At 37.7% G+C, this 226,149-nt stretch overlaps 2 pseudogenes; one reads left to right on the top strand and one right to left on the bottom strand.

Annotated features, from left to right (window-relative positions):
- The first annotated feature begins 28,862 nt into the window (after nt 1–28,862).
- LOC124982754 (antigen WC1.1-like) lies at nt 28,863–205,139 on the top strand (annotated as a pseudogene).
- A 437-nt stretch (nt 205,140–205,576) lies between these two features.
- Nucleotides 205,577–207,464, bottom strand: LOC124982753 (protein tyrosine phosphatase domain-containing protein 1-like; annotated as a pseudogene).
- Nucleotides 207,465–226,149: the final 18,685 nt, after the last annotated feature.

The raw sequence follows: 226,149 nt of genomic DNA, 5'->3' as shown, positions 1-226,149 counted from the left end.
TTTTTGTTCTTCATCAGCCGTTGCTTGCGTCTTCTTGGTTCTTTCTGCTTCTGTGGCTCCCTCACCTTCTCAAAGCTCTTATGAAGTAAACTCCTTGATACCTCAGGGTAGTTGCATGTGCTCTCCTACCATGAGGAATGCGTTCTCTTCTCAGATTGCCTGACAAGCAACTTAGTTTCTAAAAGGATAATCTTCTGGGTCATTTCCCACCCATTCTGCCCACACTCCCAACACCCTATGGTTGGGTTATATTCTTTCTCTTTTCAAAAGCTCATCACTCATTGTACTTTGCTTTGATAGCTCCTCTTTCAGCTACACATTTATTACCATATTTATTTGCATAATGTCAGTCTACATAGCTCAACAGGAGGTCCAAGACAATCTCTGACTTGTTTAAAATTCTATCCCTACTATCAAGCAAACAGGAAAGAGTAGTATGTAATAGATGGATTATAAATATTTATTGGCTATAACAATTAACATTAATTCAATGCTTGTGATATGGTGTGCACAATATGAAGCCCTTACATGTTTTATCTTAGTTCAACCTGACAACCTCTGACTTGTGATTTCTGTAATCCTTGAAGTTTTGTTTCCCTGCAGCAAATATGAAATAAATATTTGAAGTGGAAAAAAATGGTGAGTACTTGTTTTAATAGCAAGAGTGAGGACATGCAATTGATATACAACTGATTCCATTTCTAAGTGCTGTAATGAAAATCATCCTATTTAGAGATTGAGTGGAGGCTAGACAAGAATGGAAAAGTAGACTAACTGATTTGCAGGACAATGAAGGGAAGAACAGGAGGTATAGGAAAAAATGCTGAAAAGGAGAACCTGGAAGAGGAGGAAACCCACTCTATAGCCTGAGAAGACTTGAATATCAGGTTGCTTCATTGCAAAATGAGGAAGAATTTTGTAACTAATTTGTAATCTGTAATCCACCATGTTTCAGGGAGTACAGTTTATTCCTGGGTGGAGTGTTTGTACTGGTCATGGCACCAACGGGAGGTAAACCTCTCTGAGATGTGAAAAAAGGAGAGAAAATACAGGTTTCATAAATTCACGGTGTCATCAAGAGAGGTACAGACCCCTGTGATGCTTCACTTATGACCCACAAATGAAAGGAAAGGAAAGCGAAGCCTATGAGGTCAACACACATTCTTTTGATGACCAACACACCTTTTATTTATTTATTTATTTATTTAATTTTATTTTTACAGACTGCATTTTGATTCATTTTATTCAAATGAGGTACACCTTTTCGTTTCTATGGTTGTGTAAGATGTAGATTCACACCATTTGTGTGATCATACATGTACATAGGGAAATGATGTCTGTCTCATTCCACCATCTTTCAGACACATGCCCCCTCCTCATTCTCATTTCCCTCTATGTAATTTAAAGTTCCTCCATTCTTCTCTCACCCCACACCTGTGTTATGTATCATCATCCACTTATCAGGGAAAACATTCAGCCTTTAGTTTTTGGGGATTGGCTTATTTCACTTAGTATAATAATCTCCAATTCCATTCATTTATCTGCAAATACCATAATATTATTCTTCTTTATGGCTAAATAATATTCCATTGTGTATATATACCACAGTTTCTTTATCCATTCATCTGTTGAAGGGCATCTAGGTTGGTTCCACAATCTAGCTATTGTGAACTGAGCTGCTATGAACATTGATGTGGCTGTGTTACTGTAGTATGCTGATTTTAAGTCCTTTGGGTATAAACTGAGGAGTGAGATAACACACCTTTTTTTAATTTCTCCCATAGTATTTTTATTCTTTGTAATCCCATTTCCAACTCACTTGCTTTTTTCTTCCTAGTGTTGGGGAGATCCTGATGCTTTGCAGCACAACATGCTGGTTATGTGACACTGGAGTTCTAGGTCTCACTAAACCAAGGTCATCTTTTCTTGGTTCCATGGAGTAATGGAACTGAGCCAAAACTGTGCACCTGATGAATCCCAGCAGCTGAGTTGAGCTTGCCATTGAACTGGACCCCTGGGGTGGAGAAGAGAAAGCCCCATGTAATTTTTACATAGCTTTTCTTTATCAACCTTGAAGACAGAAAGAAACCTGACATCAGAAAGCTGTGTATTTCACATAAGGAGACAATTAAGATTCAGCAGCTAATTGGTGTTTTAACTTCAGAATGTTTTCTTTTCATACAGTCTCTGAGAGCAGGGAAGATATTAAGGAGGGTGTGTACTGGCTCCTAGAAGACGGCCACATCGGTGATGGGACTGTATAATCCCCTTCCTGCTGTAAGAGCCCCATTAAGAGCTAGGAGGGCTCCCTAGATTGTCTTTGAAAGCTGAAACTGTGACTTGACGGCATAAGGAGCAGAAGAACCAGGCAGGGTCACTGCCTTCTGCAGGGACTTGCTTCTCTCCTCCTCACCATCAGCCAGGGCCCAAGGTAGGAGCACCTATTAAGACCCGGGAAATACTGGAATAGTTCAGAGGCACTTCAGAACGATCCCTGGGATGCTAAAAGGGTAGGTCTCCATTTTTCCAGTTTAGCAATGAGATTGTGAAAGATGTAAAGTTTGTTCTCATGTTGACCAGAATCTGTGGTTCAGCCATCCCCAATAACACCTAAAAGTACAAAAATGTCTCATCACGTCCCAGGTTTTCACTAACAGTTTGTGCCTAAGGGGTGACCTTCAGGCTGGGTCTGTGAACTGTTCCTCCTGTGCCTGACATTGTGACTCCCCAGCAGAATGGTGGTATTTCTGCCCATTTAAATGAACCAGTGTGTGTGTGTGTGTGTGTGTGTGTGTGTGTGTGTGTGTGTGTGTGAAATGGGGGTTAGAAAGAGATAAATGTATAGGGAAAGTGGAAGATAAACCTACAGACACTGAAAGACAGAAGAGAGAGAGAGAGAGAGAGAGAGAGAGAGAGAGAGAGAGAGAGAGAGAGAGAGATGGGAGAGAGCGAGAGAGAGAGAGAGAGACCAAGAGAGGAAAGGGTGAAGGAGAGTGGAGAGTTTGAAGGCTAAATGTGTTATCAGGAATGTTTGCCTAGTGAAGTCAATTATTTAGGTAGTAGTCCATAGAAATCACTCCAAGCCATGCTTCTGGTTTGATGGTGATGGTGGTAATTGATGATGCAGATGTATATAACTGGGGCAGCAGTGTAAACCTTGATGTCTGTAAAGGAAGCACTCCCCACATAAAATAAAAAACACCAGTAACCCTCTACCTGGAGTCTGAACCTGTGTTCAAACAGGTTGGAGTTTCCTTTCTCTTCCCCACAAACCCACAGCTCAAGCATTTGCTGCCTCACTACAGTCCTTCCCACGATCTGAGTTCTTTGCAGAACTTTGCCTTCCCACCCATGTCTGTTTCCCTTCCTGCCTTTTGGGTTGATGGCACTACAATCCCATTGTGCGGCAAAGAAAATTAATGCCAGATGTAAGAGTTCACAGATGTATTAATGTTAGCATTGAACACGGAACAGGAATCCAGTCTTAGAGATTTTAGAATGTGTTTCACATGGTGAAATTTTCCTTTCTCTCTGGGTACTTGAACTTGTTTGTGACACCCTAAAGAATTAACTGTCTGGAAGAACCCTGTGTTTGTGACAAATCTTCACCAGAGTTTGGACTCTGAAATGAGAATGGTCTAGTCAAATATGAGAACCACTTTTTCTCAGTGTGGGCATTGGTCCTGGGTGCTTCAGTGATGCTCCTCTCTGTATCTCGTCTGTATTTTGTTTTTTCTTCCCTATATCACCCCTTACAGTCAGAAGTCTTTGCTCTTATTCTACAGGAAACTCTGTCCCTCCCAACAAGAGCAAGAAGTTCTGCTGCTCCTTCCCATTATGTCTAGGGACATCCATATTTGGGCCATATGCCAATGAAGGTTTCCTGTTTGCAGGCTTTGGGGGCTTGTAGGGGTGGAGGCAGACTCTCAAAATTAAATATAAAATAATTGTTCTGATTCAACTTTCATCTCTCCAGGAGTAAGAGCAGTGAATGAGTTTCTCATGAGGATGAGAAGAACTCACACCTCATTCAAGTATAATCTTTGCTCAGAGAGAACATTTTGTTGGATCATATTATCAAAGAACATGTTCTCATATACTTGCTTCATAAGAGTTTGCCCATCTACTTAGGAAATTTCAGCCTTGGTATTAGGATGCCAAAGAACATTAAAAATGTCCTGATCTTGGCACATGTTACAATAACTTCCAAAGCCAGTGGTACACATAACCCCAGTGATGCCCAAATCACATGTGACCCTTTCTATGGTCTTGATGTGATGGGAGTCTTTATCATAGCTCCCACGTTGCCCCTTGATACAGGTCCAAAGTATAACAGCCTTAGGAGGGCTCCCCTCAGAAGTTGTTCCAGAATACCCAGTTTCTCCTGCTTGACTGAATCCCATATATCAGAAGTCTAAGCTGATCTCATGATTTATCCCTTGATTGTTCTTCTGAGTATTTTCCACACACCATATATGTATACATATATATGTATTCATATACATACATATTATATTTATATATATGTATATACATGTCCATGTGTGTGTATATATGATATAATTTTCAGTAGAAGGATTCCCCCTAAGTTCCTACTACGCTGCATTACCAAACATAATAGTTCTCCAGTATATTTAAATAGGCACCAGTGTTAGAGCAGTGAACACAGTTCTTAATGACCATTACAGTACAATAGGGGAGGTGGGCAATTAAACCAGCAACAATGATAAGCTGTGATGTGTTACATATGAGAATTAAGAAAGTAAAGTCTGCTTTAGGAACACAGTATGAAGCCAACTGATCTACTCCCCAGTGTCCCAGGAAGGCTTCCTGAAGGAAACAAGAATGTAAAGGGACACAACTTATCCTAGAACTTAAATTCATTTCACAAATCCACATATCTCCTCCATCTGTAGATATTAACAGAGGCCTCCATATTTGTGAGCACACACACACAACTATTAATATAAATCATGAACTTCATATTTTTTTATTTTTTTCTATATTGGGCAAATCTAACAATTTGCAAGTAAATAAATATATAAATGTTCCACTATGCTTAGAGATCTCTTAACTTCTCCTCCTGGATTTAAATTTTATGATTTTTTTCTTAAAGCATTATTTTTGGCCAGTAAAACTCGTGAGAATTGTATTTCTGAGATATCCAAGTGTAGAGATCAAGGTTTGTTCTTTGAAATTAGATTGCCTGGATCTGAATATATATTTCAAATTTTCATTAAAATATGAAATATATGAGTTCAAGATCTCAACCTCTAGGAATTTTCATGAAATGAATACATGTAAAAAAACCAGAAATCACTAAATAGAATATTAACAACAGGAAAGTAACTTCATGCCTATCTTCATGCAAGGGTAACAAGTTCCAGCATCATACATTAGTTGGCTTACACTCATAGAGTCATGCAGTATGTGACAATTTGTTTCTTATTTTGTTTGTTCAGCATTTTAGAATATCTATAGCATTGCATGTTGTCACATTGTGTTATAATTGCTGTAAGATATACCAATATATAACAATGTCACAGTGTATCATTCATTCGACCTTGAGCAATTTCCTCTTTGGAGCAATGACAAATAATGCTGCTGTGGACATTCTTTACATGTCTCCTGATGGACATGAGGAGGCAATTCTGTTGGTGACATATACAGTAGTATTTGTGGATCACAAGATATGATTATATTAAGCTTAGTACATACTGTCAAACAAAAGTTGAATAAATAGACTCCCAAAAACATCTGAAAACTCCATGTACTGCAACCAGTAACTTTTCATTTTAGCCCTCTGTGTAGTTGTACTGCTTACTAGTTTTAATGTTTGTGTCTTTAATGACTATGTTGTACCCATTTTATACAGTTATTGGTCATATGGGTTCTCTTTTTTTAATTTCCCAATCTCTTTTGCCTATTTTTCTTTTTTAGTCATAATCATAGATTTTCATATACACTATGTAGTAGCCAATAGAATGCATGCACACAATATCAATTTAGAAAGATGGAATTTGGACAAACATTTTGACTATCTTAATTTAATTGACATGTGGAATACTCCCCCTTGGTCATCACAATACACATTATTTTCATGAACAATGTTTTTTGGTTTGCTTTGTTTTTTGATTGTAGGCATTTAATTAATCCAGTGTGATATTTTATATACATGTACATAGTGAAATGATTGCTGCAATTAAGCGACATACATTGTTAACTTATCTCTTTACATAACTTGTGGGTTCACATCTGTGTGTATGTGTGTGTGTGTGTGTGTGTGTGTGTGTGTGTGTGGTAATAACTAAAAGTTACTTTCTTAGCAAATTTCACAATACAGCATTATTAATTATAATCTTCATGCTGTACATTAGGTCTCTAAACTTTTTCATCATATATAATAGCAACTTTGTACATTTGGACCTAATGCTGTATTACAGTGTCTTTTCCTTACAGATATGTTGTAATCTTTATGTTTTAGGTATGCATTTATTATCAGACATATGTATTGCAAGGGTTTTTCTTTTTCTGCCACACCACTGAGTTTTGCACTGCTTTATTGATGTATTTTGATAAACAGAAGTTGTTAACCATAATATGCAAATGACATTGCTTTACTCCACTACGGTTAAACATTTATATCACCTCTTTAGGAAAGCTTCACTACTAAGAAGTTATGAAAATGTTTTATTATAATTTGTCCTCAAAACTTTGTTTTCAGCCACATATGGTGGCAAATGACTGTAATCCCAGTGACTGAGGAATTTGAACCAGGAAGATTGCAAGTTCAAAGTGAGCCTCAGCAACTAAGTCAGGCCATAAGCAACTTAGCAAGACCCTATCTCAAATAAAAAAATAAATAAAAATGGGTTTGGGATGTGGCTTAGTGGTAAAGTGCCCTGCATTCAATCCCTACTTAAAAAAAACAAAAACAAAACAAAAAAAAAAAAAACAAAGAAAGAAAGAAAGAAAGAAAAGAAAAGAAAAAAAAATTATTGTTCTAATTTTCACACTTATGGTTGTAATACATACAAAATTAACATTTACTTGTGGTATGAATTCAGATTGTTAATTTTTTCCATATAATTTAGAATTAATCCAGACCCATTCACTTAAAAGACAACTTTTCCCTCAATGAAATGCAGTGATGATCATGGACCTGTGGGTCAGGCTCTAAGGCTCGTATACTGTGCGATTCTATTACCTTTCTCTCCTTATAGCAAAACCATAGTGCTCTAGTCACTTAACTTTATAATAATGAAATAGTTCTCTCATAGTATGAGTCTTCTAATGTTGTTCTTGTTCCTTAGGTTTGCTTGAAAATTTTTGACCTTTTAAAATACACTTTGGATTAAGCTTGATAATGTCCCCCCAAAATGTGACTTTTATTGGGTCTGTGGTCAATAGTCAATTAAATACTCCCCCAGATCAGTCTGGGGATAATTATTATCACTTTGTAATTCTCTATTTTACATTCTGCCAACATGTCTCCTGTTGTATGGAGTCATCTTTCCTTTCTCTCAATATTTGTTTCCTTGCACATATTTTGTTTTTGTAAATGTTTCTGATAGTGCATTACAGTTTTACATAATACTGTACAATATACATAATATTGTGTAATATTCATAATGTTAATTTTTTTTATATTTATTTTTTTTAATTGTATACAAATGGGATACATGTTGTTTCTCTATTTGTACATAGAGTCAAGGCATACCATTTGTGTAATCATACGTTTACATAGGGCAATGATGTTTATTTTTTTTCCCTTCCCCCCCACCCCTCCCACCCCTCTCACCCCTCTTTTCCCTCTATACAGTCCTTCTTTCCTTCATTCTTACCGCTTTCCTTATCCCTAACCCTAAATCTAACCCTAAACCTAATGCTAACCCCTCCCACCCCCCATTATATGTCCTCATCCGCTTATCAGTGAGATCATTCGTCCTTTAGTTTTTTTTTTTTATTTTTTTTTACGTTTACATAGGGTAATGATGTTTATTTTATTTTTCCCCTCCCCCCACCCCTCCCACCCCTCTTTTCCCTCTACACAGTCCTTCTTTCCTTCATTCTTACCGCTCTCCTTAGCCTAACTCTAAACCTAACCCTAAACCTAATGCTAGCCCCTCCCACCCCCCATTATATGTCCTCATCCGCTTATCAGCGAGATCATTCGTCCTTTAGTTTTTTGAGATTGGCTTATCTCACTTAGCATGATATTCTCCAATTTCGTCCATTTGCCTACAAATGCCATAATTTTATCATTCTTCATTGCGGAGTAATATTCCATTGTATAAATATGCCACAGTTTCTTTATCCATTCATCAACTGAAGGGCATCTAGTTTGGTTCCACAATCTGGCTATGGTGAATTGAGCAGCAATGAACATTGATGTGGCTGTATCTCTGTAGTATGCTGATTTTAAGTCCTTTGGGTATAGGCCAAGGAGTGGGATAGCTGGGTCAAATGGTGTTTCCATTCCAAGCTTTCTGAGGAATCTCCACACTGCTTTCCAGAGTGGCTGCACTAATTTGCAACCCCACCAGCAATGTATGAGTGTTCCTTTTTCACCACATCCTCGCCAACACCTATTGTTGCTTGTATTCTTGATAATCGCCATTCTAATTGGGGTGAGATGAAATCTTAGGGTAGTTTTGATTTGCATTTCCCTTATTACTAGGGATGTTGAACATTTCTTCATATAAATGTTGATTACTTGTACATCTTCTTCTGTGAAGTGTCTGTTCATTTCCTTAGACCATTTGTTGATTGGATTATTTGTATTCTTCGTGTAGAGCTTTTAGAGTTCTTTATAGATTCTGGAAATTAGCGCTCTATCTGAGGTATGGTTGGCAAAGATATTCTCCCACTCTGTAGGCTCTCTCTTCACATTACTGATAGTTTCCTTTGCTGAGAGAAAGCTTTTTAGTTTGAATCTATCCCAGTTGATGATTCTTGCTTTTATTTCTTGTGCTTTGGGAGTCCTGTTGAGGAAGTCTGATCCTGAGCCAACAAGTTGAAGATTTGGACTTACTTTTTCTTCTATAAGATGCAGGGTCTCTGGTCTGATTCCGAGGTCCTTGATCCATTTTGAGTTGAGTTTTGTGTAGGGTGAGAGATAGGGGTTTAATTTCATTCTGTTGCATATGGTTTTCCAGTTTTCCCAGCACCATTTGTTGAAGAGACTATCTTTCCTCCATTGCATATTTTTGGAACCTATGTCTAGTATGAGAAAATTGTATTTATTTGGGTTTGTGTCCATGTCCTCTATTCTGTACCATTGATCTACCTGTCTATTTTGGTACCAATACCATGCCGTTTTTGTTACTATTGCTTTGTAGTAGAGTTGAAGATCTGGTATTGCAATACCCACTGCTTCGCTCGTGCTACTGAGGATTGCTTTAGCTATTCTAGGTTTTTTATTCTTCCAGATGAATTTCATAATTGCTTGCTCTATTTCTGCAAGGTACATCATTGGGATTTTAATTGGAATTGCATTGAATCTGTATAGCACTTTAGGTAGTATAGCCATTTTGACAATATTAATTCTGCCTATCCAGGAACATGGGAGATCTTTCCATTTTCTAAGGTTTTCTTTAATTTCTTTCTTTAGTGTTCTGTAGTTCTCATTGTAGAGGTCTTTCACCTCTTTTGTGAGATTGATTCCCAAGTATTTTATTTTTTTTGAGGCTATTGTGAATGGGGTAGTTTTCCTAATTTCTCTTTCTGAAGATTCATCACTTATATATAAAAATGCATTGGATTTATGAGCATTGATCTTGTAACCTGCTACTTTACTGAATTCACTTATGAGTTCTAAAAGTTTTCTGGTGGAATTTCCAGGTTCCTCTAAATATATAATCATGTCATCAGCGAACAGGGATAGTTTGAGTTCTTCTTTTCCTATTCGTATCCCTTTAATTTCTTTGGTTTGTCTGATTGCTCTAGCTAGAGTCTCAAGGACGATGTTGAATAGAAGTGGTGAAAGAGGGCATCCCTGCCTTGTTCCAGTTTTTAGGGGGAACGCTTTCAGTTTTTCACCATTTAGAATGATATTAGCCATGGGCTTAGCGTAGATTGCCTTTATAATGTTTAGGAATGTTCCCACTACCCCAATTTTTTCTAGTGTTTTGAGCATGGAGGGATGCTGTATTTTATCAAATGCTTTTTCTGCATCTATTGAAATAATCATGTGATTCTTAACTTTAAGTCTGTTGATATGGTGAATGACATTTATTGATTTCCGAATGTTGAACCAACCTTGCATCCCTGGGATAAAACCCACTTGATCGTGGTGAACTATCTTTTTAATATATATTTGTATGCGATTTGCTAAAATTTTGTTGAGAATTTTTGCGTCGATGTTCATTAAGGATATTGGTCTGAAATTTTCTTTCCTCGATGTGTCTCTGTCTGGTTTAGGTATCAGGGTGATATTGGCTTCATAGAACGAGTTTGGGAGGGTTCCCTCCTCTTCTATTTCATGGAATACTTTGAGGAGTATTGGAATGAGCTCTTCTTTAAAGGTTTTGTAGAACTCGGCTGAGAACCCATCTGGTCCTGGACTTTTCTTTGTTGGTCGGCTTTTGATGACCTCTTCTATTTCATTGCTTGAAATTGGTTTATTTAGGTTGTGTATGTCCTCCTCATTCAGTTTAGGTAATTCATATGTCTCTAGAAATTTGTTGATGTCTTCGAGGTTTTCTGTTTTGTTGGAGTATAGATTTTCGAAATAGCTTCTAATTATGTTTTGTATTTCACTCGTGTCTGTTGTGATGTTTCCTTGTTCATTCCGAATTTTAGTAATTTGAGTTTTCTCCCTCTTTCTCTTTGTTAGTGTGGCTAAGGGTTTATCAATTTTATTTATTTTTTCAAAGAACCAACTATTTATTTTGTTAATTTTTCCAATTGTTTCTTTTGTTTCGATTTCGTTGATTTCGGCTCTGATTTTAACTATTTCCTGTCTTCTACTACTTTTGGTATTGGTCTGCTCTTCTTTTTCTAGTGCTTTGAGCTGTAGTGTTAAGTCGTTTATTTGTTGATTTCTACTTCTTTTTTTGAATGCACCCCATGAAATAAATCTTCCTCTAAGTACTGCTTTCATAGTGTCCCAGAGATTTTGATATGATGTGTCTTTGTTCTCGTTTACTTCTAAGAATTTTTTTATTTGCCTCCTGATGTCTTCTGTTATCCATTCATCATATAATAGTGTATTATTTAATCTCCAGGTATTGGAGAAGTTTCTGTTTTTTATTCTGTCATTTATTTCTAATTTCAATCCATTATGATCTGATAGAGTACAAGGTAGTATCTCTATCTTCTTGTATTTGCTAATAGTAGCTTTGTGGCATAAAATATGGTCTATTTTAGAGAAGGATCCATGTGCTGCTGAGAAGAAAGTGTATTCGTTCTTTGTTGCATGGTATATTCTATATATGTCCGTTAAGTCTAAATTGTTGATTGTGTTGTTGAGATCTATAGTTTCTTTATTCTATTTTTGTTTGGACGATCTATCCAGTGGTGAGAGAGGTGTGTTAAAATCGCCTAGTATTATTGTGTTGTGGTCTATTTGATTTCTGGAATTGAGAAGGATTTGTTTGACGTACGTGGATGAGCCAATGTTCAGGGCATAGATATTTATGATTGTTAAGTCTTGCTGATTTATGCTTCCCTTAAGCAGCATATAATGTCCTTCTTTATCCCTTCTGACTAGTTTTGGTTTGAAGTCCACATTATCTGAGATGAGGATGGATACTCCAGCTTTTTTGCTGTGTCCGTGTGCATGGTATGTTTTTCCCCATCCTTTCACCTTTAGTCTATGGGTGTCTCTTTCTATGAGATGAGTCTCTTGCAGGCAGCATATTGTTGGATTTTTCTTTTTAATCCAATCTGCCAGTCTGTGTCTTTTGATTGATGAATTCAGGCCATTGACATTCAGGGTTATTATTGTGATATGATTTGTATTCCCAGTCAATTGACTCATATTTGTTTTTGACATGATTTGGTTTCTCCTTTATTTGGCTATTCCTTTAGGCTAGTGCCTCCTGTTGCTGATTTGCATCGTTGTTTTTCATCTCTTCCTCATGGAATATTTTGCTGAGAATGTTCTGTAATGCTAGCTTTCTTTTTGTAAATTCCTTTAGCTTTTGTTTATCATGGAAGGATCTTATTTCATCGTCAAATTTGAAGGTAAGTTTTGCTGGGTATAAGATTCTTGGTTGGCATCCGTTTTCTTTCAGGGCTTGGTATATGTTGTTCCAGGCCCTTCTAGCTTTTAGGGTCTGGATTGAAAAATCTGCTGATATTCTTATTGGTTTCCCTCTGAATGTAATTTGATTCTTTTCTCTCGCGGCCTTTAAAATTCTGTCTTTATTTTGTATGTTAGGTATTTTCATAATAATGTGCCTTGGTTTGGGTCTGTTGTAATTTTGTATATTTGGAGTTCTATAAGCCTCTTGTACTTGGTTTTCCATTTCATTCTTCAGATTTGGGAAATTTTCTGTTATTTCATTGAATAGATTGTTCATTCCTTTGGTTTGTTTCTCTAAGCTTCCTCAATCCCAATAATTCTTAAATTTGGCCTTTTCATGATATCCCATAATTCTTGTAGATTCTGTTCATGATTTCTTACCATCTTTTCTGTTTGGCCAACTTTGCTTTCAAGATTAAATAATTGGTCTTCAATGTCTGAGGTTCTGTCTTCCAGATGTTCTATCCTATTGGTTATGCTTTCTATGGAGTTTTTAACTTGGTTTATTGTTTCCTTCAAGTATTTCAGTTTGTTTTTTTTTCAGTATCTCTAACTCTTTATTGAAATGATCTCTTGCTTCCCGTATTTGCTCTTTTAACTGTTGATTGGTGCGATCATTTAATGCCTGCATTTGCTCTTTCATCTCCTCCTTCAATGCCTGCATTTGCTCTTTCATCTCCTCATTTGCTTCCCTGATCGTTTTAATTACGTACATTCTGAACTCCCTTTCTGACATTTCTTCTGCTGTGCTGTCATTGGGTTTTATTGATGTAGTATGTAGGTTTGTTTGGGACATTTTCTTCCCTTGTTTTCTCATATTGGTCTGCTGTCAGTGGGACCCTGAGATATTGCAGTTTTCCACTATTGGCTTATAGTGTCCCCGTAGATTTCCAGTGTATCACCTCCCAGCCTTCAGTAGCCTGATATCTTGGAGGAATCTGATAAAGCAGCGTATCCGAAGAAAACTGCCCCTAGCCCCCTACTGGTTCCACGGTTTGGAACTGGTTCTGTGCGGAAATGCTCTCACTGTGGGCCTGCACCGTGCAGCTGGCTGTGTGGGTGGAGCCCACTGCCGGAGTGTGGAAGGCTACCTTGGGAAGACTCTAGCTTCCCTGCCTGGCTCTGATAAGCCACCTCTATCTGGGCCTGCCACCCGGACCGAGCTTTACCAAGTGGGCAGACTCACCTGTGGCTCTATTTCAGTCCGAGTCTCTCAATGCCTCCCCTTCTTAACTCCTGGGTTCTGGAGCGACTGGGGTGCAGTCACCCTCTAGGCCGCCATCTTGGATCACCCTGTGAAGAGAGCCTGCGACCGGAGTGGGCAGAGCTGCCTGAAGAGTTCTCTGGCTGCCCTGCCCTGTTCCAGAGGCTGCTTGCGGATCGAAGCTCTCCGTTGGTTCGGGGACTTGTGGCTGGTTCTATGTAGAAAACCTCTCACTGGGCAGTCTGGTCTGAGAAGCTAGCCTTGAAAGGCACCTCCCACCGCAGGGGTCCAGGCTACTTGGGGAGGTCTCTGGCTGCCCTATCCTGGTCCCTGAAGCTGCTTGTGTGCCAGAGTATGTTGCGCTGCACTGGCTCCGGGACTCGGAGCTTGTTCTGGTCAGAAAGGCTCTCACTAGCGGGCCAGTTCCCTTCCGAGAACCTGGAGAAGCTGGCTGTGTGGGCGGGGCCCACCGCCGGAGTGCGCAGGGCTGCCTGTGGATGACTCTAGCTGCCCTGCCCGGCTCCGATAAGCCACCTCTATCTGGGCCTGCCACCCGGGCCGAGCTTTACCCAGTGGTCAGACTCACCTGTGGCTCTATTTCAGTCCGAGTCTCTCAATGCCTCCCCTTCTTAACTCCTGGGTTCTGGAGCGACTGGGGGTGCAGTCTCCCTCTAGGCTGCCATCTTGGATCACCTCATAATGTTAATATTGAGATTTATTTTCACAAAATCATAGAAGCATGTAATTTAATTTGCTCACTTTGGTCCCCGGTACTTCCCCTTTCTCTCCCTTCCTCCCTTCCACTGTTCCCTTCCTCTACTGGTCTTCTTTCTATTTATTTATAGCTTTCTAAATTAATGCTATATAGATATATATAAAGGTTAGATTTACTGTTGTAGGTTCACATGTGTATATAGCATAATTTGGTCAACTTCATTCCACTGTTGCCCTCCTTTCTCCTGTCCTCCTTCCTTCCCCATCAATTCCCTTCCTTTTCTCCACTGATCTCCCTTATACTTCCATGGAATACCTCCTTTTATCCCCCACCTCCTTATTTTGGTCCAGCTGCTGCATATGAGGGAAGACATTCAATCCTTGAGTTTCTGAATCAGGTTTATTTCACTTAGGGTAATGATCCCCATTTCCATCCATTTACCAGAATATGCCATAATTTCAGTTTTTCTTTATGGCTGACTAAAACTCCTGTATGTGTATGAACCATATATTCTTCATCCATTCATCTGTTGACAGACACGTGGGCTGGTTCCATAACTTGGCTACTATGAATCGCATTGCTATAAACATAGATGTGCCTGTATCACAATAGTATTCTGACATTAGTTCTTAAATGAGGAAATACAAATGGCTGACAAATATATTTCAAAAAGTTCAGCAGCCTTAGCAACAGAGGATATTTAAATTAAAACTACATTGAGATTATCTCACTCACTCCAGTTGGAATGGTAGTCATCAAGAATACAAATTATAATAAAAGCTAGCGAGGGTGTGGGGAAGAGGTACACTCATACATTGTTGGTGGGACTGAAAATTAGTACACTTCTGCAGAAAGCAGTATTGAGATCCCTCAAAAAACAAGGTTTGGAACACCACATGACCCAACTATCTCGCCCTCATTATTTATCCAAAAGAACTAAAATCAGTTCATATTTTCCTCTAATTATTCCTAGGCATCTGAAGGTGCTGTTGCTACCATAAATGCTTATCACATTGCCTGTGTGTAATTTATTAATTCAAAAATCAATTTTATTAGGTATTGTTAAAAACTGTATGATAAACCAATCTTAGGCATGCGGTCTGCTTATAATTAATATAGATTACTACTAAAAATCAAGTCACAGAATATTCCCTTAATGCCATCATACAGTTAATTCCCCTCACTGTCATCTCCATGATATCACTGGTGGTTTTCTGTCAGGAAAAAGTTGCCTAAGAACAAATCTAACCAAGGATATAAAAGAGCTGTACAATAAAAGTTATAGAACACTGAAGAAAGATCTTGACGAAGATCTTAGAAGATGGAAAGACATCCCATGTTCTTGGACAGGTAGAATTAATACTGGATGAATTAACATGTAATCAAAAGCAACTTACAGATTAAATGCACACCCCAGAAAAATACCAATTTGTAGGGAACATTCCTCAAGCTTATCTGACAGCAGTCGCTGACACCATGGTCTACGTAATCCAAACAATCTGGACAGAGAAACTGAGGTAATGGTAAAGACTCGACATGGAATAAAGGTCTTTGCAGTTGCTTAGGCTGAGTTAGGAGCTGAGGGGAGGTCTTACTTATCAAGCATCCCAGCAAGCTGTCATGTGAGCTCACCAGAGCTGCCTTGCCTCATGCTATGTGCAGGAGCTTACCATCCACCCAGTCCTTTGTCTCAGACCTGTTGTTACTGGGCAGAATTACTTAGGCATACTTGGTTTGTTTACATTATCTCAATGTATAGTTCACCTATAGGCTGATGCTATTATGCTTTAACAAGTGTGTTAACCTGATTGGATAATGTGCCTAAATATGTCCTGTACAACCCTAAGTAAAATTAGATCTGTGCCTTCAGAGCCCGGTCTCTGATGTCTGAGTGCACTGGAGTAGGTAGACATCGATGTACTCACCCTCAGCGAACCCCATCTCTGAACATCTACACCAATTGATATTCTTTATAGAACTATAAAAAAGTACTAAATTCATATGGAAGAATAAAAAAACCCAGAATACTCTAAGCAGTCCTGAGCAATTCTATCAATGCTGGAGGCATCACAATACCTAATAGGATATTATACTACAGAGCTATAATAACAAAAAGAGCATGGTACTGGCATAAAAGTAAACCTGAAGACAATAAGAACAGAATAGAAAACAGAGACAAATCTACATGGATACACTCATCGTAACCTTTACAAAGTAAACTTTTTATTATTTATTTGCATATAGGTAGATTATATAACATCATACTGCATACCTTGTATACAATAAAATATATTTTAAGTGGTTTACCTTGTATACAATAAAATATATTTTTAAAATAATTTATTCCTTTTATTGCATATATATATCACAATTTGTCTATTCATTTACCTATTAAGGAATAACTGAGTGTAGCACCCTAGTTTTATTATTATAAATAAAACCATTTAAGAACATGCATGTCTAAGTCTTTCTGAGCACATCCTTTTGCATTGCTTTAGAGTGCTATTAAAGTTGTTGTATCATATTGTCAATATACATTTTATGTTTTTAACAAACTGACAGGGGTTTCCAAGTTTATGCTACCATTACCATTGCTAAAAGTCCTTTCCAACACTTGTTATTAATTTTTAAGCAATTCTAGTGAATAAATTTAGTTATCATGAATCTCATTTGCTTTCCCAGAGTTATTAATTCATAGTTTGAGGTACCTTTCAAGTGTTCATTAGTCATTCTTACATGTTTACTCAGGAAGAGAGACATAATATGTGAGTCAGTTTCTAGGTTCTTGTTGGGTTCCAGCAACCTATGTGTCTATTTTTGGCCAATACACACTGGATCAGTATGATAGCTTCATGATAAACGTTGAGATAACATGTGCTCTACCATGGTTCTTTTTAAAAACGTTTGTGTACTTCCTGAATTGGTTGCTACACTATAACTTAATTTTTACATTGATCTTGTGTGTTAAAGTCTTATTCTAGCAGCAGTTTTCATAAATTGTTATTTTATATACATAATCACTTTCTGAAAATGAGCACAGTTTTCTTATTTTAAAAGTTACGTGCCTTTTACTTTTTTGTCTTGCCTTTCCTGGGACCTCCTACACAATGCTACAAAATTTTTTTTAAGAGAGGATATAGTTATAGCTTAACAATATTCCCTTGTATTCCAACTTTCCTGACAATTTTTGTCATAAAGAGATATTGAATTTTGCCAAATGTATCATCTTCCTGAATTGAGACAATCATACATTTTTCTTATTTATTTTACTAGTATGATAAGTTACATTCATTAATTTAAAAAAATGAAAATCAACATTGCATTCCTAGGATAAATGACATTTAATCCTAATTAATTATTCCATTTATGTATTTTTAAGTATAACATTTTGTTTTACTGAGGATTTTTGTGTCTCTTTTTATAAGGAATGTGGCTTTGCAGATCTTAATTGTCTTCTAATGCCTTCATTTTGACATTAGCATCTTTTTGACCTTCTTAAGTAAATTACAAAATGTTACTTCTGCATGTAGATATCCAATTTTCTCAGCACAATGTATGGAAGAGAATTCCTTTCTCCCATGAATGTTCTTGGTCCCTTGCTCCTAAATCAGTTGACCATGGCAGTGTGCTTACATCTAGGATCTATAGTCTACTCCATTGCTCAATATTTCTGTCTTTATGTCAATACCATGCTGTTTTGAATGCTACACCTTTGTAGAACCGTTTGAAGTGAGGTAGTATCATGAGTCCTGCTTTCTTTATTAGGCTCAAGATGGCATTGCCTATTAGAGATTTTACTCTATGAGCATTTTAAAATTATTTTCACTAGATCTGCAAAGAATTCCATTGTCATTTTGACAGGGATTGCACTGAATCTGTAGATTGCTTTGGGTAGCATGAACATTTTAACAATATTGATTCTAGCATGGATATGTTAACAATATTGATTTTTCCAATCCACAAACATGACATGACATTCCACTTTGTTTTTGTGTAAGTCCTTTGCAATTCCTTACATCAATGTTTTATAGACTTCATTGTAAAAATCTTCACCATGTTTGGTCAATTTATTCCTAATTTTTTCACAGGTCACAAAGCATGATTGTTTTCTGATTCTATTTCAGACATTTTATTATTGGGATACTGCAACATGATAAAATTTTATTTTCTGTTTTTAGGCATAATGACAGTGGGGTGTATTTTGACATATTACATATTCATGAAGTACAACCCATTCCAAATTTGATCCCACTCTTGTGGTTGAACATGATGTGGAGTTACACTGATTGTGTATTCATATATAAGCATAGGGAAGTTATGTCTATTCCTATTTCCTATTCCTGTCCCCCTCTTTCCTTCATTCCCCTTTGTCTAATCCACTGAACTTCTATACTTCCCCTCCCTATCCTCCCTTGTTATGGGTTAGCAACCACATATCAGAGAGAACATCAGACCTTTGGTTTTGGGAGGACTGGCTTATTTTATTTAGCATGATATTCTCCAGTTCCATCCATTTACCAGCAAATATCATAATTCCATTCTTCTTTAAGGCTGAGTAATATTCCATTGTATGTATATACTGCACTTTTTTATCCATTCATCTGTTGAAAGGCACCTAGGTTAGTTCCATAGCTTAGATCTTGTGAAATGAGCTGCTGTAAACATTGATGTGGTCCCACCACTGTAGTATACTGGTTTTAATTCCTTTGAGTATAAACCAAGGAGTGGGATAGCTGGGTCAAACGGTGGTTCCATTCCAAGTTTTCTAAGGAATCTCCATATTGCTTTCCATAATGGTTGCACCAATTTGCAGTCCCACCACTTATGTATGAGTGTACCTTTCTCTCAACAACCTTACCGACATTTACTGTTGCTTGTATTCTTGATAATTGCCATTCTAACTGGAGTGAGATGAAATCTCAGTGTAGTTTTAATTTGCACTTCTCCAATTGCTACTGATGATGCACATTTTTCATATACTTTTGGAACATTCACATTTCTTCTACTGTGAAATGCGTATACAGTTCCTTTTCCCATTTATTGATTGGGTTATTTTTTTTTTGGTGTTAATTTTTTTGAGTTCTTTGTATATCCTGAAGATTAAAGCTCTATTTGAGGTGCAGGTGGTAAAGATTTTCTCCAATTCTGTAGGGTCTCTGTTCATGTTCTTGATTGTTTCCTTTGTTGTGAAGAACCTTTTTAGTCTGATGCAATCCCATTTATAGATTCTCGATTTTACTTCTTCTGCTTTCAGAGTCTTATTGAGGAAGTTCATTCTGAGGCAATATGTTGGAGATTTGGGACTACTTTTTCTTCTAGTATTCTCAGAATCTCTGGTCAAATGTCAAGGTCCTTAATCCACTTTGAGTTGAGATTTGTGCAGAGTCAAATGTAGGGGTTCAATTTCAATCTTCTATATATGGATTTCCAGTTTTCCCAGCACCAATTATTAAAGAGGCTATCTTTTCTACAATATATGTTTATGGAGACTTTGTCTAGTCTGAGATAACTATAATTTGTGTGGGTATATCTCTGAGTCTTCTGTTCCATTCCATTGGTCTTCAATTCTATTTTTGTGCCTATACCATGCAGTTTTTGTTACTATAGCTCTGTAGTATAGTTTAAGGTCTGATATTGTGATGGTTCCTGCACTACTTTTTGGCTAAGGATTGTTTTGGCCATTTTGGTGTCTTATTATTACAAATGAATTCCATGACTGCTTTCCCTAGTTCTATGAAGAATGTCATTGGAATTTTAATGGGAATTGCTTTAAATCTGTATAGAACTATGACCATTTTGACAGTATTAATCCTGCCTATTCAAGAACATGGGAGATCTTTCCATTTTCTAAAGTTTTCTTTAATTTCTTTCTTTAGCGTTCTGTAGTTTTCATTATAGAGGACTTTCACCTCTTTTGCTAGATTGATTTCCAAGTTTTTTTTTAAATTGTGAATGGGAAAGCTTTTCTGATTTCTCTTTCAACTGATTCATCATTAGTGTATTGGAACGCAATTGAGTTGTGGGCATTAATTTCATATTCTGCTAGTTTTCTCAATTCATTGACGAGTTCAAGAAGTTTTTGGTGGAGTTTTTGGGTCTTCTAAATATAGAATCATGTCATCAGCAAATATGGATAGTTTGAGCTCCTTTCCTATTCATTTTTCTTTAATTGTTACTTTTGTCTAGTTGCTCTGGCTAGAGTTTTAAGGACTATGTTGAGCAGAAGTGGTGAAAGAGGGCATCCCTATCTTCTTCCTGCTTTTAAAGGGAATGCTTTCAATTTTTCTCCATTTAGAATGATGTTGGTCTTGGGTTTAGTGTATACAGCTTGTACCATGTTGCGGTAATGTCCTATTATTCCTAGGTTTCTAGTGTTTTGAACATAAATGGGTGCAGAATTTTATCAAATGCTTTTTCTGCTTCTATTGAGATGATCATGTGGTTATTGTCTTTAAGTCTATTGATGTGATGAATTACATTTATTGCTTTCCATGCATTGAACTAACCTTGCATCCCTAGGTTGAACCCCACTTCATCATGGTACACTATCTTTTTAATTATCTTTTATGTGATTTGTCAGAATTGTATTGAGAATTGATGCATTTATGTTCATCAGGGATGTTGGTCTGTAGGTTTCTTTCCATTATGTGTCTTTGGTTTTGGTATCAGGGTGATACTACCTTCATAGAGTGAGTTTGGAAGGGGTCCCATTTTTTCTATTTTATGGAATAATCTGAGGACATTCTTCTTTGAAGGTCTTGTAGAACTCAGTTCTGTCTAGTCCTGGGATTTTCTTGGTTGGTAGGTTTTTGATGGTGTCTTTTATTTCATTACTTAAAATTGATCTGTTTACATTTTCTGTCTTCCTGATTCAGTTTGGGCAGATCATATGTCTCTAGAAAATTGTATATGTCATCATGATAATCAATTTTATTGAGTACAGATTTTCAAAGTAGTTTCTGATTATCTTCTGTATATCAATAGTGTCCATGGTGATATTTCCTTTTTCATTGTGAATTTTAGTGACTTGGGAATTTTCTCCTCTCTGTTTCATCAGTTTGGCTAAGAGTTTCTTAATTTTTTTCATAGAACCAACTTTTTGTTTAGTCTATTTTTTAATTTTTTGTTTGTTTCAAATTCATTGGTTTTGGCCCCTATTTTACTTATGTCCTGTCTTTTACTGCTTTTTGTGTTAATATGTTTTTTTTCTTTATCTAGGACTTTGAAATGTAATGTTAGGTTATTTATTTGGTGATTTTCTATTCTTTTAAAGAATGCTCTCAGTGCAATGAATTTTCCTCTTTGAACCTCCTTCATAGTGTCCTCAGAGATTTGATAAGTTGTATCACAATTCTCAATTGCCTCTAAGTATTTTCTTTTCATCCCTGATTTCTTCTTCTATCCATTGGTCATTCAATAGCATATTATTTATTCTCTAGGTGTTAGAGTAGATTTCATTTTTTTATACTATCCTCAATTTTTAATTTCATTCCATTATGATCTGTTAGAATGCAAGGTATTATCTCTATTATTTTTGTATTTGCTAAGAGTGGCTTTGTGTCCTAAGACATGGTCTAATTTACAGAAGGATCCATGTGCTGCCAAGAAGAAACTGTATTCAGTCCTTGATGGATGAAGTAGTCTATATATGTCCATTAAGTCTAAATTATTAATTTTATTCCTTAGTTCTATAGTTTCTTTATTAAGCTTTTGTTTATAGGATCTATTTACTGATGAGAGTTGTGTGTTAAAGTCACCCAATATTATTGTGTTTTGATCTATTTGATTCTTGACTTTGAGAAGGGGTTCTTGTCATGTAGATAGGTGGTCCACTGTTTGGGGCATAAATATTTATGATTGTTGCATCTTGTTGATATATATTTCCCTTAAGCAGTATGTAATGACTATCTTAGTCCCTTCTGATTAACTTTTGCTTGAAGTTCACTTTATCTGATAAAGGATTGAAACCCCTGCTTCTTTACATGATCTAGGTGAGTGATATGTTCTTTCCCCATCCTTTCACCTTCAATCCATGGATGTCTTTGACTATAAGTTGAGGCTCTTGGAGACGGCTGACTGTTCGGTCTTGTTTTCTAATCCAGTCTTCCAGTCTATGACTTTTGATTGATGAGTTTAGGCCATCAATATTCAAGGTTATTATTGAGATATGATTTGTATTCCCAGTCATTTGAGTTTCTTTCTGGTTTTACTTTGAATTTGGTTTTCCTTTGGTTGACTATTCCTTTAGTGTAGTTCCTCCCTTTGCTAGTTTTCACTTTATTTTAAATTTCATCTTCATGAATTTTTTTTTTTTGCTTTTTATAAGGCTTTATTTTTAAAAGATTTTTAACTATTGATATCCCCAGATATATGAGATGCTGTTTATTGATAAAAAACATATTATCAATTGCTTTTTAGAATGAATAATATTTAAAAGTGATAATGGGCATGAAATCAGTTCTCAGATCAGCTGTCATCACTGAGAAGTAAATAGTTTGGGGCATGAATGTAGTCTGACAAACTACAGAGATAATCCCATATTTCCATATTGAAATTTTCTTACATCTTCCCTTAGGTATCAGTCAACTTTGGAAAGTGCTTTTTAAAGAATTAACAAAAGACCTGGATTATCACTCAAGATAGTGTCTTTTACATAATTTTCATAGGTTATTTTTGGGCCCATTCAGACAATCATTCTGGCTACAATTTCTTCACTCTAATTGTATTACTGAATTAACTTGGTCGACAATTAGCCTTTATTTCTGGAACACCAAATTTTTATTTGAGTTCCTTCTTCCTCCTTCATTCATAAGTTCTGCCTCCTTCCTTTTCTGGCTTCTTTTAATTTTTTTTTTATTTTTATTTTTATAGAATGCATTTTGATTCATTGTACTCAAATGGGGTACAACTTTTCATTTCTATGGTTGTACATGCTGGAGATTTACACCATTCACAGAGAAATGCACACCAAAACCACCCCACGATTTCATCTCACTCCAATTAGAATCATTATTATCAAGAATACAAGCAGTAATAGGTGTTGGCAAGAGTGTGGGGGGAAAGGCACACTCATGCATTGTTGACGGAGTTGCAAATTGGTGCAGCCACTCTGGAAAGCAGTACGGAGATTGCTCAAAAAACTTGCAATGGAACCACCATTTGACCCAGTTATCCCACTCCTCGGATTATACCCAAAGGACTTAAAATCAGCACACTACAGAAATCTGCTGGTAGAAATGCTAGTTCTTGGCTGGCAGCAGTGATCATCTCAAGTGTGTAAGGAAAACCTTCGCACATACGGGGTGTTCAGCTTCAGCCTCCTTGGAAAGTACACAACTTCCCCAAATAGATGTCAGCGTTACCAAGGGAACAAAAGGGCAGGGCTTGAAAGACCTAAGAAAAGGATGTCATTTCGGATAGGGCAAAGGTACAACCATGGTGAATGATGATTGGTCAAGGGAACTATAAAAGTCTTGTGTACTTCTGCAATAAACGAGTTTGCAGGCTGCTTGCCACATGCCTGCCTCCACCCTAACTCCTGGAATCTGAGTCTTGGTTCCGCACCCCTTACCCCGCATCCGAGCAAGGCTGGGACAAGAAAAGCAACATTTTGGTCCCCTGTGTGCCCCAACTACTCACACACTTCGGAATTGGAGAATCTCCCCTGACTTGGTAAGGTCCCCTTTATGTTTTGTGTGCTGACAGTCCTGTGACATGAGCACAGGACTCCTCTTCCCCCTTTCTTCCTTGTCCATCTTCATTGTACTGATCCCCTAGAATAGGCACACACTGCTGCTTGTATTAGGCGTCTTTCGGCAGCAGCTCCATTTTTATTTTGGTTCATCCAGCAAATTCACATGAGGGACTGATCTTCCTCAAGAGATTTTCTACCTGAGGACACTGTGTGGGCATATAGCCGTGACCTAGGAAGTCCCCCACTAAAGACAGGACATTGGATCCTAAACACCTCTCTGTGTCTGAAAACAGGATCCCTTTGTCCTCCCATTGGTCCCTGATCTTAGGCCTAGGGATACTCATTGCAGGTTACCTTGCAGTCCTTCTATTTATCCTTGAGAGATCCTCTGACTCTGGTCCCCAATTCAACTCCACCCTTCTGTATAACTCCACTCCATAACAATGGGAAATTTCCCTCCCACGCAGTGAGCATCACACCTTGCCCTCTTAAAGGCATTTCTTTCACAGTGTGGGCTTAAAGTGAAACCAAAAGATCTCAACTGATTTGGGGAAGAAACGATAATCACTGCCCCATGGATCAACCCTGAAAACATTTGGGACCCCAAATTTGGATGAGAGTTCTTTACCTTGCTAGGAAAAGAGAAGTTCATGACATTCATTTCCCACTGGTGTCCTTCATCCCAATCCTCCTAGCGATCATTGCCAGCCTTCAAGGCTCCTCAGCAGAAGACATTATTTAAAATCACAGTGATTCTCTCGATGACAAAAAATGAACCTCCAAGCCTCTGCTTCAAGCATTGTAACTTCCGAGGATGAGGGGGAGGAAGCCAATAATTGTAATGGACATCCTCTGACTGGTCCTCCTCCTCTATACCCTTGGAAGGATTTGCCATCGCCAGTTCCCTCCGGAGCTATCTCCAAAAAATCTGGCAGGATAAAAGGGCCCCCTCTCTCCCCAAGAAACCTATTTGCAGCATATCCAGGCAATCTTGGACCAATGGGGACATCAGGCCTTGGATCCCTACTCCACTCCCAGATTTGGCACTTCTTAGGAAGGCCTCCCAAGAATCTGGTCCCGATTCCCCTTACTTTGTGGAGATTCTCAATCAATGGCCCACCAATATTCAAACACCTTTTGGCTGGTTGATTCTCCTTAGAGCTTGCTTAACTCACCCACAATTTTTGCAATGAAAGCCTCCTACAAGGAGGAAGCAGAACAAACAGCACATAATAATTTGGCACACAATATCCCCTTAATGTTGGACATGCTTACAGGGCTTGGTGCTTATGTTAACCCACAATCACAAGCACAAATTGGTAATCATATGTTTTTGACCAGGTCAAGGAGTTGTCAGTGAAAGCCCTCCAAATTTTTTCATCCCGGAGAGCCGAAGAGGTCTTTCAAAATCTAGTACAATCCCCTAACAAATGGTTCCCAGACTTTTTATCATGAGTCACTGAGTCCATTGAAAAATGAGTGCCTCCCGGCCCGGTTCAAAACTCATTGATAAAACAACTGGCATGGGAAAGGGCTAATACTGAAACTAAAAATGCCATCACCCCTCTTAGGAGTGAAGCAATCTCTAAATGGATTTCGGCCACAAAGGAAGTAACACCCACCCCCAGCCCTATACTTGCTCTCACTGCCACCATTAATAAATTGGCATTTGAGCGAGTGGAAAATACCTCATATGACAAACCTGGACCCATACACTGGGGATGCAATAAAAGAGGAAATATTAGGAAATACTGTCTCTAAGACAATGCACACCCAAAACCTAAAACTCCTTGTCCTAAGCGTAGAAAAGGATGTCACTGGGCAAAAGATTGCAAAAGAGACAATTGTGAAATGCAAAGGTGGCAGCCCTCAGTCCCGCAAGTAAGAGGGACAAACACTGCTCCTCAGGTACGCTGGACATTGCCAATTTTAGACACCAAACCCAACATGACTACCCACCTGGATGGAGTCCCTATTAAAGGCTTGGTATACACTGGGGTAGATATAACTATTATAGACTCCGCCACCACTTCAAAGATGCAGTGGAAAACATAATAGCTGGCTCACACATTCAGGGTATACGTGGTCTTCAACCTACCTGTCAGGTGTCCTCCTCTGTAATCTGGCAGGACCCAGAGGGCGAAAAGGGTGCTTTCGGCCCCCTAATCACTGATGTCCCGAACACTTTATGGGGACGAGATACATTAGGAATGATGGCTACTGTTTTGACAACAGACGATAAGGCCTTTAAGGATGAGATCATGGTACATGACAAATAGGTCTTTCTGTTGGACAGCCCCCCCAATTCTAACAGTCACTATTCTGTTACTTCAAAGGCCTGAACCTATTCCAATACAAGGGGATACAAAAGATAATATATAGGTGGAACAGTGGCCTATATTAGAACCTAAGCTTACCATCCTAAAAACACTAGTGAAAGAACTATTGACTCTTGGGCACATTGAATCTTCTACTAGTTCACATAACACTCCTGTTTTCGTCATTCCAAAAAGAAATGGTAAACATAGGCTTGTACAAGACCTAAGACCCATTAATAAACACATGAAAAAGATGGAATGATTTCAATCAGGACTCCCTCACCCTGCTAGTTTTCCAAAACAGTATCGTATAATCACTGTTGACATAAAAGACTGCTTTGTCTCAATTCCTATTGCACAACAAGATAGACCATACTTTGCCTTTATGGTATGGGAACCAAACACTATGATTGCCACACAGAGATTTCAATGGACAGTTCTACCCCAAGGAATGAAAAATAGTCCCTCCATGTGTCAGTACTTTATCTCCCATGCAACTAGGCCCCTCATAAAGCAATGTTTAATAATGCATTACATGAATGATATTATACTCACACACAGTGATGCCTCCAAAATACTAACTTGCCTTAAGCAACTTCTGGCCAACTTTGCAATCTTAGGACTACATGTGGCTACTTATAATGTGCAACATTGGCCACCTTTTGAGTTCTTAGGATAGTAGATTTCATCAGAAATTAGACCTCTTAGGCCCACATTAATGGTCAAACCTAAACATACCCTAAATGAGTTACAACAACTCTGTCGGCAGATTAATTGGCTCAAACCTTTTTTGGCCATCCCTCCAAAGGATTTAATCCCCTTATTTGACTTACTCCAACAAGGTTCCTGTCCTTCAAAGAAAATTACCCTAACTCCACAAGCACTGCAGACAATCACATCAGTAACTGTCTTGCTGACCTAAAAACACAACGTTATGATGAAAGCCAACCCCTGCTAGGGATTATCTTGTTGTCTCCAGGGGCGCCACTTGGTGTCATTTGGCAACAGGATGACCCCCTATTTTGGGTACATCTTGCTTGGAGACAATTCCACAAGATCACCAGTAAACTAGAAAGTATTATCCTCACAGGACTCAAAATAAGATATTACTGTAATAAGGTCTTTAACACAGAACCTGACACTTTAATACTTCCATTAACTCAAGCTGAAATCCTATCCCTCACACAAAACAATGCCCAATTTCAAACCTTACTCTCTGGGTTTCCAGGACACTTTGACAAGCACCTTCCTCCTAACAAGCTACTACAGACATTGCAATCTTTAGAGATTACACCTGCAAAAAATGTGTTTCCTTCCACACAACCAATACCCCACTATCCCTATGTATTCACTGATGCAAATAAACATAAATTTGGAGTTGTTATAAAAACTATAGACAAACCGAATATCACTTGTGGAAACCCATGCAATTAGGAGAATTAAGGGCTATAATACAAGTGTTTCTCCTGTGCCCCCACACACCTGTTAACATTTTTTCAGACAACAAATACTCTGTTCAAGTGGCAAAGTCACTCCCCTTTTCTGTATTCAGACCAACCAATAGACTTATTAAACAAACCCTGCAAGCTTTAAAGGATCTCACAGAAAACAGACAATATCTGTGGTTTATTTCCCATGTAAGATCCCCCACAAACTTGCCAGGGATCATTGCACAAGGTAATGATCAAGCAGAAAAACTTATTTCTTGCTACTCCCTCTCATTGAATGCATTGGAGCAAGCACGTATACTTCATACTAAGTTTCACTTGTCAGCTAGTAACTTAAAGGTACTATTTCCTGAACTCACTTTGGCACAATGTAAACACATGGTGCAAGCTTGTAAACATTGTGCCCCTATGGCACCACTTGGTCCCTTTCAATAGCAAGGAGTTAACCCCAGAGGCCTATCCCCTAACAAACTCTGGCATATTCCTTCCTTTGGCAAATTAAAATATGCACATGTCATTGTGGACACCTATTCCAAGCTTATCTTTGCTATTGCACAATCTGGGGTAAAACCTCAAATGCAATAAACACTATGAAAATGGCTATGTTAATGATGGGAGTCCCTTGGGTCATAAAAACTGATAATGGGCCTGCCTACACCTCTTCTGGCTCCCAACAGTTCTTAACATCATGGGGTATTTCCCACACAACTGGCATTCCATATAACCCACAAGGGCAAAGAATAATTGAAAGGACTAATCATACATTAAAGGAAATGTTGTAAAAACAAAAGGACATTCATGCATGCCTTGACCCTAACCTCACACTCACACACTTTCTATTTACACTTAATTTTCCCACATTTGCTAGCAACAAAGTTAGCCCTGCATATAAATTTTGGGGCTCCTTTCCTTCTCTGACTCCCTTACCCTGGTACGCTGGAAAGACCCACTCACAGGCATATGGCAAGGACCACATTCTCTTATCACCCAGGGAAGAGGGTTTGCTTTTGTTTTCCCAGAGTCCACCCCAACCACATTTGGATACCAGACAGAAATGTCAAGCTAGCCACTGATAGCCAAATTCCAAAGATTGAGCCTATCGGACAAGAGACGATACCAGTGGCCCCTGCATTGGAGAGCCCACAAGATAACATGGGGTGACATAAAGGCATTAGCCACACAAGCCATTTAGATGTCACCATCTGGGGACCATAGCCCACTCTATTCTTACGCATGAGTGCTATTATAACTGCTAACTCTCAGGTAAGTACCTCACAGGTAAGTTCTCCTCCCGACCTTTGGACACTTGTTCATCAACCCCCGCCCCATACTTCAGATTGTCCATAATCAGTCTCCTTCATTTCCTAGGTTTTCTACTATGTCAATTACCCCAACAAAGTCACACATTAACATCAGCATTGATATAAAGAATTCTCTAAGTTTTTTGCTTATAAATACAACTTTCACAAATACATCACTTTATAAAGATGATTATGTCCAGTTCAATTATTCAAGTAATGGAGACAGCTTTCTACAGTATTGCTGGTCTAGTAACATCCTTTGTCTCATGAATGATGTAGAATCCCTAAAAGGAGGCAAAGTGCATGACTCAAATAATCAAAAGGCCAACAAATCAGGCCTTGGCAGTCCTACATTGGTTAATCCCATTTACTTTCAGGGACCACTAGACAACACTGATGTGACAGATCTTTATCCAGATGCCCCCAATGACACAATGAACCCCTCCAATCCCCAAAGTATCCTTTATGATTGCCCCAGACCTAACACACTTAATTACCCTCCACCTCGTGTTCTATGCCACGGACCCTACTTAATTGGAACTAATGGAACAGTGACTGATCATGATGTAGCCATACCTGTGGTCTTCACTGATCCATCATTCAATGATTCATGTGAAGCCACGGCTTTTCACTTTGAGTCCTATAATGCTAGTAACCCTTTAGCACAAAAAAACCTATGCAACAAGCACACTTGCACAGATCTTTCTCCCCTGAAATTCCTGAATGCCACTATATATGGAGATAAAGGTCATTACCAACAGCAAGATAAAGTGTTTGTACAACCACCATTTTATGTTATTCAAGTTTCAAACTTCAATCGAACCAACCTCACAGGTAGTATAATTAACTGCGCACAATTAAGCTGTGCTCTTGCTAACCATCTGGATATTAATATCCCACTTCATATCATGGTTCATACTCCCTCCTTTCTGTATATGGTGGTTACTGACACAGATCTATTGTTCCCTATTACGTTAACAGAACAACTCTCATCACGACCATCAACTGTATCCCGCAGAAAATGAAACTTCGGAATCTCTGCCGCCATAGCTGCTGCCTTGACTGACTCTACTGCTGCCACACCACCTCTGCTGCTGCCTTAATCCAGTCCAGAGCCACCGCTACTGCCCTTCAACAAACTATACACTCCTCCTCTGATTTGTTCTATGGCCATATGTCATTAGCCACACATACCTTTGATAGCATGCAAAATTCACAAGCCCAAATAGACATACAACAACAACAAATAGATTATTTAATGATAGTGAAAAATTTTGGTGTGCCATTATCACTCAACTTTCATCTGTTTGTATAACAGATGTTACTGTTCGAAACCTTACACATGCCAGAAGTTTACTTGCGCAACAGAAAAAGGCCGAATGATCAAAAAAATTTCTCAATGTAACACTCCTCCTTGAACAAGAAATCACAAACATGACAAAAATTAGGGTTAATCAATTTGGTACAACTACAATACAGCAAATATGGTCAAAGCTAAAAAATATGCTGAATTCTGCAAATCTGATCACATTAGGATTAGTCTGTATACTCTTTCTTATAATACTTGCAGTTCTTAAATGTTTGTGGTCCATTATCAACAAGAGACTTACAAGGGTTCAGGTCAATCAACTCCTCCTGAAGGAATCCCTAGTACAAATTAATAAAAATGGGGGAAATGTTGGGAGAAATCCAAGTTCTTGACTGGCAGCAGTGAACGACTCAAGTGTGTAAGGAATACCTTCACACATACAGGCCCGACAGGAAAACCTGTGGGAAGGAGAGTTCCACTTTGGCCACATAAGAAAGTACACAACTTCCCCAAATTGACATCAGCATTACCAAGGGAACCAAAGGGTAGTGCTTGAAAGACCTAAGAAAAGTATGTCAATTCAGATAGGACAAAGGTACAACAATGGCGAATGATGATTGATCAAAGGAACTTTAAAACTCTTCTGTACTTCCACAATAAATGAGTTTGCAGACTGCTCACCATATGCCTGCTTCCACCCAACTCCCAGAGTCTGAGTCTTGATTCCACGCTACTTACCCCCAATCCGAGCTAGGCCGGCACAAGAAAAGCAACAGAAATCCAGCCACATCAATGTTTATAGCTGTTCAATTCACAATAGCTAGATTGTGGAAACAACCTAGAAGCCCTTCAATAGATGAATGAATAAACAAACTGTGGTATATATTAACAGTGGAATATTATTGAACCATCAACGAGAATAAAATTATGGCATTTGCAGGTAAATGGATGGAGTTGCAGAATATCATGCTAAGTGAAATAAGTCAATCCCAAAAAACCAAAGCCCAAATGTTTTCTCTAGCAAGTGGATGCTGACACATAATGAGGGGTGAAGGCAAGGGGGTAAGGGAACAATGGAGGAGCGTTGGATTGTGTAGAGGGGAGGGATGTGGGAAGGGGAAGGAAAGATAGTGGAATGAAACAGATATCCATACTCTATGTTCATGGAATATATTGTTGACAATGTTCTATAGAGCAGGCTTTCTAGTTGAGAATTCTTTTAAATTTTGTTTATCATGGAAGGTTTTTATTTCGTCTATGCTAAAGCTTAATTATACTGGGTATAGTATTTGTGGCTGGCATCCATTTTCTTTCAGAGCTTGGATATATTAATTTAAGACTTCCTAGAGTTGAGGTACAGGTTGAGAAATCAGCTGATACACAGATTGGATTCCCTTTAAATGTCACCATTGTTTTTCTCTGGCAGCCTTTAAAATTCTATCCTTATTCTGTATGCTAGGCATTTTGACAATAATGTGACGTGGTGTGGGTCTGTTGTAATTTTGTATATTTTGGATCCTATGATCCTCCAGTATTTGATTTACCATTTCATTCTTAAGTTTTAGGAAATTTTCTGTAGCATTTCATTGAAATGATTCTGTGTCCCTTTGGTTTATATCTCTGAACCTTCATCTATCCTAATGAATCTTATGTTTGGTCTTTTCGTGTTATCCCATAGTTCTTGGCAGCTATGCTCATGGTCTCTACATCTTTTCTCCATGGTCAACTTTGTTTTCATGATTATACATTTTGTCTCCATTGCCTGAAACTCTGTATTCTAAGTTTAGTTTTTTGGTTATGCTTTCAGTTGAATTTTTAATTTGATTTATTGATTACTTCATTTCAAGAAACTTTGTTTGATTTTTTTTGTTTTGTTTTGTTTTTTAATCCAGAATCTCTACCTCTTGACTGAAGTGATCTATCACTTCCTGTATTTTCTCTCTGGTTTCCCTCCTTATGCCATTCTTTACTTCATAGATCAGTTTAACCATGAACATTCTAAACTCCTTCTCTGACAATTCTTCTACTGTGGATTCTGTTATTGGAGTATCTTGGTTTGTTTTGGGTGATCTGTTGCCTTGCTTTTTCTGGTTGTTATGTGTCTATCCTTCTAACAGTATGGAGCTGAGGCAATAAAGTGTCTACCCTGTGGACGTACTGGGTCCTTGATGGTTTCCAGTACCTCACTTGCTGAGAACCAACCTCTGCTTTCTTGATGTCATGCCATATAGCAGCCAGAAAACCAAAATCCTCTATTCTGTCATCTTGAAAACCCTGAGGAAGTATCCTTAAGAATGATCATTTTTTTAGTACTATAAATTGAACACAGGGGCACTTAACCACAGAGACACATCCTTCCCCTTTTTGTTTTATTTTTTATTTTGAGACAGGGTCTCACTCAGTTTCTTCGGGCCTCACTAATTTCTGTGACTGGCTTGAACTTGCAATCCCTGAGCCACTGGGATTACAGGTGTACACTACCATGCCTGGCTGATAATCATTACTGTTTATGCATTAATTATATGTTATTATTCTGTCTTTCTGTGTTTTAATCTTTGTTTTCCTATAGTCTTCCACTTTTCTATATCTATCTCATAATGGTATACTGTGTTCAGAGACTGATCCTTTGAGTTTTTATTTTTAACATTTTTTTCAACTCTCAATTTCTTATTGGATTTTATATCATTTCTCTGCCAAGATGTACATTGTCATTAATAATGTGAGCATTTTAAGTATGGTTATTTAAATGTTCCATAAGGGAACACAAATAATTCTTATGTGAAAATATTTCATTTTTTTTTTCTTTTTCCTCTTCATCTTCTATGGAAACACTTTTGATATGGTACTTTTGGTTGATAGACACTATATTTGAAAAATAATACAAATTTCTCAAAAATATCTTTGTTTTTCTCTTCCAGGCATCTTATGTAAGTGTAGATCACCTTATAAACAATAATTTAAATGATTAGAATTTGGACACCCATCCGTATATTAAATGATCTATTTTAGTTCACACTTGCTTCTATACTTAATGCTCTTTGTTTAAAATGTTTCCTCCCCGCCAGGTAACCTTGGTTAATACCTGTGTTCCCCCAGCTCTGTGAATCTGGAAAATCTCTCCTGGTGTTTTTGGAGTCTCAGTTACTACTTTTAAGTGGACAATTGCCTCAGGAGAAATGGGAGAAATGTCTCATCTTTGTCTTTTACTTCTCTTTGAAAATGGTTCCAAAAATTCTTGCTGGCCTGGGAGCTCTACAGTACTTTCCAACAGTATTGATGAATTACCACTTTCCTAAAGTCACTCCTAGTGGTTGGATTAAAACAGAAAACTCTGGCATAGTCAGAAGTACAAATGTTAATACCAAAGATTAGGACTGAAAATTGGTAATTGTTCCTTCTAGGTCAGAGATTTTTATCTCAGTTGCCATCCCTACATTATTATTTAGTTCAATTGAGTTCCTTGCTCTCTAACCCCTTATGTAGAAAACCAGTACCAGCTGCTGCCCCAGTGCAATGACTCCTGGTCTGACCCAGCAGGCTCTGCATCCTCAGAGGGACACACTGCCAACTGCTCAGGTGAGCAAGGCCCCAGCACAACACCCTTCTCCTTCCCTGTGTAAACGCCCACTGACATGACCCTGTCTCTCCCCAGACAGCAGAGAGCTCTGCCTGGTGGATGGTGATGGTGGCTGTGTAGGGAGAGTGAAGATCCTGCAGCAGAGCTCCTGGGGCTCCATCTGTGATGACAGCTGGGACCCGAGTGACTCCCACGTGGTGTGCAGAGAGTTGGACTGTGAAGTGACCCTGGAGGCCACCATCTCTGATCACTATGGAGAGGGGTCAGGGCGCATCTGGCTGGATGAACTGAACTGCACAGGAGAGGAGGCCCATGTGTGGCAGTGTCCCTCTCAGGGCTGGGGGCAGCACAACTGCAAGCACAAGGAGGACGCTGGGGTCATCTGCTCAGGTCTCTGGTGTACATTGTGTGCAAGCTGGGATGGCAGGGCATCACTCAAAGGAAGGTGACTGAGCCCTAAAATGGGTTTGGGGGAGTAGCTGCCAGGACAAGGTGGGAGGAGGCTCCTTACCCAGTCCCTGAACTACCAACAAAGGAGAAGGCAAGATGCTTTCATTTTCTCCTGAAGTAGCTGAACTCCTTCTGCTCCTTCCTTTTCAACACTGTCTGTGAAACAGTTATTCTCTATAGTTTCCATTTGAAAAAGGTTATTCTTTATTAACTATGTTGGAAAACTCTGAGACGCACAGGATGTGTTTCCTGATGCTGCTGTAACAAATTAACATAGGCTTAATGACTAGAATCAACACACATTCATTATCTTAAAATAGTGTATGTTAGAGGTCTCACCTGGATTGCACTGGACTAAAAGCAAGGTGCGTCCTGCTGAGGCTCTGGGAAAACTTTTTCCCTTGCCTTATCCACCTTCTAGGAGATGCCTCTATTCTCTGACTTAGGTTCCCTTTCTTATTCTTGCAACCCACCATGTTGCAACTCTGACCACTTTTCTGTGGTCAAATTACCCTCTGACTAGGGCCACAAATATTTATCTTCCTTTGAGGATACAGGTCTAAAGATGTGATTAGATTGGAATCACATGATTAATCCAGGACCTTCCATGAATATCTCACCTGAAAAGATCTTCATCTTAGTACTGTCTGCAAGACCCTGTGACATGTGAAGCATCTTAGGCTCCACAGATCAGGAAGTGGCACATTTGGGGCTCCACTCTTCTGCCATCCACTATCCACAGTCCTATTCCAGAGTCTGTCAGATGTTTGGTCAGGAAGGAATGCATGCATCCTCCTTGCTGTAGAGCCATCAGCTCAGTGTTCCCGGCCCTTTCATTGTCATAGAAATAAAAAGACAAACACAATTTAGCAAAACAGTTAAAAGCGACAAAAGTTCCCCTCTTCCACCTCGGGGGCACTTCCTCAACAGAGTCAACAACTCCCACTACTTAAGAATAAAGGAAAAAACAGTAGTAAGAGTTGAATGCTCACTCTTCCCCATTTTGCTCCTCTTGCTTTCAGAGTTCCTGGCCATCAGAATGGTGAGCAAGGACCACGAATGTGCTGGAGGTTTTCTACAACAGCTGTGGCAGTGTCTGCCACAGCCCCGTGGAAGCCATGACTTTGCCAGTGATCTTCAGACAGCTTGGCTGTGGGGACTTTGGGACTCTAGACTTCGTGGTTCCTCCCAGGGAAGGTTCTAGACCCCAGTGGGTAGATCGAATTTGCTGCCAGAAAACTGATACCTCTCTCTGGCAGTGTCCTTCTAACCCTGGGAAATACCTATCTTGGTCTCCAAAAGATGAAACTTTATTAAGTTGCAGCAGCGTAGTGCCCCAAATTCTATCAAGTGCTTACTTTGGTGATCCAAGATGGCGGCCTAGAGGGAGACTGCACCCCCTGTCGCTCCAGAACCCAGGAGTTAAGAAGGGGAGGCATTGAGAGTCTCGGACTGAAATAGAGCCACGGGTGAGTCTGCCCACTGGGTAAAGCTCGGCCCGGGGGGCAGGCCCAGATAGAGGTGGCTTATCGGAGCCGGGCAGGGCAGCTAGAGTCATCCACAGGCAGCCCTGCGCACTCCGGCGGTGGGCTCCGCCCACACAGCCAGCTTCTCCAGGTTCTCGGAACGGAACTGGCCTGCTAGTGAGAGCCTTTCTGACCAGAACAAGCTCCGAGTCCCGGAGCCAGTGCAGCTCAGCGTACTCTGGCACGCAAGCAGATTCAGGGTCCAGACAGGGCAGCCAGAGACTTCCCCAAGTAGTCTGGACCCCTGCGGTGGGAGGTGCCGTTCAAAGCTAGCTTCTCAGAGCTGACCGCCCAGTGAGAGACTTTCTACATAGAACCAGCCACAAGCCCCTGAACCAACGGAGAGCCTCGATCCGCAAACAGCCTCTGGGATCAGGGCAGGGCAGCCAGAGGCCTCTTCAGGCGGCTCTGCCCACTCCGGCTGCAGGCTCTCTTCTCGGGGCGATCCAAGATGGCGGCCTAAAGGGAGACTGCACCCCCTGTCGCTCCAGAACCCAGGAGTTAAGAAGGGGAGGCATTGAGAGTCTCGGACTGAAATAGAGTCACAGGTGAGTCTGCCCACTGGGTAAAGCTCGGCCCGGGGGGCAGGCCCAGATAGAGGTGGCTTATCGGAGCCGGGCAGGGCAGCTAGAGTCATCCACAGGCAGCCCTGCGCACTCCAGCGGTGGGCCCCGCCCACACAGCCAGCTTCTCCAGGTTCTCGGAACGGAACTGGCCTGCTAGTGAGAGCCTTTCTGACCAGAACAAGCTCCGAGTCCCGGAGCCAGTGCAGCTCAGCGTACTCTGGCACGCAAGCAGATTCAGGGTCCAGACAGGGCAGCCAGAGACTTCCCCAAGTAGTCTGGACCCCTGCGGTGGGAGGTGCCGTTCAAAGCTAGCTTCTCAGAGCTGACCGCCCAGTGAGAGACTTTCTACATAGAACCAGCCACAAGCCCCCGAACCAACAGAGAGCCTCGATCCGCAAACAGCCTCTAGGATCAGGGCAGGGCAGCCAGAGGCCTCTTCAGGCGGCTCTGCCCACTCCGGCTGCAGGCTCTCTTCTCGGGGCGATCCAAGATGGCGGCCTAGAGGGAGACTGCACCCCCTGTCGCTCCAGAACCCAGGAGTTAAGAAGGGGAGGCATTGAGAGACTCGGACTGAAATAGAGCCACGGGTGAGTCTGCCCACTGGGTAAAGCTTGGCCCGGCGGGCAGGCCCAGATAGAGGTGGCTTATTGAAGCCGGGTAGGGCAGCTAGAGTCTTCCCAAGGTAGCCTTCCACACTCCGGCAGTGAGCTCCTCCCACACGGCCAGCTGCACGGTGCAGGCCCACAGTGAGAGCATTTCCGCACACAGCCAGTTCCAAATCGTGGAACCAGTAGGGGGCTAGGGGCAGTTTTCTTCGGATACGCTGCTTTATCAGATTCCTCCAAGACATCAGGCTACTGAAGACTGGGAGGTGATACACTGGAAATCTACCGGGACACTATAAGCCAATAGCGGAAAACTGCAATATCTCAGGGTCCCACTGACAACTGACCAATATGAGAAAACAAGGGAAGAAAATGTCCCAAACAAACCTAGATACTACATCAATAAAACCCAATGACAGCACAGCAGAAGAAATGTCAGAAAGGGAGTTCAGAATGTACGTAATTAAAACGATTAGGGAAGCTAATGAGGAGATGAAAGAGCAAATGCAGGCATTGAAGGAGGAGATGAAAGAGCAAATGCAGGCATTAAATGATCGCACCAATCAACAGTTAAAAGAGCAAATACGGGAAGCAAGAGATCATTTCAATAAAGAGTTAGAGATACTAAAAAAAAAACAAACTGAAATACTTGAAATGAAGGAAACAATAAACCAAGTTAAAAACTCCATAGAAAGCATAACCAATAGAATGGAGCACCTGGAAGACAGAACCTCAGACATTGAACACAAATTATTTAATCTTGAAAGCAAAGTTGGCCAAACAGAAAAGATGGTAAGAAATCATGAACAGAATCTACAAGAATTATGGGATATCATGAAAAGGCCAAATTTAAGAATTATTGGGATTGAGGAAGGCTTAGAGAAACAAACCAAAGGAATGAACAATCTATTCAATGAAATAATATCAGAAAATTTCCCAAATCTGAAGAATGAAATGGAAAACCAAATACAAGAGGCTTATAGAACTCCAAACATACAAAATTACAACAGACCCACACCAAGGCACATTATTATGAAAATACCTAACATACAAAATAAAGACAGAATTTTAAAGGCCGCGAGAGAAAAGAATCAAATTACATTCAGAGGGAAACCAATAAGAATATCAGCAGATTTTTCAATCCAGACCCTAAAAGCCAGAAGGGCCTGGAACAACATTTACCAAGCCCTGAAAGAAAACGGATGCCAACCAAGAATCTTATACCCAGCAAAACTTACCTTCAAATTTGACGATGAAATAAAATCATTCCATGATAAACAAAAGCTAAAGGAATTTACAAAAAGAAAGCCAGCATTACAGAACATTCTCAGCAAAATATTCCATGAGGAAGAGATGAAAAACAACGATGCAAATCAGCAACAGGAGGCGCTAGCCTAAAGGAATAGCCAAATAAAGGAGAAACCAAATCATGTCAAAAACAAATATGAGTCAATTGACTGGGAATACAAATCATATCACAATAATAACCCTGAATGTTAATGGCCTGAATTCATCAATCAAAAGACACAGACTGGCAGATTGGATTAAAAAGAAAAATCCAACAATATGCTGCCTGCAAGAGACTCATCTCATAGAAAGAGACACCCATAGACTAAAGGTGAAAGGATGGGGAAAAACATACCATGCACACGGACACAGCAAAAAAGCTGGAGTATCCATCCTCATCTCAGATAATGTGGACTTCAAACTAAAACTAGTCAGAAGGGATAAAGAAGGACATTACATGCTGCTTAAGGGAAGCATAAATCAGCAAGACTTAACAATCATAAATATCTATGCCCCGAACATTGGCTCATCCACGTACGTCAAACAAATCCTTCTCAATTCCAGAAATCAAATAGACCACAACACAATCATACTAGGCGATTTTAACACACCTCTCTCACCACTGGATAGATCGTCCAAACAAAAATTGAATAAAGAAACTATAGATCTCAACAACACAATGAGCAATTTAGACTTAACAGACATATATAGAATATACCATCCAACAAAGAATGAATACACTTTCTTCTCAGCAGCACATGGATCCTTCTCTAAAATAGACCATATTTTATGCCACAAAGCTACTGTTAGCAAATACAAGAAGATAGAGATACTACCTTGTACTCTATCAGATCATAATGGATTGAAATTAGAAATAAATGACAGAATAAAAAACAGAAACTTCTCCAATACTTGGAGACTAAATAATACACTATTATATGATGAATGGATACCAGAAGACATCAGGAGGGAAATAAAAATATTCTTAGAAGTAAACGAGAACAAAGACACATCATATCAAAATCTCTGGGACACTATGAAAGCAGTACTTAGAGGAAGATTTATTTCATGGGGTGCATTCAAAAAAAGAAGTAGAAATCAACAAATAAACGACTTAACACTACAGCTCAAAGCGCTAGAAAAAGAAGAGCAGACCAATACCAAAAGTAGTAGAAGACAGGAAATAGTTAAAATCAGAGCCGAAATCAACGAAATCGAAACAAAAGAAACAATTGGAAAAATTAACAAAATAAATAGTTGGTTCTTTGAAAAAATAAATAAAATTGATAAACCCTTAGCCACACTAACAAAGAGAAAGAGGGAGAAAACTCAAATTACTAAAATTCGGAATGAACAAGGAAACATCACAACAGACACGAGTGAAATACAAAACATAATTAGAAGCTATTTCGAAAATCTATACTCCAACAAAACAGAAAACCTCGAAGACATCAACAAATTTCTAGAGACATATGAATTACCTAAACTGAATGAGGAGGACATACACAACCTAAATAAACCAATTTCAAGCAATGAAATAGAAGAGGTCATCAAAAGCCTACCAACAAAGAAAAGTCCAGGACCAGATGGGTTCTCAGCCGAGTTCTACAAACCCTTTAAAGAAGAGCTCATTCCAATACTCCTCAAAGTATTCCATGAAATAGAAGAGGAGGGAACCCTCCCAAACTCGTTCTATGAAGCCAATATCACCCTGATACCTAAACCAGACAGAGACACATCGAGGAAAGAAAATTTCAGACCAATATCCTTAATGAACATCGACGCAAAAATTCTCAACAAAATTTTAGCAAATCGCATACAAATATATATTAAAAAGATAGTTCACCACGATCAAGTGGGTTTTATCCCAGGGATGCAAGGTTGGTTCAACATTCGGAAATCAATAAATGTCATTCACCATATCAACAGACTTAAAGTTAAGAATCACATGATTATTTCAATAGATGCAGAAAAAGCATTTGATAAAATACAGCATCCCTCCATGCTCAAAACACTAGAAAAAATTGGGGTAGTGGGAACATTCCTAAACATTATAAAGGCAATCTACGCTAAGCCCATGGCTAATATCATTCTAAATGGTGAAAAACTGAAAGCGTTCCCCCTAGAAACTGGAACAAGGCAGGGATGCCCTCTTTCACCGCTTCTATTCAACATCGTCCTTGAGACTCTAGCCAGAGCAATCAGACTAACCAAAGAAATTAAAGAGATACGAATAGGAAAAGAAGAACTCAAACTATCCCTGTTCGCTGATGACATGATTATATATTTAGAGGAACCTGGAAATTCCACCAGAAAACTTTTAGAACTCATAAGTGAATTCAGTAAAGTAGCAGGTTACAAGATCAACGCTCATAAATCCAATGCATTTTTATACATAAGTGATGAATCTTCAGAAAGAGAAATCAGGAAAACTACCCCATTCACAATAGCATCGAAAAAAATAAAATACTTGGGAATCAATCTCACAAAAGAGGTGAAAGACCTCTACAATGAGAACTACAGAACACTAAAGAAAGAAATTAAAGAAAACCTTAGAAGATGGAAAGATCTCCCATGTTCCTGGATAGGCAGAATTAATATCGTCAAAATGGCTATACTACCTAAACTGCTATACAGATTCAATGCAATTCCAATTAAAATCCCAATGATGTACCTTGCAGAAATAGAGCAAGCAATTATGAAATTCATCTGGAAGAATAAAAAACCTAGAATAGCTAAAGCAATCCTCAGTAGCAAGAGCGAAGCAGGGGGTATTGCAATACCAGATCTTCAACCCTACTACAAAGCAATAGTAACAAAAACGGCATGGTATTGGTACCAAAATAGACAGGTAGATCAATGGTACAGAATAGAGGACATGGACACAAACCCAAATAAATACAATTTTCTCATACTAGACGAAGGGTCCAAAAATATGCAATGGAGAAAAGATAGCCTCTTCAACAAATGGTGCTGGGAAAACTGGAAAACCATATGCAATAGAATGAAATTAAACCCCTATCTCTCACCCTACACAAAACTCAACTCAAAATGGATCAAGGACCTTGGAATCAGACCAGAGACCCTGCATCTTATAGAAGAAAAAGTAGGTACAAATCTTCAACTTGTTGGCTTAGGATCAGACTTCCTTAACAGGACTCCCATAGCACAAGAAATAAAAGCAAGAATCAACAACTGGGATAGATTCAAACTAAAAAGTTTTCTCTCAGCAAAGGAAACTATCAGAAATGTGAAGAGAGAGCCTACAGAGTGGGAGAATATTTTTGCCAACCATACCTCAGATAGAGCGCTAATTTCCAGAATCTATAAAGAACTCAAAAAACTCTACACGAAGAATACAAATAATCCAATCAACAAATGGGCTAAGGAAATGAACAGACACTTCACAGAAGAAGATGTACAAGTAATCAACAGATATATGAAAAAATGTTCAACATCCCTAGTAATAAGGGAAATGCAAATCAAAACAACCCTAAGATTTCATCTCACCCCAATTAGAATGGCGATTATCAAGAATACAAGCAACAATAGGTGTTGGCGAGGCTGTGGTGAAAAAGGTACACTCATACATTGCTGGTGGGGTTGCAAATTAGTGCAGCCACTCTGGAAAGCAGTGTGGAGATTCCTTAGAAAGCTTGGAATGGAAACACCATTTGACCCATCTATCCCACTCCTTGGCCTATACCCAAAGGACTTAAAATCAGCATACTACAGAGATACAGCCACATCAATGTTCATAGCTGCTCAATTCACCATAGCCAGATTGTGGAACCAAACTAGATGCCCTTCAGTTGATGAATGGATAAAGAAACTGTGGCATATTTATACAATGGAATATTACTCCGCAATGAAGAATGATAAAATTATGGCATTTGTAGGCAAATGGACAAAATTGGAGAATATCATGCTAAGTGAGATAAGCCAATCTCAAAAAACTAAAGGACGAATGATCTCGCTGATAAGCGGATGAGGACATATAATGGGGGGGAGGGGTTAGCATTAGGTTTAGGGTTAGGTTTAGAGTTAGGCTAAGGAGAGCGGTAAGAATGAAGGAAAGAAGGACTGTATAAAGGGAAAAGGGTGGGAGGGGTGGGGGGGAAGGGAAAAAAAAAATAAACATCATTACCCTATGTAAACGTAAAAAAATAAATAAATAAATAAATAAATAACAAGTTGTGGTAAAATGTCAAGAGATGTATGATATTAAGCATATTAATATTATGCAATAATATTAAGCATTTTCTTCTACATTCAAATATGTTAACATAGGCATTATCTATTACTTGTATATTTTATTTCTATCTAATTTTATATAATGGAAAACATCAATACTTAGCTCTGTAATTCCTTGTTTTCTTAACCTTTCCTTCCTTTTAACATATTTTGCACAAAATTTATTTTTCCTAAATTATTTGTAAAGTTGTTATCATTTTACATTAACATTTCTATCTTAGAAAGAATTTATCTTTCATATGCTATAAGATAGGAATCCTAATTTATTATATTATAGCTAGATGAATAGCTGAGCAAGAATATTAAATTATATGAAATTTCCATACACATTAGAAACTTTTTTTTCTGGATCCAATATCCTGTACTCCAATGTATATGCCTATATTACTTTGAAATTGGTTTGAGTTTAGGTGTTTTATCCTATGTCCTGTTATCTTATGGGTAAAGTCTCCCTTTTTATTATTATGTTCTTTCATAATTTTCTTCATTATTTTAAAGCATTTAATGCAGCTCTTCTTTCAGATAAACTCTTGTTTCTGCAGTGTGAAGACTGAACCAGGACTTTATGCATACTAAGCAGCCTTTCCTCTGTGTAAACTTTAATGTAATTTATACAGTTTCAAAAATTTATCAATATTCTAATTAGTAATTCATTAAACTTATTTTTATAAGGTTATTCAAAAAAAAAGTGCTTACTTTATGGAAATCCCTTAAAATCAGACTCTGGGTGATGTTGGGATGGTAACATCTTGGGGTTCAGGCAAATCTATTATATCTGATAGTGATTTCATAGTCCTGAGGACTCAATAAATGGCCGGGATAACTGGGTTCTCTTGAGTTTCTCATGACCCTTTACCTCCTCAGGCACCAGTTCTGTCTCAGATCCCATCCCGGAATCTTCTAACCTTGGATCCTCTGCATCATCCTGGGAGCCCTTCTCTTCATGGTTCTCATCATCCTTAAGACTCAGCAGAGACATGACGGTTACCTGTCCTCCACATCTCAGAGGAGATGCAGACAGCTGGGGTTCTCCTGGTTCACATTCAATCTTCTTCAGTCTCTTAAAATTTCATCACTAGAAGGAAGAGATCATTTTTTCCTCATTGTTTCAACTGACGTGGGATCACCCTCTTGAACTAGGCTTTCTGCTTATGAATGAACATGTGTTTCATGGGGAACAGGAAACTATGGTATTTAATTGAGCTGCCCTCTTTTGGCGTCTGGGAGAGTACCCAAATTGTTCTCATGAATACCTTAAGGTAATGTGTGGTCTGTTATTGAGATACTGAAGAATTCAGAGAGGTCATCTCCTGTCCCCAGTCCCTAAGGCACCACAGCCTGCTATGGAACAGTGTGTTCATGTCTCATTTCTGCTTTTTACCATTACTGACTCATCTCCTTTCTCATAGGTGGGATCAAGAGAGTGCTGTACACACAGCAGTTTTTTTGAGGCAATTCTATCAGGCAAATTCAGACAAGCCCTGGGTACCCCCAGATATTTTTTAGTTTTTCTGTGTTAGTCTTTTTCTTTTTATAGATTGGGAAACTTTTTGTTAAACAGCATTAGTTATATAAAGAGTACTTGGTTACATTGTGTGTATTTGTACATGCATATCATAATTTGATTTAATTCACTTCTCATTACTTCTGATTACCCCTCCCAGCCTTTCCCACAGATCCCCTCTCTCTACCCCAATGGTCTCCCTCTTACATTGATGATTCCCTTTTTTCCTTTATCTAGCTTCCACACATATCTTTCTGCATCTGACTTATTTTGCAAACTATGATGCTCTTCAGCTTCCTCCTTTTTCCTGCAAGTGAAGTTATTTCTTCTTCATTATGGCTGAATAATAGTCCATTATGTTCATATCTGTCATTTTCTTTCTCCAATCATCTATTTGATGGGCAACCAGGCTAATTGCATGACTTAGTTATTGTGAACTGTGCTGCAATAAACATGCAGGTATCTCTGAAGAGTGCTGATTTTCATTCTTTCAGATATAGACCAAGAAGTGTTACCCCTGGATTATGTTGTAGTTCTATTTTGAGTTTTCTGTAGAAACTTAATACTCATTTACTTAGTGATTGCATTAGTTTGCATTCTACCAGCTGTGTATATGGGCTGTTTAGTACCACATCTTGCCATGCTTTATTGTTATTTGTATTCTTGGTGTTTGCCATTCAAATTGGGGCATGAGGGATGGAATCTCAATGTAGCTTGTATAGTATTTCCCTGATGACTCAAAACATTGAGCATTTTATCATATAATTATTGGAATTTTTATCCTTCTTCAGAGAAGTATCTATTCAATTAATATGCCAATTTATTGAATCATTATTTGGGTTTTCCTAGTGTTCAGTTTTTTAAGTACTTTATACATTCTACATATTAATCAATCAGAAGAGTGGTTGGTAAAAATTTTTCTCCTGTTCCTTACGCTGTCTCATCAGTCTGTTGATTGTTTACTTTGCTGTGCAGAAAGTCTTTAACTTAATGTAATACCATGGATCAATTTTTGCTATTATTTCCTGAACTGTGGGCGGCTCAGGAACTCATTACTTGTGCCTGTGGTTCTAACGGTTTTATTCTAGAAGTTTCAAATTTCAGGTCTTTTGGTTAGGTCTTTGATCCTTTCTGAATTGATTTTGTATAGGGCATCTGTGGTATATTTTGAAATTGGGCATCGTGGTGCCTCCAATATGGTTCCTTTTGCTCAGAATTACTTCGACTATCCTAGGTCTTTTTGTGCTTTCACTTCAATTTTAGTCTTGTTTTTCTAGCCCTGTAAAGAATGTCATAGGTATTTTGATGAGAACTACATTGAATCTGTATATTACTTTTGGTGATATAACCACTTTAGCAATTTAACCCTGCCTATCCAAGTGTTCCCATCTTGTGGTTTCTTCTTCAATTTCCTTTTTCTTTTTTCTTATTGTTTGTTCCATTTAGTTCTACATGACTACAGAATACTTTTTGATTCATTGTACACAAATGGAGTACAACTTTTCATTTCTCTGGTTGTACACAATGTAGAGTCACACCATTCATGTAATCACACATGTACATAGGGTAATGATGTTTGTTTCATTCCACCATCTTTCCTTCACCCTTCCTCCTCCCCTATCCTCATTTTCCACTACACAATCCAATACTCCTCCATTCTTCCCTTACCCTGCCCCCCACCATCACCCCATTATGTATCAACATCCACTTACCAGAGAAAACATTTGATCTTTGATTTTTGGGGATTGGCTTATTTCACTTAGCATATTTTCCAAATCCATCCATTTAACTGCATATGACATAATTTCATTCTTCTTTAGGCAGGTTAATATTCCATTGTGTATCAAGGACCTAAGAATTAGACCAAAGACCCTGTACCAAATATAAGAAAAAGTAAGCCCAAATCTTCATCATGTCAGCTTAGGCCCAGAATTCCTTAACAAGACTCCCAAAGTGCAAGAAATGAAAATAAGAATCAATTAATAGGATAAATTCAAACTAAAAAGGTTTATATGCAAATGAAACAATCAGTAATGTGAAGAGAGAGCCTACAGAGTGGGAGAAAATCTTTACCACATGCACTTCAGATAGAGCACTAATCTCCAGAATTATCAAGAACTCAAAAAATTTAACACCAAAAATACAAATAACCCCATTAATAAATGGTCTAAGGAACTGAGCAGGCACTTCACAGAAGACATATAATTGATCACCGAATATATGAAAAATGTTCAACATCTCTAGTCATAAGAGAAATGCATATCAAAACTACCCTAAGATTTTATCTCACTCTAATTATTATTAGAATGACTATTATCAAGAATACAAGCAATAATAAATGTTGGCAAGGATGTGGGGAAAAGACTCATTCATACAATGCAAATTAGTGCAGTTACTCTGGAAAGCAGTATGGAGATTCCTTAGAAAACATGGAATAGACCAAACTTTTGACCCAGCTTTACCAGACCTAAAGGACTTATCTAGAGTTTAAGGTCTCTTAAATATGGAATCATACCATATGAAAATAGGGATAATTTAACTTCTTATTTTCCTGTTTATATGCCTTTTCTTTCTTTCTCTTGATTCTCTTGTTCTGATTAAAATTTTAAATACCGTATTGAATTAGAGTGAAGAGAGAGCATATCCTTTTTTTATCCCAATTTTAGAGCAAAAGTTTTTAGTTTTTCCTCATTCAGTATAATGTTAAACTTATTATAAGTAAAGCTCAAAAATAGCCTTAATTAGATTGGGGTAAGACCTTCTAACCCTAGTTTCTTCAGGGCCTTTATCATGAAGGAGTGTGAATTATTTTTCAAAGTCTTTTTCTCTATTGAGATGATTATGTGATTTTTGTTCTTTTATTCTATTCATGTGTTGCAATATGTTTATTGATCTGTGTATGTTGAACCATATCCCTATATCCCTGAAATTAACCAATTTCATTGAGATGCATAGAACATTTAATATATTGTTGAATTCATTTTCTCAGTATTCATTAAGAACTTTTGCATCTGTGTTCAATATGAGGCAGTAATTATCTTTCCTAATTGTTTCATTATCTGTTTTTAGTATCAAGGCAATACTAACTTTGCAAATGTGCTTGACAGCATTCCTTGTTTTTTGTATTTCTTGGAATAGTTTGAGGACTAATGGCATTAGTTCTTCTATAAAGGTCTGGTAAATTTCAGATGTGAATCCATCCAGTACTGTACTTTTATTTGATGGGAGGATTTTTACTATCTCTTCAATCTCATTGTTGTTATTAGTCTGTTTAGAACTTTTATATGTTCGTGATTCAATTTTGGCAGGTATGTGTGTCTAGAAGTTTGTTATTTCTAGAGTTTCTCATTTATTAGAATGAAAATTTCCAAAATAGTCTCTAATGATCCTTTGGATTTCATTGTTATCCATTACAATATCTCTATTTCAACATCTAATTTTGCTAATTTTGGTCTTCTATCACTTTCTTCTTGTTAGTTTAGATTAAGAGTTTATAAAATGTTTTTGATCATTTCAGTAAAACAAGTTCCTGTTTCATAAATCCTATGTGTTGATATTTGAATCTCTATTTCATTCATTTCAGTTCAGATCTTTATTATTTCTTTCCTTCCACTTGTTTGGGAATTTTTAGAAAAAACAAACAAACAACTCCCCACTTGCTTTGTTTATTTCTGTTTTTCTAAGTCCTTGATATACATCATTAGATAATTTATGTAACAGCTCTAATTTTTTAATGAAACCACTCACTGAACTGAATACTCCCTCTTATAACTGACTTTGCTTCATCCCACAAATTCTGGTATATTCTGTTTCCATTTTTTTACTCTAGGAATTTTTAAATCTCCCTCCTGATTTCTTCAATGATCCACTAATCATCCGAAAGTGCATTTCTATATTTTCTGTAGTTTCTCTTGCTATTGATTTCCAGTTTCATTCCACTATGACCTGATAAGATGAAAGATATTATTTTAACTCTTATGTATGTCCTAAGACTTGCATTTTGGCCTAATATAGAATATGTTTTGGAGAAAGCTTCATACCTGCTGTAAAGAAAGTGTATTCAGTTGTTGTTGTATGGGTTGCTCTGTATATCTGTAAATTTCATTTAATTCAGTATGTAGTATAACTCTCATGTGTTTTGTTTTTGTGGGGAGGGACAGGGATCTGGATTACCCATTAGCAAGAATGTGGTATGAAGTCACCCAATATTATTATATCAAGCCCTATAACACCCTTCATGTTGAGCTTGTTTGTTTTATAAAATTTGATGCACAGACATTCAGATCATAAACATTTACATTCATTATATCATTTTATTAATTATTTCCCTTTACCAATATTCAGAACGTTCTTTCTCTATTTTGAGTAATTTTGTTTGAAGTCAGCATTGCCGATATGAGTATAACTTTTCCTGCTTGTTTTTGAATTCCATTTGCATGGAATATCATTTTCCATCTTTTCACATTCAATCTGTGAATGTCTTTGCAAATGGGGTGTTTCCTGCAGACACCATACAATTTGGGCTTGATTTTTAATCAAGCTGCATTTCTATGTGCTTCAGTTAAATAAATGTAGTTATTTACAGTCAGTTGTTACTGAAATATATGTACTAATACCTGTCTTTTTTTATTTCTACTATTTGAAATTCTTATTTCTTTATCTGATCTCTAATGAAATTTATTATTTCCCATGATCTGTTGGTTGCTTTCATCCTCACCTTCTGTGCATAGAAGTCTCTTACATATCTTCTGCAATGGTGGTGTAGTCACCATGAGTTCTTTTAATTAACACATATCTTGGACATATAATTATAATTATATTATAATTATATTATATAATTATAATTATAATTAACACATATCTCACTTCTCTGTCAACTCTGATGGATAGTTTTTTATGGATATAATAATCTAGATTAGTGGAGGCATTGTTTTTTTTTTTTTTTTTGTCTTTCAAGTCTTGAAATGCATCATTCTGTGACCTCTTGGCCATTAGATCTTTTCTAAAATGTCTGCTGTATTTCTAATGAACTTTCCTTTATAAGTGACTTGGCAGCACTTCTCTCTCTCTTTCTCTTACAGCTTTTAAAAATATTTTCTGCATACTGAATTTTGGGCACTGTAACTATCATATGACAAAGAGAGTTTTTGGGGTCATATCTACTTGGACTTCTAATTACCTCCAGTGCCCACATATCCATCTCCTTGTCAAGATTATGGAAATCAGGGGCTATTATTTCACTGAATAAGTTTTCTATGGCATTAACCTGTCTCTCCACTCCTTCCTCAGAACCTATCAGTTTTAAATTGGCTCTTTTAATACTATATCACAGTTCTTTTGTATTCTGTTGATATTTTATTAATTTTTGTCTCCATTTCTGTGTGAATGTTCTAGTTCATCCATCCTCTCTTTAAACTCTGCTGTTTGTTTTTCTGTTTGCTCTAGTTTATTTTCTATACTTTCCATTAAGAGTTTTATTTGACTTATTGAGCTTTTCACTTCCAATATTTCTATTCATTTTTGTTTTGTTTTGTTTTTTCATAAACTCGGTCTTTTTACATGAATGTTCTTTCATGTAGTCTGTTGGCTACATTAGTTCATTTCTTAGTTCATGTTAACAATCAATATTTTAATTCTTTCTCCAACATGTATTTCACTTTAATATGTGTGGGTTCCTTTATTGGTAACTTATGAACTTTTGGGAGCATCTTACTGCCTTGTTTCTTATGTTACTTGTGCTTCTATGATGAGATTTGTGCATTTGGGGAAGGATATCTCCATTCTTCTTATGTGAGGGCGTTTGAGTAAGCTGCTTTCTCTTTTGTATATGTCCCAGGCTGGGAGAATCTCTCCGCTCCAAAGCACCTATCAATGTATTCAAAGTATTATGTTCAGTCTCCTGCACTGCTCTGAGGGAACAATCAGGGGTTACAATGAGAGCTTGGCAGCAGATCATACACTAAAATATAACAAAAACCTGTTGAACTATTCTCTACCACTCTATTATTCAAAGAAAAGAAAGAGGAAATGATAATATTCAGTAGATAGTAAAACTGGTAAATACAGTAAAATAAATATTAAACTATGTAGAAATTAAAAGGAAAGGGAAATGGAGGCAAAAGTAAAAGGGTTTGTGAGAGAAGAGAGAGAAGAAAAATGTGAAAACAAAGAAGAGAGGGGACTAAAACTGAGAAAGAGAAAAAGAAGAAAAGTCTAATTAGTGAGTAAAGAATATATATAAAATTAGTAAAAGTATGAAATAACAAATGATAGGAAATAAAATAACATGAAAGATAATCCAAATGAAATTAAATACATGTAGGGAAGAGAATAAAATTCCTATTTGCTGAGGTATCTAAGATGAAGAGACATCCTCCAAGGATTTCTAGTTCTGAAAGCAGCCAGTATAAGGCCTTGGCAAATATTTATGCCTCAGGGGCATATCCTGAAAGACTCTGGGCATAGAGGTGGCAAATTAACCAACTGCCACTGTGGTGGGGGTGGGGAGCACTAGATTTCCTTTTCCCACATCTCAATCAGCCTCCTGTTCAAATGACTAACTTCACAGACTCAGGGATGGAGTCTACCCACCCAGCCCTTACTGTGCCTTCCTCTGCCTGGAACCTGGGCAACTCTCTCTGCTCTCTGATGGTGGCTGGATATCTCCCTCTCCTGGGTGGCAGCTTTGTGTGCTCTCAGGTTTTCATGAAGCACAGGGAGAAACACTAGGTATTTGGGACTATTCACCAAATCTTCTCTCAGGTCTGCTCTTGGCAACTCTGGAAACTCCACAGCAAGCCTGGGCACCAATGGGAGCCCTCCTATTGCAAAAAAGGAAAGATTCAAAAAATCTGCAGGAAGGCAGGTCCCTCTGCTGCATGGGTAGGGGTTTTCTATGAACCATAGGAGTTTTCAGATTGCAGGGAGCAATGCCTCCCACAGGGAAGGAGGAGTGGGCCCAGTTTTGTTCCCTCTGTGGGCAGGTGGGTCTCATGGCCCTTCAGCTGCAGCCATCTATCTCATTGAATGTATCATTCAGATGACCCACTTCAGTGGCATTACCCCTCACTATGATCTCCAGTGGATGAGAAGATGCTGGAATTCATGTTTCCCAAAGGCTTAAGTGTACCAACTAGATGCTACTCACAACACCTGTCCACTTAGAAGTTGAGGAGAGAAGAGTACTTCTCACACAGCTGCCCTCTTTGCAGAGCCTACAAGGATAAATTCAGACTGGCTTTCTCTTCTGCTGCTGTTTCTGTAACAGTTTTGTCAAATATGCTTCTGCCATGAGAGCAGAGTCTGCTCTGATTCTCTCTGTGTTCCAGTGCCTAGAACCTCTGAGTTTCACCAAGTCTCTGTCCAGGATTGAACCTCAGTGCATTCCTTCTTTCACCTGCAGTGCTGAGTAGCTGTTCTCCAGCTGTTTTGATTCTGAACACAGAGGAGCTGTGATGTGCAGCCTGCTTCTGCCCCACATCTTGATCCCTTCTGTACTAGTCTTTCCTTCTGTGAAAGAACTCTGTACAGTCTTTTTGAACCACTGACACCAGGTTCTCCCTACTGTTTCAGGCACCTCTTTTTAGTCTCTTAGAAAAGCTGCCAGCTCTAACATGGAAGAGGAGCCATCCTCTCTGAGACAAGAAGACCCTGGGCATGATGACACTGAACCTAAAACCATCTAGAACCATTTTTAAGGAAACCGATCTGTAGAGAAAACCCCTCTATGACATTATTCCACAATTAAATGAAATTCCTGTCTTTTTGTCCCTGAAAACCTGTTACATATATCTGTGATGAATGGATCATTCATAATAAATACACTGAGCTTTGCAGACCAGTACATTTCCCTTAAGAATGTGTATGCATTCACTCCTCATGACTATAGAAAGTTCATCTTCAAAAATATCCCTTTCCCCCTGGTCGGATCTCATTTGAGAGTCTGAGTTATCACCTCCCACAGACTGAACTCTTACCTTCCTTTTGGTGCAGAGAATATTGTTTTTCTCTGGATACCATAAAATTCTGAAATGGTGTCCTGAACTAAGCGCTGACTCACAGGAAGATGAACTCCAGAAACACTATGGCCCTACCTTACTTCAAAATGTTGGAAACATGTAGGTATAAAAAGCTCAAAGCCCTTATCCCACTTGTAATGAGTTTCCACATTTGAAAATCTCTTTGTTCAACCTCATTAACTACTTTCTTGCTGTCATTTTAGGAATAAGCAATACCGGTTCTGCATTTAATGAACACATCACTCTTTCACATCTCTGTGTTGTACATGTTTCTTCTCTCTGCAATGACCCTCTTTAGTCTCCACACCTTATCTTTTTCTCCATTATCTCCCCTAATTTTATCTTTCTCATATCAGTTATCAATTTAATAAGTTAAACTGAATTAGTGTAATAATCAGACGCAATGTAGCAGAGTCCAACTAGGAAACATTTATGTATTATTTTTGCAATGTTTAAATTAAATGATTTTTGATAGATACACTTGTCATTCAAAAAAACATATTTGTGTGTGTGTGTTTTACTTCCCTTTTTAACAGGCACGTCTTAAATGTGCGTTATCTGACATACATGGTCATACATGAATAAAATGGTCAATGGATTAAACAAAGGGGAATGAAGGAAAGGGAGAGGAGATGGGAATAGTAAAGATGGTAGAATGATTCAGACATAACTTCCCTATGTTCATATATGAACACACCACTAGTGAAACTCCACAACATGTACAACCATAAGAATGGGAAGTTATACTCCATGTATGTATAATATGAAAAATATACTCTACTAACATGTCAATTTAACAAGAATAAATTTTAAAAGACAAAATCACTAATTGATGATCATGGTTTTTCAAAAACACATCATTTTTCATCTTTTAATACATCCCACTATAGAGGTTCATCTGGATCTTTCCAAGTGGTAATAACTTTCTGATCAAATTTCCAGGAATTGTCCGAACTAATGGTATAGAATAAATTATCCAGGTCAGAAAAGACCTAGTTCCTATTGAAAGGAAATAAAACTAAAAGTAAAAATGAGACCCGTTTGTTAAATCAGGATCAGACTTGGGATAGCAGCGAATAAAGAAAAATAGAAACCATTTGATTGAGAACCTGAAGATTCTCTTGTTCAAAAGTGGGAAATTTTAAAAAATAATTTTACATCAACCTCAGTGTCATTGTGTCTTTTGTTCTGGGTCTATACCATTAATCTCAGTCAGCTCTATGCACCAGTCACAGAAAGAAAGACTGATGTGGGACACATCATAAAGACAACCACACTCCATTTCCCTATTTAGGTACAAACAATATGAATGTTTAATATTATATGTTACTCTTCATTTGACTCTTCTGTATACACGTAATGAGCTCATGCTTGTATGGAAGCAATGAAGACTGAACTTAAATTATACACAATACAAGAAAAACTTACAGTGTGCCTTTGTCCACTTCTGAAACATCACCAGTCCTGACCTCTAGGTTAATGGAGCAGAAAGGAAAATCTGCTGTCTCCTGATATGACCACTGTCAACCAACATGTAGTCTGTGGACTTCTGTGGCAAAAATACAGCCACCCCACATACAGAACATGTATGATTCAAGACTAAGATGAACAATAAAGTCTAGGATGTGCAATTAGCATTTGGTAGAAAATAAAAATTAGACATAAATTTAAAAACCATAGTCAAAAAAATCTGAAAATAAGACAAGATCAGATACCCAAAGTATGATTAAAGACAGGCCAACAGAAAAGAAGAATATCCTCAAATGATCAGTGGAATCACCATCTAACTTGCTGTTTGTCATTGAGCTGTCCATTCTTCATTTTTCTTTTTTCCTAGTACCTCTTTACCTTCTAGCACAATTGTCCAAGCTCATTTTATATCACAGTCCCCTGGTTCCTTTTGATGGAGAGTAAGATTTATTAGCCAAGTTCTGAGTCCTGGGTGAGCTCTTTCCTACTGGGATAAGATTGCTTTAAGTTCATTTTGAAGAGAGAGAAAAAGATTATAGATTATTTTAAAATCATTTGTTCTTAGAGACACCTCTAATTCCAGTCCAATACCTCAAGATTCTTCCTTGTTGTTCCCATTGAAATTGGAATTTCCTTTCTCCAACAATGATATTCTTGCAACATCAATACTCTCATTCCACTTCTCAGTTCTACAATACACACAAGGTAGATTCAAAAATTACTGTTCTATAAAAATAACAACAAAGCTATTAAGGGAAGATGAAGAATTTCTTGCAGTTCTTTTTGTTTTAGATTAAGATAAATGCTCAAAATACTATGTTCAAGATTAGTTGAGTTAGATCTTAGTTTTTTTTAATTTTGTATAGTTATGTTAGCCATTGAATTCACAGTTCAGTTTGTTTCAGTTTAAATAAAAATAAAGTTTTCCAATCTTTGTTGATTAGAATTTTTTCCTTTGAATGTATATAACAATAACAGCTCCCATGGCAGTATTTTGTAAGAAATACTCAAAGGATGTTACTTATTCTCCCTTCCCTTCCACCCCATTTTCAACCCACACCCACTCCCACTCTCATACATATCTCCAACATTGTCTAGACCTAGGGTTATAGCTGCTCATTTTATCTGCCAATTTGTACTTTCTAGAGTTCTCTTTACTTCTTACCAGGTAACTTCTTGTTACTCTAATTCTATTATAACTAATAATAACTAATAATTCTTTTTTTTTCTGTACCAGGGATTAAACCCAGGGGCATTTAACCAATCAGCTACATCCCCAACCCTTTTTAATACTGTTATTTAGAAACAGAGTCTTGTTGAGTTGCAAATTAATTTTTGAATTTCCTTTACAAATATTTGCAGATTCTCTTCATGTATTATTTTACTTCTTCTTTCTTACACAAACAATACCCCATATATAATTTTTGCACTTTGCATTCTTTTACCTGGCGATATATCCTGGAAATCATTCTATAGAAAGTACTCTTTCTATAAAATGAGAAACATTGCAACATCTCCTTAGTGCAACATAGTGAGGATGTGCCACCCTTATAATACATTTCCTATACAATAATATGGTATTCACAACATTTTGAAATTGGAGATGATAAAACGAATAATCTTGTGCAAATATGCTTTTGTGTTGTTGGGGTTTGTTTATCTTCAGGGAAATTTTGCAAGTGAGACTGCTGCAGCAAAGGATAAGTATGTATATTGTTTTATGATAATATTATTAGATTTCTCTCATGAGAGTTGTGCCATTTTGTATACACTCACCCTTCACCAGCAAGGTTGGAACATCTATTTCCTTCAGCCTTATAAACTGACTGTGTTATAAACCTTAGCATTTTGCAATCTGATAGATGAGAAACTGTATCTTAGTGTAGCTTGATTGTATTTCTCTTATTACAGGAGAGGCCACTTCTCAAATTGAAGGGTCATCTTGTACCAATTTTGCAAATGTATAATCATGCCTTTTGCTTATTTTTCTATTGTATTCAAGACACCTTTTTCTCCATTTGGAAGGGCCATTTTTATTAATGATATTAACCCTTTATCTCTGTGGATATATATATATATATATATATATATATATATGCAGAAATATATTTCTAGTTTATCATTTATCCTTTGATTTTATTTTCCTACATCTTGTTCAGAAAAAAAATGAGGTCCAATATCAGGTTAGAAACTCACATTGGTTATATAAGTAACAAGACCTTGTGTATTATCTATTTTGGCATAACGAATTATGTCTTTATGTCAGGCTCTCTCATGAGGTGCAGTTCGGCTGTCTGTTGGTTTTGCAATCATCGGAAACTTCATCTTGGATTGGAGAAACCACTTCTGAGCTCACTCAACTTGTATTAGGCAATGATCAGGTTCTCCCTTGTGCGATTTCCATGGACTACTCAGGAGTTTTCATTGGCATTACATGTAATACATAGGTGCAGAGACGGACAGAGACAAGAGAGACAGGTCAAAACAGAAGTCACCATTCCGGGGTAACCCAATATTGAAATTAATTATCTATCCCTCACACATCATTCATTTATTAGAAGTCAGCCACTATGTCTAGCCCATCTTCAAGGGGAGAATATCACACAAGGCCATTGGGTACCCAGATTCAGGGAAACCATTTATAGAGTGGCATTATAGAGGCTGTATACCACACCTTAAAACTGATCACTGTGGCAAATTCCACAAGTACAACATTATGTGTATATACAAAAGTAATCTCAGGACACAGATTGAACAAATATATGACAAGTCATTGTTCTACCTTTGCCTCAACCTATTTTAATTTGTAATTTCCTCCTCAAGGATAAACAGATTCAACAGTTTGCAAGTTACAGGACTAATTGATACTTTAGTTTATAAATTGATTTTTTAAAATTTATTTTTATTGTACACAAAAAAGATACATGTTGTTTCTCTGTACATGAAGTAAAGGTATACCATTTGTGCAAACAAACATTAACGTAAGGTAATAGTGTTGGATTCATTCTGTTATTTTTTCTTCCCCAAACCCCTCCCACCCCTCTGTTCCCTCTACACTGTCCCTCCTTCCTCCATCTTGCCTCCCTCCCAACCCCACTATGTGTCATTATTCGCTTATCAGAGAGATCATTCGTCCTTTGGTTTTTTGAGATTGGCTTATCTCACTTCGCATGATATAATCTAATTTCATTCATTTGCCTGCGAATGCCATAATTTTATTATTTTTTATGACTGAGTAATATTCCATTGTATATATGTACCACACTTTCTTTATCCATTCATCAATTGAAGGGCATCTAGGTTGGTTCCACAATCTGGCTATTGTGAATTGAGCAGCTATGAACATTGATGTGGCTGCATCTCTGCATCTCTGCATGTTAAGTCCTTTGGATATAGACCAAGGAGTGGGATAGCTGCGTCAAATGGTGGTCCCTTTCCAAGTTTTCCAAGGAATCTCCACATTGCTTTCTAGAGTGACTGCACTAATTTGCAACTCCACCAGCAGGGTATGAGTGTACCTATGATCGCCCACCGCCCGCGGGGACAATCACAACGTGTACGCTCTTCTTGATCACAGGAACCAAAAAGGAGTTTATTCCACAAGTCTCAGACTTATATTGAGAACATCAGCCTATCAGAGAGTAGACTACCAGGAAAGTCAGCCTATCAAGGAACAGTCTCCAGGCAGATACCAGGATTGCCTCATGTACAACAGTCAACCAGAGTTACTTCCTAAAACTTGTTTATGAGTGCAGCTATGTCTGGCAACCTGCCAGGCGCCATCTTAGAGATCAGGCCACCGTGCGGCTTTGGGACCCTCAGAGCCCGCCCCTGACATCTCCCCCTTATTCTTTAAATAAAGAAAAGATGACTTGGGACCATGCCTGTCTTAGGTTGTCCATGGCAAATTACATCCTTACCCATCATTGGAATTCTGACCTCCAGGCGTCAGAACCCTGTCTTAGGTTGGTATGCATTTCCACGGATCTTACATGTCTTTGACTACTGGTCCAGTGTGCTTAGCCATACTTGGGGGGATGTGCCTGTCTCAATGGCTGTCAAAGCCTGTACTATAGCCCGTCGATGACATCGGGCATCTTGGCAAGCTCTGATTTGGCTGCGTATAACATAGGCTATCCCTAAGCAGATAATAATCAGAACAGCTACTGTTCCAGCCCACTGTTTTGTCAATCCCAGGGCTTTAGATAACAAAGAGAACATCTCGGATACCGATGCAACTTGAACCCTGGTGGCATTGACTCTGAGTATTTCAGCTCGTAGCTGACTGGTTAAATTATCAAACGTAGATGACCAATTACCAGTAAGGTAGACAGAGAGATTTTTAGATAACATAACCACAGAGCTAAGGTTATTATAAGCAATAGGGGTGACACACACTGCTCTTAAAGGATAAACACATCCCAGTCCCAAAAGTTCTTGCAAGATATCCACTTCTTCTTGTAGTAAGTCCACTCTGATTTACAAGGAGTATGCCTACTGTTAGATGTTGGTTTAGGGTCTCTTTAGTCTGTAAGGCTGCAACTGTATTTTCGGCCAAGTGATTGTTGTTGCTGTCTGTATGGTTGTGTTGACACAACAACTGCTGCTGTGGTTGCGGCTGCCACTGCAGAGACTGCTACCGTGGCGACCATGGTCGCTGTGATGCCAAAATCTCTCCTGTTTCTTGATAGTAACACTGGCAATTCTGCATCTGTAACAGAGACTGGGACTGGTAGGAAGGTAGGAACACACATTAAGACTGCCAGCGGGAACCTAGAAGCATTCCAACATTGAGAGATAAAAGGGGGAGACACACAAACTGGGGTAGGTGGAAAGGTATATAGTTGAACTGTTCCTCCTAAGAGACTAAAAAGAGGTTGTAAGTTAGTTCAAGGGGGGAAAGGCTACGAGCATCATGGTCATCAGGAGTATGTTCAGCATCTTCATTTTGTTGGTCTGAGTTACTCATTGGTAGAGTTGGCACTGGTCAAGTTAGTCGCTCAGGAACCCAGATAGGCGATGTTTTATCCTGTGGAAACACACAAACCGAGCCGCGGCTCCAGTAAAGCACCGGGTCGGGCCGTTCCATTGTCCTGTAAGAACATCCTTCCATTTTACCGTCACTCTATCATGTTTTTTATGATTGCCATGTCTCTCAGCAGCAGAGCGACCCTCATTATCCAGAGTTAAAAAATTTAAAATAAAGAGGCAAAAAGAAAGTTTATCTTTAGGGGACCTGAAGGTCTCCCCTATTCCCCCTTTTTGTTTATTTACAGACTTTCTTAGCACTTATTTAGACCCTCATGTATTTTATCACATAAGCACTTTCTTACCCAGAAACATTTTGTTTTTCACTAAATATATTTCCATATCTAGAACCTTTTATTGTTTTCTTTCCTATCTGTTGACCTCTTTGTTCACATTCTGAAACAACTCTTATGAAATTTCTGAATTTAGATAAATTACTCTATTTTAACAAGATTAAATATTTTGTTATTTATAGTACTCTAATTGAAACACAGTTGAAACTTTTAGAACCCTTTGTGTATAGAATTGTACCTGTTAGGACATAACTCTTAGTAACCTTGTTTTTAGTTTAGTGATGACACAAAACAATTTTCTGTACAAATACATTTGAGTAATCCCATGCATGTCAACTCTAATTCACTTATTTTGTAAAAACCAAGATATCAGACAAGTGTCCTGAACAATATTTGCCAGCTTTTTCTTGTTGAAGGAAAGTCCTAGAAAAATTGATGTTAAACATTTTATTAACATCAACATTTTATTAATTTGACCACCTAAAGACTTGCGAGTTATTTTCAAGACATTTTACTTCTATTAGTTTACCCAAATTAAATTGAACCTTTTTAAATCACGTGAATTAAAATTATTTGGATCCATTTTAAATTTTAATTTTAGGAGCGCTCAGTTTTGATACAGACAAAACATGACATCAGACAGCACGACATACACATAACACAAAATCAAAGGCCTTGAAACTTTATAGGTGAATCTCCATTGCAATGTAACAGATGTTCAAAAACTCTAGCTGAATAAAAAAAAAAAAATAGAACTGATCCAAAAAGTCAAGAGCTCAAAAAAAAATGTAGAATTCAAAAAAAACAAGAGTCCTGGAAAAATGATACCTGAAAAATGATACAGCCGTTAATTACTTTAGTAAAGCACCATAAAATTTACTTTTGCTGGAGTTCAGGTAAGACTTTTTGCTCTTTTTTTTTTTTTTTTCCCTTGGGTTGAGACCGGTCTCCTACTGAGCCTTCAGGCTTTCTCTATTTACATTTCAATGTAAGCCTTGACTGAGATTTGGATCTGAAAGGGGATAAAATGTTCCAGCAGAAACTTGATGCCTAGGGCATTTTAACCCTTAATCCTGGTTAGTAATCAATTCAGGTTTGGACACAGAAAATTGTGAAACAATTATCTCCCAATATTTGTGGGTACTGGGGCTACTCTATTATACTCCTTACTAGGACATGCCACTGATGGTTGGGCTGGTTACTCCCTCCACACCGGCATATGTGGGACCTCATGGCAAGAGGACTAGGTGGGCTGGGTGGGGCGAAGTTGGAGGAGGAGAAGGAATAAGAGGGGGAGAAGAAGAAGGCGTTAGAAGAAAGAAGAGACTTGAAGATAAGGAATCCCTTTCCATCTGCCCACTCGCTCACAGATGCTGTGTGCCAATATCTTTGGTAGCCACAATCCACGTTCCCATGGAGCAATCTTTCATCCCTGCACAGGCCAATTTGTGATCGGTAGTCATTCCTTCCCAAACTAACATTTACCATTTACCAGGAAGGCCATACAGGGAGGGGGGAGGTTAGAGTCTGTGAGTTCTTGCCCAGTATCATAAAATGGCCACCGGGAAGATTTCCCGCCATCCAGAAGGAGGAGGGTGAGGGCTTTCATTGGAGTCTGATGTGGCCCCAGAATACAAGATGGCAGCAATGAGCCTCCCTGGGGCAGTAGTGGGCCCTCCCTATGTGTAGAGGCTGGCTGCCCTCGTGGTTCCTCAACCTTGGGAGGAGTGGATTGAGATGGATTGGGCTCCTCATTAAAGGTCTCCCAATGTTGTTTACTACGTGGCAAGTTTCTGGAAGGAGATGCAATGGGAGGAGCCAGCGGTTCTTTAGGCAGCAGCTCTTTGGGGAGAAAACTTGGAGCCCCCTTTGGGAGGTCCTGGAGAGAATCAGGCCTTAAGGGCAGATAACGTAGGGCAGACTCCTAATGGGGGACCCTCCCCTAAACTGATTTCCCTCTTCCTAACAAGTTGTTCTACACGATCCCATGTGGACCACTCAAAAAGATTAGCGGCAGGAAGCCAAGGGGACACTCGAGTAAAGGTGTCCCAGGCTTTTTCTGCCTGTGTATCAAACCACACAAGGCCGCTACTCTTCAGCATGAGTCTAAGAGCTGAGAGTGCAGGGTCACTATGTGTGGTGTGTGTTTGTCCCATCTTTTCTTTAGTAGATCCTGTAATAGCAAGATTTTTTGTTCTACATAGTAAATCCTCCTCTTCATCTGAACTATCCTCACACCCAGTTTCATTTTTCTTGTCTGTCTCTGATCTTATTGATGCCCTGTCTGATGCTTTAGACCTTTCCTCTTTTATTTCCTCCAAAACCTCTTCCCCTTGTTTTATGGCCTCTCTGCATTTGGTATTAGGAGTATCTAAACACCCTCTAACTAACATCCATATGGCCATGGTTCCCAGGGGTAATGGTTTTACTCTCTCTGTCGCTCTCAAATCCTCCCCTAGATGCTCCCATTGAGGGATATTCAGTAATCCCTCGTCCAAGAACCGTGGCACAATATCTTCCACTGTGCGTAAAAAGTTTCGGACTCTTTTTGTTTCAAGAGGAATTCCATTGGCCCAGAGCAAATCCTTTAAGGGATCTTCCATGCGCATTCATGACATTTCAGCGCCCATATTTCTCTATTAAACTAACAGAATGCAAAGCACTTAAACTAGCAAAACAAAAGCGAAAGCACTTACAAACACTCAAGGTCCGTCGCTTATCCTGCGAACTTTAACCTGGCCAGACTGTACTTTACTTTCCCTGTATTTACCTGATCAGTTCCTTCTTTGTAACTCGAGTTCCCAGGTTTTGGCACCACTTATGATCGCCCACCACCCGCGGGGACAATCACAACGTGTACGTTCTTCTTGATCACCAGAACCAAAAAGGGGTTTATTCCACAAGTCTCAGACTTATATGAGAACATCAGCCTATCAGAGAGTAGACTACCAGGAAAGTCAGCCTATCAAGGAGCAGTCTCCAGGCAGATACCAGGATTGCCTCATGTACAACAGTCAACCAGAGTTACTTCCTAAAACTGTTTATGAGTGCAGCTATGTCTGGCAAGCTGCCAGGCACCATCTTAGAGATCAGGCCACGGTGCGGCTCTGGGACCCTCAGAGCCCGCCCCTGCGAGTACCTTTTTCCCCACATTCTCACCAACACCTATTACTGCTTGTATTCTTTATAATTGCCATTCTAATTGGGGTGAGATGGATTCTTAGGGTAGTTTTGATTTGCATTTCACTTATTACTAAAGATGTTGAACATTTTTTCATATATCTGTTGATTGCATGCAGATCTTCTTCTGTGAAGTGTCTGCTCATTTCCTTAGCCCATTTGTTGGTTGGGTTATTTGTATACTTGGTGTAGAGTTTTTTGAGTTCTTTATATATTCTGGTAATTAGTGTTCTATCTGAAGTATGAGTGGCAAAGATTTTCTTCCATTCTGTAAGCTCTCTCTTCACATTTCTGTTAATTTCTTTTGCTGAGAGAAAGCTTTTTAGTTTGAATCTATCCCAGTTATTGATTGTTGCTTTTATTTCTTGTGCTATGGGAGTCCTGTTGAGGAAGTCTGGTCCTAAGATGGCATGTGGAAGATCTGGACCTACTTTTCTTCTATAAGTTGCAGGGTCTCTGGTTTCATTCCAAGGTCCTTGATCCATTTTAATTTGAGTTTTGTGCAGGGCGAGAGAGAGGGGTTTCTTTCATTCTACTGCATATGCGAATTCCAGTTTTCCCAGCACCATTTGTTGAGGAGGCTATCTTTTTTCATTGCATACTTTTGGCCCCTTTGTGTAGTATGAGAAAATTGTATTCATTTGGGTTTTGGGTCCACGTTCTCTATTCTGTACATTGGTCTACCTGTCATTTTGGTACCAATGCCACGCTGTTTTTGTTACTATTGCTTTGTAGTATATTTGAAGTTCTGGTTTGTGATGCCCCCTGCTTTACTCTTCCTGTTAAGGATTGCTTTAGCTATTCTGGGTTTCTTATTCTTCTAGATGAATTTCCATGATTGCTTCTCTATTTCTATAAGGTACGTCATTGGGATTTTAATTGGAATTGCATTGAAACTGTATAGCACTTTTGGTAGTATGGCCGTTTTGACAATATTAATTCTGCCTATCCAAGAACATGGGAGATCTTTCCATCTCTAAGGTTTTCTTTAATTCTTTCTTTAGTATTCGTAGTTCTCACTGTAGAGGTCTTTCACATCTTTCGTTAGATTGATTCCTAAGTATTTATTTTCTTCGAGGCTATTGTGAATGAGGTAGATTTCCTAACGTCTCTTTCCAAAGATCAACACCTATGTATAAAAATGCATTAGATTTTTGAGCATTGATCTTATATCCTGCTATTTTACTGAATTCACTTATGAGCTCTAAAAATTTTCTGGTGGAATTTCCCTGTTCCTCTAAATATATAATCATGTCATCAGCAAAAAGGGATAGTTTGACTTCTTCTTTTCCTATTCATATCCCTTTAACTTCCTTGGTCTATCTAACTGCTCTGGCTAGAGTTTCAAAGATAATGTTGAATAGAAGTGGTGTAAGAGTCATGCCTGCCTTGTTCTAGTGTTTAGAGGAAATGCTTTCATTTTTCACCATTTAGAATGATATTGGCCATGGGCTAAGCATAGATGGCCTTTACAATATTAAGAATGTTCCCACTATCCCTATTTTTTCCTGTGTTTTGAGCATGAAGGGATGCCTGTATTTTTTGAAATGCTTTTTCTGCATCTATCGAAATAATCATGTGATTCTTAACTTTAAGTCTGTTGATATGGAGAAGGATATTTATTGATTTCTGGATGTTGAACCAACCTTGCATTCCTGGGATAAAACCCACTTGATCATGGTGCACTATCCTTGTAATATAATTTTGCAGGAGATCTGCTAAAATTTTGTTGAAAATTTTTGCGTCCATGTTCATTAAGATATTGGTCTGAACTTTTCTTCTTCAATGTGTCTCTGTCTGGTTTAAGTATCAGAGTGATATTGGCTTCATCGAATGAACTTGGGAGCGTTCCCTCCTCTTCTCTTTGGTGAATACTTTGAGAATTATTGGAATGAACTCTTCTTTAAATGTTTTGTAGAACTTGGCTGAGAACACAACTGGTCTCGGACTTTTCTTTGTTGGTAGGCTTTTGATGACTTCTTCTATTTCATTCCTTGAAATGATCTATTTAAATTGTGTATGTCCTCCTGGTTCAGTTTAGAAAATTCATATGTCTCTAGCAACCTGTTAATATCTTTGAGATTTTCTATTTTGTTGGAGTATAGACTTCAAAATAGCTTCTAATTATGTTTTGTATTTCACTTGTGTCTGTTGTGATATTTCCTTGTTCATTCCAAATTTTAGTAATTTGATTTTTCTCTCTCCTTCTCTTTGTTAGTGTGGTTAAGGGGTTTATCAATTTTGTTTATTTTTTCAAAGAACCAACTATTTATCTTGTCAATTTTTTCTATTGTTTCTTTGTTTCAATTTCATTCATTTCAGCTCTGATTTAACTATTTCCTGTCTTCTACTACTTTTGGTGTTGGTCTGTTCTTCTTTTTCTAGGACTTTGAACGGTAGTGTAGGTCATTTACTTGTTGATTTTCTCTTCTTTTATTGAATGAATGTGCTCCATGAAATAAATCTCCTGTAAGTACTGCTTCATAGTGTCCCAGAGATTTTGATATGATGTATCTTTGTTCTTGCTTACCTCTAGGAAGTTTTTATATTTCCCTCCTGATATCTTTTGTTATCCATTCATCATACAATAGAGTATTATTTAATCTCCAGGTGCTGGAGTAGTTTTGTTTCTCATTCTATCATTTATTTCTAATTTCAATCCATTATGATCTTATAGAATACAAGGTAGTATGTCTATCTTCTTATATTTGCTAGCATTAGCTTTGTGGCACAGAATATGGGTCTATTTTAGAGAAGGATCCATGTGCTGCTGAGAAGAAAGTATATTTGCTCTTTGTTGGATGGTATATTCTCTATATGTCCATTAAGTCTAAATTATTGATTGTGTTATTGAGATCTATGGTTTCTTCTTTCAATTTTTGTTTGGAAGATTTGTCCAGTGGTGAGAGAGGTGTGTTAAAATTGCCCAGTATTATTGTGTTGTGGTCCATTGTTTCCTGGTTTTGAGAAGGATTTGTTTGACGTACATGGATGAGCCACTGCTTGGGGCATAGATATTTATGATTGTTATGTCTTGCCTGATTTATGCTTCCCTTAAGCAGTATGAAATGTCCTTCTTTATCCCTTCTGACTAACTTTGGCTTGAAGTCCACATTATATGGTATGAGGATGGATACTCCGGTTTTTTTGATGTGTCCATGTGTATGGCATGTTTTTTCCATTCCTTCACCTTTAGTCTGTGGGAATCTCTTTCTATGTAATGAGTTTCTGTAGGTAGAGTATTGTTGGATCATTCTTTTTATCCAATCTGCCAGTCTATGTCTTTTGATTGATGAGATCAGGCCCTTAACATTCAGGATTATTATTGAGAAATGATTTGTATTCCTGGTCATTTGACTCATTTTCGTTTTTTTGACATGACTTGATTTCTCCTTTATTTGGCTATTCCTTTGGATAGTTCCTCCCTTTGCTGATTTGATTGTTGTTTTTCATCTCTTCCTCATGGAATATTTTGCTGAGGATGTTCTGTAATGCTGGCTTTCTTTTTTGTAAATTCTTTTAGCTTTTTTTTATCATGGAAGGATTTATTTTGTCGGCAAATCTGAAGGTGAGTTTTGCTGAGTATAATATTCTTGTTTGGCATCCATTTTATTACAGGGCTTGAAAATGTTGTTCTAGGCCCTGCTAGCTTTTAGGGTCTGAATTGAAAAATCTGCTGATATCCATATAGGTTTCCCCCTGAATGTAATTTGATTCCTTCTCTCATAGCCTTAAAATTCTGTCTTATTTTTGTATGTTAAGTATTTTCATTATAATGTGCTTTGGTGTGGGTCTATTGTAATTTTGTGTATTTTGAATCCTATAAGCCTATTGTACTTGATTTTCCATTTCATTCTTAAGATTTGTGTTCCATCCAGTGGAACTGGCGTGGAGAAAGGAGACACCACTAATCTTTAGCTTGGCGAGATTATTGAGTCCTCCCTGTTTCTCTTCTCCTTGTTCTCCCTCTATCTCCCTTCTTCTTCTCTCTCCCTCTCTCCTCCCCCAGGCTCCTAGCTTATCAGCCAATTATAGCAAAGCTTTCTCTTCACGCAGGAGAAAATGCAGAGGAATGCCAGCATAATACTATATAAATCACGAGGTGTTCACGCACGGCATGATATTAGATAACCAATTCTTGAGCTTGTCGTTAACACGTCATAAGTCTCCAACGAACTAGTAACAGTAAGCAGCCTTATTGGGTACTTCCTTATTTTGGTAACCAATGCCCTTTGGTTCACTGCCAGGTGCCATTTTGTCCAAGATGGCCCTCAACAGATTTGGGAAATTTTCGGATATTATTCATTGAATAGATTGTTCATTCCTTTTGGTTTGTTTCTCTGTGCCTTTCTCAATCCCAATAATTCTTAAATTTGGCCTTTTTCATGATATCCCATAATTCTTGTAGATTCTGTTCATGATTTCTTACCATCTTCTCTGTTTGGTCAACTTTGTTTTCAAGGTAAATATTTTGTCTTCAGTGTATGAGGTTCTGTCTTCCAGGTGTTCTATCCTATTTGTTATGCTTTCTATGGAGTTTTAATTCAGGCTTATTGTTTCCTTCATTTCAAGGATTTCTGTTTGTTTTTTCAGTATCTCTAACTCGTTATTGAAATGATCTTTTGCTTCCTGCATTTGCTCTTTGCCTGTTGATTGTGTGATCATTCATGCCTGCATTTGCTCTTTCATCTCATCATTTTCTTCCCTGATCATTTTTAATTATGTACATTATGAACTCCCTTTCTGACATTTCTCTGCCATGCTGTCATTGGATTTTATTGATGTAGCATCTAGTTGTGTTTGGGACATTTTCTTCCCTTGTTTTCTCATATTGTTCAGGTATCAGTGGAATGCCGAGATTTTGTAGATTACTCTATTGAAGTATAGTGTCCCTCTAGAATTCCAATGTATCACCTCCTAGCCTTCAGTAGCCTGAAGTCTTGGAGGAACTTGATAATGCAGTGCTCCACAAGAAAGCTGCCCTTCCAAAGGCGGTGGCCTTCAGGAGGGGTATATTCCCTGCTGGTGGTAGATGCACCTCCACTTGCTGACCAATTGTCAGCCAAAGAGGAACTAGACTGTGGTCTGAGGCATGGCTGGTGTGTACCTGTGAGTCTGGTTCTACCACCCTGGTGGGAATGCCTTCCCATGTGGAGAAGACTCACTCAGTGGGGAAGTCTTACTGGTCAGCTCCCCTCCTAGAAGTTTCCCTTGATCAAGAACTATTGCCTGGGCTTGGCAGCCCTCCTCTGCAATGTTTCAAGGGGGGCCAGATCTACCTCCTGGGCCAGGGAGCCTCGTCCTGCACCCAAGCATCATGCTGGGCAGCTCCTCCTCTGAGAAGCTGCCTTGGATCCTGGGGCCTTCGCTCCCCACCCAAACATATCACTGGGCGGCCCTCCCCTACAATACTCCCGGTTGTCCGAGTTCACCACTCCAGCCTGGGGGTAAAGGGGAGTGGGTATCATTGGGGCAACTCTACTTCACAAAGTTCCCTGCATTCCGGGGACTACAGCCCTTTCTGGGGCGCCCCCTCCCATGGTAGAGACTCACCTGGTGGCTCTGAGTTGTTTCCGAGTCTTTCAATACCTCATCTTCTTGAATCCTGAGTCCTTGAATGACATGAAATGCAGTCACCCTCTAGTTCACAATCTTGAAAACCTCCCTATAAATTGATTTTTTAGCAATCATTCAATGGGACGTTTCCATTTATTTCTTTGAAATGACCATGAACTAAAACTCACACTTTAAAAATACAATTGGCCGTTCTTTCTATATTCTCAATAATCTTTGTAATCAGTACCCAATCCAGAATATTTCTTCAATCACCCCCCACCCCAAAAATGTCCACACACATTAGTCATCATTCTGCGTTTCTCTTTCTCCTCATTCCATGGCAACCACTAATCCACTTTCCATATGTATGGATTTGTTGTTCAGGAATTTTCATATTAATGGGCTCATACACAATGAAGCCTTTTGTGCTACTTTATTTCACATAGTGCAAAGTTTTCTAGGTTCCTGCATGTTTCAACATGCATCAATACTTAATTTCTTTTCATTGTTATACAATATTCCATTGTGTGAAACATACCTAGAAGACCATTTTTGTGGTTTCTACTGTTTGGCTATTATGAAAAACACTGTTATGAATATTTTTGTGTAAACAAATGTTTTCATTCTCTGGTGAATGTAGTGAAGAATGATATTGTTGGTCAAGGGTAACTCTGTGCTTAACATTAGAGGAGCTACTAAATTAACAATGGCTGCACCATTTTACATTCCCACCAGCAGTGTATGAGAGTTGTGATTTCTTGAGTTCTCACATCCTCATAAGCACTTATTATTCATCTTTTTATTATAACTATCTTTTTATTGGTTCTTTTTATTTATATATGACAGCATGATCCATTTTGATACAATTATACTAGCATGGAGTAAATCTCGTTCTATTTAGAGTCCCATTCTTATGGAAGTACACAGTGGTGGGATTCACTGTGTTGTTTTCATATGTGCACATGGGAATATTATGTCAGATTCATTCCACTGTCTTTCCTTTGCTTATCCCCCCCTGTCTTCCCTCCATTCCCTTTCTAGATGTGAAATGGAGGCACATTATGATTTTGATTTGCTTTTAGATAATGACTAATGATGTTGAGCATGTTTTCATGCACTTATTGGCCATATGTAGCTTTGCTGAAAAAATTTCAATCCTATTTCTTTTTTTTTTCATCTTTTATATTTGTTCTAATTACTTATACATGACAGTAGAATGCATTTTGATACATCATACATAAATGGAGTATAACTTCTCATTCTTCTAGTTGTGCATGATGTAGAATTACCAATCATGTAATCACATATGGTTACAGGGTAAAAAATGTCCCATTTATTCTACTATCCTTCCTACCCTCATATACCCTCCATTCCCGTCACTCCCCTGTGAATAATCCAAAGTAACTATATTCTTCCCTAGCCCCCATCCCACCTTATTGGGAATTAGCACTCACTTATCAGAGAAAACATTTGGCCCTTGATTCTTTGAAATTGGCTTATTCCACTTAGCATGATATTCTCCAGATCCATTTATTTACCAGCAAACACCACAACTGCATTCTACTTTAAGGCTAAGTAGTATTCTATTGTGTATATATACCACATTTTCCTTATCCATTATCTGTTTGAGGGCACTAGGTTGTTCCATAGTTTAGCTATTGTGAATTGAGCTGCTATAAATATTGATGTGACTGTATCACTGTAATATGCTGATTTTAAGTTATTTGGTTAAAAACTGAGTGGGATAACTGTGTCAAATGGTGGTTCCATTCCAGGGTTTCTGAGGAATCTCCATATTGCTTTCCAGAGTGGCTGCACCAATTTGCAGAACCACCTGCAATGTGTAAGTGTACATTTTCCCCCACATTCTCGCCAACATTTATTTCTCTTATTCTTGATAATTAACATTCTGACTGGAGCGAGATGAAAATTCAGTGTAGTTTTAATTTACATTCCTCCAACTGGTAGAGATTTTGAATATTTTTTCATATATCTGTTGATCGATTATATTTCTTCTTCTGTGAAGTGTCTGTTCAGTTCCTTAACGCATTTATTGATTGGGTTATTTGTGTGTTGTTTTTTGGTGTTAAGTGTTTTGAGTTCTTTATATAACCTAGAGATTAAGGCTCTATCGAGGTGTATGTGGTAAGGATTTTCTTCCAATCTGTAGTCTCTTTCTTCATATTATTGATTACTTATCTTGCTGAAAAGAAAGCTTTTTAATTTGAATCCATCTCATTTATTGATTCTTGATTTTACTTCTTGCACGTTAGGGTTATCGTTAAGAAAGTCAGATCCTAGGCCGACATGGTGATGATTTGGGCCTACATTTTCTTCTAGTAGTCACAGGGTCTCTGTTCTAATGCCTAAGTCTTTGATTCACTTTCAGTTGAGTTTTTTGCAGGGTTAGAGATACAAGTTTAATTTCATTTTGTTACATGTAATTTTCCAATTTTTCCTGCACCATTTGTTGAATAGGCTATTTTTCTCCAGTGAATATTTTGGCACTGTTGTCTAGGATGAGATAATTGTGTTTACATAATTCTGCTCTGTGTCTTCTATTCTGTACCATTGGTCTACTTATCTGTTTTGGTGCCAATACCTGTTTTTTTTTTTGTTTGTTTGTTTGTTTGTTTGTTTTTTAATCTATAGTTTAAGGTCTGGTATTGTGATACCTCCGGCTTCACTTTTCTTGCTAAGGATTGCTTTGGCTGTTCTGAGTCTCTTATTTTCCAAATGAATTTTATGATTGCTTTTTCTATTTCTATGAAGAATGTCATTGGACTATTAATAGGAATTGCATTATATGTGTATAGCACTTTTGGTAGTATGACCATTTTGACAATGTTAATTCTGCCAATCCAAGAGCATGAGAGATATTTCTTCCAAGGTCTTCTTCATTTTGTTTCTTTAGTTTTCATTTAGTGTTCTGTAGTTTTCATTGTAGAGGACTTTCACCTCTTTTGTTAGATTGATATTCAAGTATTGTATATTTTTTGTGGCTATTGTGAATGGGGTAGTTTTCCTAATATCTCTTTCAGTAGATTAATTACTGAATGTATAGGAACCCATTTGATTTATGGGTGTTTATTTTATATCCTGCAACTTTGCTGAATTCATGTATGAATTCCAAAAGTTTTCCTGTGGAATATTTTGGATCCTCTAAATATAGAATCATGTCATTGGCAAATAGTGATAGCTTGAGTTCTTCTTTTCCTATTTGCATCCCTTTAATATCTTTCATCTGCCCAATTGCTCAGGCTAGAGTTTTAAGAACAATGTTGAATAAAAGTAGTGAAATGGGCATCTTTGTCTTGTTCCAGTTTTTAGAGGGAATGCTTTTAATTTTTCTCTATTTAGAATGATGTTGCCCTTGGGTTTAACATATATGGCTTTTATAATGTTGAGTATGTTCCTACTATCCCTAGTTTTTCTAGTGTTTTGAACATGAAGGGGTGCTATATTTTGTCAAATGCTTTTTATGCATCCATTGAGATGATCATATGATTCTTATCTTTAAGTCTTGATGTGATGAATTATGTTTATTAATTTTCATATGTTGAACTAACCTTGAATCCCTGAGATGAACCCCAAGATCACAGTGCACTATCTTTTTAATGTTTTTGTATGTAATTTGTCAGAATTTTATTTAGAATTTTTGCATCTATGTTCATCAGGGATATTGGTCTGAAGTTGTTTTGTTTTTTGATTTTTTTCCCCCTTGATATATCTTTGTCAGTTTTGGTATCAGAGTGATAGTAGCTTTATAGAATGAGTTTGAAATGGTTCCCTCCTTTGTAATTTCCTGGGATAATTTGAGCAATATCGGTATTAATTCTTCTTTGAAGATCTTGTAAAACTCAACTGAGAATCCATCTTGTCCTGAGTTTTTCTTTGTTGGTGGGTTTCTGATGGCATCTTCTATTTCATTGCTTTACATTGATCTGTTTAAATTATGTATGTCCTCCTCATTCAGTTTGGGTAGATCATATGTATCTAGAAATTTCCTGATGTCTTCAAGATTTTCTATTTCATTGAGTATAAATCTTCAAAATAGTTTCTGATTACCTTCTGTATTTCAGTAGTATCCATTGTGATAAGCCTTTTTTCATTTTGAATTTAATAATTTGAGTTTTCTCTCTCTGTTAGCATGGCTAAGGGTTTATCAATTTAATTGATTATTTTCAAAGGACTAACTTTTGTCAATTTTTCAACTCTTTATTTTATTTCAATTTCAATGATTTCAGCTGTGATTTTAATTATTTCCTGTCTTCTTCTGATTTTGGTGTTGATTTGTTCCTCTTTTTCTAGAGCTTTGAGATATAATGTTAGGTCATTTATTTGTTGAGTTCCTATTCTTTTAAAGAATGAGCTCAATGCATTGAACTTTCCCCTTAGCATAGCCTTCACAGTGTCCCAGAGATTTTGATATGTTGCATTGTCAACTCATGTACCTCTAAGTATTTTTTTCTATTTCATCCCTGATTTCTTCAACTATCCATTAGTCATTCAATAACATATTATTTGATCTTCAGCTGTTAGAGTATCTTCTACTTTTTATTTTATCACTGATTTCTAATTTCATTCCACTACGACATTAGAATGCAGAATATTATCTCTACATTTTTGCATTTGCTAAGAGTTGCTTTGTGGCCTAAGATTTGGTCTATTTTAGTGAAGGATCCATGTGCTGCCTAGCAGAAAGTGTATTCACTCATTGATGGATGAAATATTCTGTATTTGTCTGTTAAGTCTAAATTTTTTATTATATTATTTAACTCTATAGTTTATTTGTTTAGTTTTTGTTTGGAGTATCTACTAGTGAGAGAGGTGTGTTGAAGTCTCCCAGTATTATTGTGTTATGGTCTATTTGATTCTTGAAATTGAGAAGAGCTTGTTTGATGTACGTAGGTGCTCCATTGTTTGGGGTATAGATATTTACAAATATTATGTCTTGCTGATATATGATTCCCTTAGCAGTATGAAATGTCCTTCTTTGTCCCTTCTGATTAACTTTGGTTTGAAGTTCACTTTATCTGATGTGAGGATAAAAACCCCTGCTTGTTTACATGATCCATATGAGTCAGATGTTTTTTTCCCATCCTTTCACCTTCAGTATGTGGATGTCTTTGCCTATGAGATACATTTGCTGGAGACATCATTTTGTTGTGTTGTTTTTTAATCCAATCTGCCAGTCTCTGCCTTTTTTTTTTTTATTATTGTAAACAAATGGGATACATGTTGTTTCTCTGTTTGTACATGGCGTAAAGGCATACCATTTGAGTAATCATAAATTTACATAGGGTAATGTTGTTTGATTCATTCTGTTATTTTTTTCCCTTCCCCCCACCCCTACCACCCCTCTTTTCCCTCTATACAGTCCTTCCTTTCTCCATTCTTGCCCCCCTCCCTAAACGAGAACAAAGAAACATCATATCAAAATCTCTGGGACACTACGAAAGCAGTACTTAGAGGAAGATTTTTTTCATGGAGCGCATTTAATAAAAGAAGTAAAACTCAAAAAATAAATGACCTAACACTACAGCTCAAAGCCCTAGAAAAAGAAGAACAGACCAACACCAAAAGTAGTAGAAGACAGGAAATAGTTAAACTCAGAGCTGAAATCAACGAAATTGAAACAAAAGAATCAATACAAAAAATTGACAAAATAAATAGTTGGTTCTTCAAAAAAATAAACAAAATTGATAAACCTTTAGCCACACTAACAAAGAGAAGACGAGAGAAAACCCAAATCACTAAAATTCGGAATGAACAAGGAAACATCACAACAGACATGACTGAAATACAAAACATAATTAGAAGCTATTTTGAAAATCTATACTCCAACAAAATAGAAAATTTCGAAGACATCAACAGGTTTCTAGAGACATATGAATTCCCTAAACTGAACGAGGAGGACATACACAATTTAAATCAACCAATTTCAAGTAATGAAATAGAAGAAGTCATCAAAAGCCTACCAACAGTCTCTGCCTTTTGATTGCTGAGTTCAGGCCATAAACATTCAACATTGTTATTGAGCTATGATTTGTATTCCCTGTCATTTTGCTTTATTTCTAGTTTTTAATTTGAATTAGTTTCTCCTTTGATTGACTATTTCTTTAATGTAGTTCCTCCATTTGTTTATATTCATTTTTTTTTCCTTTCACCTTTATGGAATAATTTGTTGACAATGTTATGTAGTCAAGTCATTCTAGTTGTGAATTCTTTTAACTTTCATTTATCATGGAAAGATTTTATCTTGTATTCAAATCTAAAGCTTGATTTTGCTAGATAGGAATTCTTCTTTGGCATCCATTTTATTTCAGAGCTTGGTATATATTGTTCCAGGATCTCATAGCCTTGAGGGTCTAGGTTGAGAAATCAGCTGAAATCCAAATTGGTTCCCCCTAAACATAATCTGATATTTCTCTCTTGCAGCATTTAAAATCTATCCTTATTCTGTATGTTAGGCATTTTCATTATAATGTGTCTTGGTGTGGGTCTGTGGTAATTTTGTACATTTGGGTCCTATAAACCTCTTGTATTGGATTTTCCATTTATTCTTTAGATTTGGGAAATTTTCTAATATTATTTCATTTAATAGATTGTACATTCCTTTGGTTTGTATCTCTGCACCTTCATCTGTCCTGATAAATCTTAAGTTTGGTCTTTTCATGTTATCCCATATTTCTTGGAAGTTCTGTTCATGGTTCCTTAACATCATTTCTTGTGGTCAACTTTGTTTTCAAGATCGTATATTTTGTCTTCATTGCCTCAAATTCTGTGTTCCAAGTGATCTAATCTGTTGGCAATTGAATTTTTAATATGGTTTAAAGAGTCCTTCATTATTAGGATTTCTGCTTGATTTATTTTCAGAATCTCACTTTATTGAAGTGATCTTTTACCTCCTGAAATTTATCTCTGATTTCACTCCTTACATTGTCCTTTATGTAACAGATCAGTTTGACTACGTACATGCTAAATCCTTCTCTGGCATTTCTTATACTGGGTCCTCAATGGATTCTATTTTTTTTTTTTTTTTTTTTGAGCATCTTGGTTGGTTTGGGGTGATTGGTTCCCTTGTTTTTTCATGTTGTTCGTGTGTCTGCTCTTCTAGCAGTGTGACTTATAGCATTACTGAAGGCTTCCAGGATCTTGCTTTTAAGGGGAAGACCAATATTAACAGCACCCAATGCAAACAGTATACCACTTTAAACCAAATAGCTCCTATTATGACATCTATAGTTTTGTTGCAATAAACAGAAATTATGTGTTCAATTATTGCCTACAATATAAACAGTAAATTTGCAAAAGGGCTTATAATTTATAATGGTGGACAAAGAAAGAACAATGGTGGTATAGGACATTATGTTTATGAGACAGCAGGAGAGAAGAGAGAAGTAAAAAATTATAGGAAGTGTGATAGAGGAATTAATAGAGGGTGGTTGTTAGCAGGAGAAAAGAGATAAAGATAACCCAGGGAAACAGATAAGTGACGGTAGAAATATATATAAATAATTTTTTAAATTAAAAAGAAAAAGAAAATAGTAGAGATAAAAGAGTCCACAACAAAGCTATTATAAGCTATTCAGATATCTCAGTCCTCAATAAACTGAAGCATGAAAATTATTTTGTTTGAAAATTATTTTGTTTCAAAAATGATAGAAATGTAAGAGTAAAAAGGAAAAAATAGGATCTTGAATAAAAATTGAACAATTGTTTCCACTACAGTTCAAAAGTTTCTCAACTTCCCTTCTCAGAAGTTAGGTCTGGAGTTTGATGCTACCTCTGCCCTCAGGATGGTTTGGGTTGGTAGGGTGGGAGGGCTGATCCTGGAGGCAGAGTGTAAGATAGGTATGTTCTGGTCACTTTGTTACGTGCCAATTGGTCTGGAGATTTTACATCAGCACACCTCCAAACCCAGCAACTACTGGTCCACGTTAGAAGACTGTACCCCAGGAATCTCCTTTGGGTTCTGCTCATGTGGTATAGGTTCCTGTTCTTAGGCCCTTATATCTCCTGTGAACCCCACAATTCCTGGTCTCTGATTTACTCTCCCAACTCAATCTCTCCCATGTTACCACTTTGACTTCTTGCTCAGGCACTTCTCTCTCAGCTAATCCTGAGTGCTGAGCACTGGGACCTGTATACCTGTGCTGGAGTTGTGTGCTGGACCCAGCATGTCTGGCAGCTAAGAAGCTTATGGGGCCCAGCCAAATCAGGTGTCCAGTTGTTCTGTGTAGGAGAGATCAAGACCAGGCACTGAGACCTGCAGGTCAGTCACAAAGCTGCAAGCCATGGACCAGGTTGGGAGCTAAGGAGGGGTTGGGGGACTGGGGACTGGGGAGTTGGAGGACCCTGTTAGGTGCTATACTGATGCCATACCTGGTGGGACTAGGGGACTGGTAAGTGTCGCACTGGGGACCTAGTCAAGGACCAGGCTGGTGCCAGGACCCAGGGACTGCCTGCTCGAGTGGGCACCAGAACCCTACTGGGTGCCAGACCAGCTAATTGGTGGAGCTAAGAGCAAAATGCCATCATAGCCTCTTCAAATCTTCCAACTCACTGTAACCAGCATCACCAGTCTCATCCTCTGGATCTCCTTTGGAACTGGGGAGAGACTGGTTCTCTTCAGCCTTTCTAACTTGTGTTCCCCTGGAAAAAACAATCCCAGTTTCTGACTTTCTTCGGGATTGCTAGGCTCCAACAAGCCCACACTAACCTGCTGCAAACTCTAAGATCTGGGTTCAGTTTCTGGAGGCTCCACCACACTGCAGTCCCAAGATGGCCTCTGGATCCAGGATGATTGATAAACTCTGGTGGAGAGTTTTGTTGTTGTTGCTGTTGTTTTAAATATCCGATTAATGAGTCATGCAATCTGTGGTTCAGCTAAGGCAGACTGCCCCTCCAGTCTCAGAATTTTTCACTCTAAGCCTGGGGAAGACGTGGTATTAACTCTGTATGAGTTCTGGGTAGCCGAGCTAAGAGAAATGCTGCCTCACATTAATCTGCCATCTTTCGTCTCCTGAGTTCATTTTTTTTTTTCTTGCTAAGTTCTAATTAGGTTATTTGTCTATTTCTTTATTGTTCAATGGTCATAGATTTGATGTATTCTGAGAACCAAAACTAATACTAACCAGAGATTTGCTCACCACTGAGGCAGTAGCATAAAACAACTACCAAAAAGATCAACCACAGGTACATTTCATTGACTACTGTGGGAAAAAGCAACACAGATGCTGAAAAGATACACCCTGTAAAGCAAAGTACAAAAGGTACTTGCTTCCACAATGACCTTAACACCAACTAATTAGATCGAGGTATGAGGGAAGAGAGAAGGCTTAGTCTGCTAAGGCTATTATAAAATATCATTGAACAGGTGGTTTAACTACAGAACATTTTCCTTCACAGTTCTTTTTTTTTTTTTTTTTTTTTTTGGTAGTTTAAAATTTATTGAGAATTTTGGTTTGTTTCTATAAATATTTTCTTTTTTTTTTTTTTTTTTTTTTATTGTAAACAAATGGGATACATGTTGTTTCTCTGTCTGTACATGGCGTAAAGGCATACCATTTGTGTAATCATAAATTTACATAGGGTAAGGTTGTTTGATTCATTCTGCCATTTTTCCCTTCCCCCCCTCCCCTCCCACCCTTCCCCTCCATCTATACAGTCCTTCCTTCCTCCGTTCCTGCCCCCCTCCCTAAACCCAACTCCAACCCCAACACTAACCCTTCCCACCCCCCATTATGTGTCATCATCCACTTATTAGCGATATCATTCTTCCTTTGGTTTTTTGAGATTGGCTTATCTCACTTAGCATGATATTCTCCAGTTTCATCCATTTGCCTGCAAATGCCATAATTTTATCGTTCTTTATGGCTGAGTAATATTCCATTGTATATATATACCACATTTTCTTTATCCATTCATCAATTGAAGGACATCTAGGTTGGTTCCACAATCTGGCTATTGTGAACTGAGCAGCTATGAACATTGATGTGGCTGTATCTCTGTAATATGCTGATTTTAAGTCCTTTGGGTATAGGCCAAGGAGTGGGATAGCTGGGTCAAATGGTGTTTCCATTCCAAGTTTTCTAAGGAATCTCCACACTGCTTTCCAGAGTGGCTGCACTAATTTGCAGCCCCACTAGCAATGTAAGAGTGTACCTTTCTCCCCACATCCTCGCCAACACCTGTTGTTGCTTGTATTCTTGATAATTGCCATTCTAATTGGGGTGAGATGGAATCTTAGGGTGGTTTTGATTTGCATTTCTCTTATTACTAAAGATGTTGAACATTTTTCCATATGTTTGTGGATTGCTTGTATATCTTCTTCTGTGAAGTGTCTATTCATTTCCTTAGCCCATTTGTCAGTTGGATTATTTACATTCTTGGTGTAGAGTTTTTTGAGTTCTTTATAGATTCTGGAGATTAGCGCTCTATCTGAAGTATGATTGGCAAAGATTTTCTCCCACTCTGTAGGCTCTTTCTTCGCATTGCTGATAGTTTCCTTTGCTGAGAGAAAGCTTTTTAGTTTGAATCTATCCCAGTTATTAATTCTTGCTTTTATTTCTTGTGCTATGGGAGTCCTGTTGAGGAAGTCTGGTCCTAAGCTGACATGTTGAAGCTCTGGACCTACTTTTCTTCTATAAGATGCAAGGTCTCTGGTCTGATCCTTCACAGTTCTTAATCCAGAAAATAAAAGGAGAGGAATAAATCCTAACTAATTCTATTAAGCTAATTCTATTAAGCTAGCATTACTCTAATATTAAAACCAGAAAAATATATTTCAGGAAATGAATACTACAGACTAAAATTTCTCAAGAATAAAGGCGCAAAATCCTCAACAAATTATTAATAAATGGAGTGTAACAATGTATTAAAAGAACACGGCTAAGATGGATTTATCCCACGTTTACAAGTCTACTTCGGCATTAAAAAAAATCAAAGCAATCCATAAGTTCAAAGAGATAGAGAAGAAAAAAATCCCATGATTACGGCGTTATGTGTCAAACTCTGATACCCAGTCTCGAAAACAAATAAACTCTCAGCAAACAAACATAAAGTGGGGAGTTCTCAACCTGATAGAGAAGTTCTACAAAAGAAACCTACAGCAAATTTATACTTAATGGTAAAATTCTCAAAGCTTTCTCACTAAGATAGTGGAAAAGACATGAAGACCCTTTCATCATGCCTATTAAACATCATCCTGGAAGTCTTTGGTGATGCAATAAGTCAAGAAAAGGGAATAAAAAGTATACAGATAGGGAAGAAAAATAATTCAAACTGTTTTTGTTTACAGAAGAAATTATCTGTGTAGAAAAGTATCAAAGAAATCAACAACAGAAATAATAATTTCTGGAAATAAAAAGTAATTACAACAAGGTTACAGGATGCAAAGTTAGTAAATTAAAGCCAATCACTTCCCTATTTAGCAGGAAAGAAAATGTGCAATTGGAACTTAAAAACACATTAAATATGCACCCACAGAATGAAGTCTTCGATAAAGATCTAATATGTAGTAGATTTATAAAAGGAAACCTATATAATTTTAATTAATGATAAAAAAAGAACTAAATAACACAGACACTCCATAAGCTGGAATAAGAAGTCTCAAAAATTAAATTAAATTTTTTAAAATTTCTATTTGTTTTAAATAGAGGATCATTCTGAGTCACACGACAAATTTTTTCATCATTCCAATTCAGCACACCAGAATGTGAATGATCCCTTTCTCCAGTGCAAAGTATAAGTACCACATTAAACTATATTATTATAGTATTCTATTTGATTATTAGTTATTGCTATTAATCTTTAATTTTGCCTAATTTATAATTTAAACTTAATCATAAGCATGTACATATAGGAAAATATAGTATATGTACAGTTTGGTACTATCCATTTTGTCATCCACTGAGGCTCTTGGAATGTGGCCCCATGAATAAAGGGGTACTCTCGTTATTTTCTGCTATAAAAGTAGGATAAAGTGAGAAATTGATAACAACTAGAAAATTCACAGATCTGTGGAAATTGATCAACACACTTGATCAATGGATGAAAGAAGAAATCAGAATGGAAATTACAAAATATTCAGAGATGAAAGAAAATGAAAACACAACATGCCACAAGGATGGAATCAGTGAGGGCAGTGTTAGGGGAGAAGCTTACAACTGTAAGTATGTGAAAATTAAACCTAACACGATCTTGAATCACCAACCTAATTTTACAACATGAGGCCCTAGAAATAGAAGAACAAACTAGATAGTACTATAAACAATTGTTAACCAAAAACATTTGAATAATCTAGGGAAAATTGATAAATTCCTAGAAACACAAAAGCTACCAAGATGAAATAAGTTGGAATCATTTCTCTATTTCCCTTTTTGTCTTTCTCTTCTTATGTAAAATAGCACTTATTCCTTGCTAGATTGATGCAACAGAATCATAAAGCAATCTAGACATATGTTTAACTAAAGGTTAAGCTTTGAAAAATATTTTAATTCCCTGATACTTATTGTTGAATTAAGCTCACTCTATCTTCTCATATTAAAAGCAGTATCTTATGTATTTCATAAGATTATGATCTTATTTGACTGATAATGTACTTCTAATGGCATTCTAGCTGTACATAAGTAATTCTAAGTTCAAAGTTACTATTTTTTAAAACCTTATAAGGCTTTCTCTATTACCTTCTTTTAAGGACTTTCTCTATTTAGAGTCAATCTGCTTCATACTTCTTGGCAGATCACATTCCCCTTCACTTGGAATTTTAATTTGGCACTATTTAGATGTATCTATAACTTGGCCAGGTGTGATTGTTTTTAATTATGGCACGGTACTAGTGTTTTCAAACTGAGATTCCATCTCTCTCTTTTTTTTTCCTTCTGTGAAATTTAATCTGTTCTTAAATTCTTTTTCACCAGCTTTGCTTCCTTCCTTCTGGGATTTCATATGAGTAGATGCTGTCTCTCTGTCCTTCAGTATTTCGGTGATAATTTCTCTCATCTTTTCTTTTGCCTTCTTGTTAAAGTTTATTTCAAGTCACTAATTTTTGACTTTTTATCTTTTCATTGTTTAATTTCTTATTTTAGAAACATTGATATGTCCCTGATATCCCAACAGTTAGCTTAGATTGCTACCAGAGTTCTGTGGTTATAAGACAAGGAATAAAATCATTTGGGGGAAATGCAAGGTCACAAGATTCACTATTTTGGCAGAAATAGGGATCCATGGCATAAAACACAAAGTGTTCCATTTAAGGAAAGGTATTTAGAGAACATAATCCAAGTACTCATAATTTTTGAGCAAAATTAATGAAATAATATTAATTAATAAATCAAATTTAAATGTCTGCAACTAAATGCCCCTTTATCTCTGATTGATCAATGGTGAGGCTGCTACTTTAGGGGATTTTAAACATACTGTATATCTTTCAGAGTGATCCAAAATACACAAACCACACCACAACTCTCTGCCAAGTAGTGATCAGCAAGGCTTGTTGCATTGCTGTTAATCAGATATGACCAAAGTGCAGGATGTGTTTCTGTTTCTCATTACAACCATTTGCATTCGTGACCATAGTGGTATATAACAGGAAGGAAAAATTTGTTCTAACAAGAAAAAAGAGAAGTTGCTTTTGCACGCAGGAAATGGGGGTAGGTTGTGGGTAAAAGTGTTAACACTATGTGTGCTGTACTACAGGTGATGATTCAGCATCCAGTTGTTGTAACTGGATTCATATTCCTAACAGTAACCCTACGGTGTACAACATTCTCATTAGCAAAGTCTTTAATAAGACTGTGACCAGAAGTAGGAAAAATTCTACTGTCTTCGATAGAGGAATAATTATTGACTTACTCTCCCATTAATTCTCCATACCCAAGTCTAGAAGGGTCAACTTCAAGAGGTCTTGTGGGCAGCATTTCAAACCTTGTAGAAGAAAGAAACCGGGAAAGGTCAATAGAGAGGGGGGAATCTACACAAAGTTATGGACACAATTAGGGTGAAAATGGAAAGAAATGCAAGGAGAAATTCCCTTAGGAAGAAAGAATATGGGAAAAAAGAGGTGGGAAATTAAAATTAGGTTCATTTGCTAATAGTTACATTGCACTTTCCCTTTAAGTGTAAATATTTATCAATGTCTACTACATAAAATAAACTAAGAATAATGTTTTGAAAAAAGAAAAAACACAAAATGGTCACACATTAAGTAAAATCAGGCAAAAAGAAAATAGGAAGCATCAGGAAGAAAACAGAAATAGAGTCTGAGAATTCAGTCAGAACACACTTACAAGCTGTGGTCAGTAGATGCATGACAGTTGGGCCACACCCAGGAACGATCAGAAATACTCCAGAGTGTACACAGAGCTAATGCTTCAACCACTTTATTTCTGGTGGAAAGGATGTGATAATTTGGACTTGTTATCTGCAGATGTTATGTTTATGCCCAGCAATCTTGTGAACTCTAATGATTTTCCTGGGATGTTCAGAGATTAGCAAGTCTGACCCTACTCTATACAGTGTGTGATCTGTTGACACTACCACAGCAGGCTAGAAATAAACAACCTCATTCTCCCTCTCTTCTGCTGATAGGCACATGTTGGGATGAAACTGGAGATAAAAGTAAGCACATTTAGTACTTCAGAGTTGATCATTTGAATTTCTTGTGCCCACAGCTTGAACCTAGAGGGTTACTTCATTCCTTCAAACCATATAAATCAAATAGGGATAGAGAATAATTCAGAAAGTGTTTAAGTTCTTACAATAGAAATATTTTCCAAGATACCATGCATCAGTATCTTCCAGGATATGAGTTGGTTGAGAAGAATATCCACTTTCACGTGGTACCATGGTGAATGAGGGAACAAGAATAGTCTAGACCCCAAAAGAACATCACAAAACCCAGTTCTAATCCACTTCTAGAACTTTCTTTCTTTCTTTTTTTTTTTTTTTTTGCATCAGGGATCTACCCTGAGGGTGCTTAGCCACTGAGTCACATTCCCAGTCCTTTCATTTATTTGTTGGTTTATTTGTATTTTGAGACAGGGGCTTGCTACATTGCTGAGGCTGCTTTTGAATTTGCAATCTTCCTACCTTAGTTGCTGGGATTACAGGCATGCACTACCACACCTGGCTCTAACACTATCATTGCCCACAAAAAGACAGAGTTTTTTGTTGCTCTTGTTGTTATTTTTTAGTTGTTGATGGACCTTTTATTTTATTCATTTATTTATATGTGGTGCTGAGAATCAAACCCAGTGCCTCAGACATGTAAGGCAAGTGCTGTACCACTGATCCCCAACCTCAGCACAAGAGACAGAGTTTATGATCTTTTACTATAGAGGAAATGACAAGAAGAAATGGAAAATTGTTGGCCCAAATAAAATCTATCTGTGTTATGAGGTCAGTTGAATTTTTTTGTGTCATAAAAACACTGTTGATCTAGGGGTGTAGCTCAGTGTTACAGTGCTTGCATACAATGGGCAAGGTTTCATTCCCAGCAAAGAAAAATAAAATGTGTTTTCATTTCTCATTAGCACATATGAGGTGCCAAACACTGTAGTTAGACCTGAGAAGACAGAATTGGTCTTGGAAATGAATTGGGGTCTGAGATCTCCACAGTCAATGTTTCAAAGTTAAGAATTTAAAAATTATTCCAAATGATTTCTGCAGCTTCTTATTCCAATTAAGTCTCTGAGGAGTTTTTTTGTTGTTATTTCTATTGTTTTGTAGTTAATAATTTTCACTTAGTTCTGTTGTGTAAGCATTTATTTCCATATAACCAAATTCCAGTCATTGTGGGAGGCCCCAAAAAGACTTGGAAAAAAGAATATGTGATTAGCACAGAAGTTTCTGGAATATTCAGGCATTTTAACTGTGAGGTCATTGTGAGGAAAAAAACCTCAGTTCTATAGCTGGACCCAGAGTGTCCCTCAGTCTGACCACAAGTCACTCACCTAGGGTTTCACACTAGAAAAGAAAATATATCTGTGGACTAAAATGGTCAGGTTAGGAATGCTGTAAAAGTAATTTGACATCACTAAATGTTCACAAACATTTCTCAATTACACAAAAGCAGTCAAGAATGGTCAAAGTATAGGGTGGCACACACCTGTAATCCTAGCAGTTTGGGAAGCTGAGCTAGGAGGATGGAAAGTTCAAAGCCAGCCTCAGCAATTTAGCGAGGCACTAAGCAACTCAGTGAGACCCTGTCTCTAAATAAAATACAAAATAGAGCTGGGGATGTGGCTAAGTGGTCAAGTGCCCCTCAGTTCAATTCCCAGTACCAAAATAAAAAAAAAATAACAAAGTATGGATGACATCCAAAAATGGAATAAAGCCTGCATTCTTCTATCTGGATAGAACTGTGATCATTTCTGTACCTCTAGTTTGGACCAAAATTTAACTTCTTTCAGTACAAATATGCTGAATCTTTGTGTAATATTCCAGATTCCTTGAGCTCCATATCTTCACTTACAGGCTCCTATTTATTGACAACTTTCTCCTCTCCCAGATATTCTTCAAGTAGTGTGAAAAGCAACCACAATTAGCAGATTTAAGTCAAGTTACAGTTATGAGCAAGAAACAAAGCAGAGCACTCTAGAGGCATCAGAATCATGGGCAAGGTAAAAACACAAAATACAGGGAGACCCACATATGGATAATGTCTGTGCAACACTAAACACCTAGCAAACAAAAACTGTTGACCTCAGATCATTATCTTGGAAATATCTGTCAAGGGAATTATTGGCAGACTAAAGAACACTGTAAAGAGTGATTTTTCATTCTAAATAATCAGCCAATTAGAGACAGGTAATGTGAATATGCCATTTTTTTCTGGGAAAAAATCTTAGGAAATTGGTGGGAGGAAGGTACAGCTCTGTTACCATCTATTCCATGATCGCACTTAGGGACCAGATCCTGACTTCCCAAATGCCCAGAGAATTAATTCCAGATTTTTCTGAAAGTCCTTAAATGCCTGCAGCTGATTTTTCTCCTCCCAAGGGACTAGACCACCTTCACACAGACTGTAACTCATTGGGCCAATCAGCTCTGAAATGCTGTGGATCAGGGACATCTCCCAGGGTATGTGGCCCCTCCATGTTCAGAAGAGCTCATGCTTCGTTGAATGTTCTAGATCCATTTTGAACATATTAATAGTTTTTAAACAAGAAATCTCACATTTTCATCTTGCATTAGTCCTGCTGTGGGTCTTAAATAATTATGGAGTAATTTCTTTCCCTCACCCAAACCCTGCTGAGTGAAAATGAGCGATTAGCCAAGAAATCCTAATATACTAGTAACTATAAAGTGTGAAAATATTGTGTCAGTGCTATGTCCTTTTTTACTGTATTTCTACTTTGTTTTGCATCCTGAATTAATCCAAAAATATCCTTTTATAATGTACATCATTGTTATAACTGGAAAGATAAGGTCATGACATTGTGAAATGCATGTGTGACTGTAACTGTAGAAGGGAACCTGTGACAAGCTCCAATCTCTTCCCATCTCCCTAAAGATGCCTAGAAATAAGAGAAATTATTTGATAATGTGATCCTCATTGAGAATAAAAATTGTGAGCCCAATCAAGTTTTGACTTTGCAGAAAGGCTTGGCAATTAATGACTCAAATCCATCCTTCCAGGAAATAGTGAAATCTGAATACTGAACATCACCTTTACCTGTCTATGAGGAACTGTCCTCTGGGTAAAGAACTTGTAAGGCCCAGGGCAAAATTAAAATGTAGTCTCTTGTTATAAAAACTACTAAGCATTTCAAGACAGTGACAGCAGAGCAGTCAGACAGCTCATGGTGGTACTGTGCTGTCCCTTAGGTCCCATTCCCAGGAAAGTGGCCCTGGGTATGTCCATCTCATCAATTTCACATAGATAAAGCTAGGAAAGAATTGAGAGGCCGAAAAGTCGCTCATTTTGTTGTTGATGTTTTGTTTTGTTTTGCTTTTATAATTTTTTTAAGTTTTTTTTTATTTTATTTGTTCTCATTAGTAGTACATGACAGTAGAATTAATTTATACATTTTGACAGATCATACACAAATGGAGTATAATCTCTTATTTTACTGATTATACATATTGCAGGATCACATCGGTCATAAAGTCATGTATGTACATGAGGTAATAATGTCTGCTTCACTTTTTGTTGTTGTTTTCTAGGCCATCAGCCTTCTGTCCTCTAAAACCAGACAAGAGTCCCTGATGGAAAGCAGGAGGTACTGTGGACTTGTCCCTAGGGATCAGGATAGGGTCATCCTAGATCTATCAGTGACTTCTCTGTGATCTTGAGAAAGTCCCACGTTATCCACTTTCAGTCACTTTATACATGGAGTAGTACTCTGCTGTGCAAATCTTGTGATCTCTTCAAGTACTGATAATGCTAAGGTCTGTAATTAAAGACACTTTGGATACTTGTTAGAGGTACCAACTTCAAAATTTGTTAGCATAATTCCCTTCAAACAAAATGTTAAGTGAAGCCTAATATTTTTCAGTAAAATGGTATTTCTCCATTGCCTCACCCTAAAGTTCTATGACTTTTGTTGTTGTTGTTGTTCTAATGACATGTCTTAACCACATACAATTCCATATCTGAAACCATTAGAGAAGCTATGAACATAGAGAACTCAGACTGATTCCTACTCTTTGAGGTCACAAGACAGTCAAAAGATGTCACAAAATGAAAAAGAAAATAGAGTGTAAGTTAGAAACATTTAAGTTAGAAAAGTAGTCATTCCATTCCCTAAAGGATGGTCCCACAAGAACCAGATCCTCCTTCTCATGGGATAGATGTTCTAAATTCCCTAAGCTCTATTGCCTTTAATGTTGCTTCTATATAAAACCCATATCCTACCTCATCCGCACTCCCCCGAGGATATTGGCCCCCATTGCCTACAACAGCTCTAAAACCAATTAGATCTTCATACCTCTCAGTACAGAGAGGCAGCTAGATTTCTGAGGTGAGACCCAGATTGCCACAGAGGCAGTGTGAATAACCCTAGATGATGGTTTAGGGGGAGAATATATTAGGGAAGATGAGGAGACATCCACCTGACTCCACCTGACCAGTTCTTTCTCTTCCCAGGTCTCAATTTTGTCATGGAAATCTTCACATGCCACCTGACAGATAATATTACATGCAGTCAAATTGAGACAAAGGTTGAGTAAGAAGCATGATGAAACACCTTCATATAGACCAACACTTGAGGTCTCTGGGGTGCTGTCAGATCAGCAGAGTCCTTATGATCTTCATGTTCTCTGTGCACTGAGATCTCTAAAAAGGGACATCCACTCCTGGCCCATCCTAACTTGGTTCCTGGTCCCATGTGCCCATCCCTACTGTTGTCACTCATTATGCCATGTTTCCTTGGCACTAGCAATCCAAAGTCACTGAGGCTTAGAGATTAGAGAAGTAAAAGTATCATTTTCCAGAAAATGAAGAAAGGACAAGATGCAAATTCAGTAATACACATCATACTGGGTGCCTTTTCTTTCACTTTCCAAAAGCTTTCCTCATCCCAGGATCATGGTGTTCTCTAAAGTCCTCCTTGGCATGTTATTTTCCTCCTGCACTGACAAAGCACCAGAAAATCATGAAAAAAGAAGAGACTAAGTTCCAGGATGAACTGAGGATACTTGTCACAAAGAAGATCCCAGAACCAGGATTTGAAGGGACCCCAGGGGAAAAAAAACATATGTTGAGTATAGGAAGGATGTGGGAGTCCTGCACCTTACTGTTACAAGTTGGTGCTCAGCATGATGAAGTCACTGCTTCAGGAAAAATGCTACGTTGTAAGAGCCTGGCAGAGACCTCAACCCCATTCCATGCTTTCCTAAATGTTAAATAAGAGAAAGCTCGGGAATACCTGGAGGCTTCATAGCTGCCACAAACTTACAGGTTCAGAGCCACAAGATCCAGCTCCTTTCCACACCTACGTCACCCACATCTGAGCAGGGAGAGAGAAAGTTCAGAGCACAGTACTTGTTGAGGGATCTGTTTCTCCATCTGTCTTAAACCAATTGAAGGAAACAATAGTTTTCCTGAAGAGACTCCTGATCTCTTTTTGAAGGAATAAAGGTCCCTCAGGGAAGATTCAGTCCTGTGTGAAATGTGTGTTCCAGAGAGATGATCTTTACTCTCGCATGGGGGAAAAATGGAGGGAACCTTACCTGTTTGATAATGAAACAAGTTTTAAGACTATGGAGACTCTTGAAGATTAAATGCATTTTGCATTGTGAGATGTCCATGAGCCTTTGGGATCAGGGACAGATATTATGGTTTGGATCTGCAAAGTCCCCCGAAGGCTCATGTATTGAAGGCTTCATCCCCAAGGCAGCACTGCTCAGAGGTGGATCTCTGTGGAAGTGATTAAATCATGGGGATTCTAATGTCATCAGTGGAGAGATCTATTGATAGAGTTATTATTTGAATAAATTATTCAGATTTGGAGGAACTGTAGGGACTGGGACCTAGTTGAAGGATATGGGTCCTTGGGAGTGTGCCCTTAAGGACTGTATCTTGTCCCAATCCCTTCTCCACCCCCTTCCTTCTCCTCTCCTTCTTGGCAGCTATGAATTCAGATTTCCTCTGCCATGACTTTCCACCATGGTCCAAAGCAATGCCACCACCCAACTATACAGAAATCTCTGAAACTGTGAGCTGTGACAAATGTTTCCTTCTTTAAATTGTTTTTCTCAGGTATTTTGTCATAGTATTAGAAAGTTGACTAATATTTGTACTGCTTCCTTGGGCTTTAAGTAGGAGCTGGGTGTGGTGGTGCATGCCTGTAATCCCAGAGTTTCCCAAGACTGGGGCAGGAGGATCAGGAGTACAAAGCCAGCCTCAGCAAATTAGCAGGGCCCTTAGAAACTTAGTGAGACCCTATCTCAATATAAAACATAATAAAAGAACTTGGGGGTGTTACTCTGTGGTTAAGTAACCCTGGGTTTGATCACTGGCCCCTAAAAAAATTAAAATAAAAAAAAAAAATTAAAATGATGTAAGTAGAAACAAAGAAAAAAAAACATTTCTAAGGAACATTGCATAATGCTGTCTATATTGCAGTGGAATACCATGCAGCCCTATAAGGAAGGAAATCTTTTATGAGCTACCACATGGATTAAGCTTAAAGACTGACTGTACAGTTAAAAATTGTGTTTAGATAATAAATTTTATGTGTTTTCCCACAGTGAACAAATAAATAGAACTTTTACCTACTAGAATTAAACAAAAATAAAACTTAGAAGCATAATAAAAATGTCATTTGCAATGATCAAAAAACACCTATTTATGTATACATTTGAAAAGATATATCCAAGATTTGTATGCAGATATTTAAAAATGTACAAAATAAATTTAAAAAGATAAATGGAGAGACATACCTTATTCACAGACTAGAAAATCATTGGATTTAAGTCAATTTCTGTCTAAAGTCTGTCAAAACTTTTGTACATACAAACATGCTTACTTTAAGATTTATGCAAAAAGAAAATGAATGAGAATATCTATAAATGGAGAGAAAATAACAACTTTGGAGGATTCATTGTATGCATTATCATTTACAGCTCCAGTAAGTGAAGGGCCTGATGTGTACTTTGAAGGAACAGAACAGAGAACACAGAAACAGAATTACACAGTCAACTGAGATTTTACAAACGTACAAAAGCAATTCAGTTGAGAAAAGGTAACCTTTCAACAAGTGGTAGTGATGCAATTAGGCATCCATCAGCAAAGAAAAATCCTGAACCTTACCCTAAGTTTCACTCCCTGTACAAAATTTAACTGAAAATGCACCCTGTGTTTAAGTATAAAGTGTAAATCCACAAAACTTTTAAAATGTAATTTAAGAGAAAATCTTTGGATCTAGGGCTGGGCAAAGAACTATTAGATGATACCAAAATCATGGTCTATAAAAGTAAAAACTGATAAATTAGACATAATCATAATTAAAAACTCATTTTCAATAAAATTCCATGTAGAGAAGATGGAAAGTCAAGCCTCAGATTGAGAGAAATATTTGCAAAACAAAAATCTGATAAAGAAGTTATAATTAAAATATATAAAAATTTCTCAAAACACAAAACAAAAAAATCCAATTAGAAAATTGGCAATAGATATCAACAAACAATTTAGTAGAGAGGATAATTTTATGTCAAATAAGCATGTGAAAAATGTTCAGCAATACTAGTCATTAAAGAAACAATTTAAAACCATGACACAATATCACTATAACCTATTAGAATAGATAAAATGAAAAATACTAACTACTAAATGTAAGAGTGGATGCAAAAAGTCAGATCTTCAATGCATTGCTGGTGACAGTGGCAAGTTCCTTGTTTTGATACCATACATTATTTTGCAACGTGTCACTTTTATGTGGAATTGGATGAAGGGTATATGGTTCATCTCCAGTTCTGCAAATACCACAAATTTGTAAAAAATCTATAAAAGCAGTATGCAACTATATTTTCTATAAAAAATGAATTGTAAATATACTCACCAGAAAATGTGAAAGAAAAGGATGGAAAGAGAACTAACATGAAAAATATTACTTGTAATAAAATTGGTATAACTGTATTCATATAGAAAAAGTAGGTACCAAGACAAAGGATATGATAATAAATAAAGACATATCATGCTATAAAATAAAAAGTTTGTGAAGAAAACAAAAGCACCATATATACACATGCAAATAATGGAAGAGCATCGAATTCTTGAAGCCTGGATGATATAAGCAAAGAGAGAAAGAGACAAAGCTACTCTCTGAAGTGGGATGTTTTAATATCTCTGTATCAGTAATTGATCCAGCAAGGAGACAACACATCAGGAGGTATGACACACTGTTTAGAGATTGTTCAGAGGTCAGAAGAGAATGTGAAAGTTAACTAACCACTTTATATGAGAATGAAGGGAAGAAGAGAAGATATAGAAAGAAATGCTGAAAAAGGAGGACCCAGGAGCAGGTGGGCACCCAATCAATCCCATAAGGACTGGAGTGTCAAGGGGAGGAGACTGAATAGTAAAGTGGGAAGTGACCTTGTAACTCATTACTAATCTGTGATCCCACCATGTCCCAGGGAAGTACAATTTATTTCCATGTGAAATCAGTAAAATTCTCTGAGGTATGACCCAAGGAGAGGAAGACGGTCCTTGTAAATTTAGACTGTCATCAATGGAGTTATGGACAGGCTTCACTTATGACCTAGAATTGAAAGGGGTCAAAGGTTTGGCCTTTAGGTCAACACTCACATCCATGTGATGTCCAACTCACTTTTGTTCATTGCCCAGTCTTTTCATCTTTCTAAATTCACTCACAACTCTGCTTCCTTTTTCATCTTACTGTTTGGGACATCTTGTTTCTTTGCAGTTACTGCATGCTGGTCCTGTGACACTGGAATCCTAGGTCTCATTCAACAAAGGTCATCTGTTCTTGGTTCCACTGGGTAATGGAACTGACTCAAAACCTTGAACCTGACTAATCTCAGCAGCTAGGTGGAACCTGCCATTCAACCAAACCCCTGAGGTAAAGCATTGCTTTTCTGTATTAACCTTGAAAACACAAAATTTGATATCAAGATGTTCACTTCAGTTAGTTTCCTTTACCTACAGTCTCTGAGGGCAGGGAAGATGTTAAATAGAGTTTCTATTGGCTCCCAGAAGATGGCCATGTCAGTGGATGGCACTATATAATCCCCTTCCTGCTGTTGGAACCACAGGGAGGGCTCACCAGATTGTCTGGGGAAGTCAACGCTGTGACCAGAGGACACAAGGAGCAGAAGGACCATGCAGGGACACTGCCTTCTCCAGAGACTTGCTTTTCTCCTCCTAACTGTCATAGCAGGTGCTCAAGGTAAGCATAGCCCCACTTTTTAAGACCATGGAGATGCTGGATTAGTTCCAAGGTTATGGGAAATGGTCCCTGGGATCCTAAAGACAATGCCTCTTTATAGATCATTTGGTTTTGACCTAATATGATCCCAAGTGACAGTGAATGCTGATTTTTCTTCTGTGGGATGTCAGTTATTCAAATACAGCAGTGGGATGTGGCAAAAATATAAAGTCTATTCCTAGAGGGACCAGAAACTACGTTTTAGACTTCCACAATGATACCTAAAATCTCACTTTCCAGGTTTCCCATAATTGTTAGAGGCTGAGGGATGGCCTCAGGCTGGGCCTCTTATCTGTTTCTCCTGTACTGTACAATATACTTACCCTCCATATTGGTATTTCTGCCCTTTTAGCTAGTGAACTGGTGTGTTTGTGTGTACAATACAGAGAGACAGAGACAAAGAGGGAGGAGGGAGGGAGGGAGGGAGGAGGTAGAAAGGCCATAGAGAGAATGATGTACAGAAAGAGAAAGGTGGGAGAGAGAAACAGAGAAAGAGAAATACAGGGAGAGAGAAGAAGTGGGAAAAGACTGACAAAGTGAAACAGAGAAAGATACAGAGAGAAGGTAATGGGTGAAGGAATTTTGAAGGTAAAAGTGTGAGCAGAAGCATGCCTGCCCACTGGAAGTCAGCTGCTTAGACAGGAGTCCATGGAAATCACTGAGCCATGCTGCTGGATTGATGGTAAGGATGGTCATGGTGGTGATGGTATGCGTGCTTGTGTACATGATGAGGGCAGATATAAACCTTGGTGCCTATAAAGAAAGCACCCCCACAACATGAACTGTAATTATACCACAGAAACCCTGCACCTGCAGTCTGAGTCGGTCATTGAGATTCTTTTTCTTCCTCACAAACCCACAGCTCAGACGCTTTTGCCTCACTATAATGTTTCCCCAGCGCTGGGTTCTTAGCAGAACTTTGTCTTCTGCAGGTGTTTTTCTCTTCTTACCACTTGGATTGATGGTCTTCTGATCCCATTGTGCAGAAAAAAAAAAAAAAAAATCTCTACCAGATGTAGAAGGTCATAGATGAATTGATGTTAGCACTGTAGGCAGAACAGGGATTCAGTTTAGAGACTTCAGGATGAGCCTCTCCTGGTCCAATTTTCCCTTACCCGTGGGCACACCAACTTGTTCCCTCACACGCCAAGAATTTGCTGCTTAGAAGAACCCTGTGCTCGTGACAGTCTTCATGGTGAATTTTCCCCTTGTGGTTCTCTCAGAGCCTACATGAAATCTACATGAGTTCAGCTCATGCCAGTGTCTGGGCTCCTGAAATGGGAGTGATCTACCCACCTCCCTGGAAATCCTGCTCTTCTGGTTGCAGGTGTTGGTCCTGCCTGCTTCAACAGTGTTCCTCACTTCTCAGTCTCTGCTCTATTTCAATCATTCTGCTCCAAATCCTCTGTCCCTCTTCTTTGGAAAATTCCACCCCTCCCAACAAGAAAAGAGGTTCGGCTCCTCACTCCCTTACTCCTTACTCCCTTGTCTAGGAATGTCCAGTTCCTTGGGTTTTGACTATATGCCCATGATGGTTTCCTGTTTGCAAAGCTGTGCTAGATTTTAGGAGGTAGATTCTCAAAATGAAATGTAAAATTGTTGTTCTGATTCCACTTTGGTCTCTACATCAGCAAGATCAGGGAATGAATTTCTCATCAGGTTGAGAAGAAATTATACTAATTCATACAAGCTTAATTTTTCCTCAGAACATTTTATAGGGTTGGATTTTCAAAACACATGTTCACATATTAAAACACTTGGTTCAGATGAGTTTGCCCCACCTTCTTGTGAAATTTCAACCCTGGTATTGTGCTGCCAGAGCGTCAGAAATTCTTCAACCCTGGAACATGATACAAGAACCTTTACTGCCAGTAGTCCAGGTGACCACAGCAGCTTACCAGATCACACTTGACCCTTCCTGTGGCACAGATTTAATGGGTGTATCCATTAGAGCTCCCACATCACCCCTCAATACAGATCCAAGGCACAGCATCCTCAGAAGGGCTTCCCTCAAAATTCATCCTAGAGCCACCCAGTTTCTCCTGCAGACTTATATCTCATCGAGGTCAGGCTGGTCTCATGACCTGTTGCTTAGTTGTTCTGTGGAGTATTTTCTTAACATATGGAGGTTTCCCTAGAGTACCTAGTGCACTGCACTGCTGGAGGTAATCATTCTCTGTCTTACTTTAATAGGCACCAGTGCTACAGCATGAATGTACCTCTCAGTGACACAGCACAGTGGGAGAGGTGGACAACTAAACTAGTCACACTGATGAACTATGAAATATATGATAATTAAGAAAGTAAAGGCTTTGTAGGAACACAGTAGGAAGGTAGCTAATCTAATCAGAAGTGAGCAGGGACGGCTTCCTAAAACAGAAATGTAAAGGGACATATGGTTTTTAGAACTGAAATTGTTTTTAGATACAAACTGTATATACACACCTACAACTTCTATATAATAGTATAACAGAAGTCTCCACATTACACATTTCTTAATAGAAATCATGACTTTCAAATTCTTATTAATTGTTCTATTTTGGGCAAATGCTAATAAATAAGCAGGTATATATATTTATATATTATATATAATATAATTATATATATATATTCAACTTATTCCATATTTGTATTATACATAATATAATTATATATAATTATATAACTGTTAACTTCTCCTAGATTAAAATTTTATAATTTTTATCCTTAAACAACATTGTGGCCAATAAAGTCTTATGAAGTTTTTATTACTGAGATGATGTAGCATAAGAACAGAGGACTTGATCTTTGAAATCAGATGGCCAGACTTCGAAACTTTATTTTAAATTTTTATTGAAGTTTGAAATGTGGAAGAGCTCAAAGTCTCAAACTCTAGGAATTTTCATGAAGTGAATACATGTAAACAACACAGAAATCCAGAAATAGAATATTAACAACAAGAAGATAACTTTATGCCTCCTTTCAGGAGGTTAACCAGTTCCCTGACTTCCAAAACCACACATTATTTGGCCTACATCTGTGTAACCATATAGTATGTGATGCTTTGTTCCTTATTTTGTTTGTTCAACATTGAGTAAGTGTGAAAATATCTATATTATTGAAAGTTGTACTTCATTGATTATCATCACTATGTAATATTCCATTATGTAACAATGCCACAGTATATCTGTCCATTCTCCCCTCAGCCATTCCCAGTTAGAAGCTATTACACGTAATGCTGTTGTGGACATTCTTTACAGGTTTTCTGATGAACGTGAGGATACAGATCTGTTGTGTACATAGTACTATTTCTGGGTCACAAGATCTGATTATATAAAACTGTAGTAAATACTACAAATAGGAGCTCTCAGTAAACCTGAGAATTCCAGTTACTGTACACCAGCACTTAATATTGCCAGTGTTTTTTTTTTTTTTCATTTTGACCAGCTGGCAGTATAAAGTTGTACTGTTTCCTAGTTTTAATTTGTGTATCCCTAATGGCTAAGGCACTCATTTTATTTATTTATTGGTAATATTGATTTTTTCTTGTGAAATGCCTGATCTCTTTTGCCCATTTTCTTTTCTTAATTCACAATCATAGAAGTAGAATTTAATAACTTATGTAGTAACTAATAGAATATCAATTTAGAAAGATGGAATTTGGACAGTCATTTAAGTATTTTAATTTAATTGCTATATATGAAACACTCTGCTATGTTTTCAGAATACACATTAGCTTCATGTGCAGTTTTGTTTTATTTTGGTTTGGTTTCTTTTGTTGTTGTTTTTGTACATATTTAAGGAATACAATCTGATGTTTTTATACATCTGTACATAAAGAAATGACAATTAAGCAACCTACATCTATCACCTCATTGTTAACTTGTGGGTGTGCATCTGTGTTTCTGTATGGTAACAACTCCTAAAATCTACTCTATAAGCAAATTTCAGTCCACAGTGCAATGTTATTAACTATAGTCATGATGTGCAGTCTGTCTCTGGAATTATCCATCCAACATAACAACAATTTTGTACACTTTGACCAAATTTTTTGTTGAGGTGTCTTTCCTTATAAATTTGCAGGGATCTTTATATGTAAAAAACATTCCAAAGTCATGCATTAGTTGTCAGACATCTGTATTACAATTTTTTCTGCCAGCATATGGGATTTTGCACTCCTTAATGATGTCTTTTGATAAATAGATGCTGTGATCCTTATTATTATCTGGCATTACTTTTATCCACCACAATCAGACATCTATATAAACTCTTTGGAAAATATTCACCAATATTTAATCATGAAAATATGTTTTATTTTCAAAACTTTATTCATCTGCTTTTCATATTTATAGCTACATCCATATTAGAATTGATTGTGGTATGAATTAAGTCTCTTACACATAACTTAGAATTAAACCATTAATTTAAAAGGCTATTTTTCCCTTACATGAAATGCAGTGAAACCACAGTCATAAATTAGATGTCCATACACCTGTGGGTCAGGTTCCAACGCTCTGTATTCCATGTGATAACATTATGTGTCTCTCCTTGCACCAAAACCATTGCAACTTAGTCACTGTAACTTTATAATAATTAAACAATTATCTCGTAAGTCGTCTACTTTTGTTCCTATTCATTAGAAATGTTTGTATATTCTTGATCTTTTCAAATGCTCTTTAGAATAAGTTTGATAAGTTTTCCTCCAAAAATGTAACTTTTTACTGGGACTCTGGTCAACAATGTTAACTACTTCCCTACATCAGTCTGGGGATAGTTTTAACAACTTAGTAACTCTGAATCTTCCAATTCAGGAGTTTATGTCTCCTGTTTTTCATTTTCTTAATTTCCCTCAGTAGTGATTGTCGTGCATGTTTTCCTTTGATTTATTCCTACACGCTTGAAGATTTTGATGCAATTGTAAGTGGCATTACTTTATGTGCATATAATTTATTAATTTGACAAATCAATTTATTAGATACAATTACAAAACAATGCATTGAGTCGATTATTAGCATACAGTTTAAGTAGAATTGACACATTGTAAATGCTACAAGAAAGTCATAGAACATTTCTATTATCAAAAGTCTTCTTCATGTCATTTTACAACTAATTCCCCTCTCTGTTAGCTCCAACTTCCAACATAATACTTACTAGATTTCTGTTATTATAGACTAACTTACTATTGTAAAATTTCATATAAGTAGAACTAAACAATAGGTACCCCTAATGTCTGTTTCTCAACATGATATGTTTTAAGATTCATCTGTCATTGCATGTGTAAATATTTTATTTCTTATATTATTCAGCCCTAAAAAAAGCGAGAATTGAGTATTGCTAGTTGTCACAACATGGATGAACCTCAAGGACATTATAGTAAATGAAATAAGCCAGATATGGAAAGAAAAGAAAAATATTGCATGGTCTATGTGTGAAATCTACAAAAAATCAAATATGCATAGATAAGGACCAATATAGTTGCTAGAGGTGGCAAGATGGGAGAATGTTGAAATGTACGTAAGAGTACACAAATGACCACATACATAATATGAAAAAGTCTAGAGCTATAACATGCAGTGTGAGGACTATAGATAATAAAATTGTGCTGCTTGTGGGATTCATGCTAAGAACATAGATTTTAGCAGGTCTTGTCAAAGAGCAAAAAAATGAATAGCAAAATTCAGGTATGTGGTTTGTTGGTTATGATATTTTGCTTCATCATAGTAAATATATATGTTTGTGTATATGTATTATATATATATGTATATATTATATACATATATATAAATTATAAATATATATGTTATATATATATTATATAAATAATATAAATTATATATATATATATATATATAATTTACCCTAACATCTTGTTACATACATTAAATATACCCAATAAAATTTAAGATATTTTATTCCTTTTATTGCAGATTAACTTTTCATCATATGGGTAGATCTCAATTTGTTTATCCATTCACCTGTTACAGAACAGATGGGTGACATCCTAGTTTTCTTATTATAAATAAAAATATTCAGAAAATTCATGTCTATGTCTCCCTGAGCACATAATTTTACATTGCTTTGGAGTATTATAGAAATTGTCACATCATGTTGTTAGATTATATATATATATATATATATATATATTTTTTTTTTTTAAGTAACTGCTAAAAGTTTTCAAAGTTAATGTATCATTCCCATGACTACAAATCCTAACACTTGCCATTTACTCTTTTAGAAATTCTAGTGAATAAGTTTAATTCACTGTAGATCTAACTTGCTTTCCACTAATTACTAATGGTTTGGGGTACCTTTCATGTGTCCATTGGTCATTCTTATTGTTCGCTCAGGAAGGGAGGCAAATATGTGAGTTTGATTCTAGGCTCCTGTTAGGTTTCAGTGACCCATATGTCTATCCTTAGGTCAATACCACACTGTTTTAATATGGTAGATTTATAGCAGATCTTGAAATACCATATAGTGTTTTGCTGTAGTTCTTTTTAAAATTTTTAAAATTTTGTTCTAGTTACCTTTGACAGAATACATTTATTCACTTTGATATACATAAATAGAATATAATTTCTCATTTTTCCGATTGTACATGTTGTAGAATCACATCAGTCATGCAGATGTTTATGTGCATTACATACGGTAATAAGGGCATATATGAACATTACATACAGTAATAAGGTCTATTTCATTATACTCTCCTTCCTACTTCATGCCTCCTCCCCTCCTTTCACTCCCCTCTACCTAATCTAAAATAACTCTATTCTTCCCTAGTCCCTCCCGCCTTACTATGAATTTGCATCTGCATATCAGAGAAAACATTCGGCCTTTGGTTTTTTGGGATTGGCTTATTTTAGTTAGCATGATATTCTCCAACTCCATCCATTTACCTGCAAATGCCAGAATTTCATTCTTCTTCAAGACTGAGTAATATTCCATGATATGTATATATATGATATGATATGTATATATATATATATATGTATATATATATATATATATATATATAACCACATTTTCTTTATCCACTAATCTGTTGAAGGGCACCTAGGTTGGTTTCATAGTTTAGCTATTGTGAGTTGAGCTGCTATAAACTTTGATGTTGCTATGTCATTCTCGTATGCTGATTTTAAATCCTTTGGGTATAAACCAAGGAGTGGGATAGCTGGGTCAAATGGTGGTTCATTTCCCAGTTTTCTGAGCAATCTCATATTTCTTTCCATAATGAATATAACAACTTGCATTCCCACCAAAAATGTATGAGTGGACGTCTTCCCCCACATCCTCACCAACATTTATTGTTATTTGTATTCTTGATAATTGCCATTTTGACTGGATGAGATAAAATCTTAGTTTTGATGCATTTCCCTAATTGCTAGAGATGTTGAACATTGTTTCATAGATTTGTTGATCAATTGTATTTCTTCTTCTGTGAAGGGTCTATTCAGATCTTTAGCCCAATTACTGATTGGGTTATTTGTTTTTTTGGTGTTAAGTTTTTTGAGTTCTTTATGTATCCTGAAGATTAGTCCTCTATCTGAACTGCATGTGGTAAAGATTTTCTCCCACTCTGTAGGCTCTCTCTTCATATTACTGATTGTTTCCTTTGCTGAGAAGAAACTTTTTCGTTTGAATCTATCCCACTTATTGATTCTCAAAATCATTTCTTGTGCTTCAGGAGTCTTGTTAAGGAGATCAGATCTTAGGCCAAATGGTAAACATTTGGGCCTACTTTTTATTCTAGTAGTCACAGGGTCTCTGTTCTAGTGCCAAGTCTTTGATCCAATTTGAGTTGAGTTTCCAGCAGGGTGAGAGATAGAGGTTTAATTTCATTTTGTTACAAGTGGCTTTCCAATCTTCCCAGCACCCTTTGTTGAATAGGCTATCTTTTCTTCAGTAAATATTTCTGGCACCTTTGTCTAATATGAGATAATTGTATTTATGTGTGTTTGTCTTCTATTATGTACCATCAATGTAGTTCTTTTAAAAAGATCATTAATCTTTCTGATTTTTGTTGCTACACAAGATGATTGTTTAATTTCTATATTGACCTTGTATCTTACAGTATTATGAGTGCTAGCAGATTTTTGCAGATTCCTATTTTCACATATACAATCATACTATCTAAGAATATCACAATTTTCTTATTTTATAAGATATGTGCCTTTTACTTCTTTTTCTTGCCTTAAATGGGGCGTCGAACACAAAGAATGGAACTTTTAAGAGCCAATGTTGTTATAGCTTAATGAGATTCATTTTATTTCTACTTTCCTAAGAATTTTTATTATAAAGGAATATTGAATTTTGCTAAATGTTTTCTCTTCAGCTATTGAAACAATCACACATTTTTCTCTCACTTATTCTATTAATATGGTGAGTTACTTTTATTGGCTTTTTAAAAATAATTAACATTGCATTCCTTGGTAAACCCAATTTGGTCATGGTGTATTATGCTGTTTATGCATTATTAAGTGTGTCTTGCTGGGTTTTGCTGAAGATTCTTGTATCTATATTCATAAGAAATATTGCTTTGCAGTTGATTTAATTTCTTCTAATGCCTCTATTTTGACATTAAAGCAATTGACCTCCTAAAATAGATTATAAAGTGCTTCCATTTCTTTTCTAAAAGCAAAACAAAACCTAAAAATCACATAATTGTCTTTTCTTAAATATGAGGTATACTTCACCATGGAAGGCTTCTGAACCTGGAGATGTTTTTATGGGGAGGTTTTAAATAATGATTCAATCTGTTTATACATTGGTATGATAGCGATTTTTAACAGATATACAAAAATACAAAATGTATACGTAATTATGGGGTACCATGTGATTTGTTCTACATTTTTACATTGCATTTTGCTTAAATCAGACTAAACCTATCTGTCTCCTCAAATATTTATAATTCTTTGTGGTGGAAACTTTCAAAATCCATACTCCCAGCTTTTTGAAACATACAGCACACTAACATTATCTAGTCAGCCTACTGCACACAGCACAACAGAACTGCTTTCCCCAGCACTTACCCCCACCACCCCTCTCTCTCCGGCTTCTTCTAACCACTTTCTACTCACAACTCAATGCGATCAACTTTTTGATGTTGCACATATCAGGGAGATCGCATGGCACTCATCCTTCTGTACTTGGCCAGTTTCATTAAACTAGGAAGTCCAGTTGCATCCATGATTTTTGCAAATGGCAGGATTTCATACTTTTTAGTGCTAAATAATATTCTGTTGTACAAATGTACTACATTTTCTTTATTGTCCACATCCTGACACTTGTTAGTTTTTGGACTTCTGTTAATAACCATTCTTATGAGAATGAGGCAATATCACATTATGATTTGGTTTGCTTTTTCTTGAAGATTAATGATGTTGAGCATATTTTGTATGCCTGGTTGTTCATTGTGTGTTTTCTGAGAAATATCAGTTTGGATATACCACACATTTTTAATCAGGTCATTTGGTTTCCTTGATATCTCATTTTAGATATTTTAAAAATATGTTCTGGATATTTACCCCTTGTCATATGTGTATTTTACAAATATTTTCTTTCATTATGCAGATCATCTCTTCACTTGGTGGAGTGTTTCATTTGCTGTGTGGAAAACTTTTAGCTTTTTTGTAACTCTCATGCATCAATTTTTGTTCCTGTTTTCTGGTTTATTTTATGTTTTTTCTTTTTTTTTTAAATTAGTTGTCCAAAAGTTTCTTGACCTTTTTCAGTGTCTTGAAGAATTCTCCTATTTTTTCGTAGTAATTTCTAGTTTTATATCTTGCATTTAAGTCTTTAATCCACTTTGAGATTTTTGTATCTGGTGAAAGATAAGGATCTAGTTTTATTCTTTTGAATGAGAGTATTTGGTATTCCCATTACTGTTTATTGAAGAGACCATGCTACCTCCAATGCATGTTCTTAGCACATTTATCCAAAGTTAGTTGACTACAGATGTGCAAATTTACTTCTGGACTTTGTATTCTATTCTGTTATTCTGTGTTTCTGTTTTTATGACAATGCCATTCTATTTTGATTACTGCAGCTTAATAGAACATTTAGAAGTTGTACAGTAATGAGTTCTGTTTCGCCCTTTTGGCTCAAATGGCTTTGCCTATTCAAGGTTTTTGCTATTCTATGCACATTTTAAGATTTGTGTGTGTGTGTGTGTGTGTGTGTGTGTGTGTGTGTGTGTGTGTATCTGTGGAGAATATCATTGGTATAGTTTTTATTATAGAAAATTTTCACTTCTCTGGTTAAATTTACTCCTAAGTATTTTTCACAGCTATGATCTGCAAATAGTGACAATTGGACATTCTCTTTTCTGATTTGTATTCCCTTTATTGTTTTCTCTTTCCCAGTTGCTCCAGTTAGAATTTCAGTACTAAGCTGACTAACAATAATGAAAGTGGACATCGTTGTTTTGTTAGTAAGACATATTTTGAGCTCTCCTTTTCAGTAACATTTTACCAGTTGGCATATTATGAATGCTTTTTATTATGTTGAAGCATGTTCCTTCTATCCCTAATCAGTATTTTTTATCATAAAGGGATCCTGAATTTTATTCAAGGCCTTTTCTGCATCTGTTATTATATAATTTTATCATATGATTTATGTCCTTCATTTTGTTGATATGTTATATCATGTGGACAGTCTTGGGTTTGATGAACCATATTTGGATCTTTAGGATAAATCCCATTTGATCATTGAATTATTTTTTTAGGTGTGCTATTGGATCAGATTTGCTAGTATTTCATTGAGGATTTTAACATCTATAATCATCAAAGGTGTTGGGCCTGTAATTTTCCTCTATTTTTTTGTTCTTGACTGGTGTTGATATGAGGGAATTCTGGCCTGTGAGAATGAGTTTGGAAGAATTCTCTCTACAGTTTTTTGGAATGATTTTAATTGCATCGGTATTAGTTTTTCTTTAAATATTTGGGGGTAACTCAGTATTGAAGTCATATGTCCCTGTGCTTCTCTTTAATGGGAGGATTTTTATTCATAAATTAACTCATTACTCATTGTGTGGTATCTTCATGTATTCTATTTTTTCCTGATTCAATGGTAATGAGGTGTATGTGTTGAGGAATTTTTCCATTTCTTCTAGGTTATCAAATTTGTTAGCACATAGTTTTTATAATAATCTCTGATGATCTTTTGTATTTCTGTTGTAAGTCTGTCTTTTATTCTCTGGCTTTTACTCTTTTTCTCATTTTCTCTCCCCACATCCTCTGCTAATCTAGCTGTCAATATTTTTAAGTATCTATAGAGAACAATTCCTTGTTGTATTGGTATTTTAGTCTCTGCTTGACTTATTAACTTTGTTCTTTCTTTCTCCTAATTATTGATTTAGCTTGTTCTTGCATTATTTTCAACTTCTTTGAGACACAATTATAACATATTTATGATCATTTTGAGTTTTTTATTTAGGTATTGATTAATATAATCTTTCATCCTAGTACCTTGCTGTGTTTCATCCATTTTGGTATGTTGAATCTGGATTTTGATTTATTTTAAGAAAAAGTTGAATTTCCTTTGTGATTTCTTCATTACTTCATTGGTTGTTCAAAGTAAGTTGTTTTCTTTCCATGTATCTGTATAGTTTTGTCCCATAAAACACCCCTATATGTTATTTATTTTCTTTTGCTGCCTTGAGAAATTTAAATGATTATTGAAGACAAAAGATTATCTTTAATCTTTTAATCATGTTCCAAATTTCCCTTAAGCTTTCTTGTTTTCTCTTCATTATTTTTTTATTTCTTTCTTTCATTTGTGTATTTTCAAGTAATCTTTCTTTGAGTTCACTAATTCTTTCTTTTTTGTGTATCTTCCATTTCTTGTATTTTAAATTCACTGAGTGTATTTTTCAGCTCAAGGATTTGTTTGATTTTTAAAATTGCTTCCATCTCTGTAAATTTGCTGTTAGAATATTGAATTGTTTCTCTGTGATACTGAAAGTTCATTTCATTTCATTAAAACAATTCTTTTTTTCCATCCAAGATTTTGGCCACAATGGTTAGTGTGGTCACTTCCTAGCACTTATTTTGACTATAGATGAGATCAGGCTTCCAGGGAAGTTCTTGATCCTTGATGGTGTGTGACATCACCTGAATACTGAAGAATTAAGTACTTATTTCAATCTTTCTAACCTGGATTTTAAGACAATTTTATTAATATATTAATTATGCATATGAATGGGCTTCAGTGTGATTTTAACATACACACATAAAGTGTGCACTGATACTTACTAAACAGGTTGCAAATTTTCTCTGAACCTGAATAACTCTTTCCTTCCTGCCTTATTCAATATATCCTTTCTTATTATTATACTACAACCAAACAATATATTCTCTTTCTGACTTTCTTAACTCTTGAGAAAGTACATGAATATCTAATCAAATTGATGTGTCTGTGGGGAGATAATCACTAGAAAGTCTATCATTTTGATCCACCTTGTTGGTACTGATTTTTTTTTTGTTCCTTCTTGTCCTAGTTTTGGAAAATTGTATCTTTCTACAAATGTATTTGTTCATTTAAGTTATCTAATAGATTAGCATAAACTGGATTAGAAGATTCTCTTATCATCCTGTTGGTAAATGTGTGGAATAGAGTGATATCCTCTCTTTATGATGCTAATAATTTGTGTCTTCTCTATTTTTTTACTTGATCAGTCCAACTAGGTATTTGTTAGTTTCATTGCTATTTCTGAAGAGCCAACTTTCAATTTCATTGTTTTCTTTATTTTTCTATTGTAATTACTTTAATTCCTACTTTTTCATTTTCTTATTACTTTGGTATTTGATTTATTCTTCTTATTCTAGCTTCTGATTTTCAAGGTTCTATCAGTGATTTTAAACATTTTTTCCAATATAAACACTTGTGACTTTAAGTGTCCCTCTATGCAGTCCTTTAGATGCACCTAACAAATATTTATATGCTACACATTCATTATAATTCAGTTCAAAATGTTTCCTTGTTTATTAAGTAACTTACATTTGATTAAAAGTGAATTATTTAACTTTCAAATACATGGAGATTTTCCAGATATCCTTTTGTTATTGATTTTTAATTTAATTTAATCTGAATAGAGATAATTTATTCTATATTACATTAATCCTCTTAAATTTCTCAGGAATTGGTTCATAATTTGAAAGGTAGTTTTTCTTGAATAGTTCATATGGAATTGAAAAACATGTAAATTATGTTGTAATTCAATTTGGAAATATTGCCACCATAATATTGTATGATAATATAATAATAATAATAATAATATAAGTATATATTATAGTAATATGATATAATATATGTAATATAACTTTTATTGTATAAGGAATATCTTTTAGATAAATCACTTTAAGCAAAATATTTAATAAAAACTTAGCAAAAGTATGAGAAACTTATACCCCATAAATCATATATAACTCTGTGAAAGCTATTCAAGTTATACACAGAAGCATCTCACTTTTATGGATTAGAAATGACATGATTAAGATGACATTGCAACTCAAGTGTTGAATCCATCAAGTCTTTATCAAAATCCTGGTTGGCTTTTTTGAAGAAATTGATCATCTGATTCTAAAGTTCATATGCAAAAGAAGGACCATGAAAAATTCATAAGATAGACATGTATATCAATATAATAAAAAGTGAATTCTTAAATAAATCTTTATACTTGTGGTGAACTGATATTCAAAATTGTTACCAAGATTAATCAATGAGAAGAGTCTCTTTAATAAATGGTTCTTGGGCAACTGAACATTTACATGAAAAAAAGAAAATATGAAGCTGGACTCTACCTATCATCATGTACAAAAATGTATTTAATATGATTAAAAATTCTATGTTAAAGCTAAAAATATAATCCTCTTAGAAGAAAGCATAAGAATAAATCTTTGTGGCTTTTAGTTAGGAATTGCCTTCTAACCTGTGACTCCAAACTACAAGCAACTAAAGGAAAACATTTACTTGTACTTCAAGGGTCTTCATCAAGAAAGTGAAAGGACAATCCACTGAATATAACAAAATATTTACGAATCATAGCATTTAGTAAGCAATCATATCTAGAATACATAAAGATTTGATAGAATATATGAGTTGATCAAATCTATGAATTTGATTGAAATTGCATCTAGAATATGTAAGAACTCTCATATAAAAAGGGCTTTAACAATTCAATAATCCAAACCAAACACAAATAATGCAATCTTAAGTGGTCAATGTCAACTACTCAGGGAAGGAATTCTGACATTTCCAGTATTCCTTCTTACATCATATTGCAGAATTCAAAAACAAGAAGGTGAACCCTAATAGGACACACGTAATAACTTGAGGCTACTGACTAGATTATTTTCAATTTGGTTCTATATCTTGTCATTCAAGCCTATTAATCCTCTGATAATTATCATTTTGGTAAGAAACCATACCCAGGTGCTGCCCTGGTGCAATGACTCAGTATCTGAACCAGCAGGTTATGCAGTAGAGTGCCTTCAAGTACTAAGTTGATAAGGTACCAAAAGTCCAGAAAAAACCCTTCTCATTCCCTGTATAAAAGCATGCAATGACATGATCCTCTCTCAGAAAACCTGCAGCTCCGCCTGGTCGATGGGAATGTTCACTGTGTCGGGAGAGTGGAGATCCTTCACCAGGGTTCCTGGGGAAGAATCTGTGATGACAACTGGGACATGAGCAATTTCCACGTGGTGTGCAGACGTCTGGGTTGTGGAGTGACCCTCCATCCTAAGCACTTCAGGCATGGATCAAGGTGCTTTTGACCGAATAACCTGAACTGCACAGGAGATGAGTCCCACTTGTGGAAGTGCCCTTCCCAGGGCTGGGAGCAGCAGAACCACAACAGCAGGCAGGATATTGTAGGAGTCTTCTGCTCAGGTACTGCCATTGTATTGTCCAGTGTCTGGAGATTGAAAAGTTCTAGAAAAGAAGGTTCTGATTTCTGTGGAAATAGAGGTGAATGGGCTAGAAAGGACTCAGAGATCTATCTTATAAACCAAGACTGCTCAGTTGCTGATTGTGATGAGCTTTACTTACTTCCTTTGCATGAGTTTCAACTAGTTTTTCCTTCTCTAGTTGTCTGTCTTGAAAATAAAATTTATTTTAATATCATATTAAATAAAATAAAACTTTTAATTTCTTTTTAAAAATTGCTTATATTTCAAAACATCTGCAAATCAACATATATATCCCCTTAGAGACAATGAGCCTGTCAGAAGGCAGGATTAGAAAGAGGTTGAACATTTCTCCTTTGAAGTGTTTCCACATGTGTAGCCTGAGACACTGTTTTGTACTAGGCTAGTAGGTATTAGGCACAGAGGATCACTAAACAAATCACAGAGGCAAGTATAGGTTATTACAAAGTCTTTTGCAAATTCAGAGAAAAGAATACATAACTTTTGGTGAGACAGTTGAGAGAACTACATATGAAAATCTCTGAGTTGTGGATTCTCAGAAACTCAGTCATATGTTGGCAAGTTAATGTGGGGTTCAATAAAATGTCGTTGTGCATGTATTTTGGTAAAAGATGACATAGTTTCTACCTGCTGAATTCGGTGATAGAAATGCATTTGGGACTATTTGATAAGGATGGGAGGGTGAATACAAGTAGAATTTTGGAAGTATAAGATGCTTTTTACCAGAGTTTGGCAATGAAAGCTGATAAGAGCAGTACTGAGCAGTAGTGAAAACCCATTGTAATTTGGAGAATTTCCAGTGTACATTTGTGTGAATTCTGCTGGCTAGTTGTAGGGTAAGAAAAGAATGAATTGTAAGAGTTACTCAAGTTTGAGGTATTAAGCAGGTTAGACTGTTGGAATAAAGGGTCCTGTAAAGAAATATCATTAAAACTCTTGCCTAAGGTCAAAGTGCGTTTATATAGAAAGAGATGAAATGGAAATGCATACGACTAAAATCTTTTTGCCTTAGGTTAGATTGGTTCATATGCATCAGTAGTCCTCTGTATGCAGCAATTTCTCTTTCTTTGTCCAGGATACTCCACATTTCCTCCTCCCTTGGCTCAATGTTAGCTGTATATCACATGTCAATCTCAACTATATATCACATTTCAATCTCATAGGTCCTTCATAAACATCTCAAATGACTGAAAACTGTTGTTTGTGTTCTATCCACCAGAAGTAAGCCATACCAAAGCTAACAGCATCATTTTCTTGTGATTTACATTCTCAACAACTAACAACATTCTTGCAACATGGAAAACTCTAAAAAGTTCTTTGCTTTTTGAATAAACCATGAGGTGGACTTTTAATATTGCCTCTAAATATCCATCTCCTACATAAATATCAGACCTCAGCAGAAAGTTTACTCATACCTCTTTGAAGCCTCCCTTTCTCCCCCATTTTCATCATGTCCTAATCAGAGGTTACTATGGCCATTTCCCAGCATTTAGTGACCACACTTTATGCCCCTTCTTTTTTCTTGATGGAAAGGTCATGCAGCCACCTCTGCTTTGAAAGCTAAAGAGCAAGCTTGGTCTTTAAGAACCATAGTTCAATCTTCGTGGATTTCTAAGTGACCAAATATCATATCTAATGAAGACATCCCCAGTACTTCAAGCAACACAATACTCTGTCCCAAGAGAAAGTAGGAGCCTGGATTGATGAACGAAGAGACAGATAGAGGTGACAATATTGTCATGGACCCAGAGAGTTGATTCAATGCAGATGAGTCAAACTTGCATAAGAAGGCAACCTTGCACATGGAAAAAATAATAATGGTATCACCTTGATAAAACGTGTTGAAAAACAATTTTGTCATCCTGGCAAACACAGAGGATATGGAAAGCGGCCAGCTTCCCCATTCCATTTCCCTGCTTACCACATTCTTTTAGAATCCCTCTTATCCCAGTGCAATAATTATTGCTGCTTGGTTTTGAACTCCATTTATAAGAAGTATTTTCCATCATTTTACCTTAGCTTGTGGGTGTCTTTGCCTATGATGAGTCTCTTGTAAACAGCATGTATGTGGACCATGTTTTTTAATCCTTTCATCTAATTTCTGTATTTTAATTGGTGGAATAGAACCCATTTACATTCAGTGTTATTATGAATATGTGTTTGTGGTTTCCTGCAATTTTGATTTGTTTACCATATTTAAATCTGTCTTGATTTTCATTTAGTTGGTTGCTTTTGTTGAGAATCTTTGGGGAGCTTTTGGGTTTGTTTTGGGGTTCTTCTGTATGAGGGAATTCTTTTTAGTGCTGCCTTATTGGTCATGAATTCTAGTTTATTCTTGTCATGGAAAGTTTTTATTTCCCAATTGATTTTGAAATTGATCTTTGCTAAAAATAGCAATCAGGGCTGGCAATTGTTTTCTTTTAGAGTTTGAAATATCTCATTCCTGCCCCTCCTCTATTTTAGGGTTTCAGTTGAGAATTCAGAAGTGAGTCTTGTTGGTTTGCCTCTAAATGTGATCTGACTTTTCTCTTGTAGCATTTAATATTCCTTCCTTCATTTCTATGTTTAGACATTTTGATTATGATGTATCTTGGAGAAGTTCTGTTCTGATCTTGTCTATTTGGGTCCTATATGTCTTCTGTATGTGGATGTCTACTTCATATCTGTTATGGGAAAATTTTTCTGCGATGCCCCCTTTGAAAATATTCGGAATGCCTCTAGCCTGTACCTCCTCTATCTCAGTGACTTTCAGGTTTGTTCTCTTAATTCTCTCCCACAGTTCTTGTATATTCAGATGATAGTCTTTTTTATTTATTGCACACCAAATATTTCAGTTCCTATACTCCATCTTCAAAGCCTGAAGTGCTATCTTCCAAATCTGAAGTTCCATTTTCTGTGAAATCTAATCTGTTGGTGATATTTTAAAGTATTTTTTATTTGATTCATTGTGTCTTTCATTTCCAAGAGTTCTGATTGTTTTATTTTCAATATCTCTTTTTCTTTATTAAAATGGTCTTTCATCTCCTGTATTTATGCTCTTAATTCATATCTTAGATCTTCTTTTAGTTCACTGAACATTTTAATAATCAGATTTTTACAGTATTTTCTGGGATTTCATCTACTTCTATGTCTGTGACATCGTTTGTGGGGGACACTGTGAATTTTGAGGAGAGATTTATTTGCCTGTTTCCTCATGTTTTCAGTGGTTTTAGACTTGTGCATCAGTTGAGATGTATTCTTCTTATTCTTTTATAGGCCTGTCTTTTCATGTATAGTTACCTTTTTTTTGTTTTGGGTCTTCTCTCCATTTTTTATATATAAGTAGATGTCTGGGACCTGAGGTAACACTGATTGTTCCTTCTTGGGAACTAGTAATTGTTTTGGAATTTTTGTCTCCCCAATTCTATTTGTTGAAGTATTGTTGAAGCTTAGATTGAACTATAGTGTGTGGGGGATGAGATTTTCTGTTAATTTGATGAGTTTTGATTATTGCTCAGCCTTATAGTCTCTATTCTGTGAACTTGAAGTTTCCCGTTTACTTTCCAGCTCCTCTTAGAGGAAAGGGAGAACCAGGAATAGTGCTTCAGAGTACTTACAAATGGTCCCCATGTACCAGCGACTGCAGTTTCCACCAAACAACGTGCCCATGGTTGGGGTGATTTTGGTTGGTTTTCACTCAACCACTTCCCCCACTCACTCTGGGTCCATTAAGATTAGCCTCCTTCTTTATTCCACAGTTTTCCCCAGGACAATTTTTTAATTTTTTAAACCACCCTGGTTTCCTCTCTTTCTGCCTGTGTTTCACACTCCCCTCAGCAGCCATGGCTGCAACCACTGCCAGTCAAGCTGGTGCTTCTCTGACATATTATTTCTTATATTATGTTCAAAGTTTTAGACTCTGTGTCTCTAGGGTTTCTTTTACTGCTTAGTTGGTGAGTACCCTTACTTATCAACCTCACTGAGTAGCAGTCTTCCCAATTTTTAATTCTGTTCTCAATGAATTGATGGGAAGTAAATTTTCCTTTATCTCATTGCTTTTTATTGATATATTTAGATTTTCTATATCATAATGACTCAATTTTGGTAAGGATGTATGTGTCTAGGAATTTTTCTTCTTGTACATTTCACAATTATTTGGAACATTACGTTTCCAAATATTTTCTAGGGTCATCTGAATGTCAGTGCTGTCTGTTTCACATATCACCTTTTCCATCCTCTAATTTTATAGGCTTGAATTTTCCCACTACTTTCTTTTGGCTAATTTTTCTAAGGCTATGACAATTTTATTTATCTTTTGAAAGAACAAACTGTTTCATTGATCCTTTATATTGTTCCTGTTTTGTTTACTCGTGTATTTTAGTTCTGTCTTTATTATTTCTTTCCTTGTATCCAATATAGATTTCATTTGGTCTTGTTTTCTAGGCCCTGGATGTGGAATATTAGGTTATTTATTTAAGATCTATTTTTAATATACTCATTTAGAGTTAAAAACTATCTTTTCATACTGCTTTCACTATATCTCACAAGTTCTGATATTTTGTGTTTCCATTTTTAATTGATTCTAGGAACTTTTAAAATTCAGTCTCTGATATTTGTTGATGTCCTATTTTGATTCAAAAGTGTATTGTTCAATATGTAGTTTTTATGTAGTTTCTTTTGCTGTTGATTTCCATTTTTCATTATATTATAGTTTCATTAAAATGCCAAAAATATGAAGGGTCTTCTTAGTATGCACTCTTCTCTTCATGATGCCTTGGGATGTAGGTGTCCTGTTAGTTTTGACAGTAATTCCTAGTGGACCTTTGTAGGTCATTTCTCTGTGACTTCCTTGGCTGGTAATTGTGGGTTTTGATATTCCATGCATCAGAACATTAGCGGCATTCTTTTCTGTAGGTTTTACATGAATGGAGTTCTTCTGGTAGTTGAGACAAGTTGTGGCAGATCTAGTCTAGAGGGCAACTGCTCTTTGCTTACTCTTCTAATATTTCCTTCAGTGTTGATCTGAGGAGTTATGGCAGCAAGCTGTGCTGAAGTCCAAGATACTTTTTGCACAATTAAATAATTTATCTCTGTTGTTCCTTAACTAAAAATGTCCAGGAGCAGGAATTATGCCCACTTGGGTCATCAACTGTGGACTGTTCCCTTTTTATTAAGTGAAACATCATGGAGGCTTGAGCAGGGCCAGGTCATTGGTTTACAGTAAGGTGCAGCTTCTCTCACTTGCTGAACATGTAACCAATTGTCAAAGCACACACCAACATGTTGGAGATTCTTGGCTTGATCACCAGCAGCAGTAACAACATAAAAATAAACCAGCTGTAGAAATCAATTACACTCAACAACAACTAAAATAACGTAACAATAAATAAGGGAAAGAGAAAATATAGAATGAACTAAAATGTCAAAAATAAATGACAGAAAAATTAATTCAAAAGCGAAGATTGCAGGTGGAAAATGCAAGGGAGGAAGAAACAAAGAAAAATGGGGGTGGTGAGTGGCTCAGTGGTGGAGTGCTCCCCTGGCATTCTTGAGGCCCTGGGTTCAATCTCCAACACCATAAAAAGGAAGGGTGGGGAGCAGGGAGATAAGAAAAAAAAAAAAAAGAAAAGAACAAAATCCATTTAAAAATTTTAAAATAATTGAATAAAAAACATAAGAGATAAAATTTTAAATGTCATGAAAATTACTCCCAGCTGAAGTATTTTCTTTGGAGATGCACTCTTTCCAGGTCATCTAACATTTGAATCACCAGGTATATGAAGGTTAGTAGGCAGCAAAAGAAACCAATTGTAGTTCCTCTCTCTTTCCACAAAATTGGCTGGGATTGGGAGCAATACGTTGACTGCACCATTCCCCCACTTATTTCCTGCCAGGGAGATTAAGTGAGTGTTTAACAAGACAGGCCACAATCACAGGAGTTCCTTTGTAAACATGGAGGCACAACAAAAGTCAGACCTCACCAACTCTTCCTTCAGCATTTGCGGAACAAACTACTGGTAGACATGCACTTGCTCCAAAGGCCTCTAGTTGTTGTTCATGGAGGCAATCCGATGTCCCAGTCATGGTGAATCCTGGAATGTCCTGTGGAAAATGTGTAAGCAATCAAACCACTGAGTTCCACCCAGGAGAGGTAACATGGGAATTCTGTGAATGGCCAGACCTTGTCTCTGAACTCTCAGACCTGTTCCTATGTGCAATCACATGCTACTGGAATTGCTCTTCTTCACAAAGGCTGGGACCACTTAGCATGAGACCTCCAGATCATTCCCTGCCACTCAAGCCTCTCAGCTTGTTAGTGACAGGACACTTTCCCTGTCTAAGACTAATTTCATCCACCCAGTCACTCTGGTGGGTGACACAGGAATCTCAAATTGTGATTTTTCTATATTATCTAAACCCCAGAGCTTTTAGTCCCTAACAGGGTGACTTCTTAAAGAGAGCTCAGAGCTTGCCGAACACTGTGATGGAATTTGTTCCCTAAAGCTCCCTTGGTGCAGGAGGAGTCCCCCTCAGAACAATTCCCTGAACTTGATCTATAGCTTGTAGGAACCATGTGTTTCTCCCACAGGTAGACTGCTGTCTGCTGACACCAAGTGGGTAGTCTGAACTCTCCAGCCTCCCTTATGTTTGCAGGTTGCCTCCCTCACCAGGAGAGCGGGATTCACATTTTAAACTGCCTTATACTTTTCTCTGGGCTGACTTCTGCTTCTCCCTGTCATTTAGATTCCTCACAACTTCTTACTAGCTTTCAAAGTTCCTCTTTCTCTTGTCTGAATATAGGTTTCCCTTTTTTCCCTCTTTTCACGCATATGGTCATAACAAAGATACTTCCTTTTTGCTATTACCTCTTCAGCAAAAACTCCTATCTTTGAATAATTAAAACTCCTTAAAGGAAGTCTAAGCACAGATTCAGTTTGTTTGGGGGCGGGGAAGTAACATTCTATGATTCCTAGTGAAGTTGACCATCACCTTTTTGGGGAGGTTACTCAATCTACCTAAAGTGGGTCAAGTTTTGTCATGATATATCCAATCTGAACTCTGAGCCTAGAGGTTATTAGTGAAATGTTTTGAGGAAAACCATGGTTCATTCATTTTTCAGTGTTAATGACCATATGATTATGATTTCTCCTGGATTCATGCCTGTCACCTTGGGCTTCTGATGGTCTCATCCCAGTTCCTTACTCTATCCTCTGTGTGCTGATCCTTCCAAATCTCAGGTCATTGGCACTCAAGTGTGTGTGCTTTATACAAAATCAACACAGATGCTGGCCCATTACATTTAGACTTTTAGAAATCATTCAGAAAAAGACACTTTAACTACTCAAGGTAGAAAACCTGACCTTTCTAGAATTTCTTTTTCACCTCCCATGCAGAACTCTACCAACAACGGGATTAACTCTAGTAGGACCTACATAATAACTCCTATCTCAGATTACTCACTAACTTATGTTGAGTTTAATTCCATTTTATGGTTTATTAAAATACAATTATTTCTACTTGTTTTGGGAGGATTAGAGACTGAGTTACTGCCCTAGTTTAGTGACTCCACATCTTACCCAAAAAGTTCTGCACTCTGAAAGTGGATGCTTAACTGGGGGGAGGGAGAACCATGGGATAAGAAAACTCACTCTCTGTAAATATAACCACTGACATGATTTTCTCTCCTCAGAGACCCCACAGCTCCGCCTGGTGCACGGGGGCAGTCGCTGTGCTGGCAGAGTGGAGATCCTTCACCAGCATTCCTGGGGAACTGTCTGTCATCACAGGTGGGACCTGAGGGAGGTCCATGTAGTGTGCAGACAGTTGGGATATGGAGTGGCCCTTAATGCCGTTTGCTGTGCACAGTTTGGGGAGGGATCAGGACCCATCTGGCTGGATGCGCTGAACTGCACAGGAGAGGAGGACCAAGTGTGGAAGTGCCGTTCTCTGGACTGGGGACAGCATGACTGTAATCACTACTTGGACGCAGGTGTCATCTGCTCAGGTATGGATACTGCATTTTCCCCTGTGTTGAAGAATGAAAAGTTTGATAGAACTGAATGCCTGATCCCTGGGGTAACAGGAGATGGATGAGCCAGAGAAAGCTGAAAGGTCCTTTCATAGAACCTGAGTGCTCAAAGTAGCAGCAGATGATGGGATTAATTCATTTCCTTCTTGTATGTCTCAAACACTGTCCTTTCTTTCTCAGTAGTCTCATTGGACAAGACAGGTTTTTTGTAAGATCATTCCACATAAGATTGATCTTTATAATTTTGTTTCTATAATTTAGTATTTATAGGAAATTTGAATTACCTCACTCCTTTTGCAACCATTTTCAAATGACAGACAAGAATTTATAGTATTTATAGGAAATTTGAATTACTTCACTCCTTTTGCAACCCTTTTCAAAAACAGACAAGAATGATGCTTGCTTTTTTCGGTTGAATTGAGTGTTTTTATGTGCATAGCCACATACTTTTCCACTGGTTTAGTGACTGTGTGTCCACAGGGCGTGGAATTAAACATATCACAGGGGAATTTAAGGATTTCTGCAAAGTTGCAAATCTCCTTTCCCGGTTCAGACATCGGAATTCTTAGTTCTTTGGCAGGAATGGCCAGAGAACTGTGAGTGAAATGCTCTGAATCACAGGTTTTCCTTCCATCATTAATACAATAGATTCTCTCTACATTTCTTTTTTTTTTTTCCCATCATTTGAACTTGTATTTTATGGTAGAGGTATTTAAATTTTTAACAAGTCTATCAGCATTCATAAGCTCATTCTGAAAATTTACACATGAATTAGAAAAGATAGATGTCATCAAGTATCCCTTTTTAAATTGAAAACTTCTGTTATGTTTTTATCTAAAAGGAAATCAGGTTTACTGAAGGTAAATAAAGCACAGAAAAAATTAATAATAAAATTCCTTCATTATTAATTCCCATATGTAACTAGTGTTACAAACATATTGTATCCTTACAGATTTTATTCTTTAAAATTTTTTCCTGGCATTTCAGTTTTTAAGGAAATAAATTTTATTTGTGGACATAGACTGGATATATTGAAAATTTTATGGCATTTGTGTATTTTTTTGGTATGGATTTAATTTGAAAGACATATAGCATGAAAAACTGCTCCATGATTTTTTTTGTTTCACACTTTCCAAAAAAATAAACTTCTAGATGACATAAACTTAGAGAACCCTGAATTCTTCATAGTGAACTACATCTTTTATTTTATTTTATTTTTACAGACTGCATTTTGGTTCATTGTATACAAATGGGTTACAACTTTTAATTTCTACGGTTGTACACGATGTAGATTCATACCATTCATGTAATCATACATGTACATAGGGAAATGATTTCTGTCTCATTCCACAATCATTCATACCCCTGCCCCCTCCTCCCTCTCATTTCCCTCTACATAATCTAAAGTTCCTCCATTCATCTCTTACTCCCTATCCCCTCAACCCCATTATGTATCATCATCCACTTTTCAGGGAAAACATTCAGTCTTTGGTTTTTTTGGGCTTGGCTTATTTCACTTAGCATGATATTCTCTAATTCCATCCATTTACCTGCAATGCCCATAATTTGATTCTTCCTTATGGTTGAGTAATATTCCATTGTGTGTATATACCACAGTTTCTTTATCCATTCATCTGTTAAAGGGCGTCTAGGTTGGTTCCACAATCTAGCTATTGTAAATTGAGGTACTATAAACCTTGATGTGGCTGCATTACTAAAGTATGATAATTTTAAGTACTTTGGTTATAAACTGGGTCAAAAGGTGGTTCCATTCCAAGTTTTCTGAGGAATCTCCATATGCTTGCTTTCCAGAGTGACTACACCAATTTGCAACTCCACCAGCAATGTACAAGTGTACCTTTTTCCCCACATCCATGTCAACACCTATTATTTCTTGTGTTCTTAATAATAGTCATTCTAATTGGAATAAGATGAAATCTTAGAGTTGTTTTAATTTGCATTTATCTAAGTACTAGAGGTGTTGAGCACATTTTCATGTATTTATTAATCACCCATATATCTTCTGTAAAGTGTCCATCCAATTCCTTGGCCCATTTATAGATTAGGTACTTTGTATTTTTGGTGTAAAGTTTTTTAAATTCTTTATAAATTTTGGAGATTACTGCTGTATCTGAAATGCATGTGGAAAAGATTTTCTCCCACTCTGTAGGCTCTCTTTTCACATTATTAATTGTATCCTTTGCGGAGAAAAAGCTTTTTGTTTGAATCCATCCCATTTATTGATTCTTACTTCGATTTCTTGAGCTTTGGAAGTCTTGTTAAGGAAGTCTGTCCTAAGCCTACATGATGATGATTCAGGTCTACTTTTTCTTGTATTTGGTGCAGAGTCTCTGGTCTAATTCTTACGTCCTTGATCCATTTTTGAGTTGAGTTTTGTGCAGGGTGAGAGATAGAGGTTTAATTTCACTTTACTACATATGGATTTCCAGTTTTCCCAGCACCATTTCTTGAGGCTATATTTTCTCCATTATATGTTTTTGACTCCTTTGTCTAGTATGAGATAACTGTATTTATGTGTATATGTCTCTGTGTTTTCTATTCTGTACCATTCATCTGCCTGTCTATCTTGGTGACAATAGCATGCTATTTTTGTTACTATTGCTCTGTAGTACAGTTAAGGTCTGGTATTGTGATACCTCCTGCGTCACGATTCCTGCTCAGGATTGCTTTGGGTATTTGAGGTTTCTTATTCTTCCAGATACATTTCTTTTTCAAAGCAACATCTGTATAAACTCATGCTAGGGAGATGAACTGTGCTGACAGATCAATTTGGAAGCCATAAAATATTAATGTATATTTATTATGGTAAGGGATTATGTAGTTTAAGACTCAGATCAAGGTGATTATTCAGTTATTCCCCCACAAATACACCACATTAACAGTATTCACACACCAGACTGGTCTGTTAAGAGACAATGAACCTGGTGAGTGTCTGCTTGTACTGTGATGAAGAAAAGACACATTGAAGGAGGAAGGAAGATAAGAGTTGCCCTTTCCGCAACCTCAAGCAGCCCAGCATGAAGAGAGATGCATCCTTCTTGGACAAGGAAAAGTGAATTAAACCCAGAGCTTAGACCTGAAACCCAGGACGAGGTGTGCTACAGGGAAGCCTGGTGCTTGACAGAGCCCAACAACTCTATTCCTATGCCAGCAACCTCAGACTGACACCATGGAACTGTGTTTAGTTGGGCAGCAAAGATAATTTTTGTACCACCAATCCTCCAATCTCTAGCAGAAGAGGGGAAACCGAGACTCTCTAAGGATCAGGGGCACAGAGCAGGCACAGGACTTTGTCTTAGAGCTCAGTGCCAGGTCCACCACGATCTTGAACAGCACTGCGTAGGAATTAGAGGCCTCAAATGTAGAACATAGATAATAGAGCAAGACCTGTGTGCTGGTGGGATAGACTCAAGAGGAGCCTGCATCACCTGTGGCTGGTTGCAGGAGACTTGGGTCTTGAGTCCACCTCAGCAGTAGGCAGCTCAGAGCCTAGAGGGACTTGGTCCCTCCTCAGTCCTGTGTTGCTTTGGCAGACTGTGTCTTCAGGGTGTGATATAGTACTGCAGCACTGGTGGCCACAGGACTACCCACCTCATTTCTCCTTGAAGCCAGGCAGCACAATATGGAGACAGCTAAGTCTCTGAGGGTGAAAAGTTAGTTGGGCAGTTGTGACTGGAAGCCTCGGTTCTTATCTCTACATATTATAATACAGCTCTCAAAGATGAAAGATGAAGACTTTCAGGCATCAACAGAAAAAAAAAAAAGAAATAACACATAAGGATGTCCCAGTTCACCTAAATGAACCCAAATCTGAACCCAGTTCAGATTCTCAATGGTAAACATATAGGCCAGAACTGAGTGCCATCAGATTTTCATAGATGTGAAGAAAAACCTGCCAATCAAGAATACTTAACTCAGCCAATCTATCCTTTAGAAATAAAAGAGGTTCAAAGTTATTATCAGATATCCTGCTCAAAAAAAAAAAAAAACCAAAGTCACCATATGATACATCAATCACATGACTGATCGTATATTCAAAGGAAAGGAAATCTGTATATGGAAGAGCCATCTGTACTCCCATGCTTAGGTCATTGCAATTCATAGTAGCTACAAAATGGAAATACTAAGCGTCCGTCAGCTAATAAATGGATAAATGAAATGAAGTGTATTTACACATTCTTTTTTCATAAAAAGAAATGGAATCCTTTCATTTTCTACAGCATGCATGGACCTGGAGATTATTAGGTTAAGTAGAAGAAGTCAGACAAAGAAAGACAAGCACATTATAATCTCACTCATATGTCCAATCTGAAAGAACTTACCTTTTAGAAATTGAGAGTGGAATTGTAGTTACCATGATTGGAGAGTATAATAGATAGGACTCAATCATGACAGACTAGTCAATGAAAAATAGGTTTTACTTCTTTGGGAGCAAGAAGTTCTGATGCACAATTGCACAGTAGGGTCACTATAGAAAACCATACTGAACTACATTTAAAAAGACAGAAGAAAACATATAGGAAGTTTTTGCCAAAAATAAATGAAAAGTATTTGAGGAGAAAAAGATAACACAATGTATATATGCATCAATGCTTCAATTTACCCCATTAATATGCACAATCTTTCTTTTTTTTACTATTATAAACAAATGGGATACATGTTGTTTCTCTGTTTGTACATGGAGTCAAGGCATACCATTTGTGTAATAATAAATTTACATAGGGTAATGTTGTTTGATTCATTCTGTTTTCTTTATCCTTCCCCCACCCCTCTTTTTCCTCTATACAGTCCTTCCTTCCTCCATTCTTGCCACCCTCCTTAACCCTAAACCTAAACCTAACCCTAACCCTAATGCTAACACCTCCCACCCCCCATATATGTCATCATCTGCTTATCAGCGAGATCATTCGTACTCTAGTTTTTTGAGATTGGCTTATCTCACTTAGCATGATATTCTCCAATTTCATCCATTTGCCTGCAAATGTCATAATTTTATCTTTCTTCATTGTGGAGTAATATTCCATTATATATATATGCCACAGTTTCTTTATCCATTCATCAATTGAAGGACATCTAGGTTGGTTCCACGATCTAGCTATGGTGAATTGAGCAGCAATGAACATTGGTGTGGCTGTATCTCTGTAGCATGCTGATTTTAAGTCCTTTGGGTATAGGTCAAGGAGTGGGATAGCTGGGTCAAACGGTGGTTCCATTCCAAGCTTTCTGAGGAATCTCCATACTGCTTTCCAGAGTGGCTGCACTAATTTGCAACCCCACCAGCAATGCATGAGTGTACCTTTTTCCCCACATCCTCGCCAACAGCTATTGTTGCTTGTGTTCTTGATAATCGCCATTCTAATTGGGGTGAGATGAAATCTTAGGGTAGTTTTGGTTTGCATTTCTCTTATTGCTAGAGATGTTGAACATTTTTTCATAAATCTGTTGATTGCTTGTAGATCTTCTTCTGTGAAGTGTCTGTTCATTTCCTTAGCCCATTTGTTGATTGGATTATTTGTATTCTTGGTGTAGAGTTTCTTGAGTTCTTTATAGATTCTGGAAATTAGTGCCCTATCTAAAGTATGAGTGGCAAAGATGTTCTCCCACTCTGTAGGTTCTCTCTTCACATTGCTGATAGTTTCCTTTGCTGAGAGAAAGCTTTTTAGTTTGAATCTATCCCAGTTGTTGATTCTTCCTTTTATTTCTTGTGCTATGGGAGTCCTGTTAAGGAAGTCTGATCCTAAGCCAACAATTTGAAGGTTTGGACCTACTTTTTCTTCTATAAGATGCAGGGTCTCTGGTCTAATTCTGAGATCCTTCATCCATTTTGAGTTGAGTTTTGTGCAGGGTGAGAGATAGGGGTTTAATTTTACTCTGTTGCATATGGTTTTCCAGTTTTCCCAGCACCATTTGTTGAAGAGGCTATCTTTTCTCCATTGCATATTCTTGGCCTCTTTGTCTAGTATGAGAAAATTGTGTTTATTTGGATTTCTGTCCATGTCCTCTATTCTGTACCATTGATCTACCTGTGTATTTTGGTACCAATACCATGCCGTTTTTGTTACTATTGCTTTGTAGTAGAGTTGAAGATCCGGTACTGTGATACCCCCTGATTCGCTCTTTCTACTGAGGATTGCTTTAGCTATTCTGGGTTTTTTATTCTTCCAGATGAAGTTCATAATTGCTTGCTCTATTTCTGTAAGATACATCTGGGATTTTAAGTGGAATTGCACTGAATCTGTATAGAACTTTTGGTAGAATGGCCATTTTGACAATATCAATTTTGCATATCCAAGAACATGGGAGATCTTTCCATCTTCTAAGATTTTCTTTAATTTCTTTCTTTAGTGTTCTGTAGTTCTCATTGTAAAGGTCTTTTACCTCTTTTGTGAGATTGATTCCCAAGTATTTTATTTTTTTCGATGCTATTGTGAATGGGGTAGTTTTCCTAACTTCTCTTTCTGAAGATTCATCACTTAAGTATAAAAATGCATTGGATTTATGAGCATTCAACTTGTAACCTGCTACTTTACTGAATTCACTTATGAGTTCTAAACGTTTTCTGGTGGAATTTCCAGGTTCCTGTAAATATATAATCATGTCATTAGCGAACAGGGATAGTTTGAGCTCTTCTTTCCCTATTCATATCCCTTTAATTTCTTTGGTTTGTCTAATTGCTCTGGCTAGAGTTTCAAGGATGATGTTGAATAGAAGTAGTAAAAGAGGGTATCCCTGCCTTGCTCCAGTTTTTAGGGGGAATGCTTTGAGTTTTTCACCATTTAGAATGATATTGGCCATGGACTTAGCGTAGATGGCCTTTACAATGTGAAGGAATGTTCCCACTATCTCAATTTTTGTAGAGTTTTGAGCATGAAGGGATGTTGTATTTTATCAAATACTTTTTCTGCATCTATTGAAATAATCATGTGATTCTTGACTTTAAATCTATTGATATGGTGAATGACATTTATTGATTTCTGGATGTTGAACCAACCTTGCATCCCTGGGATAAAACCCACTTGATCGTGGTGCACTACATTTTTAATATATTTTTGTATGCGATTTGTAAAATTTTGTTGAGAATTTTTGCATCGATGTTCATTTAGGATATTGGTCTGAAATGTTCTTTCCTCAATGTGTCTCTGTCTGGTTTAGGTATCAGGGTGATATTGGCTTAATAGAAGGAGTTTGGGAGTGTTCCCTCCTCTTCTATTTCATGGAATACTTTGAGGGGTATTGGAATGAGCTCTTCTTTAAAGGTTTTGTAGAACTCGGCTGAGAACCCATCTGGTCCTGGACTTTTCTTTTTTTGTAGGCTTTTGATGACCTCTTCTATTTCATTGCTTGAAATTGATTTGTTTAAATTGTGTATGTCCTCTTCGTTCAGTTTAGGTAATTCATATGTCTCTAGAAACTTGTTGATTTCTTGGAGATTTTCTGTTTGTTGGTGTATAGATTTTCAAAATAGTTTCTAATTATGTTTTGTATTTAACTCGTGTCTGTTGTGATATTTCCTTGTTCATTCTGAATTTTAGTAATTTGAGTTTTCTCCCTCTTTCTCTTTGTTAGTGTGGCTAAGGGTTTATCAACTTTGTTTATTTTTTCAAAGCACCAACTATGTGTTTTGTTAATTTTTCCGATTCTTTCTTTTGTTTCAATTTCGTTGATTTCGGCTCTGATTTTAACTATGTCCTGTCTTCTATTACTTTTGGTGTTGGTCTGCTCTTCTTTTTCTAGGGCTTGGAGCTGTAGTGTTAAGTCATTTATTTGTTGATTTCTACTTCTTTGTTGAATGCACCGCATGAAATAAATCTTCCTCAAAGTACTGCTTTCATAGTGTCCCAAAGATTTTGATATGATGTGTCTCTGTTCTCATTTACTTCTAAGAATTTATTTCGTTCCTGATGTCTTCTGTTATCCATTCATTATATAATAGTGTGTTATTTAATCTCCAGGTATTGGAGAAGTTTCTGTTTTTTATTCTGTCATTTATTTCTAATTTCAATCCGTTATGATCTGATAGAGTACAAGGTAGTATCTCTATCTTCTTGTATTAGCTAACAGTAGTTTTGTGGCATAAAATATGGTCTATTTTAGAGAAGAATCCATGTGCTGCTGAGAATAAAGTGTATTCATTCTTTGTTGGATGGTATATTCTTTATATGTCAGTTAAGTCTAAATTGTTGATTGTGTTGTTGAGATCTATAGTTTCTTTATTCAATTTTTGTTTGGAAGAACTATTCAGTGGTGAGAGAGGTGTGTTAAAATCGCCTAGTATTATTGTGTTGTGGTCTATTTGATTTCTGGAATTGAGAAGAATTTGTTTGACGTACGTGGATGAGCCAATGTTTGGGGCATAGATATTTATGATTGTTATGTCTTGCTGATTTATGCTTCCCTTAAGCAGTTTGTAATATCCTTCTTTATCCCTTCTGACTAGTTTTGGCTTGATGTCCACATTATCTGAAATGAGGATGGATACTCCACCTTTTTTACTGTGCCCGTGTGCATGGTATGTTTTTTCCCATCCTTTCACCTTTAGTCTATGGGTATCTCTTTCTATGAGATGAGTCTCTTGCTGGCAGCATATTGTAGGATTTTTCTTTTAATCTAATCTGCCAATCTATGTCTTTTGATTGATGAGTTCAGGCCATTAACATTCAGGGTTATTATTGTGATATGATTTGTATTCCCAGTCATTTGACTCATTTTTGTTTTTTCACATGATTTGGTTTCTCCTTTATTTGGCTATTCCTTTAGGCTAGTTCCTCCCATTGCTGATTTGCATCGTTGTTTTTCATCTCTTCCTCATGGAATATTTTGCTGAGAATGTTCTGTAATGCCGACTTTCTTTTTGTAAATTCCTTTAGCTTTTGTTTATCATGGAAGGATCTTATTGTCATCAAATCTGAAAGTAAGTTTTGCTGGGTATAAGATTCTTGGTTGGCATCCATTTTCTTTCAGGGCTTGGTAAATGTTTTTCCAGGCCCTTCTATCTTTTAGGGTCTGGATTGAAATATCTGCTGATATTCTTATTGGTTTCCCTCTGAATGTAATTTGATTCTTTTCTCTCGCGGTCTTTAAAATTCTGTATTTATTTTGTATGTTAAGTATTTTCATAATAATGTGCCTTGGTGTGGGTCTGTTGTAATTTTGTATATTTGGTGTCCTATAAGCCTCTTGTACCTGGTTTTCCCTTTCATTCTTCATATTTGGGAAATTTTCTGATATTATTTCATTGAATAGATTGTTCATTCCTTTTGTTTGTTTCTCTAAGCCTTCCTCAATTCCAATAATTCTTAAATTTAGCATTTTCATGATATCCCATAATTCTTGTAGATTCTGTTCATGATTTCTTACCATCTTCTCTGTTTGGCCAACTTTGCTTTCAAGATTAGCAATTTTGTCTTCAATGTCTGAGGTTCTGTCTTCCAGGTGTTCTATCCTATTGGTCATGCTTTCTATGAGTTTTTAACTTGGTTTATTGTTTCCTTCATTTCAAGGCTTTCTGTTTGTTTATTTTTCAGTATCTCTAACTCTTTAATGAAATAATCTATTGCTTCCCGTATTTAGTCTTTTTAACTGTTGATTGGTGCGATCATTTAATGCCTGCATTTGCTCTTTCATCTCCTCCTTCAATGCCTGCATTTGCTCTTTCATCTCCTCATTTGCTTCCCTGATTGTTTTTATTATGTACATTCTGAACTCCCCTTTTGACATTTCTTCTGCTGTGCTGTCATTGAGTTTTATTGATGTAGTATCTAGGTTTGTTTGGGACATTTTCTTCCCTTGTTTTCTTATATTGGTCAGATATCAGTGGGACCCTGAGATATTGCAGATTTCCTCTATTGGCTTATAGTGTCCCTGTAGATTTCCAGTGTATCACTTCCCAGCCTTCAGTAGCCTGATGTCTTGGAGGAATTTGATAATGCAGTACTTCCGAAGAAAGCTGCCCCTAGCCTCCTACTGGTTCCAGGGCTTGGAGTTGGCTCTGTGCGGAAAGGCTCTCACTGGGGGCCTGCACCACACAACTGGCCGTGTGGGAGGAGCCCACCGCCGGAGTGTATAAGGCTACCTGGGGAAAACTCTAGCTGCCCTTTCCTGCTCTGATAAGCCACCCCTATCCATGCCTGCCGCCCAGGCCGAGCTTCGCCTAGTGGGGGAGACTCACCCCGTGGCTCTATTTTAGTCCGAGTCTCTCAATGCCTCCCCTTCTTGAGTCCTGTGTTCTGGAGCAACTGGAGATGTAGTCACCCTCTAGTCTGCCATCTTGTATCACCTTGTGGAAAGAGCCTGCAGCTGGAGGGGGCAGGGCCGCCTGGAGAAGTCTCTGGTTGCCCTGCCCTGATCTCAGAGGCTGCTTGTGGGTCGAAGCTCTCCGTTGGCTCGGGGACTTGTGGCTGGCTCTGTGTAGAAAGGCTCTCACTGGGCAGTCTGCTCCGAGAAGCTAGCCTTGAAAGGCACCTCCTGCTGTAGGGGGGCCGGGCTGCTTGGGGAAGTCCCTGGGTGCCCTGTCCTGGTCCCTGAAGCTGCTTGTGGGCCGGAGCATGCCGCGCTGGCTCCAGAACTTGGAGCTGGTTCTGATCAGAAAGGCTCTCACTGGGGGGCCTGCTCGGAGAAGCTGGCCCATGGAAGGAGTCTGCTGCCGGACGGTGCAGGATGCTTGGGGAAGTCCCTGGCCCCTCTGCCCTGGTCCCTGAAGCTGCCTGCGGGCCTGGGCCCTCCACTGGGTCTGGGACTTGGAGCTGGTTCTGTGTGGAAAGGCTCTCACTGGGCGGCCTGCTCCAAGAAGCTGGCCATGGAAGGAGCCCGCCACTGGAGGGTGCAGGGCTGCCTGGGGAAGACTCTAGCTGCCCTGCCCTGCTCTGAGAAACCACCCCTGTCTAGGCCTGCCACCCAGGCAGAGCTTCACCCGGTGGAGGAGACTCACCCTGTGGCTCTATGTTAGTCCAAGTCTCTCAATGCCTCCCCTTCTTGAATCCTGGGTTCTGGAGCAACAGCAGATGCAGTCACCCTCTAGTCCGCCAACTTGGATTGCCCCAATATGTACAATCTTTATGTTTTTTTAAGTACCAGTTAAAATAAATTTAATTGAAATGAAAAAAGGAAAAATGTTACAGGTGACATGAATTAGGGAAAAAGATTGTATAGTTTATATCTCATGGATTCAATGATACAAGAGAAGTGCGTTACAAGGTACATTTGATAACAATGGAAGCAAGAGGAAATGGAATTTTTTGAAGAAGATTGAGGAAGCTTACAGTACCTGGGGGAAGCAACAACGTTTGACTAATAGCACATCAGGATCACCTGAGCAGCACATAAGACCCTGGGTTTAGGGTGTAGAAAGTTGTGTACATTTGTGTGAGTTCTGTACACCCGTGCTGCACATACACACACAAAAATGAGTTGCAAGAGTGACTAAGAGTTAGATATTGAGAAGGGCAGAAGAGGGGAAGAATAGGTCCAATGGATGACACTTTTTTAAGAAACTTGAAACTTGACCAAAGGAGCAATGTATCTATTGTATCTGTGTAGCAAAAGATCAGACAAGGATATATCTGACTGTAATTTTTATATATTTTTATTGGTTCTTTTTAATTATACATGGCAGTAGAATCCATTTTGATGGAATTATACAAGCATGCAATATATCTTATTCTAATAAGGACCCCATTCTTGATTGTGGGATTCCCTTAGGTGTTTTCATATGTGTACATATGAAAAATATGTTAGATTTATTTGATTGTCATTCCTATTCCTATGCCCCCCCTTTCCTTTTGTTCCCCTTTGTATAATCTACTGAACTTCTATTCTTCACCTCCCTCCCTTTATTTGTGGTTTAGCTTCCATGTATCCATGAAACCATTGTTTATTTGGGGGAGGGGTATTGGCTTATTTCAGGTAGCATGAAAGTCTCCAAATTACTGACAAATGTCACTTACTCACAAATGTCATAACGTCATTCTTCTTTATAACTGTGTACTATTCCACTGTATGTGTATATATAGAGAATTTCTTTCTTTATTTGTTGACGGATGTCTAGGTTGGTTTCATAGCTTTGCTGTTGTGAACTGTGCTGCTGTAAACATTGGTGTGGTTGTGTCTCTGTAGTATGCTGATTTAAAATCCTGTGGATATGTGCTGAGGAGTGGGATAACTGGGTCAAAATGTAGCTCCATTCCAAATTTTTGAGGAATCTCCATACTGCTTTTCAGAGGGCTTGCATCAATTGGCAACCCCACCAACACTGTATGAAAATTCTTTTTGCCCCATATCTTCGGCAACATGTAGTGTTACTTGTATTCTTGGTAATTGCCATCCTGCAATTTTTAATTTAGTGAGAATGATTCATGTGAGTCCTTAGGTTTCTTCAGATGAAATTTTTCTTTCTTTTTCCATCCAGGTCTCTCATAAACTTTTCAAACTTTTCAAATGACTACAAATGGGTTTTCCCCCTCCCCAGTAGATGTAAAGCTCCACAAAGATGAGGACATTATTTCCTTGAAATATACCCAACATCCAAAATCATTTTTGGAACATGACAAATTCTGGAAATATGTTAGTACTGTGAATAAGAAAACATAGAAGCAGACTCTCAATATTACCTTCAAATACCTCTCTCCTATATCAGGCCTGGATAGAAAGTTTAGATGGTGTCTTCTCGGAAGACCACTCTGCACATTTTTGTCCTTTTCCCATCAACCATTATTTGCCTGTGTCTGGGTCTCTGTTGACCACTCTCCTTGTCTCCTGCTATGCTTTGAAGGAAAGGTCATGCTGCCACCTTTGGTTTTCAAAGGCAACCTGGAAGCCCAAGACTTCAGGGAAAATTTGGTCTTCAAGAAAAATACTGGGATCTGTGTGACCTTCTGGCTAGCCAAATATCACATCTGATGCAGACATTCCCATCTACTCAGGTGACACAGTTATGTGGCCTAAAGAGAATCGTAGGATTGTAGAGTGATGGACGAGTAGACGGGTAGATACAGAAACAAGACTTAGGGTCAAAGCCCCTATGAGTTGGCTGAATGCAGATGAGTTCCAGCTACAGGAAAGATGGAGGAAGCAATCTAGGTCTTAGTGGAAGAAATGAAAGTGTGATCTTGATGAAAGTTGTAGAAAATCAACCTGGTAATTCTACCCCTTTTGTTTAGCTGGATAAATTTGAGCCCAAAAGTTCTAATAGTGAGAGGAGTTGAGAAGACACTTCCCCAAGCTGAAAGAGCCCAGGGTAAAATCTACAATGTGGCCAATTGGGGATCTGCCAGGTGTCAGCACAACATAGAAAGAGTATTTTTCCTAAGTCCAGGCCACTACCAATCCTAATGGGACTACACTGGAGTGGTTTTGCAAATGGACCCATTTTGGAAGGTAGAGTTCACCTCTTTGAAAGAAGAGTAGAAGTGAGGCACCAAGGAGAATGGAACATGTGGGCTCAAGGGAGAGGAGAGATTCTGTCATCAACAGGGCTGAGGAGCTGTCACTGAGAGGCATGAATGAGGACACAGAGGACAGGTCTGGATGCCACCATATCTCTAACCTCAGGTGACTCACTTACTCCACCCAAATTGTGTCTCTAGGTCACAACATAAGGACACAGCACTTGAGCATCTTCACTATTACAATTTTCTAACACCTGTTAACACATTTAACACTTCTAACAGCTTTTACCATTATGGATCTTTACACTTAACCATGAAAATGGCCACTATAAAGAGGTCTTTAAGATGTTGGAGAATTCAGTCAGAAAGTTGTAAGTACGAAATTGAGACCGAGAGTGGATTAAGGATAAATAACATAGTACTTTATTTACTTATACAGAAATCAACCAACATCCAGACCTTGCCTGCAAATTGCCCTTCTGTCTGTCTCTACCTTAAAAGTCACCAAAAGAGTTCACGTGCTATCACACACTTGGCACGCTCTGTCCTTTTTACTTGCAATCTCCCAAATCCCTTAGGCCACAGAGAAGAACCATTTTGTTTAGTTAGTGTGGGCCTGGGTATTTCCTTCTTTTGGACTGAAGCAAGAATGTCTCTATCTATTCCGATTTATGACACAAAGGAGAATCTGTTCCCTAGTGTGCAAAATGTAGATGTCAAACTTTAAGGTATTAGTACTTTTGATTTTTGCTGTGTTGGTCCTTTGGTTAAGTATGTCAATTCTGCACTCAGTGGCCCTTGGTAAAATTGTTGTTCTTCTGCTATTGCTCCTTCTTAAAAATGTCTAGACATTTTTCAGGTCATATTAAGAAGACCACTTTCCTTTAAAAGGACAAGGAGCTAGAGAGTAACCTTCAGTGTCACCCCATCTTCACCCTGAAAATTCACCCTCTCTCCTCAGATGACTCAGGTACAAGTTGGGGAGAAGCTCAAGTCAGTCGGGCTCTGCCACAGCCCTCATGTGGAGAAATGTTACTTTTTGATCTTCTGTGAAAATATAGAAGGCACAAGACACAGATAAAAATATTGATAATATTTCCAGCAAACGTATTGATTGCTTGTGGTGAACTTCCAATCTATTTACCTCACTTGATAATCCCTTGAATTATTTTGTTATTAAAACTACCCATCTCACTCAAAATACCAGTCTTTGTGCAGTTTTTTTATTTGTTCTAATTAGTTATTCATGACAGTAGAATGCATTTTGACATATCATACATAAATGGAGTATAACTTCCCATTATTCTGGTTGTACCTGATGTAGAATCACATTGGTCATGTAATCATATATGTACATAGGTTAATAATGTCTGATTCATTCTTCTATCCTTCCTACTCCCCTTCCCCTCCTTTCCCATCACTCACCTCTGCCTAATCTTCTTGAGAACGGGGTGCCATCCGTGCAGCCCTCTCGTATAAACAAGCTATTTTGTGAACTGGGCCCCCAGGAAAAGGGCGTGCAAGCACCGAGGATGCCGGCAGCCACAGCGGCGCCTTCAAGGGCCAATCAGGTCAAGTGGGATGTGCTGGGCCCCGGGCTTATCAGGCTTTCCAGAGATATCTGTCTGAGGAATGTGCAGCTGTCCGGAGACCCCATCTATCAAGGACAGGGGAACCTAGCCCTGACCCCTCTCCCTCATAATTCACTCCTTCCCTCCTCCCTACTCCCTCCAGAACCGTTCAGATTTGGCGGGACCCAATAAGATTCAAATAAAGTGGAGGGACCAAACCAAAAGACGACAAATATTTAGCTGTCTGAATGTTAACCAATAATGTACAGGTCCTTGTGTATGAATGCTGAAAAAGCTCTTAAATAGAGCACTTTCTCGCCACTCAGGGCCACTTCCCCCCCAGCCATTGTACTGGTCTGAGGGACTGGTTGCAGTCCAGGCTCGAGCTTGCTTTAATAAAACCTCGTTGTGTGATTTGCATTTGGAACGGGACCCTAACAATCCAAAGTACCTCTATTTTTCCCTGGCTCCCCTTTCTATGAATTAGCATCTGCATATCAGACAAAACATTCAGTGTTTGGTTTTTTGGGATTGCTTTATTTTGCTTACCATGGTAATCTCCAGATCCATCCATTTATCTCCATATGCCATGTTTTCCTTCTTCTTTAAGGCTGAGTAATATTCCATTGTATGTCTATACCACATTTTCATTATCCATTCGTCTGTTGAAGGGTATCTAGGTTGGTTCCATAGTTTGGCCATTGCAAATTGAGCTGCTATAAATGTCAATGTGACTACAACACTGTAGTAACTGATTTTAAATTCTTTGGGTATTAAACAAGGAGTGGGATAGCTGGGTCAAATGGTAGTTCCATTCCAAGTTTTCTGAGGTATCTGCATATTGCTTTCCATAATGGTTGCACCAATTTGCAGTCCCACCAGCAATGTATAAGTGGACATTTTTCCCCACATCCTTGCCAACATTTATCATCACTTCTATTCTTGATAACTGTCATTCTGACTGAAGTGAGATGATATCTTAGAGTACTTTTTATTTGCATTTCTCTAATTCCTACAGATGGGGACCATTTTTTCACATATTTGTTGATTAATGGTTTTTCTTTTTTGTGAGTGTGTTCAATTCCTTAGTCTTTTATTGACTGGGTTATCTGATTTTTTTGGTGTTGAGTTTTTCAGTTCTTTATAAATCCTGGAGATTAATGCTCTATCTGAAGTGAATGTGGTAAAGATTTTTCTCCCATTCTTGAAATGCCTTACCATGCCTTATCTAATACCCAGTAATTGTCTTGACTGCAAAAATAGACAACCTTTTGGGGAAAAAAAAAAGATCCCATGCTTTTTGCTTTTTCTTTCATATCATTGTTGTCAGTAACTGCTTAGTCTCAATGGACTAAGGCAAGTGTGCCTCCTCCTATCAATCTTACTGCTGCTAGAGTAGTTGGTCAGACTGGGATGTTTCTCTGTCCTCTAAGTGTGACGTCTCAGAGAAGGAAATTCAAAAATCTTCACTGAAGCATCACATATTTTGAAGAAGAGCCAGTTGCTATAGCAGAAAGAAAGTGGGACATTTTCATCCTGCTGTTTTGCACTGAATTATTCAATCATTTTCTAAAGTTACTCACTGATCCTCTTAACCCAACCTGACTGGTGTCCTTAGAAGTGGGGAGAGACAGAGACAGACATAGGGAAGAGGGACAGGGGAACACAGAAGCTCAACTAAAGCAATGCTTCTGTGAGCCAAGGCACACCGAGGACTGTCATGACCAGCAGAAGTAAGGGTGAGGAAGAATCCCCTCCTACCGTCTTGAGAGAAGGAGGCAACCCTGCTGACACTCTCAGTCCCCACTTCCATCCTCCACAGCTGTGAGGTAGGGAAATTCTCTTTTTAAAAAAATCATCATCAGTAATAATTCCTTACCAAATTCTCAACCAATGTAGGGATTTATGTTCTACCATATGATTGAAGGACTTTAGTCAATTTGAAAAAGTTGGACCATGTTAGAGGACATACTGAAAAGTTTATGTTCATAGAAAAGCCCTAGGATGGGTCTTCTCTATAATCTACTCTGATATTTTCTAAAAAGCAGATATTTTTTCTCAATGTGTCATGACTCTGACATCTACACATTAGACCTGTACAAAATTTACACTGTAGAAGTACAGATCTAGATTTATTTTTTAAAAACCTGTCCCTAATCTTCTAACACTGTTAAAATATAAGCATCTCTTCCTTTGGGCAGCCAGTCCTCATGATCATCACTGGGTCTACTTGACACACTCATTCATGCTATTCCCCTCTCCCTGCTCATAGTGGGGGACTGATAACACAGGTACAGTCAGTTACAATATTTACCCTGAATTTACCCTCTTGTGAATTTAGCAGCACACAAGGGCCCGCACCCTCAACTGTGTAAGAAAAAGTCTTGCTGAAGAGCAAAAGAAAAGAGAGAGAAGCAGGGATTGGGAAGGACTGTGGCTGTGTGGGGAATGAATTGGAAGCATCAGGTCCCTGTTCCTCACACTTTCCCTCTAGAAGCTCATTTTTTTTCTGCTAGCTTCATGCATCAAACCTCTTTCAGTTGGTTTCTGTAATTTGTGGTTTGGCTTTGTTATGTTTTCCTATACTTAATTTTGTGTTTGTGTAATTAATTCAGACTGAAGACTGAACATATAATTTTATCCATCATATATACATATACCACCATTTTTAAAATTCAGTTTACTGTCATTATTCAGAGACTGAGTTGAACTTGCATAGCTCATACACAAAGAGATCTAACCTCAAGATGAAAACCTCACAGGTGAGAGAGACAAATGGCACAGAACCGTTTGTTATAATAATCCCAAGAGCCCCAACATTGAATATTATATTAAATTTTTATGTCTCAATAAAAGACTCAGGTAGTAGATTTTCTTCATAATATGCCCCAAAGCTCAAAGAAAAAGCATCCAATACAAATGCTGTTTATAACTGAGGGAGAGATGCATGCCAATTCTTTCAAGTGACCATGAAAAACAGACATTTCAGGTCAATTTTACCAAGTTAGGCCTCTTAAATAATGCCCAAGCCTTGAAATATTCCATTTCCCATGATTTAAGACAAGTTACTCTCAACAAATAATTGATAATCATGTGTCTATACACTGGAGACCCAGATGAATCAACCACAACACTCAAACCTCTGAGATTTTGTGACTGTAGGTTGAGCAGACTGAGTATAAGTTCAATATAGCACCTTACTTTTAACTGAGAATATATTCTTTTATAATTAAGAGAGGTATAAAGAAGGAAGGATATTAAAATGGTGGTATTATTTACCCCTATCCTTTGGTAATGCAGATGAGGAAGGGGAATCTTTGTTTTCTCCACTTTCCTTTAGACCACTGGCATCAAAAGCAGAATATGTTTTTGCAAATAGAAATAATTATGATTTTAAAATCAGTGCCATATAAGAAATGCCTATTTAGCTGACAGACTGTATAAACCATAGTAATATCCACCTTCTGGATTCAGGTGATCTGGGTTTATAGAATAATGAATACCTACCATCTGAAGATACACTTTGTTTTGTTTATATTTCATTAAGTTCAACAGAGTAATTCAACCCCTGAGATAGCAAGTGAAGATCATCTCTGTGTGGATGATAGCTGGCTCTATTTCTAAATCTTTTCTTTAAAAAAAAAGTGTTTCAAGGGATTTGGATGTATGTGATTTCATAATGCATGCCTAGAACATACTAAATCCTCAGTGTATTTTTAAGATAAATAAAAGTATTGCTGAGTTTGAAACAATGCTTCTGGATACTCTGTTCAGCAAAATAAAACACTCAGTTGATGCTCTGAGTACATGTACTGTGTGAATGTGACTCTTGGACCTCTCAACCTATAGCTGGATTAGGCTTCTTTGGTCTGTGAAGAGTAGAAGAGTGAAGATGTAACCTGCACTGCATGATCTATTTCTTCACCCAAGATGCTTCAGATTTTCATCAGTGGAAATTATACAAGTTTCTTGCAAAGGTTTGATATTGCAATAGAACTCAGTGCCTAAGACAAACATACCCTCATGATATTTAAACTTCAGGGGACTATAATCAGATATCCCAGTGGATTCTCTCAGAACTTGGATGTACTGTTGTTTTATCTACACTGAAGCATTCTAGCTCTTGGGAGCTAGAAATGTACCATAAACAAAGGGAAAAAAGGAAATAGTGGCAGTGCAGACAAGCTTGTGTCTCTAATGAAGCCAGAACTATGATCAGTGAGGCACAACTGGTGGCCCTCACTGGTGGTGCTGGTGTTGACCCCTAGTGTGGAGCTAGAACTGAGGGGAAACCTGAGTCCACAGGGAAGGAGACCTGGCTGACCCACAGGCACAGCCTACAGTCAGGATTTCTGTTCTGGTGACTGATCATTATTATTCTTGTCCATGGGCAGCAATATTGATGGCTGATTTTTATGATGACCCTGTTGCTCTCACACTCTTTATAGTCATAACATCCTAAAGATTACTTACTCAGTTTGAAATTTTTGTATTTTCATTGTGACTTTCTGAGTGAGTTATCTTGTCATCACTCCTTTTTTATAACGATATAAATTAAAATGGCCTCGTAGTAACACTTTGGGAATCCACACTTCATGTTAATACCAGCTTCAGAGAAAAACAAGAATATTCTAATGATAATGCTTTAAATAGCAACTTTTGTGGTGGTGGCAGTTTTGGGGAATGGAATTCAGAGACACTCAACCACTGAGTCACATCAACAGCCCGTTTTGTATTTTATTTAGAGACAGTGTCTCACTGCATTGCTTAGTGCCTTGCTATTGCTGAGGCTGGCTTTCAATTCGAGATATTCCTGCTTCAGCCTCCAGAGACACTGGGATTATAGGCAAGAGCCACCACACCTGGCTTAAAGTAGCAATTTTAATAAGGTAGACTAATGCTTTTTATGTTCATTTCATTTTGATGGTCTTCTTGGAAAACATTAATGAACATTACATTCTCTTGAGAATGGGTCCATGCTAAACTTCTGTATTACATAAACTTGCTATCATATTACAATTCCATATCCATAACCAGATGCCTGGCCACAGGTTTGAACCCATACCTGAAATGGCTTCCTGATCAGCTTCAATAGATATCTAATGGCTTCTTTAAACTCTTTATTACTGACAGAATAATCTCTCAAAACAAAACATAAAGGCAAATAAGCATGCTCAAATCTCTTGATAACATCTGATCTTTCTTCTAAATTGTCTTTATATCTTGTAATGGGAAGTTTGATGTAAGGAACTGTGATTATTTGGTTAAAATAACCTAATTTCCAACTCAGTCTCACCCTATTTCATGGGCTCTTTTTATATCCCTCAATAAGAAATAAATATAAAGTGTTAGTTTTTTTATATATTGAGTTTCTCATTCTTTTACAAATGTTAACTTAGTTGAAATTATTATCTGCAAACTGAAAGTTTGGGGAATAAAATGGTGAAAAATTAAGCCTAATTTTTCCAGTTCTGTTCACATACAATGGATAAATACAGATCCTACCAAAAAAGGAGGTAGACTGACACAGATATATTTGTAGACAAAGACATAGATACCTTTTTAGTACAAAGGATAATGTGTCCAAACTGTAAGAATATATATACACACATGCACATTTACACACATACATATATTCATTTCTTAGACACACACATATGCATGTGTGTATATGTATATGTGTGGGTGTGTGTTTGTATATACATTCATGTCTTGTATATACATTCATTTATTACAGACCTTATAAATTCCTCCTTCTAAAATTGACTTCAGACACTTATTCATGGAATTCCCTTTCTGACACCAAATGTTGAACCCACTCCCCACACCCCAAACCCACAAAAAGAAAAGATTTCACAGTATTCCTGTGACATGTAGCTCTCAATTCCAACCCAAGATACTCATTGTGTTAGTTTTTGTTTTGTTTATTTTTTTTTTTCTCCTTTAGGATTTGTCCATCTGGTTGGAGGACATGGACCCTGCTCTGGGCGAGTAGAAGTGAATTCTGGAGGAGAGTGGATTCCAGTATCTGATGGGAACTTCACCTTCCCCACAGCCCAGGTCATCTGTGCAGAGCTGGGGTGTGGCAAGGCAGCATCTGTCCTGGGAAAACTGCCCTTCAGAGAGGACAACAAACAGGTCTGGGCTGAAGAGTTCCAGTGTGAGGGACACGAGCCTGGGCTCTGGTTCTGCCCCAGAAGGCCCTGTCCTGGAGGCAGCTGCCAACACAGTGGAGCTGTGCAAGTTGTCTGCTCAGGTGAGACTTACAGCAGTCTCACCTTTCTGCACATTCTTCTGTGGTAACAAAATGTGAAATCCTGTTTCTCCTTCCAGAGTACACAGAGGTCAGGCTCACGAAAAATGGCAGCTCTCAGTGTGAGGGTCAAGTAGAGATGAAGACCTCTGGAGGCTGGAGAACACTCTGTGCCTCTCACTGGAATATGGCCAATGCCAATGTTGTTTGCCATCAGCTGGGCTGTAGGGTCGCCCTCTCCACCCCAAAAGGAGCATACTTTGTGGAAGGACATGATGAGATCTGGAGAGACCGATTTCACTGCTCGGGGTCTGAGTCCTTCTTGTGGAATTGTCCTGTGACTGCCCTGGGTGTTCCCGCCTGTGCCCATGGAAACACAGCCTCTGTGGTGTGCTCAGGTAAGGGAGGTTAGGGCTGACTGGAATTCGGTTTGCTCCTTGAGTGACATGTTTCTGAGAGCAGACGGTGTGGAGGAATGACTTCCTAAATGAAATATTCTGTGGTGAAATATGATTCTTCTCAATAACCGTACATCTTTCAGGTCCTTTAAGGGTTATTCAGAGGAATTTTTTTTGACTGACAAAGGCTAGAGGTTTATTATTACCTATATAGTTTAACCATAGAGAAAAAGAGTAAGATAAGGAACACACAAATACATTCTGCAATGTTTCCTCAAATCTTTTTTTTACATTTTTTTGTTTTTTCTAATTAGTTGTACAGAAGAATAGAATGCATTTATATATTTTGATAGATCATACAAAAATAGAGTGTAATCTTTCTTTTTTCTGATTATACATATTGCAAGATTACATCAGTCATGCAGTCATACATGTACATGAAGTAATAATGTCTGTTTCACTCTATTATCATTCCTTCCCCTTTACCCCTTCCCTCCCTTCACTTCCCTCTACCTAATCTAAACTAACTATATTCTTGTCTATACCCCACACCAGTGTGAATTAGGTTCCACAATTCAGATAAAACATCCAGCCTTGTTTTGGGGGGTTTGGCCTATTTCACTTAGCATAATATCCTCTAACTCCATCCATTTACCAGCAAATGCCAGAATTTCATTTTCTTTAAAGCTGAGTCCTTCAGGCTTTTTATTATATATTTTCATTTGTTCTTATTAGGTATACATGATCATATAATGTATTGTGACATATTATACCTATAAGGAGTATAAATTCTCATTCTTCTGGTTCCACATGATATAAAATTACATTGGTCATGTAATGATATATACACATAAGAAATAATATCCAACTAATGCTACTGTCTTTCCTATTCCCATTTCCCCTTCATCCCTTATTCCTCTTTGTCTAATCCAAAGTTCTTCTATTCTTCCCTATCCTCCCTTATTTGAGTCTGCATCCACATATCAGAGAAAACGTTCAGCTTTTGGTTTCAGGGGATTGGCTTATTTTGCTTAGCATAATTATATCCAGCTCCATGCATTTACTGGCAAAAGCCATAATTTCATTCTTCTTCAGGACTGAGAAATATTCACTTGTGCATATATATCACCTTTTCTTTATCCATTCATCTTCTGAAGGGCACCTAGGTGGGTTCCATAGTTTAGCTATTGTGAGTTGAGCTGCTATAAACATTGTGTGGCAGTGTCACTATAGTATGCTAATTTTATGTCCTTTGGGTATAAAACGAGGAGTGGGGTAAGTGGGTCAAATGGTGATTCCCTTCCAAGTTTTCTGAAGAATACCTAAACTGCTTTCCATAATGGTTGCACCATTTTGCATTCCCACCAGCAATGTATGAGTGGACCGTTTCCCCAACATCTTTGCCAACGTTTATTGTTGCTTGGATTCTTGATAATTGCCATTCTGATTGGAGGGAGCTGAAATTTTGGAGTAGTTTTGATTTGCATTTCTCAAATGCTGGAGATGTTGACCATTTTTTCATATATTTGTTGATTGTTTGTATTATTACTTCTGTGAAATGCTTCTTCAGTTCTTTAGCCCATTTACTGATTGGGTTATTTGTTTTTTTGATGTTAAGTTTTTTGAGTTCTTTTCATATCCTATTAGCGCATGTGGTAAAGATTTTCTCCCACTCTGTAGGCTTTCTCTTCACATTGTTTCTTTTGCTGAGAAGAAGCTCTTTAGCTTGAATCCATCCCATTGATTGATTCTTGATTTAACTTCTTGCACTTTAGGGGTCTTTTTAAAGAAGTCAGTTCTCAGGCCAACTTGAGGAAGATTTGGGTCTACTTTTTCTTCTAGTAGCTGCAGGGTCTCTATTCTAGTACCTAAGTCTTTCACCACTTAGGTACTATCTTTCACCACTCTGAGTTGAGTTTTTTGCAGGGTGAGAGATAAAGGTTTAATTTCAGTATGATACATGTGGTTTTCCATTTTTCTCTGCACCATTTGTTGAATAGGCTATCTTTAATCCAGTGAATGTTTTTGGCACCTTGGTCTACTATGAGATAACTGTGTTTCTGTGGTGTTGTCCATGTGTCTTCTATTCTGTACCATCTGTCTATGTGTCCGTTTTGGTGCCAATACCATGCTGTTTCTAATACTACAGCTCTGTAGTACAGTTTGAGGTCTGTATTGTGATGCCTCCTGCTTCACTTTTCTTACTAAGGATTGCTTTGGTTATTCTGGGTCTCTTGTTTTTCTAAATGAATTACATGATTAATTTTTGTCTTCTATGAAGAATGTCATTGGGTTACTTGTATTCTTGGATAATTGCCATTCTGACTTGAATGAGATGAAATCCTAGAATGGTTGTGATTTGCATTTCTCAAATTGCTCTAGATGTTGAAATTTTTTCATATATTTCTTGACTGATCACATTTCTTCTTCCATGAAGTGCCTGTTCCTTAGCCCATTTATTAATTGGATAATGTGGGTTTTCAGTGTTAAGTGTTTTGAGTTCTTTATCTATCTTGGAGAGTAATGCTCTGTCTAAGGTGCAGGTGGCAAAGATTTTCTCCCATTCTGTAAGCTCTCTCTTCCAGTTTTTGATAGTTTCCTTTGCTATGAAAAAGTTTTCTAGTTTGAATCCATCCCATTTGTTGATTCTTGATTTTACTTCATGCACTTTAGGAGTATTATGGAGAAATTCAGTTTTTTGACTGACGTTGGTAGAGATTTGAATTTTTCTTCTATTAGGCACAGGGTCTCTAGTCCAGTGCCTAAATCCTTGATCCACATTGAGTTGGTTTTTGTGCAGGATGAGAGACAGGGATTCAATTTCATTTTGCTACATTTGGATTTCCAATTTTCCCAGCACCATTTGTTGAAGAAGCCAACTTTTCTGCAAGTATGTTTTTGGCACCTGTGTCTAGTATGATATAACTCTATGTGTATGTGGATTTGCCTGTTTGTCTTCTATTCTGTACCCTTGGTCTACATGTCTGTTTTGGTGCCAATATGTGCTGTTTTTGTTACTATTGTGTAATTTAAGGCCTGGTCTTGTGATGCCTCCTGCTTTACTTTTCTTGCTAAGGATTGCTTTGGCTATTCTGGGTCTTTCATTTTTTCAAAAAAATTTCCTTACTGCTTTTTCCATTTCTATGAGGAATGTCAGTGGAATTTAATAGGAATTGCATTAAATCTGTATAGTGTTATTGGTAGTTTGACCATGTGACAATGTTAATTCTGCCTATCCATGAACTTGAGAGATCTTTATGTCTTCTAAGGTCTTCTTCAATTTCTTTCTTTAGTATTGTGTAGTTTTCATTGAACAGGTCTTTCACCTCTTTTTTTTGATTGATTCCCCCAATTTTTTTTGAGCCTATTATGAATGGGTTGCTTTCCTATTTCTCTTGCAGTGGATTTATCACTGAAGTATAGGAGCACAATTGATTTATGGGTGTTGATTTTATAAATCCTGCTACTTTGTTGAATTTCTTTAGGAGTTCCAGAAATATTCTGGTGGAGTCTTCTGAGTCTTCAAGTTATAGAATCATGTCATCGGCAAATAAGGACTGTTTGAGTTCTTTTCCTTTTGATACTCATTTAATTTCTTTCTTCTAATGACTCTGCTTATAGTTTCCAGGACTATGTTGCATGAACATGGTAGAAGAGGGCATCCCTGTATTCTTCCAACGTTTAGAGGGAATTCTTTCAATTTTTCTCCATTTAGAATGATGTTGACTTTGGGTTTAGATATGTTCCTACTATGCCTAGGTTTTTTTAGTGTTTTGAACATGAAGTGGTGCTGTATTTTGTCAAATGCTTTTTGTGGATCTATTGAGATGATCATGTGCTTCTTGTATTTAAGTATATTGATGTCATGAATTATGTTTAATGATTTCCATATGTTGAACCAACCTTGCATCCCTGGGATGAACCCCACTTGATCATGGCACACCATCTTTTTACTATGTTTTGTTATACTATTGCTAGTATTTTATAGAGAATTTCTGCATCAATGATCATCAGGAATATTGGTCTGAAGTTTTCTTTCTTTGCTGTTTCTTTGTCTAGTTTTGATATCAGGGTGATACCAGCTTCATAGAATGAGTTTGGAAGGGTTCCTTCCGATTCTATTTCATGGAATAATTTGAGAAGTATTGATGATAGTTCTTCTTGAAAGGTCTTGTAGAATTCAACTGAGAATTCGTCTAGTCCTGGGCTTTTCTTCCTTGGTAGGTTTTTGGTGGTGTCTTCTATTTCCTTGCTTGAAATTGATATGTTTAAATTTTCTATGTCCTCCTGATTCAATTTGGGTAGGTCATATGTCTCTAGAAACTTGTCAATGTCTTCAAGATTTTCTCTAGTTTTAGAGCATAAATTTCCAAAATAGTTTCAGATTATTGTCTGTATTTTAGTAGTGTTCATTGTGATATTTCTTTTTTCATTGTGAATTTTAGTAATTTGAGTTTTCTTTCTCTTTCTCTTTGTTAGCATGGCTCAGGATTTATCAACTTTATTTATTTTGTGAAAGAACCAACTTTTTGTTTCATAATTTTTTGGATTATTTTTTCTCTCTTTGCTCAATTTCTTTGATTTCAGCTCTAATTTAATTATTTCCTATCTTCTACTGCTTTTGGTGTTGATTTCTTCTTCCTTTCCTAGGGCTTTGAGATGCAATGTCAGGATATTTATTTTCTGACTTTTAATCTTTCAGTGAATTAGTTCAGTGCAATGAACTTTCCTCTTGACACAGCCCACATAGTGTCCCAGAGATTTGATGTGTTTTATCACTATTCTCATTTAGCACTAAATACTTTCTTATTTCATTCCTGATTTTTTTCTACTATCCATTCATCATTTGATAGCCTATTATTTAGTCTCCAGGTGTTATAATAGCTTCTATTTTTTAAGTTATTGATTTCTAATTTTATTCCATTTTGATCAGATAGAATGTAAGGCATTCAGTCTCTCTCTGTATCTCTCTTTCTCTCTCTCTCTCTTTCTCTCTCTCTAGCATTTGCAAATAGTTGTTTTGTGGTCTAATATATGGTCTATTTTAGAGAAGGATCCATGTACTGCTGAGAAGAAATTGTATTTAGGCATTGATAGATGAAATATTCTATATAAATGTCTGCTATGTCTAAATTATTAATTGTATTTTTTAGTTCTATAGCTTCTTTATTTAGTTTTTGTTTGGAGGATCTATCTAGTGTTGAAAGATGCATGTTAAAGTCACCCGCATTATTGTGTTGTGGTATATTGGATTCTTGAAATTGAGAAGGGTTTGTTTGATATACTTAGATGGTCCATTGTTTGGGGCATAAACATTTCTGATTGTTATGTACCGTTGATGTATAATTCCCTTAAGCACTATGAAATGCCCTTCTCTGTCCCTTCCAATTAACTTTGTTTTTGAAATCCACTTTATCTGATATGAGGATAGAAACCCCTGTTTGTTTATGTGATCCATGTGAGTGATATGTTTCTTCCCATCCTTTCACCTTCCATGTGTAGATGTCTTTACCTTAGGTTATTCTCTTGGAGACAGTATATTGCTGGGTCTTGTTTTTTAATCCAATCTGCCAGTCTATATCTTTTGATTGATGTATTTAGATCATTTACTTTCAATGTTATTTTTGGGATATGACTTTGATTCCCTGTCATTTTGACTTATTTCTGACTTAATTTGATTTACTTTCTCCATTGATTTACTACTATTTTAGTTCCTCTCTTTGCTGGTTTTGTCTTATTTTCCACTATTTTTTCATGAACTATCTTATCAGGTATGTTTTGTATTGCAGTCCTTCTAGTTGTGAATAATTTTTTTTTTTTTTTTATGCTCTGAGTTCTATGCTCTCTGCTCTGTGCTCTGTTCTGTGCTCTTGCTTCTTGGCTCTGGTCTTTGTACTCTCTGCTCTGTGCTCTGCACTCTGGGCCCTGGACTCTGTGCTCGGGTCTTTGATCACTGTGCTGTGTGCTCTGTGCTCTGACCCTGTTCTCTGGCTCTGTATTCTGGGTCTGGGCTCTGTGCTCCGTGCTCTGCCCTCTGGTCTCTGTGCTCTGTGCTCTGTTCTCTGGTCTCTTTGCTCTGTGCTCTGTTCTCTGTACTCTGTGGTCTGTGCTCTGGTTCTGTGCCCTGCCCTCTGGCTCTATGCCCTGCCCTCTGTGCTCTGTGCTTTGGGCTCTGTGCTCTGGGTTCTGGCTGTAGGCTCTGTCTCAATACTCTGGGTCTGGGCTCTGAACATATTTTTTTAATTTATTTGTATTGTAAACAAATGGGATACATGTTGTTTCTGTTTGTACATGGAGTAACAGCATACCATTTGCATAATCATACATTTACATAGGGTAATGATGTTTGAACAATTTTAACTTTTGTTTATCATTGAATATTTTTATGTCATCATTAAATCTGAAGCTTAGTTTTGCTGGGCATAGTATTCTAGGCAGGCATCCATTTCCTTTCAAAGCTTGGTATATATTATCAGAAGACCTCCTAATTTTGGTCTGGATTGAGAGACCAGCCGAGAGCTGAATTGGTTTCCCTCTAAACAGAATCTGACATTTTTCTCTGTCTCTTTTTAAAATTCTATCCTTATTCTGTATGTTTGGCATTTTCATAATAATGTGCCTTGGTGTGGGTCAGTTGTAATTTTGTATATTTGGGGTCCTAGAAGCCTCCTATATTTGATTTTCCATTTCATTCTTTAGGTTCGGGAAATTTTTGATACTATCTAATTGAAAAGATTGTGTATGTTTTTCATTTGTATCTCTGAGCCTTCATCTATCCCAATAAATTTTATATGTAGTATTATCAGGTTATCCCAGGTTATTTTCCAAGAATTCTTGGAAGTTCTTGGAAGTTCTGTTCATGATCTCTTAACATATATTCTCCATGGTCAATTTTGTTTTCAAAATTTTATATTTTGTCTTCTTTTCCCTAAAGTCTTCCTTCCAAGTGATCTAGTCTGTTGGTGATACTTTCAACTGAATTTTTAATTTGGTTCATTTTGCGGGTTTCTGCTTTTCTGTTTTTTGTTGTTGTTGTTGTTGTTGTTGTTGTTCAGAATCTCTGTTTATTGTAGTGATCCTTCAGTTCTTGTATTTTCTCTCTAATTTTACTGCTCATACCATCCTTTACTTTGCAGATCATTTTCACTGTGTACATTCTAAATTTCCATCCATTTTGCTACCAATGACAGGACTTCATTTTTATATATGCCTAGGTCTATAACACCTTTTACTTAATAATTCTTTTTTCAGTGGGCACCTGGGTTGGTTCCAAACCATTACTTTTCTGCCACAATAAGCATGGGAATGTAGAATTGCTCTACGTGTATTTGCCCTGGATACTATTGCTGCATAATACATTTTCCCCAAAAAAAAATTTTAATAAAAAGTGCATGCCATTTTGCTCATAATTTGTTGACTCATAAATTGGGAAGGGCTCTTGGCAATTGCCTCTTGGAGTCTCTCATGAAGTTGCCCTTAGAAGTCACCTGGAGCTGAGGTCACTTGAAGACTTGATCAAGATACAAATCCGGTATAGTACATTAACAAGACTGGCAGCTTGAAGATCACCTGGGGCTGCTGACAGAAACACCCACAAATGCACTCTACACATGATAGTCTCTACAGAGTAGAGTAAAGCAAGTGTCTAAATATGTCAAAGGAAAGAGGCATGACTTTCTTGGCTAGGTTTGTTAGTCGAGCCATGTTGGCTTCACCGCATTCTGTTGCTTATAGACAACACCCCACCATCAGCTGAGATTCAAGGGAAGAAGGAATGGACTCTGCAGGTCAATGAATAGAGTGTCACAGATTCGGTGGATATTTTTAAACACTGCAGGTGTATTAAATATCCCACTATATGTATTTTCTAATTTATGCTATAGGACTACCAATTGTGACTTTAAATACCTAAAAGGGATAAAGTATCTATGTTAGGTCTCTCACCATGTCTCTTAGGTACATATTTATATTTTGGTTTTTTTTCCCCCCCTTTTACCAGTCATACTTTATTTTATGAAGCAATTTGAAAGTAATTAAAGAAATTAGCTCCAAACTATATGGTCAGTGGTCCGCAGCTCTAAATGCAATTATTCTTTTTTTTTTTCCTTTTTTTAAATTTATTTTTATTATAAACAAATGGGATACATGTTGTGTCTGTTTGTACATGAAGTAAATGCATACAATTTGTGCAATCAAACATTTAAAAATGGTAATGGTGTTTGATTCATACTGTTATTTTCTCCTCCCCCCAACCCCTCCCACCCCTCCTTTCCCTCTATACAGTCCCTCCTTCCTACATTCTTGCCCCCCTTCAACCCCCCTATATGTGGCATCATCCACTTATCAATGAGATCATACGTCCTTTGGATTTTTGAGATTGGCTTATCTCACTTAGCATGATAGTCGCCAATTTCATCCTTTTGCCTGAAAATGCCATAATTTTATTATTCTTTATGGCTGAGTAATATTCCATTGTATATATATGCCACAGTTTCTTTATCCATTCGTCAATTGAAGGACAACTAGGTTGGTTCCAAAATCTGGCTATGGTGAATTGAGCAGCAATGAACACTGATGTGGCTGTATCTCCGTAATATGCTGATTTTAAATCCTTTTGGTATAGGCCAAGGAGTGGGATAGCTGGGTCAAATGGTGGTTCCATTCCAAGTTTTCTAAGGAATCTCCACACTGCTTTCCAGAGTGGCTGCACTAATTTGCAGCCCCACCAGCAATGTATGAGTGTACCTTTCTCCCCACATCCTCGCCAACACCTATTGCTGCTTGTATTCTTGATAATCGCCATTCTAATTGGGGTGAGATGGAATCTTAGGGTAATTTTGATTTGCATTTCTCTTATTACTAGAGATGTTGAACATTTTTTCATATATCCGTTGATTGCTGGTAGATCTTCTTCTGTGAAGTGTCTGTTCATTTCCTTAGCCCATTTGTTGATTGGATTATTTGTATTCTTGGTGTAGAGTTTCTTGAGTTCTTTATAGATTCTGGAAATTAGCGCTCTATCTGAAGTATGGTTGGCAAAGATTTTCTCCCACTCTGTAGGCTCTCTCTTCACATTGCTGATAGTTTCCTTTGCTGAGAGAAAGCTTTTTACTTTGAATCTATCCTAGTTATTGATTCTTGCTTTTATTTCTTGTGCTATGGAAGTCCTGTTAAGGAAGTCTGATCCTAAGCTGACATGTTGAAGATTTGGACCTACTTTTTCTTCTATAAGATGAAGGGTCTCTGGTCTGATTTCAAGGTCCTTGATCCATTTTGATTTGAGTTTTGTGTGGTGAGAAATAGGGGTTTAGTTTTATTCTGCTGCATATGGATTTCCAGTTTTCCCAGCACCATTTGTTGAAGAGACTATCTTTTCTCCATTGCATATTTTTGGCCTCTTTATCTAGTAAGAGAAAATTGTATTTATTTGGGTTTCTGTCCATGTCCTCTATTCTGTACCATTGATCTACCTGTCTATTTTGGTACCAATACCATGCTCTTTTTGTTACTATAGCTTCATAGTATAGTTGAATTTAAATAATCGTATCATGATTATTTAAATTACCTGTGAGGAAACAGATATTAATTATGTGAAAATCTTCCCCTTTTTTCTCCTTTTTCCTCTTTGTTTTCTATCTAACTTCTATTTAATATGGTGTTTTTTATCAATAGACACTGTATTTGAAAAATTATACAAAACCTTCAGAAAGTACTTTATTTCACCTTTTTCATGCACTTTATTCAGGGCATATCACCTTATACAAAAACTATTTGAAGTTTTGAGAAACTGGACAATGATATTTATGACAAAAATTATTTTAGTTCATATAATATTATACAAGATTTCTAATTGCTTAAAAGGATTCCTTCTTTTTGGCAAATATACTGAAATTTTCAGAGTCCCACCTTCATCCTCTCAATGAGTAATGCCTCCAGGGGAAAATAGATGATAACAATTTTTACTTTTCTCTGAACTTTACTCCAAGAATCTTGCTGCCATGGGAGTTGTGCAGTACTCTCAAGCAGCACTGATATATTCCCACTTTCCTAAAGTCACTCCTGGTTCTTGACTTAAAACAGAAAATTCTGTCAAAGTCAGAAGCAGAAATCTTCATTAGAAGATCAGCTCTGGAGATAGGAAATTATTGCTCATGTCCTACAGTTTTCAGAGGCCATCACTAGATGGTGATGTACTTTAACTGAGTTCCCTGCTCTCTAACCCCTTCTGTAGGAAACCAGACCCAGCTGCTGCCCCAGTGCAACGACTCCTGGTCTGACCCAGCAGGTTCTGCAGCCTCAGAGGGACACACTGCCACCTGCTCAGGTGAGCAAGGCCCCAGCACAACACCCTTCTCCTTCCCTGTGTAAACGCCCACTGACATGACCCTGTCTCTCCCCAGACAGCAGAGAGCTCCGCCTGGTGGATGGTGGTGGTCGCTGTGCAGGGAGAGTGGAGATCCTGCAGCAGGGCTCCTGGGGCTCCATCTGTGATGACAGCTGGGACCTGAGTGACGCCCACGTGGTATGCAGGCAGCTGGGCTGTGGAGTGGCCCTGGAGGCCACCATCTCTGCTCACTTTGGAGAGGGGTCAGGGCCCATCTGGCTGGATGAGCTGAACTGCACAGGAGAGGAGGCCCACGTGTGGCAGTGCCCTTCCCAGGGCTGGGGGCAGCACAACTGCAGGCACAAGGAGGACGCTGGGGTCATCTGCTCAGGTCTGTGGTGCACACTGTGTGCACAGGTTGGGAAGGCATGGGAGGTTCTGCAGGATGGTGTCTGAACCCTGTGGCAGGGTTGAGGGTTACAGACAGAAGTGGGAGGAGGCCTCCCCACAGAACCTGTCCCTCCAGCAGAGGAGAAGATGAGATGCTTCCATTTCCTGCTGAAGCTGGTGGGTTTCTGCTCCTTCCTTCTCAGTTCTGTTTCTTGACACAATCATTCTCTACAGGATTCATTTAAGGTAGCAGTTACCCTTCACTTACCTCTATGGACAAGAGTAGACCCCAAAATTTCCTATTTCTGCCATAACAAATTACTATAGAGCAAGTGACGTAAAACAACACAAATTTATCCTCTTACAGTATCGTTTAGAAATCTCACCATGATCTGATTGGGCTATAAACCAGGTGTCAATAGACTGCATTCAGCTAAGTCTCTGGAAGACTTAGTTCCTTGGCTTTTCAGCTTCTAGATGTTGTCTGAATTTCTTATCTCATGGTCCCTTCCTTCTTCAAATCAATGTCATTTCATCCCTCTGATCATTCTACCATAGTCACATCTCCCTCTGATTAAGGCCAGAGAGAGTTGTGTACTTTTCAATTATTAGTGAGAAAAAAATTAGTGAAACTGGAGGCATCATAATGCCAGACCTTAAATTACACTACAGAGCTACAGTAACAAAACAGCATGATATTGATACCTAAACAGACATAAAGGCCAATGGCACAGAATAGAAGACAAAGAGACAAACCCATGTAAATATAGTTATCTCATACTAGGCAAAAGTGCCATAAACCTACATTAGAGAAAAGTACACATTTTCAGCAAATGGTGCTGGGAAAACTGAAAATTCATATGTAGTAGAATGAAATTTAATCCCTAACCCTTGCCCTGCATAAAATGCAGTGGATCAAGGAACTAGGAAATAGAACAAAAATCCAACAACTACTGGAATAAAAGATAGGCCCAGCACTCCATCCTGTTGGCTTAGGAACATACTTCTTCAACAAGAATGCTAAAGTGCAAGGAGTAAAATCAAGAATTGATGAATGGGATGGAATCAAACTAAATAGCTTTTTCACAGCAAAGGAAACCATCAAAGTAGGAAGAGAGAGCCTCCAGGATGGGAGAAAATCCTTGCCACCTACACCTGAGGTAGAGCACTAATCACCGGGAGATATAAAGAACTCAAAAACCTTAACACCAGAAAAACAATCAAACAAAAAATAACCCAATTGAAAATGGCCAAAGAATTGGATAAATACTTCATAGAAGAAGAATACAAATGGGCAATAAATATATGATAAAACATTCAAAATCTCTAGCAGTTGGAGAAAGGAAATTTAAAACTACACTGAGAGTTCATCTCACTCCAGTCAGAATGGCAACAATCAAGAACACAAGTAATAAGAAATGTTGTTAAGGATATGGGGAAAGGGTACATTCATACCTCACTGACGAGACTGATAATCAGTGCAACCACTTTCAAAAGCAGTAGGAAGATTCATCAGAAAACTTGAAATGGAACCACCATGTGACCCATTTATCCCACTGCTCAGTATATACCTAAAGGACTTAAAATCTACTATTACAGTGATGCAGCCCCATGTCAATGTTTATAGCAGCCCAATTCACAATAGCTAAGCTATGGAACCAAACTTGTTGTCCTTTAACAGATGACTGCATAAAGAAAATGTGGTATGTATACACAAGGGAATATTGATCAGTCATAAAAATAATGACTTTATGACATTTGCCAGGAAATGGATCTGGAGACCATCATGCTAAGCAAAATAAGCCAATCCCCAAAAATCAAAGGTCAAACGTTTTCACCCATATGAGGATACTAACATGCAAGTTTTGGGGGGAAGTGAAGAATGGAAGTTCATTGGATCAAAAGTACTCCTTGGGGTCCTTTACTTTGCATATCAGTTTGCTATGTACATTCTAAAATCCTTCTCTGACGTTTCTTCCACCATGATGTTGGTGGATTCTGTTATAAGAGTATCTTGGTTTGCATGGGTGATTATTTCCATTGTTTTTTTCATGTCGCCTGTGTGTTTACTCATCTAGCAGTGTAGATCTGAGGCGGTAGAGATTCTACCCTGTGGACTTATAGCACCCCTGAAGGTTTCCAGTACCTCAACATTTAGGGGGAGACAAATAAGAACAACCAATGCAAATGATATACTGAATTAAATCAAATGGTTTCTGCTATGATGTCTATGATGTTGACACAATTAAAAGAAAGGATATGATCAGTTACTGCCTACAATACAAACAGTAAATTTGCAAAATGGTTTATATTTGAAATGGTGCACATGAAGAGAACAGAAGTGATGGAAGATATGATGATTATGAAGGAGAAATAAAAAAGATATAAGTAAAAAATTAAAGGCAGAGTGAAAGAGACAACAGCAGATATTGGCTGTTAGCAGAAGAAAAGAGCAAAAGAGAATCAAGGGAAACAGATAAGTGAAGGGAATAATATATTTAAAGTAAAATTTTAATTAAAAAAAATAAAAAAACAAAACTAAAATATACTAATCAAATATCCTAGTTCTCAAAAAGCTGATCAATGAAAAATTACCATCATTGAAAATGCTAGAAATGAGAAAAGAAAACAAATGTGAATATGTGTAAATGTCAAAGAAACATTACAGTCACAATTAGACAGAGAAAAGAAAAGAAATAAAAAGATCTTGATGGAAAGTTAAAGAATTATTTCCATTGGAACTCAAAAGATTCTCAGCTTCCTTTCTCAGTGGTTTTATATCAGTTCATCTGGAGCATGGTGATTACACCACCCTCAGGGTGGGCTTGTTACAGTGACAGAGGTCATGCCAGAGGCGGAACTCCTGGGGACAGGGTTTAGACTTCAGTATCCTCCAGGTTCTTCGATGATTCCCAATTGGTCTGGAGATTTTAAGTCAGTGCACCCCCAGGCTCCAGCAATTGGAAGACTATACCCCAAGGATCTCCCCTGGGTTGGACTCATGTGCTGGAGGAACCAATTCTTAGTTCATTACATCAACTTCAAACCCCACATCTCCTGTCTTGGTTGGGTCTCCAAAATCAATCTCTCCCACCACAAGCCCTTGCAAATTCCTGGCCTCTCAACTTGTCCTGCCAGCAGCCACACTGGAGGCAAGGAGAGAGCCAGATGGGTTTCCATGACCACTAGTTCCCTGTGTAAACCCCTCTCCACATTTCATTTTCTCCTAGTCACTTGGCACACTCTATGTTAAGCTGTGTGACTTTACCAGGCCAAACTTAGGTTTGAGAGTAATCAGCCTTCACAGATGCTGACCCCCTTCTACAGCTGAAAAATGATTCCTTCCATTCTCTTTCCCCTGCATGCAGCTGGGAGAGAGTGGGGTTTCTTTCCCACCCAAGGATATTGTGCAGTGCACCTTTCAATTTAGTCAGATAGTGTCCTTGTTCTCTAAACTCTCTGTACCCAGCTGTGCTTTAGACCTCCTAAAAATGCAGGTTCCTTTAATTTCCTTGTGCTTTCACTTGCTTGTGGAGGGACTGTTCTGGATGGTACCTCCATCTATAGCAGAAGGTGCAGTGCTTTGGGTTTTCTTCCTTATTTTATTATATCCAAAGTCATGAGTCCCCAGTTTCCTTTGAATGTTCAGTATTAACTCCCAGTAAAGCCCCACCATATTTTTTTTTCATTCACCCACTTTGCTGAGAAGCTGCCTTTCTGCTTTCTTGGTTTCACCCCATGAAGCAGCCAGGAGAGTCACCTCCTCTATTGTAACATCTTGAAAACCTCGGGATCCTTTCCTTGATCATGTGTACAAAGCCCCTTTGCTACTTGAGGTAACATATTAGAGACTCCCAGGATAAGGAAGTGGACATATTTGGATCTCCACTATTCTGTTACACCACTGTCCACCTCATTTTTCAAAATCTGACAGATGTTTATTCAGATAATAGACACAGAGTTCTCTTCCTGCAGAGCTCCCAGGTGAGTGTTCCTGCCTGTCCACTTACTACTATTACCTTGTGTAGAAACAGGAGAGGTACAAGTTAGCAAAACCTGTTAAAGGGAAAAAACTTCCAGTCTTCTCCCTAGTGAGTACTTCCTCGGTATAGTCAGCAATGAGCACACACTATTAGGAATAAAGGAAAAACAGCTATAAGAGTTGAATGCTCACTGTGCTCTTTTCCTCCTTCCATTTCAGAGTTCCTGGCCCTCAGGATGGTGAGTGAGGAGCAGAAGTGCACTGGGTGGCTGGAGGTTTTCTACAACAACACCTGGGGCAGTGTCTGCCACAGCCCCATGGAAGCCATGACCTTGTCCTTGATCTGTATACAGCTTGGCTGTGGGGACAGTGGGACTTTGAACTTCTTTGTTCCTCCAAGGGAAGGTTCTAGACCCCGCTGGGTAGATGGAATCCGCTGTCGGAGAATGGATGCCTCTCTCTGGCAGTGTCCTTCAGACCCGTGGAAACAAAGATCTTGCTCTTCAAAGGAGGAAGCTCATATCACATGTGCAGGTGACCTACTGTCTAGTTCTATGTCTCTGTCATATTCTTGTAGGTTGTTAGAAAATTTTCATATCTTCATATAGAATGGATTAGTAGAAGTGAGTCTGCAAAATAAATACTGGATTGAGATTCCTTGATTTATCTCTTCCAATTGTGTTTCAAAGGTAGATACAAGGAAACTTGTGATGATAGCAATTTACATGAAAAGTACAAGTGGACCTGAACTGAGCATACAGGAACATGAACTTATACTCTGATAAACTTTCTAAGCACTTGGCCAGTGCAATGTTAGTTTAAAGTAATTAACCTATATTTCCTTCATGAGAGGGTGAATGATTGGACCTCAGTTATACATATTGCTTCCTATGTGCTGTCACTGTGTTTTCTCACACACACACACACACACACACACACACAGGTAATGTAGCTTAATCCTCACAATCAACTGTTGGTAGGTATTATGGTATTATGGTGATCATTAATTTTGGATGAGGAAACTAAGGTTTGGAGTAAGCACCTTCAAGTGAGTGAGAGGCAACTTGCGGAACCCAATACTAGTGGGCTTTTTACTATGAAATCCATCTACAACAGTCAGACAACCTCTCAGTTCCATTTGATGATGGTAAGTAATCCAGTGACTTATAAGTAGAAACTTAATTCCAGGAAGGAGGACAGAGACAAGAAGGAAATATTAACCCTACCTTCAAGGAGTGTACAGTCCAATGAGACAACACACACCAGGCATAAATTTGAGTGTCACAGAGAAGTGGGAGGTGCTGAGGAAATGTGTCCTTTGAGAGAAAGAGAAACCATATATAGTTTGAGACCTAAAGGAGGAGTAGGGTTCCAATGAAGGAAGTAATTAGAGCATTAATTTGGTTAGTGTAAAAAATGAGGTGGGAGCAGCATGGTGACCTTGAAGTACTGATAAAATCCCATCATGAGCAGAGCGGGAGGGTGGGAGAGAGATTCACGATTACCTGGATGGGTAAGAAGACCTCAAGGCCTCTCCAAGGCATAGCCCCAATAACAATCCTACTGAAAAGCTGTGTGTTCATCTTCTCCTCTACACACATGGGGAATTGCTGAGATGAGGGACCTGGACTTCCCTTATTTTCTTCTTGACTTCATCTCCTCACAGTCCCAGTCGTCTTGGTTGATCCTACCTCTTCTGAGCCTTTATCCATGTCCTAATGCAAACTAACATGCCCACTTCATTTCTCTCCCAGGAAACATTCCATGGAGTATATTGGAAACTGGAGTCTATCATCTTCTAATTTCTTAAGATCTGTAATGTCACCTTTAATTTCATGTACTGACAAAAACCTGGCTGTCTCTTGAAAACAATGATTTCCTTATCATTTGGAGACTCTGTGTTTCCCTTTCAAGATGGTTTTTCTTCCAGGCCAAATATTGCAATAAGCTTATGATTATCCATCTTACTGTAGAATATAAATATTCCTGTTTTCCCTTGTCATTTTCAAAAATTTATTTTTGTTTTTTTATCCATGTCCAGCTATTTGAAGTTTTCCCCATAAGGTGGCAACAGCCAACACTTCTGTTGGTGTCACTTTTTAGCCTAGTCACTCCCCCTCATTCAGGAAGGCTGCAGGACCAGGCTCACCAGGCTCCTCTGTCTCCTGTTCCTGGTGCTGCCGGCATCCTTGAACATAACTGAGACAACATCCTGGCCTCTCCAGTCCTGACTTTCTCCCTTTGAAGCATTCCCTTCACACCCCATCTCTGTGTGTGGCCACACTGTTGACCATCACTAACTGTCAAACTTGAGATCTTGATTGCATTGTTCTCTTCTCTGACTGTTGCCTCTTCTTCTCCTTATGATACATATTTTTTTGGTTTTTTGTTTGTTTGTTTGTTTTGAGTACTGGTGATGGAACTCAGGGACACTCGACCACTGAGTCACATCCCCAGCCCTATTTTGTATTTTATTTAGAGACAGGGTCTCACTGAGTTGATTAGCTCTCACTTTTGCTGAGACTGGCTTTGAACTGGTGTTCCTCCTGCCTCGGCCTCCCAGCCACCAAGCAAGCTATGTTGCATAGTCTTTATACTTCTTTTCCAGATATTTCATCCTTATGCACATTCCAAATGTTTTACTTTATCACTTTTTCAGTTTTCCACTCTCCTCATGATTGCACATGTTCTTCTTACCCTGATTAGACAACATGATCCCTCATTATAATTCTCCCCTTTCATCTACACTCAACTCCCTGGTCTCATCTTCATCTGTCAAAGACAAGAATGGTTGAGTCAACTATGCAACTCTTCTACACTACCCAACTCTTCCCTGACTCTGCTAGACTAGGCAAGGACTGCTGAATCGTGGACAGGTACCAAATCCTGTTATAGTGTAAAATTATCCTGCTTGTGTCTTTGAATTTGTGATCCAGTCTCTGATAGACCCTCCACACTGGCCCCATAGTCTAGTGTTCTTCTCTCACATGTGCTCTTGCCATCTCCATAATATGTCCCCTTTACAAATTCCCTGATCTCCGTGCACTCATATTTTAACCCCACCATACAGTTAAATGATGATCTTGCCTCAAATATCCCTAGAAAATAGAAATCTTCAGCAGTCTACTTTGTTTTTTCATCATGTAATCACTATACTTTATTGGTTGTTCTTATTCTGTCTTACAAGTTTGCGATTTCTGTGTTCAACTTACAAATTTTAGACACATTCTTGGTTGACCTCAGACTCTCTACTCTTCCTTACCAATCCAGCTTCCCCAGACGTGTATTCTAAATATGTTGGATGGAATATTCTGTAGAAATCTTTTAAGTCCACTTGATTTATTATGTTAGTGTAACTATGATGTTTTCTTGTTGGTTGATATTTCCTCTGAAAGTCAAATCTATTAGTGAGATGGGATATTAAGATACCATTAGTGTTGTATTGAAGTTTGTTTTCTCATTATATCCTCTAAGTGTTTCTTTGAATAAAATTCTGTGTTCTTTTCTTTGGTGCATTTTTTTTGAATATTATATCTTCTTTATGGTTTATTCCATTTAACCATATTTAGTGACCTTCTTTGTCTCTTCTGACTGATTCTGAAGTGTATTCTTCATATGTAAATACAGCTACTTCTGCTTGCTGTCAGGTTCCATTTGCTTGCAATATCATTTTCAATCATTGTATTCTCAGTCTCTATATGTCTTTGCCTATGTGGTAAGTTTCTTGCAGGCAGAAAATTGTTGGCACTTGATATTTAATGCAGTTAGTCAGTTTGCATCTTTTCATTGGAGAATCATACCATGTACACTCTGAGTTATTATTGAAAGATTTGTAGTAGTTCCTGTCATTTTGTTGTTTATATTCTGGACAGTTTGAATAATCTATGGTCATGTCTTTCTTCCTTATTCATCTTGGGGTTATGATGATTTACTGAGTTGATAAAGTTTGATTTTTTCCTCTCTCTCACTTGCTTATCTGCCCTTCTAGTGAGATTTATTCTTTCCTATGCTCTCATGGCTAGGTTGTCTTTCCTCCTACTTTGTGTGTGGGATTATCTTCTACAATGCAGGTTCAATGGTACAAAATTCCTTTAACTGATTCTTATCTTTAAAGGACTTATTTTCCTTTGAGTCTGAAGGACAACTTCTCTGAACATGGTCATGTAGGTGGCAGCTGTTTTCTTTCAAGATTGTATGTACATCACTCCTACCCTCCTGGTCTTTGATGATTCTGCTTAGAAATCTGTTATGTGAGGGTCTTCTTAGCAAACAACCTTCTCTTGATGATGATATGCCTTGGAATGTAGGTGTCCTGTAGTGTTGAGATTAATTCCAAGTGGACATTGTAGGTTGTTTCTCTGTGACTTCTTTGGCTGGTAATAATGGGTTTTCAAACACCAGGTGTTGTGTCAGAGCACATGACATCGTTCTGCTGTTCTCATTCAAATGGGGTCCTTCTGGTAGTTCAGGCATATTGATATAGGCAGCACAGTATGTAGGGCATTCTCCCTGTGGTTATTTTTCCAGTATTGTTTTTAGTGTTTGATCTGAAGGGATATGGTGGCAACCTATGCTGAGGTCCTTCGGGGCACTTTTTCCACATTTTAATTATTTCTCTCTGGTGTTCTTAAGCTAGAGATTGTCCAGGAGCAGGAGTTATGTCTACTTGTAGCTGGCTTGTCAGCTGTGAATTTCTTCCTTCCCTATTTATTAAGTTGAAATATCCACCAACACTTCAGCAGAAATGGGTGATGGCTTCAGTAAGGGGCAACTTCTGTGGATTGACTGGAGTTATAGCTTAGTGGCAAAGTGCACATCCATGTTCAAGGTTCTTTGTTTGGCCACTAGCATAACTCAGAAAGAAGAAAACAGTAGCAGTCTCTACAAGGTGGTGCACACCTATAATGCCAGCAGCACAGAATACTGAAGCAAGACCAAGGCGAGTTCAAAGCCAGCCTCAGGAACTCAGTAAGGCCCTATCTCTAAATAAAATACAAAAATAGTGTTTGCGATGTGGCTCAGTGGTTAATTCCCCTGGGTTCAATTCCCAGTACCAAATAAATAATTAAATAAAAAAACCAGCTATAGAAATACAGTAATAACCACTTAAACTCAGCAATAGCAACAACTAAAACAGCAGTGACAATAGATAAAGGGAAGAACAAATATAGAATGAACAGGAAAGTCAAAAATTAGTAAAAGGAAAATTAATTCCATAAACAAGATTGAAGATGAAAAATAAAAGGGAAGGAAGAGGGGGAATAAAAAAAGAGGAAGGAAAAAAAATTTTTTAACAAAGGGGAAAATTACCCAGATATGGTGGCACTCACCTGTAATTCTAGGGGCTCTGGATGCTGAGGCAGGAGGATTACAAGTTTGATACCAGCCTCAGCAACATAGTGAGGCCCTGAGCATCTAAGTTAAACCCTGTCTCAAAAAAATAAATAAATAAAATAAAAATCCAGTGGGATGTGGCTCAGAGATAAAGTGTTTCTGGGTTCAATCACCATTCAAGAGAGAGAGAGAGAGAGAGAGAGAGAGAGGAGATAGAAGAGAGAAAATCCATTTTAAGAGTTAAAAAACAAATTAATTAAATAATAGTAAGAAAAATATAATAAAGGAAAAAGAAAAAGTTGTGTCAAAAACTCCTCCAGCCAAAGTATTTGCATTGGAGAACCCTTTCCAGGTCATCTAACATTTGAATCCACCAGATTTGGGAGTTAGTAGGTTGCAAAAGAAACCAGTTGCAGTTCCTTTCTTCCCACCAAACATGTTAGGATTGGGGGCAATATGTTGACTATACTGTGCTCCTCATTTTCTGTCAAGGAGATTAAGGGAATGTTGAGAAACAGGTCATAATATCCCTCAGGGGTTTTGTCTGGAAACCTGGAGGCATGTCAAAAGTTAAGTAAGCCCTTCCTTCAGTGGTTTGCAGACCCAACAGTGGGCACACACTTGCTCTAGAGGCCTCTAGGAGTTGCCCATAGGGGTGTGCCAAGTGTCCTCACCATGATGAATTCCTGAAAAACCGGTGGAAAATGGTGTAAGCAATCAAATCTCCAATTTCCTACCTGGAGAGGTGACATGGAATGCCATGGATTGTCAGACGTTGTCTGAGCTCTCAGACATTGTCCCTATGTGCAAACATGTGCAACTGGAATTGCTCTCCTTCACAGAGGGTGGAACCACTTACCAATGAGACCTCCATCACTCCCTTTCAATTCAATGCACTCAGCATGTTTGTGTCAGGCACTCTTCCTATCTGAGACTGTAGAACACTAACTTCCACTCAATTACTGTGGCAGGGTGCCCAGGGACCTAAAATTGTGATTACTCCATTGTCTAAACCCAAGATCAGGTTAGTCCCTAACAACGGCCACTTCTTAAGATAGCTCCGGGTTATAGTACCCTGAGAGCTTGCCGAGTAATGTAAATAGTATGGTACTCTAGAGCCTGCTTGTGTACAAGAGTACCCCTCTCAGAACAGTTCCCCATATTTGATCTACAGCTTCTAGTTTGTTTCTCCCACAGGTAAGATTGCTGGTCTGCTGACACCATTCAGGCAGTCTGCACTCTCCAGCTTCCTTATGCTTGCAGCTGGAGTTGAAGTTTTAAATTACCTTATGCTTGCAGCTGGAATTGAAGTTTTAAATTACCTTATGCTTGCAGCAGGAATTGAAGTTTTAAATTACCTTATGCTTGCAGCTGGAGTTGAAGTTTTAAATTACTTGGTACTTTTCTCTGGGCTACCTTTCAGCTTCTCCATGTTGTTGCATTCCTCACAACTTCTTTATAATTCCTCTCTTTCCCTTCTCAAAATACTATTGTCCCTTTGTTCCCTAACCTTTTTCACTCACAGTCACAACCAAGGTACTTCTTTTCTTCTATTTATCTCTTTACCAAAATGTCTGATTTTTGAATAATAACAACTCCTGAAAAGAAGCCCAAGTGTAGATTTAATGCGGTTGGAAGGGAAAAAAAGTAACATTCTATGATTCCTACTGGAGTGAGCAATGTTAATATCTGACATCACCTTTTTAAAGTGGTTGTTCAATCTACCTAAAGCGGGTCAAGTTTTGACATGATATAACCCATCTAAACTCTGAAACCTAGAGTCATTAGTGAAATGTTTTGAGGCAAACCATGGTTCATTCATTTTTCAGCCTTAATGACCGTATGGTTGTGATTTCTCCTGGATTCATGGCTATCACCATAGGCTTCTGATGGTCTCATCCCAGTTCCTTAGTCTTTCCCCTGTGCACTGACCCTTCCTAATCTCAGGCCATTGGCACTCAAGTGTGTGTGTGCTTTATACAAAATCAATACAAATGCTGGTCCATTACATTTAGACTTTTAGAAATTATTCAGAAAAAGACACTTTTAACTACTCAAGGTAGAAAACCTGAACTTTCTAGAATTGTGTTGTCACCTCCCATGCAGAACTCTACCAAAAACTGGATCAACTCTGGTAGTAACTACATAATATTTCCTACCTCACATCACTAACTAGATTATGTTGAGTTCAATTCCATTTTATGGTTTTTTGACATGCAATTATTTTTCCTACATGTTTTGGTAGGAATAGAGACTGAGTTACTGCCCTAGTTTAGTGACTCCACATCTTACCCAAAAAGTTCTGCACTCTGAAAGTGGATGCTTAACTGGGGGGAAGGAGTACCATGGGATAAGAAAACTCACTCTAAATATAACCATTGACATGATTCTTTCTCTTCAGAGACCCCACAGCTCCGTCTAGTGGATGGGGGCAGTCGCTGTGCAGGCAGAGTGGAGATCTTTTACCAGCATTCCTGGGGAACTGTCTGTCATGACAGGTGGGACCTGAGGGAGGCCCACGTGGTGTGCAGACAGCTGGGCTGTGGAGTGGCCCTTAATGCCACATGCTGTGCACAGTTTGGAGAGGGATCAGGACCCATCTGGCTGGATGAGCTGCAATGCACAGGAGAAGAGGACCAACTGTGGAAGTGCCCTTCTCTGGGCTGGGGACGGTACAACTGTGGGCACTTCTTGGACGCAGGTGTCATCTGCTCAGGTATGCTCTGTGACTTGTCCACTACCTAAGAGAATGGAAAGGACCAAAAGTGTATCTCTGATCCTGGGGAAATAAGAGACAGATGAACCACAGAGGAATAAGAGATTCCCATGGACCCTGGATGCTTGAAATAGCAGTGGATGATGGACTTTATTTAATTCTTTCTCCTAATACTGAAATGATGTCCTATCCCTTTTATGCATTCATACTTGCAAGATAGGGACTTTTTTTTGTAGAATCATTCTAGTTAAAATCATCTTCATAATTTTGTCTCTGTAATTTACTATTTATAGGATTACCTATAAATTACCACACATTTACTCCTTTCAAAAGACAGACATAAATCAGGCTTGTCTTTTTCAGTTAACTGAGAATTTATATATGAATAACCAGAGATAGTTTTTCACTGGGTTAGTAGCTGTATGGGTATAGGGATGGAATTAAACACATCACAGGGGAATTTCAGGATTACCACAAACTTGCAAATCTCCTTTCTATAAACTGACATCAGAATTCTCAGCTCATTAGCAGGAACCCAAGAGAACTGTGAGTGAAATGCCCTGAGTCACACATTTTCCTTCCATCATTACTACAACAGATTCTCTACATTTCTTTTTCAAAGCAACATCTGTATAAACTAATGCTAGGGAGATGAATTTAGCCCTGTGCTGGCAAATCAATTTTGGAAGCCATAAAATATTAATGCATATTTATTATGGTAAGAGATTATGTAGTTTAAGACTCAGATCAAGGTGGTTAATCAGTTATCCCTCACAAATACACCACATTAACAGTTATTCACACACTAAGCTGGCCTGTTAAGAGACAATGAACCTGTGAGTGCCTGCTTGTACTGTGATAAAGAAAAGACACATTGAAGGAGGAAGGAAGATAAGAGTTGCCTTTCCCAACCTCAAGCATGAAGAGCCCATGCTTCAAGCCCAGCATGAAGAGAGATGCATCCTTCTTGGACAAGGAAAAGTGAATTAAGCCCAGAATTTAGACCTGAAACTCAGGACAAGGTGTGCCACAGGGAAACCTGTGCTTGGCAGAGCTCAACAACTCCGCCCCTATGCCAGTAACCTCAGACTGACACCATGGAACTGTGTTTAGTTGGGCAGCAAAGAGACTTTCTGTACCACCAATCCTCCAATCTCTAGCAGAAGATGGGAAACCAAGACTCTCTAAGGATCAGGGGCACAGAACGGGCACAGGACTTTGTCTTACAGCTCAGTGCCAGGTCTACCATGATCATGCACAGCACTGAGTAGGGATTAGAGGCTTCAAATGTAGAACAGAGATAATAGAGCAAGACCTGTGTGCTGATGGGACAGACTCAAGAGGAGCCTGCATCACCTGTGGCTGGTTGCAGGAGCCTTGGGCCTTGAGTCCACCTCAGCAGTAGGCAGCTCAGAGCCTTGAGGGGCTTGGTCCCTCCTCAGTTCTGTGTTGCCTTGGCAGACTGTGTCTTCAGGGTGTGATATAGCACTGCAGCATTTGTGGCCACAGGACTACCCACCTCATTCCTCCTTGAAGCCAGGCAGCACAATATGGAGACAGCTAAGTCTCTGCTTGAGGGTGAAAAGTTAGTTGGCTAGTTGTGACTGGAAGCCTCGGTTCTTATCTCTACATATTATAATACAACTCTCAAAGATGAAAGATATAGACTTTCAGGCATCAACAGAAAAAAAAAAAAAAAAAAGAAATAATACATAAGGATGTCCCAATTCACCTAATAGCAGACTTCTTAATGGTCAACATATAGGCCAGAAAGAGTGCTTTGAGATTTTCACAAAAGTGAAGAAAAACCTGGCATCAAGAATACTGAACCCAGCAAATCTATCCTTTAGAAATAAAGAAGGTACAAAGACATTATTAGTCATCCATATGGTACAGCAATCCCAATGCTGAGCATATGTTCCATGGAAGTGAAATCTGTATGTTGAAGAGACATCTGTACTCCCATGTTTATGGCAGTTCTACTCATAGTAGCTGAGGAATGTAAGTAATCTAAATGCCCATTGGATGATAAATGAATAAATAAATGAAATACATTTATACAATGGAATACTATTTAACCATAAAAATGAATGAAATCCTTTCATTTAACATAACATGTATGGGTCAGGATACCATTAGATTAAGTGAAATAAGTCAGGCAAAGAAAGACAAGTATCTTATAATCTTACTGTATTTAAATTATGGAGGTGTTGACCTCATAGATGTTGGGAATAGAACTGTGATTACCATAGACTGGAGAGTGTAGGGGATGAGAATGCAAGACAACAGATTGATCATGAATGATGGGTTTTATTTAAATAGGAGCTAGAAGTTTTGCTGCACCAAGGTACAGTAAGATGACTATAGAACAATAATGAACAAAATTTCAAAAAGCTGGAAGACAGCATATTGGAAACTTTTATCAAAAAGCAATGAAAAGTGTTTGAGGAGACAAAAAAAATGCAATGTGTACATGCATCAGCACATGAATTTATGCCATTAATACATACACTGTGTTATTAGGTATCAGTTATAATAAATTTAGTTAGATGAAAACAAAGGGAAGTATAAAGGTGACAAGGCATGGAGGAAGAAAAGTGTATTGGCAGGCAAATTTGACAAGAATGGAAGCACAGAGACATATAGAATTTTCTGAAGAAGATAGAGGGATGACACTGGAGGTTTGACAAAGAGCACAGAAGGATTATCTGAGCAGGATTTAGGACCCTAGTGTAGGATGGGCAATCTGTGTACACTTGTGTTAACTCTGTACATCCCTCCTGCACAAAGGTGGGAAATTATTTGCAAGAGTCACTCAAAGTTGAGGTATTGAGAAGGTTAGAATGGGGGAAGAAAAGTTTCCCCAGATCGTACTTTTGTAAGAAACTTGAAACTTACCCAAGGGAGCAATACATCTATGGAGGAAAAAGATCAGACAGGATATATGACTGTATTTTTTTATTTCCTCAAGTGAGAATGATTCCTTTAAATCAATAGATTTCTGCAGATGCAATTTTTCTTTCTTTTTCCACTCACTGGTTCATAAATGGCTTAAAACTTTTTAGTTTTGTCCCCACTAGATATAAGTTCCATAAAGATGAGAACACTATTTCCTTGAATACGTATACCCAACACCTAAAAACATTTCTGGAACATGGCAATATCTGAAAAGTATTGTGAATAAGAAAACATGGAAGCAGACTCTTCGTGTTGGCTTTATACACCTCTCTCATATATCAGACCTGAGTGGAAAGTTCAGATTGTGTTTCCTTTGAAGACCTCTCTCCTCCACTTTTATTCTTTCCTAATCAGAGGCATTTTTACCCATACTTGGCCTCCAGGGACCACTCTCCTTGTCCCCTGCTGTGCTTTGAAGGAAAGGTCATGCTGCCACCTTTGGTTTTCAAAGGCAACTGGGAAGCCCAAGAGTACCAGGAAAATTTGGTCTTTGAGAAAAATACTGGGATCTATGTGGCCCTCTGGCTAGCCAAATATCACATCTGATGCAGACATTCCCATCTACTCAGGTGACACGGTTCTGTGGCCTAAAGAGAATAGTAGGATTGTAGAGTGATGAACGAGTAGACAGGTAGATACAGAAACAAGACTTAGGGTCAAAGTCCCTGTGAGTTGGCTGGATGCAGATGGAGTCCCAGCTACAGGCAAGGTGGAGGAAGCAACTTAGGATTTAGTGTAAGAAATACAAGTGTGATCTTGATGAAAGTTGTTGAAAATCAACCTGGTAATTCTACCCCTTTTGTTTAGCTGGATAAATTTGAGCCCAAAAGTTCTAATAGTGAGAGGAGTTGAGAAGACACTTCCCCAAGCTGAAAGAGCCCAGGGTAAAATCTACAATGTGGCCAATTGGGGATCTCCCAGGTGCCAGCAAGAGAAGCCACAAAAAGAACACACACTTGGCATTCTCACTTCTTCTTACTCCTATTTTCCCAAGTCCCTTAGGTTACAGAGAAGAATTGTTTTGCTTGGTTGGTGGGGGCCTGGGTGCTTCCTTCTTTTGGACTGTAGCAAGAGTATATCTCTATCTCTTCTGATTTATTACACAAAAAGCAAAGTCTGTTTTCTAATATGCAACATGTAGATGCTGAACTTCAAGATTTTAATGTTACTTTTAATTTTGCTGTATCGGTCCTTTGGAGTTTTCAGGGAAATTGATTTATCATATAAATTCTGTACTCAGTGATCCTTGGGAAAATTTCTGTTCCTCTACTCTTCTTCCTGCTTAAAAATGTCTAGAAAAGTTTCAAGTTTGATTAGGAAGACTGATTTCCTTTAAAAGGACAAGGATCTGGAGAGTAACCTTCAGTATCAGCCCGGTCTTCACCCTGTAAATCCACCCCCATCCTCAAATGAGTAATTTACGAGTTGGATGAGGAGTTCCACGTCAGAAGGGCTCTGTCATGGCCCTCACATGAAGAAATGTTACTCATGATCTTCTGTGAAAATATAGAAGGCACAAGACATAGATAAAAATATTCCAAGTCAACATATAGTTGGCTTTAGTATTTCCAATACCCTCTACCTCACATGACCATCTCTAAGGAATTATTGCATTATTAAAACTCCACATGTCATGAAAATACCAGTCTCATGCAGATATTGAAAGGTCCTTACCATGCCTTATGTAATTTTCAGTAGTGATGATGATTGAAACAATATGCAACCATGGGGGGAAAAACAATGAACACCCATTTTTTCCTTTTTCTTTCCATGTCATTATCATCAGTAACTGCTTAGTTTCTACAGACTAAGACAAGTGTGCCTCCTCCCACAAATCCTACTGCTCCTGGGACAGTTGATCAGACTGAGCAGTGGCTCTGAACTCTGTGTGATATCTCAGAGGAAGAGATTCAGAAATCGGATTTAGAAGAAAAGTCAGTGACAATAGCAGAAAGGAAGTGAGAAATTTTCATCCTGCTGTTTTACATTTAATTCTTTGATCAGTTTCAATAATAATTCATTTTCAATAATTTTATAAGACCATGTTACAGAACATACTGAAAAGTTTAAGTCAATAGGAGAACCCTAGATTTGATCTTATTTATTTTCCAAACTGGTATTTTCTAAAGAACAGGTATCATTTTATCTCCATGTGTTATGACTCATTTTGACATCCACATATTTAAAAAGTATAAAATTTACACTATAGAAGACAAGTTGGGGTCTAATTTTCTTTTTAAAAAACTTATCCCTCAATTTTCTAACACTATATAAACATGTACATTGTATAATAATTTAAAATATCACTAACAAAATATTAAATGCCTGTAGGCACTTGAATAATTTTAATTAACAATTTCACATATATGTATGCATATCTGTGTCTGTATATGTATTCCATTCTAACCCACTCTCAGCCTATTATTTCATAAGAACATAGTTCTTATCAATCTTTATCATATCTCACTTGTAACTTACCCCACATACCAGACTTCTACTTCATAAATTTCCTTGAACTTTTGACATACTTATTTTCTTGTGAAATTTAGAGTCTCATAGGATACAAAATAGAATAAACAACTAGATATTGTCCTGTTGTTTCAAATATGTGCATTTACTAAAGAGATCAGAAAATAAAATATTTAATTTTCATAATGCTATTTAATAAAAACTTTCATAGAAATACTATAGTTATATTTACATAGAGTCCACTAATTTTGCTCATCTTAATTTTATTCAAAGCATCTCTTCCTTTGGGAGCAAGTCCTCATGATCAGCAGTAGTTGCACTTTGTTGTGCTCCTTTACACTATTCCACTTTCCCTGGTTATAGTGGTGGAAAAACAACACACGTAGCATCAGTTAAAATCTTTGCCCTATATTCACCCTCTTGTAAATCTAGCAGCACACCAGGGCCCACAGTCTCAGCTGTGAAAAGTCTTTCTGAAAAGCAAAGACAAAGAGAAAATATCAGGGATTGGAAGAAACATGTGGAGGGAACATCCTGGAAGCATGGAGTCCCCACTCCTCATGCTTTCTTTGAGTTCTGCCAGTCATGTACACCAAATTATTTGAGTTGGTTTATCACTTTTTGTTTTGTTTTTCTTTTACTCAATTTCATATTTGTGAGATTTATCTACACTGTTGTCTGATCATATCATTTTATTTGCATTCCATAAATACATATTCCACCATTTTAAAAAATTCAGTTTACTGTCATTGTTGGGGGCTTGAGTTGAGCATACATAGCTCATACAAGAAGGAAAATGTAGCCTGAAGATGTCAGCCTCAAAGGTGAGACAGACAAATGAAGCTGAATTATTTGTAATGAGCATCCTCACCAAGAGAATTAACATTGAATACTATATTTAATGTTTTATGTCTCAAAAAACCCTCAAGTAGGAGGTTTACTTCATGTTATGCCTCAAAACTCAAAGATAAAGCTTCCAATATGAATGCTGCTTATAGCTCTCAGTGAGAGATACTTGTCAATTCTCCCACGGAACCAAGAAAAACAGCTATTTAGGGTAAATTCTACCATTTTAGACTTCTTTAATTATGTTTAAGCCTTGATACAGTTTATGCCTCATGATTCAAGAAAAAGGGCTATGATGAACAAATAGTTGATAAATATGGGTCCTTATCTAGAGACTTAGATGAACCCAGCACTGAGCTTTTGTGACTGTAGATTATACAGACTAAGTGATAGATTCAATATAGCACTTTAGTTTCATTTGAGAATAAGTTCCATGTAAGAAAGACTGGTATAAGGAAGAATGGACATTTAAATGGTGGTATTACTTAACTCAACCATCTGGTAATGCCGATAAAAAAGGGGAATTTTTTTTCTGCACCTCTTTATAACATTGACGTGTTACCAAAGTAGAATAAATTTTGCAAGTAGAACTAATGAAGATTTCTAAACCACTATAATATAAGAAATGCCTACTTAACTGAAGGACTACATTAACAACAGTAATACTTACCTTCTGTAATCAGGTGATCTGGGTTTAAAGAACAATGTACACTTACATATAACCAAACTTTAACTATTCTATTTATATTTCAATAAATAAAACAGAGTAATTCATCCTTCAAGAATAGCAGGCGAGGATCATCTCTGTGTAGATGGTAGCTAGTGTTGGTTTCTAATTCATATCTTTTTCAAAAACTGTTTCAAGAATTTTGGATGTATGTTATTTCAAAATGCAATGCCTAGAACATACTATGTCTCTATTCAATGTATTTTTAAGAAAAATAAAAGTATTGCCGAGATTGCAACAATACTGCCCTCTGGATACTACTGTCATGGATGTATTACATGACAAATAAGTGATGCTCTGAGTATACGTATCGTATGGATTTTACCTTTGACCCTCTCAGGTTGTAGCTTGGTTAGGCTTCTTTGATCTGTGTAGAGTAAAGATGAAACTTGAACTGCATGATCTATTTCTTCATCTGAAATGCTTCAGATTTTCATCAGTGGAAATTATACAAAAGTTCATTGCAAATGTTTGATATTGCAATAGAATTCAGTGCTAAGGCAAACATACCCTTATGGCATTTTAACCTCAGGGGGCTATAATCAGATATCCCAGTGGATTCTCTCAGAACTTGGATGTAATGTTATTCTATCTAAACTGAGACATTCTAGCTCTTGGGAGCTAGAAATGTACCATAAACAATGGGAAAAAAGGAAATAGTGCCAGTGCAGACAAGCTTGTGTCTCTAATGAAGCCAGAACTATGATCAGTGAGGCACAACTGGTGGCCCTCACTGGTGGTGCTGGTGTTGACCCCTAGTGTGGAGCTAGAACTGAGGGGAAACCTGAGTCCACAGGGAAGGAGACCTGGCTGACCCACAGGCACAGCCTACAGTCAGGCTTTCTGTTCTGGTGACTGATCATTATTGTTCCTGTCCATGGGCAGCAATATTGGTGGCTGATTTTTATGATGACCCTGTAGCTTTCATACTCTTTATAGTCATAACATCCTAAATATTAGTGATTTTAGTTGGAAATACTTGTATTTCCATGTTGATTTTCCAAGTGAGGTACATCATTGTCATCTCTCCTTTTCAATAGTGATATAAATTGGAATAACCTTGTAATAAGACTTTAGGAATCCAAACTTTGTATTAATACATCAGTTTCAGAGAGAAATAGGAGTATTCTAATTATACTGCTTTAAGTAACAATTTTAATGAAGCAGATGAATGCTTTGGAAGTTCATTCCATTTTGATGACTTACTTTGAGAAGAAAAAATACTGAACATGTTATTTTTTCAGAGAAAGGATGCCCTTCTTCAGGACATCAACTTTCTACTACATTACAATTCCATGTTTACAGTCTTCCAACTCTGCTTATTAGTAACTAAATGATCCATCAAAACAAAAAAGCAAATAAGCATGCTCAAATCTCTTGATAACTTCTATCCTACTTCTAAATTCTCTTTCTTCTTTAATGGGAAGGGTAATGTAAAGAATTCAGATTATCTTAGTCATAATAACCTACTTTCCATCTTAGTCTCACACTACTTAGAGGGCTCTTTTCTCATCTCTAAAAGGGAAATTAATGTAAATTGTCATTTTTTATATGTACTGATTGTTTTATTCACTAAAAATGTTAACATAGTTGGAATTATTACCTGTGAAATGAAAGTTTCAAAGTAAAATAGTGAAAAAATTAATCCTACTCACTTTTCTACACTGAGTTCAAATTCAGAAGATAAATATTGAACTTAGTATAAAGGAGGAGACTGACACAGACACACAGACAAACATCAAAACCCATGGATAGATATATTCTAATACATAGAATAATGTGTCCATATAAAAGAAAACACACATTTTTTAAAAAAAATTCTTGGAGTCAGCCAATTAGAACTGACTTTACAAATTCCTCCTCTAAAATTTGTCTCCAGACACTTGTTCATGACATTCCCATTCTGACACCAACTGCTCATTCCATTCTCCGCATCCCGTTCCTAGGAACAGAAAAGATTTCACAGCATTTCCTGTGACATGTAGTTCCCAATTCCAACCCTAGATATTCATTTTATTGGTTATTTTCTTCCCTAGGATTTGTGCGTTTGGATGGAGGAGGTGGACCTTGCTCTGGGCGAGTGGAAGTAAATTCTGGAGATGGATGGTCTCCAGTATCTGATGGGAATTTCACCTTCCCCACAGCCCAGGTCATCTGTGCAGAGCTGGGGTGTGGCAAGGCAGCATCGGTCCTGGGGAGCTTGCCCCTCAAAGAGGCCAGTGAACAGGTCTGGGCTGAAGAGTTCCAGTGTAAGGGATGGGAGCCTGAGCTCTGGTTCTGCCCCAGAAGGGCCTGTCCTGGAGGCAGCTGCCAACACAGTGGGGCTGTGCAAGTTGTCTGCTCAGGTGAGACTTATGGCAGTACTTTAACCTTTCTGCAAACTCTTCTGTGGCAACAAAATGTGAAATCGTGTTTCTCCTTCCAGAGTACACAGAGGTCAGACTCACGAAAAATGGCAGCTCTCAGTGTGAGGGTCAAGTGGAGATGAAGACCTCTGGAGGCTGGAGAACACTCTGTGCCTCCCACTGGAATATGGCCAATGCCAATGTTGTTTGCCGTCAGCTGGGCTGTGGGGTCGCCCTCTCCACCCCAAAAGGAGCATACTTTGTGGAAGGACATGATGAGATCTGGAGAGACCGATTTCACTGCTCGGGGTCTGAGTCCTTCTTGTGGAATTGTCCTGTGACTGCCCTGGGTGTTCCCGCCTGTGCCCATGGAAACACAGCCTCTGTGGTGTGCTCAGGTAAGGGAGGTTAGGGCTGACTGGAACTCGGTTTGCTCCTTGAGTGACATGTCTCTGAGAGCACACAGCGTGGAGGGCTGACTTCCAAAATGAGATATTCTGTGGTGAAATATGATTCTTCTCAATAACCGTACATCTTTCAGGTCCTTTAAGGGTTATTCAGAGGAATGCTTTTTGACTGACAAAGGCTAGAGGTTTATTATTACCTATATAGTTTAACCATAGAGCAAAACAGAGTAAGATAAGGAACACCCAAATATATTCAGCAAAGTTTCCTCAAATCTTAACGTTGTGACACAATATTTGCTTCAGACTTTTTTATTATATATTTTTATTTGTACTTATTAGGCTTACATGATTATTCTACTAACATTTCTATTCCCATTCCCCCTCTAATCTCTTATTCTTTTTCTAATCCAAAATTCTTCTATTCTTCACTACCCTCCCTTATTTTGAGTTAGCATCCACATATCAGAAAATATGTCAGCTTTTGGTTTTGGAGGACTGACTCATTTTTGCTTAGCATAATATTCTCCAGCTACATCCATCTTCTGGAAGATGCCATGATTTCATTTTTCTTTAGGGCTGAGAAGTATTAACTTGTGTATACTGTGTATACATACTGCCTTTTCTTTACACAATCATCTGTTGAAGGGCATCTAAGTTGGTTCCATAGTTTGGCTATTGTGAGTTGAGCTGCTATAAACAATGATGTGGCTGTGTCACTGTAGTATGCTGATTTTAAGTCCTTTGGGTATAAACCAAGGAGTGGGATAACTGGGTTAAAGGGTGGTTCTGTTCCAAGTTTTCTGAGGAATTTCCATACTCCTTTCCATAATGATTGCACATTTTGTATTCCCACCAGCAATGTATGAGTGGACCTTTTTCCCCAAATCTTCATTGACATTTACAGTTGCTTGTATTCCTGATAATTGTATTTCTAATTGGAGTGAGATAAAATGTTAGTTTTGATTTGCATTTCTCAAATTGCTAGAGATGTTGACCATTTTTTCATACATTTGTTGATGGATTATATATCTTCTTTTGTGAAATGTCTGTTCAGTTCCTTAACCCATTTATTGATTGGTTATTTTTTGGGGGGTGTTAATTTTTTGGAGTTCTTTTTATATCCTAGAGATTAATGCTCTATCTGGGGTGCATGTGGTAAGGATTTTCTCTCCCTCTGTAGGCACTCTCTTCACATTATTGATTGTTTCTTTTGCTGAGAAGAAGCTGTTTAGTTTCAATCCATCCATGGATTGATTCTTGACTTAACTTCTTGCACTTTAGGGGTCTTGTTAAGGAAGTCAGATCTTAGGCCAATGTGGTGAAGATTTGGGCAACTTTTTCTTCTGGTAGCTGCAGGATCTCTATTCTAGTGCCTAAGTCTTTGATTCACTTTGAGTTGAGTTTTTCGCAGGGTGAGAGATAAAGGTTTAATTTCAGTATGTTACATATGACTTTCCATTTTTCCCAGCACCATTTGTTGAATAGGCTATCTTTAATCCAGTGAATGTTTTTGGCACCTTGGTCTACTATGAGATAACTGCATTCAAGTGGGATTGTCCATGTGTCTTCTATTCTGTACCATCTGTATATGTGTCTGTTTTGGTGCCAATACCTTTCTGTTTCTAATACTATAGCTCTGTAGTACAGTTTGAGGTCTGTATTGTGATGCCCACTGCTTTACTTTTCTTACTAAGGATTGCTTTGGCTATTCTGGGTCTCCTAATTTTCCAAATGAATTTCATGATTGATTTTTGTCTTCTATGAAGAATGTCATCATGTTACTTGTATTCTTGATAATTGCCATTCTGACTGGAATGAGATGAAATCTTAGAGTAAATTTTTTATATCATAACTTGTTTTTATTAGCAGAGTTTCTTTTTTTAAATTTATTTTCATTGTAAACAAATTGGATACATCTTGTTTCTCTGTTTGTACATGAAGTAGAGGCATACCATTTGTATAATCATACATTTACTTAGGATAATAGTTTTTGATTCATTCTATTATTTTTTTCCTTCCCCCCAACCCTCCCACACCTCTTTTCCCTCTATACAGTTACTACTTCCTCCATTCTTGCCCCACTCCCACCCCCCATTATGTGTCAACATCCACTTATCAGCGAGATCATTCATCCTTTGGTTTTTTTAAGATTGGCTTATCTCACTTAGCATGATATTCTCCAGTTTCATCCATTTTCCTGCAAATGCCATGATTTTATTATTTTTTATGGCTGAGTAGTATTCATATATATATATACCACAGTTTCTTTATCCATGCATCAATTGAATGGCATCTAGGTTGGTTCCACAATCTGGCTATTGTGTTCTTCTTTTTCTAGGGCTTTGAACTGTAGTGTTAGGTTGTTTATTTGTTGATTTTTTCTTCTTTTATTGAATGTGCTCCACGAAATAAATTTTTCTCTAAGTACTGCTTTCATAGTGTCCCAGAGATTTTTATATGATGTATCTTTGTTCTCATTTACCTCTAAGAAGTTTTTAGTTTCCCTCCTGATGTCTTCTGTTATCCATTCATCATACAATAGTGTATTATTTAATCTCCAGGTATTGGAGTAGTTTCTGATTTTTACTCTGTCATTTATTTCTAATTTCAATCCATTATGATCTGATAGAATACAAGGTAGAATCTCTATCTTCTTGTATTTGCTAACATTAGCTTTGTGGCATAATATATGGTCTATTTTAGAGAAGGATCCACGTGCTGCTGAGAAGAAAGTATATTCCCTTTTGTTGGTTGGTATATTCTATATATGTCCGTTAAGTCTAAATTATTGTGTTATTGAGATCTATGGTTTCTTTGTTCAATTTTTTTTGGAAGATCTGTCCAGTGGTGAGAGAGGTGTGTTAAAATCACCTAGTATTATTGGGTTGTGGTCTATTTGATTTCTGGAATTGAGAAGGATTTATTTGATGTATGTGGATGAGCCCCTGTTTGGGGTATAGATATTTATGATTGTTATGTCTTGCTGATTTATGCTTCCCTTAAGCAATATGAAATGTCCTTCTTTATCCCTTCTGACTAATTTTGGCTTGAAGTCCACATTATCTGATATGAGGATGGATACTCCAACTTTTTTGCTGTGTCCATGTGCATGGTATGTTTTTTCCCATCCTTTCACCTTTAGTCTGTGGGTATCTCTTTCTATGAGATGAGTCTCTTGCAGGCAGCAAATTGTTGGTTTGTACTTTTTTATCCAATCTGCCAGTCTATGTCTTTTGATTGATGAGTTCAGGCCATTAACATTCAGGGTTATTATTGAGATATGATTTGTATTCCCGGTCATTTGGCTCATTTTTTTTTTTTTTGACATGTCTTTGTTTCTCCTTTATTTAGTTGTTCCTTTAGGGTAGTGCCTCACTTTGCTGATTTACATTGTTGTTTTTCATCTCTTCCTCATGGAATATTTTGCTGAGAATGTTCTGTAGCACTGGCTTTCTTTTTGTAAATTCTTTTAGCTTCTGTTTATCATGGAAAGATTTTATTTCGTTATCAAATCTGAAGGTAAGTTTTGCTGGGTATAAGATTCTTGGTCAGCATCTGTTTTCTTTCAGGGCTTGGTAAATGTTGTTCCTGGCCCTTCTAACTTTTATGGTCTGGGTGAAAAAAATCTGCCAATAATTGTATTGGTTTCCTCCTGAATATAATTTGATTCTTTCCTCTTGCAGCTTTGAAAATTCTGTCTTTATTTTGTATGTTAGGTATTTTCATTATAATGTGACTTGGTGTGGGTCTATTGTAATTTTGTATGTGTGGAGTCCTATAACCCTTTTGTATTTGATTTTCCATTTCATTATTCAGATTTGGGAAATTTTCTGATATTATTTCATTGAATAGATTGTTCATTCCTTTGGTTTGTTTCTCTGTGCCTTCCTCTATCCCAACTATTCTTAAATTTGGCCTTTTCATGATATCCCATAATTCTTGTAGATTCTGTTCATGATTTCCTACCATATTCTCTGTTTAATCAACTTTGTTTTCAAGGCTAAATATTTTTTTTGGTGTCTGAGGTTCTGTAATCCAGGTGTTCTATCCTATTGGTTATGTTTTCTATGGAGTTCTTAATTTGATTTATTGTTTCCTTCATTTCAAGGATTTCTGTCTGTTTTTTTTTTTTCAGTATCTCTAACTCTTTATTGAAATGATTTTTTGCTTCCTGCATTTGCTATTTTAACTGTTGAGTGGTACGATCATTCAAAGCCTGCATTTGCTCTTTCATCTCATCAGTTGATTCTCTGATCATTTTCATTATGTACATTCTGAACTCCCTTTCTGACATTTCTTCGACCATGCTGTCATTGGATTTTATTGCTATCCCATCTAGGTTTGTTTGGGACATTTTCTTCCCTTATTTTCTTATATTGCTCAGGTATCTACCCCTCTAGTAGTGCAACTCTGAGATATTGCAGATTTCCTTTATTGACTAATATTGTCTCTGTAGATTTCCAATAACTCACCTCTTAGCCTTCAGTAGCCTGAAGTCTTGGAGGAACTTGATAATGCAGTGCTCCACAAGGGAGCTGCCCCTCTAGGGGTGGTGGCCTTCAGATGTGGTATATTCCCTGCCAGTGGGCAGAGGCCCCTCCATTTGTTGACTGATGGACAGAAAAGGGAGACTAGACTGCAGACTGGGACACATCTGATCTGGGCCTCTGTCTTTGGTTCTATTGCTCTGGTGGGAAAGCCTCACCAAATGGGGAAGACTCACCCAGAAGGAAGTTTGCTGGACAGCTCTCCTCCGAGAAGTTCCCTTCAGTCCAGAACTACCACCTGGACTGGGAAGCCCTCTTCTGTGATGTTCCCAGGTATCCTGACCTACCACCTCCTGGGCTGGGGAGCCTGGCTCTGCTAGGGACTCCCTCGCTGAGTGGCCCTCCTCTGCTATGTTCCCTGGGGACCAGAGCTACTGCCTGGGCCTTGGACCCTCACTCTGTGTCAAAGACTCTAGCTGTGCGGCCCTCCTCTGCAATGCTCCCAGTTGACTGGGTTCTCCACTCCAGCAGGGGAGTCTCACTGGGCCACTCTACTGCACAAAGTTCACTGCATTTTGGGACTACTACCCCATCTGGGGAGCCTGAACAGTGGGAGAGACTTACCCGGTGGCTCTGAGTTGGTCCCAAGTCTCTCAAAACCTCCTCTTCTTGACTCCTGGGTCTTGTCAAAGGTCCTCTAGCCTCCTGTAGGTGTCTCAGGAAGGGAGCTGCCCTTCCAATTATGATGGCCACGCCCTGAGGAATAATTCAGAATGCCTGCACCAGCCTTGAAAGAAGCCTCTGGCTAGCTCCTCAATGCAGGCGGGCTGGCTTGTCTGCCGGCTTGCTCCACGATGGCCGCAGACCTCAGTGTGGTGGTCAGGCGGGGTTGCTCAGTGATGGCATCTGTCTTTGGCCTGGTGGTTGGGCAGGTTTGCTGTCCGGCACCTAGCTCCACAAATCAGGCAGGTTGGGTGCCCGCTGGCTAGCTCCAAGATGCAAGTGGCCTGACTCACCTGCCAGCTCGCTCCACAACTGCGACCTACCAGTGATGGCACCTGTCCTTGGTCTCAGAGTAATTTTGATTGGCATTTCTCAAATTGCTCAAGATGTTGAACTTTTTTCATATATTTCTTGACTGATCACATTTCTTCTTCCATGAAGTGCCTGTTCAATTCCTTTGCCCATTTATTAATTGGAAAATGTCTGTTTTCAGTGTTAAATGTTTTGAGTTCTTTATCTATCTTGGAGAATACTATTTGAGGTACAAGAGGCAAAGATTTTCTCCCATTCTGGAGGCTCTCTCTTCCAGCTTTTGATGCTTTCCTTCGCTATGAAAAAGTTTTCTAGTTTGAATTCATCTGATTTTTTGATTCTTGATTTTACTTCTTGCACTTTAGGAGTCTTATGGAAAAATTCAGTTTCTAGGCTGACATGGTAGAGATTTGAGTGTTTTTTCTATTAGGCACAGGGTATCTAGTCCAGTGCCTAAATCCTTGATCCACATTGAGTTGGTTTTGTGCAGGGTGAGAGATAGGGGTTCAATTTCATTTTGCTACATACGGATTTCTAATTTTTCCAGCACCGTTTGTTGAAGAAGCCAACTTTTCTCCAAGTATGTTTTTGGCACCTGTGTCTAGTATGATATAACTCTATGTGTATGTGGATTTGCCTGTTTGTCTTCTATTCTGTACCCTTGGTCTACATGTCTGTTTTGGTGCCAATATATGCTGTTTTTGTTACTATAGTGTAATTTAAGGCCTGGTCTTGTGATGCCTCCTGCTTTACTTTTCTTGCTAAGGATTGCTTTGGCTATTCTGGGTCTTTCATTTTTCCAAATGAATTTCCTGACTGCTTTTTCCATTTCTATGAGGAATGTCAGTGGAATTTAACAGGAATTTCATTGAATATGTATAGTGTTATTGGTCATTTGGTCAGTTTGACAATGTTAATTCTGCCTATCCATGAACATAGGAGATCTTTCCATCTTCTAAAGTCTTCTTCAATTTCTTTCTTTAGTGTTCTGTAGTTTTCATTGTAGAGGTCTTTCACCTCTTTTTTTTAGATTGACTTCCTAATTCTTAGTGCTATTTATGGGGTTGTTTTCTATTTTCTTTTGCAGTGGATTCATCACTGATGTTTAGGAACACAATTGATTTATGGATGTTAATTTTATATTCTGTTACTTTGCTGAATTTATTTATGAGTTCTAGAAGTTTTCTGATGGAATTTTTTCAGTTTTCTAAATATAGTACCATGTCATCAGCAAATAGGAATATTTTGAATTCTTCTTTTCCTATTAATTTCCCTGTAATTTTTCTTCTTTCTAATTGCACTCTCCAGAGTTTCAAGGATAATGTTCAAAAGAGAGGTGAAGAGGTCATCCTTATCTTGTTCCATTTTTTTTCAGAAGGAACACTTCCAATTTTGCTCCATTTAGAATGACATTGCCCTGGGTTTAGCATATATAGCTTTTATAATGTTGACATATGTTGCTACTATACCTAGTTTTTCTAGTGTTTTTAACATGAGGGGATGCTGTGTTTTTCAAATACTTTTTCTGCATCTGATGAGATAATCACATGATTCTTGTCTTTAAGCTTATTGATGTGATGAATTACTTTTATTGATTTTCATATGTTGAATCTACATTGCGTCCCTCAGATGAATCCCACTTGATCATGATGCATGATCTTTTTCGTTTGTTTTTGGATGTGATTTGCCAGAATTTTATTGAGAATTTTTGCATTTATGTTCATTGGGAATATTGGTCTGAACTTTTCCTTCCTTGATGTGTTTTTCTCTGGTTTTGGTATAAGAGTAATAGTAGTTTGATAGAATGAGTTTGAAAGGGTTCCTTCCTTTTCTATTTCATGGAATAATTTGAAGAGTATTGTTCTTAATTCTTCTTTGAAGGTCTTGTAGAACTTGACTGAGAACTCTGAGAACTCAGCGGGTCTGTTTTAGAGAAGGATTCATGTGCTGCTGAGAAGAAAGTGTATTTAGTCATTGATGGATGAAAAATTCTATTTATGTCTATTAATTCGAAAGTATTGATTGCGTTATTTAGTTCTATAGTTTCTTTGCTCAGTTTTTAGAGTATCTATCCTGTGTTGACAGAGGTGTGCTAATGCCACCCAGTATTATTGAGTTCTGGTTTATTTAATTCTTGAAATTGAGAAGAGTTTGATTTACACAAGTTCTCCATTATTTGGGCCATACATATTTACAATTGTTATTTCTTTTATTAATTTTTTTATTTAATGTAATTACTTATACATGACAGTAGAATACATTTATGCATTTAATAAATCACACATAAATGGAGTATAATTTCTCATTTTTCTGATTGTGAATATTGTAGGATCGCATTGGTCCTGTAGTCATATACGTACATGAGGTATTAATGTCTGTTTTACTCTACTATCCTTCCTACCACTATATCCCTTCCCTCCCTTTACTCCTTTTTACTTAATCTAAAGTAACTATTCTTCCAGGCACCTGCCCTCCTTACTATGAATTAACATCTGCATATCAGAGAAAACATGTGACCTTTGGTTTTTTGGGTTTGGTTTATTTCACTTAGCATATTTGTTATTGATGTATAATTCCTTTAAGCAGTATGAAGTGTTTTCCTTTGTCCCTTCTGATTAATTTTGGCTTGAAGTCCACCTTAGTTTATATGATGATAGAAACCCCTACTTGTTTATGCAATCCATATGAGTGATTTGTTTTTTTCCCATCCTTTCACCTTCAGTCTGTGGATGTCTATGCTTATGTGGTGAGTCTCTTGGAGACAACATATTTTTGGGTCTTGTTTTTTAATCCAACCTGCCAGTCTGTCCCTTATGATTGATGAATTTAAGTCATTTACATTCAATGTTATTATTCGGATATGATTTGTATCCCAGTCATTTTGGTTGATTTATGATTTTTATTTCAATGAATTTGTTCTTTGATTGATTGTTCCTTTAGTGCAGTTCCTCCCTTTGGTAGTTTTCACTTATATTTTTCATTTCTTCTTCATGGAATATTTTGCTGAGAGTATATTGTTGTTAAGACTTTTTAGTTGTGTAGTCTTTTACCTCCGTTTATCATGGAAGATTTTTGTATCATCTTCAAATCTAAAGCTTATTTCTCTGGGTATAGTATTCTTGGCTGTCATTCATTTTCTTTCACAGCTTGGTTCAATTTTTCCAAGTCCTCCTAGATTTGAGAGTCTGGGTTGAGAAATATGCTGATATCTGAATTGGTTTCCATCAAAATAAAATCTGACATTTTTTCTCTGCCTCCCTTTGAAATTCTATACTTATTCCGTATGTTAGGTATTTTCATTATGATATGTATAATATGCCTTAGTGTTGGTCTATTGTAGTTTTGTACCTTTGGGGTCCTGAAAGTCTTCTGAATTTGGTTTTACATTTCATTGTTAAGGTGTTTGAAGTGTTCTGATATTATTTCATTGAAAATATTGTGGGTTCCCTTGGTTTGTATCTCTGTGCCTTTATCTATCCCAATAAATTTTAAATTTGGTCTTTTCATATTATCCCATATTTCTTGTAAGTCTTGTTTATGGTCTCTTAACATCTTTTCTCCATGATCAACTTTATTTTCCATAGTCGAGATTTTATATGTTTTCTTCATTACCTGAAACTCTGAATCCCAAATGGTGTAGTCTGTTAGTGATGCTTTTAATTGAATTTTTATTGTAGTTTATTGTTTTCTTCAAGGATTTCTGTTTGATTTCTTTTCAGAATCTCCACCTCTTTTTTGAAATAATCTTTCACCTCCTAAATTTTCTCTCTCATTTAACTCCTTACATTATCCTATACTTCACATATCAGTTTATGTACATTCTAAACTCCTTCTACAACTTTTCTTACACTGTGATGTCAATGGATTCTATTACTGTAGCATCTTGGTTTGTTTGGGGCAATTTTTTCCCTTCTTTTTTCATGTTTCTTTGTGCTAGATCCATCTAGCAATGTGGATCTGAGGCATAGAGTTTCTACCCTGTTGACTTAGAGGGTCCCTGAATGTTTTCACCACCTTGCAATTAAAGAGGAGACTAATAATAACAACAATGGAAATAATATATAGCCTTAAATCAAATAGCTTTTACTAAGACATCTACAGTTTTATTACAATAAACAGAAATTATTTGTTCAGTTATTACCTATGATAAAAACAGTAAGTTTGAAAAAGGATTTAAAATTTCAAAATGAGAACAAAGGAAGAACAGAAGTAGGTAGGATGTTAAGATTATGAGGATGGAGGAGAGAAGATACATGAAAAAATTAAAGGAAGAGTGAAAGGGAGAGTAATAGAGGTTGTTAGCAGGAGAAAAGATCAAAAGAGAATCCAGGAAACAAATAAGTGATTATAAGAGATAATATGCATATATATATAAATTAAAGGAAGATAATATGCATATATATATGCATATATATATATATATATATATATATATATATATGCATATATATATAAATTAAAGGAAGAGTGAAAGGGAGAGTAATAGAGGTTGTTAGCAGGAGAAAAGATCAAAAGAGAATCCAGGAAACAAATAAGTGATTATAAGAGATAATATGCATATATATATATATGCACACATTTATATTAAAAGTTTTAAAAAATTATAAATATAAAACAAAAAGTAAAAATAAAAGGATACAAAAAAAACTGAAAAATACGAATCAGTCATACTAGTCCTCAATAAACTGATGTATGTAAAATAAGTGGTTTCAAAAATGTTGAAATATAAGAGAAAAAAGAAAAAGAAAAGAAAAAACTCTTGATGAAAAGTTGAACAGTTGTTTCCACTGGAGTTCAAAAGATTCTAACCTTCCCTTCTCAGTAGTTAGGTGAGGTTGTATGGAGCATGAGGCTTGCTCCAACCTCAGGGTGGGGTTGCTAGGGTGAGATGGTTAATCCTGTAGTGGAAACCCTGGAGGTATGTTTCAGGTTTAAGGATACTCCAGTCTCTTCACTGAATGTCAGTTGTTCTGGAGATTTTTAAATCAGTGCACCTCCAGGGCCCAGCAATTCTGGTCCATGCTGGAAGACTGCACCCCCAGAATCTCCTTTGGGTTCCACTTTTCGATGTAGGAGCCAGTTCTTAGCCCAGTAATTTACTTTTGGACCCCACAATTCCTGGCCTCTGATTCAGTTTCCAAACAATCTCTCCCACCCAGGCCCTTTCAGATTCCTGGTTAGGTGCATCTCTCCTTGCCAGTCCTGCAAGCATCTAGATTGGAAGGAGAAGGGGTAAGCCTGGTGGCTTTCCACAACCAGTATTCCCCTGTGTAAAACTCTGTCCATGTTTTATTTTCTCCTGGTCACTTAGGCACACTCTCTGTCACACAGTGTAGGTTTGCTTGTCTTCTTTTTCAAGTCAGACCTGGGTCTGCCAGAAATTGACTCCCCCAGCTGCCGGCCCCTGCACCACAGCTGCAAAATGGTTCCTTCTGCTGTCCTCCACATGCTGCCACCAGGAGAGATGCAGTTTCTTTCCCATATAGGATATTGTGCCAAGTCCCTGGCTGTTTAGTCAGGCAGTGACTTTGATCTCTATGCTCTCTGTACCCTGACATCCTCAATACTCCTGAGAATGGGGGTTCCTTTAATTCTCTTATTGCTTACTGCATTTGTGGAGGGACCTTTCTGGTTTGTGCCTCCAACCATTACCAGGGCTGTGGAGCTGGGAATTTCTTCCTTGGTTTATTATATTTGATCTCCTGAGTCCCCAATCTGTTTTGAGTGTCCATTATTAAATTCCAGTAAGTTCCCCCTAACTTTTGTTCATCCACCCACCTTACTGAAATGCTTCCTATCTGCTTTTATTGCTTTCATACACAGGGAGGCCAGGGAAGGGACCTCTCTATTTTGCCATCATCCTAGAATCTTCTCACAGGAATACTTTAAAATAAGCATTATTTAATGCATTTTTATACATAAGTGAAGAATCTTCAGAAAGAGAAGTTAGGAAAACTACCCCATTCACAATAGCCTCGAAAAAAATAAAATACTTGGGAATCAATCTCACAAAAGAGTTGAAAGATCTCTACAATGAGAACTACAGAACACTAAAGAAAGAAATTAAAGAAAACCTTAGAAGATGGAAAGATCTCCCATGTTCTTGGATAGGCAGAATTAATATTGTCAAAATGGCCATACTACCAAAAGTGCTATACAGATTCAATGCAATTCCAATTAAAATCCCAATGACGTACCTTACAGAAATAGAACAAGCAATCATGATATTCATCTGGAAGAATAAGAAACCCAGAATAGCTAAAGCAATCCTTCGCAGGAAAAATGAAGCTGGGGGTATCGCATTACCAGAACTTCAACTATACTACAAAGCAATAGTAACAAAAACGGCATGGTATTGGTACCAAAATAGACAGGTAGATCAATGGTACAGAATGGAGGACATGGACACAAACCCAAATAAATACAATTTTCTCATACTAGACAAAGGTTCCAAAAATATGCAATGGAGAAAAGATAGCCTCTTCAACAAATGGTGCTGGGAAAACTGGAAATCCATATGCAACAGAATGAAACTAAACCCATATCTCTCACCGTGCATGAAACTAAACTCAAAATGGATTAAGGACCTCGGAATCAGACCAGAGACCCTGCATCTCATAGAAGAAAAAGTAGGTCCAGATCTTCAACATGTCAGTTTAGGACCAGACTTCCTCAACAGGACTCCCATAGCACAAGAAATAAAAGCATGAATCAACAACTGGGATAGATTCAAACTAAAAAGCTTTCTCTCAGCAAAGGAAACTATAAGCAATGCGAAGAAAGAGCCTACAGAGTGGGAGAAAATCTTTGCCAATCATACCTCAGATAGAGCACTAATCTCCAGAATCTATAAAGAACTCAAAAACTCAACACCAAGATTACAAATAACCCAATCGACAAATGGTCTAAGGAAATGAACAGACACTTCACAGAAGAAGATCTACAAGCAATCAACAAACATATGGAAAAATGTTCAGCATCTCTAGTAATAAGAGAAATGCAAATCAAAACCACCCTAAGATTCCATCTCACCCCAATTAGAATGGCGATTATCAAGAAAACAAGCAACAACAGGTGTTGGCGAGGATGTGGGGAAAAGGGTACACTCATACATTGCTGGTGGGGTTGCAAATTAGTGCAGCCACTCTGGAAAACAGTGTGGAGACTCCTTAGAAAACTTGGAATCGAACCACCGTTTGACCCAACTATCCCACTCCTTGGCCTATACCCAAAGGACTTAAAATCTGCATACTACAGAGATACAGCCACATCAATGTTCATTTCTGCTCATTTCACCATAGCCAAATTGTGGAACCAACCTAGATGCCCTTCAGTTGATGAATGGATAAAGAAACTGTGGCATATATATACAATGCAATATTACTCAGCCATAAAGAATGATAAAATTATGACATTTGCAGGCAAATGGATGAAATTGGAGAATATCATGCTAAGTGAGATAAGCCAATCTAAAAAAACCAAAGGAAGAATGATCTCGCTGATAAGTGGATGATGACACCTAATGGGGTGTGGGAGGAGTTAGTTTTAGGGTTAGAGTTAGGTTTAGGGAGGGGGGCAAGAATGGGGGAAGGAAGGACTGTATAGAGGGAAAAGAAGGGTGGGAGGAGTGGGGGGAAGGGAAAAAATGGCAGAATGAATCAACCAACATTACCCTATGTAAATTTATGATTACACAAATGGTATGCCTTTACTCCATGCACAGAGAGACAACATGTATCCCATTTGTTTACAATAAAAAAATAAGCATTATTATTTATTGCAATTCATAGAGAACATTGTATAGCAATGGATGATAGCTCTGTCAAGTACTTCAACCTGGACCATCAAAGAGCATCAACAGCTCCCAGAAGTGGTGTGCACATCCCTCCAGTCACTGTGTTCTCCTCCTTTCTAAAGAAAACCACTGTAACTTCTGCTGCCAAAGAAAATTTTTGTCAGGTTTTGACGTTTATGTAAAATCATGCAGTACATTCTCTTCTTGTGTCTATTTGGACACAACATAATGCTTAAAATTAAGCCAGGTTTTTATTTGTAGTTTCATATAATTTTTACTGCTGTAGAATTTTCTGCCGAATGACCACATGACAATGTATTGATTCTTTCAACTCATGTGGTGATTTGACACTTCCTGACTTCCCAAATAATGATCCTACATGACAATAGCTTTTGGTGCACATATGTACATATTTGTATCAGGTTTTTAACCATTGTCCTTTTACTTTCACTCTCTTAATATATTATTCTCTCGGGGGTAAAATAATCTTTCTTAATGAAGCACAGCTTATGAACAATATCTGTAGACTTAATATTCTTATGTCCTTTTAAATAGAACTTTTCTATCATATAATCATAAAAATATTCTTCAATGGCACTCTTATACATGCTTAATTACTTTTATTCTACATATAACTGCAATCTTTCTGAGATTAGTATTGTATATGCTGTGTAAGGTGTGCAAAATAGTTTCACATTATTATTTTGGACATCCAGTCAATACAGAATCATTACTGAAAAGCTTTTTCCCTACTGCTGGGTCACCTTTGAAATAAACAGTGTTCAGATATTTCTTACTCTTATCTGTTTTGTTCCTTTTTGTCATTTTCTAGCCTTGCAACTGTGCTTACCTGCTTAATTATTATAAGTTTACAGTATGTATGAGTAACTTTTCTTAAAGATTACTTTAAAGTAACTCCTCTAATAGTGTTGATTTTCTTGCCTAATGTGTTGGTCATACTTGGTTTTATGCACTTCACATAAATTTCAGTAACAACTTGCTATATTTAACAAAAAAAAATGCATGATGGCATTTAGATTGAGATTGGATCTGGCCTACACATGAATATGGAGATAACTGACCTAGAGGATGTATCTCTAACTTCTCTTAGAGATTAAACCTAACTTTTACTAGGTGTACCCCTAGGTCTTTTATGTTTTTAATGCTGTTAGTGTTTCTCTTTGAAAAATGTCCTAAGAATGAATTCAACTTGTTTTCTATGTTTTTTTAAATTTGTTCTTTTTAGATATACATGACAATAGAGTATATTTGGACATATTTATAAAAACACAGAGTATATCTTATTCTAATTAGGATCCCAATGTTGTGGTTGTACAAGATGTGAAGACTCATTTTGATGTATTCTTAAATGTACATAGGAGAGTTGTGTCAGATTCATTCCACTGTCTTTCCTATTCCTAGTATGTTGGGGTTCTTTTTATGGGTTGGTTTTCTTTTTTATTTCATTCATTCTTTTTTTCTTCTTTTTTTTTTTGTTTGAGAATTCTGAAAAAGCTTCAAGGATAGTATAAAATTTCCAGGTAACCCTAACTCAGATTCCACAGTGCTACTATTTTTCTATATTCTTCCCTCCTCTGCCACATTTATCCCTGAATATATATAAAATTTCTGAATGACTAGTTAAGAGTAGATGGATAATGTGATGTGTCCCTTTACTCCTAAAATACTTTCAAGAATTTCTTATATGGCCACAGTACAGTAACCAAATACCATAAGTCATTCTTATTATAATACTATTGTACAGTATATTAGTCTTGATCAGATTTTCAACAATTTTTCTAAGTATGATACTCACAGTAAAAAAATTACAATAATGCACTGCATTCACGTTCTAGTATTTATATAATCTTCTCTACTATGAAACTCTTGGAATTTTTCTTTATATTTTATAAGGATTGATATTTTTTAGTAATATGAATGAATAATTTTCTAGAAAGTTCCCATTTTGAGCTGTGGCAATAAGCAAAATAATTCAAGTACTATGAGAACATGTAGAGTCATACCTGAGTTTGCTATAAATGAATGAAAATTGCCTTGATTTTTTTCCAAAGTAGAAATTTAAACTATCTGTGTGGTTCTATGAGAACAGTTTATAGCAATCACCACTTTCCATTCAGGTAGACTTGCTTGGCTTCTGCATTTGACAGAAAACATGGAGCACCTGTTTTTCTGTGTCTGGGTAATTTACCAGAACAAAATTTCCTCTAGTTCTATCCATTTTGCTGCAAATGATAGGATTCCATTCTTCTTTATGGCTATGTATATACCACATTGTCTTAATGAATTTGTCTTTCAATGACACCTTGACTGACTCCACACCTTAGCTATGGTGAATAGTGTCACAATGAAGATGGGAATGTAGAATTGCCATTTCACAGTAAGTGTAATGGTCCTGGCTGCTATTGCTACATGAAACATCTGAAGGAAAGAAAGAAAGAAAGAACAGTAGAGCAACGCAAAATACATTTCATTTTTCACATGATTTCCTGACTCATAAATTTGGGAAGGGCTCTTGGCAATTGCCTCTTGGGATCTGTCATAAGGTTGTACTTGAAAGTGATCCAGAGCTGAGATCACTTGAAGGCTTGACCAAGCTGGGAATCCAAGGATAATTTATTCTCACGGTTGGTACCTTGAAGTTCATCTGGGGCTATTGAAAGAACTACCTGCAAATGCACTCTTCACATGGTAGCCTCCATAGAGTAGAATTCCCATAAACAAACATCCAAAAGAGGAGAAGGCATGACTTTCTAAGCTAGGTTCCTATGTCAAGTGGTGTTGATTTTACCATATTCTATTGCTTAGAGGGAAGTCAACATTGTCAGCTCAGATTCAAGGGAAGAAGTAATAGACCCCACAGGTGAATGGACAGAGCATCGCAGAATTTTTGAATATTTTTAAAAACTATATGTGTATTGAATATCTTGTATTTTCTAAGTTCTACTTTTAGCACTGTCCATACTGGCCTTAAATACCTAAAACTTATAGAGTATGTAGGAATCTCAGGTATTCTCACCATGCCTCTCATGTCCCTATTTATATTTTCTATCCTTATCTTTCTGTGTTTTTCCCTGTGTATTTTCCTATGTTTTTGTACTCCACTATATCTATTCTGTGATAATCTACTGTTTTTAGACTTATCTTCTAGATTATTACTTTTAACTATTGACTTTTTAATTCTCAATTTTTTTTTAGATTCTTGTGATCTTTTCTCTGCCAAGATGCACATCATGCCATTTAATAGACATTTAATGACAATTATTTAAATTACCTATATGGAAACATCAATACTAATTATGGAAAAAAATCTTTCCCTTTTTCTCCTTTTTCCTCTTCATTCTCTATCTAAACTAACATGGTATTTTTGATCAACATTTTGTTCAGAAAACTATACAAAATCTTCAGAAAGGATTTCATTTTGTGTCTTCTATGTACTTTATTTAAGGTAGATCACCTTAACAAAAACAATTGAAGTTTTGAGAAACGGGGCACCATCCTTATGACAAAACTTCTTTTAGTTCACAAAATATGATAGTTTTCCTGACTGTTTAACACAATTCCTTCTCTTTGATTCAACCTAAATTATATTCGTATGCTCCCAAGGCAATGTGGCAAACATGTTGAGATTTTTCAGTTTCACCTTCTACCTTTGGGCAAAAGCCTCCAGAGAAAAATAGCTGATCCCATTTTTTACTTTTCTCTGAACTTTACTCCAAAAGTCTTGCTGCCATGGGAGCTGCACAGTGCTCTCAAGCACCACAGATATATTCCCACTTTCCTGAAGTCACTCCTAGTGCTTGACATAAAGCACAAGAGTTTGAAAGATAGGAGATTACTGCTCATGTCCTACAGCTTTCAGATGCCTTCACTAGATTACTATATATATTTTAATTGAGTTTCCTGCTCTCTAACCCCTTCTTTAGGAAACCTGACCCAGATGCTGCCCCAGTGCAACGACTCCTGGTCTGACCCAGCAGGATCTGCAGCCTCAGAGGGACACACTGCCACCTGCTCAGGTGAGCAAGGCCCCAGCACAACACCCTTCTCCTTCCCTGTGTAAACGCCCACTGACATGACCCTGTCTCTCCCCAGACAGCAGAGAGCTCCGCCTGGTGGATGGTGGTGGTCGCTGTGCAGGGAGAGTGGAGATCCTGCAGCAGGGCTCCTGGGGCTCCATCTGTGATGACAACTGGGACCTGAGTGATGCCCATGTGGTGTGCAGACAGCTGGGCTGTGGAGTGGCCCTGGAGGCCACCATCTCTGCGCACTTTGGAGAGGGGTCAGGGCCCATCTGGCTGGATGAGCTGAACTGCACAGGAGAGGAGGCCCACATGTGGCAGTGTCCTTCCCAGGGCTGGGGGCAGCACAACTGCAGGCACAAGGAGGACGCTGGGGTCATCTGCTCAGGTCTGTAGTGCACACTGTGCACAGGCTGGGAGGGCATGGCAAGTTCTGCAGGATGGTGTCTGAATCTTATGGCAGGGTCGGGGGTTATAGACAGGAGAGAGGGAGTGGAAGCTCCTCCCACAGTACCTGTCCTTCCAGCAGAGACAATGAGGTACGACAATGTTCTGCTGCAGCAACTGAACCACTACTCTTTCCTTCACAGCCCTGTCCCCTGACAGTCATTCTCTGCAGGGTTCATTTAACTGCAGACTTCATGCTTCAGTTACTGTTGGTACAACATCCTGAGACCCACTGCATTTTTTTCCTATTACATATATAATAAATTAGCATAAAGTTAGTAACTTAAAAGAACACAAAGTTATTATCTTATGTTTGCGTAAGTTAAGAGTCTGACCTGCATCTGGCTGGGCTGAAAACAAGGTTTCAGTAGGCTGTTCTTTTGAGACTATGGGATTACTCATTTTCTTGCCATTGCAGCTTCTAGAAGTTGCCTCCATTCCTTGACTCATGGTCCCTTCCTTCTTTTTCAAACCACCTTGCATACCTCTGACCATTTTTTCATATCTCCCTCTGACCACAGCTAGAAACACTTACCTGCTTCTGAGAATACAGGTCTAAGAATGTGATTAGATTGGACTCACCTTTAATCCAGGATTATCCAAAATAATCTCATCATGAAAACAATCCTCATCTTGATCCTGTCTGCAAAGCCCCTTTGCCTCATGAAGGAACCTATTCACAGGTCCCAGGATCAGGAACTGATTATCTGGGACTTACTATTCTGCCACCCCACTGTCCACACCCCCTTTCCAGAGTCTGTCAGATATTTAGTCAGGTAGCTTTTCCCCTCTCCCTGCAGAGCCCCAGGTTCCTGCCTGTTCATCTTCCACTACACTTTTTTCATAGAAATAGAAAGTGACCTACAATTAAGAAAAAAAGGTAATAAATGGGTAAAATTTTGTCTTTCCACACAGTGGGCACTTTTTAGCAAAGCTAGCAATGAGCACTCACTACCTAGGGATAAAGAAAAAACAGCACTAAGGGGTAAATACTCACTGTGTTGTGATGTTCTCCTCTTGATTTCAGAGTTCCTGGCCCTCAGGATGGTGAGCGAGGACCAGGAGTGTGCTGGGTGGCTGGAAGTTTTCTACAACAACACCTGGGGCAGTGTCTGCCACAGCCCCATGGAAGCTGTGACCTTGTCTGTGATCTGCAGACACCTTGGCTGTGGGGACAGTGGGACTCTCAACTCTTCTGTTCCTCACAGGGAAAGTTCTAGACCCCGTTGGGTGGATAATATCCGGTGTAGGAAAACGGATACCTCTCTCTGGCAGTGTCCTTCTGACACTTGGAAACAGAGATCTTGCTCTCCAAAGGAGGAAGCTTACATCATGTGTTCAGGTGACCTACTGCCTATTCCTGTGTCCTCACTCTATAGGTTGTTTTTAGAGAAATTTCTTACTTTCACACCAAAGGAATGAGTTCAAATAAGTCTACAAGTTGAAAGTATGAATATAGATTATTTAAGTCTCAATTGTCAATCTTGTTTCAATGACAGAAACAAGTAAACCTGTTCTGACAGTCATTTATGTGGAAAATGTCATGGATATTAAATTGAATATGTGGAAGCATGAATTCATCCTCTGAAAAACCAACTAAGCAAATAACTAATGCAGTCTTATACTATAGTAACTAATCTATATTTCCTTAGTAAAGTGAGGAATTTGACCTCAATGATGTAAATCACTTGCTATGTCCTATCATTGTGTTAGATTTTGTTCATATGTAATGAAGGTTAAACCTCTCAGCAAACTGTTCATAGGTATTATGGTGATCTTTTAATACAGTTGTGTAAAAAGGTTAGGCGTAAGCACTTCATCCACCTCACAACCTCAAGAAAGTGAGGGGCAACTTGGGGCTCCAGTACTAATGGAGCATCTTCAAGTTCATGGTCTTTTATTCTGGAATCCCTCTACATCAGTCAGACAAACTCTCAGGTCAGATGTTGATGGTAAGTTATTTTGTGATTTGTAGCTAGAAACTTGATTCTAGGCAGGAGGAGAGACAAGAAGAAAATACTGTCCCTGTTCTCATGGAGTTTACCCTTCAGCATGATGACACACACCAGCCATAAATATGGGTGTCATAAAGGCATGGAAGGTGCTGTGGAAATGTGCAATTTGAGGAAAAGAGAAATCATATTTAGGTTGAGACCTAAACGAGCAGTAGAGGTCCAATGAAGGAAGTAATTACAGCATGTATTTGATCAGTGGAAATTTGAAGGTGGGAGGAGAATGGTGACCTTGAAGTACTGAAAAAATCCCATCATGAGCAGAGCAGGAGGGTGGGAGAGAGATGCATGATTACCTGGATGGGTAAGAAGAGCATGAGTCCTTTCCAAGGCATGGTCCCAATAACAATCCTGCTGAAAAGCTGTGTGTTCATCTTCTCTGCACACATGGGGAATTGCTGAGATGAGGGGCCTGGACTCCCCTTATTTTCTTCTTGAATTCATCTTCTTACAGTCCAGTCATCTTGGTTGATCCAACCTCCTCTGAGCCTTTATCCATGTCCTACTGCAAACTAATATGTTCACTCCACCCTCTCCCAGAAAACATTCCATGGGACCTGCTGGAAACTGGAGCCTATCATCTTCTAATTTCTTAAGACCTATAACGACCCCTTCAGTTTCATATTCTGACAAAACCTGGCTGTCCCCTGAAAACAATGATGTCCTTAGCATTTGGAGGTTCTAGTCTTCCGTTTCAACATGCTGTTTCTCGGCCAAATCTTAGAATAGAAATATTCCTGTTTCCAGCTTTCCTTTGTCATTTTCTTTTTTTTTTTTTCTTTTTTTTTTCCTTTGTCATTTTCAACAATTTATTTTTTTCTCCATGTTCAGCTCCTTGAAGTTTACCCCATGAGGTAGCATCAGCCACCATTTCAGTTGGTGTCACTTTCTTCTGTTGCTCCCCCTCATCCAGGAAGGTTGCAGGACCAGGCTCACCAGACTCCTCTGTCTCCTGTTCCTGGTGCTGCCAGCATCTTTGAACACAACTGAGACAACATTCTGGCCTCTCCATTCCTTTGAAGCACTCCCTTCTCACCCAATCTCTGTGTATGGCCACACTGTTGACTATCACTAACTGTCCAACTTGAGATCTTGATTCCTTCTCTGACTGTTGCCTCTTCTCCTTCTGTAACATATTCTTGATGCTCCTTTTCCAGATATTTCATCCTCATGCAGATTCCAAATATTTTACCTTATCAGTTTCTAAGTGTTCCACTCTTCTCATGATTGCACAAGTTCCTCTTACCCTGATTAGACAACATGATGCCCCATTATAATCCTCCTCCTTCAAGTACACTCAATTCCCTGGTCTCTTATGTCAATCGAGGACAAGAACGGTTGAGTCAACTACCAAACTCTTCCCTGCCTGCACGAGACTAGGCAAGGACTACTGAATCGTGGACAAGTACTGTATCCTGTGATTGTGAAACTATCCTGCTAGTCTCTTTGAATTTGTGATCCAATCTCTGATGGACCCTCCACACTGGCCCCATAGTCTAGTGTGCTTCTCTCACATGTGCTCCTGACCTCTAACATGACCTTCTACAAATTCCCTGATCCCCCCCTCACTGCTGTTTAAACCACATCTTACACATAAATGATGGTCTTGCCTCAAACTTTACTGGAAAATAGAAAGTCTCAGCTGTCAATCTTCTTTTATGTTTCCTTCTGATGGTCACTCCAACTTACTGATTATTCTTATTCTATCTTACAGAGTTTCAACTTCTCTGATTAAAATCTAAATGTTAGACTCTGTACTCTTCCTTTGCTCTCTTCCTTCCTTTATCTCACTGTAGTTTATGGCCTTAGATGACATCATTCCACTGACGACCCCTAATAATAAACCTCCATAACTGATCTCTGCCCTTAAATCCAAACTCATATATTCCATTACTAGTGAATATCCTCACTTGAATATATATCGGACAGCCCAAATTTAGTTTTCAAAGTAGAGTCTTTTATTCCACCCCTTCAATTCCTGCCTCTAACTTTTTCTCCCTGTTCTGTTCCCCATCCCATTTAAGGCCATCATCATTGCTTGGACTCTTCTAACAGTCTTCTGTGGTCTTTGTCTTCTGTAACATATTGTATATTTAACACTGGAAATATACTTATTTGATTCCCACGTTGATTAATGTGTTGCTGAGTGGCAGGTGAGCTGTCTTTAGAAGTATCACTGGCATATTTTTTTGTGGCTCTCAGGTATAGAAACAACTGGAAATCATGTCTTACAAGTCTGTAATTAGTCTAATTAGCAGAAATGCCAGGGAAGACATAGTCAGATTGCTGTTCTCAGACTTTGAAGGACTTGCCTGTGGAAGGGGGAGGAGAGTTTGAGCCACTGCAGGAGGGGTCAGGGCTGTGACTCACTGGTGCAGAATACTAGTGGTGGATTCACTCTAAACTTAACACGAAAGAACCTCTCCATGTGAGGCTCCCAAGGAATGAGTAATGCTGTCTGTCTGTCTGTCTGTCTTGGCCATGAGCAGTGGAGGCATGAAGGGATGGCCACCCCACCTTCTCTTACGCAATGCTATGTTTTTTGCTCTCTTCCCTGAATCAGCCACACTTGATTTTGGTGGGTTTGCACATTTTTGACCCTAGGGGATTTACATTCTTCCCTCTAGTTTATTTTTGGTTTAGTGTGAAAAAATTTCTCTTCGATACAGTGGAATAACCAAACCCTTAAGTATTCATTGCAATCAAGCATAGACATTAAAATATAAAAGGAACATTAGTCACATTGCATAATCCCTAATCCATTCATATTCCCACAATGTAAATAGAATTAATAGTTACTCTTTTCTCAATCCTCCATTTTCATAGAATCCTATCTAAACTCATATAGTGATACAGCATTTCTGTTATGGAGTCTTTTTATTTGATTTTACAATATTGGGATTATATCATACATACTATTGTTACCTTGGCTTTTCTTTTTTTAATTTTTTAATTTATTCTAATTAGTTGTACATGACAGTAGAATGCATTTATACATTTTAATAGATCACACATACATGGAGTACAATTTCTCACTTTTCTGATTATACATATTGTAGGATCACATAGGTCATGCAGTCATATGAGGTAATAATGTGTGTTTCATTCTATTATCCTTTCTACCACCATACCCCTTCCCCTCCGTTCACTTCCCTCTACCTAATCTAAAGTAACTCTATTCTTCCCTATCCCCTCTTATTGTGAATTAGCAACCACATATCAAGAAAAAACATTCAGATTTTGATATTTAGGGTTTGGCTTATTTTCTTAGCATGATGTTCTCCAACTCCATCCATTTACCAGCAAATGCCATGATTTCGTTCTTCTTTAAAGCTGAGTAATACACACACACACACACACACACCTAGGTTGGTTCCATAGTTTAGCTATTGTGAGTAGAGCTGCTATAAACATTGATGTGGCTGTGTCACTGTAGTATGCCAATTTTAAGTCCTTGGGGTATAAACTAAGGAGTGGAGTAACTGGGTCAAAGGATGGTTCCATTCTAAGTTTTCTAAGGAATTTCCATACTGATTTTCATAATGATTGTACCATTTTGCATTCCCACCAGCAATGTATGAGTGGACCTTTTCCCCCAAATCCTTGTCAGTATTTACAGTTACTTATGTTCTTGATAATTGCCATTCTAATTGGAGTGATATGAAATCTTAGTTTTGATTTGCATTTCTCAGATTGCTAGAGAATGTTGACCATTTTTTCATACATTTGTTGATCAATTGTATATCTTCTTCTGTGAAGTGTCTGTTCAGTTCCTTAGTCCATTTATTAATTGGTTATTTGTTTTTTGGTGTTAAGTTTTTTGAGTTTTTTATATATCCTAGAGATGAATGCTCTATCTGAGGTGCATGTGGTAGATTTTCACTCACTCTGAAGACACTCTATTCACATAATTGATTGTTTCCTTTGCTGAGAAGAAGCTGTTTAGTTTGAATCCATCTCACAGATTGATTCTTGATTTAACTTCTTGCATTTTGGGGTTCTTGTTAAATCAGATCCTAGGCTGACATGGTGAAGATTTGGGCCTACTTTTTCTTCTAGTAGGCACAGGGTGTCTAAGTCTTTGTGCGTAACTCTTTGATCCACTTTGAGTTGAGTTTCATGCAGGTTGACAGATAAATGTTTAATTTCATTTTGTTACAGGTGGCTTTCCATTTTCCCCAGGACCCATTTGTTGAATAGGCTAAGGATTGCTTTTGCTATTCTGGGTCTCTTATTTTTCCAAATGAATTTCATGTTTCCTTTTTCTAGCTCTATGAAGAATGTCATTGGGATTTTTATAGGAATTGCATTAAATTTGTGTAATGCTTTTGAGAGTATGGCCATTTTGACAATATCAATTCTCCCTATCCAGGAGTATGGGTGGTCTTTCCAGCTTCTAAGGTCTTCAATTTCTTTCTTTAGTGTTCTGTAGTTTTCATTGTAGAGGTCTTTCACCTCTTTTATTAGATTGATTCCCAAGTATTTTATTTTTTGAGTGATTGTGAATGGAGTAGTTTATTTCTCATTCAGTGGATTCATTACTGATGTATAAGAATATATTTGATTTATGGGTATTTATTTTATATCCTACTACTTTGCTGAATTCATTTTTTAGTTCTAGAAGTTTTGGGTGAAATGTTTTGAATCTTCTATTTATAGAATCATGTCATCAGCAAATAGTGATAGTTTGAGTTCTTCTTTACCTATTTGTATACCTTTAATTTCTTTCTTCTTTCTAATTGCTCTGACTAGAATTTCAAGGACAATGTTGAATAACAGTGGTGAAAGAGGGCATCCTTGTCTTGTTCCAATTTTTAAAGGGAATGCTTTCAATTTTTCTCCATTTAGAATTATGTTGGTCTTGAATTTATCATATATGCCTTTTATAATGTTGAGAATGTTCCTACTATCCCTAGTTTCTCTAGTATTTTGAACATAAAGGAGTGCTATATTTTTTCAAATGGTTCTTATGCATCTATTGAGATGATCATATGTTTCTTGTTTTCAAGTCTATTGATGTGATGAATTACATTTATTGTTTTCTGTATGTTGAACAAACCCTGCTTCCCTGGAATGAAGCCCACTAGATGGTGGTGCATTATCTTTTACATATGTTTTTGTCTGCAATTTGCTGGAATTTTATTGAGAATTTTGCATTTATGGTCATCAAGGATATTGGTCTATTCATTTTGCTATTTATTTATAATTGTTTTCTCTTTTTTCCCATCTACAAACAATACTGCAATAAATATCCTTGTATATGTAATACTATATAATGCTAGGTTTACTACTACAAGATGACTGCCAATGGTTGTAAGATTTTTTTGAGACAAGGTCTCCCTAAATTACTGAGGGACTCCTTAAGTTGCTGAGGCTGGCCTGGAACTTGCAATCCTCCTGCCTTAAGCTCCAAAACTGCTGGGATCATAGACCTGCACAATTTCACACAGCAGAATATATAATTTGAAATCAGATGTTTTCATATTACTATGTAGAAATAATTATTTTCAATAGCTATTTCGTATCTTGATTAAAAAACACTGGATTTTTTTAAATAACTTGACCATTAATCTAAAGTCAAGAACATACAGAAAGTCAAAAAGCAAAAAGCAAACAAAGCGCACCAGCCTCTGCTGGTAGCTGCCTGAAATCCACTGCTTGGGAGGATGGGATGATAGATGATGTTAAATGTTTCAAAGGCAAATGCTTACTCTTTTCCTTTACCTTGCTTTCACCTTATTTTTTCCTTCACCCTATTGAGGCTGTTGTGATAATAAATCATAACATTATATATTGATGATGTTTCTCTTTACAATACACTCCACATGTTGAGAAGTTGTGGGACATCCAATCTGGAAAGTGAGCAACCACTCATCATTTCTAGAAATGTCCTCTGCATAGGGTAGGAGGTTGACGAAATAATGGGGATAATGTGTACCCATGATGGGGTCTTAGGACAAGATCCATGAATATTTTTTCTGTGTTATTTTGCATTTATATGTATTCTTTTGTTTTGTTTTGCTTGGCTACATGTTACCTCTATGTCCTTTAATGTATTAAATTTTCTCTGTGTGTTTATCTGAGTTTTTATGCAAACGTTTCTATCAGACAACTATTGTCTATTGTCCACTTATTAACTTTTACCTAAATTCTACTTTTTTTATGTAAAAGAATACTTTTAATTAATTTAAAGCATACTTTCAAGTTATTTAAAATAATACTTTCCATATTTCGGCCCACGGGAGTGGGTAACCCTTGGAAGTATGGGCTGGCTATGTAATAAAAGCTATGAAAATAATATATTAAGAAACAAAGACCAAAAGGCAAGAATTATACATATTCTCAAAGCATGGGCATGATGGGTCAAGCATACCTGATGGGTCTGATCCTAACAAAGACAAATAACTAGGCTTGCTGTATCTACAGCAGCACAGTCCAAAGGGGAACAGTAGGGAGCACCTTCTTGGAAAACTGGATAAAGAGTTAGGATAAACAGGTTGTTTGGTGCTTGGTAGGTTGCACTCATCTCTGGATGGCTGTGTTTGAACCTGGGACTGTGAGCTACAGCAGGGTGCCAGCATGATCTGGACTTTCTTAAACTGGGTGATTTCACCCCAGAGTTCCCAGAAAAGCAGCTTTCTTGCCTTAATGACTCAAACAATGCCTGTAGTTCATACATGGCTCCCAACTCATGTTTGTAATTTTTCATTAACAATAAGAGGGACATTAAGTTCAAATTACTTTTGGGATTACTTAGCACTTATGTTTTAAATGCCTAATATTTGTACCACAAATCATGACATTAATTTACCTTTTTTCTATTACCTTTCTGAATAGCAAGAATTCAAAATAATATTTTTCAGCAGCTTTTACTCATCGATTCATTTATTCAGAAAATATTCATCGAGCCTTTATTCAGAGCATTCATAGGAAGTCATCCATACATACTTCTGATGAATGTGTTCAACATGCCAGGCATTGTCCTGTTAGCAGGAGAAGAGGGAATGAGGCAAGGTCCCCTTTCTAGTGGAGTTCTCTTTCTGGGTTATGTGTGTGTGTGCTGGAGTATCCACGCATGAGCATGGGCATGATCATGTTTGTGTTTTTTCACATAGTGGGCACAGTGCAAACAAGTAAACTGATAATATAATTTCAGCTACTGATAGGGATTTACTCCAGGGAACATCTCAGCAATACAGCCACAAAAGCTACTTCTGAAGCCTGTTCTCTACACCTGTCACCTGAACTGAGACCAGGACCTTAGAGAGCCTTGTCTTGGGGCAGGAACACACCAGCTTTCCCTGACCCAGTGCTTCCCCATTGTCTGTTCCTGCAGGAAAGAGAACCAAGTGTCCAACCACTGCCCCCTGCACAGGTACCTCATAACCCCCCCTTCCCCATGGCTTCCAGGGGCTCCTTATTTCCCACCAGGACAGTAAGAGGAGGTGCTGCTGCCTTTTCAGACAGAGAGAAGCTCCGACTCAGGGGAGGAGACAGCCAGTGCTCAGGGCGCGTGGAGGTGTGGCTCGGAGGCTCCTGGGGCACTGTGTGCGATGACTCCTGGAGCCTGGCAGATGCTGAGGTGGTGTGTCAGCAACTGGGCTGTGGCTCCGCCCTGGAAGCCCCAGGGGAGGCTGCGTTCGGCCCTGGAAATGGAAGCATCTGGCTGGACGAGGTGCAGTGCAGGGGCAGGGAGCCCTCCCTGTGGGCCTGTGCTGCTGCGCCCTGGGGACAGAGCGACTGCAAGCATGAGGAGGATGCTGGTGTGAGGTGCTCTGGTGAGTAGCAGGACCAGGAGAGTGGGCCAAGGTGGAAGGAGTGTTTGCATCCAAAGGACTTCCCAGGTTGCCCTGCTGCCCTGCACTCTGCCTCTGGAAGGCTGTGCCTGATCTCCTGGTATCTGGGGGAGAATCATGTGCCAGTGGTAGTGGGTGGGACCCAGGGACATTCCCAGAGCAACACAGTGCAATGATTCCATTTTCCTTCTCTTTCCCCAGGTAAAAGGACAGCAATTCCCCCCACCCCTAGAAGTAAGTGCTTCTTTTGCTCTGAACCAGGTAATGGAGGAGATATGCAGATTTTCATTGTTTCATACTATGGAGTCTACACAGTTCTGGTCTTATGACAGTAGGCCTGATGGTCAGGTGTTAGAAGAAGCCATCACTTATTCTAATTGTTAGTAGTCAGAGAGCTCCAAAGCCTCACCAGCATTCACTTTATAGAAATCCCTTAATACCAGACTCAGGAGATACTTGCCACAGCCCAGAACAGGATCTAGGGTGGGGAAATCTTCAGATTCGGATAGATCTATGATGTCTGAGGTAGGGACTTCATGGTCGTGATGACTTAACAGGGGATCAGGATAATTGGGTTCCTCTGAGCTTTTAGTCCTAAGGACTCATGGCCCCTATTCTTCTCCAGGCACCAGTTCAGCCTCAGTTGTCCCTGGTATCTTCTCCTTACCTGGGATCCTTTGCATGATCCTGGGAGCTCTTCTCTTTCTGGTCCTCATCGTCCTGGGAACTCAGCTGCTCAGAAGGAGATCAGAGCACCAAGGTGGGGCTTAGGAATGCTGTGACCTGGAAAGCATAGAGGGAGAATGTTAGATCAATTGTGTGTCACTGTTTTTAAGTACATGTTTTAGTCTTATTCTCATTACAAAGAAAACAGTCTTCTCTAACATGAACTTCAAGATTTAAAAGATATAAAATGACTCTGGGTTAAAAATGGAGCCCTGAAATATGACAGTTTCCCATGTGGACAGTGCTTTGGAGACAGGTTGTAGGATCCAGGGGTGGTCAGGAAATCTACTTCTATCTCAATGAATCACAAAGCTTAAGAAAGGGACACTGAAAGGCCAGAGAGATTTCTCTGAGTGTGCATTGGGGAAAGTTTTGTATTTTGGTAACGGAAATATTTCTAAGAGCAATGTCTGCTTTCCCCAGCATTATCCACTTTTGAAGGTGCTGTTGAAGAGGTCCTGTACCAGGAGATAGATTTCCCTGTAAATCCAGAGAAGGAAAACCTGCTGAACAGCCCAGGTGTGTTCCATACCCTCCTTTCTTTTCATCAATTCAACATCAGTGTGGGAATCTTCAGTAAGCAGAGATCATATACTAACACAACCACATTAGGTAGCTTTCCAATATTGAAATAAGTTGCCTGAATTAATCAAATTATAAGGTGAAAATGTTTATTTTGACTCGCATTTTCAGGTGTTTTACTCCATGGTAACCTGACCCTGTTGTTTGGGGCCTGTGCAAAGGCAGCACATCATGCTGAGAGCATGTGGTAAAGCACAGATGCTGGCCTCACAGTGACCAGGAAAACAATAGAAAGAGGAAGAGATTGGCATCCTCTAATCTTTACAAGAGAGTACTCCCAACAACTTAATACCTCCCACTAGTCCCCACTCATTAATGGTTCCACCTTTTCTAATTCCACCAACCTGAGGACCAACCACTTACAACATTATCCTTTGGGAATATTCCTGGACCACTATAACAATTGTCAGCATCCTCCAAAGGCAGTAGCTCCAAGTCCTCTCTCTACAAGTATGAAGCTTCAAATTTTCCTCTAAACCATGACATTGGACCTCCTACTGTGTTTGTCTATGATGTCTTTCTCCCTACTAGGAACTCTGTCTGATGGTTCAGTAACCAAGCTACCTTATTATACAGGGGACAGTGAGGAGAATGGAGACCCTGAATCTATCCCAGGTAGTAGACACAGGTCATCCCTTGGATGGTGGGGATGAGGAGGAGGTTATCATCTGGGAAGGGTCTCTTCTGTCTAGTTCACAACTATTTTTTTCCTCTCCACCACTCTGTCATCTCAGGATCAGAATGATTAGGTTCTAATTTGTTGGTTCTAATTTGTTGGTTTCCAGCTACTTCCATATGTCCACATACATACTTCACATTAATACTGTATAGTAATGAAATCCAAAGTCATAATTATAAAAATAACATTTTAAATTGATCTTCTCAAAAATTCCATGGTAAAAGAAAACATTTGGAATTATTGTTTCAATGCTGAAATAGTGGGATGTGCAAACCATTTTGTGGTTTATGTGAATACTAAGACAAAAACAAATGACTTTCATAATCCCTGGAACACATGGAGTGTGTGGTGCATGTACTTATCCATCAATCCATCACCAGGAGCTCTTCTCTACAAAGAACCTAAGAAAGGAGGACATCCTGAACCTTCCCCAAGTGGCAAAGGTGGATAGTTGCTGGGATATTGCATGTCCAGGAGTGCTCTGTGAAGTCAGAATCTTAAGGACAGCAGAGCACTACAGGAGGTTGAATGCCTGTTGGGGTTGGAATTGATAGGATAGCCTGTCTGTGGGAGAGAGAAAGTCAGAATTCTCTCCTGGACAGCACTGTGTCTCCATAGCTCAGAGGGCACATGAACAGCTTGTGTTCTCTTAGTCCTGATAAAATCTCCCTCAGCCACTGATAAGTACATATTTTTTCAACCCTCTACAACATGCCCAAAAAGAGGTCCTCAAACTCATGGTATAACTTTTATTTATGTTTTGTGGCATGGTATGTTAGTAAAATATTATTGACCTTAGTATATTGAAATATTTAGATGATTTACATGGTTTCTAAGAATATGTTGATAAAATGTATGCCTTTGGAACAACCTTAAAATATGGTGCCTATATTTAAAATATTAGAATCTCTGCATTAGAGGAGACTGACGACATCACCTAGACTAACCATTATCTTCCTCTTCCACCTTATTCCCTGTTTTCAGAACCTCGAAAGCAGCATGCAGATGCCACAGGTAATGGTTATGATGATGTTGAAGAGTCACCTTTTTCTGCAATTCCTTCTTCACCTGGACTGAAGGAGAAGAATTTTTTCCCAGAAGAGGGAGGTGGTACCAGATATTCTCAGACAGGTGAGTGGATAGCCATCTCTCCAGTAGTCTTGCATTATGTTGTTGGGGGCTGTGCCATGTGGACTGCGCAGGGATGGTGCCTGGTGGCCAGCCAGAAATTGTTTTGATCACATCGGCTGTATGCATGCACAGGTGTTCCTGAGTGCTCCTGCTCGTGTCTGCACATGATTGGGCAGCTGGCTCCTCACCTGATCTCAACTGGCATGGCTCTGCCCTCTGCCTCCTGGAGGGAATATAAGCGAGCAGTAGGTAGAAGGGAAAAAGCAGCAGCTAGCAGAAAGAAGTGGAGAGAAGCCACTAGCAGAAAGGAAGAAGAAGAAGCAGCAAGCAGATAGCAGCAGCTAGCAGAGAGAAGCAGCAGGCAGTGGCAGAAGGCAGATTGCAGATCGAAGAACTGAGAACACACCTTTAGGTTGCAGATCACAGATAGGCAGATCATGGTATGCAGGACGCATCACTAAAGCACCTTAGGTAGACAGCACCTTTAGTTCACAGGATGCAGGACACACCTCTAAGAAGCACAGACCTTTAAGAAAGCATAGCAAGCCTGTCTTTCTCTATTTCCTCTCAAAACAAGTAAGCCTCATTTCCTCCATCCTCAATAAACAAGCAAGCAAGGAAGGAAGCAGCTCCGAAATAGAAGTAGCTTAGTTTCCAGTTCACCTATGATAAATACCCACGCAATTGTTGCTGCGGGCAGTAACAAATATCCACGGGTGGCGACATTATGTGATGGATTTGGACATATTAATGATAAGTTTTTCTTAACTACAAGAATTTCAAGCTGCCTTGTAAACCAAAAGGATTTCATCTCTTCCCTGTTCCTATTTATTGAAACTGTTCCATTTCTTCTGAAAGGAGATGCATATTGTGTTCTCTGTCTGTATACACTGCCCATGGGATGGAGATATGTCTGTATGAGCTGCAGAAACTTTGTGGCTTTGTTCCAATTTTCATACAACGAAACAAGACCTATGTTTGGACAACAAGTATGGTGGTCTTTCAATTTGTGAGAAGTAATTTGGAAAGATTTTTATGTTTTTATTAGTGCTTTATAATTATTCATATTATTTGCATTAATTTTGACACATTCATGAATGCATATAACATAATTTGGCCCATTTAAACATCCAGTACTACCCCTTTCCCTCTCTCCTCCTTTCCCTGATCCACTTCCTCTAATAAACAGGTCTGCTTTTCTATTTATTTATTTTTTTTTAGTCATACATAAAAGTAGAATTCATTGTGATGTATTCAAGCACACAGAGAGCATAATATGATCAATTTCATTCCAGAGTTCCTCCTCATGTCTCTCCTTCACATCTCCCCCTCAACCGTCTTCTAATTCACTGTTATTTCAGGAGATCTATTTATCTATTTTCATGAGATCTCCCCAGATTTTTTTTATTCCTTATTTTCCTCTAGCTACTGCATATGAGAGAAAACCTTCAATCCTTAACCTCCTGGCTTATTTCACTTAGCATGATTTTCTCCAGTTCCATCCATCTGCCAGCAAATGATATGTTAATTTTTCTTTATAACTGAATAGAATTACATTATATATATGTATATTATATATCACACAATATATATGTATATTATAAAAATCTCACAATTTTTATCCATGCATTCCTTGATCAATTCATAGGCTGGCTCCATAACTTGGTCACAATGAACTCAGTGGTTAGAAACATTGATATACCTATATCACTGTAGTATACTGATTTCAGCTCTTTTGATAAATATCAATAAGTGGAATAGCAGGGTCTTATGGTAGCTCCATTCCTCGTTTTCTACAGAATCATCATACAGCTTTCCAATGTGGTTGTACTAATTTACCATCTCACTAAGAATGTATGAATGTTTCTTTTTCCCCACATCCTCACCAACATTTATTTATTTACTTTTAAAAGTTTTTATCAGTGCTTTGTAGTTCTGCATAATAATAGTAGGGTTCACTTTGACCTTTTTATACATGCATGAAATAAAATGTTCTCCATTTCAATCTCCCATTTTCCACTTTTCTTCCCCTCTCCCTTCTTCTGTTCCCCTTTCTCTACTTATGTCCTTTCTGTTTATTTATAGTTTTTAATAAACCAGTGGTATATATAATTCTCCATGGTATACTGATGTATATACATAACCATATTTGGTCAATTTCAATCCACAGTTCCTCCTTTTTCTCACCTTTACTCCCTCCACATCAACACCCTTTCTCTATTACACTGATCTCTTATTTACTTTCATCTGTCAATTTCATTCCAGAGTTCCTCCCCTTTTCTCCCTGCTTATGCTTTATTTTATTCCAACTTCTTCATATAAGCAAAAAACAAAAATCAACCTTTGACTTTCTGAGTTTGGTATATTTCACTGAGCACGATGTCTCCAGATTCATCCATTTATGTGCAAATTCCATAATTTACTATTTCTTTATGACTGAGTAAAATTCCATTGTGTATATTTGCCACATTATCTATATCCATTCATCTGCTGACAGGCACCCAGGTTGTTTCCATAACTTGCCTATTATAAATTGTGCTTCCATAAACACTGATATGCCTTTATTATTCCACCATGCTTATTTTAGTTCTTTTGATAAAAACCAAAGAGTAATATAGTCATGAACTGGTTCCAGTTCTAGTCTTTTGAGTAATCTTCATACTGTTTTTGAAAGTGGTTGTACTAATTTGCAGTCCCACCAAACATGAATAAACATACTCTTCTCCACATCCTCACCAGCATTTATTGTAATTTATATTCTTGATGATTGCTATGCTAGCAGAGGCCAGATGAGATAAAAACATAGTTTTGATCTGCATTCCCTTGACTGCTACAAGTATTAAGAACCTTTTCATATATTACTTGGTCATTTGCACTACTTCTGTTGAGAAATATCTGTTTATCTCTACAATGTGTTTATTAATTAGATTAATTGTTTTTTGGGTGTTAACTTTCTTGTCAGCAGATGGATATTAATCTGCTGTCAAAAGAACAGCTGACAAAGGTTCTGTCCCATTTTATAGGCTCTCTATTCATTCTCTTTTTTCTTTTGCTGTGTAGAAGTATTTTAATTTGATATCATCCCACTTGTTGATTCTTGGTTTCATTTCTTGAGCCTTAGTGATCTGGATAAGATGTGTGTACCAATACATTGGAATATTAAGTCTACTTTCTTCTATCAATTGCAAAGTTTATGATTCATTTTAGTTGACCTTTGTGTAAGTTTAGAGATAAGGAACTAGTTTCATTATTCTACAAAACAGATAACCAGTTCTCCAAGCACCATTTATTTTAAAAGAAAGTGAAGAGAGAGAGAGAGAGAGAGAGAGAGAGAGAGAGAGAGAGAGAAGAAGAAGAAGAAGAAGAAGAAGAAGAAGAAGAAGAAGAAGAAGAAGAAAGAAAGAAAAAAAGAAAGAAAGAAAGAAAGAAAGAAAGAAAGAAAGAAAGAGAGAAAGAAAGAAAGGAAAAAAGAAAGAAAGAAAGAAAGAAAGAAAGAAAAAGGGAAAGAAAGAAAGACTCTTTTCCTCAATATATGTTTCTTTGTCAAGTATCAGATAACAATATCTATTTGGACTTGTTTCATGTTTTCTGTTCTATTACATTGATCTTCATGTATACTTTGATGCCAGTACCATGCTGTTTTTATTACTACAGCTCTCTCCTTAGCCAAACGAACCAAAAGAGGGAGAAGACCCAAATCAACAAAATGAGAGATGAAAAATAAAGGGGGGGGCAGCTATCATCACAAATATTTCAGAAGCCCAGAGGCTTGTTAGGAACTATTTTGAAAACTTATACTAAATCTATAAAATCTAGAGGATATTAAACAATTTCTAGATAGAAATCAAACCAAGAATATATAGAAAAACTAAAGAGACCAATATCAAGTAATTATACTGAAACAGCAATTAGAAACCTTCCAACAAAGTGAAGTCCTACCAGATCTTTAAAAAAGAAAGGATACCCAATTATTCCATGAAATAGAATAGGAAGAAACACTTCCAAATTTATTCTATAATGCCAGTATTACTCTTTTACCAAAACAAGACAAAGACACATCAAGGAAGGAAAACTGCAGACCAATATCCCTGAATAACAGACACAAAAATCCTTAGTAAAATATTTTTGAAGCACATTCAAAAACACATTAACAAGATAGTACAGCTTGATCAAGTGGGTTTCATGCAAATGGTAGGCAAGGTTAGTTCAACACATGCAAATTAATAAGTTTAATTCACCAAAAATATACACCTAAGTATACAAATCACGTGATCATTTCAATAGATGCAGAAAAAAAACTTTGACAAATTTGAGCACCCATTCATGTTAAAACTGCTGAAGAATAAATTAGGGATAGAAAGAACTTACCTCAACATTATAAAGGCTATGTATGACAAATCCAAAGTCAACTTCTATAGAATGAAAAAAGACTGAAAACATTTCCTCTGAAATCAGAAGCAAGAAACAAGAAAAGGATATCCACACTCACCAATCCTATTCAATATAGTTATTGAAACTATAGTCAGAACAATCAGATAGGAGAAGAAATTACAGAGATACAATATGAAAAGAAGTCAAATTATGTTTGCTGATGAAAGGATCCTATATGTAGTATAGTCAAACATCTCCATCAGAAGAATTATAAAACTGATAAGGAAATTCAGTAAAGTAGGATACAAAATCAGCATACAACAATCAATAGCTTTTCCATACTCCAAAAATGAATTAACTGAGGAAAAAATCAGGAAAACTATGTCACTCACAATAACTTTTAAAAAGGCATCAATTGTTATTTTATCTTGAATCTTGTCATTCTAACTAGGGTGAGATGAAACCTCAATGTAGTTTTTATTTCATTTCCCTTTTTCTTAAGGATGATGAACATTTTTTCATATATTTGTTGAGCATTTTCATTTCTTCTTCTGGGAAATATCTGCCTAGTTCCCTTGCCCATTGATTGTCTGGGTTATTTTAGTTATTTTGATGTTAGTTTTTTGAGTTCTTTATGTATTTTGGATATGAATCCTCTCTCACAAGAGTACATGGCAACAGTTTCTCCCATTCTTCAGGCTTTCTTTTCATTGTCTTATTTGATTTGCTGTTTGAAGTGTTTAAATTTGAAGCTGTCCCAATTTATTCTTAGTTTTATTTTTTGAACTTTGTGAGTTTTATTAAGGTAAAACTGTTCATGCCTGTATATTGGAGAGTTGGCCCTATGGTTTCTTGTAGCAATTGTAAAGTTTCTGGTCCAATTAGTAGGCCTCTGATCCATTTTAGTTCCTTTTAGTTCATTTTAGTTCCTTGCACAGTGAGACATAGGGATCTACTTTCATTCTTCTACATGTGTATATCCTGTTTTCTCAGTGTTGTTCGTTAAAAAGTGCATTGTTTTAGTCAAATTTTTCACTGCTGTGACTAAAAGACTTTACCAGCACAATCATAGAGGAGAAAAGGTTTATTTAGGAACTCACGATTTCAGAGGTCTCCATTCATGGACAGCAGACTCCATTCTTTGGTGCTCAAGGTGTGACTGAACATCATGGTGGAAGAGTGTGGCAGAGGGAAACAGCTCACATGGTGATCAGGAAGCAGAAGGACATTCCACTCACCAGATAGAAAATATATACCCCAAGGTCATGCCCCCGACCCTACCTCCTCCAGCCATACCTTACCAGCCTTAAGGTACCACTCAGTTGTTCCCAATCAGGAGATTAATTCAATGATTGTATTAAGGCTCTTACAATCCCAATTGCTTCTCCTCTAAACCTTCTTGCATTGTCTCACACATGAGCCTTTGGGGGACACTTCACACCCAAACCATAACATTCATCTTTTCTCCAATGTGTGTTTTTAGGATTTTGTCGAGAATCAGATGATTATATCTGTGTGGGTTTATCTCTATGTCTTCTATTTCATTGACTTTCATTTTGTTTTTTATAAAAATACCATTCTATTTTCGTTAGTATAGCTCTGCAGCATAATTTGAGTATGGAATTGTGATGGTTCCAGCCTAGTTCTTCTTGCTTCTTACTTTGGCTATTCTGGATCTTTTATTATTCCATATGAATTTTAGGACTGATTTTTCTAGTTCTGTGAAGAAAGACATTGATATTTTGATTGGGACTACTTTTGGTTGGGTAACCACTTTAACAATATTAAATCTGCTCATTGAAGAAAAAGGGAAGCCTTTCCATCTTCTACAGGCTTCAAATTTTTTCTTCAGTGACTATAGTTTCATTTTAGAGGTCTTTCACCTTCTTAGGTTTATTTCCATGTTTTTGTTTTGTTTTGTTTTAGGCTATTTTCAATGGAATATTTTTTTGGTAGGTATTACTTTTGGTATATAGCAAAACTATTCATTTTTGTATCTTAATACTATATCCTGCTACTTTGCTGTATTTGTGGGAATTTAGTTCTTTCTGCCACATTTCTACCTTCCTTTTCACTTCCTCCTTTTCTACAAACTCATTTAAACTTGCCAGGCCTATGGTTGCCAATATTCTCCTCACTTCAACAGTCAATTCAGATGGCAAGTCAGCACGTGGCACTGCTTCAGATACACCTCTGCTCTTCTGCGTTTCACATCTAACCGAGAACTGTGTCTTGGGACTGAAGCCACAGTCTGGAGGGCTGCAGCAAATCCTGCCCTCCTCCTCCACAGAGCCTGGGCCCCAACTACTGTGTAGTTCACAACACTGGGCCACTTACTGATGAGAAGAGTTTAGATCCTTATGGACATTTGCAAAGTTGGGTGTAACTGATTCCCCAGGATTGCATGAACCAGAAATATCCACAGAGAAGGTTCTACTTCATTGTACTTCCTTTAGAATGTCTCTCCTACAGAAAAGTGGCGATTCATTATCCTTGAGTCTTTCCAAACCACACTTAGAGTGACTCCAGAAAGAAAATGTGTGTGAACCAATGCCTCCTTCTGCCACTGTAGACCTGGAGATGGTGAGATGTAAGCATGTCTGATAGGCATCTACTGCTGGAGGTTGTGACCCAGCAAGTTCTGGGCAGACTGAGTCAATGGAGTCTCTCCAAGATCCAGGAGAACTTCGACCCTCTTTAAATCTGACTCATCTTAGCTGAATCACCTCTTCAGATAAGTCATTTGACATTATGCCTCTTCCAAAGGGAGTCAAACTCTTGCTCATTGGGAAAAAATCACATCCTGATTCTAAAACTCTGCCACCACTGCAGTAGGGTGAAATGGGTCTGAGGCATCACTGTTGTGCATCAATAACTCTTCACCCAGCTGTACTGTGACCACTTCAGACATGGTCTTTTTGATTTCATCAGAGAGTCCAGCTCCTTTCAACATGTCCTTGGTCACTACGGGCCTGTTTTCAGCCAAGTCCAGCAGCAATTTTCAGACCAGATGGACATTTTTGGCATGTTTCAGAAGCCATGCCTCATAACCATGAAGCAGATGACACTGGTGAATTAGGTACTGGACAAATTATGTCCTTGTGCTTTGGGATCACGGCAAGAGAGAATACTACAGAGAGGAATCAGAAATTGAGTAAATTTCCATACACACAGCAGTTGCCCTCTGATTTGTGTGGAATTGGGTCACTTGGCACATTCAAATATAATTGCTAGGCCAGAGTCATTCTTGTTGCAAAAACTAAATAACATGCTATTAAAACACTTGTCCAGATAAACCCTGCATGAAAATGAATAGCTACTTTTCCTTCCTGTAAGGCAAATATCATCATTGTCACCATATCTAAGATGGTGGTAAGAGATGATGCACCATAAACCTTCCATCCAAAATTGTAGAAACAAATGCCAACCTCCATGAATGCTTCAGGAAGGTACATGAAACCACTTTCTTGTTCCAGAGTGTTCCCACAGCTATCATGCTTACCAGGGCACTGCAGGTTGAGTATTGTTATTAGACCATGACTCAGGAACTGCTCGATGATGTGGTACTTCTTGGGGAGTTCAGATAATGGGTGAGCAATGGCCAGGATACTGTCAGTGACCAAGGATGAACAAACACCCTTAATAGCTTGCTCTTGCTCACTCCTGCAGACTGGACTTCCACTCTTGCATTCTTTACCACCACACCATGGAGCACTCCATGTGTTCAGGGATGACATACCATAAATGCTCTCCCACTTTTTTGTACTTTGTTGTTGGACGTTCTGAATTTCCTTTTGTGTTTGCAGCTTACCCACTATTATTCACCAACATGGAATATGGTTGTTCATTTGGAGGCAAGACTCCTGCCGCCATGCTAGTCAGCACTTTGCTGTCAGGATCCAGAGCCCATTTGAGCCTGCAGTCTCACTAGTCATCCAGGATTCAGAGGCTCAGGCAGATGGACAGGGCTGTCCTGAGGGCAACCTAGGACAGTCCACAGGCACCAGACCTCACAGGACTTGCAGAGCCCCTGTGCTCCCTATTGTGCAGAGTGGGCAGTGGGGTCCAGCCCAGCACATAGACAATGTCCTCCTTTGTGGGCCATGCACCTAAAAATCTGTTTTTTATACATGTCTCTGGAACGACCCTCTGTACTCTCCAGTTCTTTTTTATCTGGTATGTCTAGGTCAGGGTTCCTAGTAGTACAGTCAAGGGGCCAGTTGGTGTGCAGTCATCTCAAGCTTCAGCTGTCAGGGAGGATCCACTGTGAGCTTGCTCACCTTCTTCTTGGCAGTGTTCAGTTCCTCCTTTCTGGCCTCTCCATGAGCTGAGAGAGAAACCCTGGTCTCAGTTGGGGACTGACTGGAATTTCAGTGTTGCCATCCTCTTAACATGTAATTCTTGTCATCCAAATGATAGAATCTTTGTAAGAAGATTAAAAGGACAAGGGTTGAGCAATGGGAGCAGACATATAGTTACCAGAAGTCTTAGTCATGGCTGTAGCCAAAAGGTCAGCAAGTAAGCTTCAATGTTTTTATTTGCCTATACACATTCCAGGATTTGAATTTCTTTTTTTAAAAAAATCATGATCAGACTAAAACTAATTCAGGGAAAACATGATTTTGCAGAGTCTCTTGATAGTTATTATCAGACACTCATGCATCAGACCTCTTTCTCTATAGCCTCTCTACTTACTTTTGGTAGGGCTGACCCAAGTGTGCATCTCATGTTGTAATAAAAGAATATACTCTTAAATAATATTCTTTCATTTGAAATGTCCATGTATGGCTGTGTTTTGGTTATACTTTCCTGACATGTGTTTAAGAACAAACTGGTCAAAAATTGACCTCGTTCATATCTATTACTATGGTCCTCTGAGGTTCCTCAGATGTTCCTTTTGGGAACTTGTGAAAAGCCTTTTGGATCCTTCACCTTTTCTCTACTAGTTGTACTGTCTGCCAGGATGGGTCAGGGTCTTGCTGACCACACCTGGCTTCCCTTGGAAGCATCAGGGATATTTCCCTCTTCAATAATCCTCATCTTTGCAAAATGTACACTGACTGACTTCCTGTTGTGTAGGATCCTCATGATCACCCTGATCAGGACATCAGATGACCCACCAGATTTGCACAGCCTTTAGAAGGGTTCTGTCATTCCCTGGATCCTGGATGACTTTAGGATGCCAGGGTCTAAATACTGTGATCTCTCTTCTTAACCTTTTTATTTGCATGGCTTTGATCTCCAAGATTTGGTTTGAAATACCCAGCAGGTCATTTTCACCACACGTGAAGTGGAAATAATAGGTTTTAACCTTAAGGTCTGTAATTTTTACAGTTACCCCTTTTCATTAACTAGGGTCAGTAATAGTACTGAGAGTCAGCATTATCTTCTAATATAAGTGATGTTTATTATCTCAAATTAACCTAGGTTGTACTAACTTTGCTTCCCCTTCATCATTTTCTGTCTTCTTCTGGTTAATTGAATATATGTAATATTTCATTTTAATCTTTCTACTGCCTTTTTAACTATCATTAGTTCCTGTAGGTATTGTTATATGAGCTGTTACCAAAGTTAATATTCTACCACTTTAGGTAAAATCTAAGAATTTCATAACAGTGTAACTCAAGTTCTCCCCTTCCCTGTTTTACTTCTCATTGTGATTTGTAGGTTCATCTAGGCTGTCACAAATGAGAAAATATCTTCCTTTTGTGGATGAATAGCAAACCTTTGTGTATGTGTACCACAATTATTTACACATTTATCCATTCATTTCCCTAAATGTAGTCAGATAATGTCTGATAAGAACACCAAAAATACACAACGGGGAAAGAAAAATAATTCCAATAAATTATATTGGAAAAACTGGGCATATCCATGCAGAAGAGTAAATTTAACCCCTTGTCTTATGCCACATATGGATATTAAATTGGAAAGGATTAAACTTTTAAAGGTAAGAATCTAAAACTCCAAGAAGAAAACATAAAGAAAAAATCTCCTTGATATTGGTTTTAGCAATTAATTTTTGCATCAGACACCAAAACCACAGACAGCAAAAACATACTAAAGTAGTAGAACTATATTAAACAAAAAGTTTCAGTACAGAAGCAAAAAAATTGACAAAATTAAAAATCAACCTATGGAATGGGAGAAAATATTTGCAAATTTTGGATATGATAAACTGTTAATATCCGACATTTATGAAAGTCATACAACTCTGCATCACAAGAGAACCCAATTTACTTCATATACATGCATTTATATCTATAATCCCAGAACTTTTACATGCTAGTTATGCACTTCTCAATCCTCTATCTTGCCGCAGTTTCCATTAATCAAATATATTAATAGTCCTCATATGTCCACTACCAGTTTTAATTATACATTTTACTATGATTTTGTAATTGTTCTGCAAATTAAAACATGCATCCATGATTTATTAAAGCCTCATAGAAATGATTACTTTTACCACTTTATTGAATAATAGAACATCACTAGACTTTACATTCTTTAAGCTATTTTCCAGTGTGACCATACATCGGACATACATCCAGTGTGACCTTTTTGAGGTAGAGAGAACAATGGTTTCATCACAGTGAAGACTAGAACACTGACGTCCATCACGTGAAGATATATAATTATGTAAAGCATGATATGAGGAAATTAATTCAGTTGATATAATTATGGTACTCTTCCAAAAGGAAAACATAAAGATTGTTTTTGTACTTCCATGTATGTACACAGATAGAGGTAGAATAGAAATGATACGTGCCTATAAGTTTATTTTTGTGTGTTCATTTTTCTAACTATTTCTTTGGGAGGATCTAGAAATAACTAAATGCCAGCAACAAGTCAACTCAAAATTTGACTTATTTTGGTTTTGGCATACCTATAACATAACTGAAACCACGTTTGACTCCAAGGCAGGGAAAAATAAGATAAACCAGGGTCATCTTGTTATTCACTAAAGTATCAATATGGGAAAAATTCTGTAATTCTCCCCATAGAAACATCTGAACAGGTTATATTTTATATAACCAAAGCAGGCATTTAATAGAGAGGAATATTTGTTCAAGAAATCTGAATAAATATCATAAGACAGGATAAGTCTACTGTATTTGAATCATAACTCATCACCCCCATTTCAGTGAAATGAAAGTTGATGGGTACAGTGAAGAACACAAACCTCCTCTCTACCACACTCTCATCTAGTGTTACAGTACCTCTCTAAAGTCAGGAGGGTTACCACCATTTCTCACCCTCCCCCCAACTAGGTCAAGGGTTGAGGTTTCATGCTAAGAAAAGCAACAGAGAGGACCAGATAATACATCAGTTTAGGATTCTAGTTACAGAGCAAGAATCTAAGTCCAAATAAAGTGGGTTTAAACCCCAGCTCCAGAGATGTGGGAAGTTTTGCTCTGGAGTTTTGTTCTGTAAGAACAAAAGTCCGCAGTTGTCAGAGTGTACACTGACTTTATTTGGAATAGAGAATGAGGACAATTGGGAGTATATCAAACCAAAAGCAATTGCATAACAAAATTAACTATAGACAAAAATGAAAAGAATGAAAAGGCAAACTGTAGAATAAAAAAATCTTTGTATATGTATATATATATATATATATATACATATATATATATATATATATAAAATAAGAGATTAATACTTCCAAAATATTTCGACTATTTAGGAGCCTCTGGAAAACAATAGAAAGTTTGCTAGCATTTAAGTGAAGCTGGTAGTTCCATAAGATCAACACGATAACCATAGTCCACTAGAAGATAAATGCAGAAAAAATAGGGAAAAAGACAAGTATTCCTGTTGTCAAACCATAAAAGGAATTATTTAAAGGAGCCTACATTTAATGGAATCACACAGAGGAGCAAAGTCTGACCCAAGGCATTACAGTGAACTAAATCAAATTTAAAGTTCAAAATGGTTGTAAAATAATACATCAAAACTATGATCAAGAATTTAGATAATTCATCCAGGCACAGTGGCACATGCCCGTGATCCCAGCTGCTTGGGAGACTGAGGCAGGAGGATCTCAAGTTCAAAGCCAGCCTCAGTGAAAGGGAGGCACTAAGTGAATCAGTGAGACCCTGTCTCTAAATAAAATACAAAATAGGGCTGGGGATGTGGCTCAGTGGTCAAGTGCCCTGAGTTCAATCTCCAGTATAAAAAAAAAAAAAGTAGGTAATTAAAAATGATCATAACTAAATCACATATACACACACATACACACAAAATCCAAAATGAGACAACAAATCTAAATACTAAGTACAGTGGATATGTAAAAATAACTAAAATTAAGGGAAAATAATAACTAAATCATTTAGCTGTCAGTGGATCCCTGATGCTAAGAAAACTAATGTTAGAATTTCTGATCTTCCAAGTGTAGGAGTCCCCCTGAACTACAGATTTAGATGAAATTTCAGGAGGGTTAAACCCTAAAAAGAGGTAAACCAGACGGGGCGATCCATGATGGAGGACTAGAAGGTGACTGCATCTCCTGTCACTCCAGAACCCAGGATTCAAGAAGGGGAGGCATTGAGAGACTCGGACTAAAATAGAGCCACGGAGTGAGTCTCCCCCACCAGGTGAAGCTCAGCCCAGGTGGCAGACCTGGATAGGGGCAGCTTCTCAGAGCAGGGCAGGGCAGCTAGAGTCTTCCCCAGGTAGCCCTGCTCCCTCCAGCGGTGGACTCCTTCCACGTGGCCAGCTTCTCAGAGCAGGCCCCCCAATGAGATCCTTCCTGCACAGAACCAGCTCCAAGTCCTGGAGCCAGCGGTGAGTTCTGGCCCACAGGCAGCTTCAGGGACCAGGACAGGGCAGCCAGGGACTTCCCCAAGCAGCCCTGCTCCCTCTGGCAGCAGGCACCTTTCAAGGCTAGCTTCTCAGAGCAGACCACCCAGTGAGACCCTTTCTACACAGAGCCAGCCACAAGTCCCAGAGCCAGCCAGCAGAGAGCTCCGGCCCGCAGGCAGCCTCTGGGACCAGGGCAGGGCAGCAAGAGACTTCTCCAGGAGGCCCTGCTCCCTCCAGTCACAGGTTCTTTCCATGGGGTGATCCAAGATGGTGGACTAGAGGATGACTGCATCTCCTGTCGCTCCAGAACCCAGGATTCAAGAAGGGGAGGCATTGAGAGACTCAAACTAAAATAGAGCGAAGGGGTGAATCTCCCCAACAGGTGAAGCTTGGCCCTGGTGGCCGGCCAGTTTAGGGGTGGCTTCTCAGAGCAGGGCAGAGCATCTAGAGTCTTCCCCAGGTAACCCTGATCCCTCTGGCAGTTGGCTTCTCCCACATGGCCAGCTTCTCAGAGCAGGCCCCCCAGTGAGAGCCTTTCTGCACAGAACCAGCTCTGAGTCCCGGAGCCAGTGGCAAGCTCTGGCCCAAAGGCAGCTTCAGGGACCAGGACAGGGCAGCCAGGGATTTCCCCAAGCAGTCCTGCTCCTTCCGATGGCAGGTGCCTTTCAAGGTAGCTTCTCGGAGCAGATCGCCCAGTGAGAGCCTTTCCGCACACAACCAGCTCCAAGCCCTGGAACCAGTAGTAGGCTAGGGGCAGCTTTCTTCGGAAGCACTGCATTATCAAGTTCCTCCAAGACTTCAGGCTACTGAAGGCTGGGAGGTGACATACTTGAAATCTACAGTGACACTATAAGCCAATAGAGGAAATCTGTAATCAGGGAAGCAAACGAGGAGATGAAAGAGCAAATGCAGGCATTATATGATCTCACCAGTCAACAGTTAAAAGACCAAATACGGGAAGCAAGAGATCATTTCAATAAAGAGTTAGAGATACTGAAAAAAAAAAAAAAAGAAATCCTTGAAATGAAGGAAACAATAAACCAAATTTAAAACTCCATAGAAAGCATAACCAATAGTATAGAACACCTGGAAGACAGAACCTCAGACATTGAAGAAAAATTATTTAATCTTGAAAGCAAAGTTGACCAAACAGAGAAGATGATAAGATCATGAACAAAAACTACAAGAATTATGGGATATCATGAAAAAGACAAATTTAAGAATTATTGGGATTGAGGAAGGTTTAGAGAAACAAACCAAAGGAATGAACAATCTATTCAATGAAATAATATCAGAAAATATCCCAAATCGGAAGAATGAAATGGAAAACCAAGTACAAGAGGCTTATAGGACTCCAAATAAACAAAATTACAACAGACCCACACCAAGGCACATTATTATGAAAATACCTAACATACAAAATAAACACAGAATTTTAAAGGCCGTGAGAGAAAAGAATCAAATTACATTCAGGGGGAAACAAATAAGAATATCAGGAGATTTTTCAATTCAGACCCTAAAAGCTAGAAGGGCCTGGAACAATATTTACCAAGCCCTGAAAGAAAACGGATGCCAACCAAGAATCTTATACCCAGCAAAACTTACCTTCAAATTTGACGATGAAATAAGATCCTTCCATGATAAACAAAAGCTAAAGGAATTTACAAAAAGAAAGCTGGCATTACAGAACATTCTTAGCAAAATATTCCATGAGGAAGAGATGAAAAACAATGATGCAAATCACCAACGGGAGGAACTAGCCTAAAGGAATAGCCAAATAAAGGAGAAACCAAATCATGTGAAAAAACAAAAATGAGTCAAATGACTGGGAATAAAAATCATATCACAATAATAACCCTGCGTGTTAATGACCTGAACTCATCAATCAAAAGACATAGACTGGCAGATTATATTTAAAAGAAAAATCCAACAATATGCTGCCTGCAAGAGATTCATCTCATAGAAAGAAATATCCATAGACAAAAGATAAAAGGATGTGAAAAAAAAAAAAAAAACTATGCACATGGACACAGGAAAAAAGCTGGAGTATCCATCCTCATCTCAGATAATGTGGACTTCAAACCAAAACTAGTCAGAAGGGATAAAGAAGGACATTACATGCTGCTTAAGGGAAGCATAAATCAGCAAGACATAGCAATCATAAATATCTATGCCCCAAACATTGGCTCATCGATGTACATCAAACAAATACTTCTTAATTCCAGAAATCAAATAGACCACAACACAATAATACTAGGTGATATTAACACACCTCTTTCACCATTGGATAGATCCTCCAAACAAAAATTGAATAAAGAAACCACAGATCTCAATAACACAATCAACAATTTAGACTGAACTGACATATAGAGAATATACAACCCAACAAAGAATGAATACACTTTCTTCTCAGCAGCACATGGATCCTTCTCTAAAATAGACCATATTATATGCCACAAAGCTACCTTTAGCAAATACAAGAATATAGAGTTACTACCTTGTATTCTATAAGATCATAATGGATTGAAATTAGAAATAAATGACAGAATGAAAGACAGAAACTTCTCTAATACCTGGAGATTAAATGATATGATATTATATGATGAATGGATAACAGACGACATCAGGAGGGAAATTAAAAAATTCTTAGAAGTAAACAAGAACAAAGACACATCATATCAAAATCTCTGGGACACTATGAAAGCAGTACTTAGAGGAAGATTTATTTCATGGGGCGCATTCAACAAAAGAAGTAGAAATCAACAATAAATGACTTAACACTACAGCTCAAAGTCTTAGAAAAAGAAGAGCAGACCAACACCTAAAGTAGTAGATGACAGGAAATAGTTAAAATCAGAGCTGAAATCAACAACATTGAAACAAAAGAAACAATCAGAAAAATTAACAAAATACATAGTTGGTTCTTTGAAAAAATTGATAAATCCTTAGCCACACTAACAAAGAGAAAGAAGGAGAAAACTCAAATTACTAAAATTCGGAATGAACAAGGAAATATCACAACAGACACGACTGAAATACAAAACATAATTAGAAGCTATTTTGAAAATCTATACTCCAACAAAACAGAAAACCTCGAAGACATCAACAAATTTCTAGAGACATATGAATTACCTAAACGGAACTAGGATGATATACACAACTTAAATAAATCAATTTCAAGCAATGAAATAGAAGAGGTCATCAAAAGCCTACCAACAAAGGAAAGTCCGGTACCAGATGGGTTCTCAGCCGAGTTCTACAAAACCTTTAAAGAGCTCATTCCAAAACTCCTCAAAGTATTCCATGAAATAGAAGAGACAGGAACCCTCCCAAACTCATTCTATGAAGCCAATATCACCCTGATACCTAAACGAGACAGAGACACATCGAGGAAAGAAAATTTCAGACCAATATCCTTAATGAACATCGATGCAAAAATTCTCAACAAAATTTTAGCGAATTGCATACAAAAATATATTAAAAAGATAGTGCACCACGATCAAGTGGGTTTTATCCCAGGGATGCAAGGTTGGTTCAACATCCAGAAATCGATAAATGTCTTTCACCATATCAACAGTCTTAAAGTTAAGAATCAAATGATTATTTTGATAGATGCAGAAAAAGCATTCGAAAAATACAGCATCCCTTCATGCTCAAAACACTAGAAAAATTTGGGGAAGTGGAAACATTCCTTAACATTGTAAAGGACATCTACACTAAGCCGATGGCCAATATCATTCTAAATGGTGAAAAAATGAAAGCATTTCCCCTAAAAACTGGAACAAGTCAGGGATGCCCTCTTTCACCACTTCTATTCAACATCGTCCTTGAAACTCTAGCAAGAGCAATTAGACAAACCAAAGAATCTAAAGGATACGAATTGGAAAAGAAGAACTCAAACTATCCCTGTTCGCTGATGACATGATTATTTATTTAGAGGAACCTGGAAATTCCACCAGAAAATGTTTACAACTCATAAGTGAATTCAGTAAAGTAGCAGGTTACAAGATCAATGCTCATAAATCCAATGCATTTTTATACATAAGCGATGAATCTTCAGAAAGAGAAATTAGGAAAACTACCCCATTCACAGAAGCATAGAAAAAAATAAAATACTCAGGAATCAATCTCACAAAAGAGGTGAAAGACCATTACAACAAGAACTACAGAACACTAAAGAAAGAAATTAAAGAAAATGTTAGAAGATGGAAAGATCTCCCATGTTCTTGGGTAGGAAGAATTAATATTGTCAAAATGGCCATACTACCTAAAGTGCTATACAGATTCAATGCAATTCCAGTTAAAATCCCAATGATGTACCTTACAGAAATAGAGCAAGCAATTATGAAATTCATCTGGAAGAATAATAAACCCAGAATAGTTAAAGCAATCCTTAGCAGGAAGAGTGAAGCAGGGGGTATTGCAATACCAGATCTTCAACTCTATTACAAAGCAATAGTAACAGAAACGGCATGGTATTGGTACCAAAATAGACAGGTAGATCAATGGTACAGAATAGAGAACATGGACACAAACTCAAATAAATACAATTTTCTCATACTAGACAAAGGGGACAAGAATATGCAATGGAGAAAACATAGCCTCTTCAACAAATTGTGCTGGGAAAACTGGAAATCCATATGCAACAGAAAGAAATTAACCCCTATCTCTCACCCTGAACAAAACTCAACTCAAAATGGATCAAGGACCTCGCAATCAGACCAGAGACCCTACATCTTATAGAAGAAAAAGTAGGTCCAAATCTTCACCTTGTTGGCTTAGGATCAGACTTCCTTAACAGGACTCCCATAACACAGAAATAAAAGCAAGAATAAACAACTGGGATAGATTCAAACTAACAAGCTTTCTCTCAGCAAAGATATTATCAGTAATGTGAAGAGAGAGCCTACAGAGTGGGAGAATATCTTTGCAACTCATACTTCAGATACATCGCTAATTTCCAGAATATATAGAGAACTCAAAAAATTCTACACCAAGAATACAAATAATCCAATCAACAAATGGGCCAAGGAAATGAACAGACACTTCACAGAAGATGTACAAGCAATCAACAGATATATGAAAAAATGTTCAAAATCTCTAGTAATAAGAGAAATGCAATTCAAAACTACCCTATGATTCCATCTCACCCCAATTAGAATGGCGATTATCAAGAACACAAGCAACAATAGGTGTTGGCGATGATGTGGTGAAAAAGGAACACTCATACATTGCTGATGGGGCTGCAAATTAGTGCAGCCACTATGGAAAGCAGTATGGAGATTCCTCAGAAAGCTTGAATGGAACCAACATTTGACCCAGCTATCCCCCTCCTTGGCCTATACCCAAAGGACTTAAAATCAGCATACTACAGAGATACAGCCACATCAATGTTCATTGCTGCTCAATTCACCTTAGGCAGATTGTGGAACCAACCTAGATGTCCTTCAATTGACGAATGGATAAAGAAACTGTGGTATATATATACAATGGAATATTACTCAGCCATAAAGAATGATAAAATTATGGCATTTGCAGGCAAATGAATGAAATTGGAGAATATCATGCTATGTGAGATAAGCCAATCCCAAAAAAACAAAGGAATAATGATCTCTTCGCTGATAAGTGGATGATGACACATAATGGGGCGTGGGAGGGGTTAGTTTTAGGGTTAGAGTTAGGATTAGGGAGGGGGGAAAGAATGGAGGAAGGAAGGACTGTATAGAGGGAAAAGAAGGGTGGGAGGGGTGGGGGGGAAGGGAAAAAATAACAGAAAGAATCAAACAACATTACCCTATGTAAATTTATCATTACACAAATGGTATGCCTTGACTCCATGTACAAAAAGAGAAACAACATGTATCCCATTTGTTTACAATTAAAAAAAAAGAGGTAAACCAGATGTAGTCTTTACCCTAACAAAATTGCCACTCACATTGACTTATTCTGATTAGATTTGTCTTCCTGTTTTAAAAATAAAAGATAGAAAAATAATATCAAATAGGAACACAATTTCTTATTTGAAAAAGTCTATCATTCAATAAAAACTCTTTAGAAAAAGTGAGAGACACAATAAAGTAGTGGGAGATAAGGAAACAATAGAAACTGAGCTACAGATGATAGAATTCTGACAAACAGACAAAAACTTGAAAATAACAATCATCCAGACTCCCACCTCTGCTGAGTGCATAGAAAATCACAAATAATGTTTTTCCTGCCTCAACAATAAAGAGAAGATCAATGAACTTCAAAATTATGCCTTTTGTTTTTTCAGCTTTCTCTTCTAACAGAAGCCAAAAGTCATCCAAGTAACACGAATTCCTACATAGGTAATCCACTCAAAAAAAATAGAACATAAGATAAATTTCTAATGAATTATTAAAGGCAAAGTGTGGGCTGCTTAGTCAGTTTGGAAGTGTTGAAGTAGCAGACACAAGTGTACCTCACACTCAAAATATCTTCTTCCTATCTTTCCACTGGGAGTTTAGTACAAAAACTAGAGCAAAACATGAGATAATATGGGAAACATCAATGAAAGAGCACAAGAGTTGATCAACACCTGTTGAGAGAGAAAAGCAAATCCCTGAAGCAAACTCCTTGTCACCAAATGAAGGTCAGCCACCCTTTCACCTCAGGGTCCAGACAAATTTCAAAGCCAGCCTCAGAACTTTAGCAAGATTCTCAGCAACTTAGAGAGACACTGTATTAAAAGAAAAAATGAAAAGAGCTGGGGATGTGGCTCAATGGTTAAGAACCCTGGGTTCTATCCCTAGTTTAAAAAAAAAAAAAAAAAAAAGTCATTGCTTCCAAGGAAGGAGCTGAAGCAAAATAAGTCTTCCTCTTTCTTCCAAAATATCAACAAAGATTTGTTGCTCTTAGGCTGGGGTTATAGCTCAGAGGTGGATCACTTGCAGAGGATGTCCAAGACCTTAGGTTTGATCCCCAGTACACTCCCCCGCCGAGTATCTATCTCTCTATATCTGTCTCTCTCTTTCATACACACACACACACACACACACACACACACACAAATATTTCACTACTCTTGTTGAATGTTGAAGAAAAACCTCTCTACCTCTTGAATAGATGCAAGACTGTCTTTGTTCTAGGAACCAACGTTAGCACCTATGAGAGATCTGCTAACTACAAAGGAAGTGGCATAAAACAGTCACCAAAGGTCAACCATAGGTACATTTCAGAGTTTGTCCACATGCAAAAAAAATTGTTGTCACAAGGAACTTAGCAACAAGTAACAAGAGTGAGGAATGAATGGGGAGTAAAAACTTTGACTGCTTGGGTTATAACTCAATGCCACAGACCAGCTGGTTTAAACAGACACTTACTTCTCACAGTTCTTATTCAAAAGATAAAGCAAGAAGGAAAACTACCTAACTCACTCTAGAAAGTCAGCATTACCCTAAGACCAAAGACACAGAAAGAATTACAGGAAAATAAAATTATACACCAATATCTCTCATGAATATAGATTTTAAATCACCAAGAAAATATTTGTAAATAGAATCCAATGAAGACTAAAAGAATAATGCAACATGATCAAGTAGGATTTATGCCAGGTATATAAGCCTGGTTCCACAATCTAAAATCAATTAATGTAATCCATCACATCAAAGAGAGAAGAAAAATCACATGATTATGTTAATACATTCAGAAAAGCATTTGACCAAATCAACACCCTTTCACAATTAAAAGATAGAAAACTACTGATGCAGGAGGAATTTTCTCAACTTGATAAAGAAGTTCTATGAAAAAATTACAGCAAGATAACACATAATGGTGGGAAGATCAAAACATCCCCATTAAGATCAGCAAGATGCAATGATGTACCCTCTCACTACTTTTAATATCATACTGAGAGTCCATGGTGATGCAGAAAGACAAGAAAATAATATAAAAGACACACAGATGAGGAAGAAAGAAGTCTTATTGTCTTTGTTTACACATTAAAGGATTATCTGTGTAAGAAATCCAAAAGAATAAACACAACAGAATTTTCTGGAACTAATAAGTGACTACAGTAAGGTTACTGCACAAAGGTCAATCACTTTCCTCATATTAAGAATGAATAGATCAGGCCTGCCACACAAATTACAGTGCCCAGCCCAGGCCCATGTGGTCTAGCATCCACACTGCAGCTGACCATCTATCAACAAGGGGGTTGCCTTTGTCCACAAGCATTGATTATTCTGAACCTGGAGGTAGTGGGACAGCACCCTTCTTAGGACACCATATTACCAAGTTCCACTCAGATATCAGGTTACTGAAGAATAGGAGATATGAACAGTACAGTAAAATTTATTGCAGAATTCTTTTTTAATTAGTAGCATTATTATGATTATTCCTATTATACCTACTATATTCCTAATTTTTCTTTTATTAATATTTTGCTCACTCTATTTTCCTTTTATCTATCTGTTTCCTTGGAGACTCTTTCTACCTTTTCTCATGCTAACAACCTATTTCTTTTAATTCCACGTTCACTATTCCTACAACACAGTACCTCTATAGACTCACTTCTTATCTCATTAACATTATATTCTACACCCCTCCTCATCCATTTTTCACCATTAAAATTGTGGTACTTATGGCAAACCTATCATTTTTGCTTTAGATAATAATTTGAACTCATCATCTCTGTTTATTAAGACAACACAGTTAACAACTTAATAGGGATTATTTGGGTTAAGTACACATATTGTTTGGATGGTATGCTGCTAATATTGATGTCTCATCTCAAGGCAAGGTATTGGAAATCTGCAGGGACACTATGAGTCTATGGGGGGAAACTGCAATACCTTTGATTCTCACTGCTAGAGGGGAAGATACATGCACGACATGAGAAAAAAAGAGAAGAAAGTGTCCCAAACAAACCTAGATGCTATATCAATAGAACCCAATGACAACATGGCAGAAGAAATGTCAGAAAGGAAGTTCAGAATGTACATAATAGAAATGATCCCAGAGGTGAATGATGAGATAAAAAAGCAAATGCAGGTAATGAATGATTGTACCAATACAGTTAAAAGAGCAAAAGCAGGAAGCAAAAGATTATTTCAATAAAGACATAGGGATTCTGAGGAAAAAACCAGAAATCACTGAAATGAAGGAAACAATAAACCAAATTAAAAACTCAATAGAAAGCATCACCAACAGGTTATATCACTTGGAAGACAAATCTCAGACATTGAAGACTAAATATTTATCTTGAAAACAAAGTTGACCAAACAGAGAAGATGGTAAGGAATCGTGAACAGAACCTCCAAGAATTATGGGATAACATGAGAAGACCATATTTAAGAATTATTGGGATTGAGGAAGGCACAGAGTTATAAAACAAAGGAAAAAGTTATCTATTCAATGAACTAATATCAGAAAATTTCTCAAATCTGCTGAATGAAGTGGAAAATCAAATACAAGAGGCTTACAGGACACCAAATGTACAAAATTACAAACAGATTCACAATGAGGCACATTATAATGAAAATACCTAACATAAAATTAAAGACAGAATATTAAAGGTTGTGAGAGAAAAAAATCAGAATACATTCAGGAGGAAACCAATACATATATCACCAGATTTTTCAGCCCAGACCCTAAAACCAAGAAGGTCTTGGAACAACATTTTCAAACCCAAAAAGAAAATGGATGCCAACCAAGGATCTCATACCCAGCAAAACTTATCTTCAGATTTGATGATGAAATAAAATCCTTCCATGATAAACAAAAGTAAAAGAATTTACAAATAGAAAACATGCACTACAGAACATTGTCAACAAAATATTCCATGAGGAAGAAATGAAAAACAACAATGGAAGTCAGCAAAGGGAGGAACTTCCCTAAAGGAATAGCCAATTAAAGGAGAAACCAAGTCAAGTTAAAAGGCAAAAATAAGTCAAAATGACTGGTAATACAAACAATATCTCAAAAATAACCCTGAATGTTAAAGGTCTAAACTCCTTAATCAAAAGATATAGACTGGCAGATTGGATTAAAAAGAAAGATGCAACAATATGCTGCCTTCAAGAGATTCATCTCATTGAAAAAGATGCCCACAGACTAAAGGTGAAACGTTGGGAAAAAACCTACCACGCACATGGACTCAGTAAAATAGTGGGGGTTTCCATCCTCATTTATAGAGCAGATTTCAAGCCAAAGTTAGAATGAATAAAGAAGTATATTTCATACTGCTTAAGGGAAGCATAAGTCAGCAAGACATAAGTCATAAATATATATGCCCCAAACAGTGGCTCATCCATGTATGTCAAACAAATCCTTCTCAATTCCAGGAACCAAATAGACCACAACACAATAATACTAAGTGACTTTAACACACCTCTCTCACCATTGGATAGATCTTCCAAAAAAAAAAAATTGAACAAAGAAACCATAGAGAAGCTCCAAGTCCCGGAGCCAGCGCAGCGTACTCCCAGCGTACTCCGGCACGCAAGCAGCTTCAGGGACCAGGATAGGGCAGCCAGAGACTTCCCCAAGCAGCCTGGTCCCCTGCGGTGGGAGGTGCCTTTCAAGGCTAGCTTCTCGGACTAGACCGCTCAGTGAGAGGCTTTCTACATAGAACCAGCCACAATTTCCCGAACCAACGGAGAGCTTCGAACCCAAGCAGCCTCTGGGATCAGGGCAGGGCAGCCAGAGACCTCTTCAGACGGCTCTGACCACTCCAGCCACAGGTTCTTTCCATGGGGTGATCCAAGATGGCGGCCTAGAGGGTGACTGCACCCCAAGTCGCTACAGAACCCAGGAGTTAAGAAGGGGAGGCATTGAGAGACTCGGACTGAAATAGAACCACGGGTGAGTCTGCCCACTGGGTAAAGCTCGGCCCGGGTGGCAGGCACAGATAAAGGTGGCTCATCGGAGCAGGGCAGGGCAGCTAGAGTCTTCCCCAGGTAGCCTTCCACACTCTGGCGGTGGGCTCCTCCCACACGGCCAGCTGCAGGGTGCAGGCCCCCAGTGAGAGCCTTTCCGCACAGCGCCAGCTCCAAGCCCTGGAACCAGTAGGGGACTAGGGGCAGCTTTCTTCGGGAGCACTGCATTATCAAGTTCCTCCAAGACTTCAGGCTACTGAAGGCTGGGAAGTGATACACTGGAAATCTACAGGGACACTATAAGCCAATAGAGGAAATCTGCAATATCTCAGGGTCCCACTGACAGCTGACCAATATGAGAAAGCAAGGGAAGAAAATGTCCCAAACAAACGTAGATACTACATCAATAAAACCCAATGACAGCACAGCAGAAAAAATGTCAGAAAGGGAGTTCAGAATGTACATAATTAAAACAATCAGGGAAGCAAATGAGGAGATGAAAGAGCAAATGCAGGCATTGAAGGAGGAGATGAAAGAGCAAATGCAGGCATTAAATGATCGCACCAATCAACAGGTAAAAGACCAAATACGGGAAGCAAGAGATCATTTCAATAAAGAGCTAGAGATACTGAAAAAAAAAACAAACTGAAATACTTGAAATGAAGGAAACAATAAACCAACTTAAAAACTCCATAGAAAGCATAACCAATAGGATAGAACACCTGGAAGACAGAACCTCAAACATTGAAGACAAATTATTTAATCCTGAAAACAAAGTTGGCCAAACAGAGAAGATGGTAAGAAATCATGAACAGAATCTACAAGAATTATGGTATATTATGAAAAGGCCAAATTTAAGAATTATTGGGATTGAGAAAGGCTTAGAGAAACAAACAAAAGGAATGAACATCTATTCAATGAAATAATATCAGAAAATTTCCCAAATCTGAAGAATGAAATGGAAAACCAAGTACAAGAGGCTTATAGAACTCCAAACATACAAAATTACAACAGACCCACACCAAGGCACATTATTATGAAAATACCTAACATACAAAATAAAGAGAGAATTTTAAAGGCAGCGAGAGAAAAGAATCAAATTACATTCAGAGGGAAACCAATAAGAATATCAGGAGATTTTTCAATCCAGACCCTAAAAGCTAGAAGGGCCTGGAACAACATATACCAAGCCCTGAAAGAAAACGGATGCCAACCAAGAATCTTATACCCAGCAAAACTTACCTTCAAATTTGACGATGAAATAAGATCCTTCCATGATAAACAAAAGCTAAAGGAATTTACAAAAAGAAAGCCAGCATTACAGAACATTCTCAGCAAAATATTCCATGAGGAAGAGATGAAAAACAACAATGCAAATCAGCAACAGGAGGCACTAGCCTAAAGGAATAGCCAAATAAAGGAGAAACCAAATCATGTCAAAAACAAATATGAGTCAATTGACAGGGAATACAAATCATATCACAATAATAACCCTGAATGTTAATGGCCTAAACTCATCAATCAAAAGACATAGACTGGAAGATTGGATTAAAAAGGAAAATCCAACAATATGCTGCCTGCAAGAGACTCTTCTCATAGAAAGAGACACCCATAGACTAAAGGTGAAAGGATGGGGAAAAACATACCATGCACACAGACACAGCAAAAAAGCTGGAGTATCCATCCTCATCTCAGATAATGTGGTCTTCATGCCAAAACTAGTCAGAAAGGATAAAGAAGGACATTACATGCTGCTTAAGGGAAGCATAAATCAGCAAGACATAGCAATCATAAATATCTATGCCCCGAACATTGGCTCATCCACATACGTCAAACAAATCCTTCTCAATTCCAGAAACAAAATAGACCACAACATAATAATACTAGGCGATTTTAACACACCTCTCTCACCACTGGATAGATCGTCCAAACAAAAATTGAATAAAGAAACTATAGATCTCAACAACACAATCAACAATTTAGACTGAACTGACATATAGAGAATATACCATCCAACAAAGAACGAATACACTTTCTTCTCAGCAACACAAGGATCCTTCTCTAAAATAGACCAAATTTTATGGCACAAAGCTACTGTTAGCAAATACAAGAAGACAGAGATACTACTTTGTACTCTATCAGATCATAATGGATTGAAATTAGAAATAAATGACAGAATAAAAAACAAAAACTTCTCCAATACCTGGAGATTAAATAATACACTATTATATGATGAATGGATAACAGAAGACATCAGGAGGGAAATAAAAAAATTCTTCGAAGTAAACGAGAACAAAGACACATCATATCAAAATCTCTGGGACACTATGAAAGCAGTACTTAGAGGAAGATTTATTTCTTGGGGCGCATTCAAAAAAAGAAGTAGAAATCAACAAAAAAACGACTTAACACTACAGCTCAAAGCGCTAGAAAAAGAAGAGCAGACCAATACCCAAAGTAGTAGAAGACAGGAAATAGTTAAAATCAGAGCCGAAATCAACGAAATCGAAACAAAAGAAACAATTGGAAAAATTAACAAAATAAATAGTTGGTTCTTTGAAAAAAATAAATAAAATTGATAAACCCTTAGCCACACTAACAAAGAGAAAGAGGGAGAAAACTCAAATTACTAAAATTCGGAATGAACAAGGAAACATCACAACAGACACGAGTGAAATACAAAACATAATTAGAAGCTATTTCGAAAATCTATACTCCAACAAAACAGAAAACCTCGAAGACATCAACAAATTTCTAGAGACATATGAATTACCTAAACTGAACGAGGAGGACATACACAACTTTAATAAACCAATCTCAAGCAATGAAATAGAAGAGGTCATCAAAAGCCTACAAAAAAAGAAAAGTCCAGGACCAGATGGGTTCTCAGCCGAGTTCTACAAAACCTTTAAAGA

The sequence above is a fragment of the Sciurus carolinensis genome, chromosome 4 (assembly GCF_902686445.1).
Source record: "Sciurus carolinensis chromosome 4, mSciCar1.2, whole genome shotgun sequence".
Taxonomy (NCBI): Eukaryota; Metazoa; Chordata; class Mammalia; order Rodentia; family Sciuridae; genus Sciurus; species Sciurus carolinensis.
The sequence above is the reverse complement of the archived record's forward strand: the minus strand, read 5'-3'. Positions and strand labels throughout refer to the sequence as shown.